Genomic DNA, 288,358 nt, shown 5'->3' with positions numbered 1-288,358 from the left:
GTGTCCCCAGCCACCAAGTGACAGGAGAAGGAACAGAGAGGCCCTTGGGGAAGTGGATGGTCTGGAAGAACAGGTGGAATAGACACTTGGTGTCCTGGTGCCTATCATGTGACAATCATCTTAACTGTGAACCCAGTAAAGAAGGACAGTAGCAGCTCATATCAAGTTCTGAGGTGTGAGGGTGGGGATACAGTACTCCAGTATGGAGTGTGGAAAAGTGAGGCTACACTGACAGCATCACGGGACTCTACCATCTAGATGACAGTAATCCCCCTCCCCAACTCATGAAAATCAAAACTGTCTCCAGAAATTGCCACATTTCCCCCTAGCCCCCAGAGGGGACAAAATAGTCTGTGGATAAGACCCACTGCTCTAGAATGTAAATGCCATGAAAACTGGAATATTTTCTTACATATCTTCAGCAACCATAAGTGACCCTGAATAAGTATTTGTTGAATAAATGAATGAGTGGCGTATGAATCATAACAGCAATGGAAGAGCAGTGTTAACGACAATCAAATTCCAAAGCCTTTCTGGATTAAAATAAGTGAGAATCAATTGGCATAAGACAGAATCAAGATAGCTTTATCTTTAATAAAGTTAAGAAAGAAATAATGGTTTGTTTATACTTAAAATATTTAATTTTTTCTGGTTGGGACATTGATTTATTTCCTCATGCTAGTAGTGAGTATATACTTATCATTATACATATAATTTCATACATTTAAACACAGGTGTGTTTCTTCTCTGGGGTTCTTAGCATTCCAGTTGGAAATCCGTCTCTATTTTAAGCACAAAACTCCATATGTCACTTAAGTGAATGGACCGCCAATCAACCAGCGACAGCAACAAGAGGCAAAGGGCACAGAGGGAAGGAGGAAGAGTAAAAAATGCCTTTTTTCCCATTTTCCCCAAAATACCAGAATGCAATCACCATATCTCAGAGGAACATCTGGTTGAACTGGGAGGGTGGGTAAGATTTTGGAGGATCTGGGAGGCCAGGCAAAGGAGTTGTTTTAAGGTAGTGAGCATTTGAGAGCCGTGAGAACGTGTGGAGCACAGTCAGATATTGTCAATTGTGCCTTAAGAAGATTCTGCAGGCAGTGGTGGGCAGGGAAGAAAGTAGAGGAGAGAGATGCACCAGGCTGTCTATGATGAGATGTGCACCAAGGAAGCTGGCTGCTTGACTTCAGAGCCAAGGAAATGGAGTATGGCCATTACTGCAAAGCTGGACTTCTGTTAAGGACAGACCTTTTACAATGCTTACACATTGTTGGTTTACAATTCCCTGAATTTAGCGATGTTTGATGATAATGGAATTTACTTTCCTATTAAAACAACTCAGAGAGGGTTACTAAGGCAGGGTCATGAAGACCTGGACAAACTGACCCTCTCACCGCCTTGGATAGCCTTGGCCACTTAAGTCAAATCCAGTGTTATCTGGGAGTGAGGGATTATTTTGTCTCAAGGGTAATCAGCTTTAAGGCAAGATTATAGGAAGGAACCTTCACTTAAAATTTTATTTTTATTCAGATCCAAAGAATAATTTTCAGTGATTATGAAGTTATCATCTCTTATCTTTGTCTCTTTGATTTTTATAACATTATGGCAGAAAATGCCAGTAAATCCCTTATATCCATTCTTCCTTTCTCCCTTATAACAGAATCCCTTGTTTATCAGCTGGGAATATGGAAATCCAGACAGCAAATCTCATTTTCCAGCTTCCCTTGCTAACTAGGTGTGGCCTTGTTGCTAACTTTTTTTTTTTTTTTTGAGACAGAGTCTCGCTCTGCTGCCCAGGCTGAAGTGCAGTGGCACAATCTTGGCTCACTGCAACCTCCACCTCCTGGGTTCAAGCAATTCTCATGTCTGAGCCTCCCGAGTAGCTGGAATTACAGGTGTGTACAACCATGCCCAGCTAATTTTTGTATTTTTAGTAGAGACAGGGTTTCACCATATTGGCTAAGCTGGTCTCAAACTCCTGACCTCAAGTGATCCGCCTGCCTTGGCCTCCCAAACTGCTGGGATTACAGGCGTGAGCCACCGCGCCTGAACTGTTGCTACCTTCTGACTAATGAGATGGGGGCAGAAGTATCACGTGGAAGTTTCTGGGAACCTTCCTTTAAAGATACCATGTGTCTGCTCTTTGCCCTCCTCCATCTTACTGATATGGCCATCCTGGGCCACGGGAAAGCAGGTTGTCCTAAGGATGGTGGTGGGGTGGTAGGGTGGGGGACCTGGCAAAGCTGCCACACCAGTCCTTAACATGAGATAGAAATAATGCCATATTTTGTGTAGGCTTCTCTTTGGGATGTTTTCCATTACTTGCAGATAAGCTCATCCTCAGTAATACAAAAAATAAAATTATATTATATAGTATGATCTCTCACCTACCCTATTAAAAATGTTTTTGTAACTTCTCCTTACTCATTCTTTCTTCCTCACAATTTGTCCCACGTGTAGCTGATAAATGATCTCTGAAAGTCCCAGCTGAATCATGTCACCCACACCCTGCCACCCATGTTTGAGAATCTTCAATGCCTTCCCATTTCCCTCAAACCAAGTGACACTTCCTTGGCCTGGTATAGAAGGTCTCCATGAGCTGCATCCACCCTGCCTCTCCAGCCTTCTCTCTACTACTCCCTCTGCTTGGCTGGGACTGCCTTTCTCCTTTAAAAGGAGGCTGTCCCCACTTCTGCCTGTCAATGTTCTCTACATTTTTTAAGATCCATCTCATTAGCCAGGCATGGTAGCTAGTGCTTGTATTTGCAGCTACTTAGGAGGCTGAGGTGGGAGGATCACTGGGAGGCTGTGTCTTCAGTGAGCTATGATCATGCCACGGCACTCCAACCCAGGTGACAGAGCAAGACCCTGTGTCTTACAAAAAATGAAATAAAATAAATAAATAAGTAAATAAATAAATCTGTGAAAGGTTGTATTTGCTTTGTTTCCCCACCCATCACACTGCCCGGGCTTTACTCATCTTTGACTCAGAGGATGTCTGTAGCTCTCCCCTGGGAGGGGGAATCCACCCAGGAGTCCACATTACTGCTTCTCTAACTGGGCCATCTCCATGGTATTTCCTTTCCTCTAGTGGCTTGCGCTGAAGATGTCATTTTTCTGATCAGCTGTCTGCCATTAGCACTCACCAGGTCACATGTCTTTCCTGTTAACCTAACTTTGGGTGACCTATACCTACTACCCTATAAAAGTTTCCCTCTTCTTTTTGATTTTGAGTTATATTACAAAGCCTCCTTCTATGAACTTAGCCTGAGGTGGCACCATGCCTGACCCCTTCTTCCTGACCTTTCCACTCAACTGCAGAATTCTGTGGGTTGGGATGGGGGGATCCAAGACAGTCTCTCCAAACTAGAACTGACAAGAAAATGTTAACATTTCTTGGGCCGGATTATCATGATACATGGTAATCACTTTACATGTGTCATCTCATCTCTCCCAAAAACCACAAGGTCACATAACCAGTAAATGGTGGAACCAGAACTCAAACCCAGGCAGCCTGCCCCCAGCACACTTGCACTGTAATGTGTTATCTACTCTGCAAACTCAAGGCAGTATGCCAATGTCACATATGGACAGTTTAGACCCAGAAGGAATCACTTCTTCCCGAACCTCTTTTGAGTATTTCTATTTTTATAGGAGGTGTTTCCTAAAGCCACAGAGAATGTGCAGAAAATGAAATCAGATTCTTTTAAAAGAAACTCATGAGGAACAAATGACTCTCGATCAGGCTGTTCCTCTCTTTGATCAACATCCTGGCAGGAAACATTGCCTGCAACAAGCACAAGAGACTTGAGAAGCAAGGAGTGTTTGCCCTTGCCTATAACTGGGTTTCCTGTTTTGCTTTCCAAAATTTTCATAGAATTTTTTAGGTGCTTTTAGGAAAAGTTTTTTTTGTTTTGCTCTTTGTTTTTTTCCATGAGGCAAGATTTATGGTGGTGAGTGATCAGCCACAGAAATTGCACAGGATCAGCTTGAGGTACCTAGATATTATAAACACTGTGTCCTCCTCACTGAAGCCTATTCTGTGCCTGTCATCCGTCCACTTAGAAATAGCCGGTCCTTCCTCTGTGCTTTCACTGCGACCCCCACATATTCCTGTGGCACTTCGTGAAGCTTAGTTGTATATATGCCTGTTACTCTGCTAGACTGTCGGCTCCTTGGAGGCAGGAACTGTGTCTGACTCATCTGTTTATCTCAAAGTGCCTGGCACATAGTAGCCACTCGACAGATGCTAATAGCGTGAATGAGAAAACAATGCTGCTTGAAGGATGTCAGCATTGATTGAGTACCTCCTTTGTGACAAGCACCATGCAGGTGGCTTGCACCCACATTTCATTCACTTCTCACAACACAGCTGGGCAGTTACTCTTATTCTTAATTTTTCAGATGAGGAAACAGGCTCATGGAGTTAAGTGCATCACCCAAGGTCACGGTCACACAGGTGGTGAACAGGAACCAGGAGTCAAGCTCAAGTGCTCTTTCCCATTCTATGTCTTTTGCCTCCTGCCTTAAAGTAACACATGAAAGAAGTCAGCAGCTTAGAAGGCTTGCTGATCCTTACACGTACTGGGCAACTTTCAAAAGCTGTTTCCTATTTGGAATGGTGAAGCTTACTTTTGGGTGGTCCTGGCAGAATGAGATTATGGAGACAGTAACTGCCTTGATTTTCTGTGATCTGTCCTAGAAATGGCAATATGGAGCAGGGAAAGGAAGGCAACTAGGGGTATGCTAGGCCAGGGTTCAAATCCTAGTTCTACCACTTACCAGCTGTGTGACTCTGGCAAGGTATTCAATAGCTCTGTATCCCTTATAGATGGACAATAACACTTACTGGATAGGAGAGTGAAGAGTAAATCAGAAATTTCAAGGAAAGTAGCTGGCACACAGTGAATGCTTTATAAAAGGTAGTGTTTTAATTTATTTATTTTTATTTTAGAGACAGAATCTCACTCCATCACTCAGGCTGGAGTGCGATAGCTTGGTCTTGACTCACTGCAACCTCCGCCTCCCAGATTCAAGCGATCCTCCTGCCTCAACCTCCTGAGTAGCTGGGACTACAGGCGTGTGCTACCATACACAGCTCTTTTTTGTATTTTCAGTAGACAGAGGGTTTCATCATGTTGGCCAGACTGATCTTGAACTCCTGACCTCATGATCTGCACCCCTCGGCCTCCCACAGTGTTGGGATTACAGGCGTGAGCCACTGTGCCTGGCCAAAGGTAGTGTTTTTAATAGGAGGGGGCCCATGAGGTGCTGTGTTCCTCTGTCAGTGGCCCCATCTGACCCCCTCTAGCCTTACCAGACCCAGGGCATGTGGCACAGCTCTATCCCTTCATGCCAGGGTTCCCTCTGTCTGGAGAGGGAATCTTTATCTACCCAAGGGACAAAATCCTCCATAAGACACCCTCCCTGAAGTCCTTTAACCACTTTAACCCTGCTGCATGGGTTGTTTGTTGTTAGTTTGGTAGTTGGTTGATTGGTTGGTATAAGAAGGATCTTGAACTCTTGGCACAGGCCAGGGGTCCACAAACTAGAACCTACAGGCCACGTTCATCCCTCCCCCGGTTTTGTGTGATTCATGAAGTAAGACTGGCATTTACATTTTTGAAAAAAATCAAAGGAAGAATATTATTTCATGACACACAAAAAACTGTATGAAATTCAAACTTCAGTGTCCATAAATAAAGTTTTACTGGAACACAACTGTGCTCATTTATTTACATAGTGTCTATGGCTGCTTTCCTGTTACAATGGCCATGCTGAGTAGTTGCAACAGACCGTATGGCCCGCCAGCCTAAAATAGTTCCCATCTGGCCCTTCACGGAATAAGTTTGCCAGCTCCTGGTATAAGCAAATCAAATCAGAAGCCTCATCACTTAGAAATACTCAACCAGGCCAGGCGTGGTGGCTCATGCCTGTAATCCCAGCACTTTGGGAGGCTGAGACGGGCAGATCACGAGGTCAGGAGATTGAGACAATCCTGGCTAACACAGTGAAACCCCGTCTCTACTAAAAATACAAAAAATTAGTGGGGCGTGGTGGCAGGCGCCTGTAATCCCAGCTACTCAGGAATCTGAGGCAGCAGAATTGCTTGAACCTGGGAGGAGGAGGTTGCAGTGAGCTGAGATAGTGCCACTGCACTCCAGCCTGGGTGACAGAGTGAGACTCCATCTTAAAAAAAAAAAAAAGAAATACTCAACCAAACCCCTGCCCTTCCCCTTCTTCACTCTATTCCCAAATGTAGTCCCAGGTTGGAAATTCTTTTAATTAACAAACTGCCAATACTCCCTAGAAAGTTTGCAGGTGCACAGTGGTCTCCACACTTTCATTTTATTTGATGTAATCACACCTTATCCCAGCATGGAAGAGCAAGTAAGGAGAAGGTGGAACCAGGCGAGGAGGGGGAAAGAAAGAGCCAAAGAAGGCTGGGCACAGTGGCTCACACCTGTGATCCCAACACTTTGGGAGGCTGAGGCAGGAGGATCACTTGAGGTCAGGAGTTCAAGACCAGTCTCGATAACATGGTGAAACCCCGTCTCTACTAAAAATACATTAGCTGGGCATGGTGGCGAGTGCTGTAATCCCAGCTATTCAGGAGGCTGAGGCAGGAGAATAGCTTGAACCTGGGAGGCAGAGGTTGCAGTGAGCCAAGATTGTGTCACTGCACTACAGCCTGAGCAACAGAGGAGATTCAGTCTCAAAAAAAAAAAAAAAAAAAAAAAAAAGAGCCAAAGAAGAGAACAAGGGAGGCAGTGAAAAGGCTAAGGCTAAGCAAAGTCATAAAGAAGTTTGTTCCAGACAAGAGAATCCATCAAAAGCCAGAAAGGGAAACATTTAACAGAAATTTATAAATACTCCTGCTTTTTCTGCAACTGACATAAGCACATCATCTCCTCCTCAAGAAAGCTTTAACAGTTTTGACAAGATGGCAGCAAGAGGCGATAACGCCAGCTAGGGAAGAGGATTGATCAAGCAACTATTGTTGAAAAAGTTTAATATTTACTCAGCTTAGGAACTAACCAGTTGACAGGGATGAACTCAAAACCTTGGCAAGATTTGACTGTCCTGGCAAACAACGCTACAGAGCTAGAATTATCTAAAAGAAGTCATTGAATCCCTTAAAAAAGAAGGAAACAGCAATTCTTTTAGCATTACAATTGTAATGTTGAAAGACTATAAAAATCAACAAGGACAGCTCTGGTAGAAAAAAGACAAGGACATTATTTAAAGATTTTTAAAAGCCTGCATCTTCACTTGATTAACATGTCTTATTTGATTAATAGAAAGACAAGCCCTTGTGATGTTAATACCAGAGAAGAACCGCAAAACCTTGGTACCTAAGGACCTCATAGCAAGATTTCAAAGCTCAGAAATAGGGATTGCTAAAAGACCAGAATAAGCCTAGCAAAGCATTTCTCCATTTTAAGACAGCAGAGATGAAGACGCCAAGAGCACAAGTGTTTGCCAAAGTCAAGTCCCATTGGGCTTTGATACACAGGGGAGACTGAATCCAAACAGGACTCACGGGGGGAAGAAAAATCTCATTTCCCGAGATAAAAGAGAAAAATCATAGAAGCAAAAAGCAAAGCAGTACAAGCAAAAAGAAGAGTAAAGCCAGGCACAGTGGCTCACACCTGTAATCCCAGCATTTTGGAGCCTGAGGTGAGCAGATCACTTGAGGCCAGGAGCTCAAGACCAGTCTGGCCAACATGGTGAAACTCTGTCTCTACTAAAAATACAAAAAAAAAAAAAATTAGCTAGGCATGGTGGTACGTGCCTGTAATGCCAGCTACTTGGGAGGCTGAGGCATGAGAATTGCTTGAACCCAGGAGGTGGAGGTTGCAGTGAGCCGAGATCACGCCACTGCACTCTAGCCTGGGCGACAGAGTGAGATCCTGTCTCCAAAAACAAACAAACAAACAAAACAAGCCAACAAACAAAAAGAGTAAAGCACTTGTAACGCTGTCTACACTCTGGTCCATTTAGTATTGGCTTATGCTTTTGGCTCTCCCGATTCAGAGGTTCTACATTTCACATTTGCAAGTCTACTCACAATCTGAGAAGGATATCCCAGTGGTTTATTGTCAGTGACTAACTGCCACAAATCAAATAACAAAAGGGGCAAAAGGAAACAATTAAAAGAAATCATTCTAATCAGTACTCCTCAAAACTGTCAAGACCACCAAAAACAAAGCAAGTCTGAGAAACGATCACAGCCAAGAGGAGTCTAAGGAGACATGATGATGAAATGTAATGTGGGATCTTGGATGGGATCCTGGGACAGGAAAAAGGTATTAGGTAAACACTAAGGAGATCCGAATAAAACATTGACCTTGGTTAATAAAAATGTATCAATATTGATTAATTGTGACAAATCTACCATTACTAATTATTACTAATTAGTAATTTAATTATTACTAATATGAGATGCTAATATAGGGGAAACTGGAAGAGCAGAGGGTGGTAATATAAGAGCTGTGTACTAACTTTATAGCTTTTCCGTAAATTTAAAACTATTCCAAAGAGAAAGTGGGAAATGCGGAGATAATTGTCAAAGTTGTAGCTCTGTGGGACAAACAGGTCTACAGCTCTAATGTACAGCATGAAGACTGGAGTTAATAATATTGTATTGCATACTGGAAATTTAGAGTAGATTTCAGGTGCTTTTACCACCACCACCACCAAAAACAAGATAAGTATGTAAGGAGATGGATATATTAGTCTGTTTGACTGTAGTAATCATTTCACTATGCATATGTATATCAAAATATCATGTCATATACTTTAAATATGTGCAATAAAAATCAAGAATTGTTTTAATTAAAAAAACTTAAATGAAAAAATTATTTACTCAGTGAACATTTCACGAGTGCCTACACATCCATCAACCACGGTGCCAGTAGTCTCACTTGAAGTCTGGAGTTTCGGTGAGTTTGCCTGTCAAAACTAGCCAGTGTCTCACTACAGATAGGGCTATGGGAACAAAATGTCCCCTTGACCTTGCAATGGAATAGGTCAGTGTTTTCCAAAGTGAAACTTACTGTGAGATTTCACAGTTGTTAATTTAAAAGAAAACAAAAAGAAACAAAAAAACAGAGGGTGATCTTTGATTTTAAAAAAATTTAGAAAAATTTGATTAAAACAAATTAAACATACGTCTTTACTACTGCACCTCTCAGAGCCCTTATTATGCTTTCGCACATTGCAACTACATTGAACTGTACAATGTAGCATTTCCCAAATTTATTGGATTATAAAACTCATTCATTGCAGAATACCCCTTGGGACTAGCTTCCCCCAAAGATACTTTGGAAACCACTAATTTATGCAGCCTGAAAAGAGGACTAGGATGCTGAAAACTGCTAAGCGAAAAGCCTGATACAGTAAAGTTAAAAGAAACACAATGAAAACAATCTAATTATCCATTACTGATTTTTAACTGGTTGCCTCAGAGGTCTCAAAAACAAGAAATTTCGCCAAACTGATTTCTGAAAATTTCTCATATGATGCCCACAGCCTGGAACAAGAGCCAAATGGACTGTGTATCTTGTTATATGTAACTGGATGGGGAAACTATTAACATTAGGTTCAGTTGAAGTCTTCAGTTGCTAGACAAAAGGCATTTGTATCTCAGCCTTTTGAAAAGTTACACAAATTTGGGGGTGGACAACGAATATTTGGTTGAGATTAGTTAATGTGGCGATGAATAAATCCTCCTTATCCTGAAGAACAAAGACAATTCAGTTTGCAAATAACTGCAGACACCCAAATGTATCTTACACAGCTGGAATATTTAGAACCCATATATGATAAATTGTATATTTTCTTCCTTTCCCCATGCAACTTTCTCAAGTCTAAACTGCATTTTAATTTAATCAGTTTGGGCAGTTGTGTCTCTTCAGCTGCAATTACAATAAAAATAGGCTCAGACCAGGCAGGGTTCTTTTGCAAATTTGTTTCAAAATATAGCAGATGATAGGGATAAAACTTGAATCTTGACAACACAGCTTTGTTATGGGACACAGTAATAGCATTTTTATTATCCTGTGACTGCTTTTAGCACAGTCCTTGAAGAATTGAAAAATTATTACTTGGGATGCATTTTAAATTAGCAGAAAAATAATTGTTGAGGAAACAGAAGAACTAAGACAGCAGAATAGAGTACGGAATCAGAACTTAGCAGAAAAAGCACAGGCTTTTTGGAGTGTGACAGATGTTGGTTTGAATCCAAATCCTTCCCTTCAAAGCTGAGTAATCTTGGGCAAGTCACTTTTGGAAACTCAGCTTTCTCATCAGTAAAACCGGGATAATCTCATCTCCTTTGCAAGGCCATTATAAGTAATAGAGTTAATGTATGCAAAGTGTGCCTTTAACAGTACCAGACACAGATAACATAGTTCTAGTACTAACAGAATACTAGTATATCTCAGTAAATGGTTATTATAATAAGAAAGTACCATCACCCATCTTAAACAGCAGAGTTTGCTTGGCAAGGATACAAGAAAATATTGGAATACAAACACAAAATAGCCAAAAGTCAGGTTAAAAAAGAAATGCAGGCCAACTAAAGTGAAGGCTGTATGGAAAGAACAACTTTATTTGTATCAGAAGAGTTTTTTGGAAGGGAGGCAAGACTAGTAAAATTTTGGCTATTTGACAAAATTGAACTCAGTTACAGTGGTTCTGCTTCAGTCAAGTTTGTAAGATGGGCTAACCTGTAATCTCCAGAGCAAAGTCTCCTAAAACTAGTACATTCCTAGACTAAAGCAAGAAAACTATTGAATCTTCAATGATGATACAATGAAAGTGAACCGAGGAAATGTTTCCCGAAGTACATTCTGGGTGTTATTCAGAAAAAAAAATTATGGGATTGTATAATGTAAGAGCTGTTGGGTTAAACAAAGTTAAACCAGTTTCTAGGCTTTTTTCCTAAAGTAATGCATATACTTGATAAAAAAATGTAGGGAAGAACATAGGATAAGATTTCTGCTCACTTCAGCTTCTATCCTCCAGTTCTTCAAAGAATCAGCAATTCTTACTAGTTTCTTGTATATCCTTCCAGGACCATTGCATGTATACATGAAGAGATCTCAAAAAGTTTATGAAAAAAAATGAAATTAAAAGATAAAAATAAAAATGTAAACTTTATTTCACAGAATAAGCTCTATCAAGGTCTAGATACTTTTGTAAGTGATGATTCCAACCATTTAGTTCATCTTTAGAGAACTGAGAGTCCTGGGAATAACCATGTCATGTAGTTTCATATATATATATACACACAAAACTTTCTATATATATAAAGTTTTATATGCCTTTTATAGTGTTTTTTTTTTTTTTTTTTTTTTTTTTTTTTAGATTAGGAAACAAAAAGAAGTCAGAAGGAGCCAAATCAGGACTGTAAGGTGGATGCTTAACGATTTTCCATGGAAACCCTCACAAAATTGCCCTTGTATGATGAGGGGAACTAACAGGAGCATTGTCATGATGAAGAAGGACTCTCTGGTGAAGCTTTCCTAGGCATTTTTCTGCTAAAGCTTTGGCTAACTTTCTCAAAACAGTCTCATAATAAGCAGATGTTATCATTCTTTGGCCCTCCAGAAAGTTGATCAGCAAAATGCCTTGTGCATCCCCAAAAAGCTGTTCCCATGACCTTTGCTCTTAATCAGTCCCTTTTTGCTTTGACTGGACCACTTACACCTCTTGGTAGCCATTGCTTTGATTATGCTTTCTCTTCAGGATTGTAGTGGTGAAACCATGTTCCATCTCTTGCTACAATTTTTCAAAGAAATGCTTCAGGATATTGATCCCACTTGTTTAAAATTTCCACGGAACCTCTGCTCTTGTCTGCAGTTGATCTGGCTCAATGGTTTTAGCACTCACGAAGGGGAAAATTTGTTCAACTGTAATTTCTCAGAATTGTGTAAGTGGAACCAGTTGAGATGTGTATGGTGTTGGCTATCATTTCTGCTGTTACTCATTGGTCCTCTTCAATTAGAGCATGGACAAGATGGTTAATTTTTCTCTCAAAAATTGATGTGGATGGTCTGCCATTGTTATATCTAGCACATCATCTTGTCTTTTCTTAAAATGAGTTATCCATTTGTAAACTACAAATTTTTTTGGAACATTGTTCCCATAAACTTTTCATAAAACATCAGTGGTTTCACCATTCTTCTACCCAAACTTCACCCTAAATTTCATGTCTGTTCTTGCTTCTATTTTAGCAGAATTCATGTTGCTCTAAAAGGGGTTCTATTCAAACTAATGTTGTATCCTTCCTACTGCCTCAAACTAGATTCTGTTCAGACATGTTATAAAGAGTTAGTGCAAGTTAATTTTGGTACAAAATTGTTTTAAATCTATGCACAGTTTTTTTCATAATACACATTTTCCAAGAACTTTTTGAAGATCCTTCATATAAACATTTTAGTTCATCAATGTATAGCTAAATATGGATAAATACATTACAAAAAGGTAGCAAACTATACATACGTCTGCATCTTCCTTTGTTCACTAAATGTATCTTGGGAAAATATCAGTTCATTTAGATCAGTGATTCTCTCAGTTGGATACATTAAATATAACAAAAAAAATATTAGTGGTTCTCAACCTGGGATAATTAGTCTATAGATTTTTTAATTGTCACAACTGGGAGGGTGACAGAGCAGGTTGCTTCTGGTAACTCGTGGGCAGAATTTAGCAGCATCCCAAACTCCCTACCCACTAAATACCCTTTAAATAATGGGTAGAGTTTACGGATGTTTCAAAATATCCTACAATGCACAGGACAGCCCCCACAACAAAGATTTATTAGGCCCCAAATGGCACTGTTAAGAAACCCTGATTTCTGTCTAGTCATTTTTAAATGACTATCCAGTCATTTCACTGTTATAGATTAATCACAATTTATACAACCAGTATAATATTGGTGGTCATTTAGGTTACTTCAAGTCCTTTACCAGGAAAAAAAAAAAAAAGTTGAAATAAATACCCTTGTGCAAATGCAAGATATCTGTAAGTGGAATGGGGAGGGGGGGGTCAAACTGTGTGTGCAGTGTGCATTTTTATCTTTTATAAATAGTGTCAGTTGTCCTCCAAAGACAATATAGCAATTTACACTGCCTTCAATAATGTATGCAAATTCCTGTTTCCTGATATCCTACCCCAAACTGTGTAGTAACATATTTTTTGATATTTGCCAATCTGATTGGTGAAAATAGTGTTGTCTAAATTTGCACTTACTTAATTATAAGCAAAGTTGAACTTTTAAAGCTATTTGTTACTTTTATCAACTATCTGATTAATTTTATTTGACACTGGACTTCTCAGAGCCTTTAATATGTTTGTCTATATATGGCACTCCAAGAGATGGCATTCAGCATTTCCCAGTCTTTTATCTTTGTGATCTAATGTTTTTCATAGGTCATTTTAAGTAAATATGGTTCTGTAAAACAGTCTTTGAGAATTACTGAATATAAGACATCAGGATGAGATTGATGTATAGAAAGAATTTATACAATTTCAGTGAATGTGTAACAGTGACTTATCAATTATTTGGTGCACTTTTAGGAGATAGGGACACTGCTAACCCATGGTTGCAAGTAAGAGCAATCAAGCTTGAATATTAGAGACCTCTAACACTCCTTTACCAAATGTATTAATCAAGATTATTTTCCTTGCAGGCGAATTAAATTCATGGGAACAATTAAAACTGATTTATTTTTTTAAAAAGAACTTATTCACTCATAAAAATAAACTTTGGGAAGGGCTTCTATGCAGCTGTGCCTCAAGTAAAACAGGTGCCAAGAACTCGAACTCTGTGAGTTTTCTCTCTTGACCCTTCAGTTTTATTCTCTCAACTGGGCCACCAATTAGCTGCCTACATCTGGTGTTTCACTGTTTCACCGCCAGAGAGAGACTGAAACACTCGCTCTCATACCCAGGTTCAGAAGTACCGGGAAAGAGCTGGATTATTGCCTATCCCTGTGCCAAACAGCAGTGCCAAGACCAATAGCCATGAGAAGACCGAGTACTCATTAGTGTCACATGATAGGAGTAGAAGGAGTTTCGCCCAGAAAAAAGACAAAGGGAGGTCTCTCTCACCAACACATGACATGACATTCTTTGCTTCCATGTTAACAAGAGACCAAGAAACATCCTTACAGAACGTAGTCATCGTGAACCAAGTGGCACTTGGCAAATTAATTTAAAAGAATTTAACATCTAGTGTCCTTGTGCAGTTTACACAGACTTGCCAATGTTTAAAGCCACATTAGACACTGGAGAAAAGCTCTCAATTGACTGGATTTGGATAGATGAAGAAATAAATATCAGAAGGATTGGCAGCTGTAGTTCTGGGACAGAATATAGATTCATCAGCTTAGTAAGATATTCACATTCAAACAGCTACAATGGTATCGAATGAGGAAACTGGGTTACTCAGTAACATTGTATGAACATTTCAAATCTTATTAGTTTTCTGTTTGCTGCTATAACAAATTACCATAAACATAGCATCTTAAACAATACAAATGTATTATCTTACAGTTCTGGAGGTCCAAAATGGGTCTTACTGGGTGGAAATCAAGGTGTTGGCAGGCCTGCATTCCCTTCTGGAAGCTCTAGGAAAGGATGTATTTCCTTGCCTTTTCCAGCTCCTAGAGGTCGCTCACATTCCTTGGTTCATGGTCCCCTTCTCCAGCTTCAAAACCAACAACAGTAGGTCCAGTCCTCACATCCTATCACTCTGACCTCACTGCTGTTGTCATATCTCTTTCTTTCTGACTTGTCTTCTGCCTCCCCCTTTCACCTTTAAGGACCCTTGTGATTACACTGAGCCCACATGGAGTATCCGGTATAATTTCCCAATCTTAGGGTCAGCCGATTAGCAACCTTTGTTTGATCTTCTATCTTCATATTCCTTTGCCACATACGTACCACATTCACTGATTCTGGGCATTAGGACATGTGCTTTCCTGGGGGAGGCATTATTCTGCCTACCACAAATTAAGAACTTGGGAGACAGGCATGACAGCACACATCTGTAGTCCCAGCTACTTGGGAGGCTGGGGCAGAAGGATTGCTTCAAGTCCCGCCTGGGCAAGACAGTGAGACCCTATCTCTAAAAAAACATTTAGAAGAAGAAGAAGAAGAAGAAGAAGAAGAAGAAGAAGAAGAAGAAGGAGGAGGAGAAGAAGAAGGAGAGAAGAAGAAGAAGGGGAGGAGGAGGAGGAGGAAGATTACCACCTGTAATCCTAGCACTTCAGCAGGCCAAGGTGAATGGATCACTTGAAGTCAAGAGTTTGAGACCAGCCTGGCCAACATTGCAAAACCCCATCTCACTAAAAATACAAAAATTAGCTGGGCATGATGGTTCACGCTTGTAATCCCAGCTACTTCAGTGGCTGAGGCATGAGAAGGACTCCAATCCGGTGGGGCAGAGGATGCTGTGAGCTGAGATGGCACCATTGCACCCAAGCCTGGGTGACAAAGTGAGACCGTCTCAAAGAAAAAAGGACTTAAAGACAGTATCACTATTTTCTCCTGAACTATCAAAGGACAGCTGGCATTTGAAATACTGATTATCAATTATACTAAATACTCCAAATGTATAAGGTGAATGTCCAAAATGTAAATGTTTAAAATGTTCAGGGGACCCAGCTTACATGGACGTGGAAAGGTACATCTCTCTGTAAACTAACTCCTAAGAGGCAAGGAGTTTGATTTCTTAAAAATTCAGGTTAACATTTTTCAAACTGGTCACTTATTTTTTTTTTTTTTTTTTTTTTTTTTTTTGAGACGGAGTCTGGCTCTGTCGCCCGGGCTGGAGTGCAGTGGCCGGATCTCAGCTCACTGCAAGCTCCGCCTCCCGGGTTTACGCCATTCTCCTGCCTCAGCCTCCCGAGTAGCTGGGACTACATGGTCACTTATTTTTTAATAATTCAGGAAATTTTCACATTGCTGAATTTCCATTATATTCTCTGATCAATAGTAGCAATCATATATACAACATAAATCATAGCATCCCATAGAATGCAGACATTAAAATTTGAAAAATAAAATACCCATAACGTAAAACCAGAGGGCAAAAGTTCTTATAAACTACATTAAAATTATTAAAGAATTGTCCTTTTCTTAGTGGATATGGGAAGTTTCTTCATAATACTGCTGACATTATTCCCTCTTTTTCTGAATGCAGACCTTATGCTTAAAGCTGTCTAGATATGTAAAGACAATATTGATAGAGTTTCCTGCAGATACAACATGAAATGAGAAAAATAAATTAGTTCACCCATGATCCCATTAAAAACTTGTCTATCTAAGAGTATGAGGAAAGATGTATCATCATACCCTGTTAGTGGAAGTATACATTGGTATAATCTTTTTGGAGGGCAATTTGGCATATCTATAAAAATATTTCTAGATACATATCTTTCAACTGTACAGTTATGCTGCTGGAAATCTATCCTATAGAAAAGCACAAACACATGAGAATATATGTACTATAATATTTGTTGTAGCATTATTTATAATCGCAGGAAAAATAGAGATAATCATCCACAGATGAATGGTTAAATTATGTGCACCAATTTCTTGGAATATTATATTTTTAACTAGAGATAGAGTTATAATGGACAAATTATAATGAAACGTGTAAAGAATTACAGTGGAGGCTGGGCGAGGTGGCTCACGCCTGTATCCCAGCACTTTGGGGGCTGAGGCGGGCAGATCACCTGAGGTCAGGAGTTTGAGACCAGCCTGACCAACATGGTGAAACCCTGTCTCTACTAAAAATACAAAAATTAGCTGTGCGTGGTGGTGTGCACCTGTAGTCCCAGACTTGTGAAGCTGAGGCGAAAGAATAGCTTGAACCTGAGAGGCGGAGGTTTCAGTGAGCCGAGATCACAACACTGTACTTCAACCTTGGCAACAGAGTGAGACTCCATCTCAGAAAGAAAGAAATATAGAAAGAGAGAGAGAGAGAGAGAGAGAGAGAGAAAGAAGGAAGGAAGGAAGGAAGGAAGGAAGGAAGGAAGGAAGGAAGGAAGGAAGGAAGGAAGGAAGGAAGGAAGGAAGGAAAGAAAAAAGGAATTATAGTGGAAATTCAGTGGATTAAAAGAAGTTAGACCCAATTTTAAAATGTGCAAAGGATTTAATAGATATTTCTTCAAAGAAGATATTCAAATGGCCAATAAACACATGAAAAAATGCTCAATGTTACTAGTCATTAGAGAAATTTAAATCAAAACCTCAAGGAGACACTACTTCACACCAAGTAGGATGGCTAAAATAAGAAAGACGAATAGTAACAAGTGTTAATCAGCGTGTGGAGGGAATGGAATCCTCATTCATTGCTGGTGGGAACGTAAAATAATTCAGCCATTACTAATGAGTCCAGATTTCTAGTTTCTTTGGGGACAATGAAAATGTTTTAAAATTAGATTGTAATGATAGTTGCAGAACTCTGTGAAAACACTAAAAACCACTGAATTGTGCACTTTAAGAAGATGCATTTTGTGGCATGTAAATTGTTTTTTTTGACTGTTGTTGTTGTTTTTTGAGACAGAGTTTCACTCTTGTTGCCCAGGCTAGAGTACAATGACGCGATCTCAGCTCACAGCAACCTCCACCTCCTGGGTTCAAGCGATTCTCCTACCTCAGCCTCCCAAATAGCTGAGATTACAGGCATGAGCCACCATGCCTGGCTAATTTTGTATTTTTAGTAGAGACGGGGTTTCTCCATGTTGGTCAGGCTGGTCTCGAACTCCCAACCTCAGGTGATCCGCCCACCTCGGCCTCCCAGAGTGCTGAGATTACAGGCATGAGCCACCGCGCCTGGCCCTGTGGCATGTAAATTGTATCTCAATAAACGTGTTCTACCAAGAAAGAGTTCAGAGAATAAAGTGGTGGATCTGCCCCAAGGTCATTAAGTAAAACCAAGCCCTTCAATAATAATTTACATTTACTGAGTGCTTATTAAGGACCATACTTTCTCTAAGTATTTTATATGTATTAACTCATTTGATCCTTACAAGACACTGTAAGATAAGTATCCTTGTCACCATGTATAAAGAAACTGGTGTGCCCATGATCACATAATAGTAAATGGCAGAATTGGGATCTGGATTCAGGCTATATAACTCCCAGCTTGTATGTTTGAACCACTCACTATTTGTTCTCTTAACCACTACACTATACCATACAGATTCTTTGAACATATGGTGTCCATTACTAGAACACAACAATCTGGAAACCCAATTAAATACTACAAGGTATTTTAAGCAAAGAATTATGGTGCAAAAGGAACTTGATAGTTTACTTTTAAATAGCTGTATATTTTGGCAGACCTAAACATTATAACCAAGAAGAGTCAGCCTACTGTCAAAGCCTGGTTTGCCAAAATATGAGAAGTGATAAAACAGAATAAGACATCACAGATTAAAGCCCCATCCTACCCAAGTCCAATAAACATTCGTTTGTCTGTTGTATGCCCTTTCAAAATTTTATCCATAAGCAAAACAATGCAACCAGAAAAGACCAGATATTACACATGCCATAACATTGACTTCTGTAGGATAAACAGTGATTTGACATCAAGAAGAAATATAAATATCTTCATCATCTACTTTGATGTGTATGCCATTAGAATTCCTATGTCATTTTCTAAAAATTTACCTTTTTGTTGTTGTTGTTGTTACTAGTGCCATTAAGCTAATCTGGTGGGGAAAATTGAAGTATGTATGACAGGTTAGAGAAGATTTCAAAAGCATTTCTTTCCTTCACAAAATAAAAGGCAACAAGTATCTGTTAAACAGATTGCAGAAGGATAAGGTGGTAACAATTAGTGCCTTATAACAGAAGTGACATTTCTTTGCTCTTTTGTTTTAAAATTAAACTACAGGGTCCTGCTTGACTGACATTCAAAAACCCAATGTTTTGTGATTTATTGGCTACACAAAGTATATATTTTCAAAAAATGATGTTGATGTTGACTCTAAAATTTTCCTACATACAAGGACACATTCTCATCTCTCTCACCCTGTGGCAAGATTTTCATGGGATAAGAGGGCAGGGAATTGGAGTAAAAATTCATCAGGGGGAGCTAGGTTAATTGGCTTGGAGGTGTACCTGAATTAGAATTCCAACTGCAAACAACAGTCATCACAATCTTAGTCCTGAACAAAGTGTGTGTCTGTCAGAGATGTGGAAAAGAAGAAAAGTTGAAACTAGCTGGTCATTGATCTCTCCTCACTGTCATCCATGTCTCACTTACCCCAGCCCCAGGCCTCATTTCTACCACGCTGCCTTCTGATGCCTTCCTACACCTGTTCTACACTCCACTACCTCTGAGTGTTGGTGCATGTTGCCCACATTCCTGGAGACACCTTCCTTTTTCTGCTGAACCCTGCCTCCCTCTCCATCACCACTCCCAACATATATATTCTAGGCCTTTTCTTTAACTCTCCACCAAACCTGCTTAATTCCAGGATATTTCCATTAATTGTCTTTCATTCATTTGATAATCTTATTCAACTAGCATCCACTCATTTAAAGGAAAAACTACATGCCAAAACAACCTTTAAATGACTGTTGATTTTCTCCAAGCACTTTTGTAATTATAATAGTGATTGTGTATATTTATACCATACCTCTGCCTCCCTCTCTGTTCTGTTACTCAATGGGACTTGCCTGATCTTTGTACTTTAAGCACTCTGAACTCAGGCATACAACTGATACTCAGTAAATTCTTGTTAACCTACTGAGAGACTGAGCTGCTGCCAAGAATGACTATTCTAGCTACAGTCCATGGTAATGTCCTTTTTCTCACATTTCTGAGCCACATGAATCCAACTGACTTTTGGCTCATCCTCCCCCCTCCTTCAACCTCCTCACCAAAACAGATATGGAATATTTATCTCCAAGAAGTAACCACATATCCCATTCAATTTTGGCCAAAAGCAGGAATCCTCAGACCCTAAATTCTAGTGCATTGCCTAAAAGGCTGCTTATTAACTGTGAGCTGAAATGACATTTCAGAATGGTGGACAAGGAGACAGGATTTGAGTACCAGTGGTGCTACAGATCAGCTATGACATCCTGAACAAGTCATAACTTCTTGGAGGTTTAAGGTCTTCATCTGTAATATGGAAATGCTGGTGCCTTCAGAAGTCTCTTGTGAGGATGAAATAAGGGATGTATAAGAGGTGTATAAGGGATGTATGTATAAGAAAGTGCATTGAGGTGGGCAGATCACCTGAGGTTAGGAGTTCAAGACCAGTTTGGCTAACATGGTGAAACCCCATCTCTACTAAAAATACAAAAATTAGCTGGGAGTGGTGGTGAGTGCCTGTAATCCCAGCTACTCAGGAGGCTGAGGCAGGAGAATCACTTCAACCTGAGAGGTGGAGGTTGCAGTGAGCCAAGACTGCACCACTGCCCTTCAGCCTGGGCAACAGAGCGAGACTGTCTAGAAAAAAAAAACAAACTACAAAAGCTTACAAAAAAGTATTGAGGAGCCTCTTCTGCCTTTCTATGTTTCACTTATCACTCTGCAAAAATTGTCAAAGAGCCTTCCTAAAACTAATTCCTTCTTCTTTCTTTCTTTCTTTCTCTCTCTCTCTCTCTCTCTCTCTCTCTCTATATATATATATATATATATATATATAATTTATTTATTTATTTCTGGAGATAAAGTCTCAATCTGTTGTCCAGCTTGGAGTGCCGTGGCATGACCATAGCTCACTGCAACCTCGAACTCCTGGGCTCAAGCAATCCTCCCACCTCAGTCTCCCAAGTAGCTGGGACCACAGGTGTGCATCACACCACTGGGTTAACTTTTTAATTTTTTGTATAGAGACAGGGTCTCACTCTGTTTCCCAGGCTGGTCTCAAACTTCTGGTCTCAAGCAATCCTCCTGTCTCAACCTCCCAAAGCACTGAAATTACAGTCATGAGCCACCTGGCTTGGCCCTTTATGGAAATTTTTTCGAAGTAACACATTTCTGCTAACCTTTTTGTATATATTGTCTTAGAAGGAAGGTTTGAGTTTATTATTCTTATTTGGTAGTACAAAGACACAGTGAAAGATTATATAATAAATGTTCTTCAGATCAACAAACTGGGAATGATATGGTTTCCCAAAAATATTACTGGCACAGTTTTTCCAACTTTGCAAACTTCTGCCCTATCTGAATTTGTCCTTGCCTCAACAAGAGGTTCCAGATGCCCAGGACTTGCAGATGGGATCTACTTTAGTTCTAAGGGCCTAGGAATCCAGTACCTTCCTTGACAACTGATGCGTAGCCTCCCATCCTACCCCTCCTACCCTAATGCCCCTGCCTCATGAATACACCAACCCCAGTGAATCCTTTCTTAATTTTCTGCTGTGCACAACCTGATTTTCTCTGCTGCATTGCTGGAACACTTTTCAGCTGTCACCAATGCCAAGCCCTTGCCTTCTGCCCTGTGAGGTTAATGCCTGTAGCTCCACTCAGGTACTAGACCCTAAAAGTACATGATGTTTCCATATGGTCGTTCTGAATCTGTCTTTTGAAGCTATTCATATTTTAACATTTGTCTTTCTTATAACCCTAAAAGACAAATCATAAGACTTTCTTTTTATTACTAAATCATGTGTCCAACAGATGATATAATCCTATCTCTAGTCCCCTCAACCCCGATGCCCCACACTGACTTCAGAATGCCATGGCATTCTTCTGGGGAAGTCCAGGCCACAACTTACAGCCCTGCTTGAGCCGAGGAGAGGCTTCCTCTCACAGCTATAGTATTTGGTCCTGTGCACCCTGCCTTTTCTCCTCTCCCTTGGGGGTCAAGGCAGAAGCTTGACCCCCACCTGCACCTCAGAATCAACTCCAAGACTCTACCATCTGCCGCTCCCTTCTCTCCTTACAGCTGCTTCGTCTGTTCCCCCAGAGTGCAGAGAATCTTCCCAAGCTCAGTAAACAGACTCAGCTCTGGTACATTCACTCCCCAGCCTTTTACAGTCTCTAATCACAGTTGCACTTTGCCTAAAGTCACACAACAAAATCTTGGCCAAAAAATGCCAAGATACTCCAATCTCTAATTCACGTGTTGCCAGGAGTTCTCTCTAGCAAGCTGAGTCTGTTGAATTGACTGAGGACGGCTGTCTCTCTGTGATGTTCATTCTTAGATTATTGCTCCCTCACAGTCAACACCCTTGTGCTAGCTTTTTATTTAAAATTGCAGGCATAGTGGCTAAAGACCACCAACAACAATGAGACATAATTTATTACCCAGGACCAAAGGGGGCACATAGAAAGGGAGTATGAAAAATCAGGAAGAGGCCAGGTGAGGTGGCTCACGCCTGTAATCCCAGTACTTTGGGAGAGCGAGGCAGGTGGATCACCTGAGGTCAGGAGTTCAAGACCAGCTTGGCCAACATGGCGAAACCCTGTCTTTACTAAAAATACAAAATTAGTCAGGTGTAGTGGCAGGTGCTTGTAATCCCAGTTACTTGGGAGGCTGAGGCAGGAGAATCACCTGAACCCGGGAGGCAGAGGTTGCAGTGAGCTGAGATTGTGTCACTGAACTCCAGCCTGGGCAACAAGAGTGAAACGCCATCTCAAAAAAAAAGAAAAGAAAAAAAAATCAGGAAGAGGCAAGGCCTGTGGATAGACTTGCCCCCACTTCAAGAACCGTCTGCGTCAGAACAGACAATCACAACAGCTCAAACTAGGACAGCAACAGGATGAATCTCCTTCCATACTAATTCACAAAGATGCTTATGCCCCAGTTACCATTTAAAACATTTTCTTATTTTGGGGGGGCTTTGAGGTCTATGACCTAGTTTTTAGTTTACCTTTTCTACCTAGGCTACCGCCTCCACATTCAAAAGGACAAAGCCGTTCTATTTTATTCCAGGTAGAAGTGGTCTTTCAGGACTACTCCTGAATGAGAATCCGGAGCAGTGGAAAGATTTCTCCTTTCCTGCCCCCCAACTCCCCTCCCTAACCCTCCTCATACAGCCTCTAGCCCCTACTGACTGGCCTGGAATTCTCCTATCAGCTCATCATCCTGAAGCATAATCAAATGGTTTTAGCACTAAGTTAAAATGGAAATATCACAAAAAGAAATACACACTTTCCTTCCTTCCTTCCTTCCTTCCTTCCTTCCTTCCTTCCTTCCTTCCTTCCTTCCTTCTTTCTTCCCTCCCTCCCTTCCTCCCTACTTTCCCTTTTAGAAATAGGGTCTCACTCTGTTGCCCAGGCTGGTATCAAACTCCTGGGCTCAGGCATTCTACCTGCCTTGGCCTCCCAATATGCTGGGATTACAGGCGTAAGCCACCATGGCCCACATTAAGTCTGATTGGTCATTCGTATTTTGATAAAAAGTAGTTGATTGTTTCTCTTTTTCACCTTCCACAAAGCAGTTGTTGAGAAAGAAAAAAATGAGTCTCAGACAATGAGGAGGATATAAAGGTCATGGAAAAATGTAAGAGTCCAGCTGCCTACATCGCAATCTAGCCAAAAGCAGGGTCATAACTATTCCTATTTCCATTTCTGCCATATTCCCTCTGCCTCATGTGGTATCTAAGGGACAAACAGCTCACCATTCCCATCACTACCTGAGAAATGAGAGAAAGAAAAAGTAGATGGATCACAAATCGGGAGCCAAAGCGTGCAAAAAGAGATCAAATCAATGGTTTGGGGAGGTTTCTATTCCTCGAGTGTAGCTATATTTTATTATTAGTCAATGATCAATGCAAGTTTATGACTTCAGTGATCTTTACTGTCAGAGATACAAGAACCCATTGATGCACAGCAAAAACACCCAATTCCTAGAGCAAGGATAAACTGTTGCCTGCACTTATGGAAACATGAACACTCTTTTTTCTTCTTCTAATTTTTTTTTTTTTTTGAGACGGAGTTTCACTTTTGTTGCCCAGGCTGGAGTGCAATGGAGCGATCTCGGCTCACTGCAACCTCCGCCTCCCGGAATTCAGGCGATTCTCCTGCCTCAGCTTTCCTGAGTAGCTGGGATTACAGGCATGCGCCACTACGCCAGGCTAATTTTTGTATTTTTAGCAGAGATGGGGTTTCTCTATCTTGGTCAGGCTCGTCTCAAACTTTAGACCTCAGATAATCCGCCCGCCTCGGCCTCCCAAAGTGCTGGGATTACAGACGTGAGCCACCGCGCCCGGCCCTCTTCTTCTTTTTCTAGAAACAGAGTCTCTGTTGCCCAGGCTGGAGTGCAGTGGTGCAATTATAGCTCACTGCAGCCTTGAACTCCTGGGCTCAAGTGATCCTCCCGCCTCAGCCTCCCAAAGCACTGGGATTACAGACATGAGCCGCTGCACCCAGCCATGAATACCCTTTAGTAAGCATTTACTCGAGAAACCTAAGGAGGTTTTGCACTGAAGATTTTGAGAGAATCTGAGCACAGATGGTTTCCTGGAGTCGAGAGGCCCAAGTGCAGCCTCAAGATGGGAAAAAGCCCTTTTTCTTACATACAAAATAAACCTAGTACCATTTTTTCACCTCATCTGTTGGAAGCATCAGGAGCATATCTTGGAACACTAGCAGTCAGCAGTGTGCTGAAGACCAACAACTCTGACATCGCTACTTTCGTTATGACTTGCTACTTGACCTTGAGCAATGACTCAGCCTCTCTGTGCCTCAGCTTCCTCATCCATAAAACAGAAGGATAATGCAGTATCTACCTCACAGGGCTGTTTGAAGGATCAAATGAGTTCTATGTGGAAAGTCCTTAGAGCAGTGCCTGTGCTCTACAAGTATTTGCTATTTGCTTTAACACTGTTTGGAAGGACATCACTGTCCATGGTGATCTTGAGGGCCCTTGGAGCAGCTTCCCAAACAGTGGATATTGATGAAGGGAATGAGAACAGGAGAGAGAAATAGGCCAGGTGCTGCCAACAGGCAGGTGTGTGAGCACTTCCATCTCCTCACCTGCTCCCTAGAGAATTCCCAGAAATAGCCCAGGAAGAAGTGTTCTTTACTTGGTCAGGGGCAGGAGGTTGATGGAGTGGCAGAACTACAAGCACAGGACCTTCCAGGCACAAATGCTGTTTCGTGATTTGACTTGTATGTTTAGACTAGAGAGGCAGAATTGCACAATGGGAGCCAACACACCTTGGTGGTTACGAGCAAGGGCTCTGGAGTCAGACTGTCCAGGGTCAAATTCTACCTCTACCATGGCATCAAAGCTAATCTAATGGTGTAACTAGAATCCAGCTGATATAGTTTGGATATCTGTCCCCCGACATCTCATGTAGAAATGTACTCCCCAGTATTGGAGATGGGGCCTGGTGGGAGGTGATTGGATCATGAGGGCTGATTTCTCACGAATGGTTTAGCCTACAGAACTATAAGCCAATGAAACTTCTTTTCGTTGTAAATTACCCAGTTTTAGATATTCCTTTACAGCACTCCAAGAATGGCCTAACACACCTTCTTGTAAAAGCCCAAAGTTGGACTGGAATTGGTTTTCTAAGTTTTACTGAGTTCCCACAGAAGACCAAACTCATGTTTGGGTAACCTAAAGGACTGCAGCTAGCCCAGTTAGCATCTAAGTGTTACCAGGAAAAGGCTTCCTTTTCTGAGACTGAGAAAGTTCAGGCAGGACTCCACTCCCAATTCGTACCCTTGCCTGGGAGCCCTGTGCTGGGCATAACCTTAACACATATACCCAGAGCACAGTAATTAACATACTTATTATTTTAGTCTTGAAGAAAAAACTTGGAGGAAAAATGTCATTTAATTTAAAAATTACAAAGTCCATGAGTTTTATAGAAATTTTTGCCACTTGGCTGGGCACGGTGGCTCACACCTGTAATCCCAGCACTTTGGGAGGCCAAGGCGGGCAGATCACGAGGTCAGGAGATCAAGACCATCCTGGTTAACATGGTGAAACCCCGTCTCTACTAAAAATACAAAAAATTAGCCAGGCGTGGTGGTGGGCACCTGTAGTCCCAGCTACTCGGGAGGCTGAGGCAGGAGAAGGGTGTGAACCCGGGAGGCGGAGCTTGCAGTGAGCTGAGATAGTGCCCTCGCACTCCAGCCTGGGCGACAGAGCGAGACTCCGTCTCAAAAAAAAAAAAAAAAAGAAAAAAGAAATTTTTGCCACCACTCAAGACCAGGGAGACTTAATTCTAGAAGCTCTGGCCATTCTTACTCTCTTAAGAGAATTAGGATCCTAGCAGAGAACAAAATGTATTATGGTTCTCAGCAGAAAGTGTTAATGCTTTGCTACACAGAGACTGGAATTAAAAAATAGTGGTTACTCTCACTAGTCCTATATGAGGCTTAAAAGAATAGTAGTAAAACAAATTTTTCCCATAACTTCTTTAAGCAAAATATCCTAAGAGCAATTTGAGGCAGCTGAACAATAAATTATCTCTTTGGTTTTACAACAGGAAAAATAGATACATCAAAATACCTTCTACATGTAATTTCAATACAGCTGCAAGTTATAATTAAGTCAGTAGTAAAAGATGTGAAAGTCAGACCAGGTGTGGTGGCTCATGCCTGTAGTCCCAGCACTTTGGGAGGCTGAGGCAGGCGGATCATGAGGTCAGGAGTTCAAGACCAGCTTGGCCAAAATAGTGAAACCCTGCCTCTACTAAAAATACAAAAATTAGCTGAGTGTGGTGGCACACTCCTGTAGTCCCAGCTACTCGGGAGGCTGAGGTAGGAGAATCGTTTGAACCCAAAAGGCAGAGGTTGCAGTGAGCCAAGACCGCACCATTGCACTGCAGCCTGTGTGACAGGGAGAGACTCCGTCTCAAAAAAAAAAAAAAAAAAAAAAAAAGTCTTAGAATAGAAATTATTTAAAATTTTACGAATAAAAATTTTAAAATAGTTGCCATCAGTTGTGTATATTTTTCTGACATGTGTTCTCCAGTGATTTGGTATGTTTCTGTCAAGAATGCTTGCTCAGTAGGGACGATGGCTCACACCTGTATTCCCAGGACTTTGGGAGGCTGAGGTGGGAGGAGGATTGCTTGAGCTCGGGAGTTTAAGACCAGCCTGGGCAGCATGGTGAAACCCCATCTGTAAAAAAAAAAAAAATACAAAAATTAGACGGGTGTGGTGGCATGTGCCTGCAATCCCAGCTGCTTTCCAGGCTGAGGCAGGAGGAGCAGGGGAGGCTGAGGTTGCAAAGAGCAGAGATCACGTCACTGCACTCCAGCCTAGGTGACAGAGTGAGATCCTGTCTCAAAAACAAACAAACAAAAAACAATTAAGAATGCTTGCCCAAGACACAGGACTACTTTCCTTGGCAGTTATAAAGCGATGACTACTGGCTGAGGCAGGATACAGGGGTTTTAGTTTGTACCCAGCCACCAACCGGCTGTACTGCCTGGAATGATCTTCTTCCATTCTCCGTCTGGCAAACTCCTACTTATCTTTTAAGAATCAGCTCAAATGCTGCCTCCTCTGAGAAACCTTCAAGGACTACCCCCAGGAAAGTCTCTGGGTTCTCATACATTTTGCTCATATCTCTTTTATAGTATTTTTGCTGTTTCATAATTTTGGTTTTCCTATATGCTTTTCTAACCAAAACATAACTTTCTTGAAGACAGGCAATGTGGTCTAGTAGTATGTTTACTTCCTTGGCACCTAGGACACTAGTTGACTTAATGAATGATTAAATAAATGAAGGAGCTTTATGACCCTAGGCAATTCACATAACTTCTCTGGTACTGCACTTTCTTCATTTGTAAAACGAAGGTATCTGTATTAGTTAGGGTTCTTCAGAGAAACAGAATCAAGAGAGAGTAAGATAGAGATACAGAGAGAGAGAGATTTATTATGGGAATTGGCTCACGTGATTATGGAGGCTGAGAAGTCTCTGAGAAGTCTCATCATCTGCCATCTGCAAGCTGGAGAACCAGGAAAGCCAGTGGCGGTATTCAGTCCTAATCTGAAGGCCTGAGGCCTGGGGGTGAGCAGGTGGGGTTCTGCTAGAGTCCCAAGAGCCAGAAGCTCCAGTGTCTGAGGGTAGGAGAAGATGGATATCCCAGCTTAAGAAAAGAAAGGGATAATTTGCCTTCCCTCTGTTTTTTGTTCTATTCAAGCCCTCAGTGGATTGGATGATGTCCACTCACATCAGTGAGGATGGATCTTCTTTATTCACTCTATCAATTCAAATGCTAATCTCTTCTGAAAACACGATCATGGACACACCCAGAAATAACATTTTTACCAGGTATCTGGGCATCCCTTTGCCCAGTCAAGGTGACACATAAAATTAGCCATCACAGCATCAGTCTAGTTTTTCCAAGTCCTGGCCAGCTCAAATGCTCATTGAATGCATAATATTCAGTTACAAATATTCCATCTAGGCCTCTCCAGGGGTAGGGCAGACAGAATTGCCTTTGGAGTTCTGCCATCTCCCCTTTGTACCCTCTCCACTTATCTGATTCCCCTTCATGTCCTGGTTAGGAGTCTTTTCCATAGACGCTTGCACTCAGTTACTTGACAATAGTGTCAAGGTTATGAGCACAGAGCCTGGAGACAGACTGAGTTCAAATACTGGCTCTAGCACTTATTAGCTATATGATCTTGAGTATGTGACCTTGAGAGTTATTTAACCTCTTAATTTTCTAATTTTAAAATAGAGGTGATATTAATAAAAATACCCATCTCATAGAACTGTTTAACACAGACTCTGATCAAAAAGAATGGATGTCAGCCTTAAACAACTAGCAGTCTCTACTAGACATAGGAGTCCTACCACCTCGCCTCCCTCCAGTGCTGAGTCTGTTGCAGTTGTTGACTCTTATTTTTGAGAATGGGTAAAATAAAGGCTTAGTAGAAGATGCATGCACACACACCCTAGATATTTTAAATAAGGCAGAGGGAGTGGGGCAATTCAGGTAATAAGTCTAGGCCCTTAAAGGCTCACCTCAAGGTGGATGCTTAAACTTGGTTGATTTTACTTAGACAATGAATATTAAGATTAGGGCTGTAGAATTCACTCTCCTGGTTCGTGAACAGAATATATGTCTCCTTGTTTTCAGAGAGTAATATTATATGTCTTTCCAAGTTTTATATTTCTTTTATTATACCTATTATTATATATTATTTTTAATAATACCTAATATTAGAATAACACTTTATTTATTTTCCTGTATTTCATAAGCTTCTTACAAGCTTGTGAAGTGAGTAGAACAGATATTATCTGCCCCATTAAAAGAGCAATTACTAATTTATTTTATTTGGGAGTGTCTAACACATAAATATTTTGACAATTCTTTGGAAACTTACATAGATATTTATGAACCAGGAACATTTTCTGAGAAGGTAAGAGGGTAACTTAGATTTTATTCATCAATGTACTGGAATCTAACTGTAAATCTTGGATAACTTTAGACTCTAAGTATAATAACATATCAATAGATGTGTAGCTTAGGAAGGGTTGCTGCTGCAAATAATATATTACTTCACTTACTCCAAAAATATAAGGTAAGTGGCTTTTGTGATTGACAGAGTAAAGTAGAAATAGAAACATAACAAATACATAGATTAGGTATAAATTGACATAGCGATATCCCTGTGAGACGCAAAGCTATGAGGAGCTAAATAGACCATGGCTCCTACATAGAAATGAGTATGGTTATTTGGTCACAGATTCCAATTCCACTTGACTTTGCAGAATATATGGTGCAGAATGAATAATCTTTACTCTGGCAATTCACCATTATATTCCCAAATTATACTCACAATCTTCTCTCGTCGTTCATTGTATTAATGTAGCCATGATCTTATGAATTTGTGGAATAGATATTAACATATAATAGCTGAATCTTCTGCTTTGAATTCGAGATAAGTATTCATTTGCTGGTAATCTTATTTGATAAGCCCAGAGTAAATGAATTGTATCAATTCATCACTAAATGCAATTCTTGTAAGGCTTTATTTCTGAGAGCAAGTAAGGAAACACTATTTGTTTATTGAAGAGAATGATGGAATCACATTTTGGCAAAATTATGGGGAGTAAGCAGATGGGAAATGGGAGAAAAGCCACATGGGTAATAAAAATCATGAGTTTTCACCACATAACTAAAATATAAAGGAAAATTCTCCTGGGAACCCCATAGGCCACTTGATTCAACAACAGTGATTTATTTTCCATTCAGCAAAGGTTCTACACTTTGGGGGCAGAGGGAGTCTTATGACATATGGTTGTCAGCACCAGCTGTGACAGGGAAAAAGGGCTGTTGATAGAATAATCCTGACCCAGATAATGAGATCCTTAGCTGGCTGCATCTAATAGTTTCACAGGACATCTTAGGATGGAAGTCAGCCAAGAAAGCCGTCTTCGTTTGCCCTTTACTTTAATTTGGCACAAACAGTGGACACTTATTTCTCTAAAAAATAAATTATTTTAAAAAAATTTAGCCGGGCACGGTGGCTCACGCCTGTAATCCCAGCACTTTGGGAGGCTGAGGCAAGTGGATCACAAGGTCAGTAGTTCAAGACCAGCCTGACCAACATGGTGAAATCCTGTCTCTACTAAAAATGCAAAAATTAGCTGGGTGTAGTGGTGCACACCTGTCATCCCAGCTACTCAGGGGGTTGAGGCAGGAGAATTGCTTGAACCCAGGAGGCAGAGGTTGCAGTGAGCCAAGATCGCACCCTGCACTCCTGCAGTCCAGCCTGGGCTACAGAGCGAGACTCTGTATCTATATATCTATATCTATCTATATCTATCTATCTAGCTAGCTAGCTATATATTTTAATGGGGTCATTTCACTTAATAGAATAGCCTATATCTCAAACTAGGTACAAAGCTTTAAAAGTACTACCTATCTTCCTGGCTTATTTCATTCCATCTTTCATCTTTCATTCATCCTTGTCCTTATGATGTCACACTGGGTGTTACGTCACAACTACTGAGGGTGGAAGGACTGATCAATAACTAGAGCAATTTGGGATGTGAATGCAGGAGGGAAATGGCTACTAAAGAACTCTGAGACCCAGTGTGGTGGCTCATGCCTGTAATCCCAGCACTTTGGGAGGCTGAGGTGGGAGGACCTCTTGAGCCCAGGAGTTCAAGACCAACCTGGGCAACACAGTGAGACCTTTATCTCTACAGAAATTTTTTTTTAATTAGCTGGGCACAGTGGTGCATGCCTATGAGCCCAGCTACTTGGGAGGCTGAGGTGGGAGAATTGTTTGAGCCCAGGAAGTTTAGGCTGCAGTGAGTCATGATCACACCATTGCATTCTAGCCTGGGCAACAGAGCAAGACCCTGTCTCAAAGCAAGCAAACAAACAAACACACAGACAGACAGACAGACAAATAAAATGAATTCTGGAGCTTCATCTGGTTTGCCGGACTAGGACTGAGCAGTAGCAAGCCACAAATGTTTTCTAATTAGGAGTAGGGCATGATCAGATCAAAAAGTCACAGTAGTGATCATATGGAGGACAGACTGGAAGAGAAAGACAATGGACTTCACACTATCACTTGGAAAGTTCTAGAAATACACTAAGGAGAGAAGTACAAAAGACTAAGACAGTGGCTTTGGGGATAGAATGAAGAAAACAGTCAACAGTCATCAGGTCTGGTCCATTCTCTCCCTGAAATTTCTTTACCAATTTAGTCAAGTGTCTCAATAATGTCCTTTATGGCATTTTGTTTTCCTCCAGTCCAGGATCTTGTCCAGGGTCACATATTGTGTTTAATTGTTGTGTCTCTTTAGTCTCCTTTAATCTGAAGCAGTTCATCAGCTTTTCATTATCTTTCATGACACTGGCATGTTTGAAAAGTACAGGTCAGTTATTTCATAGGTTGTTTCTTAATTTTTGTTTGTCTGATGTTTTCTCAAGATTTGATTTGGGTTATGCATTTCCAGTGGGAATACCACATAAGCAATGCTATGTCCTTCTGACGGTCACATCTGGAGACCACATGATGTCCACCTGCTCTTCATTTGTTATGTTAATCTTGATTATCTGGTCAGGATATTGTCTGGTTTTCCCACTGTATAGTTACTATTTTCCTTCTTGTTACCAATTTGTGATTAGTGGGAAAATACTTTAAGACTACAGAAATATTCTGCTCTTCAACAAACTTTCTTGCCTAGATTAGCATTCTCTGATGATTCTTGTCCAGATCAATCTTTACCATGATGTTTGCAAAATTGCAATTTTCCAAATCTTCCATACTGTACACCAGAACTTCCATTTTTAACCAGACACATTACTACCTGAAATAAAGGACCACATACCACAGTTTGGTCATGTTTTATTAACTAAATCCTAACAAGTGTTCTGTGGGACTTTCAAGAAGTCTTCTTAAAAGTGCAGGGGTGAGGTAGAAGTGTCTTCCTCCTCATTCCTAGGAAGAACATGGTGTAAGAAGAGAAAAGAGCAAAATATTAGGGCCCCGAGTGACACTGAAAGTTGCTGGGTAACTTAAAAAAAAAAAAGAATAACCCATGTAGAAGTCTGGAAAATCAAACATCAGAACTGAGTGGTGCCTCCAGAATCAAGGGAAGGCAGATGTTTAAGGAGAGTAGAATAAACAGTTCAAATATCATAAGGAGGTCAAATGAAATAAGGACTGAAAAGTCTCTATTGAATTCAGCCATTTGGAGGTCTTTGATAGCATAATAAGAGGAATTTGATTAAGGCGGATGGGAAACCTGGACTGCAGCAGATTAAGGATCAAACAAAAAACAAAATATTAGTATTAAGTTTAGGTGATTCTTCCACAAAATTTGCTTCAAAAGAAAAGGAACAGGATCAGGCAAAAACTAACCCTCAGACTTTATATTGAAAGGAAAGACACTATCTTGTTCCATCTTGACTTTCCAGTCAAGATGTATGCTTGCATGTAGTAAACAATGAATAAATATTAGCTAAATACAAACTAGACAGAAAAAGGCTCCTCCCTTAGAGAACTCACACTCAAGTAAGTAAATAAATAAATGGGGTAGGATGCATGGTTGAGGGTTTTTTTCAAGATAAAAGATACTAGTTTTTCAAGTTTATGATATTATGCATACAGCTCTCTGAGTTTTGACAAACAAATGCGGTCATAGAGCAGCCATGACAAATTATTGATTATTTATATCACCCTCACCCCCCAAATTCCCTCATGTCCCTCACCCACACCCTCCAGTGTGGGAGGTTGCCATGGTGACCACTGATCTAATTTCTGTCCCCATAGTTTTGACTGTTTCAGAATGTCATGCAAATGGCATTCAAACAGGAGTCTATTTGTTTACTAGGTAATCAAACCAGAGCCATTTGCATCTGGTTTATTTCATTTAGTATGATGCTTTTAATATTCATCCATGTTGTTGCTTGTGTAGTTCATTCCTTTTGATTAGTGAGTGCTATCACGATTTGTCTGTTTCTCAGTTGATGGATGTTTGAGTTGCTTCCAGTTTTGGCCAATTATAAATAAAAATGCTATAAACCTTTGCATACAGGTCTTTGTGTGGGCGTACATCTTCATTTCTCTTGGTCCTTGGGAGAAGGCTACTGAGTATAAATTAACTTTTTAAGAAAACTGCCAAACTTTTCCCAAGTGATTATACCATTTTGCATGCCAACAGTGTATGACTTCCTGTTGCTTTGCATCTTCCTCGGAACTTGATATCATCAGTTTTTAAAAGTTTGGCTGTTTTAATGCATGTACAGTGATATCTCACTGTGGTTTTAATTTCCATTTCCTACTGCATTTGCACTCTGTTAATTATGTTGAGTATCTCTTCATGTGTTTGTCATTTGTACCTCTTGGTGAATTCAAATCTGTTGCTCATTTTAATTATTGGGTTGTCTGTTTTCTTATTATTGAGTTGTGAAAGTCTTTACATACTCTGAATTGAAATCCTTTATCAGATAGGTGTTTTTCAAACATTTTCTCCAAGTCTGTGGCTTGTCTTTCCATTTTCTTAACAACGTTTTTTGAAAAGTAGATGTTTAAATTTTTGATGAAATCCAATTTATCAAGTTTTCGTGGTTCATACTTTTGTGTTCTATCTCAGAAATCTTTGTCTAATTCAAGGTCCTGTGTTTTCTTCTAAACAGTTCATAGTTTAGATTTTAGGTCTATAATCCATTTTGAGTTAGGTTTTGTATGTGGAGAGAATAAGAGATTTGAACATACTTACCATTAGAGAAAAAAAGTGATTGAAGATGTATAATATAAAAAATTACAAGAATCAAAAGCAGATTGGAACAGGAGTTCATGAGGGCACAAATGAATCCCTTTTCCCACTAAAACAAAAAGGAAAGAAACTAAAGCAAAATTTGTAAGTGGGTGGGGTTGGGGGTGTTAAATGGGATCACCTCTTGGTCCCCATTTTCCCTGGAAGGAGACAAGATTATCTGATAAAAGAAGGGAGACAAGGCTAGAAAACAGTAGGTTGGAGAAGAGTAACTAAGATCTGGCATAGATACCATGGAGAATGGGGAAGAGAGGTAACCAGTAACAAAAAAAAGGGAAGCTAAATGATGATAAGGGCCCAGGTGAGTCTGGGAACCTTGAAATTGCAATTGCTTTTGTTAGGCAATTGTCCTTGGTTGTATTGCTAAACATGCAGCATACGAGCAATGAGGCCAATGCGGGAGAGGCTTGGCAGAGGACAAGGGAGTGAATTCACTGAGACTGATGAGAAGTGACACTCCTGTTTAGACGGAAGAGGAAATTACTCCAGGAGAAACAGATAGGAGGAGACTGTAAGAAGTGGCTGCAGGAATGAGAGGTCTACGTGAGGCTGCAGAGCAAACTCCAAATCCAGTGGTTATTCTGTGCTTTTCTCCTCATGGGATCAAATTACATATTTGATCTATACCTCAGTTAGGATGCATTTGGCTGCAAGTAAAAAAAATTTGGTTTAACCAGATAGAAGTGACGTAAGCAACACAGGTTTGTTTAGGTTTGTTTTTTCTCCATTTTGTTCTCTTCCATAACAAGAAGCCTGGAAGTAGGAAGCTCTGGGAATGGTGAAATAAGTGGCATGACAGTGTCAGGACTCTGGGGCAATCTCTCTGCTATTGGCCTGGTTTGCTCTCATAATTACAAAATGGCCACCAGAACACCAAGCCTTACATCTTTTCATGACCATATTCCTTACTCTTTGTTTTTTGTTTTTTGTTTTTTGTTTTGGCATTTTAAGACATTTTTATTGTGGACAGTTTAAAGCATAAAGAAAAGTGACAAAAGAGCAAAGTGAACCCCATGTACTCATCACTCCACTTTAACATTGATCAACTATGAGCAAACGTGCTTATCTTCCACCATCACCCACATCCTTCCTCCTGGGTTATTCTGGCCATTCCATGCTGGAACTCATCCTTGACTTCTTTCCCTGGTCCCACACATCCAATCCATCAGCATGTTCCACTGTTTTTGTTTTGTTTTGTTTATCTCCAAAACATACCCTGACTGTGTTCTTTCCCCACTAGATTTCTCTCCGTTCCCATTGGTTGGTATACAACCTCCCACTAGTAACTTTGACTGCCTTAAAAATTAATTAATTAATTAAATAATTTCAGCCTTAGGCCTTCCATTTACCTGACTTCTTTGATGTTAGTCGACAGTCACATGTTAGATAATGCCACTAAAGTGTCTTCATATGCTGAACTTGGATCTTTTGTGTTTAAGCTAAGAAATGGACATTTGAGGTAGGTAGACAGAGCTACCTGGTAGGCAACAGGTTGATTTCAAATATATTTCCATCTTTCTCTGCCTCAGTGTTTTGACAATTATTTGAATAGTTATTGCATTTTACCTTCATTTTACTAAAAGTATAAAATATAAAATGAAAGTGTTAATAATGGGAACTAGAAGCATTGGTCTTATAAACAATTGTGACAGAAAGATGGGAATCCTCAGCCTCCTCAGATGCTTTTTTAGACATAAACTGGTTAATTTTTGTTCAGTTGTAATGGAAAAACACAAAATTGATAATATGAGTAAAATGCTAGAACCATGTTGCCAAAGGTTATGCCTAAAGTTTCATATAGATATACACAATTGTTTATACTCTAGAATAAAATCCTCCTTGTAACATATAATTCTATTGTTCAGCTTTGACACATCTGATTTAAATCCACATTTTAACAAACTCGAGTATGAAAAGGGGACCGTCTTCCTTTCTTTATATTCAAAATTCTCCAATCCTGTGATTTTGTTGAATCAACTTATCTCATTCCTTCCCAATACCCACACCAATCCTTTTACTCTTAACAGAAATCTAATATTGCTGTTCCTCTTATGTTTACCTCTGACTTTTCCTCTCCTTGCTGAACTGCAGCTCTCCCCTCTCAGCCCTTTTTGTTGTAGTCATACTCTTTTTCCTTATCCCTACATTGTTGGCCAAACGTCTCAATTATTTTTCTTCCCAGAGTGATTCTAAATGCCTTTAGGCAAAGGGATTAGAAATATAGTCAACATAAAGGAGAGTTAGAAATTAAAATAACTCATCTGTTGATGATTGCCCTCTGTTTCTTAGTATGTTATTGCATGTAGATTATTTCTTGCTCATCCTCTCTAGGCCATAAGAACTATTCCTCTGCTCATCACAGCTGTGACTGTTCTGTTGTAAGCACTAAATGTAACTCTAGTGAACAGTGCACACAGAAGACCTAAATTCCAACCTAATGTTGGTCTTTCACATAATAAACATCGCAAAATCTTACTCATTTACATGTAGTAGCGAGAAAACTCTGAAGTTGTAAAAAGTCTGAATTAGAGACTTTAAAAAACTAAATCATTCAGAAACAAGCAATGGGGAAAGGATTCCCTATTTAATAAATGGTATTGGGAAAACTGGCTAGCCATATGCAAAAAACTGAAATTGAACTCCTTCCTTACACCTTACACAAAAATTAACTCAAGATGGATTAAAGACTTAAATGTAAGACCTAAAACCATAAAAACCCTAGAAGGAAACCTAGGCAATACCATTCAGGACATAGGCATGGGCAAAGACTTCGTGACTAAAACACCGAAAGCATTGACAACAAAAGCCAAAATTGACAAATGAGATCTAATTAAACTAAAGAGCTTCTGCACAGCATAATAAACTATCATCAGAGGGAACAGGCAAGTCACAGAATGGGAGAAAATTTTTGCAATCTATCCATCTGACAAAGGGCTAATATCCAGAATCTACAAGGAACTTCAACAAATTTACAAGTAAAAAACAAACAACCCCATCAAAAAGTGGGCAAAGGATATGAACAGACACTTCTCAAAAGAAGACATTTATATGTCCAAAAAACGTATGAAAAAAAGCTCATCATCACTGATCGTTAGAGAAATGTAAATCAAAACCACAATGAGATACCATCTCATGTCAATTAGAATGGCAATCATTAAAAATGTCAGGAAACAACAGATGTTCAAGAGGATGTGGAGAAATAGGAACACTTTTACACTGTTAGTGGGAGTGTAAATTAGTTCAACCATTGTGGAAGACAGTATGGCGATTCCTCAAGGATCTAGAACCAGAAATACCATTTGACCCAGCAATCCCATTACTGGATATATACCCAAAGGATTATAAATCATTCTACTCTAAAGACACATGCACACATACGTTTATTGCAGCACTACTCAAAATAGAAAAGACTTGGAACCAACCCAAATGCCCATCAATTATATACTGGATAAAGAAAATGTGGCACATATATACCATGTGATACTATGCACCCATAAAAAAGGATGAGTTCATGTCCTTTGCAGGGGCATGGATGAAGCTGGAAACCATCATTCCCAGCAAACTAACACAGAAAGAGAAAACAAACACCGCATGTTCTCACTTATAAGTGGGAGTTGAACAATGAGAACACATGGACACAGGGAAGGGAACATCACACACTGGGGCCTGTCGGGGGATTGGGGGTGGGGGAAGGGATAGCATTAGGAAAAATACCTAATGTAGACGACAGGTTGATGGGTGCCGCAAACCACTATGGCACATGTATACCTATGTAACAAACCTGCACGTCTTACATGTGTATCCCAGAACTTAAAGTAAAATAATAATTTTTTTAAAACCCTAAATCATTGTATTCCTTTTGGAAACATATAGTAACTTGAACTAGTAAGAAGGGGTTTCTAAGTAGAAGCTCTAGTTGCCTACTTTAGTGATGGAATAACACTTTGGGTAGTTAGTTGTATCTATTTACATATAAATAGCAAATGCATCTATCTCTTCTGCTTTTAAGTAGGCTAACATCCTAACCACCACAACCACACAATCACAGTCTCACTTAGGGGACTAATTTGCCTACTTCAGATAGCAGTAAAAGTTATTCCTTCCAAGAATGGTTTCATTAGCGATTTACATTTTACATTATTTTAATCGCTATAGAGTTATATGCCTGACAAATTTAGAAAGGGTTAGAAAAGGATACACTGAATTAAAATGGTATATATGATTTCAACTGCAAGGGACAGATTCAAACATTGCCCTAGGCTGTGGTGACCCTCAATTTATCATAAATAATTAGGCAGTCATTTTGTTATATCATAATATGTATGGGTCTTGAGGTTAGAGAAACAAATCAAGATTACACTGAAAGTTTGTACGGAGAATTTGCAGGCTTTGATAACCCTAAGATACAGCACTTAACTAATGCCCTACCTCCACCTCCCAAATTTATTTTAAGGATAGGAAAAAGGGAGAGTAAGTGCCATTCAAACCCCATTAAGATTTAGAGTAAGACCACTTTAGTTTTTACCTGGTGCACATGACACTGTGACCCTGAACAAGTCACATAACCTCTCTAAGCCTGTTTTCCAGCTACAAAATGATATCACCAACCTCAGAACATTATTATTATTAATTGTTATTATTTTGAGACAGGCTCTTGCTCTGTTGCTCAGCCTGGAGGGCAGTGGTGCGATCACAGCTCACTGCAGCCTCAACCTTTTGGGCTTAAGTGATTCTTAGCCTTAGCCTCCTGAGTAGCTAGGACTACAGGCATGTGCCACCACACCAGGTTTTGTTTTGTTTTATTTTGTTTCTTTTTAAGAGACAGGGTTTCATCACATTGGCCAGGCTGGTCTTGAACTCCTGAGCTCAAGTGATCCTCCTGTCTCGGCCTCCCAAAGTGCTGGAATTACAGGCATGAGTCACCGCACCTGGCCAGAACATTATTTTGATTATTAAGTTTAACCATGCGAAAGAAAATGTTTTGTAAACTGTTTAGTACCATTCAAACGCTAGAATAAAAATGGAGAAACATTTACTTTGTATTTTGTTGTTTTTTAAATAGAACTTTTCTGGTTTTGGCTTACAGGAAATGTTTTCTCTAATACCTGGCACCTTTTGAAAAACTACTAATAAACTTTTTCACCTGTGGTTGGCTTGTAATTATTTCATACTTCTGTGAAAGGAAGAAAGTATGATAGAAAGTAGTGATTTTAGACAAATTCTCAAATCACCCCTACATTCCTGAAGAATTTTTGATCAGGAAAGCATCCCTGTGTAGATGAAATGTGGAGTTTAAATTGATTTTACAAAACATCAAAAACGTTTAGTTATGTTGTTAAAAATTAAATCTCCACTATGTTTTGTTTGAACAAGAATTAGTTTTATAGTCGGGTGCGGTGGCTTACGCCTGTAATCCCAGCACTTTGGGAGGCCGAGGTTAGGGGGACCACTTAAGGCCAGGAGTTCAAGACCAGCCTGGCCAATATGGAGAAGCCTCATCTCTACTTAAAATACAAAAAGTAGCTGCGGTGGTAGTGGGCGCCTGTAGTCCCAGCTACTTGGGAGACCGAGGCAGGAGAATTGCTTGAACCCGGAAGGTGGAGGTTGCAGTGAGCTGAGATCGTGTTACTGCACTCCAGCCTGGGCGACAGAGTGATATTCTGTCTCAAAAAAACAAAACAAACCACAAGACTAGTTTTACAAGGATAATTTAGTAGTAGAGTCTTGAGAAATGACAGAAAAGAGTTGAAGGGAAGAATTGTCTTTAACATTTTTGTAGTTTTACATAAATAAAGACCAAAATAGCAATTATTTACTAGATTAGATAATCTAACTCCAGGTACTGATAGGTAATATCACCAATGGACAATTTGTTTATTGTTAGTAGGACTTTAAGTGCTAAATAAAGAGCAAAAAAGAAGAGGAAAAGTAAATATGTAATAACACATTATTATCACAGCTCAGAAATTCAGAAATTCCACTCAGGTCAAAATGCCAGTCATGTCACCCCTGCCAAAATCTCCTTGGAGAGACTATCTGCCTGCAGACTGGAAGGACATTCCTTAAATAATAGGGGCTGTGCTCTGCTCTCTGACCAGCTAATTTGACTAGGGGCAGTCACTTGGCCCAAACTGAGTAAATCATATTCTGAGAGACACAGAAGCTGAAGTGGATGGTGTTGACACTAAAGATGCAAGGTCATAAAGAGTTGTTGTCAAAACTGGCAGCATGGTAGCTCAAAGCCATATGCAAGCCAGTGTTTTAAGGGAAAAGAAACTTTAAAAACTTAAAGAGATGCAGAATAACTAGTTTGCAAAAAGGAAAATGGAGCAGATGTGAAACAAGGACAAAGAGACTGGAAAACCAAGCAAAAGGAGGAATAGAAAGAGGGAGAGAAGCTGCCTGATCACACATGCTTTCTTCAGTTGGGTTCTGTATAATACCTTAAAATAAATCTCCTTCCCTTTACTTGTGCTGGCTCCAGTATGTTTTGATTCCTCAGAACCAGAGGTTACTTTAGTAAGATATGCACCAACTGGACTAGAGCCAAAAGTAAAAAAGTAAACAAGAAATGCATCTGAATAGCCAAATTGCATTTTCAAAATACTATATACGAAAGCTCTTGTGATACTAAAAATCTTTTATTACTTTTTAAATTTGTATAACAACTGTATTGAGATTTAACTTACGTCCTATAAAATTCATCCTTGTTTCATTGTTTGTTTACTTTTAATTTTTTAATTCCATCAAGCTTCCAGATCTAGTGTCCAAGTCTATGAGTAGCTTTATTAACAGAGACAACGGCCAGGAGAAGCAAGCACACTACAGCAATAAAAAATGACAGTTGACAGCCTAGCAGCAAAGGAGGAAACAGAAAAACTATAAATAGGAGTACGATAATTCCAACGAAGAAAAAAAAAAAAAGCAATCTGAGGCCATTTAGAGTGCTTTCGTTAGGCTCTTTTGGTTCCGAGGAATAGCTCAAGTTACATCTAATATTAGGGGAAGGAGTTATAAGGAATGAAGAAAACAGGGATCTCAGCCCCAAAAGGCCTCGTGGGAACCCAGGAGAGGCCAAATCACCAAGCCTCTGGAAGAACAGGAGCTTCGAGAGCCAGAAGCCTCATGAAGACTGGAGCCAGGACGTCATCAGGAATCCAAGGTTACCCCAGGACTTCAGCATCGGGAGTTCACCTCAGCGATGAGTTATTTTTGTGAATCTGCTCTCCCTTGTCTCTGTGCTTGTCAGTGTCGTTGAGTTTCTGGGCTTGCCCCTAACTGACTTCCTCGTCCTTTCTTTGGAATTTGCAAACTGGCAGCTCCTGACCTATTTCAGCCTGCAGACTCATTGTGTTTGGCCAGCATGACGCCTTTGCATTGTTAAGAATCCCGAAGTCTCTGGGCGTGGCATGTGCTTGGCAGTCCCGGAATCTTTACGTGCGGGATCACCTTCGCCGCGCCCTCTTCTCTCCTTGGCACTGCCTGCCTGACTGTCGAGGGCGTCTGAGTGTGAGACCCATGCCCTGCATTTCTTCTCTACCCCACAGCTTCTGCTCATCGTAATATCCGGTTTCTTATCAGTTTTGCTTGTTCTAGCCCATGGACTCTCTCTGTACGGTATATCCCTTTAGCTCCCATTGCTAACCAGTCATTCAAATTCTCCAAAGGGAGACTCTGGACCATCCCACCCATTTTTGGCTAAACTTGTCCCATTCGTTCATAATATAGAAAGCGTCCAGCCTATAGGATAGCTCTTTGCCCAATCAGCTGTGGCTGAGGGGCAGCCTGGCCCACTAAGACCAGAGCACTGCTGTCTAGGGCTGGCGCCTCCACAGGGACTGTGGGCAGAGCAGTTACCTTTAGAAAGCACCTAGGAACAGGCAGCCACCGTCACTGTCCAGTGCACTGGGTAAGAGTGACCCAACTCTTCAAACCCTAAAAAGCCCCAAAGAATCAGGCTCCATCTAGCCTCCCAAGATAATTAAAGTCTATGACAGTAACATGAAATATTTAGGAAAAGGTTAAATTGTGTTCAGTTTCTTCTATTTAACGAAGCAGTGATGTATATGGAAGACTTTGGAGCAATTTCCATTAAAAATTATTAAAGTAAAAATAATAAAAGGTATTTAATATGTATTCATATTTGGGACAGCTTGGGTTTCTTTTTTCTCAATTTAATCTCATTTTCCTTTGAAATAGAAACTAGGAAGTTGTTAAGTACATATCTCTGAACATTTTCTAATCTTGGCTCTGCCATTTACCAGCTAGCAAAGCAAATTCTTTTGTAATACAGTGCCTCAATTTCCTCATCGATAAAATGAGGATAATAATAGTACATCTTTCACAGGGTTGGCACTTTAAATTAGAAAAATCCAAATTAAACATTTAGGATGGGTACCTGGTTTACATTAAGTGTTAAAAATTGTTAACTATTATTATTATTGCTGCTGTTGTTGTTTTGTTGTTCTTACATAAATAAATAGGGGAGCTACGTACTAACATATTAGTAGAGTTTTTATAATGGTTGACAATAGTTGAGGTTTTCCTATTTGTACATACATAATTACTTTTCCTTGACACAGTGTTCTAGCTCTGTCATAAAAATTGTGTATTGCATTTCCAATTAAAACAAATTACTTCAATCGGATTGCTTAACTGTATAACAACAGGGTATTGTTTGGGGAGATCTGAGCTTATTTTAACCCTATTGCTGGTCTATCTATCCATTAGCTTATCTTGGTGCCTAGACTGAAAGGCAACCTTCAGAGCAGGCCCCAGTGCAGACAGTTGTCAGTTTGAAGGTAAACACCTTTGAAATACAACAAAGGCTATAGCTGATGTCAAAGGACTTATCTAAAGTCCGTCTCTTTGGAGTCTCTGGCCAGTTCTAGGATGACTTCCTGCCTGGAAACAAGACAGGAAAGTGCTGAATGGGTGCACGCCAATGGGGCTGGGTCTTGAAAGGAGTGGAACTTGATGAAACCATTAGAATCAACAAGGGAGCTTTAGAAAACATACCAATGCTGGTCCCATCTTAGACCAATAAAATTCTGGAGCTCAGAGGTGGGGTACAGGAAAGGGAGAAGGCAAGCAGTCATATTTTTTAAAGCTCCCCAGATGCTTATAATCTGTAGCCAGGGCTCAGAACCCCAGTGTTCTAGGGCTTCAACTAATTTGCCTCTGCTACTGAGCACTACTCAGAAGAGAGGCTACAGAGGAAAGGAGAAAAGAAGACATTGCCCAAGAACTTGGTCATCATATCAGCCTTGTCAGCAGTTTACCAAGCCTTACCCTCGCCTCAGCAATGTGTGGAAACTGAGCAGAGGGTGAAAAGAAGATTATGATTAATATTGCCTGCCTTCACAGAGCTTTCAAAACAGTTGAAGAGTCAAAATTAGCACACAAGAAATGGTGGCAGATTGTGTGGCTTTAATCATAGCATTATGTTGTAGCTATGATTAAAAGAACATGCTCTGAGAGTTTGGCGAAGGGCAAGGTGAAAGTCAAGATGGAGGAGGTGGAACCTCCTGAAGATGAGAAGGATTTGGGCACAAAGGGAGCACGAGGAAGTGCATTACAAGCACAGTGAACAGAATGAGCAAAATCAAGAAAAGGCATGATGTGGGCACAAACAGCGACAGACCAGTCCAACTAGGATGGAGGGTGTTTATTGGGCAGTAGTAGTAAATACACTAGGATAATTTAAGTAGAGCGGAACCAAATTTAGAAGACTGGGGTACTAGTACTAGCCTGAATAATTTAAACATCATGCATTAGGGAACAGGGAGTCATTATGGGGTCATAAATAAAGATAGACAATGTGTTTCGGGTTTTTGTTGTTATTGTTTACGGACAGGGTCTCACTCTATTGCCCAGGCTGGAGTGCAGTGGTATAATCATAGCTGGCTACACCATTGAACTCCTGGGCTCAAGTGATCCTCCCACTTCAGCCTCCTAAGTAGCTAGGACTACAGGAGACACCATCATGCCCAGCTATTGTTTTAAAAAATTTTTTAGAGATGGGCTCTTGTTATGTTGCCCAGGCAACACACAGAAAAGTAAAAGGAACCAGAAAAATATGATGCATAATCTCTAAACACAGGTAACTGTGCTTTGACATATTTCTTTCTGATTTTAATATACTTTTATATAGTACTGATCACACTATATAAGCAATTTTGAATCTTGCCTCTAATATAATAGTGTGAACATTTTCTTATGTCATTAATAGCTTTAAGCTTTGTTTTTGTAGCTATGTGACCTTCCTTGGTATAGATGCACTGTGATTTACTTATAAGACAACAGCTGTCTTAGTCCACTTTGTGCTGCTATAATATAATACCTCAGACTGAGTAATTGTTAAACAGTAGAAGTGTATTTGGCTCATGGTTCTGGATCTGGGAAGTCCAAGGTTGAGTGGGCACATCTGATGAGGGCCATCTTGCTACATCATTACATGGCAGAAAGCATCACATGGGACATGAGGAAGAGCAAGGCAGGACCAAGCATACTTTTGTGACAAACCCACTCCCATGTTAACCCACTCCATTTATGAGGGAAGAGCCTAGGTTTGTTCTTTTTTTTTTTTTTTTTTTTTTTTTTCCCATACCAGAAATAGTAAGAAGGAGCAAATTTTAAGAGTTAGCAATATATTGAGGGTGAAAAAGAGAACAGTTAAAGTTGTCATGTTCTTGGCAAATGTAAATAAGACAAAGCAAAAAGAGAACCCATAAACAAAATGAAAGATTAAACAGCAATATAGGAAAAACTTAAAACATGTATGATAGAAAAGAGGCTAATTTCTGTAAGATGTAAACAGCAAGTACCAATCAACAATGGTCAACAACCTAATAGGAAAATGGTCAAAGGATATGAACAAATGGTTCTAGAAAAGGAAATACAAATGGGTTTTAAAGAAGAAAAAAGATAATCAACTTCACTCACAATTAAGTGTGCAAGTTAAAATGATAATGAGATAATATTTTAACAGATTTGCAAAGACCAAAATGTTTAATAATACACTTTGTTAAAGAGGATGTTGGAAAATAGGCAATGCATACATTGCTGATAAGACCAGTTGTCTTATCAATGTGATTTATGTGATCACTTGTAGGATAATTGGACAATAGATATTGTATTAGTCTGTTTTCACACTGCTATAAAGAACTTCCCTGAAACTGAGTAATTTATAAAGGAAAGAGGTTTAATTGACTCACAGTTCTGCATGGCTGAGAAGACCTCAGGAAACTTACAATCATGGTGGAAGGAGAAGCAGGCACCTTCTTCACAAGGCGACAGGAGAGAAAGAAGTGCAAACAGGGGAAATACCAGACACTTATAAAATCATCAGATCACGTGATAACGAACTCATTATCACGAGAAGAACATGGAGGAAACTTCCCCCATGACCCAATCACTTCCCACCACATCCCTTCCTTGACACTTGGGGGTTATGGGGATTACAATTCGAGATGAGATTTGGATGGGGACACAGAGCCAAACCCAGTCAGATATCAATATGGAAAGTGGACACATCCTTTAACCCAGCAATTCCACTTTTAGGAATTTATCCTACAGATAATTCACAATATGTGTAAAATAATATATAACCCAGATAATTCTTGCAAGTGTGTTTGTAAGAGCATAATATTGGAAACAACATAAGGTATACCAATAGGAAATTATTTAGGTAATATATGGTATATCTGTAAAGTTAAATATCATGCACCCATTAAAAAGAACAGTGTGGGTTTGTAGGTACTGATATATTAATAGAAATTCTCCAAGATATATTGTTGAGTAAAAAAGCAGGGTACAAAGGTTAGTACTGTGTAAGAGAGGTAGATAGGGCTGGGGAGGATACATATAGATTTATTTGTATGTGCACAGACTTGCTTTTGATCAATACATATGAAACTGATAATAGTCGTCTGGAGGAGAGGCACTGAAGAGGTAGAAATTAAAGAATAGAATTAAAAAAGAGACTTTCACTCTACCCTTTTATTCCTTTCAAATTTTGCGCCATACATCTGGTTTTTGTTTTGTTTTGTTTATTGAGACAGGGTCTCTCTCTGTGACCCAGGCTGGACTGCACTGGCACAATCATGACTCACTGCAGCTTTGACATCCTGGGCTCAAGCAGTCCTCCTGCCTCAGCCTCCCGAGTAGCTGGGACTACTGGTGCACGCCACCATGCCCAGCTACTTTTTTTTAATATTTTGTAGAGATGGAGTTTCACCATGTTGTCCAGGCTGGTCCCAAACTCCTGGGCTCAAGCAATCCTCCTACCTTGGCCTACCAAAGTACTGGGATTACAGGCATGAGCCACCATACCTGGCCTATATCTGTTTTTCTATTCTAAATAAGATGTCTTGAAAGGAGTTGTACTGGGAAAATCTCAAGAGGATGATGGCTTTTCTACATTTTGTGAAATCAAGGTTCAAAAGGACAGCCACTTGGATTCTCTCCAAACTGTGATTCAGATACAGCTGTGTCAAGTGTTCTTCCCTTTAAGCCCAAGATGATTGGGCTGTGAATGTTGTCTTTCTTATTGAATTGCCCAGCACCTGAACCATATGGGATGTGCTTAATAAATATGTTAGATAGTAGATTAGGATTCTAACCTAAAGAGTAGAAAAGTGGAGAAGCCATAGACAGAAATGGACAGATCAATGTGAAAGGAAGACTCAGAGACAAAAAGCATTTAGAAGTGAAAAGAAGATTCCCTGCAAAAATGTTACAAGGGAGTCAGATTTCAGAAAGACCAGCACAGAGCCTTGGGGCCAGTCTGCACTTTTCGCATTAATGCTATATACACAGCAAGAGTCTCAAGAGGGTTATGGAGAGACATGAAGTTGGAGAGGTGGGCAGGGCCAAGTTTTCATAGGCCTTAGAAGCCATGGGAAGGAGAGAGAAGGAGAGAAGTTAGAAACTGAAAGGACAAACATATTGTTCAGACTTCTTTGGCTTCAAGAGATGGACAGCTAAATAAAATAGGTAATTTATTGCCTTGGGTAACTGGAAAGTCCAGAGACTCAACAATATTATCAGGATATTCTTTCTCTTTCTCCACCCTCCCTAACACCCACTTTTCTGTGTTGGCTTTATTCTCTTGCAGACTCTTTACACGTGTTGGCTTCTGGTAACTCCAGCTTTGCAATTAACACATAAGTGTCCCCAACAGTTCCTAATAGGTCCAGTAAAAATCTCATCACTAACTCATATTGGACAACTGTGTCACATGCCCATCCCTAAAATAGTCACTATGCCAAACACTGGTAAGCCAGGCAAAGATCATAACCCTTACAGGGCATGACTTTAATATTATGAACCAAGAGTGAGGGAGGGATGGGTCCCCAAATAAATCAGGATGCTGTTTCCAAACACAAAGATGCTGAACAGTTGAAAATAATAAAAATAATAACAGTCCACTATGCGAAAAAACAAGATCAAATGACAGTTGTTCCCTTCCTTAACAAAAATTGGAAAGAGCCTTTGGAGAGAGAAAAAGTTAAGATGCTAGAGAAGGTTGGGGAGATTGTGGGAGCAAACTGGAAGAAATGGAAGGGATGGTGTTTGGATGGAAACGTTGTCGGTAGAGAATAATTATGAACTCTAAGAGCTAAGAAGGATCCTGGCAGCCCTCTAATCCAACTTCCCCCACCTCTCCTATAAGCCTCCTCCCACTGCCTCCCTCACAAAAAAAACAAATTAGGATCCCTTACATGACCCTTTAAGCTCTACTTGAACATATTCAGTAATAGATAGTTCATGATTTTGGAAAGTATTTAATTTTTTTCATTTGTGCAAATGTATGGGATGCATGAGAAAATGTTTAATTTTACTGTCATATGGGTCTGATTCTTTAAAATGTCTGCTTTTCATTGACTGAAATCTAGTACTCAGTTTGCCCTCTGGATTAACAAACCATGAGGCTACTCCTTCTTTCATCAGACGATTCTTTAAGTGTTGGAAGACACTTCATTTCTGCTCCAGTCTTTTCTCTCTTAGCCAAGTACAACCAGTTCTTTTGACCACATATCAGGTGACATGGTTTCCAGACTTCTCTTAACCTAGTTGTCTGTCTTTGGATTCATGCTAGTTTGCATGTGTCTCTCTTTAAAATGTGCTTAAATATAAGCCTCCAGATGAGGCCTGACCATTGTTGAGTTCAGTGGGGCCACTGACTTCCTTTATCTGGATACTATACATACTTTGCTAATGCAACCTAAGACTCACTGTTTTTTTGTTTGTTTGTTTGTTTGTTTGTTTTTCAGCACTGTATCACAACTCACTCATTTTGAACTTATGACCATTAAAATCCCCAAGTCTTTTTTTTTCCTCATGAATGGCTGCCAAGTCAGGCCTTTTGTAATTATGTAGGTGGTATTTTTTGAGCCAAAAGAAGAGAACGTCCTAATGTGTGTGTTTGTGTACGTGTAGGTGTGCATATGTGCATGTGTGAGATGAACTTTGACCTGTGGTTTCAAATCAGCCACTGCCAACCTTTGCACCCACTTTTGCTTTGTGCCAGCAGTTCTGGATGAATGAACACTTTGGTGTCTGTAAGCTGCACCACCCCCTCCCTCTCCTATATTAAATTAAAGGGTAGCAGCCAGGACAGCTCTGGAGGCACCCGGAATTAGTCATATCTGGCCTATGCTTTGGAGAAGAGTCATCACCGTGTAGCCAAACTGATAAACCTTCTGCCCAAGTCCCAGATTCCTAGATCCACCCCCATATCCTTAGTGAAACTGAAACCCTTCGTACTTTAGCTGTGTCGTCTGGGGGTCCTGATTCCCTTATGACCTCTTCACCTGGTTTATAGAAGACCCTTTGCACAAGGCTATAACCTGCTTCCTCTCTCCTTGATCTAAGATTTGCACAACCACTTGCTGTCTTAAAACATTAAAGCAGGCCGGGCACGGTGTCTCACTCCTGTAATGTCAGCACTTTGGGAGGCCAAGAGGGGTTGGATCACGAGGTCAGGAGTTCGAGACCAGCCTGACCAACATGGTGAAACCCCATCTCTACTAAAAATGCAAAAATTAGCTGGGTGTGGTGGCACGTGCCTGTAATCCCAGCTACACAGGGAGCTGAGGCAGGAGAATCGCTTGAACCCAGGAGGTGGAGATTGCAGTGAGCCAAGATTGTGCCACTGCACTCCAGCCTGGGCAACAGAGTGAGACTCTGTCTCAAAAACAAACAAACAAAAAACAAAAACATTAATGCCTAGAAGTCCTCTCCTGCTTTCTGTCCCAGGCCCCTTAGACTAGATCCTGTGCATGTAGACAGACCACACAATGAACTAAAGTTCACCTTGTCTCTTGGATTTGATAATTTCCACTACTGACCTCTCCCTGGCAGAGGCTAGATCTTTTCACTCAACGAGTCTCAGCCCCAACACTGCCACGAGGTCCTAAGTACCTTGAGGCTCTGGGAAAGTGCCAATTATGATAATTAAGGAGAATGGGCAACTGGGACACTGAGGGTGTGGCAGAAGGTAGAGTCTTCCCTGACTCAAAGAAAGGGAGGTGCATTGTGCGAGGAGTGGGTGGAGAGTGGGGGGATGTAGATACCACCTGCCCTTTCATCTCGCCTCCCATAATGCATGCATGCAAGAGCAAAGACAGCTACTCTTATAAAAGAACTGAGTTCTCAGACTCATCATAATGCGAGACTCTTAAACACTTGAAGAGCCTACCTGTTTGCTAGGATTTATTTCTCAGTTTTCTCACAAATCTCTGCAACAGCTGTCAGATTGTGTCAAGAGCAATAAAGAAATGATATATTTGTGCTTCTTGCTCACATATTCTGAGTCCCTGGAGAAGAAATGGTGCCTTGAAGAACAATGGTGAAGCAGAACCATCCATGATGCTCTCATCACCTTTCCAAACTTGTTTTGTGTGATGCCCTTTTCGTGTTATTTTCAAAAGAGGAACCAGATGTTTTCCTAAAGGGAAATTTCTAACACCCTCTTTCTGAAAAGTAAGACACTGGAACTGAGGGACCATCCACTCAGGATTTCCCAGGTTATGACCACAATAAAGTCATAGATGACATCACCTATAGGAGAGAGTTTTTCAAGAACTGATGCAGTAAGTAGCATATAAGAAGTAATTGTGGCCGGCCACAGTGGCTCACGCCTGTAATCCCAGCACTTTGGGAGGCCAAGGTGGGCACATCACTTGAATCGAGAGTTTGAGATCAGCCTGGCCAACATGGTGAAACCCTATCTCTACTAAAAATACAAAAATTAGCTGGGCATGGTGGCACACGCCTGTAATCCCAGCTACTCAGGAGGCTGAAGCAAGAGAATCACTTGAACCCAGGAGGCAGAGGTTGCAGTGAGCCAAGATTATGCCTGTGCACTCCAGCCTGGGTGACAGAGTGAGAATCTGTCTTAAAAAAAAAAAAAGAAGAAGAAGAAGAAGTAATTGCTAAATTTTATAAGAATTCCTAGATATTCAAACACTCTTCCTTACCAATCCAAAATTAGTAAGCCAGAAAATGAGAATATTTTTCTTTACATTTGTTAGCGAGGCTAAGATTAAAAACTGAAAAACCAAATCAGAGATGTGTGGGACTTTTTTCACAGCAAAATAAAAAGTACCTGGAAGACAATCCACATAAAATCATTTCAAGAGAAGTAATGCTGACACATCTGCTGAGGAACTGTTAATCAGAATGTTTAGACCAGATCCAAGGATGTCAACCCATTGGCTCCTCTGCTGATTATTTTGGTACAGAACCAAATTTCAAAAGGAAAAGAAATATAAGATAACACTCAAAGAAACCATGCCAATTCTGAGTTTGAAAATATTAGCAAATATGCTCAGCACTTCTTTCATCAAAGACAGTCGAAATACAGTTTTGTGTTTGATACAGACTGTTTAAAGGGTTTAAGATAAGTATCACTTACTTCAGAATAAAAAAATATTTAGGCCTATAAGGAGTAAGGTCTTGGAAGAAGGAAGAAGGGAATGAATTCGAGAGCTCATGGGAAGGAAATAAGAGAAACTTGAAGGGAAGACAGGGAGAGATGGCATGGGACAAAGGTGGTTAAGGGGGTCAAGAGCTTTCCCCTTTATTGAATGTTATCAGTAAAGCAGGAAAAGGGGAGGGGCTACCTCAGTTTCCCTCGCTAGACTGCAAGATCTGTTAGGGCAGGGACTGGCTCTGTTCTGCCCCTACTGTAATGCCCTCTGCCCAGCACAGTATATAGCATATTTTTGATTCTCAGTTAGAATTTGCTAAATAAAAGGAATGAAAGAATGTGGGCATGAGGGACTTAGAAGAATGGAAAATGCTGGGAATCGCTGTGTTAGGAACTGTGCTCTGGAATCAACAAGAGATGAATAATGAGGTTACTAAACTGAGGTTAGGTGGTATGCATTTAAAGAGAATTGAATCAGCACTTTTCTGAAGTTCAGAAGAAAGAACAGAAAGAGCAGGCAGATGGGAATTGGCATGACCAGCAGAGTGGAATGGAAACAGGGTAAGAGAGTTTTGTATGCATGTGAGGGTGATGAAAGCCAGGCTGGAAATGAGGTCAAGGGTGGAGACAGACTGAAAACAGCAATAGACTGACAAGGTCATGAGATTATAGGCACTTCTGAAGGCTTTAGGCAAAGAGCATAAAACACCAAAATAGCAGATAGCATAAAGTTTTGTAGCACATAGATTTGTAATAGGGTAAGTGTCCAACTCAAATATATACCCTGAATTCTGTGAGTGTTCAGACATGGACTGTGTCTGATGTCTTTTCTCTAGTAGCTCAGTTTGTTAATTAAATAAATTTTAAAAAGAGGAGAGAAGGAAGAAAATGAGTTAAAGTCTTGCTTGACATGTGTTATATCTATTGAAATGAGCTTAGATTTTATGGATATAAATGTGTGTGTGTATGTGTGTGTAATACATACTGACACACAAATACATATACCATCCATAAACATCTACAGATATTTTCTGCAATATTGGGGTTGATAACAATGACTAGAAAATCGGTCCGTTAAGTTGTGTTCAATCTTCTGTACTGTAGGATGGGGCCAAGATATGGTAAATATAGGCTAGGCTTGAGGACCCAGGGGTAGACTAGAGGTGTGGTGCTGCAGAGGGCAGAGAACTAGATCCAAATTCCTGGGTATACATAAAGTTGAAATGTCTTGTTCAGAGGTCACTTACTGAAAAGGGAGGACCTAGAGGTGACAAGGTATGGTCTCAAAAGCATCAGAGACCATGAAACTGGCCAGGTTAAACAGAGGGGCAAATTAGCAGACACCATATAGGCAGATCCAGAATTACTTTGTAATTTTATAATTTATAAATTTGCACAGTTACATTGTAACTACTTTTTGGAAGACTCAGAAACAAAACCCTCTGCAAAAACCCTTCAGGCTCTTAAGTTCTCTGCCTTCAGTATCAAACACGTTTCTTCTTCTAGGATTTTCTATTAAAAATCAATGCTTTTAAGCTGGGCGCAGTGGCTCATGCCTATAATCCCAGCACTTTGGGAGGCCTGGGCAGGTGGATCACCCAAGGTCAGGAGTTCAAGACCAGCCTGACCAACATGGTGAAACCCCATCTCTACTAAAAATACAAAAAATTAGCCAGGTGTGGTGGTAGGCACCTGTAATTCCAGCTACTCGAGAGGCTGAGGCAGGAGAATGGGTTGAACCTGGGAGGCGGAGGTTGCAGTAAGCCGAGGTCGTGCCATTGCACTCCAGCCTGGGTGACAGAGTCAGACTCTGTTAAGAGAAAGAAAGAGAGAAAGAGAGACAGAGACACACAGAGAGAGAGAGAGAGAGAGAGAGAGAGAAAGAAAGGAGGGAGGGAGGGAGGGAGGAAAAACGAGGAAGGAAAGAAGGAAGGAAGGAAGGAAGAAAGGAAGGAAGGAAGGAAGGAAGGAAGGAAGGAAGGAAGGAAGGAAGGAAGGAAAGAAGAAAGGAAGGAAAGCAGGAAAAAGAGAAAGAGAAAGAGAAAGAAAGATCAATGCTTTTAATCAATTTTCCTATCATCTCTTGTCAAAATGTCTTGTCATGAGGTTCTGTTTATTTGTTTTGAATTTTCTTGAAGCAAACATGTAGATTCATATTTAGGTTTCTCAGGTTGGAAATTCTTCGTTTGTGAAAAATCAATGCAAAGGTATGTTAGAAGCCTAGTTAAAAGAAAACAGTGATTCATTACTAGATGCTGGTAAAGTGGGAATAGGGTTTGGACAGAGGAGAGAATGAAAGGAACTTCCACTCTCCTCCAGATTTCCTTAGCTTTTAAAATGTAGTATTTCAAGGGAATCCATTGTTTGTTTTAAAGGAAAACAAAAATTCCACATTTGTTTTCCTGTTGGGTCTATAAATCAGTAAATATTAAGGTGGAAACAAAAGAAATAGTTCTTTGTGATTAATCATCTACTTTGGTCATCCAAACTCTTGAACTTGATTGTGTTGCAGATTGTACTTCTGAAAATAGTCTCAAGTATTGTTTCTATACCCCAAAATGCTTGCCACTAAATTATTCCTCTTCTATTCAACACTGAAATACACAGAAGATCATTTGAAAGAGCTCATGTGATATATGGAACTAACTTTATAAATCTAGATTGGGCTTCCTCCTCTAAAAAATAAATTATAGTAGCAACTTCAGTGTGTGGGAATTTTATTTGACCAAAGTCATCTCAAAATCACAGCTCTGTAGTAACTGTTCAGTTTTTCCCTCATGTCCTTGGGATACATTGTACAAAGTTTTGCTTTTATCACAGGATACTAAACCCTTAGAAACAATTTGAAATTGAATACAGATCTCTGGCTCCGAGACCTCAGATAAATTTTTCTCCCTTGCTGAGTTATCCAACCATTTAAAAATCTTACTTTCTTTGATCGTTGATAGGAATGTCGGCTTGGCACAGTCATTTTACAAACAACTTGTGATGTTTGTTGAAAACTCCCAAGTATGAATTTCAACAAGTTAACACAGAACCCTAAATTTTCCCTTCCAGCCATAAATATCAGCTGATATGTTCAAGTTATTATATGTCATCTCTTGCCTATCTTTTTATATCACACAAACTTTCAATTAGCCATTTTGGGTTCTGACCACATTTGCTAGGAAATTACTATTTAAATATGTCTTCCCCTAACACATTTTAATGGGATTCCCCTGGCAAAGGTAGATGGGATTTTAAAAACTGGAGACGTACTAGAAACAGAACTGTTTTTGGTAATTGCTGATGAGTTTCTTGGCTAGCATACGTGCAGTTAATGTGACAATTCTAAGAACGGATGGCAGAAAAGAAGGGTAAAAGGTGGTCGTCCTGCAAAAACAGGCTGTCCAGCTTCAGCAGGAGTTATTTTCTACTTAGTTGCTTTTCTCTACCGTTTTCTTCTTACTGTTTCAGTGCTGAGATTCTGCCAAGAATATGAATTAAATACAAAATGGAAGTAAAAGGAAAATATTCAGATAAAACTTCCAAAAATGATATTACAGGGAAGAATAAAGTTTTTTTTCTTCCTTAAAAACTTTCTATGAAATACTATCTTCAAATAAAAGCCTTTGAGTCCTATATCCCATCATCTTAACACTCTGGGTAACAGTATTTGTGGGCTTACCTCATTTTATTGTGCTTCACTTTATTGCACTTCACAGATTTTTTTTGTTTTTTGTTTTTGTTTACAAATGGAAGGTTTATGGCAATCCTGCATCCAGCAAGTATATTGGCAACAATTTTCCAGCAGCCTGTGCTCATTTCGTGCCTCTGTGTCATATTTTGATAATTCTCACAATATTTCAAACTTTTAAGTTATTATTATATCTGTTATGGTGACCTGTTAATCAGTGATCTTTGATGTTAATATTGTAATTGTTTTGAAGTGCCATGAACCACTCCCACCGAAGATAGTGAACCTAATCAATAAATGTGTGTGTGTGTGTTCTGACTACCCCACTGAGCAGCCATTCCCCCATCTCTCTTCCTCTTCTTGGGCCTCCCTATTTTTGGAAACACAATCTTGAAATTAGGCCTATTAGTAACCCTACAATGACATGTAAGTGTTCAGGTGAAAGGAAGAGTCGCATGCCTCTCACTTTAAATCAAAAACAAGAAATGATTAAGCTTAATGAGGAAGGCAGGCCAAAAGCTGAGATAGGCTGAAAGCTAGGCCTCTTATGCCAGTTAGCCCAGTTGTAAATGCAAAGGAAAAGTTCTTGAGGGAGGTTAAAAGTGCCACTCCAGTGAATTCATAAATGAAACAGCCTTATTGCTAATATGGAGAAAGTTTAAGTGGTCTGAATAGAAGATTAAACCAGCCACAACATTCCCTTAAGCCAAAGCCTAATCCAGGGCAAGGCGCTAACTCCCTTCAATTTTATGAAAGCTGAGAGAGGTAAGGAAGCTTCAGAAGAAAAGTTTGAAGCTAGCAGAGGTTGGATCATGAGGTATAGGGAAGAGTTTGTTTTGTACCATAAAAGTACAAGGTGAAGCAGCAAGTACTGATGTAGAAGCGGCAACAAGTTATCCAGAAGATCTAGCTAAGATCATTAGTAAAAGGGACTATACTAAACAACAGATTTTCAATATAGACAAAACAGACTCATATAGGAAGAAGATGCCATTTGGACTTCATAGATAGCGAGGAGAAGTCAATCCTTGGCTTCAAAGCTTCAAAGGAGAGGCTGACTCTCTCGTTAGGGGCTAATGCAGGGGTGACTTTACGTTGACGCCAGTGTTCATTTACTGTTCCACAAATGCTAGGGCTTTTCAGAATTAAGCTGAATTATGTCAGAGTATTGATAAAGAAAAAAAAAGAATTTTTCTAAACCTACTTTACATGTGCTCTAGAAACGGAGCAACAAAGCCTGAATGATAGCATATCTGTTCACAGCATGGTTTACTGAATATTTTAAGCCACTGTTAAGAACTACTGCTCAGAAAAAAGATGCCGTTCAAAATATTATGTCTCACTGACAATTCACCTAGTCACCCAAGAATTCTGATGTATAAGGAGATTAATATTGTTTTCATACCTGTTAACCCAACATCCATCTGCAGCCCATGGATGAAAGAGTAATTTCAACTTTCAAGTCTTATTATTTAAGAAATACATTTTGTAAGGCTATAGCTGCCATAGATAGTGATTCCTCTGATGGATCTGGGCGAATTGAAAACTTTCTGTAAAAATTCACCAGTCTGGAAGCTATTTGTCATTCATGGGAAGCGTTCAAAATGTCAACATTAACAGCAGCTTGAAAGAAGTTGACTCCAACTCTCATGCACGACTTTGAGGGGTTCAAGACTTCAGGGGAGGAAGTAACCACAGATGTGGTAGAAATAGCAAGAGAACTAGAATTGGAAGTGGAGTCTAAGATGTGACTGAATTGCTATCGTCTCATGATAAAACTTGAACAGGTGAGTAGTTGATCCCTTATGGAAGAGCAAAGAAAGTAGTTTCTTTAGATGGAATCTACTCTTGGAGAAGATGCTGGAAACATTGTTGAATGGCAACAAAGGATTTAGAAGATTTCATAAACTTAGTTGATAAAGCAGCAGCAGAGTTTGAGAGGATTGATTCCAATTTTGAAAGAACTTCTACTGTGGGTAAAATGCTGTCAAGCAGCAGTGCATGCTACAGAGAAATCTTTTGTGGAAGGAAGAGTCAATCGATGTGGCAAACTTCATTGTTGTCTTATTTTAAGAAACTGCCACAGCTACCCTAACTCTCAGCAACCACCACCCTGATCATTCAGCCACCATCAATATCGAGGCAAGACTCTCCACCAGCAAAAAGATTATGTCTTTGACTTGCTGAAGGCTCAGATGATCATTAGTATTTTTAGCAATAAAGTATTTTTAAATTAAGATATATACCTTTTTATACATAATGATATCGCACACTTAATAGCCCACAGTATAATGTAAATATAACTTTTATATACTAGGAAACCATAAATTTGTGTGACTCATTTTATTGCAATATTTGTTTTATTTTGGTGGTCTAGAACTGAACCCACAATGTCTTCAAGGTATGTCTGTATTGAGCTATTACTAAGTGCCAGACACTGTGCTAAATGTTTTATGTGTATTATTTTATCTAATCCACATAGAAACCCTATGAAGAAGGTATTTTTATTACCTTCATTATAAAGATGAGAAAACAGACCTAAAGGACCTTGATGTATAGGCATTCATCACCCTGATTTAGTCATTTCAGACCTTTTACTGGAAGGGCTCTGAGAATCCAAATGCACCTGTTATTTTTCCACCCAGTGAATATTAGCACCTACAAGTATAACCAGTATGGGGAGAGAAGTTGGTTATAGTATTTTTCAACTTTTAAAGGGTTTTCTTCAGTAATTCTGCTTCTAAGTATATACCCTAGAGAAACTCTCCTGCAAGAGCAAGAAGATACATGTATGAAAAATGTGTGTTTACATTGCAGTCAAAATGAATAAACTAAATTTCCATATATCAACATGGGTATATCTTGAAAACAGTGTTTTGTTGTTGTTGTTGTTGTTTAAAAAAGAAAGGCTATAAAATGATACATTCAGTATAAAATCATTTATGTAAAATTTTGCTTAGTAAAAACTGTTTAAAATATAAAACACTAGAATATGTTATTTGTGAATTTGTGCTTATGTTGTAAAAGTATAAAATTGTGAACCAGATAACACTAGGCATGGTGGCTCACGCCTGTCATCCCAGCACTTTGGGAGGCCGAGGTGGGCGGATCACCTGAGGTCAGGAGTTCAAGAAGTCTGGCCAACATGGTGAAACCCCGTCTCTATTAAAAATACAAAAATTAGTCGGGCATGGTGGCGCGTGCCTGTAATCCCAGCTACTCAGGAGGCTGAGGCAGGAGAATCACTTGAACCTGGGAGGGGGAGGTTGCAATGAGCCGAGATTGTGCCACTAAACTCCGTCCTGGATGACAGAGTGAGACTCTGTCTCAAAAAAAAAAAAAAAAAAAAAAAAAAGTGAATCAGATAGGTAAAACTTCAGGATAGCAGTTACTTGAGGGAAGAAAGGAATGGTGCACTAGGGGAAGGTGCAAAGTAGGCCTCAACTCAATTTCTATGTTTAATTTATCTTGTTTTAAATAATAATACAAATATGAGAAAAGTTAACATTTATTCTTACAGGGTCTACGTGGATTTATTACCTTATTTTCTGAAAGCTTTTGTATTAAAAAAAAAACTTCCATCCTAAGAAAACTTTATATTATTGCTGGAAAAGAGCAGGAATCACCATATAAAACATAATCTCACTAAAATTTTAGCTAAAATTTAGCATTAAATCTGAAGCAGATTTAACTACAAGCTCAATTTATCCATAAAATAACTTAGTAAACCATCCATAGAATGTCTATCTTTGAGTCTTGGAAACTCAATGTATCCTCCAAAATACGCTAGTTGTAAAATATATTCCTTAGTAATTTGATTATGGTGAATTTCTTTATTCAGTTTTACATTAGCTGCAAACCACAGGGTACCAGCCTCTACAGCCTCTCACAACATTATCCAGGGCAACAGGAAGAACAGTTGCCTGGGGATTGCTCTGGGCCATGTGCTTCTGGCCATAATTCCTTCTTGTGGCTCACTGTTATCATCTGGACTGTGCATTCCCAAATATGATTCCCCCAACCATCATTCTTCCTCTCCCTTTCTTCATTTCCAACAGCATAGGATTTCACTCTGAGGGTAAACAATCATGCATGCTATCAAATTAGGCGACGTAAATCCGGCAGTGAGTGTTCTTTGTTACATTATTTGGTATCAAGGTTCTGGGTCATACCTAAAAGTGTTCCAGCTTGAAAATTAATTTAATCTCTTGTTTGTTTGCTTCTGTTTGGAATCATTTCACTCTCTAGATAATAATGTAGCCGAGGAATGCTAAAGCCAGCATTATTTGAAGTGCTACTCGTGCTTACAATTATATTTCATAAGTGTGGAAGTTATTCTGTGTATACATTTAAATATAATCCTTTTCAGTTATATAACAATCAGTATCCGTTTTTTTGTGTGCATGTATTCATACACTTTTTTTATATTTGCCTTGTTTCAAAATTGATAAAAGGGCTAGAAATATACATAAAATATAGCACTAGAAAAATTCAGTCTGAAGGCAGTGAAGAAATGGGAACAGAGAATTTAAGCCAAGAGTGAGTTAAGTATATAAAATACATCCTGTTAAATCTTATACACAGACCGGAAGGAGACCACATATAAGGCTTTAAGCTTTCTCACAGCCAAGGGAAATACTGTCAGTTCCACAATTAGGTTTCCAGAAGGCAAAAACAAATGGGGATAATAAACAAGGGAAACACAACTATACCAGGTGCTAAAACCAAAGAAAAATATTTTCCAGATATTGTCAGAGAGAGTAAATATAGCAACAAGTTTCATGGCTCCTATAAATCCCTTAATGTAGGCCGAAAGTATTATACCACAGGGGATTCTCTAAGGAAATCTGAGGGGAGGAAGGAGCCATGGCACTGGGTCAGGGGCTGGAGAGGGTGGGGAGGGGGTGGTCTAGGCCCTATCCAGGGGCTAAAATGTCACAACAGTTGGCCTTGACATGAGGCTCATTACCAGGGTGACCATGTAATTTATTGTCTAACCCAGGACTTTTTGAGAATGAAAGAGGGTACTATTAACAATCAGGCCCCCATAATAGGTGGAAGCCATGACCGTCCTGGGCAAGCTAACTCTAAGTCATTGCTCATCACCTGCTGACATCCTGCTGCAGTGCATCCTGCCACTCTAGACACAGTGAGCCAACCTCATCCTGTCAAACGTGGAGTGAGTCTAACCAGCTCAATTTGCAGGAGCCTCTGGAGGATTCTGGTCCAGGTCACTAGCACAGTGTAGGCTTGCCTGTGAGTCAAACAGGGAAGGGAACCAAGAAAGACTGGAGTAGGCAAATGGGAACAGTCGCATGAGAATTCATCAAGAAGAGCTTTGGGGATATGTCAGGAGAATGGGTGGGAGGGGAAATAAAGAAGATTCTAAGTAATTGCATGGGTCCCATGAAGAGGAAAGAAACAATTTCCTTTCCCCTGGCACTCTCTGAAGGGCCCAGTGAGAGGTCTAGTGGAAGAAAACTTCCTGAAGTTGGGATATTATCATAATGACTGAAACACTTATGCTGTGGTTCTCAAACATGTGATATGAATTACCTGGAGCGCTTGTGGAAAACTAGTTTCTAGCACCCCAACCCCACAGCTAATGATTCTGTTAGTCTGAGATAAAACTCAGAAATCTATTTTAACAAGCAAGATTAGCCAGGCATGGTGGCACACACCTGTAGTCCCAGCTACTCAAGAGGCTGAGGTGGGAGGATCGCTTGAGTCCAGGAGGTCAAGGTGTGATCGCACTGCACCACTGCACTCCTACCTAGGCAACAGAGTGAGACTTTGTCTCCAAAAAAAAAAAGAAAGAAAGAACAAGAAGAAGAAGAAAAATTTCTATGACCCTGCTGGGAAAGAAACTGAATCAATTTGGAAATCAGTATATTTAGTCACACAAGGACAGGTAAGGAGGAGAGTCAAGAAGTAGCACATCTGATCAGTTGTACCAAATGAGAATCTCTTTCTCCCTAGACAAGGCCCAAGACTGCCTCCCTAAGCCAGGTGAAAGGATGGTGGAGAATAAAGCCCCCAAGCTCCCATTCGTTCCTGGTTGCATTTTATTTTCCCCAGTGAAACAAACATAAGGCCAAACTTCTTGCCTTTGATATCTTGAAGCAGAATTAATGGTACCCTGTCTTGTGTTTATATCATATGTACTTTATTGGCTCTTATGTTAGAGTGATTATATATATTTGGACACAGAGTCTTGCTCTGTCATCCAGGCTGGAGTGCAGTGGTGTGATTTTGGCTCACTGCAACCTACACCTCCCAGGCTCAAGTGATCCTTTCACCTTAGCCTCCTGAGTAGCTGGGACTACAAGCGTGTGCTGCTATGCTTGGGCACATGACAAAACTCCTAGAGATGGCTTTTGTCATGTTGCCTAGGCTCAAATGATCTGCCTGCCTCAGCCTCCCAAAGTGCTGGGATTACAGGCGTGTGCCACCACACTGGCCTAGAGTGATTTTCTCCATGTCAGTTTCCCTGGCAAGTTTACAAGCTGCTCAAGGCGAGGGACAATACTTTACCATATTGGTGTCTCACAACACCTAGGGAAGGCATGTCATGTGCATAGCTAAGCTTCTTTGCCTGCTTCCTTCTTCTCTCACTAGGTATCAGGCATTAAGCTCTCTGCCTTCAAAGTTTAGTGGGAAAGGCCTACAAATAATGACAGTGAAGTGCTTTATACAGAAAAATTATAGAGGTAAGCATGGTTGCTGTGGAGCTAGGGAACGTGAGCTTGATTTAGCCTGTCAGGACCAGTGAGAGTTGATAGAAATGAGCCAGGCAGAGGAGAGGGGAGGGGGCATTTTAGGCATAGCAGCATCTGCAAAGCTAGGTAGTACCTACAAAGAGAAAGAAAGTTAGCAGGGTGTGTAAGAGAGAGAAGAGAAGGAAGAGAAGAAAGGATGGGGGGATTTGTGGTAGTGCTAGTAGCTTACTGTGGCTAAAGAAATGTTCACTTGGACTGTGACACCAGCGAAGGGGCCAGAGGTAGGGTTAAGAGAAGAGCATGAGCTCTGGAACCAGCCCGCTGGATGGTTCAAATCCCAGCTCTGCCACTTGGCTATGTAACTTTCAGCAAATTACTTAAACTCTTGTGCCTCAGATCCTAATATGGGAGCTTTAGGGACTCTTTATGATAAACTAAGTGGCTTAATACTTACAAAGCAATCAAAATAGTGCCTGTCATACAGTATATGTACTCAATAAAGAGTATATATAGTATATGTACTCAATAAATATATGTACTCTTTAAAGAGTACATATAGTGTACTATATATAGTATATATAGTATGTACTCACTAAAGAGTAGTTCTTGGCTGGGCACGTGGCTCATGCCTGCAATCCCAGCACTCTGGAATGCTGAGGTGGGCAGATCACTTAAGCCCAGGAGTTCAAAACCCACCTGAGCAACATGGCAAAACCTCGTCTCTACAAAAAATACAAAAATTAGCCAGGCATGGTAGCACGTGCCTGAAGTCCCAGCTACTCGGGAGGCAGAGGTGGGAAGATTGCTTGAGCCCAGGAGGTGGAGGTTGCAATGAGCCAAGATTGAGCACTGGGTGACGGAGTAAGACTCTGTCTCAAAAAAAAAAAAAAAAAAAAAGTAGTTCTCTTTCTCTTTACTTGCCACTTTTATTCCATTCCATGCAAGTTTGACTGATTATACCTCTAAAACCAAAACCAAAACCATCCACTTCTGTCTCCACAGTCTCCACCTTGGTTCAAAGAACTATGACATCTTTATTAGATTCCTGGAATAGCCTCTTAACTGGTCTCCCTGCTTCCACTCTTGCTCTGCCTTAATCTGATCCACAGAACAGCCTGAGTGATCTTTTTCAAAGACAGATCAGATGTCATGCTGCTTAAACATCTATTGTCTCATTACACTTCATATCAATCATTTAGAATTCTCCTTACCATGCCTAAAAAGGTATTAAATAATCTGGCTGCCTCCTACTTTTCTGACCACCCACCTGCCCCCCGGCCCATGTCATACTCCCCTCCCTTTTACTATGTTCAGCCTCAAGCTGCCTTGGATTTGACAAGTGTTTCTGGCTAAGACCTTTGCATCTGCTGTTCCTCTGTCTTCCCCACCTCCTAACTAGTTTGCCTTCTTCTTGTCTTATAGAATCCAGCTCAAATGTCAGAAGAATTGACGTCAGTTTGAGAGACCAAACTAAGTTACAGCCTCTCTGGTTTCTGTTACTCTGGTAGGTGTATTTCTTTTTCATTATTTTTCCTTCTTTACTCCTCATCCCCCAATGTAAGCACCATGCAAACAGATATGTAGGCTTTTTCATTGCTATAGTCTCAGTGCCTGTAACGGCAAACACCCCATCCCCAACATAGTAAGCATTCAAATGTTTATCGAATTGATGTTAAATGAATCAGAAGAGAGGAGGGAAATAAAAGAGAATATGGCCAAAAAATAAGGCACCTGGGGCCAATTAGGCTTTTGCAGTACTGCAGTGAGAAATAATGAGGCCCCAGCAGTGGTTTCCAACCTTGGTTATGCATTGGAATTACCTGGGAAGAGGTTATTTATTTATTTTTTATTTTTGTTGTTGTTGTTTTGTTTTGTTAGAGATGGAGTCTTGCTCTATTGCCCAGGCTGGAGTGCAGTAGCACAATTTCGGCTTGCTGCAATCTCTGCCTCCCAGGTTCAAGCAACTCATGCCTCAGGCTCCCGAGGAGCTGGGATTACAGGAGTGTGCCACCATGACCCGCCAATTTTTATATTTTTTTGTAGAGATGGGGTTTCATCATGTTGTCCAAGCTGGTATCAAACTCCTGGCCTTAAGTGATCCATTCACCTAAGCCTCCCAAAGTGCTGAGATTACAGGCATGAGCCACTGTGCCCAGTTTCTTTCTCTCCCTCCCTCCTTCCCTTCTTTCATTCTTTCTTGAGACAGGGTCTCACTCTGTCGCCCAGGCTGGAGGGCAGTGGTGTGACCAGGTCTCACTGCTGCCTTGACCTCCTAATGCTATGGAGATGATCCTCCTGCCTCAGCCCCCTGGAGTAGCTGGGACTACAGACGTGGGCCACCATGCCAGGCTAATTTTTGTATTTTCGCCATCTTGCTCAGGCTGGTCTTGAACTCCTGGACTTAAGTGATCCAACCACTTCTGCTTCTCAAAGTGCTAGGACTACAGGTGTGAGCCACCGTGCCCAGCACACTTGGGGAGTTTTAAAAACTACTGATGCCTGAGCACCACCCTCAGTGATTCTGATTTAATTGGTGGGTGCAACGTGGACATAAGAATATGCAGCCAAAGTTGAAAACACTGCTCTAAAAGCAGAGGGAGATATAGAAGAGAGAGCACAGGGATATTTCTGGGGTATAATAAACAGGACTTGGTGGTTAGTTATTAATTGGAAGGGACAAAAAGAATGGGGCCTGTGAAGAATCCTAAGTTTCTGGCTTGTGTCTGGGTGAATAAAAGAAGCACGCTTTGAGGAAAGGACAAACTACATCTTGGACGGCCTGAGTCTAAGGTGCCTCTAGGAATTCAAGTCGGGGATGTTCAGTAAGTATTTGTTTTTTAATACATTTATTTGGCCTAGTGAAGAATAGAAAGTCCTTCTAATTTTTAGGAAGACAAGAAAGCCAGAAGCAGCATCTGTACTTAAATGTTGTTTAACATGTTGATATATTTTCTTTTCTTTTTCTTTCTTTTTTTTTTTTTTTTTTTTTTTTGAGACAGAGACTCGCTCTATCACCCAGGCTGGAGTGCAGTGGCACAATCTCGGCTCACTGCAAGCTCCACCGCCCCTGTTCACGCCATTCTCCTGCCTCAGCCTCCCTAGTAGCTGGGACTACAGGCGCCTGCTTTACCAAGCCCAGATAATTTTTTTGCGTTTTTAGTAGAGACGGGGTTTCACCGTATTAGCCAGGATGGTCTCGATCTCCTGACCTTGTGATCCGCCCACCTCGGCCTCCCAAAGTGCTGGGATTACAGGCGTGAGCCACCGCGCCCGGCCAACATGTTGATGTATTTTCAAGAAAGATATTATGTACGGGTACTTAACTTACTATTCTTGTGCTATCTGTAGGCTTAAAGTATCCCATATGCAAAGTCGCTGGCAGCCTTCAAGTAGCATTTAAAGGTATAACAGCTTTAAAACTTTCCATAAATGAAAATAAACATACCCATAATTAATTCCTTTAAGATTCGAGGTCAAAGACACTTAAACCTAAACTGCCTAGCTTGTTCAATTTTCTAATTGGTAAACATTTACTGGGTTACCAAAGATACCAAGTACATTCGGAAAGACCATGGCTCCTTGGTTTGTTCCTAATTTAAATTACACAGACACACTAAACAAGGACTGAGAGAGTGATATATTTAGTTAAGTAACAGATGGCAAATGGACATTCTGTCCAGGCTCTGTAACATTCGTTTCTCAGTATTCCACGGAAGAGTGATCTAAATCTTGAAGAGAAATAAACCAGAAGGAAATGCACCAGGCCCAGAATGAATTTGTTTATTCAATTAAGAATACCAAGACCAGTGTAGATTGAAACATTCAAAGGGGATATAACTGGCTGAAAAGATATGAGAGGAAGGAACAAATAAAGCTGGATTAAAGTAATTAGGAATGTATTAGAGATGAAACAGGAATTCTGATTACGTAACTGCAAAATAGCAAAAAAAAGAAATAAAAGAGATGAGTGGAAGATACTCTCCTCACGAAGGCTTGCTATCGTGGCTAAATACTGCTCCTAACAGCCTCTGCAAAGACAGGTCCACTAAGACTAAGATAGGGCGGCTGCAGACGCACGGGGTGCTGCCGCCCTCTGGGAAAGGACATTTCCTCGCCGAGAGCTGCAACATTCCGGCACTTCTCTCCCTGGGCCGGCCGATCTAGCAGGTGAACCCTGAGAACACAAAGGAATGAATATTGCCCGGCAAACTGCCAAGAGCCAGGGTCGCCAAGTCTGGCAACTCCCTTCAACCGGGCGCAGCTCCAGTCACCCCAACCTGTCCTTGCAGGAGACGCTCTCTGGGCCACGGAGAACCGGGCAGGGAGACACCGGTACCAACGCCCGGCGCGCTCGAGGCGAAGTCGCCTCCGACAGTAACAGGCGTCGGGGCCGCAGTCGGGGCCACCCGGATACAACGGGGCGGCTCCTGCGCGGGCGCGGAACGAACGTGCGCAAGTGAACAACCGCGTCCAGACCCGCCTGCGGCGGGCGCGGTGGGCGTGACGCCATGACGCACAGCACGCGGGCGGCGCGCCGGGGCGGGGCGGGGCGGGGCGGGGCTGCCGCGGGCGGGAGGAAGAAGTGGGAGGAGGAGGCGGGGAAAGCGGGGGCTGCGGGCGGGGGAGGTGGTAGTTGCGGCGCAGGTTCCCGGGAACAGCCGTCGAGCCGCAACTGCGGAGGAGGAGTTCGGGAAAGCGGCCGTCGGGACCCCTCCCCTCAGTCGTCTCCGCCCCAGTTGAGAGGCGCCTCGGCGGGACCCTCCCCCGCGCTTCCTCAGGCCACTGTCGCCGCTGCTGGGAGATGGGCCTAGTAGCCCGCCGCTCTGCGCTGTAGCCGCTCTGAGGAGTTAAAGGTACGGGCGGGCACCTGGAGGAGCTTGCGCCCCGGAGCGGGAGAGCAGGGGCGGCTCTCGCCTACGACCCAGGGAGCTCTGGCCGGGCCACAGCCCTCGCGCCCCTCCCCGAGACAGAAATGGATTCGGAAGTCCCGTGGGAAAGGCGCCCCCCTCCAGTGTCCAGCGTGGGCCCGGGGCCGTGGCCGGCTTAGGGGGTCAGGCCTCGGGCAGCTCCGGGTCCCCTACCCGCCCTGGCGCGGGCGCCTTCTGGGCCGCGGGGGCCGAGGCGGAGCGTGGGATCCGCCCCAAGCCCTGTCCTCCTGGCCCGAGTGCCTGTGCGGCCGGCGGCCGGCCCGGCGATATTGTGACGGGCCGAGGCGGCGCTCCCCTCGAGCTGTCTCCAGCCCCTGAAGCAGGGGAGACCCAAGGGCTACTGCCGCGGGGAGGCGGCGGGGGCGGAACGCATTCCTGACGGGTGAAATCGGCTCTAACGGGATCGATTTCCGGGCCTTGCTGCAAATTCGGAGCCGGGACATCGCCCCGCAAGCCGTGCTGCCTGGGGCCCTAGGGAGGGGAGCTGCGTTCCGGGGAAGGTTCGTCCGGGACTGCTACCACCTCCTTTAAAAGCAAAAATTACACAACACACCAAAACGGTGTAGCCTTGGGGTGAAGTATGTGTTAACGGGGGTCTTCCGGGATTGTCTCCTCATGCTAAGCCTTTAGGGTGTTCCCAGCCCTCGCCCAGCAAGTAATGCTACTACTTTGAATTTTCAGTTTTTCCTATCTGGGTTCCACTCTGCAGTTGGTCTTTTTTTCCCATTTCCATTAATGGGAAGAAGAAAAAGAAGTTTAGGGTTCATTAACCCCGCGACAAGGGCAGTAAATAAAAAGAGGGAAGAGAGTGGTTAAGGCTATATATGGGAGAGAGAAAGGTTTAATTTTTTCCCATTGGCCCTTGGAGAGATAAATACATGAACGATGCTTTACTCTGCTTAATGTTTACTGTCCACAGTGTTGCAGAATGTTCTATTGGGGTGACGTTAGAAAAGACAGCGTTTAAGTGCCGCTGCAATTTTCAAACCTAGGTGTTGGCTGGAAATGCTAATTTTAAGTGTTAGCAAACAGTGGAGGCTTAAAGCAGTCCTTTCCTTTGATCGGTTGCCTTAAATTGTGATCTTTACATTCCACTTTTTTTTTTTTTAAGAACATGGCTTTTTATTTTTTTTTTATCTTTTCTTATTTTAACATAGATTCATTGATACTTTTGGTTGTTTGAAGTCTGACGGTTTACCTAAATTTTATTTTCAGTTTGCCATTACCCGTCTTAATACACATTTTACCACTTCTGTTTATAATGCAAGCCATTACCGTGTTTACCTGTTTACGCTTATTTAACACTGACTGAACTATCTGAATTGAGTTAAAATGTAAATACTTCTCTATTTAGAAGATGGCGATGATCGTATTTTCAAATGTTCTTTCCTTGCTACAGTTCCATGGTAAAGATTTAGAATTAAGCCTTGGGACTTGATAAACCAAATTGTGCTAAAAAACACTTTTAAAATTTGTTAGTTTAATGCCCTGGTTAATGTTCTCTTTTTAAAAATTACTGTATGGAATTTAACTGAAGTTTAAATTTTACGTGTCCCTGGAAAAATATTTTAATGGCATCGCAAGGTGTCTTTTTGAGGAAAAAATTGCAGTTGGCAACTAATGTTAGTGTATTTTTTTCACTATCTCAGCTTCCAGGAGATTCCAGTAAGATTAATTTTTAAAACTGCAACATTATTTTAGGAGTTGAAGCACAACCCAATTCTTAGTATCCAAATAGTGGCCACTGGAAATTTTGTTTTCTCATTTAGGGGATCCCTCAGTTGATCAGTAGACTTAATGTAAAGAACTGGCTATACTGTCAACCAGTGTTGGGATTTTTTTAAAAAATTGGTGATTTCTTGAGTTTTTGAAGTATTTTGCTTGACTAAAACTATTATTTTCTACTTAACATATGAGAGGCGCTAAGATTCGTATTTTTAAAGATACTTCATTCAAGAACATGGATGAATAAATAAAATACTTAGCATCTTGGTGGAAAGTAAATGCACTTCCCAAATTTGAATGTAAGTGAAGTCGTAAAGCAGTATGTTTGCAGTTGAGGATGTAAGACACTTGGGTCACTTCTATTTTAATGGGGTTGGATTGAAGGATACTATTTGTTATGGGGTTGTTTAGTATTAAATATGGGTAATTAAAAGCAAACTTTTTGTTTTAACTATTTGAAATAATCACTTATATATTATGGAAGGTTCTGACACTCCCTGCCCCCTACGGGTTTTTTTGTTGTTGTTACAGCAGTTTATATCTTGAACACTTATTTAGATTTATATAGAAATTTTTTGGTTTCAAATTACTTCTCCCCCTTCTCCAACACACATAGTTTGTTGTTGTTGTCGTTTTTAATCTACAGGGCACAGATGGTTGAGATACGTAGTTTTCTGAAATTTCCAAGTAGGGAAAAGAAGGCAAAATATTTGTGATAACATGTAAAAGTTCCTAGTCAAGTGCTGGGCACAGAGTAAGCTGGAGATAAATTTTGTTATATTAATATTTACATCTGAATTGCTCACTTATATCATCTGTACTCAGGTTATATAGGAAATCTTAGGGAATTGTTATTCGTTTCTCTAATGTCATTAACAAGTGAAAACTGACTGTCAAATGCAGGCTGGTTTTGTACTGAACTAATGAGCTTATGCTCTTTTAACATTCTTTGCCAAGATAAAAATTAGGCCACCTTGGGCAAAAGCCCAAAGTAAAGTTGAATTTCTAAATTTATATTTGATTGCATATTGCATTGTATTTGGCAAACTAGCATATCATAGCAAAATGGTAGTTTAATTTACATTGTCTGAAAGGACCCATGATTATATATGGAGTAGTACTTCAGCTTAAAAGCTATTTATCAAAATGTTCATCTTACTGCTTACGGAGAATAGCTAAATTTTTCTTCCGAAATGTTTTTCTCCAACTAGGAGTAATTATGAATTTTCTAAGTCATGCCAGTTCTTTGTTAGCAGACAGAAGATGCCTAACGTTGAAACAATTCATTTACTTAACCGTACCTGCACATCTTAAGAATAAGGGATAATATTTCCTTGCTAAACATACCTGTATTTCAGATGGTGGTAGGCTTCAACCAAATAGCCAGTGAAATCACTTTGGGTGTTTAAAACTTGTGTATTTCATTTGTTTCTCAAAAGCTATCATATGTCAGTGATACTTTATGTATCAAAGTGGAAAAAAGTAACACTTTTTGATAAAGTAGGTTTTGCTTGTGTTGCTCTCTTTATCACTGTCATTAACTCCTGAAGAATTATTTTTATTGGTAACATTTTTTTGAAAGTTATGCCATTAGCCTTAAAACCATTATATAGTCTTATCCTATTGATGTTATCTAGTATTTTATTTTATAAATCATTTACTAAAGAATTAGTGTTAATTTGTTTTAGAAGTCCTATTTGAGAAGGTGTTGTTATATGAAACTCTCAATATGACAGAAGTGATCCGTTGTTTTAAGTCTCAAATAAGTTTGTGCAGTGAATTCTGAAGCAAAACCCTGCTCAGAAATCACGTTAGCTTGTTTACGCCCAAAAGAAACTTCTAAACTGAGTCTTTGGTCCAAAAAACTGGAGTTGGCCCCATAAAATTATGTATACTTAGCATTTTTAACTTCTGTCCTGTTGGGGAGACCCCTGAGGGTAAAAATAGTCTTTATGATTTGAATAGCAGGCAGGTTGCCAATTGAAGAGACTGGTAGAAGTGAGCCATAAGGAGGGAGCCAGAGTTGTTAAAGGGAAGGAGCAAGAAACCAGGAGAAACTTTTGGGAATGTGATGATATTAGGCTTCCAGATAAATATTATATAGCATATTAATATAAATATTATATCAGAAAAATAAACTCATTAGCATGAATCTATTGACTTATATTTTGTGATTTCTAAGTCAAGTATGGCATTTGCCCCTGAAAATGGTAAGGTATCCTAAATTAAGTTATTCTAATGCATAATCACAAATGGGACTATGTGAAATGTACAGAAGTATAGGAGATAATGCAAGCTCTGTGATGACAGGGACCATTTTCTTTGTTCACTCTTCAAATCTCAGCGCTTAGCATAAGCCTGACAGTAAAAGATGTAGAATAAGTATTTGCTAATAGAATTAAAGTATCTACAATCTAAGGTATTTATTTTATAACTATCTCTTCAGCAGTGTTGTCCAATAGAAATACAATGTGAGCCACAAATATAATTTAAAATTTTCTAGTGCCACATTAAAGAAGTAAAAGGAAACAGGCAAAATTAGTTTTCATAATGCATTTAAGCCAATAGATCCAAAAGATTATCATGAGTGACTTTACATACTTTTATTCATATTGGATAGCGTAGCTGTAGGGGCATTTTGTATGACATGTTTCTTTCTGCAGAACTTCTTTGTCTTTTTGTAGTCTTTTTCTAACTGATTGATGTGTCTTTTGAGGCCAAATACAGAATTGCATACACCTTCAAATTGGAGTTATTGAGTTGGATTGAAAGTCAGGCTACCTGTCTTCTCTCAGTTTTACATCTCCCCCAAAAATGACTTTGTGTGTTACTGTCTTTCCCCATATATAATCCTGTAATCCCAGCAGTTTGGGAAGCTGAGGCAGGCAGATCATTTGAGGGCGGGCAAGACTAGCCTGACCAAAGTGGTGAAACTCTGCCTCTACTAAAAAGTACAAAAATTAGCCGGGCTTGGTGGCAGGCACCTGTCATCCCAGCTACTAGGGAGGCTGAGGCAGGAGAATCACTTGAACTTGGGATGCAGAGGTTGCAGTGAGCTGAGATTGTGCCATTGTACTCCAGCCTGGGTGACAGAGCGAGACACCATCTCTAAAATAAGATAAAATAAGGAAGGATGTTCATCATCTATTTCATTGGATTGTATAAGTTAATTATGCTTTTGAAACACTCTGGGCTACTCAGACAATACTGTTATAAAAGAGATCCTCTAATTATTAGTAACTAGTCAGAGCAAGCTTGGCTCATTGTAAAAAACAGGATAGAAGTTCCCATGAGACAAGTGCATATAGAATGTACTGTTACCTCCCACACTGGAATCAGTAACAGTAAATCAATACAAGATGCTCTTAAATAGAATCAGGAGAGACGACTAGGTTGGTTTGAGCACCAGATTTTAAACCTCTCATCTATTTAATATTGCCTGAACAAATCTGTTTTTCAGTTTTTGTATGGAATAAACGGGACTTTTTATATAGGCATCCTTAAATCAAAATCATGAAATAAGGTCCTTTGGAAAGTGGGGATGGGAACTAGTAAGTAGTGTGAGTGCGTAAGTGGGGAAAATAACCATTTAGAAAAGCCTATTATCTCAGGGTGTATGATGTATATAGCACAATGACTGTAATTCTTTTATCCAAACCAAGGGTGGCAGTGGTTACCTGGTAAGCAGTTGAGACTTCTGGTTGTATACATAGCCATATCAAGTAGATTTCTCCTTATAGCCATACCCTTTAATATAAAACCAACTTTTGCCAGGCATGGTGACTCATGCTTGTAATCCCAGCACTTTGGGAGGCCAAGGTGGGTGGATCACCTGAGGTTAGGAGTTGGAGACCAGCCTGGCCAACATGGTGAAACTCTGTCTCTACTAAAAACACACAAAAAAATTTACCTGGGTGTGGTGGTGGGCACCTGCAATTCCAGCTATTTGGGAGGCTGAGGCAGGAGAATCGCTTGAACCTGAGAGGTGGAGGTTATAGTGAGCCGAGATCGCGACATTGGACTCCAGGCAGGGTGATGAGCAAAAGTCTGTCTTAAAACTAAAAATAAATAAATAAATAAAAACTTTTCTTTTGGAGACAGAGTTTCGCTCTGTCACCCAGGCTGGAGTGCAGTGACACAACCTTGGCTTACTGCACCCTCCGCCTCCCAGGTTGAAGCCATTCGCATTCCTCAGCCTGCCAGTAGCTGGGATTATAGGCACCTGCCACCACACCCAGCTAATCGTTTTGTATTTTTTTTTTACAAGAGACAGGATTTTGCCATGTTGGCAAGGCTGATTTCGAACTCCTGGACTCAAGTGATCTGCCCACGTCAGCCTTCCAAAGTGCTGGGATTACAGGCGTGAGCCACTGCACCTGACCCATTTTTTAAATTATGCACATAAGTTAAATATCCTTTAGATTTTTGCATAAATACAGCATACCTTACTGATATCCTTAGCAAAAATTTCCAGAACCATATTGTAGTGCGTTGCATGGTAGCCCCCCAAAAGATATGTTCACATCCTAATCCCCAGAATCTACAAATGTTATTTGGAAAAGGGTTTTGCAGATGTAATTAAGAATCTTGAGATAAGATCATCCTGGATTATCCAGGTAGCCTCAAAATCAAGTGACAAGTGTCTTTGTAAGGGAAAAGTAGACAAATTACAGAGAAGACACACAGAAAAGGAGGAAGCAGTGTGCTCATGGAGGCAGAGATTGGAGTGATGTAACTGCAAACCAAGGAATGCGTATAGTAACCAGAAGCTGGAAGAGTCAAAGAACATATTCTCCCCTCGAGCCCCAGTAGGAGCACGGCCCTGCTGGGTTTTGGACTTCTGGCCTCCAGAACTGTAAGAGAAATATCCATTGTCTTAAGCCAACCAGTTTGTGGTAGTTTGTTACAGCAGCCACAGGAAACTAATATACAGTCAAAGTCTTCAGTAAACCAAAAATCTCTAATTATTGTTGTTTTATATCATGTTCTGTGATGGTCAGAGACTAAACAGCCCTTTCGTTAGAATTCTAATTCTGAGAAATATCAGAGGAAGTGTTTTAATACCCTCCAGTCTCAACAGGAATCGATTATATCTTGTAAGATGCATTTTGTTATTTTTGTTTGTATCATTTCTTTCTTCTCTCTCCTAACTTGCTCCTTCTTTGCTCTTTGTATGCTTTTTAAGATGTAGTTGACGTGGGGGAGGGGAATGAGTAAAACACTGGTAGGATAGACCAACAGGTTTTGTCTTCTTTAAGGTGTAATTCCTCCATGATCCCCCTTCCACCTTTTCTGTCTCCTTTACTGAATTTGCCTCTTCTCCCCTACATCTTAATGTTGAAATGCTACAGGCCTCATTCCCTACTCTTTAGTATTTACTTTTTGGTGATTTCGTCTGTGTTTGTGATTTTACATACCATTCAAATAACAGCAACTCCAAAATTTACATCTCTAGGCTTTACTTTTTTCCTAAACTCTGGGCTTGTCAAACGGGTGTTTGGATATACATCTCCACCTGGGTATAAGAGATATCTCAAATATAAATGTCTAAAAATGAACTTCTGGTCTTAACTCCCTCTTGAAACTTGTGTTTCATAGCCTTCCCCATTTCAGTTGATAGCAGTTTCAGCCTTCTGGTTAATCAGGCCAAATCCTCTTGTAATCCATCAGGAAGTCCTTACAGTTCTACCTTCAAAACATGTATTAAAACATGTCCTCAACACCTTCACTGATGTGCCGTCGTCATGTGTCTCATAGATTACTTCCATAGTCTTTAAACTGTTCTCCATGCTCCATCCTTGATACCTCTATCTGTTCACAACACCAGAATGATCCTCTTAAACTCTTAGATTGTAAACTATCTCTGTCACTTTAGAAACCCCATAAGTTTCCCTGTCTCACTTAAAAGCCAAAGTCCTTACAGTGGCCTTAACCCCACACAACCTGGCATTCTCATGTATCTCAGATAGTCTTTGCCTTGCTCATTTATTTTCAGTCATATTAGGGCCTCCTGGCTGTTCCTTGAGCATACCAGACCCATTCCTCCCTTAGGGCCTTTGCAGTGGCTGTTCTGTGTTTTGGATGCTCTTTCCCTAGATTTCCACATAGCTAACACCTCTTTTACCTCCTTTAGGTCTCTGCTAAATGCCACCCTTTCGATGAGACTCTGATCACCCTGTTTAAAATAGTAATCAACACCACACAGACACTGATCTCCTTTCCTCTGCCAAACTTTTTCCCCACCTTTTAGTAGAGAAAGATATTAAAATATTTAGACGATATTTAGAAAATTGTAAACTTGTATATAAGAGCATGGAGTAACTTTTAGTAATGCTTATTTATAGTTACTGACCTAGAATGATAGTGGAGATAAGATAGGAGTTGGGCCTTGAAAGAGGAGTAGGACTAGCACAGAAGATGGAAAATAATACTCTAGGCAGAGACAAAGGCTTAGGAAAATTCATAGAGGTGAAACTATGTATGTTTTGTTAAGATATTTAACAACTAGGTCAGTTGGCTAAAGTGGGTTTTTATGTAGAACAGTGAGAAACAGGTTGGACTGTGGAGGGCTTTTAATGCCACAGGAAGCTTGAAATTTATTCTTCATCTCAGGGAAACCAGTGGAAATTTGTAAGCAGACTTTAACAAAGAAGGTGATGTGGTAATTTGGATACCAGGTGATTAATGAAGGGCTAGTCTAGGCAGTAAGATAGTAGGAAGAACACTGAGCCTTTAGCTCTGCCACTTTAGCTGTGTGGGTAAGTCACATCTCTAGACTAGTGCTGTGTGATAGAACTTTCTGTGGTCAAGGAAATGTTCTAGACCTGTTCAGTCCAGTATGGTAGCCAATAGCCTATGGTTGTAGAGCATTTGAAATGTGACTAGCACAACTGAGGAACTAAAATTTAATTTTAATTTAAATAGCATCATGTGACTAGTGGTGATACATCGAACCTAGTAGTTCTAAACTTCAGTTTTCTCACTTACAAAATAGGTTAGATTAGAATGCTAGTGTCACTAGAAAGATAGGTTTCACAGCCACATAAAGTTGGTGCAGCCTCTTGAGAAGAGCAAGTAAGTAGATGAGCACATGGACTTTTACATGGCTAGTTTTTTCGCGTGTGTGAAATAGGTCCAGAATTTGTAGCCTTTTCACTCTTTGTATCTTCTTGACTTACTTAAAGACCCACTCTGTCTTTTGATGGCTACTTTTTCAAATTAGTCTTTGGATTACTGTCTCCCAGGAGTTGACTAGTTAAATATCTGATACATCTAATTTAATAGTCTGTTTTGGAATTGTAGTTAAACTGATTATGATGCTTTTGTTTTTTTATTTTTTAATTCTTTTCTATTTCATTTTTTCAGAGACAGGGTCTCACTGTGTCACCCAGGGTGGAATGCAGTGGTGTGATCATAGCTCACTGCAGCCTGGAATTCCTGGGCTCAAGCAACCCTGCCACCTCAACCTCCCAAGTAGCTGGGACTACAGGTGTGCACCGCCACACCCAGCTAATTTGTGTAGTTTTTGTAGAAAGGGGTTTCACTGTGATGCCCAGGGTGCTCTTGAACTCCTAAGCTCAAGTAATATGCCTGCCTTGTCCTCTCAAAGGGCTGGGATTACAAGCATGAGCCACCATGCCCAGCTGATTTTGTTGCTTTTGAATTCTCAATAAGAAAACTGTAACAGAGATAAACCTTTATAATTGTTTGCCTGCTGTGTAATTATTACCTAGATTTTTCTGTCTTTAGAAAATACTCCCTTTTCTTTCCTTATACAGTTAATAATATTTCCTTTGTACATGAGTTTTTAATCTCATTTTGAGGAGACTTGTGTAAAGAGAAGCTAATTTGAATACTACATACCCAAAGGGAAACAGGTGCATTTTGCTTATTGTGCCTCTTGGTTCCCAGGAGATAGTGTTCCATCTGAGAATTACTTTTAGTTTGAAGAAAATAGATCTCTCCCAAACACCTCTTACAGATTACACTCTATCTCTTATGTACATATATCATACAATTACATGCACACACAATGATTTCGCTAACCAGAGGTCTTCCCTCCCCCTTACTCATGGTGTCCTTTAGGAGAAAGAGACAAATGAGCTTCCAGAATTGGAGAGGTGGGATGCTACTGTTAATCAATAATTTGTATGGAGTTGAGGGATATCCAGAGAAAGTGGTTAGGATAAGATTAGTCCAAACACTTAATACTTTTTTTTTCTTTTTGAGACAGTTTTGCTCTTGTCACCCAGGCTGGAGTGCAATGGCACAATCTTGGCTTACTTCACCTCCGCCTCCCGGGTTCAAGCAATTCTTCTACCTCAGCCTCCCAAGTAGCTGGGATTACAGGCATGTACCACCACACCCAGCTAATTTTGTATTTCTAGTAGAGACAGTGTTTCACCATGTTGGCCAGGATGGTGTCGAACTACTTACCTCAGGTGATCTGCCCACCTTGGTCTCCCAAACTGCTGGGATTATAGGCATGAGCCACTCCACCCAGTCCAAACACTTGATACTTCTAATTGTCCGAATAGTAGAATCAGATTAATCATGAGACTTGGTAAAATTCACTTTCACACTGAATTTACTAAGAAGGGTGTACTAATACTTGGGAGAATTTGGAGACATTTTGTAAAGAACAGAAACAACAATTATTTGTTTATCCTAGAAGATTATAATCATCTACTTAACCTAGAGTATTCTGTGTATTAAAACTGCCTATATATTTGTATATTATCATCATAGTCTTTTGGAACTAAGGGACCCTAGACATTATCTGGTCTTAATCACCTTAGTTTTTGAATATGGAAGTTAAAATTCAAAAACGTAGACAAACTTGGTTAAGATCTAATACTAGGTCAGTGTTTCCCTTCTGTTGAGAACCAAGAGACACAGTAAGCAAAATGTGTCTGTTTTCCTTTGGATATGCAGCATTCAAATTAGTCTCTCTTCAGCAATGTCTATTTTAACCAATTGAAGGACATTTTTGACAGCTAGGTATCTTTTTAAAACCTATTTAAAAACTTACATGTCTCTGGGCACTTGATCATACCTGGCATTTTGCACTCTGCTTTTCCTGTGGTTTCCCTAATGCTGTATTGTTTGCTCTTCTTGTCAAAGAGGGCCTGGAATAAGCTAACCAAAATGTTTTTTACCGGGGAAATTGAATGAGTAATGCTTTATTCCTTTCTGCAGCAGCTTACTTTCTGTAATGACTTGAGTAATGAATATTACTTGTAATGAGTATTATTAAAACCACAAAGCACCATTTTGTTCTTCTCCCAATCAGATATAGGCTTAAACAGGTAAATGTGGCAGGTGCGTGACTGTGAAGCTGTTTAAAAAATACCTCTTTTGGGAGGCTTTGTGGCTTATGGGAATAGCTTATTCTGAACTTTGAGTTTCTGTTTCTGAGAGATTATAGAAACTGTCTTAAGGCTAGAACCCAAGAGAGTATATCTGGGTCTTGATAAGTGTTTACTTTCTAAAGAACTTGTTGGAAACTGATACTTGCCTACGCTGATTATAAGTTGTATTAGCCCCATCTCCTTATTTATAAGTAGTTGAATTAAAAATATTTATTCCATTTTTAATATTAGACCACTTGAGGTAAGTTTGTACTAGCTGTACATTTATATTTACCTTTGAGAAATTCGTGTACTTTAATAATGTATTCCAAACTTCCAAGTGGCTATTCTGATTACATTAGGGAAGCCATTTCAGAGGCAAGCATTTGTTTTTATTTGTAACCTAATGTGTGATAAGTTTTTTTTTACCCAATACATGGTAAATTTAGATACATTTGTGCTATCTTCTCAGATGAGTGTACTTACAGGTAATATTTAAGTGATTTATATGTACCATACCCTTTACTGAATTCTTGATGTGTTATTTTATTTAATCTTTATGGACTATAGGTACTGTAATTCCCATTTTACAATTGAAGAAACTGAGTTTTAGTAATCTAACTCAATGTCACATACTTAATGTAAGTTTCAGAGGCTGAACTTGAACTCAGGATATACTGACTCCAAAGTGCATGCTTTACTCACTCAATAAAATGTACTCTATCATTACCCCATATTTGTATAGCATTTGAAAAACCTTTCCCCCCAAGTTAATCTAAATTTTGTTACCTCATTATATTTTCCAACTTTAAGGTGGGTAAGATAGGTAATTGTAACAGAAAACCCAAAATCTTATGGTGGAACACAATAACAATTTATTTCTCATTCACACAAAAAACCATGTGGAGTACTCAGGTATCCAGATTCTTTCCATCTTGTGACTTCTCTGTCCTCTAAGTTCTGCTTATAGTCACCCACTAGAATTACTCCATTCAGCCAGCCATTGTGTGAAGAGAAAGAGAGCTTGAGGGTTGTTTTCAGGGATGATGTAGAGGCCAGTCCTTGAAAGGGCATACATTATTATACTCAGATTGCATTGGCCAGGACTAATAACATGGCCACACCTAGCCATAAGTGGAATGGGAAAATGTAGCCCTGCTTTGTGCTCAGGAGGAAAATGAAGCAGATAAGCATATAACAGCATCTCTTCACAATGTTATTTTCCCCATTTTACAGATGATACAGAGAGGGCCTTTCTGAACAACAGGAAGAAAACCACTTGGTAGAGATCATAGAATCTAGGTTTCCTTAGATCTGTATATTATGTGCTCATGCTTCTAAGGACACATTGAAATAATTGAAAGATATTTAGATTGTATGTCTAGTACCATTACTTTCTTTCGCATTGGGCATTAAATGTCTTAACCTCTTCGTGTCTGTTATTAATACATTTTAAATAGATTAGTAATTGACTTACCTCATAGGGAATAATCAGCTTGAAAATTTTTTTGGTGGTAATTGCCATTTTAAGTAAAGATGACACAATAGCATGATAATATCTTTATGGACATATTTATGGTCACCTGTCCTTTGAATATACAATATTGATTAACCTTTATTTATATGATTTTTGTTTTCAATGCATGTGATGGGTTAGTCTGGGCCATCTATCCACGTAATGTTTATTCTTGTGTGATGAATCGGAGACTTCGTTTAGGGATGAAAGTTTTTTTTTAACCTTCCCAAAAACTTAACTCTTGTGCAAATAGTTGCAACTTCAACTGGAATGCTTCTAATGGAATAGAAGTATTTTCTAACTGAGCTTATAATTGGTACAGCCGTGAATGTTGTACTAATAATATAAATTAGCAAGAGTAGGAAGGATTTACAGAAACTGTTAACTTTTACTGACAAGTTAAATCTGACATCTTAGTGTTAACAGTTAACCTTTCATTGTACTTTAGACTCCTTGGAGAATGTGTTGAAAGCTGTGGATGTATCCTGTGACTAGAATATACATATATTCACAGTTTAACATACACTTTGAGATTTCATGGATTTCTCTGAAGCCAGTCCATGCATTAACTGTTATTTTTAAGCATTTTAATTTTTTTCTAAAAATGTATTGTGCTTGTTATATTTTTAGTTTAATAGGCTGTAGAAAGAGATGTTTAATAAATACTATTACCTGGGCAGTAAGAATAATGCCCAGAGGCTGGGTGCAGTGGCTTATGCCTGTAATTCCAGCACTTGGGGAGGCTGAGGTGGGAAAATCACTTGAGGCCGGGAGTTGGAGACCAGCCTGGCTAACATGGTGAAACCCCGTCTCTACTAAAAATACAAGAATTAGCTAGGCATGGTGGCACGTGCCTGTAGTCCCAGCTACTAGGGGGACTGAGGCACGAGAATGGCTTGAAATCGGGAGGCGGAGGTTGCAGTGAGCTGAGATCGCACCACTGCACTCTAGCCCAGGCGACAGAGTGAGACTGTGTCTCAAAAAAGAAAAAGAAAAAAAAAAAAAAAGAATAATGCCCAGAGAATGCATTGCTGCTTTGTATCTGAATTTGGTAGTTATATTGGGGAATCAATTTCTTAGAGGAAAATAATGACATTTCTAAATTTGAGGTTCTTAAGCAAGTCTCATAAGTAAGCATAGATCATGAATGACGTAACTTAAAAATAACATTTAAATGAGATTTTTGAGTAATAGCAAACTTTATTATAATGAACTTCAGTGATTTATCTCTTAAGAGAAAGCGATACATGAGAATCTAGTTTAATGTCTCATACTTCTCTTAATGATATGATTCAGATTTATAAAAACTCTATTTAGTTTGGGCCAAAATTAGCTTGGGTAGAAATATATCATTTCTAGTAGATCACTTAAAGTTGTGGTCTGATCAAAGGGTGGCTTATGATAATTATCTATTTTTTGGTAGTCAGCTACTACATTAAATTGTACATAGCTGTATTTAAATTTGATGAGGTGGTGTTTGCAACACTACATATAGTAAATGCTACACACAGACAGATACTTCCTTTTTTCATTGCCTTAGGAACCTTTATGTAGCACCAGAGGCTGAGCAGATCCAAAATAGTGAGTCTAGGGTTGAGGATTTCCCCACCTTTTATCTGCTAATATTGGTTCCTAAAGTTATGCCCAGTGAGCAAAATGAATATTCTCTATACTAGATCATTTGGTTAGATAAATAGTGGTTTCTTTTGTGCAACTTAAATTGTCTACTGGAATGTTCGGGTATTAGAAAACCATTGTAACTACGAAAAATAGAGTGCTGTCAAAAGTATCTAAACTCTATTAGGAAGAAAGCTTTAAAATGGATTTTAATAAATACTGGTTTCAATTATGGGACTACTATATATGCCCAAATAAAAATCAATTTTTTTCCTTTAAAATTATGCTTAGAAAAGAGGGAGTTACTTCATTAAAATTTAGATCCTTGCAAAGTTATTCATGTTACTCTTTGGAGAAGATATCATCTGAAGTATCTGTTCAATGCTTAAATGTACTAGAATGAAAGTTCCACAGAACAAATAGACTCTTGTCTATTTTGTTCACTATCCAGCACTTACAAGAGTATCTGGCACGTGATAGGCACTGAACATATTTGTTGAAAGAGTAAATGAATTAATACTTACACAGGTTACTTGGAGCAAATAAGGCAAAAAGTTTAACAGATTTAGTCATTCGTAGAAGACCTTACAGTTCCAGGTATTGAATAATGAAAGAAAATCTTTTAAAGGATCATTTTTAAAAAGCAGTCTGGTAAGCAGTTATATTGTGGAGATCATGGATGCATAAGTAGGCTAAAATTCCTTGTGACAGCATTCTATACAAATTCAAGAATACTGTATCTCAAAGCCTAGATGAAGATATCCTTTGGAAAACTGCCAGATGTTTTCCTTAAAAAATTTATACATCTTTCCCCCTAAAGAATAGTCTATATAGTGTAGGGCAGCTGAAAGTCAAGCAGAAAGTCGGAGTCTTACTGGCTTGAAGTATCAGGGGAAGGAGTTAAGTGGCCAAAAATAGGATAAATCCCAGAAAGGAGGGAGTTATGGTAAGTAGCCCAAAAATCTATGGGTAAACTCCCTTCAGATGCCTAGATGTCCCCTAGAAGTGTGCTTGGGAGATTCCAAGGAGTTCAGTGGAAAACAACAGCTGGCAGGCAGAAAAAACTAAATAGAGATTTTAGCTGATGGCTTTTGCAGGGGTGACGGAATTTGGTGTTTGATTCCCACCAAGATAGAAGGGATTGGTAAACATGGGTGCTTTCCACAGATCTACTCTAAGAGAGCATAAAACCAAGCTTTCAGAAGTTCATGTTGACTAGCCAGTGACTTAACTGCCCAGTATAATAAAAGTCCTCACTCTTCAGGAGAAGATAAGAGACTACAGAGCCTCTATAACATATCTACAATATCCAGTTTATAATAAGCAATTACTAGACATGTAAGTAAGGAGGAAAATATGGTTCATTCCATGTCAAGACCCCCTCAAAAATAGGTAACAGACCCCACAAGTAGCAGACAGACTATAGCAACTGTAATATTTTAAGGACTTAAAGGGGGAAATATCATAGTGACTGGGTAATCTCATCAGAGAAATGGAAACTATAAAAAAAGAACAATGAGATATTACAGAACCCAAAAGTCCAGTATCTAAGATGAAAATTTCACTGGATGGATTTAACAGCAGATTGGAGACAGCAGAAGAAAAAGTTGATGAAGTGGAAGATAAATCAATAAAAATTTGCCAGTCTACCGAACAAAGAAAAAAAGATTACAAAAAAGAATAGTGCCTCAGTTTCTCCAGGGACAGAAATCAAACTAACATACAAATAATTAGAATTCCAGGAGTGGGGAGAGGGGGGGGGGGAGAGAGAGAGAGAGAGACAGACAGACAGACAGACAGAGACAGTATAGTAAAAAATACTTAAATAATTTCCCCCGAATTCCTTTATTTGGTTTAAATCAACTTCAAATTCAACAAGTTCCGTGAACGCCAAGCAGGATAGATATAAGGAAAACCACATCTAGGCACATCTTTCTCAAACTACTGAACATCCAAGATGGAAAACAATGTTGAATGCAAGCAAAGGAAAAAAAGACACATTCTATACAGGGGAATTAAAATATCAGGAAAGATGACTTGTCAGAAACAATGGAGGCCAGAAGACAATGTAATAACCTATTTAAAGTCCTGAAAGGATAAAAATATCAACCTGGAGTTCTGTATTCAGCAAAAATATCCATAAAAAGTGAAGGTGAAATAACTTTTTTTTTTCCCAGATGAAAGTTGAAGGAATTCATTGCTAGGAGACCTGTGTAGCAAAAAATGCTAATGGAAGTTCTTGAGGCTGAAGATACATGACACCAGATGAAAAGTGGATCCACAAGAACAGGGCTCCCCAACCCTTGGGCCACGGTGTGTGGCCTGTTAGGAACTGGGCCACGCAGCAGGAGGCGAGCAGCTGTGAGCATTATTGTCTGAGCTCCGCTTCCTGTCAGATCAGTGGCAGCGTTCATTTCTCATAAGAGTATTGTGAACTGCACTCGAGGGATCTAGATCACACACTCCTTATGAGAATATAATGCCTGATGAAACCATCCCCGCTCCCACTCCCCACCTCCATCTGTGGAAAAATTGTCTTCTGTGAAATTGGACCTGGTGCCAAAAAGTTTGGGCACCGCTGCACAAGAAAGAATGAAAAATACCAGAAAGTAAATATGTAACAATTAGGTTTCATCCTCCAAAAGAAGGCTTTGTAAGCCTATAGAGCAATGGAAAAATTTATAAAGGACCTTGTTAGATGTTACTAAATTAAAAACTTAGACAACTGTACTTCAAAACATCACAAAATTGAAGGACAAGTGTTTAGAGAAAGTAAATATTGTTTAAAATCAAAGAGGAGCATTAATATTCCAGTGTAAAAATGGGCATAAAATGTGAACAAATAAAACATAGAAGTAGTGAAGAGGACAGTGCATGTGAACAAATGTTTAAATTGTTTGGCAATCAAAGAAATAGAAATTAAAGTGTGTATTTTTTGCTACTCAAAGAAAGAAAAAACTCTTACAAAGGATGCTGGTGAGAATTCAGGGAAATACCTTTCTGGCGAGTTGTAGTGCAAATTGGAACAAAACATTTTGGTATTCCATTTCAAGGGATTATTTTAGAAGTCCATACCACCTAGATAGTAGAAGATTCTTACACCAGGAAGTGACTTGTTGAATCAGTGTATTGGCCAGGCGCGGTGGCTCACATCTATGATTCCAGCACTTTGGGAGGCTGAGCTGGGCAGATTACTTGAGGACAGGAGTTCGAGACCAGCCTGGCCAGTATGTCAACACTGCATTGTTACTTAAAAAATACAAAAATTAGCTGGGGATGGTGGCGCATGCCTGTAGTCCCAGCTACTCTCGAGGCTGAGGCACAAAAATCACTTGAACCTGGGAGGTGAAGGTTGTAGTGATCTCGTGCCACTACACTCCAGCCTGGGCAACAGAGTGAGACCCTGTCTCAAAAATAAAAAATAAGAAATTAGAAAATTAAATCAGTGTGTATGTAGGGGGTGGGGCATGGAGGAAAGATCATTATTCAGTAACTAGTGTTGAGGTAACTGGCTTGCCATTTAGAAAACAAATTTTGATCTCTACTTATTCATAAACTATCAAATTACCAGTAGAAAACATGTGAAGGAATTTTAAAAATACAATCTTAGAGTGGGCAAGGCTTTTTCTAAGGCTGATGTAGAAGTCAAAAGTCATAAAGATATGTGAATCTGAGCACGTTAAAAACATTTGAAATTTCTGCATTGGAAAATTGCCATGTAGTCAAATACAATTTATACATACACACACACACATACCCACATGATAGCAAGGCTCTTTATTAAATAGAACTATGTCTTACACATCAATAAGGAAAGTGCTGTAGCAGGATATGAACATGTGCCTAGTTCACAGAAAGTGAAATGTAAATGAGTTGTAGTGAGAAAATACTAAAAATGTATTTCCCATCAAAGCAAATGTTCCTCGTGGATTCCCAATCTCACATACAAATACATAGCCATTAAAGTTAAATTTGTTTTCTTTATTCTTCATCTTCTTTCATCTTCTCAGCATAAGCATGTGCTGAAGTTTAATAGCCTGTTATTATTTTGTAATACAGAATGCAGCATTTAAAATAGTCTTTTTTATTTGTTGTGTTTATTGACACTTTCACTTGAGTATGGAATAGCTTCAAGCTTCTGTAGTCACCAAGTTAGTGATCAGTAGAAACTCTGCTGGGAATTCTCTGTACCTATTCCATCTTTACTTAAAAAAAAAAAAAAGACTTTGTCCTCTTTCGGTTCTCTTCAACACTGCTAGTAAATATTGTCACATGCTGCTTTTATTGCATGCTTATTTTAGAAGTACCATACATCTGGATGTCAGACATCTAAAAAACAAAATTAGAAGACATAGGTACACTGCTCTTAGATTTAGTATTTTGACCATCAGCACAAAATTACTGGATTTTCTGCATATTTTAAGCTGTTTGAGAAGTGACAGAAGAAACCTAATTTTCGCTGAATAACAGAAGCAAAAACTGTTATTTGACCATGTAGTAGATTTTCCTCTTGGGAAGTAAGTGTTTTCTATGTATGCAAACTTTTTGCCCTACCTTCATTTCCAGAATACCTGTCTAATGATGCGTAAATCATTTAGGCACATAGGTGGCTGTTAGATCCTGCTGAAGTGTTTGTGGTTAGAAGATGTTTATTGGTGGGATATTATAAATGTATAATTCTTGAAGTTGTAGTGTCAGGATACTTAACATGTTTTACGAATCCTGAAGCACTTCTGAAGGTAAAAGGTCCATGTCTTTCCACAGTTAAAAAACTGGATGTAGTAAGGCTGTATGGCTTAAGGATCACAGAGTAATAGCAACTGAAAAGCATCATTCATTCATTTAATATTAAGCACTTGCTGTAAGGTACACATTTTGTAAAGCACTAAGTTACGTTACATTCCATTTCAGCTAACATTTAGTACAGTGCCAGGTTTGTTAGGCATGTTTAACACATGTCAATTTCACATTATTCTTAGAACATCTATTTGAGGTGAGTGGTATCCATATTTTGTGGTCCTGATCGCTGATTCAGGAATGTATCTTATCTAGGATATGATAACAAAAAATAGCTGAGCCAGGTCTTTTGACTCCCAAGTTCTCTTCTTTAAACATACAACACTGGATGTTTTTTGTTTGCATGTCCAGATCTACTCTCATTCACCCTTCTCTACCCTGCTCTGTGCCCCCCTCAGGAGGTTGACTAGAAGGACTGACTTAGAGGCAGTTGGCTTCTGGTTGGATTTACTCAATGTGAGGCACTGGCAGGATATTGGAGAGCCAAAGGAATGAAACATTCCTTTTCTATGTTTAGGTACACAGATATCATTGTGTTGCAGATGCCTCCATTATTCACTACAGTAACATACTGTACAGGTTTGTAGCCTAGGAGCAATAATCTATACAGTATACCCTAGGTGTGTAATAGGCTATAACATCTACGTTCGTGTAATTGCACTCTGATCACACAACAAAATCAATGACACATTTCTCAGAATGTATCGCCATCATTAAGTGATGCATAACTATATTTGTATAGATTGAGCTCTCTGTTCCTTATCTATCCTGTGTTTGTGAGGGAAAATATAAACTGAGGAACATGAGTGAAGTTTGTTTGAGTGAAATGTTTTTCCAGAAAACATATGTTAATTATGAGGTAAGCCATAGGAGGAAAAAACACATAGAAAAAGGCACATTAATCATGAGTTTCTGGGTCATATATGTATCACAAAGTGAACTTACCTTTGTAGACACTATGCATACTGCACATATTAAGAAAGTTTGGCTGGGCATTGTGTCTGACGTCTGTAATCCCAGCACTTTGGGAGGCCAAGGAGGGCGGATCACTTGAGGTCAGGAGTTCGAGGCCAGCCTGACCAACATGGTGAAACCTTGTCTCTACTAAAAATACAAAAATTAGCAAGACATGGTGGCGCATGCCTGTAATCCCAGCTGAGGCAGGAGAATTGCTTGAACCCGGAAGGTGGAGGTTGCAGTGAGCTGGGATTGCGCCATTGCACTCTAGCCTGGGCAACAGAGCCAGACTCTGTCTCAAAAAAAAAAAAAAGTTCCCTTTGTGCCTTACCATAAAATGTAGCCACAATCCTGACTCCTAACATTGTACATTAATTCTCTCTGTTTGGAACTTTATATAAATAGAATTATACCACATACTCTTTTGTATGAGAGTCCTGTCTTGTGTGTAGCAGTATTTTGTTCCTTTTCATTGTTTCATTGCTTTAGAGTGTGAATATACCACAATTTATGTATTCATTCTATTGCTGATAAAAATATGGTTGTTTCCAATATTTTGAATATTATTACCAATGCTATTGTGAGCATTGTTAAGTATGTCATTTTTCTTATTCCTTCCTTTCTAGGAATAAAATTGTTGGGTAATAGGTTATCGCTGTATGCCAATTTTATAGATATTGTTAAACAGTTTTCCAAAGTAGTTGTGCCATTTTACACTCCCACCAGTAGTGTAAGAGAGTTCCTATTCCTCCACATCCTTGCTAACACTTAGAAATGACAGTCTTTTAATTTTAGCCATCCTATTAGGTGTGTTGTAGTCTCTGAATGGGGCATTAATGTGTTTTTTCCTGATGACTGATGATGTTGAGCACTTTTCATATGCTTTTGTGAAATGCCCCTGCCTATTTTTCTATTGGATTGTATATGTTTTCTTATTGATTTGTAAGCATTTTTTACATAGTCTGGGCACTGTGCCTTTATTAGTTATATGTGGCAAAAGTCTCCTCCCATACCCTTAATACTGTCTGTTGATTTTATTCTAGTCCAATTTGTCAGTCTTTTATTTTATGGTTGGTATTCTTGTATGTTCTGTTTAAGAATTTTTCCATTGAAATAGTCTCTTCTCTTGTCTCCTAGAAGCTTTACATTCAGATCTGTAAACCGTTTGTAATTGATTTTCATATATGGGCAAGCCATCCATCCATCAAGTTTCCTTTCTTTTCTCAGGTGGATAACCGGTAGACATAGTACTTTTCTTTTTTTAAAGGCCATTTATTCTCAGTCCTCAGCAACATCACGTTTGTCATAAATCAAGTCTCGTGTGTGTGTGTGTGTGTGTGTGTGTGTGTATGTAGGACTTTTATTTTATTTTATTTTATTTATTTATTTTTGAGATGGACTCTCACGCTGTCACCCAGGCTAGAGTGCAGTGGCGCAATCTCGGCTCACTGCAAGCTCCGCCTCCCGGTTCACGCCATTCTCCTGCCTCAGAAGAATACTCCGGAGTAGCTGGGGCTACAGGGACCCGCCACCATGCCCGGCTAATTTTTTATATTTTTAATAGAGATAGAGGTTCACTGTGTTAGCCAGGATGATCTCAATCTCCTGACCTCGTGATCCGCCCGTCTTGGCCTCCCAAAGTGCTGGGATTACAGGCGTCAGCCACCACGCCCGGCCTATATGGGACTTTTTCTGGACTACTTTGTTCCACTGATCTTTGTATTCATCCTTGTGGCATAGCACACTATCTGATTACTGTAACTTTATATTATATCTAGCGGCGTTAGAGCCCTTTCCCCACTTTGTTCTGCAAGATTATGTAAGCTATTCTTAGCCCTTTGTATTTGCATGTATACTTGATTGTCAGTTATAAACAACAAGAGAAAGACCTGCTAAAGGCAGTGAGAAATCATTGAAGTCAGAGTGATAATGACCAGAAGTTTTTTTCTAAGATTTTAAGAATAATTAGGTCAGCTCAAATCTAGAATCTTTTATTAAGATTAAAGAATGCCCTTTTTGTTATTTCAGCATTAGTCTTGTAGTTTCTTATAGACTATTTGATAAATTGGCCTTATTTAAAAAAACAACAGCTACTAATGGTTAAGGAACATACTTGTTTGAAATTTGATATTTATGAAAATATACAAACTAAGAACATAATTAAATGATCTTGATTTTTTTATTTTTTATTTTTCAGAACATCCGTGATAACAGTCTTCTGTAAATCGAACTTTTGAAGAATTCTCTGAAAGAACCAAGTAGAATATTCTTACATCATGACTTACTCTGAATGCAAGAACAAGAAATAGGTTTTATCTCTAAATATAATGAAGGGCTGTGTGTAAACACTGACCCTGACTCAATTCTAACAAACATTTTAGACATGAGTTTACATCGGCAAATGGGTTCAGATCGAGATCTTCAGTCCTCTGCTTCATCTGTGAGCTTGCCTTCAGTCAAAAAGGCACCCAAAAAAAGAAGAATTTCAATAGGCTCCCTGTTTCGGAGGAAAAAAGATAGCAAACGTAAATCAAGGGAGCTAAATGGCGGGGTGGATGGAATTGCAAGTATTGAAAGTATACATTCTGAAATGTGTACTGATAAGAACTCCATTTTCTCTACAAATACCTCTTCTGACAATGGATTAACTTCCATCAGCAAACAAATTGGAGACTTCATAGAGTGCCCTTTGTGCCTTTTGCGGCATTCTAAAGACAGATTTCCTGATATAATGACTTGTCATCATAGATCTTGTGTGGATTGCTTACGACAATATTTAAGGATAGAAATCTCTGAAAGTAGAGTTAATATTAGTTGCCCAGAATGTACTGAACGGTTTAATCCCCATGATATTCGCTTGATATTAAGTGATGATGTCTTGATGGAAAAATACGAAGAGTTTATGCTTAGACGGTGGCTTGTTGCAGATCCTGATTGCAGGTGGTGTCCAGCTCCAGATTGTGGGTAAGAAGATATTGTTTGATTTTTCTTGAGTTAATTTTTTTCTCTGTGGATAAAATAATTTGCTGTTACTCAAAAATTTTTACGTGCTGGAGAATTCATTCAACAGGCCTGTTGAGTGCACACCATATATCAGGCACTATGCTAGCTGTTAAAGGCAGTGATCCTGTCTTACTCATTTCTGTATTGTCTCTGCGTTACATATTCACGGAGCACATTTAAAAGAAAAGGGTAAGGTGGTAGAGTTCAGGATCTACCTGAAATTGGTTTTCTCATCCATTTGGAGAATTTTGATTTTGGAATAACAGACGAAATGATGAGCATTGTTTGTGAAGAGGAGGTTATTTGTGGTCATAAACTCAAATGACCCTCTTCTTTATTTTTTTCTCTTTGTTGACATGTTTCTCATGAGAGATAAATGGCCCTTTTGAAAGGTACCTACCTTAGCATGTGCCACAGTATGATGTGTTCATGTTGATATACATAAACATTTGCTAGTCTCAAGTTCTAGGGGTTATGTAATATTTGATTTGCCTCAAGTTTTTGAATTAACACATACCGTATTCTCAACATTTAAAATAAAATAATTTTGCATATATATTTGATTATTATGTTGGTGAGCAGCTCCTGTTTATAGAGCATTTATTGTGTACAGTTGTCAGAATTAGGGAAACAGTAGTCATATACTATTGAAGAATAGTGAAAGCCACAAACAATTAATGTGATATGTAGCACACTGTTAGTAAACCAGAGATTATAAGTAACGTTTGGGGAAACCCAGAACTTCCGAGATTATCTGGGTATAATCTCAGAGGCAAGACTGGAATGTGAGTTTCATTTATCAAATTACAATTTCAGGACTCGTTACCTGAATCAAATCCACGATTTAAAAGTTTCTTGAGTAGTGAATTTTCAGATCGCATCTAACCTACATTCCATAATTTTAAATGAGAAAAGTAGTGTTTCCTGCCTGTGCAAATCCCAGTTTTCCCAGGTATCGCTAGCACTTTATCATCCACCAAGGATTTCTGTGTAGTATACAGCATTTTAAAATTACCTTTTAATATTTTATGAATTAATTAGTTGTATGTAGGGTTCAGATATTATTCATTATCAGATTTGAATTATGCTGTCCTATACTGCGGGGAGCTTATACTGTAATATAGATAAACAACAAAATATGTTATGGATGCTATCTAAACTGGGCCAAGGTTAGCTGTGTTTCCAGGTGTAATGGCAGAAGCAAACTCTGGGATGTATGCAGGGCTAAATTTTCAAGAAAAAGATGGGAAGAAAATAGAAATAATGAACAGTAGCTTTAAATAACTTGAGCAGAAGACAGTATTCTGACGGAAAAACAGCTTAGATATGATTGAATCACTCTTGATCCTGTGGACCGACCCCTGCATAACGTTTTCACAGGTGCAAGTGTGCGTTTCCACTGGTGCACAAGTGCAAGTTATACTCTTGAAATTAGAGTAGATTTCAAGTAGGATAGCAAATTTTAGTTTTAAAAAAACTTTTTGTGAGTCGTTATAACAAATACTCCCATAGCAAGAGTTCAAATGCTGAGGAATATGTCTGTTATGTTTCATCTACGGAAAGAGTGTGGTTTATCTGTCTATCCTTCATAGAACCCCAGGGTACAAGAGGTGCTTAATACATTCCTCTAAATTTTTAATAGCTTAAAAGAAATCTGCGACTGCACGTGGTGGCTCATGCCTGTAATCCCAGCACTTTGGGAGGCCAGGGTGGGAAGATAACTTGAACCCAGGAGGTCAAGGCTGCAGTGAGCCGTGATTGCGCCACTACACTCCAGCCTGGGCAACAGAATAAAGCCCTGTCTTTAAAAAAAAAAAAAAATCTGACAATGATAAAACAAAGGAAAAGGAGACTTAAGTTGTCACAGCCTTTGGCCAGGAGTTATTAAGACAATAAATCCAGGGGCACAAACCTTCTGGTCACTTAATTGCTGTATGTTATCTTGTCCTGGGTTGATTGGTAATGTCATCATAATATATAGTTAACATTAGCAACCTAATTGAACATAGTAGGTAGGGCTAAAGCAAATTATAATTTGTATAAGAACTTGATTTTAGGGGAAGCATGCTGAACCAACTGGAAAAAGGATGGATTATTCAACATACAGAATTAGTTATTTGAGGGGGAAAACATTAGATTGTCACCACATATGTTAAAATCAAAACAGATTACAGAGGTGTAAGTTATATAAATAAACGGAAAAAATCAAAAGAAAATATAGGTGAATGATTAGCTAACCTACTGCCACATTGTGTATTAAAATTGAACACACATTTATTATATAACTGAGAATTTCAACTCCTAGATCAGTACTGTAGAGAAAATCTTTACTTGTATACCAGGAGATTTGTATAAGGATGTTCCACAATAACAAAACAAACAAAAAAATGTTCATTAACAGTAGAGTAAATATATTTAGTTTATTGGTTACCTCTTGAGAGTAGGAAGAGGGGATGTGAACTTCAGGGGTAACCAGGTTACTTCTAAAGCCACTGATAATAAAGGTTCTGATTTCCAGTTCATGCTTAGTATACTGGCATAATTTTTGATAGCACTACATTTCTTTCTCAAAGTGTTCCAATTTAGATTGTGAGTTAATGATCATCCTACTGATAATGTTCTTAACTTGTGTGGTACATACAGGAGTATTTCTTTTACTATTCTTTATAAACCCTTTTATATATATTTCTTAATAAAGATTTTTTTCAGAAACTCATACTTTGGGATATTTTGGCACATTTTCTTCTCATTGAGACTTCGTTGTTAAAAAGTAAAATGGCTCAGTATTAATATTTTAGAGATGATAAATGTTAACTCAAGTATAAAATATCATAAAATAATAGAAACATTTGCTTTACTAGACTCCGTTACTATGAAAACAACCACATGATTGTTATGTAAGTTTAACAAATAATTGTCCTTGATTAATTTGGCTATACATTAATTTTTGGTGTTATTGGTTGTCAGTAGTCTTACCCACAAAGGACAGAGGAAAAAACGTCACAGATTACTTTTGTGTATTCTCTTTTATACTTGGCTTATACTGCTCTGTAAGTTGTTATGGTCGTATTTCACATACTTGATGATGTAGGTTTTATGGTTGTGTTTTGAAGAAAATGTCACCCAATAATATAAAATTTGTGTGTATACTTTGAAAACGTAGGATACTATACAAACCCTCATTAAAAGTTAGCTTTACTTATTATGAGCTGTAAATACCTGATTTTGAGTCCCTATTCTATCATGTTATAAGGATTAAGTGAGATCTTTAATGCTATTACTAGCAAAAGTCCTAGTACACAGTAAACTTGTCATTGCTCTTACTATTCTTCATCTCTATTTCCAAAGTTTTGCTTTTTTAAAAAATCAGATAATCATTCAAATATTTAATGCACCTATGTGCCAGGTACTGGAGATTTATTAATGAACACAAGACAAAAATCTCTGACCTATTGGAGCTTACTGAAGCCTTTGAAACACACAGAGGACCCCCCTTTTTTTTTTAATTAAAACCCCATTTTTTATTTAAATCTGGCATAGGGAATATTGGTAAATTTCTGAATATTTGGTTTTTATAAAAATGTTTAGCCACGGTGCCAGGACCATAGGCGTATATGTAGTATTTAGCCCCTTTTATTATATAACACACTTGAAATGTTCTTTTCCAGAAATGCTAGATGTGAAATTATGAATTTTTTCTTTTGCATTTGTTATTTATAAACATGGCCATTTTCTGTATCTGACATTAATTTTACTTAAATATACAGTTTAACACACCTTGAGAAATACTGTACTTACCACAGAGTAGAAAAGAGTTCTACCTGACCTGATTTCCATTTAAGATCTCTTGGGGTTTCTGACCTAATATTCTTTCCACTCTTGAGGGCTAGGACTGATCACACTTGTTTAAAGGACGGTATTTCTAAAAATCCCACTTGAGGAGGGGCCCAGAGGGCCAAATTTGAGTGCTGTGATTTAACCAGAGTGAGTCTCACTAGACAGCTTCTAGAACATGCCAGTCCTCACAGGTTCAGAGAAAAATACAGCCATAGTTAAGGAGAAAAATTGGGGGAGGGATCCCAGTGTGCAAGGAGGAGAAGCATAGAAGTTGCCTTGAATAAAAATACCTGATTACCTTCTGCCTTGGAGTCCTAGTTTGTACATTGTCTAGGCAGATAGCAAAAAGTCGTTGTTTTGGTTTCTATCACCTGTTTTCAGTTGGCTAAGGCCACCCTGCTACCAGCACACATTATCCCTGTCATCCCATGTGAGTGCTTCTGACTTTGCTGGGGAGCTTTGAATATACAAGAACATTTATTATACTGGGACGTAATTAGTGATTTATTGTCTGTGAGCCTCCCAAGGATCCTCCAGAAAAGTTCGTTTTTGCTTTTGGAACCACAGGCTAACCTCATGTTCAATAAAAAAATTGTTCAATGAACCAGCCTGACTGTATGCCACTAGCATAACTCATATACTTTTGGGTAATGTAATCAACTATAATTGGCTTTGTAAGCTTCAAGCTGGTTTGCTATGACATTTAAATGGCTTTCAATGATAACTTACTCTGGTGGAGAATATTGTTCTTAATAGATTAAAAAAATAGGGCCATAGGCTTGGGGACTAAATAACATGTATTTTTAGAATTTTAATTAATGTCTGTGTAACTCTCATTCTCATCCAACAAAGATGTGTTTTAGCTATACCTTGACCATCTTTTGACATGCTGGAAATGCTTTTGTAGACTGGCCTTTTACAAATTTTGCAGAGACCACAGATCCTACTTAGATTTTATCCAGAGAAAATAAGTACATGGGACTTAGAAAACAGATTTGGGGTATAAAGAGCCATAATGAATAAACCACATTTCAGGGGAAGCTGTAATTCATGACTAGTGATAAATTGTATGTGTTAGAACACACATACATAAGCATATTCTAAGAGTTAATAGCTTGAACTGAGAGTGCTATTTTTAATTTATTCTTCCTAACCATAAAATTAATCCAGGTATATTTTAACACTAAATAATTCAGTATACTATGTGGGTAGTTCTTTGAAGTTTAAAAATCACATTTCCTGTGTCTTCTGACAATGTAATAAACTTTAAGCATTTCAGATTTTGAATTTTTTGACTAGGGATGCTCAACCTGTATATTACTCCTGTACCAAACATTGTTAATTGATACTAAGATCTTTGGTGGTGTTTTTATGAGTCAATAAAAATAACATGCTTCCCCTCCACCCTCATTCAAGACCATATTAACATATGACCCAGGAGACATGTCAGCTTTCTCTAGTTAGTTGACTAAAGAATGTGGCTTTGGATATGCAGCCAAAATGGCTTGCTAACACTTCATCCCTAAGTTGGACAGACTTCCCCAATTAGTCTTAGGCATGTAGGCCTGAGAACAACTGAAGGCCTCTCCTGCAGCATGTAGTGGAAAACAGAACAGAACGCATCCTGTCTGCAGGATGCAAATCCTAGAAAAGGGAACCAGGAGATGAGCCTCACTTTGTCTAGACCTTCTCTCAAGTATCTTAAGTAAGTTATTCCTTTTTCACTGGAATAATCAGAACGTTAAAGTAGAATCATGAGCCTCTTGATTCTGATATAAAACTTGACTGTTCCCCTTAACTGGATCAAATAATTTTGTTATTTCTGATTATATTTTCTTTCTGTTCTTACTTTAAAGATAAAAGAAAGTTATTTAAAGATATGTTAAAAGCTTTATGCTTTAAAAAATTATTTTGGACTTACAGATACTTCTTCATTCTCTTTTAATTGACAGAAGTGACATGAGAGACAGTGTCATTTTTTAATCAAAATATTTATTGAGACTGTCATGTCTTTCTTAGGATTACATTTCATGTTAGGTATTTTTTTTTCTTCTTTCTTGTTCCTTACAAGGAATTTGCTCCAGGTAGAATATATCACCCTAGCTGGTATCCCTACTTGCTTGATGTTATCAATAATATAATTTGTAAAACATTAGTACTATGAAATTCTCCCAGGAGATATTATAAATGACTTAATTTAAATAAATTAAGAAAATACTGCATACTATGTACTGAACATTGGTATGTTAAAAATTCTTTTAGCAAATCCTATAATAGAAAACAAAAACTTCCTTAATTTTACTTGGCATTTTCCTAACTTGACCACTGAGTTCTTAGTGTGGACCACCTGTTAACAGTGCAGTGAACAGAAGATACTTCTGGAGAAACTGCTGTTTCAGCCCCTTCCTGTGTTCCCCACTTTCTTCCTGTCCATCCACTCCTAGGTTAAGCATTTCAAGTACAGTAGCTAGAGACCTTCAGCTGAAGGATAGAGAAGGAAAGTAAGGCTTGAATTAAATAATGGACCATAGAAAGAAATGGAACTAACCACCAAACTAAGGTTTGGGTGCTGTTTGAGCCAGAGGGGTTCAGTTATTTCTGAGACCTTCTATTGAGCCTGTTCTTTTTCCAAATAACACATTATAGCGGAGCAGAGAGACTCATGGAATTTTCTGTAAAGCAAGGGTTTTGTATTTAATTTAGTTTTACCATTTGCTTCCATTATAATTTGAGAGTTATTTTTCAATGGAAAATAAATTTAACTCCCACAAAAGGAAAGTCATCTTCGAGAGGCCTGACAAGCTGTTTTCAAAATGTGTGAATGCTAGGTACATTTAATTTCTTGATATATTACAGAACTTGCCTAATACTGTTATGGTTAGGATTGAATACATATGAATGTGAAACACCTCCATAGGAAGCACTCAATGAGTGTTAGTGTAAGAAAAAACTACTAGACAAACTGTTCTAACTTTTGTCATCAGATTATACATTTATGAAAACATTTGGTCAGTATTATTAAAGTAATCCTGTTTTTCTTTGGAATTTGTGTAAATTCAGTAGACTTGAATGTTTAGTTCTAGGGGAAGGACATCTTAGCTTTTCCATTTAAAAAATACTGAGACGTAGCATAAAATGTTGGTACTTTAACATTTGAGTACACATAATGTGCCGTGAACTAAACTCTCCTTTTCGCTGTACCCCTGTAACCCTGCCTCTCCTGTCTTCCTCTCTTCTCTCCCCATCTCTCTTCACAGACACACAAACACTACATATGTATAATCTTATTTTAATCTCACAACTCTTATTTATTATTTCCTAGTTTTGGGGATATATTTTGACCAAATGTCAGGTGGTCAAAGTCAGATATCTCCATCATAGTATGATGAACTTCTGGGATACAAGAATAAATGGAAATTTTTATTTAATTTTTAAAAACTAGCAATCAAGGGCAGGGCACTGAATGGATGTTTGTTCAAATCCAGCCCTGCCCCTCAGTGACTGGGCAATTCACTTTATTTCTTTTAACTTCAGCTTCATTATCAAAGTGGAGGAATTACGATTATAAGTAATCGTAGAGAGTATAGAGATAAAGTGCTTTAAGATAGCTATCTTAAGAGATTGGAGTTATGAAAAATTCAAAAATGAAATCAGAAAGGAAGCCAGGAGTGGTGGTTCACACCTGTTATCTCAGCACTTTGGGAGGCCAAGGCCGGCAGATGAGGCCAGGGAGTTGGACACCGGCTGGCCAACATGGCAAAACCCCATCCCTACTAAAAATACAGAAAATTGAGGCTGGGTGCGGTGGCTCACACTTGTAATTCCAGCACCTTGGGAGGCCGAATCACTTGAGGTCAGGAGTTCGAGATCAGCCTAGCCAACATCAAAACCCCGTGTCTACTAAAGATACCAAAAAAATTAGCCAAGCGTGGTGATGCGTGCCTGTAATCCCAGCTACTTGGGAGCTTGAACCTGGGAGGCAGACGTTGCAGTGAGCCGAGATTGTGCCACTGCACTCCAGCCTGGGCAACAGCAAGACTCCATCTCAAAGTAAATAAAAAATGAAATAAAAATACAAAAATTGGCCAGATCTGGTGGCTCACGCTTGTAATCCCAGTTACTTGGGAGGCTGAGGTATGAGAATCACTTGAACCTGAGAAGTGGAGGTTGCAGCAAGCCAAGATTGCGCCACTGTGCTCCAGCCTGGGTGGCAGAGTGAGACTCTTGTCTTAAAAAAAAAAAAGAAAAAAAAAAAACTGGCAATCAAATATTAAATGTTTGACATGATAATGCAGGATTGGTAATTTCCCTTACACTACCAGCTATTAGTTTGCTCCTGATAAATAATACCGTGTGTGTGTATATATATATATATTTTATACTGTCTATTTAAAAAATTCTAAATAGATGTTCACTTTAACATCAACACTATTCATATAATTCAAGAGAAAGTTTTATAGTAATATATTTTATAGGAGGAACACTGTATTTGGTATGAAGTTTGGATAAATCTCAAAAATCTTGTTCTCTATAAGCAGCCAGTTTCAGTGAGCTTAAGTCTCTAGACTCAGAACTGTAAGGAATTATCATCTGAAAGCAATTTATGAAGCTGTTTTGAAGTTTAATTATCGAGAAGATCTGAACAGAGTTAGAAATAAAAGGAAAAAATTGAGAAGAAAATATGCTTTAGTTTCACAGTTTTCTTGCCAAACCCCTTCATGTTTTTATGGAAATTGTACCAGATTTTGGAACTTGTCATGAAATTTTTAAAGGGCAATATTGATTGTTCTGCTTTTAATTCTTCTTGTCAAGAAGAAGCACTTTTTTTTAAACTTAATTCATTAATTTTTTTTTTACTTAAATCATTAAAAATTAGGTCAGTTCTTAAAAGTTTGTGTAGTGCTGTGAATACTAGTATATTGAGCAGCCTTCTACAAAGGTTGGAATTATATGTAACCGAATTTCTATTAATCTGCCTTGTATATTTTTATAAATATTATTTGCTCAGAAACGATATGTTCTTCCTAAATTTATATAGGCAAAGCACTCTTAGTGTTCATATTAGCTGTAAATTGTTTTCCTATTTAATTATTTGAAAGTTAAGCATGTAACTAAATTTGGCTTTTATAGTCATCACAAAGATTATAGCATTTTACTCTTGCAACATACTGGACATTTAAGTTATCCAGTAAAATTTCACCATATAAAGTATTTCTATTGTTAAGTTATGTCTAAAGTACCAACCAATATTTATTTTAAGATGAGTATTCAGATATTAATATTCAATCCTAATAACATAATTTATATTATTTATGTAGAAATGATTGTCACTTGTATGATCACGTGGTCAGTAGTCAAGCACAAGTGCAGGGCTATGAGAAATGTCATCAAAGCAGCCATTTGCTTATTTGGCATTCTAAAGGCCAAGGCCAAAGCTGAAGATTATTTTGGCTGAATACTGAGGCTAAGCCAAACTAAAGTGAATGCCTGTTTTATGTATGAGAAAACTTAGTTGTAGGGAGATTATGTAATTTATGGTGGAAGTAGAATTTGAACTGGCCATGCTAAAACCTCTTTGCTGCCTTTGTAAATTGTAACCAACTTCAGAAAATAGTTTTGGCATTGTCTCCTGCATACACAGATTTCTCCATTCTGCCCCTCCTCTTTCCTTCTTCCTTCCTTCAATAAAAGGTAGGTACAGAAAAAGTTTGGAAGAGAATGCCATTTCCTTTTCACTGACATTATTGTTTTAAAACAAAGACTACACTTTAGTGTATAGATCCTTTAGATTATAACTTTGATTTTAAAAAATGAGCTCTTTTTTCTTTATCTGGGACTGCAATGAATAAGCTGTCTTGGGAATTTTAAAGCTCAGGGAAATGAAGCTTTGTTAAATGACCCATTGCTGATTATACATTGCCTTTAATTCAATCCTATTTGAACACATGTGTGATAGAGAATGGTAATTAGATAATTGGTCTTTCAGAAATAAGATGGAATTTAAGATGTGTTTAAAGAGTACATGGTACTTGGGAGGCCGAGGCGGGCAAATCATGAGGTCAGGAAATCGAGACCATCCTGGCTAACATGGTGAAATCCCATCTCTACTGAAAATGCAAAAAATTAGCCGGGCGTGGTGGTGGGTGCCTGTAGTCCCAGCTACTCAGGAGGCTGAGGCAGGAGAATAGCTTGAACTTGGGAGGTGGAGATTGCAGTGAGTCGAGATCACACCAGTGCACTCTAGCCTGGGCAACAAAGCGAGACTGTCTCAAAAAAAAAAAAAATAAATGAAGAGTATGGTACTAAGGGACCAACAAGTCCAAAAATGGAGGGAACTCCTTGACTCTTAAAATCCTGCACAATTTTATAGAGTATCTTGAAAATTGCAATCTCAGTTACAGTTATTACTTAAATTTTATTGCCAGCTCTGAAAACTCCCCTAAATTTCCAGGCAAAAGGAAATATTTAGTATTTATAAAAGACATGCATTGATAAAACTTGATTGTTGCTGCTTTCAAAGGGAAGTAGAAACTTCTAGAAATTTTTTAAATGAAAGTTTTATAGAGGTAATGGTAGATTCACATACAGTTGTAAGAAATAATTCAGAGATCCTATGTACCCTTCTCATTGTATGTCTCAGTGGTGCCATTTTGCACAAGTTATAGAACAATATCAGAACCAGGATATTGGCATAGATACAATCTACCAATCTCACTCAAATTTCCTGATTTCTAGTTATTTCTGTGCAGTGTATTTAGTTACATGTATTTTATCACGTTTAAGTTTGTGTATCCATCACCACAGTCAAGATACTCAACAGTTCCATCACAACAAAGATCCCTCATTTTACTCCTTTTTTTTCTTTTTCTTTTTTTTTCCGGTACAGTGGCACAATCTTGGCTCACTGCAACCTCTATCTGCCTCCCAAGTTCAAGCAGTTCTGCCTCAGCCACCCAGGTAGCTGGGATTACAGGTGTGTGCCACCACGCCTGGCTAGTTTTTTAAATATTTTTTCGTAGAGATGGGGTTTTGCCATGTTGGCCAGGCTGGTCTTGAACTCCTGACCTCAAGTGATCTGCCCACCTTGGCCCCACAAAGTGCTGGGATTACAAGTGTGAGCCACCGTGCCTGGCCTGTGTTGCTCTCTTATAATCACATGTACTTCCCCCCACTCTTTCCCTGACCCAATCCCCATTCCTAATCCTTGGCAACCACTAATCTGCTTGAATTTCAAAAATATTATATAAATGGAATCATACAGTATGTAACATTTTGAGATTGACTTTTTTCACTCGGTGTAATTCTCTGAAGATTCACCTAAGGTGTTACTTGTGTAAGTACTTTATTGATGGTAGTGTGTATGCACTATAGCTTATTTAACCATTTACCTTTTGAGGGTCATCTGGGCTCATTCCAGTTTTGGTTATTATGAATAAGGCTGCTGTGAACATTACACGTTTTTGTGTGAGCACAAATATTCATTTGTTTGGGATAAATGCCAAAGAATGCCCAGAATTTAAGTCATAAGTTTTTAAAGTGTCAAAAATATTAAGTCAGATAAAGGTGTTCATGCTAGTCATGAATCTACCGTTCTCAGTCTTTAATCTGAAGCAAAAAAAAAGAAACCAGTTTTTTTTTTTTTTTGGCAGGAGATTGGCACCAAAGACCACTTTTGCCATGCATCTTACAAAGAAAAATGTGTGACTTCTGCATACCTACAAGATTATCACAAAATTTATAAATTGGCACAGTATGCCATTACCTGACAGTTAAAACTTACCTTTAGTCATTACATTTTTAAACAGGCATTCTTTTTTTCTTTTAACTTTTTCCACTTTAACAAGTAATTGTAGAAAATCAGAAATGTATAAACATATAAACAAGAAAATTAAAACCCAATACCAAGAAAACCATTATTAAGATTTTTGGTGTTTTTCCTTCTGGTCTTTTTTTGTGTGCATACAATACTGTATTAATTTAATATGTTTTTTTATAAAATTGGGATTAGGCTAAATGCAATTTGGTGTCCTACTTAAAAGTCAAAATTTGAGGGAGAGGGGCAAGAGTTGGAAAACTACCTGTCAGATACTATGTTCACTATTTGGGCAGCAGAATCATTAGAAGCCCAAACCTCAGCGTCATGCAATAGACCATGTAACAAACGTGCACATGTACCCCCTGAATCTAAAAAAAACCCCCTGAAAGTTAAAAATTGAACTTTTAAAATATTTTATGCCATTTATATATCTTCATTCGTAAACTTCATTTTCCCCCATTTTTATATTGGTGAGATTGTGCTTATAATTGTTTGCTAATGTATAAATAGAAAATGTTTTTCAGGAATAATCTTTAGTTGGATACTTATTGAAATGAGTATCTCTTGTTTTATGTCACATTTTAAATCATTTTTCTTGTTCTTTCAAGATATGCTGTGATAGCATTTGGATGTGCCAGCTGTCCAAAATTAACTTGTGGGCGAGAGGGCTGTGGAACAGAGTTTTGCTACCACTGTAAACAGATTTGGCACCCCAACCAGACCTGTGATGCTGCTCGACAAGAGAGAGCCCAGAGCTTACGTTTGAGAACTATACGTTCTTCATCCATTAGTTATAGTCAAGAGTCTGGAGCAGCAGGTATTTATGTCTAATTTTTTTCTAATGAAATATTTGACACAAAACACTAGTTATTTTAACTTTTTAAAGTTAAGTATTCCTGTTTTCCTTTCACTTGCCAAAAGTGTTTTTAAGTGCATTTCTATCCCAGAAGCACTCATTCTTTCCTGTGGAAGAAAGTGGTTCTGAAATTAGAGAGATTTTATTGTTCAAGAAAAAAGGAAAAAAGGAAGTGTCATGATAATTTATGTAACTGGTAGCCAAAGATGGTCTGAAACTGTTGATTATAAAGGTATCTGTCCAGGTGTGGTAGTCACGCCTGTAATCCCAGCACTTTGGGAGGCTGAGGCGGGCCAACCACTTAAGGCCAGGAGTTTGAGAACGGCCTGGTCAATGTGGTGAAACCCCATCTCTACTAAAAATAATTTATATTCCTGCCAGCAGTGTATTGAGATAATCATGTACTTTATGCTACTAGAAAAAAAGTCTCATGAAGCTTTAACACAGAATATTCGACATTTAATACTTTTGTTACGTAAGTGTATTTTTATACTTGCTTGCTGATTTGTTTCTCTTTCCTAAAGATTTCTGGAACTCAGTAGTATTAGTATTAATTTGTAGGTATGGGTCCAGAAGCAATTCAGAGAGTACCTGAATGTACCTAAACTGTTCCCTAAAGAGTCAGCAGTAGCCACTGGGTAGTTCACTTGGAAATGATATTCCTCTCCTCCAAGTAGGGGGTGTGTATTTATTGGTCACAGAATACACAGTCATATAGAGCAAGAGAGAATGACTCTGGAATCAGACTGCCTGAATTCAAATCCCACATTCTCTGCTTATTCCTTGTGCAATCCTGAGCAAGTTACTTGTCTCATCTTTAAAATAAAGATGCTGGCCAGTCATGGTGGCTCATGCCTGTAATCCCAGCACTCTGGGAGTCTGAGGCAGGCAAATCACTTGAGATCAGGAGTTCAAGACCAGCCTGGGCAACTTCGTGAAACCCTGTCTCCACTAAAAAAATACAAAAATTAGCCGGGTGTGGTGGCGGGTGCCTGTAATCCCCAGCTACTCGGGAGGCTGAGGCAGGAGAATCATTTGAACCCAGGAGGCAGAGGTTGCAGTGAGCCGAGATTGTGCCACTGCCCTCCAGCCTGGATGACAGAGTGAGACTCCGTCTCAAAAAAAAATAATAATAATAATAAATAAAGATACTAGTAATGCTTATATCCATATGGTTGAAATATTTCCTGGCTCATAGTAAGTGCTTTTGCTATATGAGGTAGGGGACCTTAGAGAAACCACAGTCACTTTCTAGAGATTTAAGTATGTCTGCGCTATTATTAAATTAAAAAATGACAGAAATGACTTTTATTATTTTTTAAAATAAAGATCATGATTTAGTTATCCAAATGAATATTGGTCTTCCTCAACGTAGCCACCATGGGAGTTTTTGTGTTTATTTCAGCAGTGCTTCCCTGGAATGCCTCATTGGCATAACCTTTAGGTTACGTCAGTTTAATATCAGTTTGATTTCTGAGAATGACTAGAAGTTCCTTTAGAGCTAAGTCTAACAGCTAGAGTATCATACCAGGTTGGATTATTGGTTTCAGATAGATGCAGAGTGAGATGTGACTATATGATCATGAGTGATTTTTCTTTTATATAAAGGAGATTTGAAGGTAATTATGAAAGAAAACCTTACCAAATGCTTTGAGCCAAACAATAACATTGTTGGAATAAATAGTCTCAAGGTGATTGTTTTAAAAAAAACTTTATTTGGAATTTGTTCCATGTTTGTTTAAAAATCTTGGCGCAATGGCTCACACCTGTAATCCCAACACTTTGGGAGGCCAAGGCAGGAGGATCTCTTGAGCCCAGGAGTTCAAGACCAGCCTAGGCAACGTGGCAGGACTCCTTCTCTACAAAAAATTTAAAAAATTAGCCAGGCACCTCTGGTCCCAGCAAGTCAGAAGGCTGAGGTGGGAGCATCGTTTGAGCCTAGGAAGTCAAGGCTGCAATGAAATGTGATTGTGCCACTGCACTGCAGCCTGAGTGACAGAGTGAGACCCTGTTTCCAAAAACAAGAGGAAGAATTAAAAGTGCAGTGAGGGCCGGGCGCCGTGGCTCGTGCTTATAATCCCGGCACTTTGGGAGGCCGAAGTGGGCAGATTGCTTGAGCTCAGAAGTTCTCAAACTTCAGCAGCCTAGGCAACATGGTGAAATCCCGTCTCTACTAAAAATACAAAAATTAGCCATGTGTGGTGGTGTGCGCCTGTAGTCCCAGCTACTTAGGAGGTTGAAGTGGAGGATTGCTTGACCCCAGAAGGTGGAGGTTGCAGTGAGCTGAGATCGTGCCACTGCACACTAGCCTGAGCGACAGAACAAGACCCTATTTAAAAAAAAATAAAAAAAGTGTAGTGAACTTGGCTTATCACAGACTTGTAGAAAGTTAAAAAGGAAGCTACTATCTAAATGGTTTTATTACTCTTATTGTAGATATTTTGGTATTGTTTGTTTTCTGTATCATGATATGCTGAAAAACTAGTTTTACTTTTATTATTAATTAGTATAATAATTAGGTTTTTTTTCCCTAATTGGTTACAGAAGATAAATGTGTGCTTAGTTACATAAGGTACATTAACATTTGTGTTTATAAAATAATACAATATTTATAGTATAATGTTTACATTTGTCTTTAAATTGTGACAGTAGTGCATCCACTTGAGGCTCTTTCTTATAGCTACTAGGTTTATGCACTTGGAGTTAAATTTTAAATGAACCACATATGTTTCATTTTTGTTACTGTAGTTTTCCCGTTTTATAAAAATAAACTATTTAATTGGCTCCCCACTCCTGCCTGTGTCCCCTTACCACTACCACCCTAAGAGATAATCTTTGTTAACATTTGAGGACATGGTGATTTGTAACCTGTTGTTTTTTCTTAATATGACAGTGGCCCATATTTTAACAGTAAACAAACAGATAAAGAAGACAAAAGCTTAGCCAAATACTGTAAATAGAAATGGGAAGCTTTTTCATATGAGGGAACTGTGGCTTAATTGATTCTTGAGGAATGGGGGATCAACTGACCCTAAACAATTTCATTTAGGATTTTTGCATTATGAGAGAATTTGGAGAGAAATATGTCATCCTATAATGTGCACAGTAAATTTTTCCTAATTTGTTGCTTTGAGGAAAGACAAAGCAAACTAAACAGCCTTTCATAGGTAAATAAGTATAGAGAGTGAAAGATGTGGGTATAAGTATATAGAGACCTATCAAAAATACATTGCTTGTGGTATTAATTCTCTAACGTGTAATTTTAGCATATTAAAAGGCTTTTTTATGTTTTTAGAACCGTAGGAATAAATGGAGATGTTACCTTAGTTTGTTCCAAAGATTGCATGCATCAGTACCAAAGCTTGAGTCTTTTTACTCCCCCGTCTTATTGAGATACCTACTACTTGAGCATACTTGGGTATGAGAAAGTTTATCGATTAACATGCTGCTTAAGCGGATAGGATTAGCATTTCTTTAATTTGGTATACTATGTGCTGTATCAGGCATAAAAGCCAGCTTTTTTTAGTCATACCCCAATGTTTAAAATTGTTAAATGCAGACTTTATGTTCTTTTAATCATTTAAGTCATGACATGAATATTTCTAATTTGTATATTCTAGTAATTATCAATTGTCCTGGTCTGGCTGCTTAGGGTATCAGTTTGCTCAAAATTGCTTGAATCATTAAAATAAATACTAATTGTGAGCATTGACCAGATCTTAAGTTTAGAAAAAAAGCATCTTTGGTCCTAGAAGAAGCACTAAGGAAACCTGAATTAACTGATACAGCACAGGTAAAGTTTGACCATAAAACTTGTAGAAAGAATGGAATATAGCTTAATGCTTATAATGTAAGACATTGGAGCAAATACTTAGATTCAGTGATTAGCACTATAAATATCTTTACTAGACTGTGAGTAGTTGAAAAATATAGCTGGCTAATAGTAATTACAAGTTACTATTTAAACAGATGCCAACATGCAAAATAGTTATAATTTTCCTAAAGTTATGTTATACTTGATTTTAACTTGACACCATTGTGCATTGTAACCGTATTATTATACAAGGAGCATATACCAACAACAGTTGAGTAAATGGGTGAGTAAATGAATAAAAAGGATAAACACAACTAATTTAAAAGTCATGAGCATAACTAACAATGATTGCTTTTATTCTGAAACTGTTTTCCATGGTTTATAATGTTTATAGCCATATGACTCTTCCTTAATCTCTTCCTTCCTTCCTTGTATTTTGGGTACTGATTCTTTGCAAGGTCCATCTCTCTTTCGTGTGAAGTAAAATACTGGGAAAAGGCTGCTTTTCTAAAGATACCTGTTTTGCTATTTTTATAGTGCTTACAATTGATGTGATTAGAATAAATAAATTCATAGTGCTTTGGATATAGCACCTCAGATTAATATCAAATTGTCACCTCCTGTTAGTGTTCATTCACTAAAGGAATAGTATACAGAACGTGTACATTTGAATTAAGGGAAGATGGTTAGAAAAGTTCTAGAACCAGGAACTACCACTCAGAAGACTTCTATGGGACCAGGACAAAGACAAACTTTACATAATTCACAATTTGCTAGAGCTGTCCTTGATTCTCCTTTCTCTTTTTATTCTTTTGTTATTCTTTGTTCTCATTGTTTCACTACTGTGTTTAAAAAATGTTTATAACTTGATATTTTAATGTAAAATATGTTCTCTTAGAAGGGAAGAAAAAATGCTTTATATGCTAAAAACAGCAGGCTGAGGCTATGAGTTCACAAACTATCTACATCTTAAGATTTTTTGGCAGTGCTACAATTGGTAAACCAATTTTTAGACCAGTTTTATATGCTTAATAGATTTCTCTATGTTCCCGATAGCTGATGATATAAAGCCATGTCCACGATGTGCTGCTTATATAATAAAGATGAATGATGGGAGCTGCAATCACATGACATGTGCTGTTTGTGGTTGTGAGTTTTGTTGGTTGTGTATGAAGGAAATCTCAGATTTACATTATCTAAGGTAAGCTTATAGGAGGAACTATTTATATGTAAATATAATTTTATATTATAAGACAAAATAACTTAAGTTTGAGTTTTATAAGATACTTAAAGAGATTGGTTTTATTCTAGTTAAATAAATTTAAAAGAAACCAAGTTATTATGCTAGTCATTTGGAATTAATAACTAGTCAAAATAGGAAATGGATATTTCCTTTTTTTGTTTTTGTTAAACTAGAATGCTAATAAGTATGTAATACCCTGTGTGATTATGCTAGACTATAAATACTTTAATTTAATTTTCCCATACATAAATTTTATCATTTAGGCTACAGAGTGAATTTATGATATAATCAGATAATTAATGCCTAAAAATACAAGTTTTGCACTAATTTACTGTTAAAAAATTAACGTAAGGGTTTGAGGGTAATGGAGGACTAGGGATAAATTTTTAACCTGAATCTCAGTTATCAGTATCTTGTTAATATAATTTATAGTGGTTCTTACCTTATACTTCCATTGAATTTTCCCATACATAAATTTTATCATTTAGTTTATGATATAATCAGATAATTGATGCCTAAAAATATGTATGTTTTGCATTAATTTACTATTAAAAAACTGACTTAAGGGTTTGAGGGTAATGGAGGACTAGGGATAAATTTTTAATCTGAATCTCAGTTATCAGTATCTTTTTAATAAAATATATAAAGTATAATATAAATTATGTAATATCTAAATTATATAAAAATTATAATATAATAAATATAATAAATAATAAAATATAACAAAATAAGATACATCAATATCTTGTTAATATAATTTATAGTGGTTCTTACCTTAGTTTAATGAACTCAGAATTTAAAGGGGAAAAAAACTCCTAACTATGATAAGTTTTTAAAAATAGTCATTGCTTTAATATATTGCACTAATTTGTTGTTGTGGTGTTTTGCAGCAGTTATTTACATTATAATTTTTTCGATTAGTCCATCAGGATGTACTTTTTGGGGGAAGAAACCCTGGAGCCGAAAGAAGAAAATATTGTGGCAGCTGGGAACACTGGTTGGTGCTCCTGTCGGAATCGCTTTAATAGCTGGCATTGCTATTCCTGCAATGATTATTGGCATTCCTGTGTATGTGGGCCGCAAGGTAAAATGCATACTTCTTGCTAGTCCATTATCTTATTCTAAATCTTTAGGTGTATTCTTGTAGTATTGATGATTTTTGGGGTTTTTTTTTTTTTTTTTAGACAAAGGGTATCTTTAGTTTCCTCAGTGTAAAACAGTTACTCTTTTTTCATGAATGTTTAGTGTTTGGCAAGCATATATAAATATGTATAAAGCAGACTTGCTTTAAAATGTTGCGAAGCTGAAAATTTTAGTGTGTTTATATTGTAAAACTTTGAGTACAAAATATTGAAGGATACACACCTGAGATTTTTCTATAGGTATATCCTTGTAAGGTCAGGTCTATCAGATCTTTTTAATGAAAGTTAATAGCTAAATAACACATGCCCTCAGGGAAAGAATAATTAGCCAGTTCTTGAATTATTTCTGCTGCAGTTCAAAGCTTGTTTTTTGGATTACTGCTATTAATAAATACACTATTTTGCAAATTATTAGAATCTTGTGAAAGTCCAAACACCAGTGACTACCACTGGCCTCTAATTGATGAATTATATTTCATTAACTAAGCAAATAGTTCTTTTGTTAAGGATTAATGGGATAATTTATGAGGTCCTAAGAAGTCTGTTGTTGCCTAAATTAATAGAATCTCTGTATTGAGAAGAAACTTTCAGTAGGAGATAGCTAAAAGAAAAAAAAAAGAAATTTTCTCTGGTATCCAAGAAGATCAAAAAAGTTAAAACTTTTTTAAAAAAATAAAAAGAAATTATCTAATCCCAACCTTGTACCCAAGCAGAACAAAGGGATAGCAACTTTTAAAAAGGGAATTAACAGGCCGGGTGCTGTGCCTCACCCCTGTAATCTTAGCACTTTGGGAAGCTGAGGCTGGTGGATCACCTGAGGTCAGGAGTTCAAGACCAGCCTGGCCAACATGGTGAAACCCCATCTCTACAAAAAATACAAAAAAAGATTAGCCAGGCATAGTGGCAGGTGCCTGTAATCCCAGACTCAGGAGGCTGAAGCAGGAGTATCACTTGAACCCGGGAGGTGGAGGTTGCAGTGAGCTGAGATTGCACCATTGCACTCCAGCCTAGGCAACAAGAGCAAAACTCCATCTCAAAAAAAAAAAAAAAAAAGGAACTAACAAGCAGGGCATGGTGGCTCACTCCTGTCATCATAGCACTTTGGAAGGCTGAGGCAGAAGGATCACTTGAGGCTGGGAGTTCAAGACCAGCCTGGACAACATAGTGAGACCCCAGTCTCTCCGAAAAATTTAAAAATTATCTGGGCATGGTAGTATGCACCTGTAGTCCCAGCTACTTGGAAGGCTGAGGTGGGAAGATTGCTTGAGATGGGAAAGTGGAGGCTGCAGTGAGCTGTGATCATGCCACTTCACTCCAGCCTGGGCGATAGAGCAAGATCCTATCTCTAAAATAAGAAAAGGCTCTAAAGATTTTCATACCGTGTGATAGGTGTTGTATGTACTTTTACTCATTTTAACCCTGCAGCAACCTCGATATTTTGGTTTCTGTGTGTTAAAATATTGAGGTTTAGGAAAGTTTATGTAATATATCTTCAGTTACACAGAAAGAAGCAGAGCTGAGATTTGAACTCAGAGGCATGAATTCTTAATATGAGTTCCCTGATTAAGTTTCATTAGCTATTTGGGAACTTCAGTCATGGGGAAACCACCAACTCATGAAGCAACCCATTCTGTTGTAAAATGGCTACTAATTGTTACAAAATTCTTATGTTGAGTCAAATCTGTTTCCTTTTGTTTCATTTGTTTCTGTTTCTAACTTCTGGGACCACACTGGGAATAAGGTTGATCCTCTTCTGTAAAACAGCTGAATTTTTTATATTCACCTTACATTTTATAATCAGAAAAATAACATATACTATTTCTTAAAAATTAGTTTTGGGACTGATGACAAACATATTTATAAGCCACATATTTATTTCTGAAGGTTTTAAGTGAGTAAACTTGAACTTTAAAAAATGTTGGGCTGTGTGTGGTAGCTCCCTTGTCTGTAATCCTAACACTTGGGGAGGTTGAGGAGGGAGGATTGCATTAATTCAGGAGTTTGAGACCAGCCTGGGCAACACAGTGTGACACCTTGTCTCTACAAAAAATTAATCAATCAGCTGGGAGTGGTGGTGCATGCCTGTAGCCCCAGTTATTAAGTAAGTTGGGGTGGGAGGATTGATTGAGCCTGTGTGGTTGAAGCTGCAGTGAGCTGTGATTGTGCCACTGCACTCTAGTCTGAGCGACACAGAGAGAGACCCTATTTCCAAAAAAGAGAGAGAAAATAAAAAAATTCAAAATACAGTAGCTGATTATAATTTTTCATGTAGTTATTCAAATCAAGGTTTTGCTGAAAGCAAAACTATTTATTCAGGTACTTAGAAATAGAAGGGAAAGAGAGACTGTTGTACCACATGTACCTACAAATAATTTATAGAGGACAGATTATTTACCTCATTGTTTAGGTCGTAGGGTACAGTTACAGGTCTTCTTTTTTTAAACATGTATCCAAACGTTTGTAAATGAATGAATTAGTTTTCCATTGAAATAATGTTCTGTGGTGCTTTGGGATCCCAATCAGCCCAGGAAAACCTACTAAGTCAATAAAGTACCCAAAAGCTGAGCCTTCACTTAACAATAAAAAGTAGAGAATGTGGCAAAAAATAGTAAACAGAAAATTTAAGTTGAAACAGAAATAGTGGAATGATATGATCACTGTAGTCAAACATTGGTGCTTGAGGCTGAAAAATTTTCTAGAAGACTCCTTTCTTTTGGCAGCCTACCTTTGCAAGTCTGCTCCATCCGTTGTGCCTTTTCTCTTCTTCAGTGCTAAGTTTCCCAGGAATGGGAGTGGGGAGGAACAGGAATTAGCTGCAGTGCTGAAGGATAATGAAAGGTACCTTGGGAAGGTCTGCCATCTCTGCCTGCATGGACTGTGTAGGGAAATGAGGAGGCTCATTGACAAGGAACCTCTAGTCAATGCTGGGAAATGGGATTCTGACTAGGACATAGAAAGGTTTCTTGTCCCATACATGCATCACCCACCTCCCACCCCAACTTTTCCACTGTTTTCCACAACACTTATCATACTTTACAGCCTTCCAAAGGCCAAAGGTATTATTATACCATGTAATAATAGATTATTTTATAAGTCCCACCTGTAATATTGTTTACAAGTCATTTTATTTTAGAGAGTCCACATACTTTTGAGGCTGTTTTGAATTTGTCTTGGAACAGAGGGGGAAAATGTACTTTATTAGCCCTTGCAAACCATGAAAATAAAGATCTCAAAGTTCATGTAATTTCACAAGCCACTTTTTAATCACTGCTTCTATAATGATACCAAATTCTACTTATTAACACCTGTCCTGTACAGAGATTGCTGAGTGAATTCAATCCTGTCCTCTGGTAGCCATTATTTATCATCTTTTTTCTTTCTCTGCCGTTTACTTTGAGCTATAAATGAGAGCCCTGGAATTTGAGTCATTTGTCAATATTTGTCTTCATAAAAAGGATCTGAGAAAAAATAATACTGTTTACTCATACTTGTTTATTAGAACTGCTTTTTAAGGTCAATTTTTTAAAAAGAAACCTTCCCTAGAAGCCAATTTTTACCATTTGGAGAATCTTCTTTAGAAAGAAACTTTTAGAATGCTAGAGTTATCCTGTTAGTGAACCATGTAACTCATAACTGTGTTCAAAATAATAATCTTAATTTCTTTCTCTTTACTCAATACATAATTACATTACTCTTGATTAAAATTATAGAGACTATTTTTACTCAAGACTTTTAAAATTAAGCACAAAGTAAAATCCATTAAATCACTGTCTTAAGCAACTTATTAAAAAGGAGCAAATTATTTGTGAGAATATACTAATAGTTTAAGGACACTAGTAGGTTTACCTTGAACTAAGATACTCAGCTACGAACTTTTATGAAAAATCACTTTAGCAAGTATAGGCCTTTTTCAACTAAGTTAAATTGTAATGTGTTTTCTCTTTAATTCCCCACCCCTATTTTTATTAATTCAAGATTCACAATCGCTATGAAGGCAAGGATGTTTCAAAGCACAAACGGAATTTGGCCATAGCAGGTGGTGTAACATTGTCTGTAATCGTGTCTCCAGTAGTAGCTGCAGTGACTGTAGGTAAGAAAATGCTGGAAAGTACTAATTACCTAAAATTTTATGGAGTTAAAGTTTTATGGAAGGATTTTTTAAAAGCAAAGTGTTTGAAGATAAGACTTACTTTTTTTTTTTTTAATTTGAGGACAATTTAAATTGAGCCTACAGTAAGTCTTTCCTTGGTTAAAAGTATTAGAGATTGAAGAGCCTAGCCTTAAAGTAGTTGGTAAATTGTTAGTGGCTGATACCCTTCCGCTCCAGCTCCACCCCAAGTACAGTTCAGAGGCCGGGCACTTCAAAAGAGAAAAGTTTACATCTCTGTCTTTTTCTCCTCATGTGCATTACCTGAAAGGCTGGGAACCTTGAATTTGCTTAACAGCTGGGTAACTCTACTTTTGGCAAATGTTCCAGCCAATTCTTCAGAACCCTGGCACTTTTCTCTGTATGCCTCTGTTGAAAGGACTTTCTAAAACTCATGTTTCTGTAAGTTATTTTGTTGTTGTTTGTAATGATTGATTTAATTTCTCTTTAGGTATTGGTGTTCCTATTATGTTAGCTTATGTCTATGGCGTTGTTCCAATTTCTCTTTGTCGAAGTGGAGGTTGTGGAGTCTCAGCAGGCAATGGAAAAGGAGTCAGGATTGAATTTGATGATGAAAATGATATAAATGTTGGTGGAACTAACACAGCTGTAGGTAAGTCCTTTAAGCAAAGGAAGAAAATGTGCTTATTAACAGTGTAAGTAGTGGGAAGGCCAGAGATAGCATGCAAGTCAGAATTTCCATTGCCTTCCTTTTACTAGGCCTAATAGCATTAATTCAGAAGTACATCAGTGAATAAACTGCCAAGGAGGAGTATGGATGAAAGAAGTGGGGGTAATTCTGGGTACCTGACTTCTAATTGGAATATAATGTCTTAGATATCATAAACTTTTCATCTTAAATTTTGCCTGAAACATTACAAATAACTAAGTAAGGGATATGAAGAGGAATACAGTTCATAAAAGAAATATGGATGACTAATAAGTCAAAAATATCTTCAACTCAATATTATTCCAAGAAATGTGAATTAGGACAGTAACAAGCAAAGATTAAGAAGAATAAAAAAGCCTTCATAGACTGTCCGTAGGAGTATGTCAATAAACCTTTTTTAAAAAGTGCATGTTCTGTATTACTAGCAATTATTATTTTAGAAATTTGTCATAGGGAAATAATTAGGCAGATGTGTAAAGATAATGCCTACTTTCTTACCTCTCATTTTCTCTTGAACTGACCTCAATCAGATTTTTGTCCCTACCACTCCAGAATTTTGTTTCTACTATTCACTAAAGCAGAGTCACCAGTGGCCTCCATGTAACTTAATACAGTGGTCGGTTCTTGGTCCTCATCTTAATATAGCAGTATATCTGACATGGTAGAGACTCTGCCCTTGTTGAAATACTTCACTTTCCTTCTGGGAAACCACTTCTTACCATATTTCCTGGCCACTCCGTCTCATTAATCTTTGCTGGCTCATTTTCCTCTTCTGACCTCTAAATGTTTGTTACCCAGAGCCCAGTTCTCAGAATTCTTCTCTTATGTATCTACACTTTTGCCCTAGATAATCTCATCTATTAAATAATATATAGACTGACCTCTCCCCTGAACTTCAAACTTGCATGTCTAACTTTCCTCTTTAATCTGCACTTGAATGTCTGACAAGAATTTCAAGCTTAACTTGTCTACAGCCAAATTCCTTGCTCTAAAATCTCTTCTTCCCTCCATCCTCCTTAACTCAATAAGTAGCTTCTCCATTCCTCCTGTTGCTTGGACCAAAAACCTTCACTTACAATGCCTCCCTCTTTTCCTTCTTACCCTACATCTGATTGATCTGTCAGCACATTCTGCTGCTTCCTTCAATATTTAGCCATAATCCAACTACTTCTCATTCTCTTCACTACCCTTCCCTTAGACCAAGCTACTATCCTCTTTCCTGGGCTATTGTAATAGCCTCTTAACTGCTGTATCAACTTGTCAGCTTCTATTCACTGTTCCGTAGTGCAGCCGTAGTCACATGTCTAAACCCTGTCAGATTATGACTTTCTTACACTCAAAACTTCCCCAGTGGCTTCTAACTGTACTGGGGAAGAAAATCCCAAGTCCTTATCATAGCCCAAAAGGTCCCACATGATCTGCCCCAACTATGTGTCTGAGCTCATCTCTTGTCACCCTCCTATTTTATACCATTCTTGCTTGATTTTTGAGGGTGCCAAGCATGCTCCTACTTCTAGGCTTTTAAACTTGCAGTTCTCTGCCTGGAATACTCTTTCCCTAGAAAATTTCATGACTCACTTTTTTACTTCATTTGTCTCTACAAGTATTACCTTATTAAAGAGACCTTCTGTCATATAAAATGGCTCACAGACATGTACGTACATGCACTTCTCATCAGTCTCCTCCCCTTTACTCTCTTGTATTTTTCCTCGTAGCATTTATCACCATGTGATTGGGTATGTAATAGGAACTCAAATATTGGTGCAAATAAATGACTCCTTCAATACAAAATGTGTGAGAGGTACTGTAAAATTGGCACATAGTGTTATCACATCTTAATAGTAGCTTGTAGACAGAACTGTGGGATATATCTAGAAATCAACTTTTAGCCTATTGTTATTGACTTAGAGAATAATAAGCTCTTTAAATGACACCCTTAATGAAAATTGTCACATAATTTTCCTCTAAAGTCAGCTATATTTTTTAACAGATTCTTTATAGAATTCCTAAATCTGGGTTTTTGAAAAAAGAAATTAGTGACCATTTAAAATTGTTGGCTCTTTTCCCACTGCTTCTAGTGGACTAGCCTGAAAAAAAATAATTTTCCATGTCTGTGTATATTTTATACCTTATAAAACGCCCTCTCTGAAATCATGGAGGAATTTAAGAAGGAGAAAATTGATAATCATACTTACTTAGTTTCTTTGGAATATTTGCATTTAGACACAACATCAGTAGCAGAAGCAAGACACAACCCGAGCATAGGGGAGGGAAGTGTTGGTGGGCTGACTGGCAGTTTGAGTGCAAGTGGAAGCCACATGGATCGAATAGGAGCCATCCGAGACAACCTGAGTGAAACGGCCAGCACCATGGCACTAGCTGGAGCCAGTATAACGGGGAGTCTGTCAGGAAGTGCCATGGTAAACTGTTTTAACAGGTGTGTGTTTTGGTTTGGTTTGGTTCTGCCTTCTGGTAACTACAAATTATTGATTAGGTGAGAATTTTGAACATAAAGCATGATGATTATATATAACCCTACTATGTCGAGGTTCAAAATAGTACTGTTAAAAATGAAATTTGGGGCCAGGTGCAGTGGCTCACGCCTGTAATCCCAGCACATTGGGAAGCCAAGGCAGGTGGATTGCCTGAGCTCAGTAGTTCGAGACCAGCCTGGGCAACACGGTGAAACCCCATCTCTACTAAAGAAATATAAAAAAGTAGCCAGACTTGGTGGCATGCACCTGTAGTCCCAGCTGTTCGGGAGGCTGAGGTAGGAGGATCACTTCAGCCTGGGAGGTGGAGGTTGCAGTCAGCCGAGATCACCCCATTGAACTCCAACCTAAGTGACAGTGAGACCCTGTCTCAAAAAAAAAAAAAAAGAAAAAAGAAATTTGGTGGTAGATTTCTAAGTCTAAGCAATAACGTTCTGCCAATTTTTTCACTGTCCTTGTCAGATTTTGTATTAAAAATCATTGCTGCAGCTGCTTCAATAGACATTGAAGCAAAGGCAATACTTAAGCCTAGATCTTACCTCTGTGGGTAACAACAGCCGGATGTTAGGAGATGGGACTTCGGCTGAGTCCTGGGGAACAGGTGGAGTCAGGACATCCAGGAATGTGTGAACTGGGACCGGGATCATTGGCTAGGGTCCTTTTATGTATTAATGCTTGCTTACTTTGTTCTCACCAAGTGTTTTATCAATAGCCATATAGATAAGTAGGAAAAATTATCTTCCCCTGTTTCTCTTTAATTCACTACTTTTCACTTAGGCTTAATAGCCTTGCCTTTTTTAAATGTAGGGGAGAATACATGAATTAAAAGATAAATTAGACATATTTATCTTATTTTTCGGTAGTTTGCATTTTAAATACAAACTCTTTGTTATAGTGGTATATATTACCTCTTTTTAAAAAGGCAAATGTTGGCTGGGTTCAGTGGCTCACACCTATAATCCCAGCACTTTGGGAGGCCAAGATGAGAGGATAGCTTGAGGCCAGGAGTTTGAGACCAGCCTGGGCAACATAACGAGACCGTGTCTCTAAAAATATATATAAATAAATAAAATATCAAAAGGCAAGTGTTATTTATAGAGCCATTTTTTAATATAGATGCCCAGGATTTTTGGATTCATTGGTCTGTCATGTTTAATGATTAATACTGTATTCTAACTTTGTGTTTTGCATTGAAACATTACAAAGTGCTGTATCCTGAGTGAGAATAATGGAGTACATTTAAGTGAAAATCCTTTGTGTCTTTTTTGTGTTATTTTATTACTACTTTACTTGGCAGACAGCTAATTTTTCCCATTTTATTTGGATGACTGGTACTATGCAGTGTGCTGCAGTAGAATTTAAATTAAATAAAAGGAAAATTTTAAAAAATGGTTCCTAAAATAGCTTCTGGTTACTGGGGTTCTTAACTGAATTATTTAAGGATACATATTCCAATAGTGCTGATATTAAATATAATTTTGGTGATTTCATACCCCCCCTTTAAGGTTGGAAGTACAAGCAGATGTACAGAAAGAACGGTACAGTCTAAGTGGAGAATCTGGCACAGTCAGCTTGGGAACAGTTAGTGATAATGCCAGCACCAAAGCAATGGCAGGATCCATTCTGAATTCCTACATCCCATTGGACAAGTAAGGAAAAAACTGTTACAAAATCGAAAGTATTTTTAAAATTAATTTAAAAGGAATAATTCCTATCATTAGACAGATTACCAGTGAAAAGTGATTACCAACTGTTAAATTCTCTGAGAAAAGGAAACAGTGAGCTGTCCAGAGTAGGCAAATCTCTATAGATCATAAAGTGGATTTGTGGTTGCCAAGGGCTGGGAGAGGGAAGAATGGAAACTAACTGCTAATGGGTTCAAGATCTCTTTTTGGGATCATGAACATGTTCTGAAGTTAGGTAGTGGTGATAGTTGCACAGCTCTGATCACAACTAAAAATCACTGAATTGTACACTTTAAACGGGAATTATATCTGAATAAAGCTGTTCTTTAAAAAAAAAAAAGTAGCATAGTGTCTAGAACAGCATAAGCAATAAATGTATTTACTACTATTTTAAAAAATTGAAGCATTAGAAAGAATTCTCTTATATCGAGTACATTCTTTAAGTAGACATGTCCTGTGTTAAGATGTTCTCATAGCTTATGTATAGTCTGAATTTTCCACACAGAAACCCTGCCCCCAGTCATCTGAACAAAAAGAAGTCAGCAATTATGTTTGTATTTGTTACTTTTATATTTCAGAGAAGGCAACAGTATGGAGGTGCAAGTAGATATTGAGTCAAAGCCATCCAAATTCAGGCACAACAGTGGAAGCAGTAGTGTGGATGATGGCAGTGCCACCCGGAGTCATGCTGGTGGTTCATCCAGTGGCTTGCCTGAAGGTAAATCTAGTGCCACCAAGTGGTCCAAAGAAGCAACAGCAGGGAAAAAATCAAAAAGTGGTAAATTGAGGAAAAAGGGTAACATGAAGATAAATGAGACAAGAGAGGACATGGATGCACAGTTGTTAGAACAACAAAGCACGAACTCAAGTGAATTTGAGGCTCCATCCCTCAGTGACAGTATGCCTTCTGTAGCAGATTCCCACTCTAGTCATTTTTCTGAATTTAGTTGTTCTGACCTAGAAAGCATGAAAACTTCTTGTAGTCATGGTTCCAGTGATTATCACACCCGCTTTGCTACTGTTAACATTCTTCCTGAGGTAGAAAATGACCGTCTGGAAAATTCCCCACATCAGTGTAGCATTTCTGTGGTTACCCAAACTGCTTCCTGTTCAGAAGTTCCACAGTTGAATCATATTGCTGAAGAACATAGTAAAAATGGAATAAAATCTAATGTTGATTTATATTTTGGTGATACACTAAAAGAAACAAATAACAACCACTCACATCAGACAATGGAATTAAAAGTTGCAATTCAGACTGAAATTTAGGCCCATAAATGCTGCAAAATAATTACCACTGTACAACCGTGTTTGGAGCTGGTTGAACTACATGTGACTTCTTAAGTTTCAGGTTACCAGCAAAAGCCAGGTTTCATTATCATAATGCAGGTACATTTTCTGTGTTCAGCAAGGCATTGTGTGTCATGTGGATCTTAGTTACCAAACTATGAAATGAAGGCTTTAAAAGTGCATTATTTTAAGGATAATAAATTTGAAGAGCAAAGCACGTTTTGTGTGTTTGCCACAAAACATTGCTTGAAGCACATACTTAGATAGAAATTGATCTTAATTTATAATCAATATAAAATACTAATGCAATTCTACAGCATTCAAATGAAAACTTGAGGCTTTAGGGATAAGTGGTTAGTGATATTTTATTGAAACCACTAAGAGATAAGTTTAAAGGAACTGCATAGGTTACTCTCAGTATATGATACTCTTTGTAACATTTCTATTTATATCTGGGTATAAATTTCATTTTTTTTCTTCATATGCAATGTGGTTATATAAAGCTTAAAGCAGCTCATTTGCTACCATTTGGATACTTAGACACTTTGAGCAAGATTGTGGCAGTTTTTGCACAACTTTGAAATAGAAATACGTGGTACTCTATCTTGTATATTGTTGATGCCATCTTAGAGGAAAAATGTAAAGGTAAGTAATTAAGCATATGACAGCAACAAATAAGATATATAAAACTACAAAATAAAGTCCCATTAGGTTATAAGTATTACAAAAAAACCACCTTTCTCTAAGGGGAAATTTGTACCCCATTGATTCTTGGTGCCTTTGGGTTTGACTGGGTTTTAATGGCCTAGTTATTTGAGGATTTTGCTGTGTTGTTTTCCATGTCTTCTCTGGTCACCTTGGATTATATAGAAAAATACAGGAAATAGATAAACATGAATGTGATTAATAATAATGCTGAAAAAGTATTAGCCTACCAAAGACACACTCAGGCTTTAGTGAATAACTTTACATAACCTCAATTTTTAACACATGCGTATCTTCTCCAACCATGAAATCAAAGCACGGTGCAGAGCTTGTACCAAGTACAAAAGGTCCATGTATGATTAGCATTATTTTCTTTTGCTTTTGTTTATGGACAATGTTCAGCTGACATAAGCAGAAGTTGGCCAAAATACTGCCTGTACTGTTAATTTCCTGTATAATTCACTTAAATAAAAGCAGGTTAACCTCAATGATAGCAGTTAAAATGTTCTATCTTATGTATTTCTTTTAAGTATTACCATTATGGTGCTACTGAGCGTTTTCTTTTGGTAAAAAGAAAAATGCCATGGGCTGCGGTCTTCTTCCATCACTTTTCCCTACCAGGTCCATTAATATGCTTATAACACTAGTGCCAGTTATTTTATTTGATAATGCTTATGGTATTTGTATATTTGTTTGCATTCCAATTTTGTTTAATGAGTGTGTAAACTGCATACGTTAAATAAATGTAAATACTAATGTATTGCTGCCTTCTGGTGTGTGCACAAGTGTTTTATTATAAGAATGGGAATATTCATTGGCCCTGTGGTAGTATTCATAAATATTGCAAGCCTTTGTGATTATTCTGCCTTTTGGTCTCAGCCCAAAGGAAAGCATTTGCTGAACTTTTCAACAGTATTAGAAACTACCCTTTTTTCCTGTCTAATTCCTGCTTTTCCACCAGAGGAAAAGATGCCATATACATAAACATAATTTTTTTGAGTAAATTGGTTGAATTTAACTTGAATAAATATATGTATCATTAAATTGTGAAGAGAAATCAGTATTATAAATCCTCATCTTTGAAAAATGGAAAGATCAGCTAACTTGGGAAAAAAGTAAAAAGATCTTAAAAGACTGTTTTAAGAGATTCTATTCTAGCAACATTAGATTATGAAACTGGAGCCATTTAAATTCAAGCTAATTGTAATCAGATGGTTTCTATTCTTGTAGCCTCTGTAAAATGCGTAGATGGTTTTTCTGTTTCTCTGGTATATAGTTAATACTTCATGAAAATAATTTTTTTTTTTTTTTTGAGATGGAGTCTCACTTTGTAGCCCAAGCCTGGAGTGCAGTGGTGTGATCTTGGCTCACTGCCCCCTGGGCTCAAGCAATTCTCGCGCCTCAGCCTCCCAAGTAGCTGGGATTACAGGCGAACATCACCACGCCCGGCTAATTTTTTGTGTGTGTTTTAGTAAAGACAGGTTTCACCATGTTGCCCAGGGTGGTCACAAACTCCTGAGCTCAAGTGATCCGCCCACCTTGGCCTCCCAAAGTCCTGGGATTACTGGCGTGAACCACAATGCTCGACCAAAATAATCTTCTGAATATGTTGACTGCCTTCTTGACATTTCTTTAAAAGGCTGAAGATGAAATGGAAAGCTAAATGATCTTCAGAGGAACACAGCAAAAATAGTGCCCTATAGGAGGCTGTTGCATTCATTCACCCTACACCTTCTGGTGATACTCCCAACCAGTACCACTTCAGTCTCACCTTAAAACTAGCTTCAGAAATTCCTTGTCTCCTGGATCCTTCAAAGTTGGATTAATTTAGGACCAAGCCAGTTTTCCCTGGAGCTCAACTCTGGGCTAGCCTCGAACAAGAGATACCTCCAGGGTATTCAAAATAAACCTTAACTCACTGAAATCTTGTTAAAACTCTTTGTACCTTAAAGCCTGTTGGAAAAATCATCTGGTAATGAGAGAAAAGAAATACAAAGATTATAATAGTATATCCTACTGTTGATTATGTAGGCCACCAATTTAACTGGTAGATTCACCTCAGTGTACAAATGCCCAGCTTCAGAGCGCTGAATTAGTTAGCTTTTTATATTAAATGCACATAATCCACCACTCCTAACTTATTTTGCTGGAAATTGTGTTAATTTGTAAACATGTAAGGCTTTCCCTAGCCTGTTGTCTAGGTAAACGTATAGACCATTCACCAAAGGATAAAGTATATGTTGAAAACCATCAGAGCTATTAATTGCTACATGACATGAGCAAAAGAAACTCCTGCTCCACAGATTGTTTTGCCTTTCCATTCAGAGTCAGCACGCTTCTTACAGATTCTAGTCTGTACTTGGATCTGAGGAAAAAAAATTCTTTTCTCAAGGCTACATTTCATATGGTTCCTTTTAATGGATTTGTTGTTTCATTTATTTCCTTCACTAGAGTATGAGATATCATTGCTAACAGCCAGTGTTTACATACTGGTTGATTTTTGAATGCCAAAAATAGTATTTTACACTTGGGGAGAGTTATGTTATTTAGGGTGGCTATCATTTAATAGATGGATATGAAAAAGTTGGCAGTTTTAAAATTTAGTTCAAATTGAATCACTGTACATCATATGCTAGTCAGAATTTTTGTGACTTCTACCAATTTATTCATTCAACAAAGTAGATGCTGGAAATAACAACATACTACCAAATAAACACCCTGGCTTCAGAAGGCTTATATTAGAATTTGGAGGATACAAAAATAATAAACATGTACATGTAGCTTAAAATAATGGAACCAGATGTAAAATAACCAGATGATGGTTGCTATGAAAAATTTGAGGTGGGCACAATAAGAGTGACTGGGGTTTGGGGGAAGCAGTACTGTTTTATACAGGGCAAAACGGGAAAAGTCTCTGTTAGAAGACATTTGTGCCAAGATCTAAAGGAAATGAAGGAACCATGTAAACATACCTGGTGGATGAACATCTCAGAAGCATCTCCAAGGTGAGTTAGTGGACAATGTGGACATCAGTCTTGAAATCTGAGTTTGCTATCTAATAGGTCAAGTCTGCCACTGTTTTTTCCTTGGTGTCTTGACTGTCCTTGGCACTTTACATTTCCATAAACAGAATAACCTTGTTGTGTTTCACCAATTTTGATTGGGATTACATTGAATCTATAATTATCCCTATAGAAGTCTTTTACATCTTTTGTTAAAGTACATTCCCAGGTACTTGATATTTTTTATCCTATAATAATGATATATTTTTAAAATGTCGTTTCTTTCTTTTTGAGACAGAGTTTCACTCTTGTTGCGCAGACTGGAGTGCAGTGGTGTGATCTCACTTCACTGCAACCTCTGCCTCCTGGGTTCAGGCTTTTCTCCTGCCTCAGCCTCCCGAGTAGCTGGGATTACAGGCGTCCCACCACCACACCCAGCTAATTTCTTGTATTTTTAGTAGAGAAGGGGTTTCATTATGTTAGCCAGGCTGGTCTCAAACTCCTGACCTCTGGTGATCCACCCGCTTCGGCCTCCCAAAGTGCTGGGATTACAGGCGTTAAGCCACCACGCCCGTCCTCATTTTCTGTTCGTAACTAATAGTATACAGAAATACCATTGATTTTGTATAACAATTTTGTATCGGTGAATCTTACTCTTTTAATTCCAATGGTTTATCCCCAGATTCTTTGGGATATCACTGTACAGTTATTTGTGAATATTTGTATTAAACACTTTTACAGTGCTTTGAAGTGTCAAATACTTTCTGAGCACTTTTAAAATAGTAACTTATAGAAAAGCAAACATAAAAAATAATAAAAGAAAAATACAACTTATCAAGTTTACTTATATAACAAACCTGCAAATATACCCCTGAACTTAAAAGTTAAATTAAAAACTAATATTAAGTTGACCTTGAACAGTGAATAGGGGTCATATAATTTAGAAAGGTGCAAAAGATAATTGTATATCAAATTATATATTAAAGTCTTAATTATCATTAGAGTTGGTTCAAAATAAAATACTTATTCCTCAGAACAACTCTGAAGGAGGTATTATCTTCATTACAGATGGAGGTAACTGAGGCACAGAGATATTAAGTAATTTGCCTGGGTTGCACAGCTGCTAAGTGGTAGAGGTGGTATTCCCATTGTTTTGGTTTTTTTCTCTTAGATCATTGCATCATTTATTTATTTTTCTGGCCTTTTGCAGTGGCCAGGACTTCTAGTGTATACTTCTGAATAGCAGTGGTTATAGGGGGCATTGTTGATTTGTTAACCTCAAAGGGAAACCTTTCATCATTTCAGCTATTATTTGTCGCACATATATTTATAGGATATCGTTTATTGAATTTAGTAAATTATCTTCTAACTCCTAGTTTGCCAAGAGTTTTTACCTTGGAAAATATGTTGAATTTTATTGGCTGTTTATTTGGTGGGGGGAGCATCTGCTATATAATTGTGATTACTTTGATATGTTAATGTGGTGAATTTGATTCTTCAAATGTTAACCTAGGGCAGACTTCAGTGATCAGAGTATGTGAGATTGGAATGATGTCTTCCTCGAATGTTTGGTAGAAATTGCTATTAAGACTGTCTGCATTTGAATTGTTTGTTTTTTAGTACAAGAGAGAGCCAGGTTTTCAGGGTTAGTAAGCAGCTCATTTTCATCTATATAAGCAGTAAGATAAGGCAGTCTCTGCTCTGTAAGAGTTGATTAATTCTAGAATGTGTGGGCTGGCTGGTGACAAGATAGTCTTGCTTTCGCTTTTTTTTTTTTCTTTCTAGCCTTTTGCCTAAATAGCACTGGAGCACATACTTCTGCCACTTTTTGTCCTGCATGGAGGTAAAATATAGACATTCATAACACTGTGTGTTCCAGGTATTAATACCTCCAGATTCTTAATTCTGTATTCAAGATATTAGGAGAACAAATCTTAAACTCTAGTCTCATGAGGGCAGGGACCTTGTCTTTCCTTTTATTTTTTCTATACTTATAGTATTTATATAGTATATATAAAGGTATTTATATAGGAAATTCTGATGGGACAGAACAACAACTGAGCAAAGGGAATGAGAATGTTTGTGGACTCAGGGTTGATAACCAGTCACTTCATAATATTGTACAGTAAAATAAGTTGTTTGAAACAATACAGTGGCTGAAAAGACAGTTAACTTTTAACAAGGTTTTATACCAAATACGTTAGTTTACAAATACTCTATCATGTATGACAGCCATTGGAACCTAATTTCCAGGGTTAATATAGCCAAGACATTTTAATTTTGCTTTTGGGGGCTTTTTGTTGCTTTTTTGCTTGTTTAAAGAAAATGTAATACTTTTAACTAGATAAAGAAATCACAGTTGCTTTAGAGGTATCATGAACTGATGTTTTAGAGACTTTCTATTTTGAAAGCTTAAATAAAATGTGCACAAACAAATTATTTCCCCATCCTTTTTTCCTTACCTTTCTGTGTTTTGTTCTCCCCTTCTCTTCTCTGCCTCTTTCCCTCATTATCTTCCCCCATAACCAGTGCAAATGACAAAATGTGTGTGATGCCAGTTTTCTCCATGTTCATAGTCACATACAATGCATATGTACGTTAATTTTCTTGATTTTTTTCTCAGTAATATCTTTGGGAAATCTGTCCAAGTCAACTGTATGACTCCAATTCATTCTTTTTAATGGCTGCCTAAGAATTCTGTAGTATAGATGTGCTGCAGTTATTCAGACATTCTCATATTGATGAGCATTCACTTTGTTATTTGTTGTTTCTTTCTTCAATATAAAACACTGCAGAAAACATTGTAATACTTACATCCTTATATTCTGGTACTTCTAAGTATGGGAGATAGATTCAAGGAAATCAAATGACTAGGTTAAAGTCCATGTATATTGAATTTTTAAAAGGTTACCAGATTGTCTCCCAAAAAAGGCTGTCACAGTTTACAATTTGCTAACAATACAGGAGTTCTCTTTTCCCTGCATTCTACTAACGATAGGTATTAGAGCTTTACAAATTTTTAAACTGTTTGGTGTAAAGTAATATCTATTATCTAATGTTACATTTTCCTGACTAGTAAATGTGTATAGCATCTTGTGTTTTCTTTTTTTTTTTTGGGCCTAGGAGGTGGAAGATGGTATTTGAATTTGCTGTTCTTTAAATTGGCTCTTACATCCTTTGTCTATTTTTATTTATTTTTATTGTTTTCTTGTCAGTTTGAAAGGTATTTTGGCCAGGTGCAGTGGCTCACTTTGGGAGGCTGAGGCAGGAGGATTACTTGAGGCCAGGAGTTCAAGACTAGCCTGGGCAACATAGTAAGACCCCATCTCTGTTAATAAATAAAAATGAAAATAGGGCCGGGTGCAGTGGTTCACACCTAGAATTCCAGCTACTTGAGAGGCTGAGGCAGGAGAATAGCTTGAACCCGGGAGGCAGAGGTTGCAGTGAGCTGAGATCATGCCACTGCACTCCAGCCTGGGCAACAGAGCAAGACTCTATCTCAGAAAAATAAATTAAAAAAAAAAAAGAAAAGAAGCATATCTTTATACTGTAGCTGTTAATAGTTTGACTCTTGTATTTTTCTCCACATACGTCATTTGACTATTTATTAGCATTGTGTGTGCATTCTATTTTATCCTTAAATAAACTTTTAATTTTTGAATATTTTTAGATTTACAGAAAAGATGCAGATAGTTCAGGGTTTCCACATACTCTTTACATTTTTTTTTCTGCAATATGAAACCTGTTGTGTGTCTTTAATTGTAATATTTTAGACCTTCTGGTCATGATTAAGCTCTCCTCTCTTTCTAAATTATACTTGTAGTCTCTTTGGGTAGTTTGTAGTGAGATTTTGAATTTTTCATATTTTTAAAAATCTATCTTCAGTTTATCTTAGCATTTAGTGTAATATAAAGGTCCAGTTTTACTTTCTTCCAGATGGAAAGCCATTTGTGATGGCACTATTTTTAAAGTAATCTTTCCTTTTCCCAGTAATTTGAATACCGTGTTTACACTAGAATCCATTTCTAGATTTCTACCAAAAAGTCTGCTGGGATTTTGACTGAAATACCATTGATACCTATTTATCAATATGAGGAAAACTGGTATCTTAACAATATCAAGTCTTCCTATCCATGAATACAGTATATCTGTCCTTTCAGTTTTTAAATTTCTCTCAACAGTGCTTTATAGTTTTCAGTGTACAGATCTCTTAAAAATATCAATTTATGATTACATTCATTACTAGTATACAGAAATAAAATAATCTTTGTATATTGATCTTGAATCCTACGACCTTGTAAATCAAAGTGGCTTGATCTCAGATCACTGCAACTTCCGCCTCCCGGGTTCAAGCAGTTCTCCTGCCTCAGCCTCCAGAGTAGCTAGGATTACAGGCGTGTACAACCACGCCTAGTTAATGTGTGTGTGTGTGTGTGTGTGTGTGTGTGTGTGTGTGTGTGTGTTTTAATACAGAGTTTCGCCATGTTGGCCAGGCTGATCTTGAATTTCTGACCTCAGATGATCCGCCTGCCTCGGCCTCCCAAAGTGCCAGGATTACAGGCATGAGCCACCCTGCCAGGCCTCTATAGGGTTTTCTTCATAGATAATTGTGTCTGCAAGTAAAGAAAGGTTACTTCTTTTCCAATCTGGATGCCTTTTATAACATGTTAACCCCTTCTGGCTTCAACCTCTAGTACAGTGTTAAATAGAAAGGGTAAGAGGACATCTTTACCTTGTTTCCAGTGATGGGGTGGAGGTAGACTTTCGGCCTTCCTCAGTTTTTATCCCTCCTGGCAAGTTCTTGAAAAACTCAAGTAGGTGGCCTTATCAGGATTGATTGGAAAACCGCAGAGTTTGCCTCTTAAGTTATTCACTACTTTGGGTGATTTGCTTTTCCCCACCCCACTTCGTTCATTTTTCACAATTGAGATACAGTTTGCATACTATAAAATTCACATTTTAAAGTGTACAATTCAGTGTTTTTACAAGGTTGTACAACTGTTACTAATATCTGACTCCAGAACATTTTCATCACCCCAGAAAGAACCCTTTACCCATTAGTAGTCAGTTCCCACTTCCCCTTCCTCTCAGTCCCTGGCAACTACTAATTTACTATCCCTATGGGTTTGTCCATTCCGGACATCTCACATAAATGGAATAATAAAATGTGGCCTTTTGTGTCCCGCTTCTTTCACTTATTACTTTCAAAGTTCATCCAAGGGACAGCATGTATCACTACCTCATTCTTTTTTATGGCTGAATAATATTCAGTTGTATGGATATGCCACATTTTTGTTTATCCATTCATTAGTTGATAGACATTTGGGTTGTTTCCACTTTTTGGCTATTATGAGTAGAACTGCTATGAACATTTGTGTACAAGCTTTTGTGTGAACATATGTTTTCTACTTTCTTTCAGTAATAGGGGTTGCAGAATTATTGGATCAAAATGGCAACTCTCTGTTTAAGTTTTTGAGGAGCTGCCAAACTTCCAAAGCAGCTGCACCATTTTACATTCCCATCAGCAGTGTATGTGGTTTTTAATTTCTACACATCCTCACCAGTACTTACTATTGCCCACCTTTTTTATCGTAGCCACCCTAACAAAATCTTTGCCCTTGTTTTAGAACAAGTATGAATTAGGATCAAAATTATGTTTATTGAAGTAGTCGTCCCAATCCACTGCTTAATTACAGAAAATAATTGGTCCTGTTTTGCCAGGCAGTGTGTAATTCCAGCACAGCAGTTTGGGAGGCTGAGACAGATGGATCACTTGAGGTCCGGAGTTCAAGACTAGCCTGTCCAACATGATGAAACTCCATCTCTACTAAAAATAAAAAAATTAGCCAGGCGAAGTGGTGCACACCTGTAATCCCAGATTCTTGGGAGGCTGAGGCAGGAGAATTACTTGAACCTGGGAGGCAGAGGTTGCAGTGAGCCGAGATTGTGCTACTGCACTCCAGCCTGGGTGATAGAGCAGGACTGCGTCTCAAACAAAACAAAGAACAAAAAACAGCTGATACAAAAGGGACACCCTGGCCTTTTTAAAAATAAAAACAAATTGGTCCTATTTTACAGATGGGAAACTGATACAAAAGAGATCTAATGGCAGGTAGTAAGATTAAATTTTAGGCTATTTTTGAACTTGGGTCACTATTAAAAATAGAATATTAATTCAGGTTGCTTTGTAAGTCTCCTGTCTGGTTTGTGTTTCCTGTACTGTGAAGCATACCTGCAGTGGCAGAATTTTTCTTACCAAGTTCCTTCCTTGTGCAATGTGGTACTGGAAATTCTACAGTAAAGTAATCCAGTCACACTGAGCTCTTCCTTCTCATTGACCTGAGTCTATTTCTAAACATGGCTTAGGTTTTACCTCTTCCTGAAATGTTTTCGAGTAACCCTATTTGGCCCTTTTAGTACCTTTAACACTTGAACGTTTCATTGATGCTGTTTTCTCCTAGGAGAGTCTCTTGCACTTGGTGTTACTGCCAGTTTTTTTTCCAGATGAAGTATGAGCTCATTAAAAGCAGGGGCTATCTTTTTAAAAGTGTATCCCCCACAATACTTATTCAGAGCGTCATAAATAGTGTCATTCACTGGCAGTGCTTATGCAATTCAGATGTTAATTATTGCATCCTCAGCTTCTATGCCAGTAGATCATAAATTCTAACTTCCCTAAGCATCATAAGAGAGATTTTTAGATTTCCAGCCCCCTAGATTGTTAAGATTCTCAAGTGACTCTGTGCAAACATTTCAAGAACTACTGTTTGAGAAATATTTAGAGTGTCATTGTAAACATTTCTGTAATAGGAACTTCCTAATCTGAACTGTGGCGACAAGAACACCAATGGGGCAGTGTCCTCTGGATTCATTTATTCAGCAAACTTTACTAAGCATCCATTAGCCTATACCAGACTCTGGACTTAGTGTATTGGTTCATCCTCAAAACAATGACAGATTGGAAAATAAAGATGCTATTGCAAACATTCTCTGTAGCTCAAGTTGTGGGGTAACCTCTTGGCTGTTGTACCATGACTGACTAATTTCCAGGAGATGGCACCAGAGGTCCAAGACTAACTGCTTCTCTCCATATTAATATTGCTATTGGAGGGATCTTAATATGTGCCTCTTCTCCAGTAAATAACTATTAAGGTGTCCATACTATTTGAAAAGAGGTTTCTTATGTTTTTCTAACACATAGATGAGATCATTATACTTAAGAAAGCAGTTAGACACATGGAAGGAAAGATAAGGTGCTTATCAAATAACAGAAGGCATTTTACATTAACCACATAAACCAGTAACCCTAAATGGTAGGAAGATACCCCATTTTGCAGACGAGGAACCTGAAGACTGCAAGGTCATACAGCTCCTAAGTAGAGCTGGGATTTGATACCAGGTGTATCTGATGCCAAAGTCTGTGCTCTTAAGCAGTTTCCCAGAGGAAAAGGAGAGCTGCTGAAAGCAGTTAGTCTCTTGCTTTTCATTGATTCTTCTGATATCAATTGACTTTCGGCCACTTCTTTGATTTTTGGCAAAAGGCATCAAAATCTATAAACTCGGCTGGGTGCAGTGACTCATGCCTGTAATCCCAGCACTTGAGGAGGCTGAAGCAGGAGGATCGCTTGAGGCCAAGAGTTTGAGACCAACCTGGGTAACATAACGAGACCCTGTCTCTACTTTAAAAAAAAAAAAAAAAAGCCGAGCATGGTGGTGTACGCCTGTAGACCCAGCTATTCAGGAGGATGAGGCAGAAGGACTGCTTGAGCCCAGGAGGTTGAGGCTGCAGTGAGCCATGATTATGCCACTGCGCTCCAACCTGGGCAACACAGCCAAGACCCTGTCTCTAAAAACAAGCGAAAAACCTATAAACGTGACAAAATTCATAGTACTCTAGAGATAGATTTCTCCTTACAGACATCCCTTTTTGATAGAGCTCAGGCAGGAGAATTCTGTGACTTGCACATCAGTTTTTAGGGAGTCCTTTTGGTCTGAGTGGTACCTACAGGCTAATAGGAAAGTGAAACAAATTCCAACTACACACTTTGCTCCATCCTCTTCCTAGAGAGCAAAACCCATGTGTTAGGAAAGAAACTATAAGAAAATACATTTGAAATCACTTTAACAACATGCTGTGCCATAACTCATGCTTAATCTCTGCACATAACATAGAATCAAGCCTTCTGAACTACTTCCTGGGAGGCCTCTAGTGAATAGTATACTACCAATAGGCATCACCACTTGGTAGGATAAAGGGAGTTTTCACGAAGATGCCTAAGTGGAAATGAAAAGGTTAAGCTTAAAAGCTCCATGTCTTTGAAGCTTTCCTGACAAATAACAAATTCTCAATATATCTATCACTTTGCAGTCTCAACTTGTAGAGGCCTTTTCATTTTAAGATCTTGCTCATGAAGGAGGCACTCTCTGAATTTGCCTAGATTATGGCTCACTCTGAGCAGTTAAGAAATATAATAGCCTGTCTAGACTCAGTATCATAGCTGTCCTTAAGGTTTGCTTTCTTTCCCTTCCAAATTTCACCTTTTCCCTCAAATCCCAGATAGCAAAAGGGCCAAACCAGTCACAGTTTGTCAGCATTTCACAATACACAATATCCTTATGTGTGTTCTTATTTGGAGTTCAATATAAGTGAAACGATTTAGATGAGATGATCTGTAACAATATTCTCCAGGCTACAATGTAATACAATTCTATGACTAAGAAAAGGCTGCTGGGGGCTGGGCGCGGTGGCTCACGCCTGTAATGCCAGCACTTTGGGAGGCCAAGGTGGGCGGATCACGAGGTCAGGAGATCGAGACCATCCTGGCTAACACGGTGAAATCCGGTCTCTACTAAAAAATACAAAAAATTATCCAGGCCTGGTGGCGGGTGCCTGTAGTCCCAGCTACTTGGGAGGCTGAGGCAGGAGAATGGCATGAACCCTGGAGACGGAGCTTGCAGTAAGCCAAGATCATGCCACTGCACTCCAGCCTGGGTGACAGAGCGAGACTCTGTCTCAAAAAAAAAAGGCTGCTGGGTTTGATCAAGGATGTTGAGAGGAGTTTTAATTCAATAGTGATGGGAGGCAGAAGCCAAAATTCCTTCAAAAAAGGATTCAATGAGAGGTGGGGAAAATGGAGAATCATTTTATTTTTCATTTTGTCTTGTAAACAAAGTTATCCAGTTTTGAAAGCAATGGTATATGGAAAGATGGAAGGTTGAGAAGGACTTTTCTTTAGGTGAGGAATAGCTACATAGGTTTATAGGCTGACAGGATGGCAGCAATGAAAAGGGAGATACGAAAGAGAAGGTATTATTCTCAGAGGAGAGACCTAGAAGAAAAGGGAGGGATAAGATCAGGGGTCAGCATTAGAGAGGGGTAAGACTACTTTCAGAGAGGAACAGTTGGAGGCAGAGGATCTGGTGATGAGTCAAGAGGAGGGGAAGCTGATTGGAGTAGTCCTATGGGATGGTCCATTACTTCAGTTAAGATCAGGAGGCTGAGGGTGACCATGGAAGCATGTGTTAACAACTCCAGAGGCCAGACATTAAGAGGCTGGACATAGGAGGTGTGGAATCCTGCATTCAAGATCTGCACACAGGTAACTTTCACATTGCCCACGAGCCAGAAATAGTAATGATATTAGTCTCTTAAAAGTGTGCAATTTAGGAAGTATTTTCATGTTATTTTGCAACAAACCTGTCATCCCAGATGATATTTACTTAACATTTAAAAATAAGCAAACTTAAGCCCAGAGTGATTGTGATTTGCTCGGATGTTTTACACCTAGTAAATAATTGTCACACAGTTTTAATTCAAGGACTTTTAGTTTCTTTCCTTTCCTTTTCTAACATTTTGTCTTTCACCCTTTTTGTCTAGAAACTTTGTTCATAAAGTCCCTAAGGCATGAGTTAAGCTCTGATGATTAAATAACCCACACTCTGTATGGAATTACTTTTGAGACTTTTCTCCTTCCAGATACACAATTTACAGCAAACCAATTAGATATAACAAGTGCTGACATTCCACTAAAATACTTTAGGTAATATATGTACCCACAAATATAATTATAAAATTACTAAGCATCATTCATTCAGTGAATAATTTACTGAATCTATTATGCCAGGCATTTTGCTGAGCACTTTGGGAAACAGAACTGAACCAGATATTTTATGTCAGACAAGTAAACTCAGAAACACCAAAACAATGTGGGTAAGACATCCTGTGCAAACGCAGTTAATCTTGGGTGTGTGTTCCATGTTTGTGTAATGAAATCTCTGCCAGGATGAAATATTAGATGTGGGGACTGAGAGCAAGGAAAGTTTAGAAGCCCAGGTTTCTTAGGCCAGTGTGTGAATGCTTTTGTGGAACTATGGGATAAGTGAAGTCTGAGTTTCAGGGGACAGAGTTCCATTTAGGGCATGTATGGTTACAGTATCTGAGACATCTGTGTAGAGATGAACAGTTTGAAGTTGGCTTTACAAGTCGAAGCTCAGGAAAGATTTAAAGGCTGAAGAAAGAAGAGATACAGAAACAGACTGAGAGGTTAAGTGTTTGGGTATAGTACCAACAATAAAAATCTCAGTGGCTTAACAAAAAAAGCATAAGCTTGTTCATTCTGTGTGTCCAATATGGACTGGCAGAACCCTGCTTCAAACCAGCATTCAAAGAACCAGGCTGACCAAGCCAGTCATCTTGTAACTGCACTGACTGCAACAGGAAGCCTTGTCACTGTAGCAAGGGAAAAGATCAGGGAGGGTTTGGGGCCAGATCTTGCATACTTTGGCTCAGAAGTGACACATCACTTTTACCTAAACCCTACTGGCAGAAGTGGTCATGTGGCCCCAACCAATTACAAAGAGGCTGAAAAGTACAATCTTGTGTATGCCCAGAAGGGGAAGAAAACCAGGTCTTAGTTAAGAGTAGAATGCCAGAGTATAATTAAAATTGTGATATTTTCTGCCATTTTTTATGCAATTTTCTGTTCTATCCAGCTATCACACAAGCCACATGTTCCAGTAATATTAAGATTCATGCAGTTCTCTGAACATGCCAAGTAACTTCACACTTTCATTCAACCTGCACCTTCAATATGCACTTTGATACCCTTGCATCTTGTTTCCTCTGCCTGGCACATCCTTTTCTCTTATCCATATGACATACTCAAGCTGTGGAAGAACTGTGCCCCATAAGAAACCTTTCCTAACCCTCTCTCAGGCAGGCCTGGGCATTCCTCTTGCTCTGTGTTACCACTATAAATACCAAAATTGCCACTTTACATTCACTGATCTGCTTTTACTCATCTGTAGCTGTTAAGGAATAAGGACCTGAACCATTAGTCCATTCACATATTTAATATTTTCCATTACACAGCACAGAGTATATGAACTCAAAAGATAGACTGCCCAGGTTTGGATCTTGGAGAGCACTTGCAACATTTGTAAATCCTCATTAATTTATACAACCTTCTGTTCTATTGTTTCCTCATCTGTAGCAGAGTTATGAAGATTAAATTAGACAATGTGTGATAAGTGACACACAGTGCCCAGCACAAAGCTCAACAAAATCACCTACAGTTATTAATGTCACTGTGTCAGGCACCAAAAGAGAAAGTTCCCTTATGTCTCTAAAGTTAATTTCAAGTTGCTATGTATAGGAAAAGAGTGGTCCCATTTCTGTAAGTAAACTCCATACATAGGATACGTGTCTAACAATCCACCATTTACTTTTATAAAAATTCAGTCACATTAAAAAGGAGAAATTTTGTTTGAAGACTAAAGTCCCATTACAGATTTTTCAATTATGAACAAAGAAAGCAGTTTCAAAGAAAAATGGCACAGTTTGAAAGATACTGTTTACCCAAGATGAGTTAAAATATTCTGTAACTATAAAAGATTAGATAAAATAATAATGAATATGGAAATAGTAAACATGATACTAACTTTTATCTTCACTTCTAAGTGAATAAGAAAATGCTCCAGAAAGGGGGAACGCACTATAAACCGCAGCAATAAATGACAGTACACTGATGGAGATTGAAATTCCTTCACTTTGACCCAGTCAACAAAGGAGCTTTCAACATATATGAGTTCTTCATGTTCTTTTACAGTAAAGGAATAAATGTAGTCATAAAAGCAGAAAAAAAAGGGGGGAAAGGGGGACATTCAAATATTTGGTAAAATATGGAGGTAATAATTCAGATATAAATGCAGGCTTAGTTTGCTTTAATACAGTGGTTGGTTTTTGCTTATATAAGCAATATATAAAGGAAAGTAGCTTTTTAAAATCTAGTAAAAAGTGGTAGAAATTTTTGGCAATTTTTGTTCTTACCTATTAGGCAATGTTTCCATATTAGAAAAAATAAATTCCTCTTATAGCTCTAAATATTTCATTTCTTATTATAGACTTCAGTGTTGCATTTCATTTCAACTGACTGTAACCCACGAGTACTAGTACAAAATGGGATTTATGTGTATCTTAGCAGGATATGTGATATAATAATCACTGTTAATGACTGCCACTTTTAAAAAAGAATGTTAAAGAAATTCATTTCTATCAAACTTAAGAGGACTCCTTCATAGCCCAAAGAAATGCAACTTAACTCAAAATTTTAACAAGTAATTAAAATAATATGTATATTATAAATTAAAATGCATTTTTAGCAAGTTTCAAATATACTTATTTGGCTCTGGTACATAAGAAAATATTTACAACTAATAAAAAGCAGATTGTAGAATATACATGTTCTATGTAGGAAAATAAGTAAAATGTTTTATAGTGCAGACCAAAAGATCTTTTCTAGGCCAGGTTTTATCCATGCAACTCTGTTACAATACCATCTCATTAACATGCCTGGAACACGTACATGCATGGAAGAAATCTAATTATCTTGATTTAAAGCTCATACTGCCTTTTTAGGGCTTGTATATCTTCTAAAGTAAAATGGTTGTTTGGTGTGTCTGAAAGGTCCTTAAACAGCTGTTCAATTAGCTCCTCTTGGCCCTTGCTAATTAGTGTCAACATCATCTAAAAGCAGCAAAAAAAGAAAAAGAATGTTAGCATAAGTAACATTTTTAAGTTACAGAAACCCTAATAAGACCAATCTGTATTAATAAAATACTTAGCCACTTACCTTAAACCTTTCTGCTTTACTCAGATATAAAAGATGCTGATACACCAGTGAGGGATCTTTTTCAATAAGATTATTTTTCAGAGACTGAATGAGGAGGAGGAATGTATCCCCTTCAAGTTTGTTACTTAACAACATCGGCAAATCTTTTGGTGCAGTGATGGCTAAAAGATGTGCACAGGCTTCTTTATCCTTCCTGGTACTGAGAGCATTTATAATCTGACCAAATTCATAGGCATTATTAGGCTTGGCTATCGGAAGTTTCTCAGGGTCTTCTGGTGACCCACTGCTTTTGTCTCCCTTCTCAGAAGCAAGGCATCCCGTGGAGACCTCCCCTGCGGGTCTTCCAGGCTCCTCCTCATTACCTTCATTCACCTTCATGAGGTAAAAAAAACGCATTGTGACACTGAACCACAATCACCACACATACCCTAAGTACGTCTGTCAGAATGAGAATTGAAAACTACTAGTAGACTGTATTGTAGTCCAGTTCCAAGTGAAAAATTTGTAATAATTTTTTTTAGGAAGAGAAGTTTTAGGGTATAAGATCCAATTCATAAAAGTTTTAAAAAATTATTTGACATTGAAACTATGACAACAAAATTTAATTTTTAGACCTTCCCATAAATACAATTGTTGTATAAATGCCCATATCAGTTTTATCTCCTTTTCACAATAAATTTTAACAGAGAAATTAGCTTACATTGCTCGATTATCCTAAAACAGTTTTTTCTTCCTTCCTTAAAGAGAGAAAAAAAAAAAACTTTCCTAGCTTCTCTTACATATTAGCCTCTTACTCTTAGTGGAAATGTGAGACTATAAATGGGGTATTAGCATTCATGAATGTACAGGGATTCACAGCCTAACATTCTTCCCTAATATTAGAGAAAAACATTTTAGTTATCTGAATCACAAAGGCAGTTTGATCCTGAGGTAGTTTGAGATCTCTGATGAGGTAGTCATATTTCAGAGTGCTAAAAAGGTCTGAATCAATCTGGAAAACCTCTATGAGGTGAGGTTTTCAGGGCCCCTGTAACAAAATCAGTCCCGTCAGGATTCTCCAGGTGTACCCTGAAGCAAAGTCAGTGGCCGTTGGTTCCCAGTGTACTTTGGAGTGGGAGCAGTACAGATGGAGGCCAAAGAAAGGAAGAACTGCAGTAACGCAGAGATTCCCAGTACCATCCATGGACCCACGTTGGGAAATAAATGGCTATCATTGCAAAGGAGACATTTTGTTGCTGGTTAAAATTTTGTCACTGATCATCAGAATAAAAACAAAAATTAAAAATGTTTTAGAACTCATAGGAATATGACCTTAGAATCCAGTCTAAGGTCCCCAAAAGAGTACTTTAAAAGATAATCAAATACAAATACCTCTTGAATCTCAATTTTCCTTCTCTCCTTTTCTTTGTTGAATGATGCTGTCTTATCCTTAAGATTAAGGAGTCTAGTTACCTCTTCCAGTTCCATCTTTGCCTCAATAATACTTGAGTCTAGTAGGAGAACTTTATTGAGATCAATTAAGCTTTTCTGATAATTCTGTAAGTAGGAAGACAAGAGAAAATAACTTTCATAAATAGAAGGAGCCTAGAGTAACCTGAGTGGGAGTGGGGTTGACGAAGTGAGTTGTGCAGTATGTGTGCAGGGTCCACTTTAATACCACTCTTATAAAGTGAGCCTAAGGGGTGAGTATGCAGCTGAAATATTATAACCCATAATACAGTGAACATCTACTATAGAAGAAAAAGCACAGGATCTGGAGTTAGAAAACGCAAGTTAAATTCTGTATCACCACAACCTTCCCAGTCCCTGACGCATTAAGCACTTGTTGCTTGCTGAATGAATAAATGAAAGAATGAACTCATCCTTGTATTAGCACCTACTAGCAATGAAACTTAAACAAGATCCTACTTAACCTTTCTGGGCTTCAGTCTTCTCATCTTTAACATAAAGGGAACAAAAGCTCTATTCAAAGTTTCACAAGGCTGTACCAAGAAATAAATGAATAAATAATAAGTGGCTTAAACCTATAAAGAACTATGCAAATGGTAGTTATTATAATACTTTTGTTCCATAAAATCCTTCCAGGTTGTTTATTCTTTGAAATTGGCTAGAGTCAACATTTAATCTTCCATGAGTCACACAATACATTGAAGAAGTTGAGGGGAAAGAAAGGGCATTTAACAAGACATGACCACTGAATCTAGTAGCAGAGACAGATGCCCCAAAGTCAGTCTGTTGTGACAAGCTATGTTCTAAACTACAGACTAGACCCATGTTTTGAATAAACCAAACTGAAGAGGCAAAGAGCTGCAAGGATGTGTAACCTCTTTAAGTATTCATGACACATCACTAACAGCATGCACAAGAGGCTGAGCACAGATAAGCTGAGCTAGTGATTATGTGACATTCCTGGGGGCCTAGCTGTAATCCCACATGTCTTTCCCCTCCCCCGTAGCAACACACCAGAGCAAGAGGGATATATTTAAAGGGATAACCTTAAATCTGCTCTAATTTATAAAAGTAAATTATTTACAAAGTATAACAAATCTCCAGATACCACTGTCCTACACCAGCACTGCAACCTACTAGGGGGGAAAATGACACTGTATGTATATTCTAAGTGTTCTAGGCAGGGAGCCATACCTGAAAGGCAAGGGAGTGGAGCAGGAGGGCAAGCTGAGGAAGTAATACAAGCTAATTCTTACCATTTTAAGCATTTTACAAGTATTACTCTCACAACAGCCCTATAAATATTACCTTTTATTGTTCCCATTTTAAAAATGAAGAATGGGATGATCACGACAGCAATGACCAGAAAGTGGATGATTACACAGTGTGGAGCTCAAGGGAAAGGACTGGAAATAGAGACCTGTGAGCCACAGCCTTGGAAATGGAAGCTCAACACCCTAGGAGTCAATGGGATCATTTTCATGAATCCAGAAAGTCTCTGCCTAAAGAGCAGCCTGACTGGTTGGAAGAGACATAAGAAAACAAAAAGTGCACATTGACAAGTGTTAGCACTGCAGACAAGCATGAAGAGAGGGTAGAATGGCAGCAAGGGCGTAGACAGAATTGGGCAAGGAGGCAGCTAAGAGGGGGCCAGGCTCATTCACTCACAGATGGTCTCTGAGCATGTCCATGTGCCAGGAGCTAAGAGGACCACGGACAAGACGAGGGAGGACAGACTTAGGCCTTGCATTTATGGAAGCTTATGTCCTATGAGGGGAAACAATTAAAAACATGTTAACAAATGAATAATTACAGACTGTCATTGATGCCATGAAGAAAACTAAAGGTTGAGATGGATACTAACAAGAGAGCCTCCTTTTTCTACAGTTACAGGTGTCAGAGAAGTCAAGACCTGAAGAGAACCCAGCCATGCAGTGTAGAGGGAAGAGCAGAGCTCATACAAACAGAAAGTGTGTCCCAGCACATTGGGAGGCTGAGGTGGGTGGATCACCTGAGGCCAAGAGTTTGAGACCAGCCTGACCAACACAGCTAAACCTTGTCTCTACTAAACATACAAAAATTAGCCAGGCGTGGTGGTGTATGTCTGTAGTCCCAGCTACTCGGGAGGCTGAGACAGGAGAATCACTTGAACTCGGGAGGTAGAGGTTGCAGTGAGCCAAGATCATGCTACTGCATTCCAGCCTGAGTGACAGAGCAAGACTCTGTCTCAAAAATAAACAACAATCAATAACAACAAAAAAACAGAAAATGTGGCTTTGACAAGAAAGGCAATAAAAGTTGCTAACAACCTCATTAGGCCTTTAAAAAGGGATGTATTATGATCACATGTTTGTGATAATATTTACCATTAATAGTTTTGATGAAACCATAAAAGTAAAGTTATTTTATGATATTCTTTTTGATATTTGTATTGATACATAACAATTGTATGTATCATCCTCTATGGCATCCTCTTTTGGGTGGATCTTGCAGCATCCTCTATTGGGTGTAAATTCCCTAAGTAGGCACCATGTCTTTATTCACCTCTATACTCCTAACACGTAGCACATAATTGGCACTCAATAAGAGAAATAAATTTTAAATAAAAGCAAAATGTTCAGTGATCTTTTCTTACAAAGAATAGCTGTACATTAAAGAAAGCTCATATTTTTCAAAGCTAGCACCATTAAAAATAACTATTAAAGTCAGAAAACAAACAGAAGATCTGAGAAAAGCATAGTGTTGAGCTGGGAGCTAAAGGCAGGGCACCTACCATGGTGAGCCCCTGTGCCACTTCCTCATTGCAGTCACCCTGGGCAAACAGGCCTGGGCGTGAGTTCTGACACATTCTATAAGCAGTTGTGGCCTTTGAAGATCCTGAAATTAGGCCAAGCATGGTGACTCACATCTGTAATCCTAGCATTTTGAGAGGCCAAAGTGGGAGGATTGCTTGAGGCCAGGAGTTTAACACCAACCCTGGCCAACATAGTGAGACCCTGTCTCTCTCAAACATTTTTTTGAATTCTGAAATTAAATTCACCTGGCACATACCTCAAATTACTGGACAACAAATCAAGCTATAAGCTACCAGCCTCATAATCTGGTGGGATAGGATTACTCAAATTTGGGATTATTTTTGTGCATCATAATACAATTTCTAGAATTCATTCCAAGGAAATAGAAAAGTCCAATGAAGTATTAATGATGATACCCACACAAATTAAAGTCCAGTCTTTCATTAGGGTGCAGCTTCTGACCTTTAGTCAGCTCACCAGGTTCAGAAAGTCAGGCAGCCACTAAGAGGTAAACATGCTCCAAGAGTTTGGCCATCTGTAAACTCGTAAGCCATACAGATCCTCATTTACCAAATCTACTAAGCTCAAAGAGGTGAGTACATTTCAAGGAGTCTCTTTTAATTTGTGGTGCCATACACCATCTAGGAAATTTTTTAAGAAGTGAGTGTGTTGCTAACCAAAAAAAAGAGGGCCAGAGGGGAGGCATGTGTTAGGGTCACATGGACACTGTGTGGCTCTGTCAGCATGGGGCGGGGGTCACAGGGCAGCACAGGGGTCCTGGCAGGACGTGCAGGCATGACTGCACTGCAACCAGAGTGGATCTATGATCTGGAAAAGCTGGCCATGCGGTGCACCTGGGTGGTCCTCATTTGTTATCCTATGCAACATGACTGCTCTTCTCCCTGCAGAACCTAGATAGTTTCCTTTTCAGTGATGGGCACGGAATTAAAACAACTATCTCAGACTAAATCAGTCAAAACAATCCTCTCCCCACTCCCAAGCTGCCCTGCTCCTGAATGCTCCCCACTATCACACCACTGCCCTCAGCCACCCAGCCAGAACCTGGGAGGCATCCCCTTCATCACTTCCCCTAGACATTTGACTGCTATGTCCTGTCAACTTTACCATCAACCCATGAATTGGCCCCTTCTCTTCTATTATGGGCTGAACTACGTCCCCACAGAAATTCCTGTGTTGAAGTTCTAACCTCCAGTACCTCAAAATGTAACCATATTTGGAGACGGGGCCTTTAAAGAGGTAATCGAGTTAAAATCAGTAGGCCCCACCTAGTCCAAGATTACTGTGTCTTTATAAAAAGAGAAGATGTGGGCGCGCACACACACACGCAGGGAAGGCCACATGGAGACCCAGGGAGAGGACAGCATCTGTAAGCCAGAGACATAGGCCTCTGAAGAGACCACCCCTATTAACACCTTACGCTGAGACTTCCCACCTCCAGAATAGATTTCTGTGGTTCAGGCCACCCAGTCTGTGGTGCTTTGTTATAGCAGCCACAGCAGCTAACATACTTCTCCCTTTCCTTGGACATTACTTTCCTTCAGGTACCTGCTTCTCACCTTGGTGATCTCTCACTTGCCTTCCTCCTCATCCTGGGCCCCTCTGATCAACCTTCCATGAGGTCCCCAAATCTGATTCATTACACCACCATTTACCCTGCTCTGGAGCCTCCGCCACCTTCAGAATTAAGTCCAGCCTCCTCAGCATGGCTTACCAAGCCCCTCAGGATCTGACCATCTCCCTCTATCCCCACTCCTAGTCGCATCTGGCCTCCAGCTGTACAGTTTGTAAACAAGTCCATCCATTAAAAATGTGCACAAGAATGTCACAGCAGCTTTATTCCTAACAGCCCCAAACTGGAAACAACCTAAGTGTTATCAACTGGTGAATATATACACAAATTGTGATATATTCATACAACACAGTGATAAAAAGGAACAGTTCCTGATACCCACACAGTATAAACAAATACCAGGTTATGCTGAAAGAGGCCAAACAGCAGAGTCCATTCTATATGATTTATGGTAATGTCCAAAAGAATCAAAACTAATCTATAGTGGTAGAAATCAGATGAATGGCTGCCTGAGGGTAGGGGCGGAGGGAGGGAGATTTATTGTACAGGGGCACAGAGAACTTTCTAGAAAGATGAAAATGTTATTTTTAATTTTTAGCACACAGCACCTTCGGAAGAAAATGTTCTTTATCTTGATTGGGATATTGGCTACAAGAGGATATGCACATACCAAAAGTCAATGACCTGCATACTTACAATGTATGACCTTCATCTTATTACACCTTAATAAAATTGAGTTTTAAGAAAATTATTTCAGGAAATACTATTTTCCAGTATGTTCTGGTTTTTCTTTGTGATGTTATTTTCTATAAATATGAACACTCATTCATTAGGATTTCCATGCAGAAGAATCTGCATGAAGAAAAGTGACAATGTCCACTTTCTTCTAAACTAATGGTATGGTTTTCTTAGAGAAGAATGGCATTCTACAGACTTACACTGACCATCAGCTGGTTTAAGGCCCAGATCACTATAAGCTTTCAAGTCACTGACGTGTCTCTCTCAACTTCCGCTGGGTCACCCATCTTCCATTCTAATGCCTTCCCCACCCAACCTCCAACACCAATCCTTGCTGGAGGAACCAGCAGCATTACCACTAGCTTTTGGTAATACAGTACCAAACCTTCCTGTGTCTTAAAATGAACCTACTAACAATATTCCTCAGAAAACTAGAGAACAAATCATCATTTTGGAGCTGGAAGGAATCTTAGAAGCAATCTAGTTTCGCATTATGGTTAGGGGTGAAATCTGAGGCCTCTATCAAGGTTTTAGAACTGGTTAGTACAGTTCTAGGATTAAATCCAAGAATAATCTCAGTCCCATCCCAAGATCTGGAGATTTATCCTTTGAAAACCACTTGATTTGTTCAGAACTGAAGTTTATGCATTAAAATGAAGATTTCCTCACCTTGAGTCCTTTATGAGCCAAAGCTCGTCTATAGCAGGCTTTCACGTTCCCATCATCTAGCTGAAGTGCCTGATCACAGTCCTGCTTTGCCTCTTCAAACTGGCACAGCTTCAAGTAACAGAGAGCTCTGGCATAATGCAACGGAACTCAGTATTATGAAAGGTAAAGATTGGGTATCTATAAGTTTAGATAGCTAAGAAAAATCAGAAAATAGCTCAATATGTCTGTTTCTATACCACTGCGGTTTCCATTGAAACTTAACATTTGATTCAATTATATGGCACTGGGGATACAACTGCAAACAAAATACAGTCACAGCCCTCAAGGAGGATGCAATCAAGTGGAAGAGACAGACCATTAAAACAAGTGAACACAATAAAATCTGTGCAAAGTACTCTGGGAGCACACGGCTGAGAACTACATCAGATTCAGTGGGGCTGAGACAAGGCGCAGAGCAGGCAGGCAAGACTTCCTGGAATAAGTGACATTTAAGTCAAAATCTAGAGTATGAAGTTAAGAATTATCCAATGTAAACGCACTGGGTTGGAAGAGTTCAGACAGAGGTAGCGGGGAGTGGAGGCCAGGGACACAGCGAGTACACAGACCTATGGTGGGAGAGAATATGGTGTTCTTGAAGAATTAAGAAGAGTTCCATATGGCTGGAATGCAGGGATGAGGCTGGATGAGCAGGAAGGCCAGATCACGAAGGGCACTGGAAGTCATGTCAAGGAGGCTGAGCTTTATAAACTGAGCTTACTGGAAGTCCGATGAAGGGTTTTTAATAGGGGCTGACACGTTTGCCATGTTTGAGACAGTCCCTCTGGCTACAGCTTGGGGAATGAGATGATGGAACAAAGCTGTGCAAGGACACCAAGACGGTGCTGTGGACATTTAGGAGAGGAAAATGGCCCAGAGCAAGGGAATGACAGGAGGGTGGTGGCAAGGAGACAGGGTCACGCTGAAGATGGATTTGGGATTTAGAAGGTAGGAGCATCTGAGCTTGCTGACTGGAAGAGGGAGGTCGGGGATGATATCCAGCCCTGAGTGCAGAAGAGATGAGGGGCGCTTCGGTCTGGAGCTCAGAAGACAGAGATTTGGGAGACATCATTGTAAGGCAGTAAGTGGACCTGGGGAGAGGATGCAATGGCCTCGAGAGTATGTAGAAAGGAAAAAGGATCTAGACCCTCAGAACTATGAGAATTCTAGAGAAAGAAAAGCCTACAGAAGGAGAGGGAGAGGAAGAGAAGCAGGCAATGAGCTGCCTGCCTCCTCTGCAGCCAAGAGGAGGAGGAGTCTTCACAGAAAACTGAGTGGCCAATAATGCCCAATCCTACAGAGGCTGAACAGGAGAAGGGCAGAAAAACATGTTGGATTCAGTGGCATCTTTTGGATTTAGTGACATCTTTTGTCCAATATTCTATCACTATATTCTATATAGGTATCTTTTACCACGAGGTAAAGATGGTACCTGAGCAACAGTCTGCCCATTCCTGCTGCACACTATCAATGACGCTGGTGCCTTCCCGCAGCACTTCAGAAGGAAAAGGGTGTTCTCCGTAAGACACTATTTTGAAAGGTCATTGATTCCTGCTCCTCCCACACTGGACAATGCCCAGGCCCAGCTAGCTGCAACAAGGCCGGCAAGCCAGGAAATGCTGAATCAGAGTTGCACAAGTCAAAGCAGCCACAGTCGCTTTTGGGAACCTGGTGGCACATACTATGTCAGACCTCCCATCCCGCCCACACCTCAGGCTTCCAGTCTCTGTAGAACTCCTGCAGTCTCATTTCTTTAAGAAACCTTTGGTTAGGACAGCTTGCTATAGAAATTCCTAGAACCATCACAAAAACTTTGGCAATTATTTGTGTTAATAAGTTACTTAAAATATTTTTAATCAAAACTATTAACATAAGAAATATATAAAGTTACAAAGAACTTGCCTGTTTGTATATATGGCACATTCCTTATTGTTAATCTTTAAGCATTCGCTATATTTCCTGAGGGCGTCTTTATAGTTTTTGTCATTTACACATTGATTTCCTTCTTCCTTAAGGGCTTTAAATGTTTTTTCATCTATAGAACAAAAAAACAAAAAAGAGGAAGTATTTGTACACAGACCTCTATGAAACCTTAAGTAGAGCTGTAAGTAAATCCTCTATTGCAAATTAACTTGACCACACAGCATGCAGAGCAAAAATCTAAATGGAACAAAACTTTGTAGACAAATTAAAATGACAAATAGGCTATAAGTAAAAGTAATTATAGAATTATGATACTATTATTTTCTAATTAGAAAATAAGATACAAATGCCGTGTGCGGTGGTTCACGCCTGTAATCTCAGCACTTTGGGAGGCCGAGGCGGGCAGATCACCTGAGGTCAGGAGTTCAAGACCACCCTGACCAACATGGAGAAGCCCCATCTTAACTAAAAATATAAAATTAGCCAGCATAGTGGCGCATGCCTGTAATCCCAGCTACTCAGAAGGCTGAGGCAGGAGAAGCGCTTGAACCTGGGAGGCGGAGGTTGCGGTGAGCCAAGATCATGCCGTTGCACTCTAGCCTGGGCAACAAGAGCGAAACCCCATCTCAAAAAAAAAAAAGACACAAGTAATAATTTCATCATGTTATCCATCTTGACATGCCATCTTTTCTCTACTAGGATTCTAAAGACAGTGACAGAGGCCAGAACCACCTTAGAGATGGAGAGAATTGAGCAAACAATGCTAACAGGGCTCAGGTGACTATATGACAAGAGGCAGAATCTCCAGTAAGGCTGCACATGTGAACTAGCAACCCTCAGTGTTTTCTGTCATCTCCATCTATGCTGCCTCACACAGCACTTTTACAGTGGTACAGGAGCACTTCAGACCTCTGGTTAAGCTTGGATACGACAGAACCAGTCAATGAAATGGGATACAAATATCCACAGTGTTCTGTTTGGCAACTATTTTGTGAATAGTGAACACTCTTCTTAACGCCTGAAGTGAACATCTATCTGGCACCCCAAATTTCCTTGGGAAATCATATATCTTTCATTCTCTGCTCCTTTGGTTTAAGTGAAGCAAACCTCACCCCAGCCCTAACTTTTGGGATAATCATTTTATTAATCAGCACATCAGTCCTATGGCCATAGTAATCCAATTGTTCAGGGATGGGTCTATAAGAGCTGATAAAATGTTTTGAAAGATTCTTGTAAAATAATTCTTGTTCTTTCCTGTGGAATTTAAGGCTCAAAAGAGGAGCTATTTTGCCATCTTGTGATAAAAAGGGATGTTGTGAGAATGGGGCCATCAGAGCAAGTAAGAGGCCAAGATGGAGAACTGGAATCTCTGAGTCCTGAATCCAGCCATCCCTGCAACCACTCCACCTGGGGACTTGTCCATAGTAAGTGCCCATAAACAGTTTTTTGCTTACTTGAGGCATTATAAGTTGGGCTTTCTTTCATCTGTAATCAGAGTCTGAACTGCTCATTACCAGAATTATAGACTATCCCTATTAACTTGCCGTGAACATCGCTGACAACCTGCTCAGAATCTGTTTCCGGGACCTCAGTATTCATTCAGCTATCACCCCTCTCCTATTCAGACCACGTGTTCAGGGAAGGCTGACCTCACTGATCAAAACCCCAGGTCTAAGCCAGTCAGTGCATGGGGCGTTTCCTCATCAAAGAGATTGGCTCAGGGATGGGCACATGGTCCAATTCAGATGAATAGAATAACAGATTAAAAAGCCTGGGCTTTGAGGAAATGTACTTCCTCATTCTTTTGGTGTTTTTTTTTTTTTTTTTGAGATGGAGTCTCGCTCTGTCGCCCAGGCTGGAGTGCAGTGGCGCAATCTTGGCTCACTGCAAGCTCCACCTCCTGGGTTCATGCCATTCTCCTGCCTCAGCCTCCCGAGTAGCTGGGAGTACAGGTGCCCACCACCACGCCCGGCTAATTTTTGTATTTTTAGTAGAGACAGGGTTTCACTGTGTTAGCCAGGATGGTCTCGATCTTCTGACCTCAGTGATCCTCCCGCCTTGGCCTCCCAAAATGCTGGCATTACAGTCGTGAGCCACCAAGTCTGGGCTATTTCCTCATTCTTAATGCCATCAAAAGCAATGGTTTCCCTCTCTCTTTGGACATTGATATGTGCAGATGTAAAGCCTAAAACTGCTACAGTTCTATTGTTTTCCTGCTACAGCCTAAGCCTCGATGAGCTGAGCCTGATTTACAGCCTCTCTGGGCCCTTTCAGTGACATGAGCCAAGACCGTCCCTTACACTTTAAGTCAACAGATTTTCTGTTACTTACAACCAAGTTTTCAAACATACACAAAATATTAAAATTTGAAGTTTTAAATCTAGGTAATAAGTTTATCCTATGGAATAATCTGATATATAATAAAAATCCATAAATTAAACTTTTGGATTTTGCAATCTTAAAATCTTCTGATAGATAAATTTATTATTTTTTTTTTTTTTTTTTTTGAGATGGGGTCTGGCTCTGTCGCCCAGGCTAGAGTGCAGTGGTGCAGTGGTGCAATCTCAGCTCACGGCAACCTCTGCCTCCTGGACTCAAGCCATCCTCTCACCTCAGCCTCCCAAGTAACTGGGACTACAGGCACGTGCCACCACGTCCAGCTAATGTTTGTATTTTTAGTAGAGACAGGGTTTTGCCATGTTGCCTAGGCTGGTCTCAAACTCCTGAGCTCTGGCAATCTGCCTGCCTCAGCCTCCCAAAGTGCTGGGATTACAGGCATGAGCCACCGTACCCAGCCAATTTTTTTTTTTTTTGGTAGAAATGGGGGTCTTGCTTTGTTTCACAGGCTGGTCTTGAACTCTTGGCCTCAAGCGATCCTCCTGCCATGGCCTCCCAAACTACTGGGATTACTGCCAAGAGCCACCATGCCCAGCCCCTTAAATTTATAATGTAAACTCAGAATGTAAACAATAATCTTATTTCTCCCTCTGCACAAATTGTATAAAATACTAGTTTACTTTTCATCTTTTATTTCAAATCACAGATATTTCTGCCCATGTTTCATGTTTCAAAAGATCTCACACAGTCTAGGCTACTCACACCTGTTACCCCAGCACTTTCAGAGGTTGAGGCAGAAGGATTGCTTGAGCCCAGGAATTCGAGACCAGCCTGGGCAACATAATGAGATCCTGTCTCTATAAAAAATACAAAATTAGCCAGACACGGTTGCACACACCTGTAGTCCCAGCGACTCAGAAGGCTGAGGTGGGAAGACTGCCTGAACCCAGGAGGTTGAGGCTGCAGTGAGCCAAAATTGCACCACTGCACCACAGCCTGGGCAACAGAGCAAGATCCTGTCTCAAAAAAAAAAAAAAAAAATTCTGACATAATAGGGTCAAATAGTACTTTCCCAATCCTGGTATAGAAACCCTGAAATAGAATATTAGGGAAGATTTTGCTGAAAAATTTTTCTCAAGCTTTTATCCTCCAGTGTCTTTAAACCTTTGGTATCCATTCTCACTATCAATCAGTAAACAAATACGGACAGAAAAATTCAAACACTGTTGATTATACCTGTGCTATGGTGTACTAGCTCACAGCTATAGATGCATTTTGTTAGTAAGAAGTAGTTCTTATTTACTGAGCAAATGCTTTGTGTCAGGCCCTATTAATAACGGGCTCTAGAAAACTACAGATCTCCATGAATTTCCTGGGACTGCTACATCATCTACTTGGCAGACGTCCCCTGTCTGCTCTTTCTTGGCAGTAAAGAAAATGAGGGTCCAACACTAGCTATCTGGACATCATGGCTCAGGAACCTCAGGGCATCTATAAAATGAAGCACAGCCTGGGGACACAAATGGAGTTTCTAAGCTTTGTGGGAGAAATGGGGCCTTAGCTGGCTTTAAAGCAGAAAGCAAGGGTGAAGTCACATTTATTAAATGCTTACTTACTATGCTCAAAGTAATAATGTAGGCACTAAGGAATACAAATTTTTTAACAACTACGATAAAGGCAGAAGGAAGTACCTGCATTACACAGTCATTCATCACTCAACAATGGATACGTTCTGCAAAATTTGTCGTTAGGCAATTTTGCTGTTGTGCAAACATCATAGAATGTGGCTACACAAACCTAGATGGTATATCCTACTACACATCCAGGCTGTATGGTGCAAGCTAATGCTCCTAGGCTACAAACCTGTAACAGCATGTTACTGTACTGAATACGGTGGGCAACTGTAACACAATGGTATTTGTGTATCTAAACACAGAAAAGGTATGGTAAGGGTACAGTAGAGTAAAAACACAGTAAAGTTACAGTATTATAATCTTATGGGATCACTGTCATAGATGTGCTCCACTGTTGACTGAAATACCATTATGAGCACATGACTATATTTATGTTGTGGGGCTTTATTTTATTATTTTAAACATATCAGTCTTACTCTTTAGCCTCATCACATATAGGGTCTACTGTAGAGCTACATGTTATTTAACTTTTTTTTTTTTTTTTTTGAGACAGCATCTCATTCTGTCACCCAGGCTGGAGTGCAGTGACACCATCACAGCTCACTGCAGCCTCAACCTTCCTGGGCTCAGGGGATCCTCCCACCTCAGCCTCCCAAGTAGCTGGGACTATACGCATACACCACCACGGTTGGCTAATTCTTATATTTTTTATAAAGATAGGGTTTTGCCATGTTGCCCCGGCTGGTCTTGAACTCCTGGGCTCAAGTGATCCACCTGCCTCCCAAAGTGCTGGGATTACAGGAATGACCAACTGCACCTGGCCTTCTTTTTCTTATTAGTTATGTTAACAATGTTTAAGAGGTTACTACAGGTTTACACAGTCAGAATATAGTATTTTATATAGACATCTCCATTTATTTCTGAGAACCTCCTTGTGAGACATTTATTAATACATTCCCCTGCCTCAAACCACGCATGGTGGCTCATGCCTATAATCCCAGCACTTTGGGAGGCTGAGCCAGGAGAATCACTTTAGCCCTGGAGTTTGAGACCAGCCTGGGCAACATAGGGAGACTCCGTCTCTACAAAAAATTTAAAAATTAGCCAGGCACGGTGGTATGCACCTGTGGTTCCAGCTACTCAGTAGGCTGAGGCAGGAGTATTGCTTGAGCTTGGGAGGTCGACACTGCAGTGAACCGTGATTGCGCCACTGGACTCCACCCTGGGTGACAGAGCAAGACCCTGTGTCAAAACACAACAAAACAAAAAACGCTTTTACATGTATACTAGTAGGACACAGGAGGTATACAGCAACTTCTTAAGACCATGTAGTTTTTTTTTTTTTTTTTTGAGACGGAGTCTTGCTCTGTAGCCCGGGCTGGAGTGCAGTGGCCGGATCTCAGCTCACTGCAAGCTCCGCCTCCCGGGTTTGCGCCATTCTCCTGCCTCAGCCTCCTGAGTAGCTGGGACTACAGGCGCCCGCCACCTCGCCCAGCTAGTTTTTTGTATTTTTAGTAGAGACGGGGTTTCACCGTGTTAGCCAGGATGGTCTCGATCTCCTGACCTCGTGATCCGCCCGTCTCGGCCTCCCAAAGTGCTGGGATTACAGGCTTGAGCCACCGCGCCCGGCCAAGACCATGTAGTTTTAAAGAGGGAGAACATAATTCCAGCACTTTGGGAGGCCAAGGCAGGTAGATCATTTGAGGTCAGGAGTTTGAGACCAGCCAAAGAGGGAGAACAGGGACTTCACTTAAACCTAGGTCTGATTCTAGAATTAATGCTCTTATCTCTCTGCTTTACTGTGAAAGTACACACACAGCTCAAGGTAACCTTGAGAAGAAATGAGTGTAGGCGTCCCCCACCTGTGGTGTCCTGCTGGTGATGACTGCTGGAGTCTCCTGCTTGTTTTGAGATCATCTCTGTTGCCAGATGCCAAGCTTGCAGTGGCACAGAAGCAGGCACAGCAGGAATAGGTGACAGCTTCTCCCGCCAATTTGGTCCCTCCAGCTCCATTAAAATTCTTGATAGCCTAAAGAGAAAATGAATTTTCTCTGTTGATCATTTAGTTTGCTTTTTATATTACTGAAGGTCAGATTAAGAGTAAAATTTACAAGTGCTATGCAAATGTGTACTTCCTTGTAGAAAACATGCAATCCTGAGCATTTTCTGTCCACATAAACTAAACTGTTTTCAAAAATATTTTTACAAGTTATCATAAATGATGCAACTTAGACTATTTTTTAATCAAAACAAAAAATTAAGACATTTTTAATTTGTTAAAAAATTTAATGTATACATAATAAAATTTTATTTTTTGAGAAAGTTAAATATGTTAATAAAACTAAAATTTAAGAGGCCTAGAAGAAATGTCTCCTGTAATATTTAAAATCATTACTAAATTGATAATGTATTACTCTTGAGAATGATCAGAAGTATTTTAGAATTTCTATGCCCAAACTGTACATTATGATAACCACATTACCAACTACTGTGGTTGACAACAGGTGTACAAGACTGGCTGCCAACACTGGTAAGGGCTCGCTGTCATATGAATAATGCTTTTTCTCAAAACATTTACATGTGGTTAAGATACTCTTTCTTGCTCTGTATTTTTTTCATTTCTATAATTATCAGTTTATTCTTTTGTTTGTTTGTTTGTCTGTCGCCCAGGCTGGAGTGCAGTGATACAATCTCGGCTCACTGCAACCTCTGCCTCCCAGGTTCAGGCAATTCTCCTACCTCAGCCCCCCGAGTAGCTGGGATTACAGGCATGTGCCACCAGACCCAGTTAATTTTTGTATTTTTAGTAGAGACAGGGTTTTGCCATGTTGGCCAGTCTGGTCTCAAACTCCTGACCTCAGGTGATCTCAGCCTACCAAAGTGCTGAGATTACAGGCATGAGCCACCGCACCCAGCCCCATTTATTCTCTTTTCATATGAATGAGGATGAAAAAATAAGATACTAGATTCTACTACAAGGGCTTTTTTATTAATGGCATTTACTGATGGCCATCATAAAATTTAGATTAATGTCCTCGGTGATCACTTATTCATTATTTTAAACATACAGAATGTCATAATTAGATTTAAAAACAAAATTAAAAATTATGTCTTTTGAACACATCTGGTTAAAAAGAACTGCTTCATAAGACTGAACTGGTTTACTGGCAATTAGTAGAATAAAGTCAAGTTAGTTAAATCTAGTCGCACATACTTTTTGTGTGAAAAACTTTTATATTTATATGTAGACAAATGTAATGCACATATTTTCCCTGTAGTTTCTTAAACTTAAATTTCCGTAGTGATCTTTGGTTATAATAATTGAATCTTATGCTTTAAGGTAAAAAAAATTTTTAAATTAATGTATAACCACCCAGAATTGCAGAAGAAAAAGAAGTTTGAGAAAAAAGAATTTTCAAGCAAAACTTGTATTACCAGCAGAGAGGAAGGAAGAAGCAGCTGAAAAGAGATGATGTGTTGCCAGGGAATAAATAAGTATATGCAGGGAAATTTAACATATAAGATTCCTGGAGAGGAAGAGAGGAATATGGTTAATGGAAGACAGAAACAAAATAAATACAGATGTTTAAATTTAAAAACAAAAAAAGCTGCTGCTGCTTAATTTTCCATAATGAACTGGAATAGATGGAAAAGCAAGCATAAATATGGGATTCACAAATAAGAAATAGTGAAAAATTTTAAATAGATATTGTATATAAAAATATACATGGCAAAACCAAAGCCTCCTCATCAACAAAATATCAACAAGAACCATTCAATTAAAAAAAGTCTTAAAAGTCAATTACTTTAAATGAACCTTCTTAAGTACATATAACAAATATAATACAGTCTTCAAAAAGTTAAACATAGTATTACCCAGCAATTCTACTCCTAGGCATATACGAAAAGGAACTGAAAGTAAGTATGCAAACAAAAATTTGTCCAGCAATGTTCACAGCAGCACTGTTCACAATAGCCAAAAGGTGGAAATGACCCAAATGTTCATCAACCAGTGAATGGATAAACAAGATGTGATATGATATATACATGCATATAATGGAATGTTAGCCATAAAAAGCAATGAAGTACTGATCCATGCTATGCCGTGGATGAACCCTGAAGACATGCTAAGTGAAAGAAGCCCGACACAAAAGGCCATATATGATTCCATTTAGATGAAACATCAGAACAGATAAACCCATAGAGACAGAACACAGATTGTGGTTGCCAGGGGCTAGGGGGAAAGGAAAATGGGGTGTGGCTGCTTACTGGGTACAGGGCTTCCTTTTGGGGTGGTGGAAATGTTTTGGAACTAGAAAGAAGTGATGACTGCCCAAGATGGTGTGTGTACAAAATGCCACTGCATGGTACACCTTAGTTAATTTTATGTACGTGAATTCTACCTCAATTTTTTAGAAAAACCATAATGCAAAAAGGTCAGCAATGTCAGTAATCATGGTCTCTCAGACCCATTTCTCCCTTCAACCATTCAGCCTACTATTAATTAGACTTCTTAAAATGCCTTTTCATCAGGCCCTCCTCTCTGCCAGATACTTCCGGTGTCTCCCCATTTTCCATTTCATGATAACTTCTAACACTGTGAGAAGATCTTACTTTCTCCACTTCTACCTTGAAAACTACCAAGCCGAGGATGGGGTGAATTAAAAGCAACAAGCAATGCCCCAAAGCAAAGGAGTGAACCCTATCTTCTCTGTTTGAAAACGCACTCATTTTTATTGAGGATGTCTACCGGACGCAGACATAGGGGCAGTGCAGCAACAAAGATGAAAAAACACAATTTCTGACCTCAGGGAACACCTGCTAGAGCCACAGGAAAAGAATTTTAGACAGAGAGACAGCAAACTTAAAAACAATATGGAAGCTGGGTAATAAAAGAGGGCCCAGTGTTATGGGGGCACTGAGAAAGGGAACCTAAGGCGCACCTCTGGGGTAGGGAGACAGTAGATCAGGGAAAGTAGTTTCCTAGAGGAGGCAAGTCCTCTCCTGATAGATGAGAAGGAATTCAAAGACGAAAAGGAGAAAGGGCCTGCAGGCACATAAAAGGAGGCAGCAGATGGCGCCCTGTGGGGTGGCTGTGCAGGGCCAGGTGAGACTGCCTGATCAAGGCCAAGGAGGCTCAAGGTCAAGGAGACTGTGGGTGCCAGAGGTTCAGTGTCATCTCACCCCATCACAGATAATGGATGTATGTCCCTTTCTTCTAGGCAGGCTGGGATCAGACAGGTTCCCTGTGACTACCAAGAGAGCGGTTGTCAGCTCTGCCTATGTATCTTTCCAGCAGGGCTGGGACCACATGGGAAGGTAAGGTCTGATTTTAAAACTTACCTTGAATTACCATTCTCATTTTCGACAATTTTGTTTAAGGTCTCTTCACGTTCTCTCGGCATCCTTCAAAGCCCCCTCAAGTGCTCTCTCCACAAGTTCAGCCCATACAGACACAGGTGGCGTGGTCGCTCTGTGATCCCTTCCCCCAGCCTGGGGATGAACTGCTGTACACTGTTTCTACCCAGCTATATTCTAGTGTGCTTAAAGACGGACATCATGTCGTTTTTTCCCCTTTTTTCTTTTTTGAGGGGAGCAGGCCGTGGTCCAGGACAGGGTACAGTGTACCATATAAATATTTCAGAAGTTATACTTTAAGCAAATGGGATCAGAAAATATCATGCATAACTAGAAATGTTATCCAACTAGTAATTTTTCAAATTTCACCGGAAAGCAATTGATGAAGTCTGGAAGTTTTTACCTTCCCATTCTCATGCTGGGGGTAAATAGGTCATAATATAAATTAAATCCAAATTATTTGCTATTTCACCATTATAAATTACTATTCATCCTAGATAAGTGTCTATTTACAAGGGCATATGACAGAAATATCTGGCAGGCTCATGAAGATTGCTGTTTTCCTCAGGAGAAACAACAGATATGTTTCCACTGTCAGATATGGTGCCAGTGAACACCTGCAAATCCTGTGGGAGGAGAGGATTCAACACAGCAGTTTTCACCACATTTTTGGATCTTATTCTACAGCTAGTACTGATTGATTTACTTATTTAATTTTAATTTTTTTTTTGAGATGGAATCTTGCTCTGTTGTCCAGGCTGGAGTGCAGTGGTGTGATCTCAGCTTACTGCAGTCTCCATAGCCTGGGTTCAAGCAATTCTCCTACCTCCTGAGTAGCTGGGATTACAGGCGCCTGCCACCACACCCAGCTAATTTTTGTATTTGTAGTTGAGATGAGGTTTCGCCATGTTGGCCAGGCTGGTCTCAAACTCCTGACCTCAAGTGATCTGCCCGCCTTGGCCTCCCAAAGTGCTAGGATTACAGGCATCAGCCACCGTACCCAGCTACTAGTACTGATTTTATGATAGCAATGTAAATACCTTCTTATCACCACATATATTTAAGCAGCACATATGAGTTATATCCTGTGTTACTAAGATCAAAAAATATATATATAGATTGAGCAGTAATAAATAGATCAGAAAACAAATACAAAGGCATTATAGAACAACTCAGAATGTATTAAGAGAGAGTCAGAAATTAAGTTAAGGAAGAGAACCATTTGATGTAATGGGGTAAAAGGCGGCAATCATTGAGGCGATAAAAGTAACTGAGAACACAGCTATACTTTGACATGTTCTTGAAGGAGGGGAAGGGAAAAACAGTACAAAACAACTAGATTTTAGGTAGCTGCCTCAGATTAATTACCTGTTAACACTGTCATTTGCAAGCTGGAGACCACAGTCTATCTGCAACACTGTTTTATAATCCACATAAGCTTTCCCATACTGCTCTAGGGTTTCATAGGCCATTGCCCGCCGCAGAAGAGGTTTCATTGAGAATGGATGAAGTTCCAGAGCCCTAAAGAAGACAAAAATATTATATACCATTTGTTTTGAAAAATGGTCTTTCGTTTATACTTCAGTGAGTAGATACTGCGTACTGAACTCTCAAATATGTACACATCCGAGACTTCGTCTTGGGAACCAGGCAACATGCCAGAAAGGCAAATCCAGAGTAAGAGAGCAATCACATTTGTGTTCCTTTCTTTTAAACCAATAGCAAAGCACTCTGCGTTTACTCTCTCCCACTGAGGCGAGGGCTCCCTGGCAGCATGCCCTGGCATCCCCAGTCCCCTAACAGAGCAGCATGGCACAAGGCACAGAGCAGGGTTTCAACAGATTCTTGTCGTTGACAGATTAAAAAGAAAATTCTTATTTGCATCTATGTATTTAATAATAAAGTACAGAACCATAAAAGTTGCATCACATTTTGAAAATCGGCACTCTAAAACTTATTAGTTTATTATGATTCACTTGCTGCAAAAGGGCTTCAAAAACAGACCAGAAGGGAATCAAGGAACTAAACATACAATGATTTCTTCTAAGTCATGAATTTTCATCTTGCATGTTTTAGTCTTATGAAGTGTTTCCAATATCACTAAAGATGTATCTCATGGTTGTGTTTTTTGGTTTTGTTTGAAGTGTTTAAAGCTACTTCAGCATTTAATATACTTCATTATATTCTGAAGTAGAACAATAAAAAAACTGTACATATAATCCTCGATTTACAATATGGTTATGTCCCAGTAATCCCATGGTAAACTGAAAATATGTTAAGTCAAAAGGCAGCACAGAGTCTTTGGTTAAAGAATCACCAATGCTTAAAGACTGAAACCTTGTGGTTGTGTATCCCTTTCACACCATGGTAAAGTTAAAAAATTGTAAATTGAACCACTGTAAGTTAAGGACCATCTGTATTTATGAATGAAAACTATAGTACTCTTGGTTTTAACAAAATCAACAGAAGCTGCAAAGAAGTCCTCCATGCAGAGATCCTATGAAGAGCCTCCTTTCTATATAACCTACTAACTAGCATCTGCACCAGACTGTCCACATTGAAGATTGTGGATTTATTCTTTCAGCTCATGCTATAAGCAGTTAATATATCAAGTAGTTAACTTTCCAGGAAAGCATGAGCAAGGGCTGCTTTCTTTAACTTGTTTTTTTTCCAATAGTCTTAGAAATCTGCTGTGTATTCCTGTCTATAATGATTCAGCAATGAGGAAACATTGACAGAGTATCTGCTATGTGCTAATCACTGTAGACTTCCCCATCTAATCGCACAGCAAACCTGTCAGATAAATATTAATATGTTCATTATGTGGGTGAAGAAACAGAAACATGAGGAGTGATGTGCCCACAGGTCAGTTCTTTCTAAGGTGAGCTTCGTGAACGCAAGGGCATTGCCTGTCCTGAGCACCGCTATATTCCTAGTCCTAGATGAACACCTGGGTCATGAGAGGCACTTGGCAAACTTCTCTGTGAGCCCTCAAGAGCCTACACTCTGCCTAACGCAGTACACACAGAACCACTGCAAATGAAGGAACTCTGAGTCATCTGCCACTCAGACCACTCCCCACATCATACAGATACTCAGCTGCACTTGTGGGAACCCTTCTGGTGTATCATTGAAGTTATTCTAGAAATGCTGTTAAACTTAATCTGCTTCACTTCTCTGAAAAAATAACCAATTTCACTCTGCCTAGGTGTTAGGATTGTGATTGATTTTAATGATCATCTTTGTGCTGTGCTAGTTTTTTCTTAAGTTTTCTATAATAGGTAACTGGTTTTTTTTAAACAGTAAATGTTATTTAAAATATAAAATTAAAATCAAGTAAACATATTTCAACACTAGACAATAGATCCGTGAGTATTAGGATCTGTCACCTGTACCACTGCCTTAAATTTAGTTCAGTTTATTGTTTAGGTAATATTAACTCTATGAGCAGAGTCACAACCATGTGACTACCTTCACTTCACAGAAGACTTCCAATGACCAAGGTGCCATTTATCTATTCAAGATGGCCTTAAGCCAAGCTTGGGATCTAAAATTGATGAGATGATGTATTTAATTTTTAGCACTTTCTGCCCAGTAAATGCAAGATTTTTTTCTGTAACCGCAATCCTGCAAATGAATATGAACTTATTAATGGAAATTCCATTAAGGAAAAAAACCACCCATACATAAAAGTAAGCACAGAGAACTTTTGAAGCAGAGCTCACAAAAGAGGCTATCTATTCAAGATAACACAGTTAAGACCCTAAAGAATCTTCTAATTTCAAGACTGTTAGAGTAGCAAAGATAAGAAAAAGCAGAGAACTGGCCAGGCATGGTGGCTCAAGCCTGTATGTAATCCCAGAACTTTGGGAGGCTGAGGCTGGTAGACCACTTGAGGCCAGGAGTTCAAGACCAGCCTGGCCAAGACCTGTTTCTACTAAAAAAAAAAAAAAAAGTACAAAAATTAGCTGGGTGAGGTGGTGCACACCTGTAATCCCAGCTACTTGGGAGGCTGAGGTACAAGAATCGCTTGAACCCAGGAGGTTCAGAGGCTGCAGTGAGCCAAGATCATGCCATCGCACTCCAACCTGGGTGATAGAGACTCTGTCTCAAAAAAAAAAAAGAAAGAAAGAAAAAGAGAAAGAAAGAAAAGAAAAGAAAAAAGAAAAAGCAGAGAATTACTAGGCAACATTCATTTGTATTTAGCCTGTTGAAATGTCCTCAATGGAAAGTCACCAAAAGACTTTTGGTGTGGTTTAGATAAACCAAAAACGTTCTGATAGATAAGAAAAGTGAAGTTTTTTCTTTCTCAGTGTTTGACTCCTGATACCACTTATCTGGTAATAAGAACTTTTGGGCCAGGAGCAGTGGCTCATCCCTGTAATCCCAGCACTTTGGGAGGCCAAGCCAGGTGGATCACTTGAGGTCAGGAGTTCAAGACCAGCCTGGCCTGCAGTATGGTGAAACCCCTTCTCTACAAAAAATATGAAAAATTAGCCAGGCTTGGTGGCAAGTGCCTGTAATCCCAGCTACTCGGGAGGCTGAGGAAGGAGAATCACTTGAACCCGGGAGGCAGAGGTTGCAATGAGCCGGGGTTCACGCCACTGCACTACAGCCTGGGGGACAGAGCAAGACTCAGTCTCAAAAAAAAAAAAAAAAAAAAAAAAAACACAAAAACTCCCTTTAACATGTATGCAATCTATTTGAATATAATCACTTAAGCTAAAAAGATGTTCACAAAAGCAGAGTGGCTTCTCTAGCCTTAAACAAGATTGGGAATCACTGCTTTAGTGTAAAATCACTCCCTGCTGGGCCTCATCTCCATTTCTCTTACACTGGGATTGGCAGGCCAGCTATCAAAGAAAACATCTGAGTAGATCGGTCTCTACAGAGGTCAGCACCAACCAGCAAGGCCAGGTTCCTTGCCTAGAGAACAGCTCTTAAGTTAGTTAGCACAACCTACCTAAACCGACGTCCACTTCCCTCTCAGGCAAGCCATCTCCTGCCCTCCCCTAGGACAAGCCCCCACTCTAGCTTCCCTGGACATTATGGCTGGAGTCCCATCCTTGACTTCCTCCTGTGTCTACACTGAAACGCAGCCAATTTTAGCCAGTAAATGTTCATCGCCTTAGAGGATCTCAGGTAAGGACAACACAAATCCACTCTTCTGCAGTAGCTCTAATGTTAGGGGTCTCAAGTTTTAACTAAAATGTCCTGACCTCCCTCACTGTGGAAAGGCCTAAAACAAGTCTGAAGGGTTATGTATTAGAAACAGACACTTGAGCTGAAAGGATGTTGGCTGCAAATCACCACGGGCTTGGTATCCAACAAATTCACATGGTCCGGTCTGTTAAGAGCACTGGTAAAAGCCCTTAACAACTGGCTCTCTGGGTAAAGAAAAAAGGAGGGGTGGGAAGCCCAGATTTGTGGCATTTGCTCATTTCATGGTATTAAATGGTATCCCACCATGGCAGATTTCAAAATATCAACTTGACATCAACCAGCTCACAAAATCCTGAAAAATGTGATAATTAGCGAGTATGAGCCAACACAACTGAGGATGCGGTCTGATGTCAGGCCAAAGAGAATATAAGTATTATTCACTTCAAATTTAGATATGTAAAACTGGCAAAAAAATCCAAGTGCCTCCAGGCCTTCTTTTTAAACTTAGGCACAGATACTAGCAAGCTTTACCCGTATCAATAAACTGATACAGTCAATGAAAACAATACTAAATTACTGACCTTGTAAACAGTGTCCACATAATTTACTGTTCAAACTAGAGGTTCTGAGAGTATTATATGAGACAACATGGGTAAGCCAGAGCTGTGTTAGTCAAACTAGGACATGACTTCTTCTTTTGGGCTTCTTATTACTTAATGGTGGAAAACAATGTTTTATTATGTAGATATTTACCATCCAGGCAGGTAACTTATTGAGTACCATGGGTGACTAATATGCTTCGAGGGGTACAAAGCTGTGTAAGACACGGTTCCTCAGAGGCTACCAGAGGCTGGGAAGGGTAGGGGGAAGTGGGGGACAGGCAGAGATTTGTTAAAGGATACAAAATTACAGCTAGATAGGAGGCACAAGTTCTAGTATTCTATAGCACTGTAGGATGACTATAGTTAACAACGATACATAGTTTCATATATATGTATATGTATATATGTGTATATATACGTGTATACATATATACACATATACATATGCTTCATATATATGGATATATATGGATAACTTCATATATATATGGAGAAGTTATCAGGCTTCTCCAGTAGTCCAGGAGTGATATGAAAAGAGCACGAATAAGGGCGGTAGCAGTGGAAATGAAAAAAGTTTGCACAATCTTCTATAACTCTCTTCATATATATACACACACATATATACATATATACATAAATATACATATATACACATGTATGTGTATATACATATATACCTATGTGTATATCTAAATATGTGTGTGTACATATATGTAAAGTTTACAGTAGAGTCTCTTGTCTGTTGCCCAGGCTGGAGTGCAGTCGTGGGATCTCGGCTCACTGCAACAACGTCTGCCTCCCAGGTTCAAGCGATTCTCCTGCTTCAGCCTCCCGAATAGCTGGGACTACAAGGGTGTGCCACCACACCCAGCTAATTTTTGTATTTTTAGTAGAGACCAGGTTTCATCATGTTGGCTAGGACGGTCTCAAACTGACCTGAAGCAATCTGCCCACCTCGGCCTTCCAAAATGCTGGGATTATAGGCATGAGCCACTACGCCTGGCCACATCATATATATTGAAGCATCACTCGGTACCCCATAAATATGTACAGTGATTAGTTGTCTATTAAAAAAAGAAAAGACATGGTTCCTAACCTCAATGTGTTTAAACCCCCTTCAGTGGATAACAGGACTTAGAGGTGTGACCAAGTGTCAGTGTAGGTGTTATAGTCCTGCAGATGACCAGGAAGTCTGGGGCACCCAAGAAGGTAGAGAGAAGGGGTAGCTGAGCAAGAACTTCAGAAGCTAAGATATGCAAAGGGCATTACCACCATTAGGGGCAACCTGGGCAAGGGCTCAGAGAACAGGGTGGGTGAGAGTAAGCAAGTGGTCCAGTAGACCAAATGGAAGCAGAAACTTGCTTGGAGGCAGTGTGGTGACAGAGAAGTTTACAGTTATTTCGAAGCCAAAACTGAGCCATTAAAGGCCTGTTGGAAACAATCTGAACAAAATAATGTTTCAGGAGAGTTATTCTGATGCTACAGTGGATTGGAATTAGTTATCAGGCTTCTCCAGTAGTCTAGGAGTGATATGAAAAGAGCACGAATTAGGCAGTAGCAGTGGAAATGAAAAAGTTTGCACAGTCTTCTATGACTCTCTTCATATACGTGAGATAATTTCGGATTTTTATGCATCAATCAATTAACATACCATAAAGCTCTTAAGAAATTAGATCCTTCGGCAGAAAATTTAGGATCTTGGATATTGCATTCACCACAATGAAATTATAACAATCTCTTGACAAACCTGAAAACGTGCAGTTTACCTGTTACAATCTTGAATGCAGCCACTGCAGTTTCCTTCTTTTAGGTAACATGCTGCTCTATTTGAATATAAGATACTTAGATCATCTGCAATTTCACTTCCTAAAAATCACATTTAATTAAATACAGTTAAAATCCATTAGCAAGATCACAGTTCACCAGAATTACAAGACAGCCGAGGTCTCCGGTGGGGTGGCACTGCAGTCCTACAGACTGATCATGCAGAACTCGGCGGAGCTGCTACTCGCAATAGCCACCAAGGGAAAGCCCGGCGGGGACGGAGGCAAATGTGCCTGGCCGGGAACATGCCCGCATTCCAAGGTGCTGCTCACTGAGGTCAGGTGGCACGGCGCTCTTAGTCACCTGGGAGGAATGCAGCGATGCCGGCGCCTGTCATTCAGGAGGCGGCAGCGCCTCTCCCACGGGGCCCCTGGGGGTCGGGTGAACCGCAGAGCAAGGGGCCCAGGAAGCGGCGGGGCGCGGCGCACCTACCTGCCGGCTCCAGAAGCGCGATTGCCGCCGAGTACTTGCTGGCCGCCTCGGCGAACTGCCCGCTTCGGAACAGCTCGTTGCCCTGGCTCTTCAGGCCGGCGGGGCTAAGTGGGGCGGCGGGGGTCTCCGCGCCCGGTCCGCCGCCCGGATGCCCGGTGGCGCCGCCGCCCGCCGCCGCCGCCGCAGAGGCCCGCCGCGGGCTCCGCTTGTCCGCGCCCGCCTCCGGGGTCTGGCCCCGCCGCGGCGCGCCCCTTGCCGGCCGCTTGCCACCCTCGGCTTTGCCAGTCAGCTTCTTCTGGATGTTGCCCATGGCACACGGCTGGGCGGCGCGCGCGGCTCCCGCCGGCTCCGCAGGCTCTGTGGGGAAGTGGATGCGGGAAGTGAGGGTTTGCATCACTGGGAAAGCTGCCGGGGAGGCCGCGGGGGCGCCCGGCGCGGAGGGCGGGCTCTGGGGAAGCCGGGTCGGGCTCCGCCCCTGCGGGCGGAGCTGGTGCTGGACGACCTCTGCCGCCGGTCGGCCCAGTCCGCGCCCTCGGGGCCTCTGCGGCTTCCTGAGGACTCGGCTCCCGAGCTCCGGCCAGAAACCTACCCTGCCTGTAACTGTTTAAGCGCTGAAGGGCCTGTGGCTGAAAACCGGCACCTCAGAGCCATACCCTTCATCAAGCCCACCTGTCCAGTTAGAGCTTACAAAATACGTACTTTTTTGAATGGAGTTGCAAAAACTTGAATACAATTATAGTACCCAACACGGAGGCACCTTTCCTTATTTTAAAATATTAGGAGAAAAAGATTTGAAAGAAAAATAAAGCGTAAGTGATTTTTAAGTCATTTTAAAAGTGAATTTAGCAAAAAAGTCACAAATTAGGCACCTAGTTTTTAAGCTTAAAGGGAGCCTTAAAAACAGTAAATTTTCCATCCCATTGCCTTATTCAAACTAAAAATTTATTTGATTTTGATTAGGAGTTCGGGTATTAATAGCTTTAATATTTGTTGAATCTATTTTTAAATATGAAAAGGATGTATAAATATTTAATTTATGGTGTCATCAATATTTAAAACAAAGCAATTAATCATTTCAAAGCACTGTTAAAACGTACTTAAATATGGAGATTTCCAAGCTTTCTCTAACTAATTCTTATCTGATTCTTAATGGATATATTTTCCATTCTCTTTCATGAATGGTAAAGCCAAGATTTTAAGCATAGAGACAGAAGGAACAGAAAAGCACAATTATTTAAGTGAAAATCAGTAGGTGATCACCTTAAGACAAGCATCAAGTATAAAAACACATTAATAAATACTGTTTCCTATATAGCAGAATAACATTCAATTTGGATCACCAGCCAAAGGGATCTTAATTAAAACAATAAAAAATATTTTGCTATAAAGATAAATCTGCAGATTAAACCCAGCAGGGTTATTAGAGTAAGGCTCCAGTTTTCATGTGGTTTCTGTCAGTCAGGTTCTCCACCAGAAACTGGGTGAAAGCACAAAAGTCAGGGTTGGCAGAAACAATGGTCAGCTTGGTATTACTTTCACCCCTTTGTACAGTATCCCCTCAGGTCTGACCAATACTATCACGGCAGTTCATTTAGAACTAATATGGGTCACATTAATCTTAATACCAAGTATTATCATTCCCACTTTACAAATGAGGCAACAGAGAAACAAGGAAGAAGCTAAGGAATGCGCGCTAGTACACAGAGCTAGAAGCCAGCATAACTCGGATTTGTTTTTATTTTTATTATTTTTATGTATTTATTTTGACACAGGGTCTTGCTCTGCTGCCCAGGGTGGAGTGCAATGGGGCCATCATAGCTCACTACAGCCTCGACCTCTGTGGCAGGCAATCCTCCCCTTAGCTTCCAGAGTAGCTGGGACGACAGGCGAGAGCCAGCCACGATGCCTGGCTAATTTTTAAAATTTTTTATACAGATGAGGTCTTGCTGTGTTGTCCAGGATGGTCTCAAAGTCCTGGTCTCAAACAATCCTCTCTCCTTGGCCTCCCAAAGTGCTGGGATTGCAGGCATAAGCCACTGTGCCCAGCCATAACCCAGATTTGAACTGAATGCAAAGCATTCTTTCCTTAAGACTGAAATGGCCCTAAACAACTCTGATAGTCTCTGGACAGGTAAAGAGAGGCCCAAACATGAAAGACTTGTGAGTTCTGTTGGGTGTTGGGATACCCATGGGACAATGTAGTGGAGCTGTTCAGGGGGTGGCTCCACATGTAGATCAGAGAAGTGGCCTTATCCAGAGACAGTGACTTGGGAGTTACTAATATATAAAAGTTTGGGGCCGGGCACGGTGGCTCATGCCTGTAATCCCAGCACTTTAGGAAGCTGAGGCAAGCAGATCATGAGGTCAGCAGTTCGAGACCACCCTGGCCAACATGGTGAAACCCTGTTTCTACTAAAAATACAAAAATTAGCTGGGCATGGTATTGGATGCCTGTAATCCCAGCTACTCAAGAGGCTGAGGCAGGAGAATCGTTTGGACCCAGGAGGTGGAGGTTGCAGTGAGCTAAGATTACACCATTGCACTCCACCCTGGGCAACAAGGCAAAACTCTATCTCAAAAAAAAAAAAAAAGTTTGGGTGTGGAACTGGCAAGGTGGCTTACTCCTGTAATCCCAGCATTCTGGCAGGCTGAGGCAGGAGGACTGCTTGAGGCCACTAGTTTGAAGCAAACCTGGGCAACATAGCAAGACTCCATCTCTACAAAAAATAAAAATAAAAGTTTGGATGTAGATGGGATCACTCAAAGGCTCACAAGGATCCCTGAGATATACTAACACTTAAAGGATGAACAGAGGAAAAACCTACAGTGTAGGCACAGAAATGCCTAGAAATGAAAGAAAAAAAAACAGGAGCGCATACTGCCTCAGAAACACCAAGAATAGTTTGGGAAGAAAGGAGTCAACAATAACAACTATCAAAGGAATGAATGGCCAACAGTGTAGCCTCAAGTAGGGTAGTGTGAGCAGTTGATAGGCCAAAAATCCTCAGCAAAATACTAGCAAACAGATTCAACAGCATACTGAATGGATTATACCCCATGGCCAAGTGGGATTTATCCCAGGAATACAAAGATAGTTCAGCATTAGAAAATCAATCAATGCCAACACACCTCATTAACAGAAAAAGTAAAGAATTGCACACATGATCCCACAATTGATGCTGAAAAGGCATGACAAAATCCAACATGCTTTCATGATTTAAAAAAAAAAAAAAACTCAGAAAACTAGGAATAGAAGTGAAATTCCTCAACATAATAAGGCATATTTATGAAAAACCCAGAGCCAACATCACATTCAAAGATAAAAGTAATGAAAGCTTTCCCCTAAACATCATCAACAAGACAAGGATGCCCATTTTCACCACGGCTATTCAACACTGTACTAAAAGTTGTAGACTGATCAATTAGGCACTAAAATGAAATAAAAGGCATCCAAATTGGAAAGAAAATAAAACTATCGGCCGGGCGCGGTGGCTCAAGCCTGTAATCCCAGCACTTTGGGAGGCCGAGACGGGCGGATCACGAGGTCAGGAGATCGAGACCATCCTGGCTAACACAGTGAAACCCCGTCTCTACTAAAAAATACAAAAAACTAGCCGGGCGAGGTGGCGGGCGCCTGTAGTCCCAGCTACTCAGGAGGCTGAGGCAGGAGAATGGTGTAAATCCGGGAGGCGGAGCTTGCAGTGAGCTGAGATCGGGCCACTGCACTCCGGCCTGGGCGACAGAGCGAGACTCCGCCTCAAAAAAAAAAAAAAAAGAAAAGAAAAGAAAACTATCTCTATTCATAATTATATGATCCTATTTATATTTAAAAAAAGAATCCACCCCTCTTCACCACCCCCACCAAAAAAAAAAAAAACCTAGAGCAATAAACAAATTCAGCTAAGTTGTAGGGTATAAGTTGTAGGGTATAAGATCAACAAGCCAAAATCAGTGTTTCTATACACTAGCAATCAACAGAGCAAAAAGGAAATCAAGGAAACAATTATATTTATAATAGCATCCAAAAGAATAAAATATCTAGGAATAAATTTAACCAAGGAGATAAAAGTATTACTTTAAGAATTTTTTTTAAAGACTTGAATAAATGGAAATATATCCTATAATCATGGATAGGAAGACTTATTGTTATTAAGGTTAAAATGTCAATACTACTCAAAGCAATCTACAGATGCAACACAATCCTATCAAAACTTTTTGCAGAAATGGAAAAGACAATTCTTAAATTCATACAAAATTGAAAGGAATTCAGAATAGCCAAAAAGATCCTGAAAAAATAAAATCAAAGGGCTCTCTTTTCTCTCTCTTTTTTTTTAGACAGGGTCTCACTTTAATGATATATTAGTCAGGGTTCTCTCTAGAGGGACAGAATTAATAGGATATATATATGTAAAGAGGAGTTTATTCAGTATTAACTTACACAATCACAAGGTCCCACAATAGGCTGTCTGCAAGCTTGGGGAGCGTGGAGAGCCAGACCAAGTCTCAAAACAGAAGAACTCAGAGTGTGATGTGATGTTCGAGGGCAGGAAGCACCCAGCACGGGAGAAAGATGTAGGCTGGGAGGCCAGTCTCTCCTTTTCATGTTTTTCTGCCTGCTTTATATTCGCTGGCAGCTGATTAGATTGTGCCCACCAGATTAAGGGTGGATCTGCCTTCCCCAGCCCACTGACTTAAATGTTAATCTCTTTTGGCAACACCCTCACAGACACACCCAGGATCAATACTTTGTATCCTTCAATTCAATCAAGTTGACAGTATTAACCATAACAACCACCCCTTGTCAACCTGAACCCATATACATTTCCCAAGATTATACATAATCTTCAAATAAAGACAATAATAAGGTCATAATCATACCTAACATAATACAACTGTCCTTTGTACAACCAGAAATGCACCAATCCCCAACCCAAATACTATAACATAAAGTGAATAATACTTAAATGCTGATATGAAGTCAATCTTATGTCACATGATAAAGGAAAAAGGAAATAAAATGAAGACATTTTCTTAGTACACATGTATACCTGCACAAACATGTTTTTAACAAAAGGAGAGAATACTCATGACAATTACAGTCCCCGTTTCTGCAGCTGGTCACGTGGGCATAGCTGGTATTGACTACCTTCTTCTACTACCCATTCTGTATTCCCTTTGCCTTCAGTAAGCACCTCAGCAGGTCTTGGTTTTTTTTCTGATCGAGTGCCCCAAACCTTCATTCCTGAAGGGTCTGGGACATTTGTAGTCCTGGCTGGATTGGGTTGTTGCAGTTTCCCATTGACCTTAATCAGAGGACATAGTAATACTAAGAGACGCCCTCATGGATCTCCTGCATTCCATGCATACTCTTCCTTACCTCCACTGTGGAGCAGACTGATTTCATTTTGAGAGTCCAGGTCAATCACCCCATTACATATCTGTAATCCCAGCACTTTTGGAGGCTGAGATGGGAGAATGTCTTGAGCCCAGGGGTTCAAGACCACCCTGAGCAACATAATGAGACCCCTGTCTCTACAAAAAATAAAAATGAAAAAATTAAGCAGGGATGGTGCCATGTGTCTGTAGTCCAGGCTACTCAGGATGAGGTAGGAGGATCACTTGAGCCCAGGAGTTAGAGGCTGCAGTGAGCTATGATTGTGCCACTCTGCACTTCAGTCTGGGCAACAGAGAGAGACCTTTTCTAAAAAAAGGAAGGAAGGAAGGAAGGAAGGAAGGAAGGAAGGAAGGAAGGAAAAGGAAAACACAGGAGTAAATATTTAAACCTTGGATTTGACAATGGATTCTTATATATGATATCAAAAGTACAAGCAACAAAAGAAAAAATACCTGAAAAAAATCTTTCTTAAGGGGGGCTCTGAAAAAAATTAGATAAATTGGACTTCATATAAAAATTAAAAACTTATACATCAAAGGAAATTATCAAAAAACTTAAAAGATAGCCCACAGAATGGGAAAAGTATTTGCAAATCATATTTAATAAGGGTCTAGTATCTAGAATGTATAAAAAATGCTTACAACTCAACAATAAAAAGATAAATAACCCAATTAAAAATAGGCAAAGAGGCTGGGCGTGGTGGCTCACGTCTGTAATCCCAGCACTTTGGGAGGTCAAGGCAGGTCAGGGGTTCAAGACCAGCCTGGCCAACATGGTGAAACTCCATCTCTACTAAAAATGCAAAAAATTAGTTGGGCGTGATGGTGGGAGCCTGTAATCCCAGCTACTCGGGAGGCTGCAGCAGGAGAATTGCTTGAATCTGGGAGGCGGAGGTTGCAGTGAGCCGAGATCATGCCATTGTACTACAGCCTGGGCAACAAGAGCGAAACTCCATCTCAAAAAAAAAGCAAAGAACTTGAATAGACATTTCTCCAAAGAGGATATACAAATAGCCAATAGGGATTGAAGAGACAGTAAACATAATTCGTTCTTAGGAAAATGCAAATCAAAACCATAAGGAGCTACCACTACATACCCATTAGGATGGCTTTTAAACAAAAAGGCAGACAATAACAAGTGCTGGCAAATATGTAAAGAAATTGGAACGCTTATTGCAGGTGGGAATGTAAAATGGGATAGCCACTTTGGAAAATAGTCTGCATTTCCTCAAAGTTAAACACAGTATATCACCCAGCAATTCCACTCCCAAATAATGCACAAGAAAATCTAAAACATCTGTTCAAACAAAAATCTGTACATGAGCGTTCACGACAGCATTATTCATAACAGCCAAAAAGTGGAAACGACCCAAAGGTCCAGCAACTGGTGAATAAAGAAAATCTGGTATTATCTACACAATGGAATATTATTTCTACAGAAAAAGGAATGAAGTACTAATGCAAGATGCAACACACATGAACCTTGAAAACATTATGTTAAGTGAAAGACAGATACAAAAGGCTATATACTATGATTCCATTGGTATGAAATACTCAGGATAGGCAAATCCATACAAATAAAAGTAGACTAGTGGTTGCCAGGGGCCCTGGGAAAGGTAAAATGGGCAGTAACTGCCAATAGGTATGAAATTTCTTTTGGGGATGATAAAAATATTCTGAAATTAGATCGTGGTGATAGTTGTACAACTTTGTGAATATTACTAAAATTCACTGAATTTGAAAAGGATGGATTTTACTATATATGAATTATATTAAAATATTTTTAATGCTTATTTTACCTCACTTTTGACAACAAAGGATACTATTTTTTTTCTATCTCAGCCAATTTGATAGGAAAGAAAAAGAATCTATTTAATTTTCATTTTTATGAGTAATACAAAGTTTATCGATCGTTTCTATTTCTTCATTAGTGATTTGTCTGTTTGTATGCTTTGCCCAGTTTTGTACTAGCACGTCATCTTTTTCTTATTTTGTAGAAACTTTTCATATTATAAGGTTATCAACCCTTTGCCATCTTTCCTAGTTTGTCATTTGTCTTTTAGTTTTTTTACGGCACCTAACATATACATGTTTTTCATTTTCACTAATCAAAATTATTCACCTTTCTCTTTATGATTTTGTTGATGGTTTGAACTCCTGGAAATCTCCAACTTCCATCCTCCTGATCCTGCCGGTTCTAGGACGAGAGAAATACTGATCTATGTTTTATTCTTCTGTTTGTGAGTGACTGTTTAATTTTCTTAGCTTTCATTTTTAAGTAGGAATACCAAGAACACTGCAAGGGAGGGTAGATGCTCACTTTCCTCTGATTGCGTCTCTGTAAGGAGATAGATGGAATAAATACCAAACTCTTTGACAGCTACAGCTGTATGGTGATGGCCACTTCTTCCTTCTAAATGATCTCTACTAGTGAAGGCAAACAGATAGGGAGCTTCCAGGAAAAAGTCCATGAACTCAAATCCCCAGGTGTAATCATCCTGGCCAATAGGCAATTTGTTAATACTGGCCCTTAGAAGGAGAGGCAAAGAAAGCCTATCAATTGTCTTATCTCAGTACCTGACACAGAGCAGGTGCTCAGTAATTGTCAGTTGTTAAATTAAATCCATCAGTTATGTAATACCCCAGTCGGGATGAACTGGGCCTGGCCAACCTGAGTGGAGTTCATAAAGGGACAGCATTACCAGCCAAGGTTACAAAACACAAATTGCTGCCTTTTTCCACGGTCCTGGAACATACCCCATAACGACTGAGAATTCTTTCCTGGAATGTGATGAGATGGAGAACCACATGTAAAGATTCCAACCTGATAACTTTCCTCTGGGCTTTAACATGATTTTCCTAAAAGTGACTCAGGTTGCTTCTCTTGTGTCCAAGGCTCTAGCACCTCTTTTCACACTGTATCAAACAATGTAACTTGTCTGAATGTAACTAGTTCAATGTAACTAGAGGTGAATGTAAACTAGTTCAATTGATTTCATTTCATTTTAGGATGAAAAGATTATGTCTGAGTTTCTGGCTATTTATTCTACTTAATCTCAATTTACTTTTCTGATAAAAGGGAACTTACTGGTCTTAAAATTTATATTATATTATTTTTCTAAAAAAAAAAAAAAAGATGGGGTCTGGCTATGTTGCCCAGGCTGGGATTGAACTTCTGGCCTTAAGCAATCCTCAGCCTCCTGAGCTTCCTGGGACTATGAGTGCATGCCACTGTGCCTAGCTTAAAAATTATATTCTTTGTATCAGAAAGAAACTTACAGCATCCAATGCTCATAGTCGGAGGAGAAATTCTCAAATAAATATTCCAGGCTTCTGTCTTGAGAAACTATCTTATAAAAAGAGGAGCAAGCTGAGTGTGGTGGCATGCCTATAGTCCCAGTTACTCTGGAGCCTGAGGTGGGAGAATCTTTGGCCCAGGAGCTCGAATCCAGCCTGGGTGATATGGCGAGACTCCATCTCAAAACGAAAAAAAGAAAAAAGAAGCAAATGAACATAAAAACAAGCAGAAGGAAGAATATAATAAAGAGTAAAAATCAATGAAATTGAAAAAAAGAATTTTAAAGCAGAGAAAAATCCATGAAACAAAAGCTGTTACCTTGAAAACATCAATATACATAGCTAAACCTCTAGCCAGTTTGACAAAGGAATAAAATACAAATTACCAATATCAAAAAGGGGGAGATCACTACAGACCTACCAGACATTAAAATAACAAGGGAGTACTATGAACAGCTCTTATGTAGATAAACTCAACGACTGGAATGAAATGGACCAATTCCTTGAAACTACCAAACTACCAGGATTCAGCTAAGAAAAAACAGATAACCTGAATAGTTGCACATCTATGAAAAAAGTCAAGTTCTTCCTTCCATCCTTCGTTCCTTCTTTCTTCCTTTTTTTCTTTTTTTTTTCTTTTAAGAGATGGGATCTCATTATGTTGACCAGGCTGGTCTCAAACTTCTGGCCTTAAGCTCCTGCCTCAGCCTCCCAAAGTGGTGGGATTTCAGGCATGAGCCACTGGCATCCATTTAGAAATAAAATTCTTAATTCAGAATATTTCACAAAACAAACTTCAGTCCTGCATGGCTTCACTGGCAAATTCTACCAAACATTTAAAACATATATATATCAATTCTATGCAATCTTTTGCACAAATAGAAGTAGAGGAAGCACATTCCAACTCATCTTATGAGGTTGGCATTGTCCTGATACCAAAACCAGGTTTTTAAAATGAAAAAGAAAAGAGGAATAAAAACTATAGTTCAATATATCTCATATCCAATATATTAACAGACAACAGAAGAAAACTATATGACCAAATCAACTGATGCAAAAAAAAAAAAAAAGCATTTAAAAAATCAACATCAATTCAAGATAAAAACTCCCAACCATCTAGAAACAGAAGGCCACTTCATTAAGTTGATACAGGGCATCTATCAAAACCCAACACTTATCATCAAACTTACTGGTAAGACTAAATGCTTGCCCTCTAAGACTGAAAACAAGACACATATGTTCACTTCAGTGCAATAAAGCAAGAGAGAGAGCAAGAGAGAGAAGAAATGAAAAAATAAAACTCACCTTATTTGCAAACAACATAATTGTCTATGAAGAAAATTCCAAAGAATCTACAAAAAGGATCCTAGAACTTATAAGTGAATTAGCCAGATTGTGCTAGATCAACCTAGAAAATAATCAATTATATTTCTATATTCTAGTAATGAACAACTGAATTTTCAGTTTTATAAAATTTTTAAAAATATGATTTACGATAACTTCAAAAAGCTAAAATACTGAAGTATAAATCTGTCAAAGCCTGTGTAGTATCTGTATGCTGCAAAACAAAAAACACTAATGGAAGAAATCAAAGAGGACCTAAATAAATGGAGAGACATACCATGTTCATAGATTAGAAAATGCAATATAGTCACAATGTCATTTCTCCTCCAAAGTGATCTATAAATTCAGTTCCATTTCAATCAAATTCCCAGCATGACTTTTTCCCCCTGAGAATGGGAGTCTTGCTGTCACCCATATGGAAGTACAGTAGCATGATCATGGCTAACTGCAGCCTCAAACTCCTGGGTTCAAGCAATCCTCTTGCCTCAGCCTCCAAGTAGCTAGGACTACAAGCATGCACCACCATGCCTGGCTAATTTTTTTGGATGACTTTTTTTAATAGAGAAAAACCAATTTTACTCCTTTATATCTGCCATACTATTATTATATTCTATCATAGATCTTTATATAATGATATATAGAGGAAAATCTCTTGTATTTTACAATGACTAAAAATACAAGACTTTTTTTTTTTTTTTTTTTTTTACAGTGGCGTGATTTCAGGTCACTGCAACTTCTACCTTCTGGGCTCAAGCAATTCTTCTGCCTCAGCCTCCTGAGTAGCTGGGACTACAGGAGTGTGCTACACGCCCAGCTAGTTTTTGTATTTTTTGTAGAGACAGGGTTTTGCCATGTTGAACTCCTGCACTCAAGCCATCCACCCACCTTGGCCTCCCAAAGTGCTGGGATTACAGGTGTGAGCCACAGTGCCTGGCCCATACAAAGACTTGTGGTAAAATAGTCACCAAATATAAGTCATTGTTAAGTAATTTCATGTGATAAATAAATATAATTGAATATTAAGAGAAATGGGAGGAATGCAGACCATAAAAAGTAAAATATTCAGAATCTATATCCTAGGGGAAAAAAAGGAAAATATAACAGAAAAAAACTGATTTTAAAACTATGTATGGCCATGCACGATGGCTTACACCTATAATCCCAGCAATTTGGGGGGCTAAGGCGGGAGGATGGCTTGAACCCAGGAGTTTGAGAACAGTCTGGGCAACATAGGGAGACTTCATCTCTACAAATAATTTTAAAAATTAGCCAGGTGTGGTGGCACACACATGCAGTCTCAGTCAGGAGACTGAGGCAGGAGGATTGCCTGAGCCCAGGAGGTCAAGGCTACAGTGAGCCGTGATCTCATCACTGCATTCTAGCCTGAGCAGCAGAGCGAAACCCTGTCTCAGAAAAATTAAAATGAAAACTATGTGTGAAGGCAAAGGAACTAGAACAGTCAAACAATTCTGAAAAAGAAAAATAAAGCTGAAAAAAAAAAAATCACACAACCTGATTTTAGACTTAACTGCAAATCTGTGTTAATCAAGACAGTGTGGTATTGATGAAATGATAGACACATAGGTCAATGGAACAGAATGGAGTCCAGAATTGGATTCTACTAACTGGTTATACAAATGTAATCTTTTACAAAGGTGCATAGGCAATTCAAAGGAGCAAAGATAGCTTTCAACAAATGGTTTCAGAAAACAGACCAGGTACAGTGGCTTACTTCTCTAATCCCAGTGCTTTGGGAGGTTGAGGTAGGAGGATCGCTTGAGCCCAGGAGGTTGAGGTCAGCCTAGGCAACATGGCAAGACCTTGTCTTTACAACAAATAATTTTTGTTCATTTGTTTGCTTTGTTTTGTTTTTGTTTTGTTTGAGATAGAGTCTCTCTATCACCCAGGCTGGAGTGCAGTGGTGCAATCTTGGCTCACTGCAACCTCCGCCTCCCGGGTTCAAACGATTCTCCTGCCTCTGCCTCCCAAGTAGCTAGGACTACAGGCACACGCTACCATGCCTGGCTAATTTTTGTATTTTTGGTAGAGATGGGGTTTCACCATGTTGGCCAGGCTAGTCTTGAACTCCTGACTTCAGGTGACCCACCCCTCTCAGCCTCCTAGAGCGCTGGGATTGCAGGCGTGAGCCACTGCGCCTGGCCTAAATAATTTTTAAAAATTAGCTAGATATGATGGCACTCAGCTATAGTCCTAGCTGCTTGAGAGCCTGAGGCAGGATCACTTGAGCCCTGGCGGTTGAGGCTGCAGTGAGCTATGATCACACCTCTGCACTCCAGCCTGAACAACAGAGCAAGACACTATCTCTGAAAAAGAAAAACTTCTAAGAAAATCTTCATGACTTTGATTTAGGCAACGTGTTCATAGATATAACATCAAAAGCACAGTCCATTTAAAAAATTGGATAAATTGTACTTCTACAAAATGAAAAAACCTTTGCTCTGTAAAAGACTGTTAAAAGAATGAAAAAAGCTACAGACAAAAAAATTTTTCAAATCTCATACATAAGAAAGACCTTTCATCAAGATTATAAAAAGAATTCTCGGGACGTAACAGTAGGAAAACAACAACCCAATTTTTGAAAAGTGGTGGAATAATTTCAAGAGACACTTCACTAAAAGCAATATAGAGATGGTAAGTGAACACATACAAAGATTCTCATCAGGAAAATGCAAATTAAAACTGATGAGAAACCACTGTACACCTAATAGAATGGGTAAAAAGGGGAAAAAATGCCAATACCAAATGATGGCAAGGATGAGAAGCATCTAGAACTCTCATATGTTACTAATGGCAACGCAAAATGGTATAGCCACTCTGGAAAAGAGTCAGGCAATTTCCAATAAAGTTAAACATATACTTGCCGTATGGACCAGCAGTCCCACTCTTAGGTATTTACTCAGAGGAAATGAAAACATATGTTTACACAAAAACCTGCACATGAGTGTTTATAGCAGTGTTTACTCATAATTACCGAATACTGGAAATAACCCAAATGTCCTTGAATAAATGAATGTATAAACTTTGGTACAACTATTAATGGAATGCTACTCAGCAATAAAAAGGAATGAGCCAGTGGTACATGCAGCTACATGAATGAATCTCAGTGACATGCTAAGTGAAGGAAGCTAGACTCAAAACGTGACATACTTTCCAGTTCCATTTATATGACATTCTAGAAAAGGTAAAGCTATAGGAACAGAGAAGAGCTGGGGTGAGGGAAGGGTTTCACTGAAAGGACAGCAAGAAGGCCTTTTTGGATGGTAGAATTGTTCTGTATCCTGACTATGGTGATGGTTACATGAAACCATACATGTATTAGAACTGTATATTCAAAAGGTCCATTTTTACTATATATAAAATTTTTTAATAATTTTAAAATAACAGGAATTAATATAGCTTATACTTCATCTCGCTTCAGATAAGATTTAAAATTATTTCCTTTAACTGTAAGACATATGGTTAATTATGCAAAGCTAAATATAAACCCTAAGAAGATTTGCTGCCAGATCGTATTTACAATCTGGCTAAAAGGCAAGCCTGAATCCTTGAAAAACTGGTTACCTTAATTTCTCCCTTTTGAATCCTGTTTATGTTCTCTCTTCCTTCTCACCTCTCTGATTGTCTTCCTCTTTCTCCCTCCCTCCCTTTCTGTTCCTTTGTCTTTATCCTATCTTAACTGATTGTATTTTAATCTGAAGTGTATACATTACATTATTTTTTGTCATGTAAAAAAATTAAAATTTGTTCTTTATTTTTCAAATGGACTGAACTGAACATTTTGTATCTCTCTCAAAATTAGAATATTCTGTCAAATTACTTACAAGTTGATTTTTACTTGTGAATGATTTTCAAAATTGATAATATCTCCCCCCTCCACTGCCCCGCCCCTGCCGGTTGCTCAGGTGTTCTCAAGAAAGAGGGAAAAGTTTTTTTTTGTTTTTTTTTTTTTGAGATGGAGTCTCACTCTATTGCTCAGGCTGGAGTACAGTGGCACCATCTTGGTTCACCACAACCTCCACCTCCCTGGTTTAAGCCACTCTCCTGCCTCAGCCTCCCGAGTAGCTGGGATTACAGGTGCATGCCACCACACCCAGATAATTTTTGTATTTTGAGTAGAGACGGGGTTTCACCATGTTGGCCAGGCTGGTCTTGAACTCCTGACATCATGATGCACCCACCTCGGCCTCCCAAAATGCTGGGATTACAGGTGTGAACCACCACACCCAGCTGATGGAGGGAAAAGTTTTTATGTCCCTTGTCAAGTGAGGAGGCAAATCTTTCCCCTCAAAGTTGACATAACTTTTGATGTTTTATATTATGAAGATAATGCTTTATCTAGTCTAGATTCTCTTAAAATATTGTTTCAAGTGTTAAATTATACTTATTTCTTTTGCATATTTAAAATATTTTTGAGAAACACACATAGCAATTTTCTAGTAATGCATTCATTTTTGGCATATAAATGGGGCTACCCATACCTGTTTTGAAACCAACACATTTGTTTGCAGTCAAGAAGATACATACAAAACAATTATCAAAGAGAGATATTTAAGGTTAACTTGCAAATGGTTTGTGTCATATGAACACAGTCATTTACATTTAAAGGTGGTGACCAGGAATTAAACTGAGCACTAGAAAAAGGTGACAGGTTAAGAAGGAAAATGGGTTTGAGAGATTCTGTCAAGCTGTATTAAGAAAAAGATGAGCGAAGCTGGCTTGTGAATTTACAAGGCAAAGCTAGAAAAACTTTGGTAGATTACGAATTTCTGTACAAATAGAAAAACTGAGCCAGCTCATCATATAAAAAGGCAGTTTTTTACATAACCTAAATAGAAAAGATATTTTACTCTTATCTCCACTGCCATCTTCATGTTTTCTTCCGCTGTCTTTTCCTTCTTCATCTTCAGAGTTTTCTATTTCCTGAATAACCATCCTTTTGCCTTTGGTTTGAGTCTTAGATACAGCTTCAGAATTTTTCAGATCTCTTTCAACCTCTGACAAGGTTTTCTGCAACATAATTACCATATTAAACAAAATATTTTCCTTTAATAATAAATATAACCAATCTTTCAGGTAAAAACATAAAGATGTTGAAAAAAGAATACAACTAAGACACGGCTTTTTTTGGGGTGGCCTTTGTCTGATTGTAGTCATACATGTCCACTGTAAAAAAACAAAAACAAAACAAACAAACAAAAAAAACCAGTGTAACAAGTATAAAAAATAAAGAAAAAATCACCTAAAATCTTGCCACTCAGATACTACTGTTAACATTTTGATAATCATCTTTCTAGATGTTTCTATGCATATATACCCACAGAGATGTATAGTTTTACACAAATGAAATAATGCTACATATGCTGTTTGTTTATTTAAAATATAGAGACGAGGTCTCACTAGGTTGCCCAGTCTAGTCTCAAACCTGTGGGATCAAGCAGTCCTCTCACCTCAGCCTCTTGAAGTTCTGGGATTACAGGTGTGAGCTACCACACCCAGCCCACATTACTGTTTTACAGTAACGCTGAAAATTCTGAAATATTTTATGCTGACTCTAATGAAAAATAGATACACCATCCTTTGTTGGATACACGATTTTCAAGTATTTTCTCCCAATTTGTGGTCTGTGACTTGTTTTGTTTTTTGTTTTGTTTGTTGTTGTTTTTGAGACAGGGTTTCCCTCTGCTGCCCTGGCTGGAGTACAGTGGTGCAATCACAGCTCATTGCAGCCTTGACCTCCCTAGCTCAAATTATCCTTCCACCCCCACCTCCCGAGTAGCTGGGACTACAGGCCCACACCACCGTGTCTGGCTTTTTAAATTTTTTGTGGAGATGAAGTTCAGCTGTGTTGCCCAGGCTGGTCTTAAAACTCCTGGGATCAAGTGATCCGCCTGCCTCAGCCTCCTAAAGTGCTTGGATTACAGGTGTGAGCCACCATGCCCAGCTGTGGCTTGTCTTTTATTCTTCTGTGTTTTCGAAAAAGTAGATGTTCTAAATTTTGATGAAGTCCAATATATCAGCTTTTACTTTTACGGATTGTACTTTTCATGTCTTACATAAGAAATATTTGTCTAAGGTCATAAAGATTTTCTCTTATGTTTTCTTCTAGAAGTTTTATGTTCTATATCTTACATCAAAAAGTATATGATCCATTTTGAATTAATCTTTGCATATTGTTAAGATAAAAATTCATTTGAAACCAGGCACAATGGCTCATGCCTGTAATCCTAGCACTTTGGGAGGTGGCATGCACCTGTAGTCTCAATTACACAGGAGACTGAGATGGCAGGATTGCTTGAGCCTAGGAGGTGGAGGCTGCAGTAAGCCATGTTCCCACCACATTACAGTTGAGGCATCAGAGAAAGGCCCTGAGACAGGCAGATCACAAGGTCAGGAGATCGAGACCATCCTGGCTAACCCAGTGAAACCCCGTCTCTACTAAAAAATACAAAAAACTAGCCGGGCGAGGTGGCAGGTGCCTGTAGTCCCAGCTACTCGGGAGGCTGAGGCAGGAGAATGGTGTAAACCTGGGAGGCGGAGCTTGCAGTGAGCTGAGATCCGGCCACTGCACTCCAGCCTGGGCAACACAGCGAGACTCCGTCTCAAAAAAATTAAAAATAAAATAAAATAAAAATAAATAAATAAATAAACATAACCATTACAAAAAGGAAATACTAAGCCAGGCCCTAAACCTAAAATGTTGACTTGACAAAAGCAGCTGATATTCTAGGAACATTAGCTGCCACTCAGAGATGGTGGGATAGGTAACCCAATAGGTATATGTGGAAACTTAGTAACAATTTCTCCATGGGTTTCTCTTATTTCTGACTATACTGCCAGCAGAGGCACTAAACCACCTTCTTTCTGGACATCTCGAAGGATGTTTGTACTGAGAACAACCTTGGCAAACTGAAATAGTATTCATCTGCAGCGGGGAGGGCAGGTGTGTTGGCTCTCCAGTGTAATAAAGGTGATGCTTCCATATGGAGCAGAGATTGGGCAGGTTTGCTTACACCACATCATAAAAGAAGGGGGTTTCCTAAAGTTTTGTTTGTTTGAGATGGAGTCTTACTCTGTCGCCCCTGTTGGAGTGCAGTGTTGGCCAGGCTGGTCTCAAACTCCTGACCTCAGGTGATCTGCCTGCCTCAGCCTCCCCAAGTGCTGGGATTACAGGCATGAGTCACTGCACCTGGCTGGTTTCCTAAATTTTTGATTTGTCAGCCACCACATAAATCCACTGAGTGTGCAATATCCATCTGGGCCACTCTATGTCACCCCTGTGGGACTTGGGAGCAAGGGGAACTGACATGAACGTGAAGCTCATCTGCTTGGAGTAACAAAGTCTTTGGTGTTTGACCCAGGATATCTTGTATCCTCTGGTAGGCCACCTTGTTCATTTGTAAGCAAGGGAAAATCTGTTCTTGACACTTAACCTCTACTCTTTAGGCCTGAATACAGATCCCCTAAGTGTATAACTAAGTCAGTCTGCTCAGTCAGGTAGCATATGCTATCAATGATGCTGTGCTTACCATGCTAGTTACAAAGAGAAACGCTCTTCAATGGCCACGGAGTTCACCTCTAATCCTACCTAGGAAGGTACCTTCTATACCACTCCACATGGCTCAGACAAAAACACTGCCTACGACACTATAGGAAAAAGAAAAATTGATATTTGTCTTTCAGAGGAAGGTTTATAGTTTTGAAAAAAAAATTAAGATTCTGCTTTCTTCCACTTCAAATAGATGTTAACGTTTTGGGGTGTCTAGAATATACCTACCTTTTAAAGCTGTGACCTGATCTTCAACATAATTGTTTGGCAAGATTGATAAAACTCTAAAATAAATACAGAAACAGCCAACTACAGAATTAGGTGAGAAATCACTTTCTGCACTTACCTTGGCCAACTCATTATCAGGCTCAACATCCAGTACTTTACTCAAATCTTCTATAGCTTCCTGGAGCTTGTTTTGATGTTTATATGTAGTAGCACGACGCAGAAGAGCTGAAAATTTACCAAAATAAAAGGTATGTTTTTTAATATTTGGCATTATGGTTGCAACATATTTTGCAAGTGGAAGAATATGAGCAGCACAGAATACTTTATGATGTAATTGCCCAAAGCTCAACTACACCCATTTTCATGTTGATACACACATAGGAGATGACACTGAGGTACATAAAAGAGGCTGCATCAGGCAACTGTCCCCTCTATAACAACCCTCTGGCCCTCTGGCAGCCCCAGGCCCTGCCAGTGTTTCCAAGGACTAAGAGATTTCATACCTCAACCCTTCACAGGCAACACATTGTATTGCAATATCAGAATGATTTTCACTGATAATAATCCTTTCCTTCTTATAATTATGGCGAATATTATTTTGCCACTTTTTGAAAACATAGAATCCCTTATCAAAATTTAGTATATTGGCTAGGCACAGTGGCTCACGCCTGTAATCCCAACAATTCGGGAGCCTGAGGTGGGCGGATCACTTGAGGCCAGGAGTTCAAGACCAGCCTGGCCAACACGGCAAAATCCCATCTCTATTAAAAATACAAAAAAATTTTAGCTGGGCGTGGTGGCACACATCTGTAATCCCAGCTACTTGGGAAACTGAGGCAGGAGAATTGTTTGAGCCTGGGAGGTGGAGGTTGCAGTGAGGCAAGATTGTGCCACTGCACTCCAGCCTGGGAGACAGAGCAAGACTCTGTCTCCAAAAAAAAAAAAAAAAATAGTGTATTACTGACCAGCATCTAGCTCAGAATATGGCTCATTAGTGACATCTGTATAGCAATCCTTAAAATGATTAGAAGGAGTTACTTAGCACAGGGAACTGAGAGAATCCTGATGATTAAGTCACTTAGGTCCAGAAATTAAGCACTTTGATAATTTGTATTTGATTTTTTTGGTACGTTTCAATGTGTAATTTGATAATTATTTAATACTGACAATGAATGCCTCTCTAGACTCATCATTAACTATTATATAAGGAGAACTTGGTGTAATACGTCATTACTTTGAAAAAGAATCAAGTTTGGTAATTCTGAAAAGTGGGAATTTTTTTTTTGTTTTTTTTGGTTTTTTTTTCGAGACAGAGTCTTGCTCTGTTGCCCATGCTGGAGTGCAGTGGCACAATCTCGGCTCACTGCCTCTGCCTCCGGGGTTCAAGCGATTCTCCTGCCTCAGCCTCCCAAGTAGCTGGGACTACAGGCTCATGCCACCATATCCAGCTAATTTTTTTTGGTATTTTTAGTAGAGACGGGGTTTCACCATGTTAGCCAGGATGGTCTCAATCTCCTGACCTCATGATCCACCTGCCCCAGCCTCCCAAAGTGCTGGGATTACAGGCATGAGCCACCGCACCTGGCCGAAAGGTGTGAAATTTTATCTGACATATTTTAATATGCTATTTTAAAACATAATTATAAATTTGACCAATTTTAGTCTTAGAATGAGCTATGAAAATCTAAATGATAAATCATTTTGTTATAAATTTAATTAAAGTTGTAGCACTGCACTTTAAATATAATTTAGCTATTGCTATTGCTACGCAGATTCCTGAAGGGAATTTCCATGAAGAAATATTCATGACATAATGATTGTCCTTTTTTAAAACTTTTTATCTTGGAATAATTGGAGATTTATAGAAAAGTTGCAGAGATAGTACAGAGAGTTCCTGTGTCCCTTAACTCAGCTTTACCTAATGCTAACATCTTCTTTATTTATTTATTTATTTTTGAAACAGAGTCTTACTCTGTTGCCTAGGCTGAAGTGCAGTGGCGTGATCTTAGTTCACTACAATCTCTGCCTCCCAGGTTCAAGCAATTCTCCTGCCTCAGCCTCCCAAGAAGCTGGGACTACAAGTGCCCACCACCACGTCTAGCTAATTTTTAAAAAAATGTATTATAGGTTTTTTTGAGACGTGTTCTCATTCTGTCGCCCAGGCTGGAGTGCAGTGGCATGATCTCGGCTCACTGCAACCTCTGCCTCCTGGGTTCCAGTGATTCTCCTGTCTCAGCCTTCCAAGTTGCTGGGATTACAGGTGCCTACCACCATGCCCAGCTAATTTTTTGTGTTTTTAGTAGAGATGGGGTTTCACCACATTGGCCAGGCTGGTCTTGTACTCCTGGCCTCAAGTGATCCACCCACCTTAGCCTCCCAAAGTGCTGCGATTACAAGCATGAGCCACTACACCCCTCCTTTTTTTTTTTTTTTTTTTTTTTTTTAATTTTTAGTAGAGATGGAGTTTTGCCATGTTGGCCAGGCTGGTCTCGAATGCCTAACCTCAGGTGATCTGCACACCTCAGCCTCCCAAAGTGCTGGGATTACAGACATGAGCCACTGCACCCGGCCGAGACTTGTTAAAATTAACAGAGTTAATACACGTAAAGTGCTTGGCACAGGGCCTGACAGAGCAGTGGTATGGGATTGGCAAAACCTTCAGTGGGCTGCTGCCTAAAGCTGGGAGCCCAGTCATACTCTGTGACAGAGACCAGCTTGCATAAAACACAGGCCCAAAAGGACTTTATTGGTAAATGGAGGGCAATCCATGACAATGACAGTGGCAGGTGATGCACCAGGCTTCCCCTTAGCACTCCCATGGCTTCTGCCACCTCCACCACGTTTATAGGCAAAAAGGGATACATTCCATGTGAAAAAGTGTTTATATTTATTTTGAATCCATAAAAATTTAAAGAAATATAATGTGTTAATTATAATATATGTCACTTCCTCTTGGAATGACTCCTTCTTGATAACAGAAAAGGAGAATAGAGTCTGATTTGCATACTTCAGGTCTGAACCATGACAAGGTGGTCAGTCACAGGGACAGGGAATCAAAATAGAGTGCAGGTTTCTGGCAGAAAGAGTCATTTTTGGACAAATTTAATTTATAATTAAGTTATTCAAATTATTAATTTAAAGTGAAAATTAAATTATTTATAGCAAGCCAGGCTTAGTGGCTCATGCCTGTAATCCCAGCACTTTGGGAGGTCGAGGTGGGCAGATCACTTGAGCTCAGGAGTTTGAGACCAGCCTGAGCGACACAGTGAAACCCCATCTTTAAAGAAATACAAAAAAAATTAGCTGGGTGTGGTAGCACATGCTTGTAGTCCCAGCTACTTGGGAGGCTGAGGTGAGAGAATTGCTTGAGACTGGGAAGCGGAGGTTGCAGTAAGCCAAGACTGCACCAGTGCACAGCAGGCTGGGTGACAGAGTGAGGCCCTATCTCAAAAACAAAACAAAACAAAACAAAAACAGGCCAGGAGCGGTAGCTCACGCTTGTAATCCCAGCACTTTGGGAGGCCAAGGCAGGTGGATCACCTGATGTCAGGAGTTCGAGACCAGCCTGGCCAACATGGTGAAACCCCATCTCTCTACTAAAAATACAACAATTAGCCAGGCGTGGTGGTGCATGCCTGTAGTTCCAGCTACTTGGGAAGCTGAGGCAGGAGAACCACTTGAACCCAGGAGGCAGAGGTTGCAATGAGCCAAGATCACGCCACTGCACTCCAGGCTTGGTGACAGAATGAGACTCTGTCTCAAACAAACAAACAAACAAACAAACAAAATTATATACAGCCACCTAGGTGAAAATATCCACAAAGAAGCTCAGAGAAGGTTGTAGAGGTCCAGTGTGGGCTTATAATTTTATTATATTTATAAATAACAGAAAATCTACATTAAGTTATACTTATTTTTTTTTTTTTGGATAAAGAGAATGTTCAAATGCAAGCTTGAGATTTTTTTTTTTTTTTTTTTTTTTTTGAGACACAGAGTTCTGCTGTGTTGCCCAGGCTGGTCTCAAACTCCTAGACTCAAGCAATCATTTCACCTCGGCCTCCCAAAATTCTGGGATTATAGGTGTGAGCCACTGTGCCTGGCCGAGATACTTCTCTTTTATTTTATTTTTGTTGTTGGTTTTTTGTTTACTGAGATACTTCTTAAAAATATATATGTATTTTATTAAATCCTCTGGGATTATTAGCTACTTCCGTACAAATAATCAGGGACTTAACTTACAAGTTAAACTTAAAGCCAACTTTGTGAAGTTGGTGATTCACATACAGAAATTTGAGTTTATCTGAAATATTTTTAATGTAAACATTGCAAGTATCTACGAATGGTCTTTATTAATGGGTCCTGCTGTAAATGTAAAAGAATTCTATAATATTTTTTACCCTTTATGTTTCCAGGTTCTAACTCCAAGACCTTTTCACAATCCTGAAAAGCACTATTCCAGTTCTGTAATTTGATTTGTGCTTGAGCTCGATTGTTATAGGCAACTACAGTGGGAAGCGCCGATATGCTCCTAGAAAAGAAACCGTTACTGGCAACAAGCAAGCCTAAGGTAAACACAAGAACGTAGAGAAATTCAGCTTAAGTTACACATAAAACAATTATAACCTGTGTATAATTGTTGAATGGCTGAATTGTATCCACCAACATTCATATGTTGAAGTCCTAACCCCACAGTATCTCAGAACATGACTGTATTTGGAGATAGGGTCTTTAAAAAGCCAATTAAGGTGAAATGAAGTCATGAGAGGGGGCCCTGATCCCATAAAAGTGGTTTCCTTATAATAAGAAGATATTCGGACATACATGTATGGACAGACTGTAAAGTCACCGGGAGAAGACGGCCACCTAGAAGCCAAGGAGAGAGGCCTTGAAAAAACCAACCCTACTAGCATCTTCATCTCAAACTTCCAGCCTCCAGAAGTGTGAGAAAAGAAATTTCTCTCGTTTAAGCCGCTCAGTCTGTGGTACTTTGTTACAGCAACCTTTGCAAACGAATATAGCCTATATTATCAAAAATAATAAAATACAATTCTACAAGCATACTAAATCAATATTTAAACAGATGCTTAAACATCCAGTTAATAGCCTTAAGGTTAACTCAGGCTTTAGAGGCATTATGAGAATTTAAATACTCATATATCTGGAATCTGAGCTTTAGTTACTAGAATTAAAATGAAGGTAGAAAAAGATAAATACCTATAGATCACCTTAAAAAAAACCATTGATGTCAGTTAACATCAAATATCAAATACCAAACACATTTTTTGGAGCCAGGCATGGTGGCTCACCCCTGTAATCTCAGCACTTTGGGAGACCAAGGTGGGAGCATGGCTTGAGGCTAGGGGTTCGAGACTAGCCTGGGCAACATAGTGAGAGCCTGTCTCTACAAAAAAATACAAGAGAAAATTATCCACGTGTGGTGGCTCACACCTGTAGTCCCAGCTATTCTCAGGAGGCTGAGGTGGGAGGATCCCTTGAGCCCAGGAGTTTGAGGCTGCAGTGAGCTATGATCATACCACTGCATTCTTGCCTGGATAACAGAGTGAGACCCTGTCTCAAAAAAAACAAAAAGAATCTGCCCAAGGTCAGAAAGTGGTAGTCTGAATTCCCTTAACCATTAACCATTATACTATGCTGCTTTAATTCTTCAACTACATGATTCCTCATAAAAGAAGAAAAGAGTTTTGCAACCTGTAATAGACAAGAGACTGTGGTATAAATCTACAAGAAAAGAAAGAACAGTTATCAAGACTGACATCCACCTGCCTAAACAGGGGAGGCTGTACTGAATGAATGATCCATCATATATCCTCTTTACCTCATGTCTTCATTTAAACAGTCTGAGAAAACTTCTTTAGAGACATCAACAACATTGAAAAAAATCTATCTTATTTCCAAAGGTGGAAAAAAGATTGTACAGAGTTTAGGGCTAAGGTGGCATTGGTGATTCTATAAGAACAGTTTATCTGTAACAACATTTTAAAAACTTAGTCTACTTTTCATAGGCTGTTAAGAACTTCAGAAGTTCATATACATACTTATTGAACATCTGCTATGAACCAGGTACTTTGTTGGGCCTTGGGGATACAATGATGTAAAAATCCTTGACAAATGGGCTCTGTTCTTACAAACCTTACATTCTAGTTATTATCAAATCACACAAGCTTAAATTATACTTCTGACAAGTGCTACAAAGGAGAGGTAAGACTGCTACAAGAGCCTATAAATTGGGAGGTGAAGTGGGTGGGGTGGGATGGAGATTTAACCTAGTTTGGAAGGTCAAGTAAGACTTCTCCAAAGAAGTAAGGGGAAGACTAAGATCTGAAGGATAAATCAGAATTAATTAGATAATGGGAGGAGGGAAGAGCATTTTTTTTTTCTTAATTTTCTTTTCTCTTTCAAAGGCTAGTCAAGTGAAACAGTGGGAGTGGAGAAGGAACAAGGAAATCTGTATCTGGTTGTGATCAATTAGTTGTAAACACCACTGTACTCAGATCAGCCATGGGAAAAGCATTTTTGATGGAGGACCCAGCATGTGCAAAGGCCCTGTGGTAGGAAGGAGCACCACAAATACTAGAATTAAATCCAGGCAGTCTACAGTAGAACCTAAGTTATTCACTTCTATATCATATAGGCCTTCTGTTGAATTCCTGTCAGATGGCTGCTATTTTCTCTGCAAGACAGGAAGTTAAGTCCTCTGTCAAAAGTAGGAGTGGAGTGGGAGCTTAAAGGTTTGAGAAAAGTATTGAAAAAATAGGAGAAACACAAGTGAATATATGGTAAATCACAAGTACAACACATTGAGAGATTCTGACATAGACTTTTGCTTATTTATGTTTCAACAATTAAAACATTATCATTTTTTAAAAGGCAAGTTTAAACCACAACAAACGTCTGCTCACCTGGTATAATACATCACTGCTTCTTCATAATCTCCTGAGTTGAAAGCTTCGTTTCCTTTCTCCTTTTCACGAATGGCAAGAAAATCCTTTTCTTTCTCAGTTAGACCTAGAAATAAATGTTATCTGCTATATGTAAACATATAATTTAACAGAATTTTTAAAGTTTAAATCTAAGAATGCTTATTTTAACAGAAGCAGAAGAGAGCAGAAAGATCATAAAATAAACAAAAGAAAATAAAAGGTTCCTTAAGCTTAGTGATGTTTTCTTTTTAAATCATTCACAAGTTTTGAGGATTCAGAATTTTTTTAATGATTGATTTTGTTTTACTTTATAGGTGCCATTCATCTGTTGACTACAAACAAAAACAAATAAACTGCCCCATCTTTTTGTTTTGAAGCAAATAGAAAACAATTTGAGGAATTTGGAGGGAAAAGAGGATTGGAAAAAAAGGAATTACAAACAAATGAATTACAGTAAGAAAAATAGGTTTATATTTTAAAGTCTTACTACATTTAAAAATTAAGTGAGTAAAAGAGAGAAGCAAATTTGTTGAATGGTCAACTGTCGGAGAGAATCCATAAACTTTTCATGGTAATCTGTGCAGTACTCAAGGACAATGTCTTCTAGATTGACAGTTTTTATTATAATTCAAAAACTTTAAAGACACAAATTATTATTTTTTCTCCAATTACCTGCTGTATCTATTCTTGTCTCAATTTTAGACAAGTGTGACTTGTCTGTTACTGTCTTTTCTTTGTAATCTTCATCAATTTTCAAACATTCCTTTTCCACGTCAAATCTTAAATGAAAGAACAATAAAAACCAAAAGAAGTACAATACAGGCAAGAAAACAAATGTATTATTGATATTCTTATATTTGTACAAGTATGCCTTTGGATCCATATTCAAAGATATGCAGTAACTTTATAGTTCAAGTCATCTGAGTTCCTTCTTAAGAAAACATACAATTTAGTGAGAGCTTAAACGTTAATCAAATCTAAACTGGTCAGAACTTTGAAATTAAAATTGTGACTAACTTATCTCAATTTTACATTTTTGTTCTTTTATAGTTTGGATGGGTATAAAAATTACATTAGTTTTTTTTTTTTGGTTGGTTTTATAAAAAAAAAAAAGGATATAGTAGTTTTTTATGTACTAAAAAAAACATTGAAAGGGCTGAGGCCAGATATTCTCAGTACTCTATTAAAGTAATTTGGTATTCTTGACATGTTCAGGTTTATAATAATTATTTAAGAAATTACTGCAGTATTTTGTGGTAGATAACTTTTTTAGTGATACATTTTATATAAAGACATGTAAAACATACTTATCCCATTCCGCATAATCCCTTGGAGTTTTCTTTTTAGTTGGTCTTTTAGAACATTTTTCCTAAAAGAATAAAATCATATTTTATGAGATATATTTAATATAAGATTATCAGGTTTTACTGTAAATGCAATGTAAAGTATTGGGTTAAGACATACAAATGGAGGCTAGATGCAGTGGCTCACGCCTGTAATCCCAGCACTTTGGGAGGCTGAGGTGGACAGATCACTTGAGGCCAGGAGTTCCAGACCAGCCTGGCCAACATGGAGAAATGCCATCTCTACTAAAAATACAAAAATTAGCTGGGCGTGGTGGCACATGCCTGCAATCCCAGGTACTTGGAGGTTGAGGCATGATAATTGCTTGAACCTGGGAGGTGGAGGTTGCAGTGAGCAGAGATTGAGCCACTATACTCCAGCCTGGGTGACAAAGCGACACTGTCTCAAAAAAATAAAATAAAGATATACAAATGGAATAGATAAGAAAAATAGGTACCCTGGAAGTTACTATAACTTCAGCATTAAAGCTATTAAGAATTTTAAATTTGTAGTTAATTCTGGGGACAATCTATAGGTTTTTAAGTATATATACATATAATTTTAAAACTTATGTGTGAATATGATTATTACTGATTTTCTTATAATAAAAAAGTACTAAATTCTGATTCATTCTTTTCAAACCTAGGCATTGGAGAAACAAGAATAACTGCTATGTTAGTCAGAAGTTTGCAATGACAGTAATCTGATTTGGAATAATTACATTAAAAAAGAAGAAATTATCAGCCTATATAACTAAACTGATGGAAGGGCAGGGGTATTGCTGGATGAGGGGATTCCTATGCCCTTTCTCCAGCTCTCCGTGTCCCTCCCAGTCTCTGCTCCTCTCTACATACTGATTTCACTTTCCCTGATGGGTACTTGCTTTCTTTATGTGGCAGGAAACATCGCCACAAGCATTCTGGAATTATAACCTCACAGCTCTCTCCACCAGAGGAAAAGGAGAGTGACTCTTCTCTCTGTCTTCAGTTAGAGAAATTCCAAGGAAGAACTGATTGGCTAGCTCGGGTCATGGGCCCATCTTGACCAAGCACTAACAGTGGCCCAAAGTAGCCACATTCCCACTGCTGAGGACAGAGGGCAGGTTCTGCACCGGAACAGAATGAGAGAAAGGCAAACAATAGCCATAATGCTCACCAATAATCAGTCTCCGAGAGAGGGTACAATTTTTTGCTAGGTAAGTACTAAGGAATTATTAACTTTAAAATATTTATCTATATAGTCTGAAGAAAGGGAAGTATAGTAGAATTTATAATAATAAAGTAGGTGCTGATTTGTTTTTAAACTGTTACATATCTTCATTCTCATTAGGCTCAGGTTTGCTAATAGCAATACTAGGAACTATATAAACCACATAAATGAGTACTATGCAGTCCTTACAGGCTCAAAAAGTCTCATTTGATGCTTGCACTCGATTTCCTGCTCATCAAGACAATGTTCTCAATGCTAAGATGATGTTATGGGTTGAATTGTGTCTCCCAAAACAGTATGATGAAGTCCTAACCCTGGTACCTGTGAATGAGACCTTATTTGGAAATAGAGTCTTTGCAATATAATCAAGTGAAGATGAAGTCATTAGGGTGGGCCCTAATCCAGTATGACTGTGTCCCTATAAAAAGAGGAGAAGAAGTTCCAAGAGAAGGAAGCTGGCGGTGTGAAAATGAAAACAGAGCTTAGAGTTGTACCGCTACAAGGCAAGGACGGCCAGGGCTTCCAAAAGCTGGAAGAGCCAAAGAAGGATCTTCCCTTACAGGTTTTGGAGGCCCTGCCAATACCTTGATTTTGTACTTCTAACCCCTAGAACTGTGAAAGAATACATTTCTGTTGTTTTATGCCAACCACTTCCTGTGGTGTTACAGCAGCCTTAGGAAACTAATACGAGTTGTATCACTTAGTTTCAAAAGGCATTGATGCGAAATCAGGGGTATTTAATATTCATACGTGGCTCTCAAATACCTACCTGTGACAAAAAATATCCCCCTTTAGGGATCAAGAAATGGACATGAATTGGCTTGACATTTCAAACTGTGTAGATATATCAAAACATCACATTGTTTTATCACACCATAAATATATGCAAGTGTTATCAATTATAACTGAATAAAGAAGAAAAAAATTTTCAATAAATAAAAAAATGAACGGGGAGCAATAAAAGTCTCAAGACATGGACTTAGTATATGGGATAAAATCTAATGTGTAATATTATATTTGGATATTTTAAGAAGGCAATGCTCTCTGACTGAAAGATTGGGACATGTGCCTTCTATGTATTCTCATAACACTGCATATTTACTGTCATAATCCATGGAGCGGCTCAAATTTTTCAGTATCATGACACTCTCACACTCCTCAAAACTATCGGTCATTGGAGTTATACAGATTTTCCAAATATTCACAGATTGCATTATACAATTTTATAAATCACAATTTGTTAATATCCGCATGGAGCTCATCAAAAAAGACTTTCAGGTATGTTAAATAAAATTTATAGGAGGTCAGTGATTTGGACTAAGCTCCTGCACTAGGCCCCAACAGACTAAAATGTAGTCACTGGTGCTAAAGTTCCATATCACCAACCCAAAATTAACTTGCTTATCTGACTAGAGAAATCAAAAGACATAGATAATAACCAAATTTCTGCTTTAACCCTTATAAGGAAAATAACCTGTTGTTAAATAGTCTACTTTTTGTATTCCTTGTCCCTGCTCAAGCTACCTTATAAAAACCAGCTGTTCTGCCATGGCCATTGGAGCACATTTTCTAAATTTTTAGAGGAGATGTCATCCTGATTCACAAATTGTTAATATAAGCCAATTAAATCTTGAAATTTGTTATAATGTTGTCCTTTGACAAGTATCCCCCTTAAGGGCTATTTTCTGTCACAAGCAGAAATTTGAGAAACACATAATATCTAAATTATTAGATATTATTATATTATACTAAATATTTAATACCTAAAGTCCTAATTTGCACTTTGTTTTTAGAGACAGGGTCTTGCTCTGTTGCCCAGACTGGAGTACAGTGGTGTCATCATGGCTCACTGCAGCCTTGACCTCCAGGGCTCAAGCAATCCTCTTACCTCAGTCTCCTGAGTAGCTAGAACTACAACTACAGGCATGTGCCACCACACCACACTAATGAAAAAAAAAAAAGTTTTGTAGAGATGGGGTCTCAGTCTGTTACCCAGGCCTCGAACTCCTGGGCTCAAGTGATCCACCTGCCTTGGCCTCCCAAAGTGCTGGGATTACAGGCCTGAGCCACTGCCCCACTTGCCTGGACCTAATTTGCACTTGAAAGCTCAGATTTGCTTACTAGCAACAAATACTGTGAGTTGTTTTCCTTAAAGTGACAGGCCTCCTTCATTCACTTTCAATAAAATTGTTGCTGAAATCCCAAGTCTGAATAATGACAGTTTGTCAACCATTATTTCAAGTAGAAACAGTGTTCCAGGAAAACGTGGCTATGCATCATATCATAACCATCATATTTCACTATGCAGGGAAGTGCTTTCTGCATACTTCTCACTTTGTCACACAAAATACTAAAAGGACATGTCCTAGAAGTTCAAGATCTAACAAAGTAAATATTCTATTATTTTATTAAAGGTATTTTTAAGTAATATTGGGATTTGTTTTTACTGTATGTACAGTGTGGTGCCTGCCTTGCTTCATGTTAAAGCAACAGCAGCTTTATCCTCAGGGCAAATGCCAACACAGTGACAAGGACAAAGCACTAGTATTATTTTCAAAATAGCACTGACTTTCTGGATCCCCTGGAAGAATCTCTGGGACTTTAAGGGCTTCCTAGACCATACTTTGAGAACTACTGTACCACTAGTCCGTCCACCCCATTGCTCCTTCAGCAATGCTTATTCATTGTTATATTTTCAGGGCACAGTCTTAGTGCACAAGGACTATTCTTTTTTTTTTTTTTTTTTTTTTTTTTTTTTTTTTTTGAGACAGAGGAGATGATCTCAGCTCGCTGCAACCTCCATCTCCTGGGTTCAAACAATTCTCGTGCCTCAGCCTCCCAGGAAGCTGGGATTACAGGCACATGCCACCACGCTTGGCTAATGTTTTTGCATTTTTAGTAGAGATGGGGTTTTACCATGTTGGCCAGGCTGGTCTTAAACTCCTGGACTCAAGTAATCCATCCATCTCAGCCTCCCAAAGTGCTGGGATTACAGGCGTGAGCCACCGTGCCCGACCGACTATTCAATAAATACAATTTCATGGATTGCAGACAGTGGCATCCTCACCAGATTACTGTACACCTCAGTTACGTACGTAATTCCTAATGAGGAGTAAAAAGATCCAGGAAGGTAAATTATCAGAGAGCAGAGTGATGAAGAGCCATGGATGTTTTTAAAATAAAATTGATTCAAAGAAAAAATGAGAATCACAAGAATGAGTTCACCTAGAAACGAAAAGACTTGAGGAGTCATCTGAGAAATTACAAGGTCAGATGGATGCCAGGAAACCCAGTTTCAATCTAAAGTTAAATAGAATGGGCCTGGAACTTCAACAGTCCCCTTCTGTATGGAGCCCACGGATTAAAAAGGAGAGGTCTATGTGACAAAATAGGGACCACACAGAGAAATGGGAATAAGGGGAAGAACACATGCACTAAATAGAGGAATGACATTTATAAGTACTGAAAGTATCTGTTTACTGTTTTAAATCCATAATTAAATTATGTAATATGATATATCCTCTGTAGCCCTACTAGATATATATATATATAATTGTTCCCTGAAATTTTCACACACTGAATCAGACCTTTTGCTCTCATCAAAATTGGACAGAAGAGACAGGGCGTTTATATATATATATAAAAAGACTAAAGGCAGTAAATAAGCCCAAGATGCAAGACTTCAAAGGAAAAAACTGTTTCATTTTGATCTCCAAGTAATGAGATACAGCCTAGTGAAGAAGGTGATAGTTCCCAGCCAGCTGAACAAACTCCCCAACTCTCCTAGAGGACATCACACATAGGCTGCTCCGATTCAACTGAGATTGCCCCTTAATAAACAGCAACAATCCTTTCCCACTACCACCCACAAAGATATCAAAAAGGCCTACCTTGCCAACATGAAGACAGCTGTTTGAACCACGAACTGGAGGCAAATTATCTTTCATTGCTGGAAATGTCTCGGTTTCATGAAAGTGCATTTTATCTTCTTCTTTTTTAATTTCCGATACCCAACTCTGAGAATAGAGAAAAAGGTAAATATATAGTTTGAAATAATTATAACCAAGCATAAGAAAGAACTATAGCTGACCCTTGAACAATGCAAGTTTGAACTGCATGGGTCTACTTATATGTGGATTTTTTTCAGTAAAAATATTGGAAAAATATTTGGAGATTTGTGACAGTTTGAAAAAACTCACAGATGAATTAGAAAGATCAAAAAATTAAGCTAAGTTAGGTATTTCATGAATGCATAAAATATATGTAGATACTAGCCTAGTTTATCATTTACTACAATAAAGTATACATAAGTTATAAAAAGTTAAAATTTATCAAAACTTACCCACACAAACACTTACAGACCATAAATAGCACCATTCACAGTAAAGAGAAATGTAAAAAAAAAAAGACATAAGGATGCAGTATTAAATCATAACTGCATAAAACTGACTGTATTACACACTACAATACATAATAATTTCACAGCCACCTCCTGTTGCTGCTGTTGTAAGCTTTAAGTTACAAGTATCTGCTTAAAATGCCTTGTGACACTAGTCATCTCTGCAGAAGCAGTTTGTCTCTAGTAAACTGCATCTTGTCATAAAAAGTGATCTCTCACAGTTCTCACATATTTTTATGATGTTTAGTGCAACACTGTAAACCTTAAATAACACCATGGGACCCATACGAAGTATCACTAGTGATGCTGGAAGTGCTCCCAAGAAGCAGAGAAAACACATGATATTACAAAAGAGAAAGTTGAATTGCTTGATACGTGCCAGAGATTAAGATCTGGCATAAGCTACAGTTGCAGTTGTCCACCATTTCAAAATAAATGAATCCAGAATAAGGACCACTGAAAAAGAAAGAAAGAAAAGAAAAAAGAGGGAGAGGAGAGGGAGAGGAAAGGGGGAGGGAAAGGGAGAGAGGAAGAGAGAGGGGGAGGGGGAGGGGGAAAGGAAGAGGGAGAAGAGGAGAGGAGAGGAGAGGGAAATTTATAAGGCCATCATTGCATCACTGCGGATACACCATCAGGTGCAAAGACTTTGCACTTCTTGTGAAATGCCTTTTTATCTTGTATTGAAAATGTAGCCTTCATGTGGGTGCAAGATTGATGTAAAGAAGACATTCCTGGCTGGACGTGGTGGCTCACTCCTGTAATGCCAGCACTTTGGAAGGCTGAAGCGGGCAGATCACTTGATGTCAGGAGTTCCAGACCAGCCTGGCCAACGTCTCTACTAAAAACACAAAATTAGCCAGGCGTGGTGGCGGGCGCCTGTAATCCTAGCTACTGGGGAGTCTGAGGCAGAAGAATTGCTTAAACCCAGGAGGCGGAGGTTGCAGTGAGCCGAGATGGCACCACTGCACCCCAGCCTGGGAGACAGAGCAAGACTCAGTCTCAAAAAAAAAAAAAAAAAAAGAGAAAAAGAAAGACATTCCTATAGATTCTAATATGATTCCAGAAAAAGCAAAGTCACTATATGACAACTTAAAGCAAAAGAAGATGATGAACCTATAAAGCTGAAGAATTGAATGCCAGCAAAGGATGGTTTGAATTTTAGAAAAAGGTTTGGCTTTTAAAATGTCAAGAGAACAGGAGAAGCAGCTTCTCCCAACCAAAAGGCAGCAGACAAGTTTCCAGGTGCCATTGAGAAAATCACTAAAGGGAAAGAATATCTGTCTGAGCAGGTTTTTAATGCAGACAAAAGTGCTGTATTCTAGGGAAAAAAAAAGTGCCACAAAGGATATTTATTAGTAAGGAACAGAAGCAAGCACCAGGATTTAAGGCAGGAAGGGAAAGGGAAACTCAACTATTTTGTGCAAACGCAGTTGGGTTTATGATCAGGACTGACTTTATCTGTAAAGCTGCTAACCCTCAAGCCTTGAGGAGAAAAGATAGATATCAGCTGCCAGTCTTTTGACTGTACAGCAAGAAGGCCTATTCAAGAACCCTTTTTCTGTATTGGTTCCATCAATGCTTTGTTCCTGAAGTCAGGATGTACCTTGCCACTAAGGGACTGTCTTCTGATGTTGGACAATGTCCCAGACCACCCAGAACCCCATGAGTTCAAGACCAAAGGGGTCAAAAAAAGACTAAAGGCAGTAAATAAGCCCAAGATGCAAGACTTCAAAGGAAAAAACTGTTTCATTTTGATCTCCAAGTAATGAGATACAGCCTAGTGAAGAAGGTGATAGTTCCCAGCCAGCTGAACAAACTCCCCAACTCTCCTAGAGGACATCTTACCCCAAAACAACATCTCTAATTCAACCTCTAGATCAGGGGGTCACAAAGATCTTTAAGAACTTTACTGCATGCCAGCCGGGCGCGGTGGCTCACGCCTGTAATCCCAACACTTTGGGAAGCCAAGGCGGGTGGATCACGAGATCAGGAAATTGAGACCATCCTGGCTAACATGGTGAAACCCCATCCCTACTAAAAATACAAAAAAAAAATTAGCCAGGCGTGGTGGCGGGCACTTACAGTCCCAGCTACTCGGGAGGCTGAGGCAGAAGAATGGGGTGAACCCGGGTGGCGGAGCTTGCAGTGAGCCACTGCACTCCAGGCTGGGTGACAGAGCAAGACTCCGTCTCAAAAAAAAAAAAAAAAAGAACTTCACTGCATGCCCTACTCTATGGAAAGGACTGTCAATACTACCGAAGAGAACCCTGATAGAACATCATGAACGTCTAGAAGGATTACACCATTGAAAATGCCATCATTATTATAGAAAAAGCCATTAAGCCAGGAGTGGTGGCACATGCACCTGTAGCCCCAGTTACTCTGGAGGCTGAGGCAGGAGGATCACTTGAGCCCAAGAGTTGTAGGCTGTACTGTGTGCTATGACCCTGCCTGTGAATAGCCATTGCATTCCAGCCCTGGAAACATGGCAAGATCCCATCTCTAAGAAAAAAAAAAAAAAGCCATGAAATAATAAATCCATGCTAGAAAAAAACTGTCCAGAGATTGTCCAGGATTTCATAGGATTTACAATAGAGCAAATCAAGGAAATCATAAAAGAGATTATGAATATGCCAAAAAAAAGTTGGGGGTGAAGTGTCTCAAGATATGGATGTTGGAGAAATTCAAGTGCTAACGCCACACCACAGTAATTAACAGAAGATGACTTCATGAAGGTAAGTGCTTCTGAACCAGTGCCAGACAATGAGAAGACACAGAAGAAGCAATGCCAGAAAATAAACTAACATTAGACAATCTGGCAGAAGGGCTCTGATTACTCAAGACTGTTTTTGACTTCTTTTACAACATCTATCCTCTGTGATATGGGGACTAAAACTAAAGCAAACAGTAGAAGAAGGATTGGTACCACATCGTAACATTTTTAGAGAAATGAAAAAGCAAAAGACAGAAATTATGATTGATTTCTATAAAGTTACACCAAGTACACCTCTCATGCCTCTCCTGCCTCTCCTTTCATCTCCTCCACCTCTTCCATCTCTGCTACCCTTGAGACAGCAAAACCAACCCCTCCTGTGCCTCCTCCTCCTCAACCTACTTAATGTGATGATGAGGAGGATGAAGACCTTTATGATGATCCACTTCCACTTAATGCATAGAAAATGTATCTTCTCTTCCTCAGGATTTTCCTAATAATATTTTCTTTTCTCTAGCTTACTTTATTGTAAGAATACAGTATATAATCTATATAACATACAAAATATATGTTAATCAACTGTTTATGTTATTGGTAAGGCTTTCAGTCAACAAAAGACTATCTGTAGTTAAGTTCTGGGGGAGTCAAAAGTTGTAAGTAGATTTTTGACTGTAAAGGGAGCCAGTGCCCCTAACTCCTTGTGTTGTTCAAGAGTCAACTATATTTATCATAGTTTCCTATGAGTCAATTTTTTAGACAATGTGATCTTGCCATCCTCACTATCTGGAACATACTTCATACCTTTTATTTTAAATTGTGGTAAATATGCATAACATAATAAAATTGGCCATCTTAACAGTTTTTAAGTCTACAGTTCAGTCTTGTTAAGTATATATACATTGTTGTTGCCCTTCCTACTTTTATTTATCTTGCAAGACCTTATTCATCATTCTTTTCAGCAAGATTTCCCAGAACTTCCTAGTTGGGCTAAAAGTGCTTCTCCTCCATAATACATTAGCATAAATATTTAAAAATCATCTATTGTTAGTCTCTCTTCTTACACTGTAAATTCCTTGAGGGCAGGGCCTATGTCTTAATTTCATCTTTGTGATTCAGTGTCTGACATATAGTAGGTTCTTAATGTTTATTAAATTGTCACAGGTGCCAGAAAAAAAAATTGAGTAAGATATTTATTATCCGTGAAATAGTATTACTTATTATTCAGAAAAGATGTATTGAGAGTTCTAATATTTGTTAGACACTCTTAAAAGCACTGGGATACAGCAAAAAAAAAAACAAAAAAAAACCCCCAAAACTATATTATCTGTCCTATCTGTATATAGAAGGCAGGGAGGGTGAAAAAGGGCAAAGAGGAGAAATATGAGAAGAAAAAGAAAAGCAATAAGGTTAGAGTGGTAAAAGATAAGAGGAAGATTTATAGAGGAGGAAGGGAGCAAGAAAGAATGGAGAAAAGGGGACAAGTGACAAAGTATGAAAGAAAGGCAAGTGAAAAGGAGACTAACTTGTGAAGTGACCAACAGGAGTTCTAGACCAGCCTGGGCAACATATCAAGACCCATGTCTCTACAAAAAAAATTAGCTGAGTGTGGTGGTGAATGCCTATAATCCCAGCTACTTGGGAGAATAAGGAGGATCACTTGAGCCCAAGAGTTCAAGGCTGCAGCGAGCTATTATTGTGCCACTGCACTCCAGCCTGGGTGACAGAGCAAGACCCCATCTCCAAAAAAAAAAAAACAGTGGTCAAGAAGAGCAAAGACACACAACGGGGAAAAACATAGGCTCTTCAACTAAAATCAAGCTGTCTAAATCCTGAAAACAAGGCCAAAAAGTCTGGACATAAAGTGCTATTTTTGACTGGTAGATTAATTACCATATTTTTGAGCTCAAGCCAATAAAATGAGAAGGCTGAAAGTTTAAAAAGCAGCATTATAAGTTACAGAATGCATATACCTCGACATTGTTTTTAGATGTTTTAAAATTGTTTTTAACCCCAGAAAAATATAAATAAAATAAACAAAAAAACTGGTTCTCCAGAATCTGTGAGATACATATATTTTATATATATATATGCACACACACACACATATATACACATACACACACACACACACACACATATATATTTTTTTTTGTTTGTTTGTTTATTTTAGGCAGAGTCTAGTTCTGACTCCCAGGCTGGAGTACAATGGTGCCATCTTTGCTCACTACAACCTCCACCTCCTGGGTTCAACTGATTCTCATGCCTCAGCCTCCTGAGTAGCTGGGATTACAGGCATGCACCACCACACCTGGCTGATTGTTTGTGTTTTTAGTAGAGACAGGGTTCCACCATGTTGGCCAGGGTGGTCTCGAACTCCTGACCTTAGGTGATCTGCCCTCCTCGGCCTCCCAAACTGCTGGGATTACAGGCATGAGCCACTCATGCCCAGCCAAAAAATAATTTCTTAAGCAAAATGAAACTGAAGAAACTCTGAGAAAATATAAGTAAATATGTATCTGGTGGAGAGAAAACCTTCCTAACTATAAAAGCTGATGAAAAGATCTTAAAGAATAAAATTAAGAGGATAGCATAAAATTTTTAAAAAATAAAAAACACCACACACAACATTTAAAAGGTAAACAACAAGCTAGAGGAAAATTTACAATATACAGTACAGAACTCTTACAAAACAATGAGAAATACATTAATAGAAAAAATGCAAAAATTAGCTGGGCGCGGTGGCATGTGCCTGTAATCCCAACTACTTGGGAGGCTGAGGTAGGAGAATCACCTGAACCAGGGAGGCACAGGACAGTGATTATTGAAAGAAAGGGGAACAAATGAGGTAAGCCCTATATTTGCTCCAACTCACTGTCTGCAGTTTCCAGGCTGCAGCACAGTAAAAGTACCCAAACAGAACCCTGTGGTCTTGCTGAATTCAGCAGACAAAGTTTGGATGTTAGGGAGACCAAGACTATGAGGTTTCAGGGGAAAAAATATCAGAGAGGAGGAAGCTGTACAGAAAGAGAGCTCTAAAGATAACCTGAACAGCCTTGTATCTATTTGAAAAATTGAATTCACAGTTAAAATCTTTCCTACAAAGAAAACCCCAGGCCTATACAGTGTCAACAGTGAATTGAAAACATTTAAGAAAGAAATAATACCAATTACATACCAACTTTTTTAGAAAACAGAAGAGGAGACAATACTTCTCAACTCCTTCTATGAGGCCAGCATTACTCTGCTACCAAAACCAGGCAATGGCATTACAGGAAAATAAAACTATTGACCAATATCTCTCATGATCATAGACACAAAAACCCTTCACAGAATTTTAGCAAATCAAATCCAGGAATATATTTGTAAAAGATATATCATGACCAAGTAGAGTTTATCCTGGAATGTAAGGTTGGTATAATATTTGAAAACAATCTACATAATTTACCTTATTAACAGACTACAAAGAAAATCATCTGTTCATATCAATAAATGCAGAAAAACCATTTCACAAAATTTAAAACCCATTCATGATAAAAATTCTCATCAAACAAGGAACAGAAGAAAACTTCAACTTGATAAAGGGCATCTACACAAAATTTAAAGCTCACATTATATTTCATAGTGAAAGTCAAAATGATTTCCCTGTAAGACTGGGAAATAGGCAAGGATATCTGCTCTTACCGCTTCTACTAAACTGGAGGTTCTAGCCAGTTCGATAAGGCAAGTAAAAAAAATAAATAAATAAATGGCAGACTGGAAAAGAAGCAAATCTCTCATTTTTCACAGATGGCATGATCCTGCAGGTAGAAAATCCAATGAATCTACAAAAACATTCCTAGAACTAATCCATGAATTTAACAAAATTGCAGGATATGAAGTCAATATGAAAAAGCAATTAGATAAATATAAACTTGTACAATTAAAAATTGAAATTAAAATTAGGTATCTGGAGTAGTCAAACTTACAGGAACAGCAATAGAATGGTGGTTGCTAGAGGATAGGGGAGTGGGGAAAATGGGGAGTTGTTTAATGAGTATAGCGTTTGTTTTGCAGGATGAAAAAGTTCTGAAGAGTGGTTGTACAACCATGTGAACATGCTTAACACTACTGAACTGTACACTTAAAACTGGTAAAGATAATACATTTCATGTAATATGTATTTCACTATAATGAAAAAAACAAACTTTCATAACTGAGGTGACAGGATGAGCAAAACATTGAAATTACAAAAATATTAACATTTATAATAGCATGAGCTACATGTAATGCTTAGGAATAAGTTTAGCAAAACTATGCAAGAACTATATACTGAAAACTATAAGACATTGCTGTAAAAAAAATATTGAAGACTTAAATGAATGGAGAAATATACAATGTTCATGGATCTGAAACCTCAGTATTAAGATGTCAGTTCTTCCAAAATTGATCCATAAATTCAACACAATCCCAATTCAAACACAAGCAAGTTATTTTATAATAAGCAAAAGACCTAAAATAGCCAAAACAACTTTTAAAAAGAACAAAGGTGGAAGACTTGCACTAACTCCAGCCTCTTTTTTTTTTTCAGCCTTTTATTACAGTAAAATTTCAAGAGTTACTGTAAAACTATTGCAATCAAGACAAGAAGGTAATAAAGATGGACATTTAATATAATGAAACATGCTACTGTGGACAGACTGCCTATGGGGTAGCCTTGCTTATCAAGGAGCATTAAATAAATAAATAAATATAAAAATTAAAATAATGAAACAGAATTGAGGGAGTCAGAAATAGACGCGCACATAAGATCAATTGATTCTTTTTTTTTTGAGACAGTCTTGCTCTGTTGTCTAGACTGGAGTTCAGTGGCACCATCTCAGCTCACTGCAACCTCTGCCTCCTGGGTTCAAGCAATTCTTGTGCCTCAGCCTCCTGAATAGCTGGGACTACAGGCACATGCCACCATGCTCAGCTAATTTTTGGTATTTAGTAGAGATGGGGTTTTGCCACGTTGGCCAGGCTGGTCTTGAACTCCTGATCTCAGGTGATCCACCCACCTCAGCCTCCCAAAGTCCTGGATTACAGGCGTGAGCCACTGTGCTCAACCCAGTTGATTTTTTTTAAAAAGATTTTTTAGAGATGAGGTCTTGCTGTGTTGTCCAGCCTAGAGTTAAACAGCTATTCACAGGCTTGGTAATAGTGCACCATAGCCTAAAACTCCTGGGCTCAAGTGATCTCCTTGTCTCAGCCTCCACAGAAACTGGGACTACAGGCATGCACCACCACACCCAGCTTTGGTCAACTGAGTTTTGACAATGGTACCAAGAAATTTAAAGATAATATTTTATTAAACGGTGCTTGAATACTTTTTGTTCAAACACCAATACGAAAATTAAAACTGCTTATAGACCTAGATATAAGAATTAAAACTAAAAAAAAAAAAAAAGAATTAAAACTATAAACTTTCTAGGAGAAAAATTAGAGGTCCTGGATTAAATAAAGATTTCTTAGATAAAACACAAAAGCCCAAACAATAAAGAAAAGATTTCATCAAAAGTTAAAACTTGTACTCTTCCAAAGATACTGTTAAAAAAAAATGAAAAGAGGCTGGGTGTGGCGGCTCACACCTGTAATCCCAGCACTTTGGGAGGCCAAGACGGGCAGATCACCTGAGGTTGGGAGTTTGAGACCAGCCTGACCAACATGGAAAAACTCCATCGCTACTAAAAATACAAAATTAGCCGGGCGTGGTGGCACACGCCTGTAATCCCAGCTACTCAGGAAGCTGAGGCAGGAGAATTGCTTGAACCTGGGAGGCAGAGGTTGCGATGATCTGAGATTGCGCCATTGCACTCCAGCCTGGGCAACAAGAGCAAAACTCTGTCTCAAAATAAATAAATAAATAAATAAAATAAAAGATGGCTGGGCATGGTGGCTCATGCCAGTAATCCCAGCACTTTGAGGGGCCAAAGCAGCCCAGGTATTCAAGACTAGCCTGGACAACATAGTGAAGCCCTGTCTCTACAAACAATTAAAAAAAAAAAAAAAAAAAGCCAAGCATGGTGGTGCACACCTGTGGTCCCAGCTACTCTGTAGGCTGAAGTGGGAGAATTGCTTGAGTCTGGGAGATCAAGGCTGCAGTGAGTCATGATGGTATCACTGCACTCCAGCCTGGGCAACAGAGCAATGTATCTGATAAAGAACAAGTACTTCGTAACTCAATAAGAACACAATGCAATTTTGTTTTTTAATGGGCAAAGGATGTAAAGACACTTCACAATAGAAGTTACATGAAAAGACACTCAATGTCATTAGTCATTAGAGATATGCAAATTAAAACCACAATGAGATACCTGGTAGAGTGGCTAAAACTAACAAAACTGACAATACTATGTGCTGACCAGGATATAAAGCAGGTGGAAATTTTATGTATTGCTGTCAGGATTGCACAATGGTACAGCCACTTTGGAAAACATTTTGGCAGTTGAAACATAGTATATTTAGGGCTCAGTATTATCTAGGTTTTAGGCATCCACTGGGGGTCTTATCAAAGGTAAGTGGGTAAACAAACTGTAGGATATTCATACAATTCAGTACTACTCAGCAACTCAGAGGAATGAACTATAGACACAAGCAACCACATAGATGAATCTCAGAAGCATTATGTAAGTGAAAGAAGACACACAGGAACGACAACATACTGTATGATTACATTTATACACAAGTCTAGAAAAGGCAAAACTATGCTGACAGTTCAGTGGTTGCCAAAGCCCAGGCAGTGGGGTCTGCACTGACCACAAATGGGCAAGAGAAAAGTTTTAGTGGTGATGGAAATGTTCGGTATCATATACATTTGTCAAAACTCAGTGAAATGTACACTATAAAGGTGGTAATTTTTATGGAATATAAGTTTTACCTCAATAAAGCTGATTAAAAGAAATCTATAAATATTTAAGAAATTTAAGTGACAGATCCATGAAAGATAACTCAACTTTACTAGTAATCAAAAAATATACTACAATAGTCCTCCCCTTATCTGTAATTTTGCCTTCTGTGGTTTCAGTTACCCATAGTCAATTGCAGTCCAAAAATAGGTGAGTACAATACAGTAAGATATTTGGAGAGAAAGAGAGCTCATATACACATAACTCTTACAACAGTATGTTGTTATAATTGTTCTGTTTTTTTAGTTATTGTTCATCTTTTACTGTGCCTAATTTATAAGTTAAATTTTATCATAGACATGCATATAGAGGAAAAAACATGGTATATTTAGGCTTCAGTACTATCTGCAGTTTTAGGCATCTACTGGGGGTCTTGGAAAGTATGCCCCAAAGATAAGAAGGGACTATGGTACTACCATTTTTTCAACTATTTAATTGACTAAAAATGATTACAGTATCCAATAAAGAGTACCTAAAAATGGGCATTTTTTTTTTTTAAATAAAGAAACCAGGTCTCTCTGTATTGTCTAGGCTGGCCCCAAACTCTTGGGTTCAAGCAATCCTCCCTGAGTAACTGGGACTATAGGCACACACCACTGCACCTGGCTTGGGCATTCTTATACACTGTTGGGGTTGATGTATGAAGGTACAACTTTTCTGAGAACATACGTTTGAAAAGCCTTAAAAACATTCAAACCCTTTGATCAAACAATTTAAATTTTTTCTCTCTCTCTTGCTTTTTGTTGTTAGACAGGGTCTCACTCTGTCACCCAGGCCAGAGTGCAATGACACCATCACAGCTCACGGCAGCCTCAATCTCTCAGGATAAAGCGATCCTCCTGTCTCAGCCTCCTGAATGGCTGGGACTACAGGCACATGTCACCATGTCCAGCTAAGTTTTGTATTTTTGTAGAGACAGCTCTGACTATGTTGCCCAGCCTGGTCTCCTGGCCTGAAGTGATCCTTCTGACTCAGCCGCCCAAAGTACTGGGATGACAGGTGGTGTGAGCAACCACACCTGACCAAGCAATTTGAATTCTAATAATTTATCCTGAGGAAATAATCAGGGAGGTGCAAAAAATAGGCCAGGCATGGTGGCTCATGCCTGTAATCCCAGCACTTTGGGAGGCCGAGGTGGGCGGATCACCTGAGATCAGGAGTTCGAGAAGTCTGGCCAACATGGTGAAACCCCATCTCTACTAAAAATACAAAAATTAGCCAGGCATGGTGGCATGTGCCTGTAATCCCAGCTACTGGGGAGGCTAAGGCAGGAGAATCATTTGAACCTGGGAGGCAGAGGTTGCAGTGAGCCGAGGTCACACCACTGCACTCCAGCCTAGGCGACAAAGCGAGACTCCATCTCAAAAAAAAAAAAAAAAAAAAAATTACAAATAAACATGTTTATTCAGCACTATTTATTGAAGATGATTAAATTATAGGTTTTTTAATAGGATGGAATATTATTCAGCTAATTTAAATGCACACATGTATGGACGTGCACACATGTATGGACGTGCACACACACACAAATTCGCAATGTTCCCCTGGGTGTAAAAAGCGACCAATCCTGCCTAATTGACACTAGAAGCCCTTTACGGACAAACAAGAAGCCTAGGATTTCAGATAAGTAAACACATATACAATGTCTCAACAATATCTGTGGAAAATTGGTATTACTCTATACCTTTATATCATCATCAATTTTTTCCCATTCTTCAGCTGTAAAACTGGCTGCTGTTGCTGCTGGTTTATCTTTCCTCAAAGCTCTACTTTCAGGGGCCAAGGCTTCAAGGTGCTTTTCACAAAATTCTGTAAGTTCAGGATAATATCCTTCCTCGCCAGACCTTAAAAAGAAATAAATAAGTTTTAGAGTTAGCACCTTATTTAGGATCATCTAGACCAGTGGTTTGCAGGCTGGGTTCCATGGAGCCCTAACGTTCTGTGGAGATCTCAAGGGCTGCTTCCCAGTCTCTTTCCTCAACCCGTACAGTCTCAATTTTTACCCATTAATCTACGGAACGATACAATGAAGAAAAAAAAGGAACTCCAAAGGAACCAATTTTCATCATACACTTTAAAAATTGGATAAGGGTGAGTGGGGCGGGGTGGTCCCCAGCACCGTGGAGGCAGTGGGGCTGCTCTGCGGAGTTGGCGTGGGTTCTGGGTTCATCCCGGCACCACCACGTGAATGGGTTCCTTTAAGATCACTCTGAGGTCTGGCCCGCGGCTGGCATAAAAAGTACTCTGTTCCTGAAAGTACACCTTTCACAGCAGTCTTATAGTTTGCAACAGAAGAATTTCAGAATTTCAAGTTCCTGCTCCAAGAAGTGCAATTATTATCAATGATGGAATATTAATAAATCCCGTACAGATTGCTGGAAATGTTTTTCTAAAACATGGTTCAGAACTGCGAATTATTCCTAGAGTCGTGATGGAAGTTGTTAATACTGGCTGCTTGGAACATACAATTACCTTTCAAAATAAATATTGGTATTTTTTGTTGCCGTAAAATTGAAATCAGGCATTTAACGCACGATGAAAACACCAAGAGTCAATGAATAATAAGACTCATCTGTCCCTTTTTGTTGTCTGTACTCTTCATGTGAAGAGGGAATGCATATGAATTAAGCGTAATAGTGTCACAGAACATTGCTACCTCACACACAAACAGGTAGTTCATTTGGGGTAAATGGATTATCCAACTATTTTATAACTGGGCATTTCTGATAATTTTTTGGAAAACATTTGAAACATTAAAATTTACTGAATCTTACATATTTGTCTGAGTTAAAAATATAAAAAGAATTATGGATCATGGATGGCAATTTGTTTGATAGCATCTGGTTTGCAGACTCATAGTTTGATTTTTAATTAAATATATAGCTTATGATGAAGTCAATAAACATATCAATGAATAGTTAACTATATTAAATTTTTATCAGGCTGGGCGCTGTGGCTCAGGCCTGTATTCCCAGCACTTTGGGAGGCCGAGGCAGGCGGATCACTCGAGGTCAGGAGTTCGAGAACAGCCTGGCCAACATGGCGAAACGGACTCTCTACTAAAAGTACAAAAATTAGCCAGGCAAGGCAGCGAGCGCCTGTAATCCTAGCTACGTGGGAGGCTGAGGCAGGAGAATCGCTTGACCCAGAAGGCAGAGGTTGCAGTGAGCCAAGATCACGCCACTATACTCCAGTCTGGGTGACAGGGAGAGACTCTGTCCCAAAAAAAAAAAAAAAAAAAAAATTGTAATTTACTTTTTTTTAAGTTTCAAATCTCATGTATCATATAAATTTCAGTTTAATACCAACCAAAGAAACAAAACTTTAGCAAAAATGGAATGATATTTTCTCTTCAACATATGTATGTTCATATGTTCATTTTGTACATGATATTAAACTCATAAAGTCAGTATTAGAGACTGGCAGAAAGATAATTTGGACTTCCTTTTCAACAAGGATTTTCTGTTCATAGTTAAATTTTTTTTTTCAAAGAGGTAGGAAGAAAATGGCAGATAAACAGCTTAAACAAAACACCCTGAAATTCAACCACTCAAGGAACAGAATTCTTTCCTTAGAGAGTTAAATGGAGACATCTGTTCCTTTTATTTTAAGGAAAATCAGTCTTTTCCCATTCTTTTGTAGGTCTGTTCATTCTTACATTTCTAGAAAAATATAAATAAATTTCATTTCCCACTTTGGGAGGCCGAGGCGGGCGGATCACAAGGTCAGGAGATCGAGACCACGGTGAAACCCCGTCTCTACTAAAAATACAAAAAATTAGCCGGGCGAGGTTGTGGGCGCCTGTAGTCCCAGCTACTCGGGAGGCTGAGCCGGGAGAATGGCTGGAACCCGGGAGGCAGAGCTTGCAGTGAACCGAGATCGGGCCACTGCACTCCAGCCTGGGCGACAGAGCGAGACTCCGTCTCAAAAAAAAAAAAAAAAAAAAAAAAAAAAATTTCATTTCCAAATTAAATTTTGAAAAACAATTCCAAGTTCAATATATTATCACTGAATTAGGCTATTCATAGAATTTCTTGGAACCAACATTATTATAACTGTAGCTTTCCAACTGTTTCATCCAATAAACTTTTCATTTTTATTTATCCGTCCTTGACCAAGTATACATGATAATATTCTGCTAAAAAAGGGAAAACAGTTGATATTACTGATTTTTCACTTTCCATCAGCGTCTGGCTGGGGACCAAGAGGGAAGACAGGAAGCTAAAGGTGATGAAAGAGAAAAAGGAAAGAACCCAGCGATAAGGAATAGGGATAGAGGAAATAAAGAACCACCACAGAGCAAAAGGAATTCTAGATTCCTGGAAAGTAGCTCATGCTCCACAAGTGTCTTCTGCAATAGAACTCTGGTCTCTAAATGAAAATAGCTCAAGAGATCCAAAGAGGCCCCAGCACTTTGGGAGGCCAAAGCAGGAGGATTGCTCAAGTCCAGGAGTTTGATATTAGCCTCGACAACATAGTGAGATCCAGTCTTAAAAAAAAAAACACAAAAAAAAAAAAAGAAGAAAGAAAGAAAGAGAGAGAGAGAGAAAGAGAGGAAGGAAGGAAGGAAGGAAGGAGGGAGGGAGGGAGGGAAGGAAGGAAGGAAGGAAGGAAGGAAGGAAGGAAGGAAGGAAGGAAGGAAGGAAGGAAGAAAAAAAGAAAAGAAATCCAAAAGAGGTGTCACAGGTTGGTACTCCTCAGGACAGTGTTCTTGAAGTGGGGTCCTTGAACACCTGCATATCAATCAGCCAGCTCCACTGGTAAATCATATGTTCCCTGGCCCTACCCCAGATTTTTTGAAGCAGAATTGCTGGGAATAGGGTCCTCAAATATGCATTTTTAACAATCACATTTGATGTATATTCAGTGGGACAGTCACTAGGATGGGGCTGTACCCTGAAAAGGTCCTGATTCCCTGCCTTCTGGTATTACCTTCAGGCCTCCCCGCCACCCTCCATGTGATCAGCGTGTGGTGGGTCACCCTCCTTTGTTGTCAGGTGATATGAAGTGGGAAAGTGCCACCAGCCTAGGTTGGTGAGATAAGCTTATCTCCTAATAGCTTTTTTTTTTTTTTTTTAATTTTTTGAGAGTCACCCAGGCTGGAGTGCAGTGGCACAACCAGGGATCACTATAGCCTCCAAGGCCAAAGCAATCCTCCCACCTCAGCCTTCTGAGTAGCTGGGATTACAGGTCGAGATAATTTTTGTATTTTTTGTAGAGACAGGATTTTACCCTGTTGCTCAGGCTGGTCTTGAACTCCTGAGCTCAAATGATCCACCTGCTTCGGCCTCCCAAAAAGCTAGTGTTGCAGGCATGAGCCATCACACCCCACCCTAATGGCTGCTTTCACAGCTACTTTACCTTCTCCTAGAAAATGTAGAGAAGCCAAGAAAAATGCCCTCCTGGATACTAATTAGCCTAAGTATCATGCTGGCAGTAGACCTAGGTGAAACTCTCCAAACTAACCATAGGATCAAAACCACTATTTTGGGACCTACCATGCATGGGCAAAAACAACAATCTCAATATTTGAGAATTTTCTTCAGTATTTCTTGTGGGCGGCAAGCCACCCAGGTGCTGAGGCAAGAGACCGACGGCACGAGCTGTTCCAGTGTAATAAAATATATAAAATAAAAATAGTTATACTAGATATAGATCATAGATATGATTGTATATGAATATCATTAATCATTAGTTTGTAGCAATTACTCTTTATTCCAATATTATAATACTCCTCACTTTACAATCATAACCTAGGAAAAACCAGGCCATACAGAGATTGGAGCTGAGGGGACATAGTGAGAAGTGACCAGAAGACAAGAGTGCGAGCCTTCTGTTATGCCCTGGCAGGGCCGCCAGAGGGCTCTTTGCTCTAGCGGTAATGCCAGCGTCTGGGAAGATGCCTGTTGCCAAGCGGACTGTGGTCTAGCGGTAGCGTCAGTGTCAAGGAAAAACACCCGATACTTAGCAGACCGGGAAAGGGAGTCTCCCTTTCCCCAGGGGAGTTTAGAGAAGACTCTACTCCTCCACCTCTTGTGGAGGGCACCTCTTGTGGAGGGCCTGACATCAGTTATCCGGAGGCCTAACCATCTCCCTGTAATGCTGTGCTTCAGTGGTCACGCTCCTAGTCCGCCTTCATGTTCCGTCCTGTACACCTGGCTCTGCCTTTTAGATAGCAGTAGCAAATTAGTGAAAGTACTAAAAGTCTCTGATATGCAGAAATAAAGACGTAAGCTGTCTCTCTCTCTCCCATCCCTTTCTCTGTCTCAGCTGCCAGGCAGGGAAAGGCCCCCTGTCCAGTGGACATGTGACCCACGTGACCTTACCTATCATTGGAGATGGCTCACACTCCTTACCCTGCCCCTTTGTCTTGTATCTAATAAATATCAGTGCAGCCTGGCATTCGGGGCCACTACTGGTCTCTGCGTCTTGGTGGTAGTGGTCCCCCGGGCCCAGCTGCCTTTTCTTTTATCTCTTTGTCTTGTGTCTTTATTTCTACAATCTCTCGTCTCCGCACACGGGGAGAAAAACCCACTGACCCTGTGGGGCTGGACCCTACAATTTCTAACGTAGCTTTTACCTTTAGAAGGCAACAACAGGATAATTAAAACGGTCATACTAAAACATGAAATGATTTTAAATGCTTACCTGAGCACGCAAAGAATTTTTTCCAGATGTTTAACATCTGAACATTTTTCAATGTATTTGAAATCCAGATGTTCAATGGGAATTTTAAATGTTTTTGTTGTTCCAAAGCCCCACAATGATGGATAATCTTTGGTGGTCATAGCTGAAATACAATATTTAAAAGTTATTAATCTAATGTATAAATAATACTCAATTTGGATAGTAGTAACCATGTAGGTACTTGTTTGTATTTTTTGAAGTTTTTAAATTTTTTTGTGGAGACAGGGTCTCCCTATGTTGCCCAGGCTGGTCTCTAACTTCTGGCCTCAAGCAATCCTCCTGCTTCAGGCTCCCAAAGTGCTGGCATTACAAGCATGAGCCATTGTACCTGTCCCACCTAGGTGTTCCTGGACCAAACTGAGGGTTGGCCTGCTAGTTTTTGTGGCCCAATAATGAGATGCAGATGAATTGAGGAGGAAGAGAGTATTTATTTCTGCAACTGGTTACAGGGAGAAGGCCTGGAAATTATCGCCAGACCAACTCAAAATTACAAAGTTTTCCAGAGCTTATATACCTTCTAAGCTATATGTCCATGTGTAAGTGTGCATTCATCTAAAGACATAAGTGATTAACTTCTTTTAATGTATAACTAAGGTCTGAGTCCTGAAGACCTTCCTCTGGGGTCTCAGTAAATTTACTTAATTTAAATGAGTCCAGGTGCTGGGGCGATTACCCTTATCTTGTCTCCTGCTAAATTACGGAGGTTTGGGGAGTTCCTTCAGACCCCCCATAAACTTATTTGTGGAGGTCTGGGGAGTTTCTTCAGACCCACAGTAAAACTTGTTTAATCCTAAATGGGTCCTGTTAAAAATTCCTTTGCTATTTTGTCATGCTTTAAGGCCCAGGGAAGGCCTAGGCAAAACTCTTGGTGGGCTTTTGTTACATCCTAGCCTTTGTCTAAGGGCACTGGCTTTTAATATTTAACTTAACCCCTCAGTCAGTACTGAAACCGTTGTTATGGAGGCCTGTGTTAGTGAGACCTGGCCTGCCACATAGGTACTTCTGTATAAAAGGAGGTGGAGTGTTTTGTTTGTTTTTGTTTTTGAGATGGTGTCACTCTGTCACCCAGGCTGAAATGCAGTGGTGCAATCGTGGGCCACTGCAGCCTGACCTTCTGGACTCGGTGATCCTTCCACCTCAGACTCCTGAGTAGCTGGGACTACAGGCACGTGCCACCACTCCCAGCTAATTTCTGTTAGATTTTTTTGTAGAGATGGGGTTTCACCATGTTCCCCAGGCTCGTCTCGAACTCCTGGGCTCAAGTGGTCCTCCTGCCTTGGCCTCCCAAAGTGCTGGGATTACAGGTGTCAGCCATCACACCCAGCCCTTCTAGGTACTTCTGTAGGAAAAGAAGGTAGAGGGTTTTTTCCATGGAGGAAGTCTACTAATTTTGAATTCTCTGTCCCTGATAACAACAGTTAACATTTATGGAGTTAAATTACTATGGGCCATACATGGATTACCTCACTTAATCTTTACTTAAGCAAAGCTGGAATACAATGACAGAGGAGGTCGTGGTGCCAAAACTGCTTTTTAAGATTTTTTTAATGTTAATTTTGAATGACCTTCTGCTAGTTTAGCTGTCTGTTAACATCCCATTCTTTGTGATTCACTACAAACATAAATAATAACATCCTTTCTGTAACTTGCCTTAACACAATCCTTTTTCCCACCCCCTGCCTCCTTCTTCTCCCCGCCACACAATGAACTATGTTCTAAGGGCACTAAGGGCACTCTGTACATACCTCTCTCTCTCTCTTTTTTTTTTTATTTTTTTTTTTGAGATAGAGTCTTGCTCTGTCACCCAGGCTGGAGTGCAGTGACACAATCCCGGCTTACTGCCACCTCCTCCTCCTGGGTTCAAGCGATTCTCCTGCTTCAGCCTCTCCAGTAGCTGGCATTACAGGTGTGGGCCACCACGCCCAACTAATTTTTGTATTTTTAGTAGAGATAGGTGGTCTTGAACTCTTGACCTCAAGTGATCTGCCTGCCTTGGCCTCCCAAAGTGCTGGGATCACAGGCGTGAGCCACCGTGCCGGGCTCTGTACTTACCTCTCTCAGCGCACATATTTGAATTATGTTTATTTGCCTTCCCTTCTAGATTGTGAAAGAGCTTACTTTATTTATCCTCATAGCTCCAGGGCTAACATAATAAGTAGTGCCTATACCCCTTCAGAAACATTCACTAAATTTAATTGAATTGGGAATAAGGAGGCCTTGGAGAAGTTCACTTTAAAGATACTGCTGCTAATGATAATGATAATAATAATAGCAACAAATATATAGTTATTAATGTATGCTAGGCACCATTCTCAGTACTTTACATATATTACTTCATTTAATCCCTCAATTACTGTATCAGGTAGATTTTATTTTAAGTGACATTAGTAATAACAGTTAACATTTATGGAGCTAAATTACCATGTGCCATAGATGATCTCACCTAATCTTCAAAACCTCTCTCATAAAGGATATTAATAATTATTCCTATTTTATAAATGAGCAAGTCGACAAGTGAACTAAGGATAAGAGTCTCAGTAGGCTAACTACAGAGCCTACATACTTAACCACTGTACCAGTGATTTTCAAACGGCAGGTAGCAACCCATAAATAAATTTAGTGAGTTGCAATTAACATTGTTTTATAATGAGATGGAATACAATAAAAAATGGACTACCTGACATATAATATTAAAGTAAATATTGCTTTATAAAAACTTTTACTTCATGTCTACATAAATGGAAATTATGTGTATATATAAATGCAAGAGGTTATCAAGTAAACTATATTTCTTATTGTGGGTCACTGTCAAAGGTTAAAAAAAAACCCACTGTACTTCGGCAATAATTTTAAAAACAAGAAGTAGCAACGGGTCTAATTCATAGAAATATTTCTTTCAACCCTCTGGGAGTCTGTTCATATATCAGACCTCTGCAGAAAAGGATGACACTGTCCACTTCTCCAAATTCCTGCCGGCTTTGACTTAGGTATAAGATATAGACGACAGTTCTTAGGCTTCAGGATGAGACCTAGCTGATAAATTAGATGTGGCTTGCACCCCATACTTGCAGGGCCTATTGATGAATGGCTCCCATGACAAGGATAACCTTAAGGGTAGAAGTTACAGGAAAGCAAGATGAAGAACTTGTAAATTATTAATGCTGCCCAGAACAGAATGGGTTGCCTTAGGAGGATTTTTCCAAAGAATGGGGGATCTATGGTGGGAGAGATGTAAGCATCTAATGGGATTAAAATAGATTACCTTGAATTGAAGGTATTTTGCAACCCCTGAGATTTTATGATTTCAATAAAATGTGATTAAAAACACATGAAATGATAGAGCCATCTCTTACCTAATCAAATGAATTTCATTCTGAACACCGTTTTAACATTTCTGAGAATTTTTTTTTAAAGACTAATCAAGCGCAGTAGTGAGAAGGGGAGAAAGAGTACAACAAGGAGTTGGATCTATAACTGAACAATTAAGTGAGAGAATTCACTACCTTTGGACCAAGTCTCTCTGAGAATCCTTTTTGAAAACTACCTTTTTTTTTTTCTTTTCTTTCTGTAGGATACACCTCAAGACTACTGAATATCCATCTCAAGTTCCAAAAACCAAGTTATACAATACTTTAGAACTCTTCCACCTCTGTTCGCAAAGTCTGTCTCTGATTGGGAAAACCTTCGGTCCCAGCTGGATTTACAGCTTAGTAATACCTCCAGTTCAAACTGCTGGGGCCTGCTAACGCGAAAAGCTGGGTCTCTCCCACCGAGGCACTCTCTTTCCTGCATCCACAGGGCCGAGCGCCCCCTGCAGTCGGGGACCGAAAAGAAACGGCATCCTCCCGCCGTGGCAACGGTTTCTATGTACAGCGGAGCCAGGACCCGCCGGGAGCGGGGAGCCCTACGGCCCAGCCGCAACGGTCTCAGTTGGCTCCCCAGTCCCTGGCTTGGGTCACCAGGGCTGACTGCGATAGTGGACCCGGGAACTCCAGCGTTGCCACCGCGCCCCGACACCCGCCACCGTCCCCCGCGGCCTGGAAAGCCCCGTGTGTTCCCCGGCCCTGAAGGACGTCCACCCCATGGCTCCCTCTCCCTCGCGGCCCACCGCCCCTTCGCCTCCCCGCCTCGACCTCTCACCCCTGCTCCGGGAAGTAAGGACTGAGATGCGACAGGTCCTCTATTCCCGGCCGGCAGGTACACACAGGCACTCACCTGGTTCTCAGCGCGCCGCCTCGGAGAGGTCGCGGCCGCCGCACCGACTCTGGCTGCGCTGCAGGTGCTGAGGGAGGGGCTGGTCGCCCGGCCCGAGACAAAGGCGACAGGCTGACGGCCGGGGCGGGGACTAGGCCTCTGCCACGCCCCGACCCGCCGTCCGGCAGATCTGCCCACCGGCCCCATGTTCACCTTCCCCGCCTTCACTGGCAGAGGGCCATTTGGGCATAAGACTTGGTGTGAGATGTCCCCTTGCTCTCGTTTGAGTTTCAATTTGTTGTAGAGAGTTAAAACGCTGGAATCGGCTGGGCCCAGAGGGCTCAGGCCTGTAATCCTAGCACTTTGGGAGGCCGAGGCAGGAGGATGGCTTGAGGCCAGGAGTTCGAGACCAGTGGGGGCAACACAGTGAGAGCCTGCCTCTACAATATATATATGAATATATATAAAATATATAAATATTTTATTTATATAAATAATTTTTTAAATTTTTTATTGTATTCATGTATTTAATTTTTTGGAGACAGAGTCTCGCTCTGTTGCCCAGGCTGGAGTGCAGTGTCGTGATCTTGGCTCACTGCAACCTCTGCCTCCCGGGTTCAAGCGATTCTCATGCCTCAGCCCCCCAAGTAGCTAGGATTACAGGTGCCCGCCACCACGCCCGGCTAATTTTTTTGCATTTTTAGTAGGGATGGAGTTCACCATGTTGGCCAGGCTGGTCTTGAACTCCTGACCTCAAGTGATCTGCCAGCCTTGGCCTCCCAAAGTGCTAGGATTACAGGCGTAAGTCACCACACCTGGCCCATAAATAAAATATATTTTTAAATGCTGTTAGTGGTCTGTTATCCTGGACTGCTATATTCCCTGCTAAGTAAATTGATTACTCCTATTTAACTATAAAAATGTAATTAAAATTTCAGAGTGCACTGCAACCAAGATTTACTTACCTCTTCCTCTTTAAACAAAAGAGTAAATGAAAGACAAGATTCCCTCTTCCTTTTCATGCATTCCACATTTTCTGAGTGCTGGTTATGAGTCAGGCACTATACTCAGCACAGGGATGAAAAGGTGAATAAGACAAAATACTAATACAACTCAGATGAGTAAAACAATAGAGGTTACTTGTCAGGAAATTTACTTCAGTTTTATAATTTCAAATAGTTAAAATAGATCATGAAGATCAAAGTTCATTTACAGTGCCTGGCAGTTCTGTAAATTTATTTCTCTTTCCCTTTTGCACTTAAATTACAGATCTGCAGTCTGCTACCAAGCACTGTTAGTGGCAAAAATTCTAATGCTTGGCAGGACATGGTGGCTTATGCCTGTAATTCCAGCACTTTGGGAGGCCAAGGCAGGCAGATTGCTTGAGCCCAGGAGTTCAGACCAGCCTGTGCAATATAGTGAGAGGCTTGCTCTATAAAATAAATTTTAAAATTAAAAAAAAAGATCACTTTAGTCTTCATAGAGATAAAAGAAGGTATCATCCAAGAAACAAGGAGATAAGGCGAGGCCTGGTAAGGTCACTTAGCCAAGTAACAAGGGGTGGCACGGGTGTTTGGACCCAAAGCCTTACACCAAAGCCCATATTGTTTACTAAGCTCTTAATTACTAACCAATCCATCAGTAAGTCCCATTGGCTCAATCTCAAAATGTAACCCACAGCCAGATACTTCTCACCACCTCCACAACTACAGCCCTGGCCCAACCACCATTACCACTAACTTTTAACTATTACAGATGGTCTGTTGTTTCTTTGTTGCCACCTGTCCTATATAGTCTATTCTCACACAACAGCCTAGTGATTCTTCACATCAGACCAGGTCACTCTCCTGCTTACTGTCCCAATGGCTTCACATCACAACACCCTAAGTGAGCTGGCCTCTGCCCATCTCTGGAACTTCATCTCCTTCCATTATCCCTCCTGTCATGAAGTTGGAGTCACATGGGCCTCATTCTGAAGTGGGAACAAGATTAAGCTCACTTTCCACCCCAGGGCTTTTACATGGAGTGTTTTCCCTGTTTCAATAATGTTCTTTCTCATTCTTCAGTCCACTTTGTTCAAATAACCACTCCACCTAAACTTATTACACAGAACTTATTCTAAGGAAGGGTAAGGACATGTGTGTATTATGTATGATGAGGCAACTTGTCGCCCAAGCTGGAGTGCAGTGGTGCAATCTTGACTCACTGCAACCTCCACTTCCTGGGTTCAAGCGATTTTCATGCCTCAGCCTCCCAATTAGCTGGAATTACAGGCATGTACCACCACACCCAGGTAATTTCTGTATTTTTAGTAGAGACAGGGTTTCACCATGTTGGCCAGACTGGTCTTGAACTCCTGAGCTCAAGCGATCTTCCCGCCTTGGCCTCCCAAAGTGCTAGGATTACAAGTGTGAACCACCACTCCTGGCTTCATTTCTGATTTCGTTTTTGAATTTTTCATAACTCCAATCTCTTAAGATAGCTATCTTAAAGCACTAAGATTATTTATAATCATAATTCTTTCAGTTTGATAATAAAGCTGAAGTTAAAAGAAATATAGTGAATTGGCCAGTCATTGAGGGGCAGGGCTGAATTTGAACAAATTTCCATTCAGTACTTTTCCCATGGACAAGGATGTGCTTTTCAGTGTGTCCAGTCAGTAAGCAGTTTATAGGGTACCAAGTGATGTGCTAACATCAAGCTCAAGCTTACTAATTTTCATATTGACAGAGCACTATTCAAAAGAATATTTTTAAAGCAATTTTATATCAGTTTTTTCCTTGAAACTGTCTAGGTAGGTAAGAGGTAAAATTTCTTCTAGTTAATAGATGAAGGGACCACAAAAAGGTAAGTGGCTGACCGAAAGCAGTCTGAAATACTTTTTGCATTAAGTTCTTCTGTCCAATTAACCAGATTGACAATATTTAATTAAACTACTGATATGCAAAGGACTTAAGTCTAAAATTAGAAGAGCTAAGAGAAGTATATTATCCCATAAGTTGGGGTTTATCTGCTTAGGGAACTGTCATAAAGAAATAACATGTATTGGGACTCCCATATCTAAAAAGTTCAAGAAGTAATATATTAGAATTATAAAATTATGAAACCTCAATTTCATTACCAGCCTGGGCAATGTAGTGAGACCTCATCTCTACTAAAAATCAAAAGAATCAGCCAGCATGGTGGTACGTGCTTGCTGGCTATTCAGGAAGCTGAGGTGAGAGGATTATGTAAGCCTGGAAGATGGAGGCTGTAGTAAGCTATGATCATGCCACTGCACTCCAGTCTGGACAACAGAGGGAGACACTGTCTTTAAAAAAAAAAAAAAAAAAAAAAAAAAAAAAAAAAAAAATCTGAGCATGGCAGTATTTCATATAGCATGTAATAAATTTATAGAATTTAATATATGAAGACGGTAGTAAAAAGTTTTTTTTTTTTTTTTTTTTTTTACAAAATATCATGGACAATATTTTGAATGTCAAAGACAGACATAGCTATTAATAAAGTTGGAATACATCTAATCTTTAAAATGCACATCAGGCTGGCCAACATGACATTCCACAACCATGGAATCCTTGAACAGAATAGCATGTAGGTGTGACCATTAATTCTACATCCCAAAGATCAGGTTAAAGACTTAAACATTTATCCAATAATTCAGTGTAAACCAATGCTCCCCTCCCCAGCCCTTGACTCAGGGTGTTGCTCTGTCCATCAGGCTGGAGTGCAGCAGCACGATTATGGCTCACTGTAGCCTCAAACTCTTGGGCTCAAGTGATCCTCCCATCTCAGCCTCCGGAGTCACTGCCTGTTCTTTTTATATCCTAAAAGTAGAACTGTTGACCTTAATGCATGATTACACCTGGGAAACTGCACTTGGCTTAATAGCCTGCTTATTCACTTTGCTTGGGGTTGATTTTGTCTTACAGAAAACAAAGTTTCCCTTCATGATTCTGAGATTTAAAAGAGAGTCAAACATTATATGAAAATACAGAAAGGCCTATACCTAGTAATAAATGAAAAACTGAACTCAAGATGATGTATGCGTATTGACAACAAGCAAAATGGCATACTCCATATCAAATGACACAGTGACACGGAGAGTGGTTTCCAATAAATTTATTTAATCAGAACTTCAGAGGGTTCTAGAAACCTGCATTTTTAAAAAGGACTGCAGATGATTCTAGGTTTTGATTAAAAGTATGGTTTGGGGAAGCAACTTTACCCTTTATTGTGTGTCAGATTACATATACAATAAAACAAAAAGTAATGTAATGGAACAAAAAATTGCTTTATACAGAATATTAGTAGATACCCAAATACAATATGGTCTTAAAAATAAAATCATATGTATATATAGTTGTATTCCTAAGTACAGTAGTGCCCCCCTCATCCAAAGTTTCCCTTTCTGTGGTTTCAGTTACCTGTAGTCAACCACATTCTAAAATAGGTGAGTACTGTAAAAGAAGATATTTTGAGAGCAAGAGAGACCAACCACATTCACATAACTTTTATTATAGTATGTTATCATTGTCCTATTACATTGTTATTAATCTCTTGCTATGCTTAATTTATACATTATACTTTATCATATATATATCTCTCTCACATATATATCATAGTATATATAGAAAAAAACAGTGTATAAAGGTTTGGTACTATCTGAGGTTTCAGGAGTTCACTGGGGGCCTTGGAATGTATCCCCCAAAGATAAGAGAGACTACTGTATGCAAAATCGAAATACAACAATCAGAAACGTTAAGACAGCAAATCCAAGTATAAGTGAAGACACTCCTCTGAATTCCCAGGTTTCATCGAGCATCAAAAACAACCACTGTATTAATTTTAGTTAAGGACAAAAACGGTACTTAAACATTATTAAAATTGAAGATTTCAGTCACTTTCTCTTTGCAATAAGCTGGTTATTTAACTTAAAATACAAAAAAGAATGGAATTCACTATTTACTATGATAACTGGTTTTTAAATAAACTAAAAACACTTTCAATTTTTATCACCACCTTTTCCATAAAATGTATCGAAAAACACTAAAGCAGGCCAGGCCCGGTGGCTCACGCCTGTAATCCTAGCACTTTGGGAGGCCAAGGCGGGCAGATCATGAGGTCTGGAGATGGAGACCATCATGGCTAACATGGTGAAACCCCGTCTTTACTAAAAAATACAAAAAATTAGCCAGGCATGGTGGCGGGCACCTGTAGTCCCAGCAACTCGGGAGGCTGAGGCAGGAGAATGGCGTGAACCTGGGAGGCAGAGCTTGCAGTGAGCCGAGATCGCACCACTGTACTCCAGCCTGGGCGACAGAGTGAGACTCCGTCTCAAAAAAAAAAAAAAAACACTAAAGCAATGTTAAAGGTGATAATCTGTCGATTTAAAAAAAAATGTGTTAGTTATAGCATAACAATTTACTCAGTATTTTCTTTTTCCACATAGGATCACACTATGTTGCCCAGGCTGGTCTTGAACTTCTGTAGCCTCCCAAAGTGCTAGGATTATAGGTGTGAGCCACCATGCTGGGCCTACTCTCAATGTTTGAACAATTTGTATGCTCAACTTTTTCCATTAGGTAGTATATGCAATATTTGTATTTCTTCTTGTGAACTTTAGCTTGTCCATAAAATCAAGCTCAAGAATGAATACTTATACAAATGTAGTCATGCATCCATAATGACATTTTGGTCAAAGATGGATCACATATAAACAGTGGTCGCATAAGATGATGCTACATTTTTGCTGTACCTTTTCTATGCTCAGATATACGAAAACATTGTATTACAACTATCTATAGTATTCAGTACAATAACACGCTGTACATGTGTGTAGCCTAGCAGCAATAAGCTATACCATATAGACTAGATGTGTATGTATAGTAGGATATACGGTCTAGATTTCTGTAGGAATGATGAAATTGCTTAAGGACACAATTCTCAGAATGTATCCCTATCATTCATCTTTATCAACCCCAGCATTATTCATTTCCTCCAACCTTATATTTAGAAAGCACAGTTAAAAGGATACATCTTTTAGTCCTTTTCTTGTACATTATTCTGTATCCACATTCTCTGCATCTGATTGGATCCCTAGATTTTATTTCATTTTCTGTGTGACATTCTAGAATTAATAAAAAAAAAAAAAATTTACTCAATGCCTAAAAGGAAAATATTACAGACAAATTATCTTAACTACATTTTTCACCTAAGGCAATTCAAAACACTAAAATATACTCAATCTCAAGGATGTGCTGCTATTATTAAATGTATTAGGTAGGAAAGAAAAGGGTTGTAGGCCATGCATATTTCCAGGAGAGAGAATGAAATCTCAATGAGTTTTGTTTTTTTCTGTTAGTAAACGGAAGACCAAGGACGAACCCAGGTCTACTGACCTCAAGGAGATTTTTTTTTTTATGGTTGCTAAAGTGTTCTACTTTATAACTTTGAAGACCAGTAACTCATTTAAGCAAAGAATAAATGTAACAATTTCAAAAAAACTTAAATAAAATATTCTTACTTTATGTAAGTGTTACTCTTACCTCCACAGATATATATCATTGGTTGCTGCTTTGGAGGTTGAACGTCCTTCTGGGTGTCCATTGTTAGCCCCTGAAATCACAGACTCAAATACTGAATATCTCAAAAGGGCTTCTCACAAGTCCATCTGGGCCCATTTTTCTCAGGAAAAGCTAAAAAGATCCCAATTCCTAATCTGCTCCTTTCCCCAAATCCTATAGGTCTCAAGCACGAAATGCATACACACAAGTATTGAGCGTTTACCCGAAACTGGACATAATAACTACTCCATACATGATAGGCCATTATAATCTTCGTAACAATGCTCGGAGACATCACTCTTATTTTATAGATGAAGCGACCGATATTTAGACACGTTAATTTCCGCAGGATCACTCAGCTACTAAAAGTCAAAGGGATACAGATCTGACTGTAAAGCTCGCGTCTTCGTTTAACACAAGTTCTATTTTTCCCAAACTCTAGTAGAAGTTAGCCAAAAAAAAATTATATCCCTCAACAGGGGAACAGGCTAACCGAAGGGAAGAACAATGAAATAACTCCTATTGGCTAAACATCTAAACTAAAAGAAAATAGGGAAAAGAACGATAGCATGGACTGTATCCCCAGGCACTCTCAACTCTACCCCCATACCGGACCTTTTTACCCCAGGTGTCTTTCCAGTTTTGGCCCAGATATCCACCACAAACCCCAATCCGCCAATTCGCTACCTACACAGCACGGAAAAACTTTCCACTCCGCGTTTCCAAATACAACCCTCTCGTCTAGGCGTCGAGACCAACTTCCGGCGCTGGTACATGACGCACAGTGGAGTCTCTCTCTCTCTCTCTCAGTCTCTCTCTCTTTCTCCCCGCCTCTTCCGCCCCAGGCGTGGCCCGAGAGTCCGGATTGCGCAAAGGCGGTAAAGCAGGGGCTTTCTGTTAGATTTTATGGGTTTAAGTGCCTGTTTGGTCCCCAGCTATTTTAATTTTGCAGGAAAGCACAGCATTGTAACAGTTATGCAAGTACAAGGCGGTGTGTGTTTCTGACTAATGTAGTGGTACAAAGTAACACTTTTCCAGAAGCGTAGAGGGTTAGGAGAAAAACCGAGATGACACTTTTCATGAAGTACTAGGCTAGCCGTTATTCGGACGAACGTAATAGAATCGACTACACCAATGATTTTCACGTGGAAAACACTTTTCCACATTGTTTTTTAAAATGGATACCTGTAGTGTGGCAGTGGGGCAGCTGCCGCTTATCCTTCTCTTGATTTTGTTTTTGCTTTCTGGCCCTTTCTCTTATAGGCTACTGAGAGGTGACAACGTGCCAGCAGCCCTCGCTCGCTCTCCGCGCCTCCTCGGCCTCTGCGTCCGCTCTGGCCACGCTGGAAGTGCCCTTCAGCACGCGGCTGCGCTGTGGGGGCCCCTCTCTGGGGCTGGCCGAGGCCGGAGCCGGCTCCGTCTGCTCGCTGGGAGGTGAGGGAGAGGCGCTGGCGGGAGCCGGGGCTGCGCGGGGCGCTCGCTGTCCGGCGCAGTTTCCAGGCGGGCGCGGCCTGCCAGCGCCTGTTGGGCTTGATCTGGGGAAGTGCCCCCTCTAGCCTGCCGGAGTGCCCGGGACTAGGTGCTGCAAAGTCCCGCGGCCAGTGCCAGTGAGAAGTGAAGCCGCCTGGGCTTCTGGGACGAGTGGGGACTTGGAGAACTTTTCTGTATGGCTAAAGGATTGTAAACACACCAATCAGCACTCTGTGTCTAGCTAAAGGTTTGTAAACGCACCAATCAGCGCTCTATGTCTAGCTAATCCGGTGGGGACTTTGAGAACTTTTCTGTCTAGCTGAAGGACTGTAAACGCATCAATCAGTGTTCTGTGTCTAGCTAAAGGTTTGTAAATGCACCAATCAGCACTCTAAAATGGACCAATCAGCAGGATGTGGGTGGGGCCAGATAAGGGAATAAAAGGCCAGCGGAGCCAGCAGAGGCAACCTGGTTGGGGACCCTTAGCATGCTGGAGAAGCTTTGTTCTTTTGCTCTTGGCAATAAACGTTAATGCTGCTCACTGGGTCCCAGCTGCCTTTATGAGCTGTAACACTCACTGCAAAGGTCTGCAGCTTCACTCCTGAAGCCAGTGAGACCACAAACCCACCAGAAGGGATGAGTAACTCCAGACAGGAGGAACAGACAACTCCAGATGGGCCACCTTTGTGAACTGTAACACCACAAAGGTCTGCAGCTTCACTCCTGAGGCCAGTGAGACCATGAAGGAACCAACGACTGGAAGGAACGAACAACTCGAGACGCACTGTCTTTAAGAACTGTAACACTCACTGCCAGGGTCCAAGGCTTCATTCTGAAAGTCAGCAAGACCAAGAACCGACCAATTCTGGACACACTACTGTTACATCCTTTGCCGAATCCATTTACTTGTTTTAGAGCCAAGGCTAGCGTGATGGTAGCTACATGAACAACTCCCACTTAAATCTGAGAGATTTTGGTAGCTTTTGTTGTCTACTCTCCCTCCCTCCGTCCTATGTATTCCACCACAGAACAACAAAACACTCTGCTCAGTGGAGGTGTGTTCTTTCACATACCAAAATTTCAATATGATGGATCAGTTGGGTTCAGAACGTTTACATTGGTTTCCCTTTTTGCAGAAGATATTTTACTTAGTAGGGTGAAGAAAATGAAGCTACCTAAAAAAATTAAAAAAACAACTTGTTAATAACTATTTTAAAGTTAATGAAAGAAGTAGGCACTCTTTCCCCCAACACGCAATATGTCTGATATTTTATTAAGCAGGTTATACTCCTTTCGGGCTCTCCATCCAGAAATCTGAGAGCTTTGAGCTTCAGTTTTCACTTCCAGAAGTTCAAACTCCTTCTGTTGCATCTCCCCAGACCAGCTTGAGAGATTTAAGTTGATCTTTCCCAGGAAGATGCCATTTAAAAACCTTTCAGGGAAACAAGTAGTTCCTGGCTTCTTTCTTCACAGACAGGCTTACAGAGCATAAATATTTTAACCATTAGTACTGTTACAAAGTACCTTTCCTCTTAACCAAAGAGGTGATCTAACAGAAGAGGCACAATAGGCTTCCCTTTAAGAACTATTAGATGGAACCATTGTTAACCTAAGAGAGATGACAGAGTGTTCCCAAAAGTCATACTTTCATATTTACAAGCTACCTTGTATTCTAACTCTCCAGCTGAAATATCAAGATAATTCTGGTGCAGAACAATTATGGAGATCAAAATGGATCAACATAGGTAGAATACAAATGGGTCCTGGGGCCCTACAAAAGGGCAAGGTAATGACAAGTCATAGCAAGAAGATTCAGAATTTCAACAAGAATTTATGTTGGTGCTAGTTCCCCATCCAACATGCTCTTTTCTATCAGCAGAGACTGGTAGTTTTAGGATCACTTGGGAGTATGGTCAGTGTAAGCTACCCTATTATCAATGATAGCATTAACTAACTTTTTCTGAGCATGTACTACATGCCAGACATCATTGTATTGCTCTGTTCTAATGGGGGTAGTTGTTTTGCCATCCTGGACAAGAGTGCTTTTTAACTCTTTATTCAGAAGGTTATGGAGATGCAAGTTGCTGGTTTTTTTCCCTGAATCTCTGTGTTTCCTTTTTCCTTGATTATATTCACTTAAATATGTCCAGAGAGCTTGAATATCATGGTAATTTGGGAAATCTCCCATTATGTTTTATTGGATGGTCCCAAAAAGAAGCATCAGATTTTGTGGTAAGCAGACGGCTTTTAGAGTTCTGAAGTCAATGATAGTGTGACACCCAATGCAAGAAAGGAAAGCAAAGGGCTGGGCATGGTGGCTCATGCCTGTAATCTCAGCACTTTGGGAAGCCAAGGTGGGCACATTGCTTCAGGTCAGGAGTTCAAAACCAGCCTGGCCAACATGGTGAAACCCTGTCTTTACTAAAAATACAAAAAATTAGCCAGACATGGTGGCGTGCACGTGTAATCTCAGCTACTCGGAAGGCTGAGTTGCAAGAATCACTTGAACCTGGGAGGCGGAGGTTGCAGTGAGCTGAGATTGTCCCACTGCACTCCAGTTTGGGTGACAACGCGAGACTCTGTCAAAAAAAAAAAAAAGAGGAAGCAAAAAGGCAAAAAGACTGTGGTGAGCAAAGAATATGAAATTACAGCTCAGTGGCTTAAATCCGGAGTATGTAAGTAAAGCTCAGGCAAACTACATGTAACTAGGTGTCCTTTTGCCTGTTTTTAAAGGTGGGGAGAGGTGACAATGATTCTTCCTTGAACAATATAAAGGAGATATGATATGGTCTTTTAATCCTCAGTCATAATAAAATATCTCAAGAAAAATTAATTAACTGGAGAAAAAAGAAAAGGGCAAAGTTTAAATGGTTTTGGAGTTATGTGGATTTTATTTAACCATAGGCAAAATTCCCTGCCCTGTTTACATTGGGATGGAGATGGGGAGCAGACATTAAACAAAAATGAGTAGATAATATGGGATTTTAGAAGATAATAAACTACACAGAGAAAATTCAGTAGAATTCTGCAGAATTGCAAATGTGGGGCAGGAAAGGGTAAAATGGCTGTAGTAGAGATTTGTTTGAAGAGCTAGAGAGGGTACTATTCACTCTACCAGTGAGTGTGAGGGTAGGCTTCAGAGAGGTGCTGTCTTGAAGAATGTGTAATTCATTAATTCTTTACAGTCCTACAAGTACCTCAAACTTAACCTCACACTAAATGCATCTTATTTTCTCTCAAGCCTATACTCTTCATTCCCTCACTCCTTGCCCCATGCAGTTGATTCTGCCAACTGAATATGTCACATCTTGGTTCTGCTCCACCCCTACTGCCTTCTGGAGAAATGCAGTAGCGTCCTACTGGTCTCCTGGCAGCCACCCTTGCCTCTCTTCATTCTGTCCTCCATTCTGCCACCGGAGTGGACTTTCTAAAAATGCTCTTCAAACTCTTAACATGCATCTAGAACTTTCCAAGACTTAGCTTCTTCACTTCTCAGGAATTTTCTCTAATCCTTTCCTCCAACAACTCTTAGTTTCTGCATATAACAAATTATTTGCAGTTTCTCCATGTGCCTAATTGCTCTTGCACATTTTGAGTTTGAAATTTTCCTGCCCTTGCACATTTTAAGTTAGGAATTTCCTGTTGTCTGCCTTTTAAATTGCCACTTGAAAATCAAAATCTATCTCATGCACTCTGCTCTCCAGTAGGGTTAGCTGGTTCTTCTTTGTGCTGCTACTGTTCCTCTGTTGCAGCACTTGCTCTATACCAATGAGCTCCTCAACAGCAATAACTGTGGCTGTGTCAGCTTTGTATTCCCAGTACCTAGCCCAGTAATTGGCACATAGTTGGAAATTAACCGTTAGTGGACGGGCACAGTGGCTCACGCCTGTAATCTCAGCACTTTGGGAGGCTGAGGCGGTGGATCAACTGAGGTCAGGAGTTCGAGACCAGACTGGCCAACCTGGCAAAACTCTGTCTCTACTAAAAATACAAAAATTAGCTAGGCTTGGTGGTGGGCGCCTGTAATCCCAGCTACTCGGGAGGCTGAGGCAGGAGAATCGTTTGAACCTGGGAGGTGGAGTTTGCAGTGAGCCAAAATCGCGCCACCGCACTCCAGCCTGGGTGACAGAGCAAGACCCTGTCTCATAATAATAATAATATTAGTTTGATTTTGGATGACTAAGGAACATCCAGATGGAGAAATGTCCAGTCAGAGAAGAGTGGTGGCAGTGCCTGTTACTGGCTTAAAAGTGATGGTTGAAGTTCTGAATAAGAATTACATAAGCATGGGATGATAAACTAATAAAAATGCTGAGGTAGGACCTCTCATTTAGGGAGTAGGCCAAGAAAAGAAGCCAGAAAAAGGAGACTAGGAAGAAGCAGCCAAGAGCAGCAGGAGTATCCCTGGCATATAATAGATGCCCAGTAAATATTTATTGAATGAAAAAATTAGGGTTTAAAAAATTTATTTGGCATCGAGAGTACTTGGGAGTTCATGATGCCCAAAAAGGGATGTTTGTAAATAACGAACACTTTTCAGTCTGGTTTTTATTAATAGATTTTTTTAAAATCTTTTTTTTTTGAGACGGAGGTCTCACTATGTTTCCCAGGCTGGTCTCGAATTCCTTGGTTCAAGTGATCCTCTCATGTGTGCCTCTCAAACTGCTGGGATTACAGACGTGAGCCACCAGGCCCGGCTCAGCTTTTTTATCACAAAATCTGTATATATTCATTGTTGAAACACGAGAAGAAAACACAGATAAAAAGACACAACTAAAAAGCAAGCATAATCCTGTACAAAGGTACCGTATCCAAGTTATTCATACCTTTCAGACCTCATCCCGTGTATATCCATATTTTTAACCTAAAAGGGGTCAGTTTGTAACTTGCTTTTTACATTTGACAGTTTGGAGAAACATTTCCAGGCGAACATTCTCATACATGATTTCTAATGGCATCCCACTGTAGGCCACGTTAGCCTTCCTAAATACGGTAATGCTTCCCAATGTGGGAATGGGGAGAGGCAGAGCCTTTCTGACTCGCCTTGGGGCGGGTGCAGGGGTGAGCAAGAGAGGGGGCGCGCCTTCCGCTCAGGCGAGGACCGAGGCCTGCGGGCGGCCGGGCGGGGGCGCTGCGGAGCCGGAGGAAGGGGCGGGGCGACGCGGGGCGGGGCTGCGTGTAGCGGTTACTCCGGGCGGGCAGTTCAAACCCGAGGAGTGAAAGGCGGCGGCCCCAAGCGAAGCTGGCGTGGGGGTTGCCATAGTCCGCATCCCAGGGGGCGAGGCTGGGGCTCCTCCCCGGCGCATCCAGCGGCGGCTGCCCGGCTCCCCTCCCACCTGTCCGCTTCGGCGCTTCGCCGGACCCCGCGGCCTCCAGGCGGGCGGCGGGGGGACCCCAGGCGAGTGCCAGTTAGCGGGTCTCCCGGCGGCCCCGGCCCCGCGCCCCTCTGTGTCTTCCAGGTGGTAGGCCTACGGAAGCGCGCGGCAGCCCTCACTCCTCCGCTCCTGGTGACGCCAGCCCATCCGCTGCCGCCCTTGGCTTTCTGGGCCTAGCGGATCTTTGACGCCCTGCTGAGACCGTTACCCACCCGCCCGCCATAGCTCCTCGGGGGAGGCAGTGCCAGGCTGCAGCACACACTGCCTTTTCAGGAACCCGAATTTGGGGAGTTTACTCATGTCTAAGTGCAGCTGGAGAAAACAAGGATATTACGATAACTATTTTCTGGAGGGCTGAGGGAAATTCAAAATGATTTAGACCTTCTCAAATGTTAGGAATAATTCCTGCGGCGTGCACACTGTGTACCCTTCGACTTTGAGCAGTCATGGTGCTGCCGCACCTTTCAATTAATTGTGCAAACGAAAGTTTTCCTGTTTGAGTGGCATTATTTTGGCATGAATTTTAAAGACAAAGATGAGAGAATTTCTTGTTTGGAAGCTACGTAACTTTGTCATCTAAGAGCTCAAGATTTACTGATCGTAAGAGTTTCCACTTTAACAAATGAAGGACATTTGGGTTTAATGTAAGTATTTCATTCTCTGATTTGATAGGTGCTTTTATTTTTATTTATTTATTTATTTTTAAGACGGATTCTGTCTGTTGCCCAGGCTGGAGTGCAGTGGCGCGATCTCAGCTCACAGCAAGCTCCGCCTCCCGGGTTCACGCCATTCTCCTGCCTCAGCCTCCCGAGTAGTTGGGACTACAGGCGCCCGCCACCATGCCCGGCTAGTTTTTTGTATTTTTAGTAGAGACGGGGTTTCACCATGTTAGCCAGGATGGTCTCCATCTCCAGACCTCGTGCCGCCTGCCTCCGGCTCCTCCAGTGCTGGAATTACAGGCGTGAGCCACCGCGTCAGGCCGCTGCTTTTTTCTTTCTTTTTTTCTTGAAGAACTCTTTAGGGATAAATTTTCTCAGCCTTTTATCAGAAGCCTAGTTTTTTGAAATGAATATGGAAGAGGCTTGATTGAATTTATCCGTGAACTGTTGAGTCCGTAAAATACAACACACAGTCCATGATTTTACATGAATAATTTTAAAATTCAGTTGGGAAGAACCACGTTTGAGACCAACGTCTTGGGGTAGTAGAAAGATGAAAATGATAGCAGAGAAAGGACTTTGGAGGCAACTTTAAGTGTGTAGACGAACAGAAACAAATTGTGTTTTTGTTTGTTTGAAGAGATGGAGTCTCACTATGTTACCCAGGCTGGTCTCAAACTCCTGGACTCAAGCATTTCTCCCGCCGCGGCCTCCTAAAGTTCTGGGATTACAGGCGTGAGCCACCGGCCAGATTAGGTTTTTGGATAACATTTTAGGGGAAGAGATGATATCTGCATTCCCCACTTTGTTTTTAACAGTTTGCCTCTTGAGTTTCCCAAATTCTAGCATTGTGAGACACCTAGTGGCGAAGTAGCAGTACAATTGCCATAACCTTCTAAAAGGACCGTGACCGGCCGGGTGTGGTGGCTCAAGCCTGTAATCCCAGTACTTTGGGAGGCCAAGTTGGGTGGATCACCTGACGTCAAGCGTGCGAGACCAACCTGGCCAACATGGCGAAAGCCCGTCTCTACTAAAAATACACAAATTAGCCGGGCGTGGTGGTGGGCACCTGTAATCCCAGCCAGTGGGGAGGCTGAGGCAGGAGAATTGGTTGAACCCGGGAGGCAGAGGCTGCAGTGAGGCGAAATCGCGCCATTGTACTCCAGCCTGGGCAACAAGAGACTCCCATCTCAAAAAAAAAATAATAATAATAAATAACTAAAAAATATAAAAATAAAAACAAAAGGACTGTGATCCAAATTGAGTGAAAAGTGTTATTTAGCAGAATTACTTTCAGAGAGGGAGAAAACAGTTCATGGGTGGAGGTGTAATTTGAATATGCATTCTAGTTTATTATTTGTAAAACAAAATTGTTTAAAAATAGAACAAAATTATAAAAAGCAGTTTGATAAATCTTGGCTTGTGACCATATGCAGAAGTTAGCAGTGATCTGAGAGGATGTAGATCAGAAGGGGACATGTATGACATTTATCAAAAATGAGTATAGACTTAAAAGGTTAAAAAATACTTAGACTTTGTTTAGTAAAAATAATCTTTTAATGATCATCAAACCATAAAGAAATAATTTGTGTTTAGAGTAGCAATTTGCTTTTGTAACAAAGATCATTCACTCATATATTTGATTAAATTTAAGCATAAATAAATTACTGTCACATTACAACCAACTAAATAGATCTTCCCAGGATCTTTTAATGGAGAAAAATTGTGCATTTGTCCTGGAGAAAACTTTGAAGGAATGACAGTCTTCTTCATGTCCTTTGAATCATCTGGAAAAATATCGAAAACTATAATAAATTTTTTTTCTTAACACTATTTTTATCAAAACAAATTTGTTAGCTTTCTTTAAGATTTATTTCAGGTTTCTAAAAAGAAGGAATATGATGATACTGTTGAAAAGGTTAAAGAGTAAAATATTTCTTAGTGTCATTCCTTGCTTATGTAACTACTGAGTAACTGTTCTTTAAGTAATTGAGTTGCATTCTTTATTTGCAACTTCAAGAATATTTTAAATGGTGGTTTTCCCATAAATAGTTGCCTGTTAACTGTGAATTCAAGGCTGAAACTGGACCTTGCATCACAAAATATTTAGAAAGTGAGATATGAATAAGTACAACATGCCAAGTTTGAAATGGCCCTGTCTGTGGTGCAGTGGTGCATTATGGTTAGCTCAAGAAGAATGTGTTAGTAGTTTATTGGTGAGCCAGAGTCTTTGTAAAGGCTTAAGTCTGGGAATTCACACCTTGTGAATGGTTATGGGGACTAGATTTCTACAACAGGTCTGTGTTACATATTTGAACATTACTCGAGTTGTTCAGCCTGATTGCAGGTGGATGTAGTGGCAGCACGCATTATTTGACACATTTCCCAAAGATGTTTAAAAAGTAGCATATAGTGTTTTCTGACTAGACTAATATAGGCTGGCACAAATAAGCTGGAATATTAAAATGAAAATTGTTTAGTTCTGTGAAAATCATAGGGTAATAATATCAAAATAATGCTTCTAGGTTTTTTCTCTTTAGGGTAGTTCAATAAAATATGTGTACATTGGTGCTTAGCCTATAGTTAAGTGATCTTTGAATATTTATAAACTGAACATTTTGGCTTTTTGATGTCAACAACTCATTTTAAGTAGGATATACAACGGTTTTTTATGGAGTAGAATTTTTTTTTAAAGTAACTTTTCAAAAATTGTCTTACAATTTTCCATTATTATCTGTACTCATAACAAATAATGTATTTTGGTGTAAGCTGCCTGGATTCTCATTTCAAAGGCAGAATAACTTTGTTGTCACTTTGCAGAAACAGAGATTTTGAAGATGTCTCAAAAACACTCAGGTCAAGCTGGCACTGAAGCAGGAAATGGGGTGGACTCTCCTCCAATTGTCAACTCCAAGTACTCCACCTTCAGAGATTTTTGTTCCACATCTTCATTTCAAGATAGTGGCTACAATGAGTTAAAATCCTGTAGCTTTGATAATACAGATAAAGAATATCTTGGAAAGGAAGTAAAAGGCCCAACATTACTCCATGAGCACCCTGAAACTTCAGGCCTGGGCTTAACACATTCTTTAGAGTCTCCCACTCAAAAAAAGAAATTTATCTTGCCTGGGAAGGAAAATGATAAAACCCCAGAACTTTGTGAAACACCTAAAATCAGTGGGAAAAAATGTTTACCTCGCAGAAGGTTGCATGTATCTTTCTCTCTTCTAAAGGGGGACTTTGAATCACAAAATAGTGCTCTAGAAAGTAGTATAAGCCAAGTTCTCAACTTAGAAAAAAACATTCCAAGCAGTGCTTCAGGTTTTTCCAGGGCAAATAATTTTAGCCCTTTAGTTACTAGCACTTTAAAAACAGAAGAAGTGACTTCATGCAGTCAAAAATTGAGGCTTAATTTTTCTCAGCAAAAGACTTCCACAATTGATGATTCCAAAGATGATTGTAGCCTATTTGAAGTTGAATGTATATCTCCAATTCAGGGCAATGATTTTAAAGACTCTATCACACATGACTTTAGTGATAGCAGTTTATGCATTAATGATGAGAATGCATGTCCAGAGCTCCTGGGCTCCTCTGTTAGTGGAACAACTTGTGGAACAGATGAGGACATATTTGTGACTCCGATAAGTAATCTTGTGGCAAACATTAGATTTAATGCAAGTCAAATACTTTCTCCTTCACCTGAAGTGAGAGGCAATATTTCAACGCCTGAAGACAGTGGTTTTAACTCACTTAGCTTGGAGAAATCAGAAGATTCCCTCTCTGACCAGGAGGGTTCTTTTCAAGAACTACTTCAGAAACATAAGGGGACTCCCAAAGTGGGGGACACCATAAGAAAGACAAGACATCTTGGAAGGTCGAGAAGACTGTCCACCCTTCGGGAGCAAAGCTCGCAGTCAGAGACAGAAGAGGAAAAGCAGATTGTCCACCCTGACTCTGAAAAAAGAGCAGCAGCTGCTTCTGCCATCTCAGAGGGTCAGCTGAGCGGTGATGAGAGTGGGGATTTGACCTTTAGCTTAAAGAATTTATCGAAGACCCCAGCCTTGCAATTGGTGCATGAGCTGTTCATGAAAAGCAAAAGAAAAAGATTCCAGGAAAATAGTGGACATGAATTCTTAGAGCAAGGGAATGGGGAGAAAATAGCCGTGCTACAGTGTATACTTGCAGGACTGATTGGCAAGAAAATGGGTATAGAAAAACTGGACATCTTAACAGAATTAAAATACAGAAATTTAAAGCATATTCTTGCTATGGTTTTAGATTCCTTGACTGCAGAGAGCCTATGCAGGTAAGAAGTAAGAGTTATTTATGAAATAAAACTTACCTTTTTTTAAGTTGGAAAGTTTTTCTGTGACTTGAGTGGTTGTCCTTTATTTTGTTTTATTATCTCTATCTTTTGTTATCTTATATCAAAGGTAGTTTAAGTGAACTTCCCAGCAAAGCTAACTAGTACAGATCCTTCTGTTTTTTTGTTTTTGGTTTTTTGGGTTTTTTTGAGATGGAGTCTTGCTCTGTCGCCCAGGCTCGAGTGCAGTGGTGTGATCTCGGCTCACTGCAAGCTCTGCCTCCCGGGTTCACGCCATTCTCCTGCCTCAGCCTCCCGAGCAGCTGGGACTACAGGTGCCCGCCACCATGCCCGGCTAATTTTTTGTATTTTTAGGAGGGATGGGATTTCACCATGTTAGCCAGGATGATCTCGATCTCCTGACCTTGTGATCCACCTGCCTCGGACTCCCAAAGTGCTGGGATTACAGGCATAAGCCACCGCGCCCGGCCAATCCTTCTGTTTAAAAGCCTGCTTAAGTAGCAATAATATAGTCTTTTTTTCTGAATAAAGTTCTTATCACTGTCATTTGGAAAGAGAGTTGCTAAATGTTGAATTTTAAATTTTCAAGATGGCAAGCTCTATTCCATGTAAGTTGTTTAATGATTTAATAGTTCAGATCATATTGTCAGATTGCAAGTAGTATTAAAGTTATGACACTTTGTCAGAAATATTGTAATGCATTGTGGTGACTGAGAAATGGCAGTGTACAAAGAATACCACTTAAGTATTTAAGTTCTAGAATTTAAAAACAGTGGCTAGCTTTCATTTTAGGTTTTAATCTTTCCAGAGATCACGGTAATATGGATTATTTCATTTTTATTGTTAACACAGCAGTGAAAGTTAATTACTTTGGGGAATTTCAAGAAATTAGAAACTGAAGAATTTGTTTTCACAGATGTTGCAGTAGACTGAATGCTGCTGCATAATAAAGAGAAAGACATTTCAGAATATTGAGGGTGGGAACTAGGGTTACAAAGACTAAAATGAGCCTCTGTTCATGCCAATTTGGGGGAGTTACAGGACAATCAGAAGACAAGACCCATGGGAATGCCGTGGCAATGAAGGAGAGAAGTCATGTGGAACAGAATTTCTGCAAAGTGATATGGTTATGGAGGAACATGCAGGAAGTTAGCGAACCTCTTTCTTGACAGGTATATGTCAAGAGTTTTTTATAGGGTCCTTGGTTTTTTTGTTTTGTTTTGTTTTTAGTTTTTGTAGAGATGGGGTCTCACTGTGTTACCCAGGCTGGTCTGGAACTCCTGAGCTCAAGTGATCCTCCCACCTCGGCCTCCCAAAGTGCTGGGATTACAGGTGTGAGCCACTGCTTGTTCTGTCCTTGTTGTTTTTATGGCCACTACTTCTATCAAAGCCCTTCTTTATCTTTCCTCCACACATTAATTGTATGTTTATTGTAGAGAACTGTAGGATTTCTTACCTGGAAGTCTTCTAAGGTATCTAGTTCAATCACATGTTTCGCAGAGGAGGAAATAAGCCCCAGAGAAGTAACCTTCTGACAGCCACTCAAGGAGATAGGAATAGATCTAGGTCTATAATGAGCTCTCTGATTTCTAATCTAGTATTTTTCCATAAACTTTTATTAAGGTTTAAGGCTTTCTGAAATAGATTTGATCAAGAATGTATTTGGTATATCTTAAGTAGGATAATAAACAGATTAGTGCACCCATGTTGTATGCCTTTTAAAAATGTTCAAATGATAAACTTTTTAAAAAATGAAGGAGATGGCTGAGATACAGGATTTTAAAAATATTTTTGGTATGGATGAGGTCTTACCACATTGCCCAGGCTGGTCTCAAACTCCTGGGCTCTAGCAATCCTCCTGCCTTGGCCTCCCAAAGTGCTGGGGTCACAGGTGTGAGCAACTGTGACCGGCCAGGAATGCTATTTTTATATGCTGGAGTATTTGCATCAATTAAAATTAAAATTGGGTGACACTTTTGGGTGCTTGCTTATGTGGAGCAGTTGATTTTCAGTCATATTTCAACAATTGTCTCTCCTTCCCATCTCTCCAAAAGTACAGTATTGGTACTACAAAGTATGTAACTATGTTGGCAGTACTGTTCTTCCTGGTAACTTGTGAGTTGATGATCAGTTGCAGTATCTGTGGCAAATACCCAATTATGTAGTTCATTTCTTCCCTATTATTGGGTGACTTTATGTCTGTTCCTTTCCTTCCCTCTGATATAGGGCACATATATCAGCTTAGAGAGAGTCAATGGCAATTGAAGTGGCCATGGTAGCTGGAAGAATAGTAGTTTTGACAACTGGGACCCTCTGTAAGAAGTGACTTTTTTATTTCAATCTTTTCTGACCTTACTCCTTTTGATTTGTTAGAATAACAACAACAACAAAAAAAGACCAGATTAACAGTCAAAGTATTACTTTTTAATAATAATATTATCAAAGTTATTGATAAATCAGCAATCACTGGACAAAAATTGTGGTTTTAGCTGCTTCATTCTCATAAACTTTGGTTAATGAAGTAGGAACTCTGGTACGACCCATAATAGTATTTATAGTTGGCACTTAGTAATGCCAATGACGGATTAATTGTGCTTGTGTTTATGTAATCAAAATGACAGAGATAAACACAGGAATAGGAGAAATTGATGAAACCTCTTGTGTTATAGATGACAATCATTTCCTGTATCTCTTGTTCCAAATTTTTAATATTACATTTGAAGTTAAATCCTCTTAATCAGTCTCCCAGTGGATTCATACTGGCTTTATATGACCATTTATAAAAGAGTAATCTATCTATATAATGCTGGCATATATTTTACATTTTAATAGGAATTCTTTTATATGATGAATCAGTATGAAATAACAGTGTTGACTAAGTCATATTTTTAATCTAAATTTTTAGGTTTAGATTTACTGCCCAAAATCTTGAAGACAAATTTTTCTCATTAGTTAGCATACACAACAAAATGTTAATCCTATAGAATGTATGCAATATAAGGACGGATCTTTTTGTTATAGTGTTTGGAAAGTAAGCAGAAATTGGCGTGAAATTGTTGTTCAAGATAAAAATGCAAATCGGAGGAGAAAATTTTATATCACACAACTGAAAACAGATTCCGAGGTAATGTATATAATACTTCTCTAAAATGGATTTGTATAAATACATAATAATCTCATGTTGCTAGACAACCTAATTTGGTTTTCCTGCTGTCTTTTAATCTTTTCCATTTAACAAACATTTACTCATAAATTCTTTAGCTTTCCCAAACTCAATTTTCACCCAGTCTGTAAATGGAATAAACAACATAGCATCAAGAACATCTTTTTGGGCTTTGTTGCTGCTTACGTGTATGTGCTCTTAGCAACATTTGAATACCAATTATATGCTGGATCCTAATCATAATGAGATATGCTTATAGCATTTTTAATCCAGTCTTTCAAGTGGACATTACATGCTAGTGACTGTACCAGTACTCAGATTACAATGGTGAACATTTCTGATATGGTTCCTGCTCTTTTGGAGCACACACCCAAATAGGTGACTACAATCCAGGTATGTTAAAGGAAGCCCAGAGTTATTTAAAGGAGTTTTTGACTGATACTTGGGAATCAGGAGAAGTACGTCTCTACTGATACCTGAATGATGAGTTAGCAGTTAGCCAGGTGAACACAGAGAAGAGGGTTTTAGCAGAGAAAATAACATGTACAAGCCTGGAGGTAAGTGAGCAAAGCAAATCAGTACCTGTGAAGCATCATAAACTTGCAATCCCTTGACGATTTGAATTCTGGCTTTAAAATTACAAGAAAAGTCCTACAGAAGCTGATGGATTCCTGTCAGTCATGCTGTTTTGTGTAATAGGTATCTGATGACTCTAGCACCCATGTTTGATTATAGATTTAACTTTAGGCCAAAAAAAATTCTGAGAGTTCAATAATTCATTCCTGTTCTAGTGAAAAATATTTAATAACATACTATAAGTAAATTTCTAATTTGACTAAATATAATAATTGGAATGAAGCATAGCATAAACAAATATGAACATCTACATATAGATTGGCAGGTTTTTCATTACAGCGAACTATTAGGGATTGCTATTAACTAAAACTTTGACTTTCTTTTTTATTTTGAAGAAAAGCTTTACCTTTTCACCCTTTCAGAGCTCCTGGCTACTTCTGTAGCTACTGGCTCTGGGAGTTTATAATAGGGAAGATATTAATTGCGTTCTTAACATCTCTTTTTTGAATGCTGCCCTGTATACTAAGGACAGACTTAAAAAACAGTTGTTTAAGCATGCACTTATTAATATTTAAACATTTGGCTCCATATACTCCTTAACTCCTCTAAGGAAGAAGCATATGGTTGTGCTGGCAACCCTCCATGTAACTCCAGGTAATGAAATGTTCAATTCTCAAAAAAAAAAAAAAAGAGAAATATTCTCATATTTGGCCAGGCGCAATGGCTCATGCCTATAATCTCAGCACTTTGGGAAGCCGAGGTTGGTGGATCACTTGACATCAGGAGTTCGAGACCAGCCTGACCAACATGGTGGAACCCCTGTCTCTACTAAAAATACAAAAATTAGCTGGGTGTGGTGGTGCAGGCTTGTAATCCCAGCTACTTGGGAGGCTGAGGCAGGAGGATCGCTTGAACCTGGGAGGTGGAGGTTGCAGTGAGCTGAGATCATGCCACTGCACTCCAGCCTGGGTGGCAGAGTTAAACTTTGTCTCAAAAAAAAAAAAAAAGAAAAAGAAAAAGAAAAAATTCTATCCTCATATTCTGCAATCACTTTTTTAAAAACTCAGTTTCTTAAAGAACTATACTTTTCCTCCTTTCTTATGCTCTTTTTCTTATTTTGACTTGCTTTTTAAAATCTTTTTCAAAGTAATACATGGTTTAAAAAGTCAAATTGGACTATCGTAACAAAATATACCATTATGCCTTCATACTCTTGATTCTTGTTCCATTAAGACAATCATTTTCAACACTTTCTTCTAGTATTTAGCTCCATATTTCTAAATGATTTTATTTCCTTGTCATTTCTTTACTATTTTCTATAGAAGGATTAGGTTCTCTAACCTCTCACTACTACTACCACTACCAACATAACCCCTGTCTCTCCCTGAATTCCTTTCTCTCTTTTCCTATCTTATGACTATAGTTACACCACCATTTGGGAATGAATCAGAATTAGGTGCTGATATTATAAAGATTGTATTGAGATTATTATAACTTTTTTCACAGCTTTAGTATGTCGTACACTATGATTACACTTTCGTTCTTGTATAACTTTTTCCCTCCAGAGTTAATAATTGCCTAGTTTTCTGTCTCTCTCTTTTATTTATTTATTTTTGCTTAGTGTTTCTCTATACAGATCCCTGATTCATCTCCCATTATCCACCAGAACTGAAAGTCTCCTCTGTGTAAGTCCAAACAAATCAGGTATTCTACCTGTTCCTTCTTTTCCTCAGAGACATCCTTCCTGGGGCCCTTTGCTGTCCTATTCCAACATAGACTGGTTGCTTCCTACTTGAACTATTCCAATGTATTATTAACCAAAACAAAAAAAATTATACAAGAAAGTTATTTGATGGTTTTCTCCACTCTTTTGTTTACTTCTTGCCTACAGCTGCTTTTTCTACAACCGCAGAGTTGAGTAGCTGGAACTACATGGCCCACAAAGTCTAGACTATATATTATCTGGTCCTTTACAGGAAAGGTTTGCTGAACCAAACTTTAAAAAATGGAAAAGTAACCAGACATACAAACTTAGATGTAGAATTTAATTTAAATTTTTTTCTTTTTATATTTATTTAACTTTTATATGTTAGGTGAGAAAAGGTCCTTTTTTTTTTTTTTCTAAAAAGGAATGGCCTAGGGAGAGAATTCTGATGGCAAAAAAAAAAACAAACTCTTCAAAGCTTGTAAATCCGTGTGCAACAGAAAGCTATCCTGGAACTGTTTTGGTATTGCAATATTGATGCCTCTTGTCCTTTACCACAGGGGGCTGTGTTAAATGTCGAGGACGCTGCCACTCGGCTCCAGCTTTTAAATCGCTCAGCTTTAAGATCTGTGCAGGCACAGGCTAGGATACCTGGTTCTCAGAGAGAGCAAGGGTCAACATTATCTCCCTGGGGAGAAGTTTTGACACCTCTAGCAAGCTCTTCTGTTACTCACTTAAGTAGTAAACAGGAAGAATATGTTAAGGTGAGTATTTATTATATAATAAGTTATTAGAAATATTTACAGAGTTTGAAATAAAGTGCTCCTCTATATGAAACCAGAAGATTTAGTGTGTGTGCTTTCACTGCAGGTTGCCAAAACACTTTTTATTGATGAAGCATTAAAACCTTGCCCAAGGTGCCAGTCCCCTGCTAAATACCAGCCATATAAGAAAAGGGGACTGTGTAGCCGCACAGCCTGTGGTTTTGACTTTTGTGTGTTATGTTTGTGTGCTTATCATGGGTCTGAAGAATGTAGTAGAGGAGCAGCAAAGCCAAGAAATAGAAAAGATGCTCTCCCAGGAAGTGCCCAGAGTAAGCGGAATTTAAAACGCCTCTGAAGAGACTAAATATAGAAGCACTCCCCCATACAGTGTTCTATTTATCTGACTTAAAATTATGAATATTTTGAATACATGCAAATCTTCCCATTAATGACAGGTGATGATTTATTTCCTATTTTGTATATATTATAATCCATGGCATTGTATGTTTTCTTTAAAGTTCGTTTTGAAAAAACTTTATTTTACTATGTCATTTTACCCATTTTAATAACTTGGTGTTTTAAATAAAGAATTTTCATTGTTGTTATATGTATGTATTTTATTGTTTTATATAACATTTTAAATTTGTGCATTTCATCACTCTGTGTTGAAATGTTCTTCAATAATTTTTTTAAAAATAGTTTTTCAAATAGTATTAAAGATTTTGAACTCGAGACAGATGGCCTTATAGATTTGGAAAATGAGTACTTGACTGAAATGAAATATAAATAAAATATTTTCAGAAGTTCTATCGAATTTATTCTATAATTTCAGTCTCTGGTTAAGTAAAATTTACTGAATATTAATAACTAGGAAGACATAAAGAGTAACTTATTAGAAGTATGTAGTTATTCATAATGGGAGTCTTAGTTAATATACCCTTATAAGTAACACATTTCAAATAAGAACTTTAAAAAATTCTAGAACTATAGGCACAGATTTCATTTATTTAATCTAATCTGGATATTCTGAGAAATTTGGGCTGGTTGGAAAAGACAGATTTAAGTAAAAAGGTTTACTAAGTTATTTATAAAGTACTTTAAAAAGTACTTAAATGATTTATAAATCATTTCCAAAAATGATTTGAGTTTGCATGTTCTGTTTATAGAACAGCAGCAAGAAAGAGATAAGTTTTTGTTTTGTTTTGTTTTGTTTTGAGGCATGGTCTAGCTCTGCCTTCTCAGGCTGGAGTGCAGTGGCATGATCTCATGGGATCTCGGCTCACTGTACACTCCGCCTCCCAGATTCAAGTGATTCTCCTGCCTCAGCCTCCAGAGTAGCTGGGATTATAGGCGCGCACCATCATGCCCGTCTAATTTTTGTGTTTTTAGTGGAGATGGGATTTCACCATATTGACCAGACTGGTCTTGAACTCCTGACCACAAGTGATCCACCCGCGTCGGCCTCCCAAAGTGCTGGGAGTACAGGCATGAGTTACCACGCTGGGCTAAGAAAGAGATAAGTTCTACTGTTGAACAAATTACTAATACCAGGGGAAAATTTGAAGATAGTTTCATAATTTTTTTTTTTTTTTTTTTTTTTTGAGACGGAGTCTCACGCTGTCGCCCAGGTTGGAGTGCAGTGGCGCAATCTCGGCTCACTGCAAGCTCCGCCTCCTGGGTTCACGCCATTCTCCTGTCTCAGCCTCCTGAGTAGCTGGGACTACAGGCGCCCGCCACCGCGCTCGGCTAATTTTTTGTATTTTTTTAGTAGAGACGGGGTTTCACTGTGGTCTCGATCTCCTGACCTTGTGATCCGCCCGCCTCGGCCTCCCAAAGTGCTGGGATTACAGGCGTGAGCCACCGCGCCCGGCCTCATAAATTTTTTGTTTGTGTATGGGTAACTGATATATATACATATCTGTGTTCACAATCTATGCATAGATTTAAATGTAGCTCTTACATGTTTTTTTAACAAAGCAATTTGAAGTATGAGTTAGATATAGGCATATGTGAGGGAAATCTGCCTGAAATTTTAACTTATTACTTAACTTGCTATAAAATTTAGATTAGCTGCTAAATATTAAATTTTCATCTATATCCTTTCTAATTCCACAAAGGGTTTTTGGAGGCTAAATTATATTTATGTAAATTTTATTTATTCATAAATTTTCTGAGACATCTTTCACATCGGGATCAACTTACTAATTAATGTTCTTCACTTAGTCTTAACTTTTTTCTCTATAAGAGAAGTTTCTTTGTTTTTAGGAAATTTATTTCAGTCTTGATTCTCTTAATTTATGAAGTTGATTCTTTAATTAATTTAATTATTTAATTTATTTAAGCCCTCTCTTTCTTTTTTTTTTGAGATGGAGCCTCACTGTGTCACCCAGGCTGGAGTGCGGTGATATGATCTCAGCTCACTGCAACCTCCGCCTCCTGGGTTCAAGCAATTCTCCTGCCTCAGCTTCCTGAGTAGCTAGGATTACAGGTGCCTGCCACCATGCCTGGCTAATTTTTGTATTTTTAGTAGAGATGGGGTTTCACCATGTTGGGCAGTCTGGTCACAAACTCCTGACCTCAAGTGATCTGCCTGCATTGGCCTCCCAAAATGCTGGGATTACAAGTGTGAGCCACTGCACCTGACCTAAGCCCTCTCTTTCTGTGGCTCAGATCAAACCATATCTTCATTTGTCATATGAACAGTATTGCTATTTTATACTCTTGATTTCTGCCTGGCCTAAATGATATTCCTTCAGTGACTTTTTAGATCTTAAAAATCACAGATCCAGTTCCTTGACATATTTTTAAAAAATGAAAAGCAATATTTATTCAATTTAATGGGTCATTTTAAATACTCACATTTCCTAGTATCTTATGAATTTTTATTATTTTATTACAGAATAATGCAAAAGGAAATAGAAACATTTCTTTTACTTAACCTGTGAAAAATGTCAGTAGTACAATGAAGGAATCTGGAATCCTATTTCTAGTCCATCATGACACACTTTGTTATTGTCTTTTATATATTGCAGTCATACTGACCTCTTCGTTTGATCACCTTTGTCATTTTGTGGTTACCCAGCTGATATGGTTTGGCAGTGTCCCCAACCAAATCTCAGCTTGAATTGTATCTCTCAGAATTCCCACGTGTTGCGGGAGGGACTCAGGAGGAGGTAATTGAATCACGGTAACAGGTCTTTCTCGTGCTAGTCTTGGGATGGCGAATAAGTCTCAGGAGATCTGATGAGTTTAACAGGGGTTTCCACTTTTGCTTCTTCCTCATTTTCTCTTCCACCACCATGTAAGAAGTACCTTTTGCCTCCCACCATGATTCTGGGGCCTCCCCAGCCATGTGGAACTGTATGTCCAATGAAATCTCTTTTTCTTCCCAGTCTCGGGTATGTCTTTATCAGCAGTGTGAAAACAGACTAATACAGTAAATTGGTACCGGTAAAGTGGGGTGTTGCTGGAAAGATACCCGAAAATGTGGAAGCGATTTTGGAACGGGGTAACAGGCAAAGGTTGGGACACTTTGGAGGGCCCAGAAGACAGGAAAATGTGGGAAATTTTGGAACTTCCTAGAGACTTGTTGAATGGCTTTGCCCCAATGCTTACAGCAGTCTGGACAATAAAGTCCAGGCTGAGGTGGTCTCAGATGGAGATGAGGAACTGGTTGGGAAACTGGAGTAAAGATGACTCTTGTTATGTTTTAGCAAAGAGACTCGTGCCATTTTGCCCCTGCCCTAGAGATTTGTGGAACTTTAAACTTGAGAAAGATGATTTAGGGTATCTGGCAGAAGAAATTCCTAAGCAGCAAAGCATTCAATAGGTAACTTGGGTGTCATTAAAGGAACTCAGTTTTATAAGGGAAGCAGAACATAAAAGTTGGGAAATTTTGCAGCCTGACTATGCAATAGAAAAGAAAAACCCATTTTCTGGGGAGAAATTCAAGCCAGCTGCAGAAATTTGCATAAGTAGCAAGGAGCCAAATGTTAATCCCCAAGACCATGGGGAAAATGTCTCCAGGCCATGTCAGAGACCTTTACAGCAGCCCCTCCCATCACAAGCCCAGAGGCCCACAAGGAAAAAGTGGTTTCATGGGCCTGGCCCATGGTCCCCATACTGTGTGCAGCCTAAGGACTTGGTGCCCTGTGTCCCAGCCACTCCAGCCATGGCTGAAAGGGGCCAGTGTACAGCTTGGGCTGTGGCTTCAAGGCTTGGCAGCTTCCACATGGTGTTGAGCCTGTGAGTGCACAGAAGTCAAGAACTGAGGTTTGGGAACCTCTGCCTAGATTTCAGAAGATGTATGGAGATGCCTGGATGCCCAGGCAAAAGTTTGCTGCAGGGGTGGGGCCCTCATGGAGAACCTCTGCTAGTGCAGTGCAGAAGGGAAATGTGGGATTGGAGCCCCCACACAGAGTCCCTACTGGGGCACTGCCTAGTGGAGTTGTGAGAGTTGTGAGAAGACCATCCTTCAGACCCCAGAATGGTAGATCCACCGACAGCTTGCACCATGTGCCTGGAAAAGCTGCAGACACTCAACGCCAGACCATGAAAGCAGCCAGGAGGGAGGCTATACCCTGCAAAGCCACAGGGGCAGAGCTGCCCAAGACCATGGAAACCTACCTTTCGCATCAGTGTGACCTGGATGTGAGACCTGGAATCAAAGGAGATCATTTTGGAGCTTTAAAATTTGGCTGCCCTACTGGTTTTCGGACTTCCATGGGCCCTGTAACCTCTTTGTTTTGGATAACTTTTCCCATTTGGAACAGCTGTATTTCCCCAATACCTGTACCCCCATTGTATCTAGGAAGTCACTAGCTTTCTTTTGTATTACAGGCTCATAGGCAGAAGGGACTTGCCTTAATCTCACATGAGACTTTGGGCTGGACTTTTGAGTTAATGTTGAAATGAGTTAAGACTTCGGGGCACTTTTGGGAAGGTGTAATTGATTTTGAAATGTGAGGACATGAGATTTGGAGGGACCAGGGGCAGAATGATATGGTTTGGTGGTATGTCCACCCAAATCTCAACTTGAATTCCCACATATTGTGGGAGGGACCCAGGAGAAGGTAATTGAGTCATGAGAGCAGGTCTTTCCTGTGCTATTCTCAGGACAGTGAATAAGTCTCAGGAGATCTAATGGGTTTATCAGGGGTTTCCACTTCTGCTTCTTCCTCATTTTTTGTTCCACCTCTATGTAAGAAGTGCCTTTTGCCTCCCACCATGATTCTGAGGCCTCCTCAGCCATGTGGAACTGTAAGTCCAATTAAACCTCTTTTTCTTCCCAGTCTTGGGTATGTCTTTATCAGCAGCATGAAAACGGACTAATGCACCAGCCCATTAGAATGTAATCTTTTATTTCACTTTGGTGGTGAAAAAGATTTTATCACATTTAATTTTAGAAATTAACAGTAAGTGGTTCTCTTTACTATAAGTACTGTGAAACAATGGAAGTTGATGTTTTTTATATTTCTGATTTTATTTGGGGTTTAAATATTACAATCAAGTATATGTGAATGAAATAGTATAAAGACTGAATACCCATATTGTAATGATTTTGTAATAAAACTCTGAAGAAAAAGGATCAAAGTAGGAATTCAAAAGGCGTTTCTTTTTGGTGGGTTTTATATTTGTGATGGGGTCAAGAGATAGGTTAACTAGAAGAAAGTCATACAGTATTGTGTACAACTTTATAGAACAGAGGATCCAGCTACCCAGAAAAAAGTGACACTATCGTTATTGTGTATTGTCATAACTGACTTGTACCAGTTATCCCAACTGTGTACTTCCATAGCAGCTTGTACACCCTCTGTCATGGCACTTAGTTCACTTTATTTAAATCAGTTGTTAACTTTATTTCCCTGTAAGCTCTGTGAAGTCCTAGACTATCTTATGTTTGATGTAAATACCATTGCATCCCTAGCACCTAGCGTAGTAGCCAGCCAAATAAAAGGTGCTTGGTAAATAGTTATTGAACAAGTTGGTGCTATTGGTACTTTCATCCAAGTAAACCACTATAAAATAGTAACTAAACAATTTTATCCTAATAATTTATTAATGTTTGATTTTCAGTGATTAATGCTTTAATATACAAAAAGTGGGATCTAAATGATTTCTTAAATTCCATGTAAACATATAGTCATGAATATATTTGGTCTACTCATTCTTTTAGCTGATCTTTCTTAGAACCATTTATGGTATAATGGAAGGAACCTTAGGCTAGAAGTAAAAAAGCTTGGGTTGGTCTCCTGAACTACTTACTAGTTGTTCCCTTATGCAAGTTACTTATTGCATCTGAGCCTATTTCCTTTATAAATGGAAAGTTAAAAGGCTTGATGTATTGTGAACTCACTCTGGAAACTCTTACACCAATTTGTGTTACTACACATTTGGCTGCATGTGAATAGAATAAAATGAAATAGCATTTGTGGGGATAGAACATATAACCTTGATATCATCATCATGCCAAATGAAACTATAAAATCATCTTCTAACCAGCTTGCAAAAAAATGTCTGGCTTAGGCCGAGCATGGTGGCTTACACCTGTAATCTCAGCATTTTGGGAGGCTGAGGCAGAAGGATTGCTTGAGCCCAAGAGTGTGAGACCAGCCTGGGCAGCATAGTGAGACCCTGTCTTTACAAAAATTTAAAAAATACTAGCTGGGCATGGTGGTGCATGCCTGTAGTCCCAGCTACTCAGGAAGCTGAGGTGGGAGGATCACTTGAGCCCAGAAGGCCAAGGCTGCAGTGAGCCATGATCACAGCACTGCACTCCAGCCTAGGAGACAGAGCAAGACTCTGTCTCAAAAAAAAAAAAAAAAAAAAATCACACAGAAAATTGGGGTGAGTATTCTAACAAGCAGTCTGCCATTAGTACAAAACAAAACTCTTTGTAGAGCTATTGATAAACTCAGTACACGTGTAATTACAGTGTCATAAATGGAAAAAATTTTTCCCATTTTTAAAAATAAGTTGGTCTACCCAGGGAAAAAACAATTCTAATTGAGAATAATTTTGCTTGAATAAAGTAGTTCTTTAGCTCATGGGTAGCTTAAACAACTTCATTACTTGAAAATTTAAATGAGTGAAATGAGCATACTATTATCCAAGAACTCAGCTCAAAAGAGAGAACTGCTCCAGTTCCAAAGTCTTTATAATTTAAAGGCACAGGGCATGAAAACAAGAGTAAGTATGACAACATTCCAGTTATTGCTACATTCTTACCAGTTTTTTATTATTAGTGAGGGAAAGCAATAAGAAAAATTTACCAAACATTTATTGATGGATGTACTGTGGGTTCCCAAGGAGGTACCAAAACAAGAGGAAGGATTAAATTTAGCACTTTATTTGTGTGGTTTGTTTCACTTCTTAATAAGGATAGAAGAAAAGAATGAGAATTAAGAGGAAAGCCAATAAATGTTTTACCTTTTATTGATTTGGGGTAATAACCTCTCAATCTTTTCTCCCTGTGGTCTGTTGCCTTGACAGTCTTGCTAACTGATGGGTAAGATTATTCGTCCTATTTGACTTCTACTTAGTTTCAGGAAGGGCAGATATTATACCTCTGACACCATAGTTTAGAAAAAATTGCCAGAAACTTGTGGCAAATAATGTAAAGAGAAACAACCCTTTAAGAGCTATCTGATAATTTTATACTAGCATTTCGACGGACACAAATATAGATTTACATTTATCCTAGCTATTGAAAGACTTAAGTCTTATTATGGATTTCCTAGCAATAATTTAAGGATTGAATCGCTCTTGAGAAAATATTTTGATACTTAGCACTGTGTAAAGCTAAGTTTTTTCACTACCTTTGCTTAGTTTACGACACAAAGCAAAATTATCATAAATGTGTGACACAAAAATGTACTGAACTTTAAAAAAATTTATCTGTTATGTTCCTGGTTTGCACTAAGTTATTTATTATGGCTTTATTTTCAATTATTTCCATTAAAAAATAGTGTATCATAAATAGAAAATGCTTTAAGCGTTTTTAAAAATTGAAATACCCATTATTTCTGTATGGAGAGTATTTCAAGGATTACATTGAACATTTCACAAGGGGGCACCAAAGACTCATTTATGATGATTTTGGCTTTTCTTCAAAAAAGTAAATGTAGCTTTTATATATTTGAGGTTGATGTGCTGTGACATTGCCAAATAGGGGAAATGTTCCTTGAGTTAATTTTTAAAGTGTATATAGAATAAATTTTGGTAATAGTTACTACTTAGAGTTGGTAATTAAAATATTTTAGTTGGCTTGCGAGCATGTACTGTTTTCCTGGGACACCTTGTTGGTTTCCCCAGAACACCTATTGGCGGGCCCTGGTTTGTGCTTTGGCCATCTGTGTTTACTTGCCCAACAGCTCTACACTCCTGGCTCCCTCAGTATGGACTGTGGAGCCAGAGGAGTAGAAGGAGCAGTGGAAACCTGGCAGGTGAGTGCTGTTATGAATGGTGGTGGCATGCTACCAATGGTTTCCCTCTGGCATTCTCATTCCTGAAGAAAGGTAGTGTTCAGTTCAGGTCCTAATCTCATCCTGCCTAGATTACTGTAAATGCCTCCTAACACATTTCTTTCTTTCTTCTCATGTTTCAAACATGAGAATTTGAATTTGGGGAGATTCAAATTCTCCCCATTTGAGTCTCTCCCAAACGTACACTGCCTGGTTATTTGTACCAAAATATGGCCCCAGTCATGTTGCTTCCTACTAAAAATGTAGCAGAATTTAGAATCTCCTAATGGTCCTAACTTTCTAGCAATCTCCCCCATCATTCTACTGTGTACACTTTGTTCTAGCCAAACTAGACTCCTTGTTGTTTTCTAAACTTCCCATGTGATTTCTCTACTTCCTTCCTCCTTGCCATATTAAATCACATAAAAATCCTGCTAATCCTTAGTTTATTTCCATGAATCATTTTCTGATCTCTCCAACAAGATGAGATATTTACCTTCGTTGGATCTGGTGTGTACTTATACTTTTCTGATGGTATTTCTGGCATGTTTTGTTTGTGTTAAATTCTTTACTTGTCTTCTACCATTAGCAAGTTCCTGAAGGGCCAAACTGTTTTCTCTCTCTACCTCCTTTAGCATGGTATCTTGTGCATGACAAAATGTGCAGCAAGTGTTAATTGAATTGCTGAAATAATGATGACTGGTTGTCATATGATATGATAAATTTCATCCAAATCTCATTTTTCTTTACATTTTCAGCTGGTATCATGGGGAACTTGAAATACAGTTGTTTTTGAGAGAGCTAAAATAGAGACACCACCCTCTTCACACTACCTTTGCTCTAACCCTCCAACTACTTGGAGTTTGGACAGCATTCCATTTTTGTATTCCTCCTTGCCTTTGCCAATGCTGTTTTCCCTCTTGGATTGTTGTTTTCTCCCTACCCGATGTGTCTCACTCAAACTTGCCTTTGAAGACTCCTCGGGGGTCATTCAACTGATCACCTCTCCACTACCCCCAGGCCGGTTGTATCTTTCTCCTCAATACAGCTGGAGCCCCTCTATACTGTGTTATCACAGCATTTATCAGATCTCTTATGTTTTCCTTATTAGACAGTGATTTCCTTTGACCTATGTCTGTGTCCCCAGTCCTTACTTCGTTTAGTGTCTCAGCACTGAACAGATGTTCAGTTTGGCAAAAGCCTTCCCTGCCATCTCTTCTGTTCCCAGTCTAAGTTAGGTATACACACAGTGCTATGGGGCAAAGAGGGAGCGCCTAAGTCAAACAGTTCTTCCCTATTGTTGTTAAAAATGAGGAAATGTAGGCCAGGCACGGTGACTCATGCCTGTAATCCCAGCACTTTGGGAGGCCAAGGTGGGTGGATCACTTGAGGTCAGGAGCTCGAGACCAGCCTGTGCAACATGGTGAAACCCCGTCTCTACTGAAAATACAAAAAAGCTGGGCATGGTGGCACATGCCTGTAATCCCAGCTACTCGGGAGGCTGAGGCAGCCAAATTGCTTGAACCCAGGAGGCAGAGGTTGCAGTGAGACAAGATGGTGTCACTGCACTCCAGCCTGGGCAACAGAGTGAGACTCTGTTTCAAAAAAAAAAAATGAGATGTGAAGGCTGCTGATGTAAAAGATCTCATTTTTTCTCCTGTGCTGTGAGAAATATATAAACTGCTACCTCCCTCTTATGTACTGATACAGAGTATAATTTGCACTCATTTTCCAGTTACTTTATAAGTACTCTTGAATTGTTTTATGAGGTGTGTAAATATCCCAAGGGCAAGGGCTGTGCTTACCTCCCTCCAGTGCTCTAGTGTCTGCTACAGGTACTATAATCAGATAGAGACACAGTAAATGTTGACTAAAAGGGCCGTAGAATCCTGAAACAGTGACACCAGTTAAAAATATATATCTTTTTTCCCTTCTTTCCCCTTGCTATATCTTTATCATTGGTGGCTAATTTTCAGTTTGGCCAGGCAGTAAACTATATGTCTTACAGACATTATCTCCTTATGTTAAGAGCAACCCTATGAGGTGGCACTGTTATTATCTGCAATTTCTTTTCCGGAGAAGGAAACTAAGGCTTAGAGGAGCTTAAAGATATGTTCATTCCACATTAATAAATTTAGAGCTGGGGTGAAAAAAATGGTGGCTGTTTGATTCCAAATATTTCACCTTGGCTTTCTGCCTGCTCATACTGCCCTGAATAGTACCCCTCTCCTGCATCAGCCCAACTTTGGTGCTGCTAACCCCTGATTTACTAGAGAATCACTTGCTGTTGTTTTGGCCTTGGGTAAGGAGATTGGAAATTGAAGTTATTGGACTTTTTTTCTGACCACTGATACCTGATTGGGGGATTAAAAGTTGAGATCATTTATTTTGACCAATCTAATATTCTTTTATAAGTTGTAATAACATAATCTTTATTTCTTCATTAAATATGGTCCAATAATTTAACAAATATTTATTGAGCATTTACTGCATTATGTGAGGCTTTGTTCTAGGTGCTGGGGTTACAGGAGAGACCAACACAGTTAAAAAAAAAACTCCTTAGAGCTAAAATCCATTTAACAAAAAGAGGTGGGAGGAAGAAGAAACAAAGGAGGAGAAGAGAAAAATAAATTATTCTCTACTAGTAAAAATTATAACGTCCTAAAGCAATATTAAGAGTTTTCAAACTTTGACTAGGGAAGGGTTAAAAATTGAATTATCTCATCAGTCTGTGCAAGAAACAAAGTAATGTAATGGAATATATTGACAATTAGAATAAATCTAAACCAGCAGGTCCATATGGTAGTTATCTTGGATAAGTTAAGAAATTGCCTAATGAATATATTAAACGAATTATGTTCCTTTTTGAAAAAAATTATGAACTGTTAAGTTAGGAAATAGGGGAAAAAATTTGTTTTCCAGATAAATGTGATAATGATGTGGGTAGTTGTTATCCGGTGTAGATAAGATACATAATTTAACAAAAGTAAAAATAACCAATGATTATTTAAAAAATGGAAATAAGCAATATATAAATTTTATAACCCCTGTTTCTAAATCTTCTTACCACATGAAGTTACTTTAGAGATTGGAATGTGGGGGTGGTACCACATATCATTCCATGTGGAGTTGCCATCCAGTTCCTAGGAAAAACACTCTAATGCCCTGTCCTGTCATTCAGATTCTTTTGTGTATACAAATTTAAAGTATGCCTTAGCTATGTGGAAATACATGAAGACAGCCCCAATAAGAACACAGGCTATTTATTCAGAGCTTGCTACAGCCAGGGAGTCAGCCTCCATCACTTGTATTTTGCAGAGACTCAGATATAGGCAAAGTAGTGGGAAATCTTTATAGTGAAAAAAAGAGAAGATTTTAGGCATACTCCCATTGGAGGCTGATAACATAGGAAGCTGAAAATGAGTTAACTAGAATCTAGTGGGCATCCTATGTGATTGATTTAGGGAACATACTGGGCTTTGTTTTGTTGTTGGTCCTGAGTGGCAAGAGAGGGTAAAATTAGGGATGCTGGCAGTTACCAACCAAGTCCATACCATTCTGAGCCTATTGCTGCAAAAGTTGTGATTTGGCTTCCAAGGCTGACTGCTGCCAGAGTTTTGTCATACATGGCATGGCCACTGTCCATTTGTATATTCAGACTCTCAGCCATATAGAACATCCAATTTCCATCAAAAATTAAAATCACAATGATAATATGAATTTTGTCTCTTGGTGCTATTCCTGTTCACACTCAGAAAAGTTAAGAACAAGGCTTAAGTTGGAGCCTACCACACCAAACTCAAAGAAGGATTAATACTTTAAAATCATTAAACAATAGGTAGGATGCCTGAAATATGCTCCTGATTGTCAAAGAGATATTTACACATACATATACTAGCCAGTCTCTCCAATAGTACTTGGGAGAATCATTAAATAAATCCATGCAGTTTGTCACCGTAAATAAGCTACATAAAGTGCCCTAAAGCAAATTAATCCTTGTACTTTAGAAGGTCAGCCCTTTTGGTTTTTGGTTTGAGGCTCATATTAGAAAACCTATGGTCGAAATCGCGAATATGGTTGAATAGGAACAGCTTCAGGCTACATCTCTCAGTGTGAGTGACATAGAAGATATGTGATTTCTGCATTTCCAACTGAGGTTCCGGGTTCATCTCAGGAGGTGTGTCGGCAAGTGGGTGCAGGACAGTGGGTGCAGGACAGTGGGTGCAGCCCACCGAGCGAGAGCTGAAGCAGGGCAAGGCATCACCTCACCCGAGAGGTGCAAGGGGTAAGGGAATTCCCTTTCCTAGCCAAGGGAAACTGTGACACACAGCACCTGGAAAATTGGGTCACTCCCACCCTAATACTGCACTTTTCCAAGGGTGTTAGCAAACGGCACACCAGGAGATTATATCCTGTGCCTGACTTGGAGGGTCCCATGCCCACAAAGCCTCCCTTAATGCTAGCACAGCAGTCTGAGATCTAACTGCAAGGTGGCAGCAAGGCTGGGGGAGGGGCGTTCACCATTGCTGAGGCTTGAGTAGGTAAACAAAGCAGCTGGGAAGCTCGAACTGGATGGAGCCCACCGCAGCTCAAGGAGGCCTGCCTGCCTCTGTAGACTCCACCTCTGGGAACAGGACATAGCCAAACAGAAGGCAGCAGAAACCTCTGCAGATTTAAATGTCCCTGTCTGACAGCATTGAAGAGAGTAGTGGTTCTCCCAGCATGGAGTTTGAGATCTGAGAACGGACAGACTGTCTGCTCAAGTGGGTCTCTGACCCCCGAGTAGCCTAACTGGGAGGCACCCCCCAGTAGGGGCAGACTGACACCTCACATGGCTGGGTACCCCTCTGAGACAAAGCTTCCAGAGGAATAATCAGGCAGCAACATTTGCTGTTCAGCAATATTTACTCTTCTACAGCCTTCGCTGCTGATACCCAGGCAAACAGGGTCTGGAGTGGACCTCCATGAAACCCCAACAGACCTGCAACTGAGGGTCCTGAGTGTTAGAAGGAAAACTAACAAACAGAAAGGACATCCACACCAAAATCCCATCTGTACATCACCATCATCAAGGACTAAAGGTAGATAAAACCACAAAGATGGGGGAAAAACAGCAGAAAAGCTGAAAATTCTAAAAATCAGAGTGTCCCCCTCCAAAGGAATGCAGCTCCTCGCCAGTAACGGAACAAAGCTGGACAGAGAATGACTTTGACAAGTTGAGAGAAGAAGGCTTCAGACAATCAAACTTCTCCAAGCTAAGGGAGGAAGTTCGAACCCATCTCAAAGAAGCAAAAAACCTTGAAAAAAGATTAGACAAATGGCTAACTAGAATACCCAATGTAAGGAAGTCCTTAAATGACCTGATGGAGCTGAAAACCATGGCACGAGAACTACATGACAAATGAACAATCTTCAGTAACTGATTCAATCAACTGGAAGAAAGGGTATCAGTGATTGAAGATCAAATTAATGAAATGAAGTGAGAAGATAAGTTTAAAGAAAAAAGAAAAGAACAAAGCCGCCAAGAAATGTGGGACTATGTGAAAAGACCAAAGCTACATCTGATTGGTGTACCTGAAAGTGACGGGGAGAATGGAACCAAGTTGGAAAACACTGCAGGATATTATCCAGGAGAACTTCCCCAACCTAGCAACGCAGGCCAACATTCAAATTCAGGAAATACGGAGAATGCCACAAAGATACTCCTCGAGAAGAGCAACTCCAAGACACATAATTGTCAGATTCACCAAAGTTGAAATGAAGGAAAAAATGTTAAGGGCAGCCAGAGAGAAAGGTTGGGTTACCCAGAAAGGGAAGCCCATCAGACTAACAGCGGACCTCTCGGCAGAAACTCTAGAAGCCAGAAGACAGTGGGGGCCAATATTCAACATTCGTAAAGAAAAGCATTTTCAACCCAGAATTTCATATCCAGCCAAACTTAGTTTCATAAGTGAAAGAGAAATAAAATCCTTTACAGACAAGCAAATACTGAGAGATTTTGTCACCACCAGGCCTGTCCTACAAGAGCTCCTGAAGGAAGTACTAAACATGGAAAGAAACAACTGGTACCAGTCAGTGCAAAAACATGCCAAATTGTAAAGACCATCGATGCTAGGAAGAAACTGCATCAACTAACGAGCAAAATAACCAGCTAACATCATAATGACAGGATCAAATTCACACATAACAATATTAACCTTAAATGTAAATGGGCTAACTGCTCGAATTAAAAGACACAGACTGGCAAATTGGATAAAGAGTCAAGACCCATCAGTGTGCTGTATTCAGGAGACCCATCTCACGTGCAGAGACACACATCGTCTCAAAATAAAGGGATAGAGGAAGATCTACCAAGCAAATGGAAAACAAAAAAGGCAGGGGTTGCAATCCTAGTCTCTGATAAAACAGACTTTAAACCACAAGATCAAAAGAGACAAAGAAGGCTATTACATAATGGTAAAGGGATCAATTCAACAAGAAGAGCTAACTATTCTAAATATATATGCACCCAATACAGGAGCACCCAAATTCATAAAGCAAATCCTCAGAGACTTACAAAGAGACTTATACTCCCACACAATAATAATAGGAGACTTTAACACCCCACTGTCAACATTAGCCAGATCAATGAGACAGAAAATTAACAAGGATATCCAGGAATTGAACTCAGCTCTGCACCAAGCAGACCTAATAGACATCTACAGAACTCTCCACCCCAAATCAACAGAATATACATTCTTCTCAGCACCACATCACACTTATTCCAAAATTGATCACATAGTTGTAAGTAAAGCACTCCTCAGCAAATGTAAAAGAACAGAAATTATAACAAACTGTCTCTCAGGCCACAGTGCAATCAAACTAGAATTCAGGATTAAGAAACTCACTCAAAACTGCCCAACTACATGGAAACTGAATGACCTGCTCCTGAATGACTAGTGGGTAAATAACGAAATGAAGGCAGAAATAAAGATGTTCTTTGAAACCAATGAGAACAAAGATACAACATACCAGAATTTCTGGGACACATTTAAAGCAGTGTGTAGAGGGAAATTTAAAGAACTAAATGCCCACAAGAGAAAGCAGGAAAGATCTAAAATTGACACCCTCACATCACAATTAAAATAACTAGAAAAGTAAGAGCAAACACATTCAAAAGCTAGCAGAAGGCAACACATAACTAGTAAGGCAGAACTGAAGGAGATAGAGACACAAAAAACCCTTCAAAAAAATCAAAGAATCCAGGAGCTGGTTTTTTGAAAAGATCAACAAAATTGATAGACTGCTAGCAAGACTAATAAAGAATAAAAGAAAGAAGAATCAAATAGACACAATAAAAAATGATAATGGGGATATCACCACTGACCCCACCAAAATACAAACTACCATCAGAGAATACTATAAACACCTCTATGCAAATAAACTAGAAAACCTAGAAGAAATGAATAAATTCCTGGACACATACACCCTCCCAAGACTAAACCAGGAAGAAGTCGAATCCATGAATAAACCAATAACAAAACAGAGAGCCAAATCAGGAATGAACTCCCATTCACAATTGCTACAAAGAGAATAAAATACCTAGGAATCCAACTTACAAGGGATGTGAAGGACCTCTGCAAGGAGAACTACAAACCACTGCTCAGTGAAATAAAAGAGGACACAAACAAATGGAAGAACATACCATGCTCATGGATAGGAAGAATCAATATCGTGAAAATGGCCATACTGCCCAAGGTAATTTATAGATTCAATGCCATCCCCATTAAGCTACCAATGACTTTCTTAACAGAATTGGAAAAAACTACTTTAAAGTTCATATGGAACCAAGAAAGAGCCCGCATTGCCAAGACAATCCTAAGCAAAAAGAACAAAGCTGGAGGCATCACGCTACCTGACATCAAACTATAGTACTAGGCTACAGTAACCAAAACAGCATGGTACTGGTACAAAAACAGAGATATAGACCAATGGAACAGAACATAGCCCTCAGAAATAATACCCCACATCTACAACCATCTGATCTTTGACAAACCTGACAAAAACAAGAAATGGAGAAAGGATTCCCTATTTAATAAATGGTGCTGGGAAAATTAGATAGCCATATGTAGAAAGCTGAAACTGGATCCCTTCTTTACTCCTTATATGAAAATTAATTCAAGATGGATTAGAGACTTAAATGTTAGACCTAAAACCATAAAAACCCTAGAAGAAAACCTAGGCAATACCATTCAGAACATAGGCATGGGCAAGGACTTCATGTCTAATACACCAAAAGCAATGGCAACAAAAGCCAAAATTGACAAATGGGATCTAATTAAACTAAAGAGTTTCTACACAGCAAAAGAAACTACCATCAGAATGAAGAGACGACCTACAGAATGGGAGAAAATTTTTGCAATCTACTCATCTGACAAAGGGCTAATATCCAAAACCTACAAAGAAGTCAAACAAATTTACAAGAAAAAAACAACCCCATCAAAAAGTGGGCAAAGGATATGAACAGACAGTTCTCAAAAGAAGACATTCATACAGCCAACAGACACATGAAAAAAATGCTCATCATCACTCACCATCAGAGAAATGCAAATCAAAACCACAATAAGATACCATCTCACCAGTTAGAATGACGATCATTAAAAAGTCAGGAAACAACAGGTGCTGGAGAGGATGTGGAGAAATAGGAACACTTTTACACTGTTGGTGGGACTGCAAACTAGTTCAACCATTGTGGAAAACAGTGTGACAATTCCTCAAGGATCTAGAAATAGAAATACCATTTCACCCAGTCATCCCATTACTGGGTGTATACCCATAGGATTATAAATCATGCTGCTATAAAGACACATGCACACGTATGTTTACTGAGGCACTATTCATAATAGTGAAGACTTGGAACCAACCCAAATGTCCATCAATGATAGAATGGATTAAGAAAATGTGGCAAATATACACCATGGAATACTATGCAGCCATAAAAAAGGATGAGTTCATGTCCTTTGTAGGTACATGGATGCTGCTGGAAACCATCATTCTCAGCAAACTGTCCCAAGAACAGAAAACCAAACACACATGTTTTCACTCATAGGTGGGAATTGAACAATGAGAACACTTGGACATAGTGTGGGGAACATCACACACTGGGCCTGTCATCGGATAGGGGGAGGAGGGAGGGATAGCATTAGGAGATATACCTAATGTAAATGATGAGTTAATGGGTGCAGCACACCAGCATGGCACATGTATACCTAGGTAACAAACCTGCACTTTGTGCACATGTACCCTGGAACTTAAAGTAGAATCAAAAATTTAAAAAAAAAAAAAAAAAGAAAACCTATGGTCTTTTTCTCTGTCTATAGCAGCTTAATATGATATCACTTTTGTCCCGCAATTATACTGGTTTCTCATATCATAGTTTTAGCTGTTCTGCAGGGTGATTGTCTGAGATGCTCTCTAGGATTCCCTAAGCTGAATTGCAGGTGTACAAAAAGTATCTATGTAAGAACATCCCAAACAAACCCTTCAAATTTGCTGATTATATGTCCAGAGTTAGAAGAGAAAAACAGAGAGGCTTAAGTCCATTTATGCTTACATTTCTATTTGCCATTAAAGACTTTGATTTTAAACTATCTTGGTTTCAACAATGATAGAGTAAAATGGCATTTCTACAGTTTTAGAAAAACTGGCTAGGGACTGGGTGCAGTGGCTCGTGCCAGTAATCCCAGCAATTTGGGAGGCCAAGGCAGGTGGATCACTTGAGCTCATGAGTTCAAGACCAGCCTGGCTAACATGGTGAAACCCTGTCTCTACTAAGAAAAAATACAAAACATAGCTGGGCGTGGTGGTGTGTGCCTGTAGTCCCAGCTACTTGGGAGGCTGAGACAGGAGAATTGCTTCAACTCAGGTGAAGGTTGCAGTGAATCGAGATTGCACCACTACATTCCAGCTTGGATGACACAGTGAGACTCCATCTCAAGAAAAAAAAAAAAAGAAGAACAAGAAGAAAAAAGAAAAACTGGCTAGGGTTTACCACTTGGGGGCAAAGACAGAATATAATGTGCTAAAATAAATAGTTCAAGCGATTCTTATGCCTGGGTATTACAGGTGTGTGCCACCATACCTGGCTAATTTTTTTTTTTTTTTTTTTTTTTTTCAGTAGAGATGGGGTTTCACCATGTTGCCCAGACTGGTCTTGAACTCCCGACCTCAGGCGATCTGCCTGCCTCAGCCTCCCAAAGTGTTGGGATTACAGGCATGAGCCACCGTGCCCAGCCGAGGTGTGTACTTTAAATGGGTGAACTGTGATATGTCAATTATATCTCAATGAAGTTGTTACCAAAGAAATTAGCAAAACATTATAACAGTTTATAACCTAGGCATTTAGGTTCAAATTCCTGTCTTTGTGGTTCTCACGCCATTCTTTAATCTCGTGAGATTGTTTTTAGAGAGAAAGGTCACATAACATAGTGGTAAAGAGCAAGGGCTTTGGAATCAGACTTTTGGCTTCAGCACTTTCAAACTATGTATGTTTGAGCAAATTATCTCACCTTTCTAAGTTTTCTAAACTGTAAATTGAGACTAATATCAGTCTCTTTGGGCTATTGTTAGGAAACCATAGCAAATATGTAATAAGTGTTAGCTACTATTAATGTTAAAACAAATTGACTTCCCATCAGCGTGGGCTATCTAAAAAGGGATGAACAAATCCTGCCTGTGAGCAAAGCACCATGCAGAATGATCGCAATGGAGAGCAACTCCAGAAGTTCATTTCAACAAAGATCTAGTGAGTGGTAGGCACTCAGCAGGGGATGTGGTAGGGGCTGGGAGGAGGTTAAAATAAAATATAGCTCCCTCAGTCCCCAGGAATTTACTGTCTGGTGGGTGGCACTAGGGGAAAAGGGTGTACCTCTTCATACCAGTGATTTTAATACATTTTTGAGATGTGGGTTTGCACCAAGTATTCAAGAGCAAGAGGAGAGACAAATGAAAATAATTCATGGGAAGGTATACTGAAGGAGATGAGACCCAAGCTGAGTTTTGAAGAATGAGAAAATTTAGCCTGGTAAAGAAAGGCCGGGAGAGTTTCTCTGGCGGTGGAAATAGCACAAGCAAAGCCTGAAAAGCCCACTTACATGCTAATTCTCAAATTGCTGTCTCCCAAATTCTGAGTTCCTATGTCAAATGCAAACTGAAAATCTTCATTTGGATGATTAATAGACTTTTTAATTTTTTTTAAACTTTTTAAGTTTTGGGGTACATGTGCAGGATGTGCAGATTTGTTATATAGATAAATGTATGCCATGATGGTTTGCTATACAGATCATCCTATCACCTAGGTATTAAGCCCAGCATCTATTAGCTGTTCTTCCTGATGTGCTCTCTCCTCCCATCTTCCACCCTCCAACAGGCCCCAGTGTGTGTTATTTCCCACCACGTGTCCATGTGTTATCAATCAGATCCCACTTACAAGTGAAAACATGCAGTGTTTAGTTTTCTGTTCCTGTGTTAGTTTGCTGAGGATAATGGCTTCCAGCTCCATCCATATCCCTGCAAAGGGCATGATCTCATTCCTTTTTATAGCTGCATAATATTTCATGGTATATATGTACCACATTTTCTTTGTCCAGTCTATCATTGATGGGCATTTAGGTTGGTTCCATGTCTTTGCTATTGTGAAGAGGGTTGCAGTGAACATATGCATGCACATATCTTTATAATAGAATGACTTATAATCCTTTGGGTATATACCCAGTAATGCGTTTGTTGGGTCAAATGGTATTTCTGCATCTAGTTCTTTGAGGAATTGCCACACTGTCTTCCACAATAGTTAAGCTAATTTACACTCCCACCAACAGTGTAAAAATGTTCCTTTTTCTCCACAATCTTGTCAACGTTTATTGTTACTTCTTTTTAATAATCACCATTCTGACTGGTGTGAGATGGTATCTCCTTGTGGTTTTGATTTGCATTTCTCTAATAATCAGCGATGTTGAGCTTTTCTTCATGTTTGTTGGCTGCGTGTATATCTTCTGTTGAGAAGTGTCTGTTCATGTCCTTTGCCCACTTTTTAATGGCTTTTTTTTTCTTGTAAATTTATTTAAGTACCTTGCAGATGCTGGATATTAGACCTTTGTCAGATGAATAGATTGCAGAAATTTTCTCCCATTCTGTAGGTTGTCTGTTCACTATGATGATAGTTTCCTTTACTGTGCAGAAGCTCTTTAGTTTACTGAGATCCCATTTGTCAATTTTTGCTTTTGTTGCAATTGCTTTTGGTGTTTTAGTCATGAAATCTTTGCCCGTGCCTATGTCCTGAATGGTATTGCCTAGGTTGTCTTCCAGGGTTTTTATAGTTTTGTCTTGCTATAGTCTCACTCTGTTGCCCAGGCTGGAGTGCAGTGGCACGATCTCAGCTTGCTGCAACCTCTGCCTCCCAGGTTCAAGTGATTCTCCTGCCCCAGCCTCCCGAGTACCTGGGGCTACAGGTGTGTGCCACCACTCCCAGCTAATTTTTGTATTTTTAGTAGAGACAGTGTTTCACCATGTTGGCCAGGCTGGTCACGAACTCCTGACCTCAAGTGATCCACTCGCATTGGCCTCCCGAAGTGCTGAGATTTCAGGCGTGAGCCACCATGCCTGGCCAAGTTTTGGATTTTACATTTAAATCTTTAATCCATCTTGAGTTAATTTTTGTGTATGGTGTAAGGAAGGGGTCCAGTTTCAATTTTCTGCATATGGCTAGCCAGCTATCCCAGCACCATTTATTAAATAGGGAATCCTTTCTCCATTTCTTGTTTTTGTCAGGTTTGTTGCAGATCAGATGGTTGTAGATGTGTGATCTTATTTCTGGGCTTCTATTCTGTTCAGTTGGTCTATGTGTCTGTTTTTGTACCAGTACCATGCTGTTTTGGCTACTGTAGCCCTATAGTATAGTTTGATGTCAGGTAGCGTGATGCCTCCAGCTTTGTTCTTTTTGCTTAGGATTGTTTTGGCTATTTGGGATCCCTTTTGGTTTTATATGAACTTTAAAATAGTCTTTCTAATTCTGTGAAGGATGTTGATGGTAGTTTAATGGGAATAGCACTGAATGTATAAATTGCTTTGGGCAGTATGGCCATTTTCACGATATTGATTCTTCCTTTCCATGAGCATGGAATGTTTTTCCATTTGTTTGTGTCATTTCTGATTTATTTGAGCAGTGGTTTGTAGTCCTCCTTGAAGAGGTCCTTCATTTCCCTTGTTAGTTTTATTCCTAGGTATTTTATTCTTTCTGTGGCAATTGTGAATGGGAGTTCATTCATGATTTTGCTCTCTGCTTGCCTGTTGTTGGTGTATAAAAATGCCAGTGATTTTTGCACATTGATTTTATATCCTGAGACTTTGCTGAAGTTGGTTATCAGCTTAAGAAGCCTTTGGACTGAGACGATGGGGTTTTCTAGATATAGGATCATGTCATCTGCAAACGAAGATAGCTTGACTTCCTCTCTTCCCATTTGAATACCTTTTATTTCTGTCTCTTGCCTGACTGCCCTGGCCAGAAGTTCCAATACTGTGTTGAATAGGAGTGGCAAGAGAGGGCATCCTGGTGTTGACTTTCAAGGGGGATGCTTCTAGCTTCTGCCCATTCAGTATGATATTTGCTGTGAGTTTGTCATGTATGGCTCTTATTATCTTGAAGCATGTTCCTTCAATACCTAGTTTATTGAGAGTTTTTAACATGAAGAGATGTTGAAGTTTATCAAAGGCCTTTTTTACATCTGTTGAGATAATCATGTGGTTTTTTTCTTTAGTTCTGTTTATGTGATGAATCACATTTATTGATTCGTGTATGTTGAACCAAACTTACATCCCAGGAATTAACCCTACTTGATCATGGTGGATAAGCTTTTTGATGTATTGCTGGATTTGGTTTGCCAGTATTTTATTGAGGATTTTTGCATTGATGTTCATCAAGGATATTGGCCTGAAGTTTTCTTTTTTTTGTTGTGTCTCTGCCGGGTTTTGGTATCAGGATGATGCTGGTCTCATAGAATGAGTTATGGAGGAGTCCCTCCTTTTCAACTGTTTGGAATAGTTTCAGTAAAAATGGTACCAGCTATTCTTGGTATCTCTGGGTAGAATTCAGCTGTGAATCTGTTTGGTCCTAAGCACTTTTATTGTTGTTGTTGTTGTTAGGCTGTTTATTACTGCCTCAATTTCAGAACTCATTACTGGTCTATTCACAGATTCGATTTATTCCTGGTTCAGTCTTGGGAGGGTGTATGTGTCTAGGAAGTTATCTATTTCCTTTAGATTTTATAGTTTATGTGCATAGAGGTGTTTATAGTCTTATCTGATGGTGGTTTGTATTTCTGTGGAATCAGTGGTGATATCCCCCTTAACATTTCTGATTGTGTTTATTTGAATCGTCTGTCTTCTGTATTAGTCTAGCTAGTGGTCTATTACTTAAAAAAAAACAAAAAACCAGCTTCTGGATTCGATACTCTTTTGAAGGGTTTTTCATGTCTCTATCTCCTTCAGTTCAGCTCTAATCTTGGTTATTTCTTGTCTTCTGCTAGCTTTGGGGTTTGTTTGGTCTTGGTTCTCTTGTTCTTTCAGTTTTGATATTAGATTGTTAACCTGAGATCTTTCTATCTTTTTGATGTGAGCGTTTAGTGCTATATATTTCCCTTTTAACACTGCTTTAACTGTGTCCCAGAGATTCTGGCATGTTGTTAATTTGTTCTCATTAGTTTCAAAGAAGTTTTTGATATCTGCCTTAATTTCATTATTTACCCAAGAGTCATTCAGAAGCAGGTTGTTCAATTCCCATGTAGTTGTGTGGTTTTGAGTAAATCTCTTAATCTTGAGTTCTAATTTGATTGCCCAGTGGTCTGAAAGACTGTTAGGATTGCAGTTATTTTGCATTTGCTGAGGATTATTTTACATCTGATTATGTGGTCAAATTCAGAGTAAGTACTGTGTGGCAATGGGAAGAATGTATATTCTGTTGTTTTGTGGCGGAGAGATCTGTAGATGTCTATCAGGTCCACTTGATCCAGATCTAAGTTCAGGTCCTGAATATCATTGTTAATTTTCTATCTCAGTGATCTGTCTAATATTGTCAGTAGGATGTTAAGGTCTCCCACTATTATTGTATGGGAGTTTAAGTTTCACTGAAGGTCTCTAAGAACTTGCTTTATGAATCTGGGTGCTCCTGTATTGGGTGCATATATATTTAGGATAGTGTATTACAGGTCTCTAGAGGGACAGAACTAATAGGATATATATGTATTTATATATGTATCTATATATAGGGGGTGTGTGTATATATATCACTATGGTGTATAGGGATCTCTATATATCCTAATTATATATATATAATATATATATTTTGTATATATATAGAAGTGGAGCTTATTAGGATACACACACACACACACACATATATATATGTATGTATGTAAAGGGGAGTTTATTAAGTATTAACTTACACAATCACACAATCACAAGGTCTCACAATAGGCTGTCTGCAACCTGAGGAGCAAAGAGAGCCAGTCTGAGTCCCAAAACTGAAGAACTTGGAGTCCAATGTTTGAGGGCAGGTAGCATCCAGCATGGCAGAAAGATGGTTGGGAGGCTAGGCCAGTCTCTCCTTTTCACATTTTTCTGCCTGCTTTATTTTCACTGGCAGCTGATAAGATTGTGCCCACCAGATTAAGGGTGGATCTGCCTTCCTCAGCCCACTGACTCAAATGTTAATCTCTTTTGGCAATACTCTCACAGATACACCCAGGATCAATACTTTGTATCCTTCAATCAAGTTGACACTCAGTACTAACCATCACAGATAGTTAGGTCTTCTTGTTTAATTGAACCCTTTACCGTTATGTAAAGCCCTTCTTTGTCTTTTTTTAATCTTTGTTGGTTTAAAGTCCTTATTGTAAGAAATTAGAATTGCAACCCCTGCTATTTTCTGTTTTCCATTTGTTTGGTAAATTTTACTCCATCCCTTTATTTGAGCCTATGTGTGTCTTTGCATGTAAGATGGGTCTCTTGAAGACATCATATTGATGGTTCTTGGTTCTTTTTTTGTTTGTGTGTGTTCTCTTTATTTATTTATTATTTTAAAAATATCTTTTTTTTTTTTTTTTACTTTAAGTTCTGGGGTACGTGTGCAGAAAGTGCAGTTTTGTTACATAGGTATACATGTGCCACGGTGGTTTGCTGCACCCATCAACCTGCCACCTACATTATGTATTTCTCCTAATGTTATCCCTCCTCTAGCCCCCTACTCCCTGACAGGCCCCGGTGTGTGATCTTCCCCTCCCTATGTTCATGTGTTCTCATTGTTCAACTCTCACTTATGAGTGAGAACATGTGGTGTTTGGTTGTTTGTTCTTGTGACAGTTTGCTGAGAATGATGGTTTCCAGCTTCATCCATGTCCCTGCAAAGGATGTGAACTCATGAACTCATGCTTTTTTATGGCTGCATAGTATTCCATGGTGTATATGTGCCACATTTTCTTTATCCAGTCTATTATTGATGGACATTTGGGTTGGTTCCAATTCTTTGCTATTGTGAATAGTGCTGCGATAAAAATGTGTCTATGTGCCTTTATAGTAAAATGATTTATAATCCTTTGGGTATATACCCCGTAATGGAATCGCTAGGTCAAATGGTATTTCTAGTTCTAGATTCTTGAGGAATTGCCACACTGCCCTCCACAATGGTTGAACTAATTTACACTCCCACCAACAGTGTAAAAGCATTCCTATTTCTCCACTCTGATGATAGTTTCTTTTGCTGTGCAGAAGCTCTTTAGTTTAATTAGATCCCATTTGCCTGTTTTGGCTTTTGTTGCCATTGCTTTTGGTGTTTTAGACATGAAGTCTTTGCCCATGCCTATGTCCTGAATGGTATTGCCCAGGTTTTCTTCTAGGATTTTTATGGCCCTAGGTCTTAGCACATTTAAGTCTTTGATCAGTCTTGAGCTGATTTTTGTATAAGGTGCAAGGAAGGGGTCCAGTTTCAGTTTTCTGCATATGGCTAGCCAGTTTTCCCAACAACATTTATTAAATAGGGAATTCTTTTCCCTGTTCCTTGTTTGTGTCAGGTTTGTCAAAGATCAGATGGTTGTAGATGTGTGGTGTTATTTCTGAGGCCTCTATTCTGTTCCATTGGTCTATGTATCTGTTTTGGTACCAGTACCATGCTGTTTTCATTACTGTAGCCTTGTAGTATAGTGTGAAGTCAAGCAGCATGATACCTTCAGCTTTGTTCTTCTTGCCCAAGATTGTCTTGGCTATGCAGGCCCTTTTTTGATTCCATATGAACTTGAAATTAGTTTTTTCCAATTCTGTGAAGAAAGTCAGTGGTAGCGCTTGATGTGTATAGCATTGAATCTATAAATTACTTTGGGCAATATGGTCATTTTCACGATTGGCCTATCCATGTGATTCTTCCTATCCATGAGCATAGAATGTTTTTCCATTTGTTTGGGTCCTCTCTTATTTCCTCGAGCAGTGGTTGGTAGTTCTCCTTGAAGAGATTCTTCACATCTCTTGCAAGTTGTGTTCCTAGGTATTTTATTCTCTTTGTTGCAGTTGTGAATGGGAGTTCACTCATGATTTGGCTCTCTGTTTGTTATTGGTGTATAAGAATGCTTGTGATTTTTGCACATTGATTTTGTATTCTGAGACTTTGCTGAAGTTGCTTATCAGCTTAAGGAGATTTTGCGTTTTGACTATGGGGTTTTCTAAATATACAATCATGTCATCTGCAAATAGAGACAATTTGACTTCCTTGCTTCCTATTTGAATATCCTTTATTTCTTTCTCTTGCCTGATGGCCCTGGCCAGAACTTCCAATACTATGTTGAATAGGAGTGGTGAGAGAGGGCATCCTTGTCTTGTGCTGGTTTTCAAAGGGAATGCTTCCAGTTTTTGCCCATTTAGTATGATATTGGGTTTGTCATAAATAACTCCTATTATTTTGAGATATGTTCCATTGATACCCAGTTTATTGAGAGTTTTTAGCATGAAAGGGTGTTGAATTTTGTTGAAGGCCTTTTCTGCATCTATTGAGATAATCATGTGGTTTTTGTGATTGTTTCTGTTTATATGATGGATTATGTTTATTGATTTGTGTATGTTGAACCAGTCTTGCATCCCAGGTATGAAGCCAGCTTGATCGTGGTAGATAAGCTTTTTCATGTGCTGCTGGATTTGGTTTGGCAATGTTTTATTAAGCATTTTGGCATCGACGTTCATCAGGGATATTGACCTGAAATTTTCTTTTTTTTGTCGTGTCTCTGCCAGGTTGTGATATCAGGATGATGCTGGACTCATAAAATGAGTTATGGAGGATTCCCTCTTTTTCTATTGTTTGGAATAGTTTCAGAAGGAATGGTACCAGCTCCTCTTTGTACCTCTGGTAGAATTAGGCTGTGAATCTGTCTGGTCCTGAACTTTTTTTGGTTTGTAGGCTGTTAATTACTGCCTCAATTTCAGAACTTGTTATTAGTCTATTCAGGGATTTGGCTTCTTCATGGTTTAGACTTGGGAGGGTGTATGTGTCCAGAAATTTATCCATTTCTTCTAGATTTTCTAGTTTATTTGTGTAGAGGTGTTTATAGTATTCTCTAGTGGTGGTTTGTATTTAAGTGGGGTCGGTGGTGATATCCCCTTTGTCATTTTTTATTGCATCTATTTGATTCCTCTCTCTTTTCTTCTTTATTAGTCTTGCTAGTGGTCTATCTACTTTGTTGATCTTTTCAAAAAACCAGCTCCTGGATTCATTGATTTTTTGAAGGGTTTTTAGTGTCTCTATCTCCTTCAGTTCTGCTGTGATCTTAGTTATTTCTTGTCTTCTGCTAGATTTTGAATTTCTTTGCTGTTGCTTCTCTAGTTCTTTTCATTTTGATTTTAGGGTGTCAATTTTAGATCTTTCCTGGTTTCTCTTGTGGGCATTTAGTGCTATAAATTTCCCTCTCCACACTGCTTTAAATATGTCCCAGAGATTCTGGTACGTTGTGTTTTCGTTCTCATTGGTTTCAAAGAACATCTTTATTTCTGCCTTCATTTTGTTATTTATCTAGTAGTCATTTAGAAGCAGGTCATTCAGTTTCCATGTAGTTGCACGGTTTTGAGTGAATTTTTTAGTCCTAAGTTCTAGTTTGATTGTACTGTGATCCGAGAGACTGTTTGTTATGATTTCTCTTCTCTACATTTGCTCAGGAGTGTTTTACTTCCAATTATGTGGTCAATTTTAGAATAAGTGCGATGAGATGCTGAGACAAATGTATATTCTGTTGATTTGGGGTGGAGAGTGCTGTAGATGTCTATTAGGTCTGCTTGGTCCAGAACTGAGTTCAAGTCCTGAATATCCTTGTTAATTTTCTGTCACGTTGATATGTCGTGTTAAAGTCTCCCACTATTATTGTGTGGGAGTCTAAGTCTCTTTGTGGGTCTCTAAGAACTTGCTTTATGAATCTGGATGCTCCTGTATTGGGTGCATATATATTTAGGATAGTTAGCTCTTCTTGCTGCATTGATCCCTTTACCATTATGTAATGCCTTTCTTTGTCTCTTTTGATCTTTGTTGGTTTAAAATCTGTTCTAGCTGAGATTAGGATTACAACTCCTGCTTTTTTTTTCTTTCCATTTGCTTGGTAAATATTCCTCTATCCCTTTATTTTGAGCCTTTATGTGTCTTTGTATGTGAGATGGGTCTCCTGAATACAGCACACTGATGGGTCTTGACTCTATCCAATTTGCCAGTCTGTGTCTTTTAACTGGGGCATTTAGCCCATTTACATTTAACTTTAATATCGTTATGTGTGAATTTGATCCTGTCATTATGATGTTAGCTGCTTGCTTTGCCCATTAGTTGATGCAGTTTCTTCACGGTGTCAATGTTATTTACAATTTGGCATGTTTTTGCAGTGGCTGGTACCGGTTGTTCCTTTCCATGTTCATTGCTTCCTTCTCTTGTAAGGCAGGCCTGGTGGTGACAAAATCTCTCAGCATTTGCTTGTCTGTAAATGATTTTATTTCTCCTTCACTTACAAAGCTTAGTTTGGCTGGATATGAAATTCTGTGTTGAAAATTCTTTTCTTTAGGCAGGTTGAATATTGACCCCTTCTCTCTTCTGGCTTATAGAGAGATCTGCCGTTAGCCCCATGGGCTTCCGTTTGTGGGTAACCCCACCCTTCTCTCTGCCCTTTTTTCCTTCATTTCAACCTTGGCAAATCTGACGATTATGTGTCTTGGAGTTGCTCTTCTCTAGGAGTATCTTTGTGGTGTTCTCTGTATTTCCCGAATTTGAATGTTGGCCTGTCTTGCTAGGTTGCGGAAGTTCTCCTGAATAATATCCTGAACTTGGTTTGCGAATTGAACTTGGTTCAATTCTCCTCGTCACTTTCAGGTACACCAGTCAAACGTGGATTTGATCTTTTCACATATTTCTTGGAGGCTTTGTTTGTTCTTTTTCACTCTGTTTTCTCTAATCTTGTTTTCTCTCTTTATTTCATTAAGTTTATCTTCAATAGCTGATATCCTTTCTTCTGCTTGATTGATTCAGCTATTGAAACGTGTATGCTTCACAAAGTTCTCATGCTGTGTTATGCAGCTACATCAGGTCATTTATGTTCTTCTCTACACTGGTTACTCTAGTTAGCAATTTGTCTAACCTTTTTTCAAGGTTCTTAGCTTCCTTGCATTAGGTTAGAACATGCTCCCTTAGTTTGGAGGAGTTTGTTATTACCCACCTTCTGAAGCCTATTTCTGTCAATTTGTCAAACTCATTCTCCATCCAGTTTTGTTCCCTTGCTGGCAAGGAGTTGTGATCCTTTACAGAAGAAGAGACGTTCTAGTTTTTGAAATTTTCAGCTTTTTTTGCACTGGTTTCTCCCCATCTTTGTGGATTTATCTACCTTTGGTCTTTGATGTTGGTGACCTTCAGATGAGGTCTTTGAGTGGACATGCTATTTCTTTCTGTTGGTTTTCCTTCTGACAGGCCCCTCTACTGCAGGTCTGCTGGAGTTTTCTGGAGGTCCACTCCTCACCCTGTTTGCCTGGGTATCACCAGCAGAGGCTGCAGAAGAGCAAAGATTGCTGCCTGACCTTTCCTCTGGAAGCTTAGTCCCAGAGGGGTGCCTGCCAGATGCCAGCCAGAGCTCTCCTGTATGAGGTGTCTATCGGCCCCTACTGGGACGTGTCTCCCAGTCAGGATACACGGGGGTCAGGGACCCACTTGAGGAGGCAGTCTGACCCTTAGCTGAGCTGGAATGCTGTGCTGGGAGGTCTGTTGCTCTCTTCAGAGCTGTCAGGCAGGAAAATTTAAGTCTGCTGAAGCTGTGCCCCGAGCCACCCCTTTCTCCAGGTGCTCTGTCCCAGGGAGATGGGGGTTTTATCTGTAAGTCCCTGACTGGGGCTGCTGCATTTTTTTCAGAGATGTCCTGCCCAGAGAAGGGAAATCTGGCAGTCTGGCCACAGCAGCCTTGCTGAGGTGCAGTGGGATCCACCCACTTCTAACTTCCCAGTAGCTTTGTTTACACTGGGAGTGTAAAACCGCCTACTCAAACCTCAGCAATGGTGGACACCCCTCCCCCCACCAAGCTTGAGTGTCCCAGGTCGATCTCAGACTACTGCCGTGCTGGCAGCGAGAATTTCAAGCCAGTGGATCTTAGTTTGCTGGGTTCTGGGAAGGTGGGACCCCCAAGCCAGGCCACTTGGCTCCCTGGCTTCAGCACCCCTTTCCAGGGGAGTGTACGGTTCTGTCTCACTGGTGTTCCAGGTGCCACTGGGGTACGGAAAAGAACTCCTACAGCTAGTTTGGTGTCTTCTCAAATGGCTACCCAGTTTTGTGCTTGAAACCCAGGGCCCTGGTGGGGTAGGCACCAGAGGGAATCTCCTGGTTTGTGGGTCACAAACACCATGGGACAAGAGCAGTATCTGTGCTCTAGTTCCTCAGGCTCAGTCCCTCACGGCTTCCCTTGGGTGGGGGAGAAATTCCCCAACACCTTGCACTTCCTGGGTGAGGTGACGCCCCACCCTGCTTCGGCTTCCCCTCTGTGGGCTGTACCCACTGTCCAATCAGTCCCAATGAGATGAACTGCATACCTCAGTTGGAAATGCAGACATCACCCTCCTTTAGTGTCCATCTCGCTGGGAGCTGCAGATCACAGCTGTTCCTATTCGGCCATCTTGCCAGCTGTCTCGGTCTTGGTTGTTTATCCAGCTTGCCATTCTGTGTCATTTAATTGGGGCATTTAGCCATTTACATTTAAGGTTAGTATTGTTATGTGTGGACTTGATCCTGTCTTCATAAAGGTAGCTGGATATTTTGCAGATTTGTTTATGTGGTTGCTTCATAGTGTCACTGGTCTGTGTACTTCATTCAGTGTTTTTTTGTTTGTTTTTTTACTGGCTGGTAATGGTTTTTCCTTTCCATATTTAGTGCTTCCTTCAGGAGCTCTTGCAAGGCAGTTTTGGTGGTGACAAATTCCCTCAGCATTTGCTTGTCTGAAGAGGATCTTATTACTTCTCCACTTATGAAGCTTATTTTGGCTGGATATGAAATTCTGGGTTGGAAATTCGGTTGAGAATGCCGAATACTGGCCCCCAATTTCTTCTAACTTGTAAAGTTTCCACTGAGACGTCCACTGATAGTCTGAGGGGTTTCCCTTTGTAGGTGACCTGGTCTTTTTCTCTGGCTGCCCTGAACATTTTTTCTAACATTTTGACCTTGGAGAATCTGATGATTATGCGTCTTGGGGTTGATCTTTTTATGGAGTATCTTTCTGGGGTTCTCTGCATTTCTTGAATTTGAATGTTGGCCTGTCTTGCTAGGTTGGTGACATTCTCCTGGATGGTATCCTGAAGTATGTTTTTCAATTTGGTTTAGGGTAATAGACTTCTTAAACTCTCTCTCAGTGTGGTCCACTCACAGCTTTCTCCAACTCTGTTGATGGCAACTAAACTTTTCTGGCTGTTCAGACCAAATTCTGGAGTCATTCTCAACTACTTTGTTTCATTCCCATGTCCAACTTGTCAGGAAATCCTCTTGGCTCTACTGTTAAAATGTCTGCAGAATCTATCTCAGACCTGTACTGTTTGTGCTGAACCACCCGGTCTGAGCTACCATTAGCTCTTGCCCGCTTCGAGTCATGCTAATATTAATATATTCTCTAGACAACACCCAGAGTGATTCTTTCAAATAGAACTAAAGTCATGTCATTTCTCTGTTCAAACTCTGCTATGGTTTGCATTTCACTCAGAATGAAATCTGGAGTCCTTACCAAGGGCCCACAAAGCCCTTTGTGATTTGTCCCCCCACCCCCACCTCTCCCTTATCTTCTGCCAGTATCCCATCACTTCATTTCGTCCTCTAATTTTGTCTGGCCAATATAGTGTTTATTTTTGTCTTCTCCTATGTAATAGGGAAAAGGCAATGAATATAACTAGATGGGAGTTACGGTTCCTTGCAATATAAGCACCCATTGTCTTATTCCTTCTTTTCTTAAGCATTCATATACCTGTGGGGCCCCTGCCAGCCTTGGAGTATTCCTACAATGTAGGAGGCAATTGTGAAGCCACCAAAGGTTTTAAGCAGGTCAGATTTGCATTCAGATGGATGATTTTGCATTCATCATGGAGAAGGGGCTTAAACTGAACTCCCCTGGAAGCAAAGACTGAAAAAAGCAGTTAGGAAGCTTTTACAGCAGTTCAGATGGAGCCTGTACTAAGGATCTGCTTACTAGCAGGAGCGGAGAGGAGACTCCAGATTTCAGAAACACTAAGGCAGAATAAGGAGAATCTAGTGCTTTACTGAATAAGAGGGTTGAGGGGCGGGAATAAGTTTTAGGGAAAAGCTCCCAGGTTTCTGGCTTGAGTCTTGCGTAACCTAACAGACGAAGGTACCATGTTAGGTGAACATGAGGCCTCCTCAGGTAATTTTTAAGCCTAGCTCTCTTCAAAACGCAGCAGTCCTAACTGGCACACACGTGTTGGGGAAGTTCGCGGTTCCTATAGGCCGCGAATTATTTAACTTTTTACACAAGCATTTCATACAACTGTGATGGAGATCAAGAGCTGTGTGTTGCGGGCCTCCTGAGGAATGATGAAAACTCGAGGCCCGAGTCTTCCCTGCTTCCTCCGCTTCCCGGGACCAGCCGCTCTGGCGGCCTCGCGCCCCGCGTGCCTGCGGCCTCTCCCTCCCGTGGAGCACCGCGTTTCTCTAGCCGGTGCTGTTTGGCTGTAGTGGAGGAAGAACGGGCCTGAGCCGCGGTCCCACAGTAACGAATTAGCGGCCAGTCGGGTCTCCAGGGCCACAGGCTTCTCCAGGGCGCCCCTCCCGGGTGACTGCGCCGCGGATCTGCACGCGCGTCCGTCCCCAGTCCTTCGCGGCGCTGGCCCCTGCACAGAAGGAGGAGGAAGGGAGGGCAGGAGGCGGCTGAGTCCTTCCCATCGCGGCTTGGTAACCCTGAAAGGCGCCTGACAGGGCGGCCTTGGCCTCCCAGGGCGGCCGCATTGTCTAAGCTCCATAGCAACCCCGGCGCGTTGCTGGCCACACGAGCCGGCGTAGCTCCGGCGCCCGCGCGCCGCCGCCGCGTCGCTCCGGCCCTGACCCGCGCTGGGCCCGCGCGCTGGGGCCCTGACGGCCCGCGCGGGCTCCAGGAGCGGGCAGAGGCGACGGCATGCCCGTGAAGAGGCTCACAGCGGGTAGGTGGCGGCCCCACAGGGACGGAGGACCAGCCCGCGGCGTCCGGGCCGCACCACGCGCCAGCCTCTGGACTTTACCTCCTGCCCTCCTAGAGGTACCCCCGCTCCCAGACATGAGAAAAAAGGGCTTCACTGCCCTCCTGTTGGATTTCATGACGAATTTCACGTCCTCGCCGGTTTACGCTGGCACCGCATTATCTCGCTTAATTCTACATATTGTACGTAGAATAATAGAGGGTTCCGTCTATAAAGAAGGGTAACTGCTGGGTCACGGTGAATTAGTGACCAGGCAGGATTCCAGAGGCCTTTCCTTCCCTCTTCCACCTTGAATTCCAACTTAAAATGCAAGCCATGTACAGAGAATGAAGAGAGGGCCAGAGATGTACTGAGCGTGCCCGTGTATAACATAGGGCTAGGTGCTGTCTCCCATGATTTCATTTACTCGAAGGAAATCAGTTTTGAGGGAGATAATGTAATATTTTGTCTTGTTTCAGAGCCACCAGCTATTACAGAAGAAGAATTTGTAAGTACGATTTCAAGGGGCTATTTTTTTTTTTTTGGTCTTTAAAAATATAGCAAATATTAGATCATAGAAGAAAGCTGTGTGTTTTCTTTCCTCCTTTTTGCCAGAGTTTTGGTTTAGAAACAATTGTAATAACTGTGTACAAGATTTTTTTGAATTCTCTATCTGGCACATTTTTAAGAAGGGGCCAGTTAATTTGTATGGTGGATGTTGTTCATCGTTAAAGTTCTTTCACATAGATGGCCTCATTTAATTTCTCTAAACTCTTTAATGACTCCATGAGAGGAAAGTTTTATCTCCATGGCTCTATTGTGATGTGGCTGTGCAGTTCCTGGTTGGAGTAAACAAAAGTAAATGGCATTGATGGATAAAGAGTGGTCAATTTATCATTCCTTTACAAATGTACTAAATACTCTCAGCTCAGACTTCTAGAGAGGTTAAATAATAAAAGTACTTTGCTAAATATATCCTATATATTGTCATTTAGGTGAGTGCTACATTTAGGGTGGGTTCCATTGTAATTCCCATTGTATACAGTGGTTATGGAACTTGCCTGAGGTTACACAGACAAACATGAGGTGTCAGAACCTAATTCCTACCAAGGTCTGAGTCTGATTCCAAGAACTCTAAGCACTTCCATTATTTATTTATGTCTTCCAGCACTTATTTCTATGTTGGCTAATTATCTTATTTGCTTTTGGCTTTCAATCAACAAACATGAGTGATTGTATAGTCATAATGTGGTCCTAGATGCTGAGGTTAAGTCTCAAGAAGTTCACAGTATAGCAGGGCCTAAGAGAGAAGAAAGGGCTAAGGCTGTGTGTGCTGGTGGCTTTCACATTCACCTTTCCAGAGCTCTGGTCCATTGCTGGGAGAGACAGACACACACACACACACATACACATACACACATACACACACAGAGCCACTGAAGGTAGAGGTACACAGAGCAAGTCAGAAATTCCTCCCATCTTCTGGCCATGTTGGCAGAGCTCTGCTTTAAGAAAAAAAAAATACATTATACACACACACACACACACATATTTTGAGACAGGATCTCCCTCTGTCACCCAGGCTGGAGTGTAGTGGCCCCATCACAGCTCACTGCAGCCCTGACCTCCCTGGGCTCAGGTGATCTTCCTGGCTCAGCCATCTCAGTTGCTGGCACTATAGGCACATGCCAGCACACCTGGCTAATTTTTATATTTTTTGTAGAGACAGAGTTTCACCATGTTGCCCAGGCCAGTCTTGAATTCCTGGGCTCAAGCGATCCATCCACCTTGGCCTCCTGAAGTGCTAGGATTACAGACCCGAGCCACCATGCCAGGCCCAGCCACTCTGCTTTTAATGGGAAATTTCTTTAAGCTGCTCCAGGCCTTCCTGAACTACTCTTAGTTGCAGCAGGAGGTGAGCATTTCTGAAGCCAGCAAATTTTTTCCCATACTGCTGAAGAACACTCAACAACACGCCACTTACCGTTTGAGCAGTTCACCTAACCATTTTAGATGTTGGCCCCATCCTTGAACTCATGATAGCTTGAAGACTCTAGGTGTTCCCTTTCTCTTGGCTTGATTTCACTGTCTCCGAGTTCTCTTATCTTTCATTATTATTCCTCCTTTCTGGCTTCTCTTTTTCTTTTCTCATGAAAGTACTGACCTTTAGGATTCTGTTCTCTGGGCTTTCTCTGGGTGAGCTCCTCTTCTCCTCCTATAGCTTCAGTACCCCTGTTTCGTGGGACTTCCACATCTCCAATAAAAGATGGAGTTGTCTAACTTTTAATGCCACTTTTAATGCCAGCTCTATATATCCAGTGGATTATTGGGACTCTTCATCATCTGAATGTCCGTGTCAACAGTCTAAACTGAACTCTCCTCAGGCCCCCCGACCCCATGCTGTTTTTTCTCCACTTCTTATTTTGGTTTGTGGTGCCACTGGCCAGTCACTCAAAGCCTTTCTTCCCTTTTCTTCATCCCCTGCCTGCAATCATTTACCAAGCTCTTTTCGTAGCCATATCTTTTTCTCCATCCACACAACTACTGTCTCATTTCAGGCCCCCACCCTGGGCCTGGACTTTGGTAGTAATTCTAACTGATGTCATTGCCTCCAATATTCCTTCTGCCAACTCCAATTTTTCTTTGTCTAAAGCGTAAAATTCAAGCTCCTGAGCATCAGTTGTATTAGATTACTCCCTATTCCTTTGCTCTGTCTGCCTTTAGATTTTTCCCTCTCCTGTCACTCTTACCCTGGCTATCAGATTGCTATTAATTTTTTAAAACATTACCATGTTACTAGCTTGCTCAGAGCTTTTATTAATAGCTAGTATTTATTGAATGCTGACCATATACTAGCTACTAACAACCCTATTAGGTGCTAACCACATACTAGCTACTAACAACACTATTAGGTGGTTATTACTGCCCACATTTCACAGAAGAGGAGGTCGAAGTTCACAGTGGTTAACTAAATGGGCCTGAGGCCGCATATCTCGTAACTGGTAAAGCCAAAATGTCAAATGCTTTGCTTTAAGCCTTCAAAACCTTTTCTATAACTTTTCAGCCTTCTTTAACCTTATCTCCCAATGCTTTGCTCTGTGATAAAGACAACATTCTTACTGTTTTTGATTTCGTTTATAAACTACATCCACATGCCTCCTGCCCCAGCCAAACTATACCCCACTTGTCTCCTTGCCTTTGCTGTCAAATTTTGTCTCAGTTGCCCTTCCCCATCTATTTCACAATCTTGCACATTCTTCAAGGCCCAGCTAATCTCCTCCATTAAGCCTTTCCAACTAACCTCATCCAGACTGCCTGTGAGCTCTGAGCAGCTTTTAGCTGAGAGCAGTTTATAACCAGATTCTCAAATTCACATGCTCAACCAAGTATTGTCTATAGATTAAATAATTAACATGTCTTGCACATGTATTTACCCCTGTTTTTCCAAAGTGTGAAAGTATTGTTCTCATTAATAAATTACATATTCTTAGGAAAAATGTATCATGGACCTGTAGTTCCCCAAACTCCATTGTCTCCTTTTCCATAGTAGATATTAGAACCATTGCTATCCCAGGTTAAGACTACGTTTTTTAGTTTCCCTTGCAGCCAAATGTGTTTATGGAACCAAATTCTGGCCAATACGATGTAAGCAGAAGTGTTGTGTCCTACTTCTCTGGAGAGCGGATGTTTATAGAGATCAAATAACGGACCCTTAGGTCACACAGCTAGTAATTAGTTGAGCCACATTTAGAAGCTGGGCTATTCTAACTTTAATACTTACATAAGTGTAGAAGGAAAGAATGAACCCTTTTTCTTCTTTTCTGCCGGCTGGAATAAAGTTGTGATGCTGGAGCTAAAGCAGTCATCTTAGATCATGAGGTGGACCTGGCATCTTTAGGATGGCAGAGACATAAGATCAGAGGGGCCTGGGTCCCTGATATTTGGGAAGCCGCAATACCTTATGATTAATGCCTTATGATTACAACTGCTTATGATTGAGAAAAATATTTTATTATTTTATTTAAGTAGTTTTCTGTTTTTTGTTTTTTTGGTTTTGTGCTCCTGTGTTCATACCAACTTTTTTTTCATATTGTATTTTCTCAGTGGATCTAAAAGTACAATGCTGTTGTGGACACCCGCAAAATAATATTTGAAACTTAACATGGGGTCTTCATCCTCAAAGATAGAATAACTCATTTAGAATAAAGTATTTGTTTGTCAGGGATACATACCTTGTATATATTTTAAATTTTTTACCTAGGTATAAGGTACACATTGAGAAAGTTTAAAGTGAGAGTGAATTACAAAATTTACACATTAAAATTTAGGGCTGGGCACAGTGGCTCATGCCTATAATCCCAGCACTTTGGGAGGTCAAGGTGGGGCGGATCACAAAGTCAGGAGATTGAGACCATCCTGGTTAGCACAGTGAATCCTTGTCTCTACTAAAAATACAAAAAAAAAAAGTAGCCAGGAGTGCCTGTAGTCTCAGCTACTCGGGAGGCTGAGGCAGGAGAATTGCTTGAACCCAGAAGGCAGAGGTTGCAGTGAGCCAAGATCACACCACCACACTTCAGCCTGGGCAACAGAGCGAGACTCCATCTCAAAAAAATAAAATAAAATAAAAATAAAAATTTAGGAGTCACTCTCACTTTAAACTTACAGCTAAAGTAAGGTGTAAGGTACACATTCAGAAAGTTTAAAGTGAGAGTGACTCTTAAATTTTTTTATCATTAAAATAGAGTGCATTAATAGTAAAGATTTAAGTACCTGACTTTTATATTCAAAATAATATCTTTTTCTTGTGCCTTAAAAGTAGTTTGTTTGCAACTATGCAAGTAAGTGTGCCAGGCTTCAAAAAAAGTCTTTATCAAGTCTTCCATCAAAAAATTGAATCCAGGAAAGAAAATTCTTTATGGAGTAAAAACATTGTAGTGTAATGATCTATTTTGTTGAAGGTTTTCTGGTTTAGAAAACCCACAGTTTTATTAACTCTAAAAGCAGATTGAAAGCTGTTTAAAAAAGGAAAAGTTAAAAAAGAGAATACCTTGTAATCTTACCATCAAATTAAGATAAACTTTAGCTTTAAGCAGTATTTACTTGTATTTTACTTGTTAAAAATGGTATTCATTTTTAGCTAATTTTTAGTCTGTTCAAATTTCTATTTTGTTATTTTTACAGGTTGAATGAAATTATAATAAACATAGGGTATTTCTCAAGCATGAGGACATTTTCATTATTTTAACATACAGTAACATAGTTGGCTCTCCATATCCATGGATTCCACATTTGTGGATTCAACCAAACTTGGATTGAAAATATTCAGAAAAAGGCCAAGTGCAGTGGCTCACACCTGTAACCCCAGCACTTGGGGAGGCCGTTGCGGGTGGATCACCTGAGGTCAGGAGTTCGAGACCAGCCTGGCCAATGTGGTGAAACTGCGTCTCTACCAAAAATACAAAAATTAGCTGGACGTGATGGCACATGCCTGTAGTCCCAGCCACTCGGGAGGCTGAAGCAGGAGAATCGTTTGAACCTGGGAGGTGGAGGTTGCAGTGAGTTCAGATCACACCATTGCACTCCAGCCTTGGTGACAAAGTGAGACTCTGTCTCAAAAAAAAAAATTTTTTTCAGAAAAAAATACAAACTTTAAAAATACAGGATAACAACCATTTACATAACATTTACATTGTATTAGGTATTGTAAGAAATCTAGAGATGATTTAAAGTACATGGGAGGATGGGTGTAGGTTATATGCAAATACTATGCCATTTTATATGAAGGACTTGAGTATCCCCAGATTTCAGTATCTGTGGGGGGTCCTGGAACCAATCTCCAGTGGATACCAAGGGACAACTGTATAGAAAAAAGGTCCATAATTCCAGTCCTCATAAACATGACTAATTACTTGGCAATTAATGACCACTTGGTGTTTTTTTCTTCAAATAAAATATGTTAAATTATACATAATTGGGTTAAATGAACAGTGAGAGCCTACTGGGGCTGACACACTACGCAGCTTTATATGGAAACACTGGAAGGCAGGGCTAGACCTAAGTACCACCCCTACTTTCTCCTGTTCTTGTTTCTTTAAGAGGTTGCAGAGCTAGCGGCCAGAAGTGTTGTGAACAAGTCTTTAGGAAACTAAGACAAGTCCCAGAGGTCCTTTGTAAAGTGTTAGGCTATTTGGAATTCTTTCATCTCTATGGAATCCTTTACTCTGGGTAGGAATCAAATTCTCTGATGCTTTTTTGGAACTACAGAAACTGTTAGCAGTCCCATTGTTAAGTCAGTAAATAACTTTAAGCAACTTTTTCAAGGTATGGCCATATTAGACACTACTGGGTATAAACATTGTTATTAATCCCCAAAGTAGCATACCTTCTGATCAGAGAGATGGCCTTTAATATGAAACAGTAAAAGGATAAGCAGTTAAGTGTTAAGTGTGAGGTTTGAATTGAAAGTACATCAGGATTTAGAGAAGTTTGCCACATCCTCTTTTTAACCGTATAGAATGGGAGAAAAGGTGACCAAGGGTGTGAGATACTCTCTGCTTTAAATGAATATATTGAGTTGTAAAGATTTTTTTTTTTTTTTTTTTTTGAGACAGAGTCTTGCTCTGTCGCCCAGGCTGGAGGGCAGTGGCACGATCTTTGCAGTGAGTTGTAAAGATCTTTGTACAAGGAGAAAACCTTAGGGTATTTGTGCCTAATGAATTGTCTTAAGCCTAGTAGGTATAATTCGAGATATGACTGGATAAAAGCGAGTCCAGGCCAGGCGCGGTGGCTCACACCTGTAATCCCAGCACTTTGGGAGGCTGAGGTGGGTGGATCATGAGGTCAGGAGATTCAGACTATCCTGGCCAACATGGTGAAACCCTGTCTCTACTAAAAATACAAAAATTAGCTGGGCGTGGTGGCACGTGCCTATAGTCCCAGCTACTCAGGAGGCTGAGGCAGGAGAATCTCTTGAACCTGGGAGGCGGAGGTTGCAGTGAGCCGAGATTGTGCCACCGCACTCCAGCCTGGTGACAGAGTAAGATTCCATCTCAATAAAATAAAATAAAATAAAATAAAATAAAATAAAATAAAATAAAATAAAAGTGGCGGGGGGAGGGGGTTGGGGCGTCCAGAGCTTCCTTCACCTTCTCAAGTCTTTTGTGTACTTGTTGAGAGAGAGAGACAGAGAGAAGAAAAGGGAAGGGGAGAAGAGAAAAGAAGGGAGGTAAAGGGAGGGGAGGGGAGGGGAGGGGAGGGGAGGGCAGGAGAGGACAGGACAGAAGCCCGATGGAAAAGTACTTCTGGATAGATACTGATGTAATCTGTGATGATAACCTTTGGAGGATAAAAGCAGAGTCCATACTTTTGCTCCTCATTGCATGAACCTTTTTAATATCTTCCTCTTTCATAGACTTCATTTATAGAAAATATAATTTTGCAAACCAGTGGGGATCTGATACATGGGCTTTTGGTTTTCAAATGTCAAAAATGCCTTGATCTAGGCAAGCTATACTTTCAACAAGATGTGCTGTGGAGCTTGTCTCACCTTGTATTCTCTTTTTCTGACTCTTTTTCTCTTTTGACAGTATCTCTTCTTTTAATTAGTATTATTTGTTAGAGTTTTTTTTTAAAGTTATTAGTCTTTTCTCTTTAGGTTTCGTGTCCTCAGTGTAATCTTTCAATTTATTCAGTAAAAAATGTTGTAAACGTTTACTATCTAAAGGCATTGAAAAAATTAAAAGAATAAATAGGAAACAGCCCTTTTCCTCCAGAAGTTCACAATCCAGGATGAGACATGTAAACAATTACAGTATGAAGTGATAAAGGTTTTTATAGGGGAAATACAGATGACCACTACTCCAGACTTCTGGAGAAGAAAAAAGATGGGTACATGAATAAGAGGGAAAATTTTTCTGGGCAGAATAATCAGCATGTGCCAAGGTGCGGAACTATAAAAAAATTGCTATGACTACAGCGTGTAGTATGAGATAAGGCTGGACAGTGGGCAGGAGCCAAATTGCATTCACCATAAGCCCTTTTTGTGGTAGAAAAGGATTGGAGACTGGGGGAACAAATGGATCCCTTGTATTAAATGAGGTGTGGCTAGGAAGACTGACCCATAGGGTGGTACGGATAAGAAAGAATAGGAAAGATGAGGTTTGGCATATGATGGATAGGACGGTGAACCAGAGGTCAGTCCCTTGGTAGATAGGATTCCAGAGTAGTAGTCAGAAGATGGTCAGATAACCAGGAATTTATTCTAGAGGCAATGATGCTGATTTGAGAATCTGTTATTTAATACACAGAAGGCTAAGAAGCCTGTCCATAATGTGCAGAGAAACTTGATCTTATTTCCTTGTAATAAGGCCCCCCTCCAAACATTTACTAGGAAAAAATTTAAACATGTAAGAATTAAAAGAATTGTATAGTGAACACCGATATACCTACCACTAAGATTTCACAATTTTTGTTACATTTGTTTTTTCACATAGCTGGCCTATCTCATCATCCATCCATCAGTCCATCTTATTTTTTATGCATTTTAAAGTAAGTTACAGACATTGATAAACTTCACCTCTAAATACTTCATGAGTATCATGAACTATTAATAGTATTCAATATTAGTTTATGATTCTTTTGTTGATGCAAAATTTATACACTGAAATGCAAACATTTAAAGAATAATTTGGTGAATTTTGACAAATGTATACACCTGTGTAATCCAAACTCCAATGCATATGTAGAACATTTTCATGTCCTAGAAAGTTCTTCAAGCTCCTTCTCAGTTGATTCTTGCCCCCATTCCCCAGAGACACCTACTATGCTGTCTTGCTTTCTGGCCTCTCTCCTTTGCTCATGCGTTTCTCTGTGTACTCAGCATTATTACCCCTCATATTTATATTTCTAAATACAGAATTTGAAGTTATTTGAAATGCATTTCAAATGCCATTTTTCCCACTTGAGTCTCTTCTGATTCTTCTTACCAGATAACATCTTTCCTTCCTTTGGAAGAAACAGTTTATATTGTAATTCTCTTATGGCATGTATCATATTCTTTCTTGGACTGTGGGTTTTTTGTCTTCTTATTTCCTCTTCCTTGCTTATAATGTCTTTGTATATCTTGCATCTTTTAGAGTTGTAAAGAAATTGGACTGGGTGTGGTGGCTCATGCTTGTAATCCCAGCACTTTGGGAGGTCTAGGTGGGAGAATTGCTTGAGCCCAGGAGTTCAAGACCAACATAGGCAATATAGTGAGACCCTGTCTCTAAAAAAAAAAAAAAAAAAGTTTTTTAAATTAGTTAAGCGCCTAAGTGACAGAGCAAGACCCTGTCTCAAAAAAAAAAAAAAAAATTGTAGTTAATCTGATTTGAAGGTGCGGCAAAATAACTTTAAGCAAAAAATTTTACCTACCATAATTAGCAAGCACACATAAACTATTTTGTTAACCCTCTTTCAGTAAGACATTTGAGAAGTTTGGACTAAAAATGGAAAAGCTGACTTCATTTTCACAGATGGCACACCTGTAATACATAAAAAAAAAAAAAAAAACCGGTTTCAAGAGTACATTCAATTCTGAAGAAGTGTTCCTACCTTCATTCAACAGAGAATCTGTGTTGCAAATTTTGCAGTCAGGTTTATGGAATGATGTAATGGAGGAAATGATTCTAACTCAGTTTTCTTCTTGATTATACCATTAACCATCACCAGTTTATTGATTATTTGGAAGATGTTAAACCTAAGCATAGAGACTTAGAGCATTTTAATATAGCCAAGTAATGGGATTGTGGAAACTCTTTGAGAGTAACTGAGTTACTTCTTCAGCTCAAGGCCTTAATTTTTTTTTTTTTTTTAAATTAAAGGGTTTGTGGTGTAAAGGGCTTATCAGATACTCATGGGTTTACAAGACTGCTTACTGATGTGACAAGATATTTTGAACACATTGAACTAGAAACTACAGTGGGAAAATAGGTTCTTTTATTTACTAAGAGAAGGACAAGCCTTTCCACTCAAGTGCCACATGTGGGTGAGCAGATCGTACTTGGAGGCAGCGCTTATTTCCCATTGTGTAACTACCCAATATCAACGCAACTGCTGAGGTTTGATATTGATAGAAATTAAGGCACAATTTTAGAAAAGAAATATTGATTTTGATGTATTTGATAATACCTGAGGTTTTCATAGTTTTCTGTAAGTGCAAACCAAAGGATATGACTGAATGCCTAGGAAATGTCAAGTCACCAAGGGGTTAGAGCAGTGCTACTGCTGCCACCTGAGAACTCTTACCAGTCCCTGGTGAGATGAGCTGAGCTCAGGAATCTAGAGTAAACTTTGAAAACCTTTATGGCAGTTTGACAGAGTATATGTATATCTGTTGAATTTAATAACAAAAAATTGGGATTGCCGTATGTATCTTCTATTTCATTTTCTAATTATTCATTCAAAGTTATCTATCTGAAATAGGTTAAGGAAAAAAACAAAAAACAGGGCTGGGCATGGTGGCTCATGCTTGTAATCCTAGGACTTTAGGAGGCCGAGGCGGGCAGATCACTTGAGGCCAGGACTTCGAGACCAGCCTGGGCAACATGGTGAAACCTTGTCTCTACAAAAAATACAGAAATTAGCCGGGCATGGTGGTGGGCGCCTGTAGTCCCAGATAGGAGGCAGAGGCATGATAATCACTTGAACCCGGGAGGCGGAGGTTGCAGTGAGCTGAGATCACGCCTCTGCACTCCAGCCTGGGTGACAGGGCAAGACCTTGTCTTAAAACAAAAACAAAACGAGTATCTCCTCTCAGATAGTTCATTGAATTAGAATCTTTTAGAAGTGCAAGACATCTGGAAATGAATATATGAATCTGGAAATTAGAAATTTCAGGCAGTGTGGCAATTCTAGGCAATACTTAGTTCCACCTGGTGCTATGAAATACATATTCTGTATTATGACTAAAAATTAAAAATGAAATGTATACTTTAGAAAAACTAACAAGGGATTGTATTGCACTACTGTATGTTATTTAAGATATACACTGTTCACATCTGTGGATTTTTGATCATGTGATCCAGTACTGCCAAATTTGGCCACCTTTATTGTAGCACAATGCCTTCTACCCAGAATTCAGATGTTTTCTCATAAGAGTTAGCAAAAACTAGATAGTCCACTAAATACAGTTGGAATTATTAAAGTAACTTTGGAAGGTAAAGTCTGATAGGTTATTAAATGCCTTGTAGTTTCCCCCAAAAGGATATCTGCCTTGTTCTGCTTTGTTAGACTTTGCCAATCAGGACTTTCTTTGAGCACGTGCTACTAAGGTACTACTACTAAGGTAGTAAATTTATTAAATCCTTAGTTTGTTGTTATTTTAATCAGTTGAAATTTTTAGAAAACTAAATCTTTTGTTTTAAGGTTTCTAGTAAGTTTCTTGATATAAATTCTATAAGTGATTGTTTATAACTCTCTTCTGATGCTGCAATTTCTTAAAGAAATTACCCTGAAAATCTACTTCCCAAAATAGGTGCAATATGCTATAGTGTCTTCCTTATAGCACTATATACTTCAGTACATTTTAAAACAATGGCCAGTATAAAAAGAAAGTAATCAGCCATATGGAAATAATAGCATTGTGTCATATTGTCAACTTTCATGTTAGATTTGCAAAATTGAAATATAATTATGAATAACAAAATAAACACATGTATCATATAACAGTTATGCCATGATGTGCTTTTGACATAATGGAAACAATTACTAATAAAATAAGGTGTCTTAGGATTTGGAAGAGAGATTTTGTTCTTGGCAGTGGCTTTTCAATTTTGCCAATTTGAAAAGTGGCTATGTTGGTGGATGAGATAGTTATGGAAAAAATGTATACAATCTTTATTCTTAGAACACATGCATTGTCAAAGTTTCCTCATGCAAAAGTGAAGCAAGATCCAGATTAAAAAATGTATCTCATTCTGGGGTGGCGGGGCAGTACAACATTTTCTTCACTTCTTTTATCACTTTCATTGGGCAATTTAAGAAATTTACATGCTCAATTTCATTTGGGCTCCAAACACTGCTTCTTGTTGACTCTGCCTTTATTTTTATGAAATATACATATATTTAAATAAGTCTGTGTGAAACTTACCATGTGGTGGTATTATTTTGTATTTGTTGATTTTCATTTAAGTGCTGTGCTATATTTTTCATGTGTTCTGTTTTCCAACTAAGTACAGTAGCAAAGTGTTTTAAGAATATACTCCCTTCTGTTTTCTTATTTTTTCCTTTCAGAGATTGGAAGGAAACTATAAAACACTATAAACTGTGTCCAGTTTATAGTGAGGGTTCACTGTTTACTGACTAAAAGAGATTTGAAGATCTACGTGATGATAAATTCATAGCAGAATTAGAGAATAATATAGGCATGATTTAAAACATTGTTGTATAATTATAATACTGTGTTTTTATGTTTTTTTTTGCAGGAAGATTCTCTGGCAACAGATGATTTCCTTGTAGACTACTTTAATGAATTTCTAAGCCTTCCAGTGAGTTTATTATTATGATCTATCGAATACATATTATCAAAGCAAAATATTTTAATCACTGAATTATCTTGTGAGACCAATTTATCAGGGATAATGCTTTTTAAAAAATATTAAAGCATTTAGGTAAAGGTTTTATCTTTTTATATAATCATTTGGATTTGAATCATATTTAGAAATTATTCTTATTGAAGAAAGCTGGAGTTTTTCTAACCATTATAAGGCATTCTGTACAAACTCTGGTTCAGCTGTATTTGGCACCATGTTAGGCTTTTTCTTTCTTTCTTTCTTTATTTTGAGACAGTGTGTCACTGTGTCACCCACACTGGAGTACAGTGGTATGATCATGGCTCACTGCAGCCTTGACTTCCCAAACTCAAGCGATCCTCCTGCCTCCCAAGTAGCTGGAACTGCAGGCATGTGCCATGACGCCCAGCTAACATGTTAGACTTTTGACAGAGGTGATAAGGACAAAATATCAAAAAAGTCAGGGAACTAATTTCTTGCTTTCAAGCAATTATTTTCATCCTCTTGGATAGATCTTAAAGTGGAATTTGTATTTAAGGCAACTAGAGTTTTATATCAGTAGTAAATAGGACTTGGCACACTGTCGTTGGTGTAACATAGATGGATGCCAATTAATAGTTTCAGTCATAGACAGCAGTAACATATATTGTGAGTATTAAGGGATGTCCTAGTCCATATAGTCTATGCTGCTATAACAGAATAACTAAGATTGGGTAATGTATAAGGAGTGGAAATTTATTTGGCTGACAGTTCTGGAAGTTGAAAAGTCCAAGATCAAGGGGCTGCATCTGGTGAGGGCCTTCCTCCCACATCATGCCATGGTGGAAGGGCAAACAGAGATTAAGAGAATGAGGGAGAAAGAGGGGCACTGACCTCACTTTTATAACAAACTTTAAACAAATTTTATAACACTCTCTTGATAACCAACCCACTCTCAAGATAATAACAATCCATTCAGGAGAGCAGAGCCCTCATGACCTACTCACTTCTTTTTAGGCTCCACCTTCCAACACTGTTGCATTGGGAATTAAGTTTTCAACACGTAAAATTTGGGGGACACATTCAAACCACAGCAAGGAATTGGGGAAAAGTGAAATGAGGGGTCATAAAAAGACCTATCTTGAATGGAAATAAAGTTAATAAGGAATGCTGGTTACAAGACATATAAGAAAAGGTTTCTGCTATTGGGTTATGAAAACTGTTTTCCAGAAAAAAATTGAAACATAAAAAAAAAATCACGAGTAATTTTAAAGGGAGTGTACCATAAATGTGAAGTCTCTTAAAGCCTGAACACTGGAAATACCTTTTGAAGGGAAATTACTATTCAGTACTTTCTTGTGTAGATTAGTTTTATATATATGTATGTATCTATGCATGCGTGCACGTTTGTTTTGTATTTTTTTTTTTTTTTCTAAAGTAATTTTGTACTCTCTCTATTGGGCATAGCTAAGTCTCTGGACCCATTATGGAAGTTAGATTGACACACCAAAGCCCCTGCTCACTTTCCAAGAACAAGCCTGAGCGACACCACAGGATACTCAAAGAGTTCTTGTTTGGTCTGACTCTTTAACTTTTGTTATCCAGTTGTATATTATATAAAACCCAACAGCATCACAAAATTGCCAGAACTTTGCTTTTCCAGATTGTGTAGTCTTTCCTGTGGGCTCTGCAATCTCCATTCTCTCTCCAAAACAAGTACATTTTTGTGAAATTTTAAATAGAAAAGTCTCTATATAGATCTAATGTCAATTTCTTAACATTTGCATTTCAGGGTCTTGGGATTTGTGATTACATTGACTTGTTTTGGAAAAGAAATTCTCTTAATTTTCTTTTTCAAAAAATCTATTTTAAATTATAGAAATGACATAACAATAGTATAGACAGTTTACCAAAAATGTGATAATCCTGGCACCCAGTCAGAATACACATTGCCATTTTTGTGTTTCCTTTTAGACTTTAGGTGACATGACAGTGTGATTTTGATTGAATTCCATATAGTAATGTTTTTATCCCTCCTGAGCAAGACCAGAAGTTTGACCCCTTCGTGTGTCCCAAGCACTCACCTGGGCTGCCTTTTTCCTGTTTTCCATCTCTCTAAATCCTGTTTTTACTTCCCCTTCCTTTTTTTTTTTGAGTTCCTTTTGCATCTACATTCAGGATCACACAGTCTACCTATTAATTACCCGTTCTTCACATTACAAGACAAGAGAAGAGAAAATGTTGTCACGGGTTTTCAAAAAGAATCTGGTGACAGAGAGGAGAAGGAATGATGTATTCTCAAACCAAGTGTCTGGCAAAATTCTAGAACAGATTAGTAATGTTTGGTTTATGAGCACTTAGCTAAGAATTAGAAGCCAGTATGAGTTTACTGAGAGTAAGTATGCCAAACTAATCTTTCTTTTTTTGGATAGTTATAGACTGGTATTTTAGGGAACCATAAATTAATGTATTATGATTTCAATAAAGTATTATAAAAAATAATAAATTGAATCATGTTACTTCCTGCTCTGTTCAAAACCCTGTCTAGGGACTTCTCATTACACTAAGAATAAAATCCAGAATCCTATATGATCTGGCTCTTGCTATCTCTTGATCTTTATTTTCTCCTTACTTTCCCTACTTACTTTCCAACCTGACTGACTTTCTTTATGCTTCTCAAACATGAATATGCCACATATACTCAGGATCTTTCTACCTGGCATGCTCTTCTCTTAGATACCTGTATCACTTTCTCCCTAACTTAAATCCCTTCTGTTTAGAAAGCCTTCCCTAACAACCCTATCTAAAATAACAACCTCAACACATGCTCCACTTATAGTGCTTTGTCTCCAAAGACTTTATAATTATCTGTGAAATTAGTTTTCAAATATTTGAACTGGTTCACTAACCATAATCAGCAGGAGTTGATTTTTAATAACCTACAGATTGAATTCCAAATTTGCTAGTGTACAATTCAAGACCTTTTGTAATTTGGCTTCAGCTTAACTTTCTAGCTTTGTATCTCGCTTCACATTACTTGTGCCATCCTGCATACTCTTTCCTGCCTCCCCTAGCCCACCAATCTGTCTCGACCACACTTATTCTTCCCGTGCTCAAATCTCACCATGTAATTGTTGGTATTAGGAGTGAGAGAACTGTGTTTGATTCCAACTTTTCCACTCTTACCGGTGTGATCTTAGAAACCTTGCTTACTTCATTCCTCGATTTCTTTCTCTGTGAATTAAGCTTACTTAATTCCTCGATTTCTTTCTCTGTGAAGACAATATGACTATCTTACAAAATTATTATCAAGCGAGGTAATGTACATTAAGTGCCTAGCACAGGTTTAGTGCTTCACTTTTCTTTTCCTTCACTAATTAGACTATCTCATCCTCCATTCCTATAGCATAATAGGCAATCACTCTTTAATGGGATTGGTGGATGGTCAATCTAGAGGATAATCTTATGTGCCAAACAAATCTGTCATTGGCTTTGCCTTTTTAAAACGATTTTTATAAGAGACTTGGATGAAAAGTTGCAAGTTCCAGTATTAGGTCACTCATCTAGTAAATAATGGTCCGCACAGGTTCAGATGGCTCAAAAACTTTTGATTGGGCCGGGCGCGGTGGCTCAAGCCTGTAATCCCAGCACTTTGGGAGGCCGAGATGGGCGGATCACGAGGTCAGGAGATCGAGACCATCCTGGCGAACACCGTGAAACCCCATCTCTACTAAAAAAAAAAAATACAAAAAACTAGCCGGGCGAGGTGGCGGGCGCCTGTAGTCCCAGCTACTCGGGAGGCTGAGGCAGGAGAATGGCGTGAACCCGGGAGGCGGAGCTTGCAGTGAGCTGAGATCCGGCCACTGCACTCCAGCCCGGGCTACAGAGCGAGACTCCGTCTCAAAAAAAAAAAAAAAAACAAACAAAAAAAAACTTTTGATTGTTCCATCATGCTATGATGTCTATAGAACTGGCAGCAGAGGAGTAAACTAATGATT

General features: G+C 39.4%; 5 protein-coding genes and 2 long non-coding RNA genes across 23 annotated transcripts in view; 4 read left to right on the top strand and 3 right to left on the bottom strand.

The window, feature by feature from the left end:
* The window catches only part of LOC110743984, a 4,674-nt gene extending 1,859 nt beyond the window's left edge, over window positions 1-2,815 (bottom strand). The window contains exon 1 of the long non-coding RNA XR_002523909.1: window positions 2,395-2,815. This is a non-coding gene — a long non-coding RNA (uncharacterized LOC110743984). The remainder of the gene's footprint in view (window positions 1-2,394) is intronic.
* Window positions 2,816-66,278: 63,463 nt separating this feature from the next.
* Window positions 66,279-170,360, top strand: RNF19A (ring finger protein 19A, RBR E3 ubiquitin protein ligase). 5 transcript variants are annotated; one of them, XM_017962193.3, is made up of 13 exons: window positions 66,279-66,392; window positions 88,627-89,393; window positions 101,694-101,902; window positions 106,812-106,956; window positions 107,920-108,082; window positions 112,116-112,230; window positions 112,739-112,900; window positions 115,181-115,394; window positions 116,955-117,098; window positions 117,713-117,852; window positions 145,731-145,886; window positions 153,656-153,752; window positions 169,408-170,360. In XM_017962193.3, the coding sequence occupies exons 2-13, from the start codon at window positions 88,720-88,722 to the stop codon at window positions 169,448-169,450; spliced, it is 2,262 nt and encodes a 753-aa protein (XP_017817682.1). In that variant the 5' UTR covers window positions 66,279-66,392; window positions 88,627-88,719; the 3' UTR covers window positions 169,451-170,360. The 5 variants fall into 5 exon arrangements, 4 of the variants coding, with proteins under 4 accessions (XP_017817682.1, XP_017817683.1, XP_031525552.1 ...); XR_002523907.2 differs by lacking the exons at window positions 145,731-145,886; window positions 153,656-153,752; window positions 169,408-170,360 and adding exons at window positions 138,598-138,708; window positions 141,695-141,795; XM_017962194.3 differs by lacking the exons at window positions 145,731-145,886; window positions 153,656-153,752; window positions 169,408-170,360 and adding an exon at window positions 141,695-141,795.
* SPAG1 (sperm associated antigen 1) lies at window positions 118,166-214,190 on the bottom strand. 9 transcript variants are annotated; one of them, XR_004185887.1, is made up of 22 exons: window positions 214,074-214,189; window positions 209,820-209,961; window positions 204,856-205,015; window positions 193,027-193,152; window positions 187,891-187,952; window positions 187,256-187,362; window positions 186,563-186,668; window positions 184,040-184,170; window positions 179,761-179,867; window positions 176,716-176,875; window positions 169,329-169,403; window positions 161,813-162,169; window positions 161,323-161,422; window positions 155,160-155,312; window positions 150,296-150,462; window positions 144,442-144,574; window positions 142,504-142,630; window positions 136,633-136,797; window positions 135,262-135,633; window positions 134,995-135,155; window positions 120,901-121,098; window positions 118,184-118,272 (listed from the first exon to the last, which is right to left on the bottom strand). XR_004185887.1 is itself a non-coding variant. In XM_021942534.2 (21 exons), exons 2-20 carry the CDS (start codon window positions 209,957-209,959, stop codon window positions 135,024-135,026), a joined length of 2,880 nt encoding a protein of 959 aa, XP_021798226.2. In that variant the 5' UTR covers window positions 209,960-209,961; window positions 214,074-214,189; the 3' UTR covers window positions 118,166-118,272; window positions 134,995-135,023. The 9 variants fall into 9 exon arrangements, 8 of the variants coding, with proteins under 8 accessions (XP_021798226.2, XP_021798222.2, XP_021798223.2 ...); XM_021942534.2 differs by lacking the exon at window positions 120,901-121,098 and having other exon boundaries at window positions 118,166-118,272; XM_021942530.2 differs by lacking the exons at window positions 118,184-118,272; window positions 120,901-121,098 and having other exon boundaries at window positions 134,159-135,155.
* Window positions 188,504-201,118, top strand: LOC103887001. The gene is made up of 3 exons (XR_004185888.1): window positions 188,504-189,122; window positions 200,302-200,377; window positions 200,816-201,118. It is a non-coding gene; the product is annotated as an uncharacterized LOC103887001 (long non-coding RNA).
* Window positions 214,191-218,155: 3,965 nt separating the features above from the next.
* POLR2K (RNA polymerase II subunit K) lies at window positions 218,156-221,412 on the bottom strand. Of its 3 annotated transcripts, none has more exons than XM_031669689.1 (4): window positions 221,307-221,412; window positions 220,598-220,667; window positions 220,087-220,179; window positions 218,156-218,886 (listed from the first exon to the last, which is right to left on the bottom strand). In XM_031669689.1, the coding sequence occupies exons 2-4, from the start codon at window positions 220,656-220,658 to the stop codon at window positions 218,864-218,866; spliced, it is 177 nt and encodes a 58-aa protein (XP_031525549.1). In that variant the 5' UTR covers window positions 220,659-220,667; window positions 221,307-221,412; the 3' UTR covers window positions 218,156-218,863. The 3 variants fall into 3 exon arrangements, with proteins under 3 accessions (XP_031525549.1, XP_031525550.1, XP_031525551.1); XM_031669690.1 differs by having other exon boundaries at window positions 221,303-221,401; XM_031669691.1 differs by lacking the exon at window positions 221,307-221,412 and adding an exon at window positions 221,231-221,249.
* Window positions 221,413-227,247: 5,835 nt separating this feature from the next.
* Window positions 227,248-239,256, top strand: FBXO43 (F-box protein 43). The gene is given in 6 exon segments (XM_003903024.5): window positions 227,248-228,016; window positions 228,019-228,060; window positions 230,940-232,425; window positions 235,465-235,567; window positions 238,448-238,651; window positions 238,758-239,256. Coding segments are annotated over 6 exon segments (2,124 nt in total). The 5' UTR covers window positions 227,248-227,976; the 3' UTR covers window positions 239,007-239,256.
* Window positions 239,257-271,151: 31,895 nt separating this feature from the next.
* Window positions 271,152-288,358, top strand: part of RGS22 (regulator of G protein signaling 22) — a 157,389-nt gene continuing 140,182 nt past the window's right edge. The window contains exons 1-3 of one of the 3 annotated variants that reach the window (XM_017962189.2): window positions 271,152-271,818; window positions 272,313-272,341; window positions 284,295-284,357. In XM_017962189.2, coding sequence (XP_017817678.1) covers window positions 271,794-271,818; window positions 272,313-272,341; window positions 284,295-284,357 — 117 coding nt within the window. In that variant the 5' untranslated portion in view covers window positions 271,152-271,793. Of the gene's footprint in view, window positions 271,819-272,312; window positions 272,342-284,294; window positions 284,358-286,725; window positions 286,756-288,358 lie in introns of those variants that run through there. The other 2 variants (XM_017962190.2, XM_003903022.3) reach the window with 2 other exon arrangements.

This window comes from Papio anubis, chromosome 8, assembly GCF_008728515.1.
Source record: "Papio anubis isolate 15944 chromosome 8, Panubis1.0, whole genome shotgun sequence".
In the NCBI taxonomy this organism is placed as follows: domain Eukaryota; kingdom Metazoa; phylum Chordata; class Mammalia; order Primates; family Cercopithecidae; genus Papio; species Papio anubis.
The sequence above is the reverse complement of the archived record's forward strand: the minus strand, read 5'-3'. Positions and strand labels throughout refer to the sequence as shown.

What these genes read in the sequence shown, in the direction of transcription:
- SPAG1 (XM_021942534.2), bottom strand. Translation starts at nt 209,959, where the DNA reads ATGACCACCAAAGATTATCCATCATTGTGGGGCTTTGGAACAACAAAA. An exon ending in AGATGGCAGTGGAGATAAGA is followed by an intron (nt 169,404 to 176,715) that starts GTAAAATATCTT and finishes CTCTCGTCCTAG; the next exon opens with AACCGGCAGGATCAGGAGGA. An exon ending in TCACCAGCAGGACACCACAG is followed by an intron (nt 144,575 to 150,295) that starts GTGGGGGACGCC and finishes TTTGTTCTATAG; the next exon opens with ATGAAAAAACATTTAAAGCC.
- POLR2K (XM_031669689.1), bottom strand. Translation starts at nt 220,658, where the DNA reads ATGGACACCCAGAAGGACGTTCAACCTCCAAAGCAGCAACCAATGATA. An exon ending in AATGATATATATCTGTGGAG is followed by an intron (nt 220,180 to 220,597) that starts GTAAGAGTAACA and finishes TATTAATTCTAG; the next exon opens with AATGTCACACAGAAAATGAA. An exon ending in CAAGAAAAGGACTAAAAGAT is followed by an intron (nt 218,887 to 220,086) that starts GTATCCTTTTAA and finishes AAATTAATACAG; the next exon opens with TGGTTGTTTTTGATGCTCGA.
- RNF19A (XM_003903026.4), top strand. Translation starts at nt 88,720, where the DNA reads ATGCAAGAACAAGAAATAGGTTTTATCTCTAAATATAATGAAGGGCTG. An exon ending in TGTCCAGCTCCAGATTGTGG is followed by an intron (nt 89,394 to 101,693) that starts GTAAGAAGATAT and finishes TGTTCTTTCAAG; the next exon opens with ATATGCTGTGATAGCATTTG. An exon ending in TGGAACTAACACAGCTGTAG is followed by an intron (nt 112,901 to 115,180) that starts GTAAGTCCTTTA and finishes ATTTGCATTTAG; the next exon opens with ACACAACATCAGTAGCAGAA.